This window comes from Xenopus laevis, chromosome 2S (assembly GCF_017654675.1).
Source record: "Xenopus laevis strain J_2021 chromosome 2S, Xenopus_laevis_v10.1, whole genome shotgun sequence".
NCBI lineage: Eukaryota > Metazoa > Chordata > Amphibia > Anura > Pipidae > Xenopus > Xenopus laevis.
In genome coordinates this window covers 98,018,260-98,306,617 of record NC_054374.1, presented here as the reverse complement: position 1 = coordinate 98,306,617, position 288,358 = coordinate 98,018,260, and the positions used below count along the sequence as shown (strand labels likewise).

General features: G+C 37.6%; 2 protein-coding genes across 6 annotated transcripts; one reads left to right on the top strand and one right to left on the bottom strand.

Annotated features, from left to right (window-relative positions):
- Nucleotides 1–118,784: 118,784 nt before the first annotated feature.
- LOC108708949 (rho GTPase-activating protein 6) lies at nt 118,785–264,296 on the bottom strand. 2 transcript variants are annotated; one of them, XM_041584184.1, is made up of 13 exons: nt 264,014–264,296; nt 170,870–171,029; nt 156,198–156,269; nt 152,933–153,189; nt 147,669–147,864; nt 146,029–146,084; nt 145,019–145,169; nt 137,986–138,134; nt 136,996–137,175; nt 132,709–132,806; nt 127,872–128,131; nt 126,802–126,882; nt 118,785–121,747 (listed from the first exon to the last, which is right to left on the bottom strand). In XM_041584184.1, the coding sequence occupies exons 1-13, from the start codon at nt 264,053–264,055 to the stop codon at nt 121,056–121,058; spliced, it is 2,394 nt and encodes a 797-aa protein (XP_041440118.1). In that variant the 5' UTR covers nt 264,056–264,296; the 3' UTR covers nt 118,785–121,055. The 2 variants fall into 2 exon arrangements, with proteins under 2 accessions (XP_041440118.1, XP_041440119.1); XM_041584185.1 differs by lacking the exon at nt 264,014–264,296 and adding an exon at nt 235,664–237,204.
- amelx.S (amelogenin X-linked S homeolog) lies at nt 198,009–211,937 on the top strand. Of its 4 annotated transcripts, none has more exons than XM_041582960.1 (6): nt 198,009–198,058; nt 204,593–204,663; nt 205,775–205,822; nt 207,424–207,468; nt 208,925–209,326; nt 211,784–211,937. In XM_041582960.1, the coding sequence occupies exons 2-6, from the start codon at nt 204,610–204,612 to the stop codon at nt 211,787–211,789; spliced, it is 555 nt and encodes a 184-aa protein (XP_041438894.1). In that variant the 5' UTR covers nt 198,009–198,058; nt 204,593–204,609; the 3' UTR covers nt 211,790–211,937.
- Nucleotides 264,297–288,358: the final 24,062 nt, after the last annotated feature.

The window sequence follows — 288,358 nt, the reverse complement described above, 5'->3', positions numbered from 1 at the left end:
GAAATTGAACCTTGATAAATGTGCCTCCAAGTATTTCCAGTTATTGAATTAATTTATAAGCCTGGAATACAGTGAATAAAGTACCCCCTACTGTAAAAAAAAAAAGGATATTATAAGTCACAGAGGAGTTCCATGACCATATAAAAGCAAGAGGCCGAAGGCTGAGTGCTTTTATACAGGTCATGGAACTCCTAGGTTACTTCTTATATCCTCAAATTTTTCAACAAGGAGTACTTTATTTATTATAATACTCAAGTTTTAGTGAGTCATGTAACAAAAATGACAGCAGTACTCACCACTTATAACTGAAGACATCACTAGTCACCATTTATAAGGATATCATTAACAAGATATTCATGCCTTTTGTGTATTATAAATGTATTATTGGTGAATTAATTAAGAATAATTAATATATAATAATGAATATAATGTGAAAATAATTTATTCTTGATATCACTTAATTGGCCATACGTATATTTAATAATACATTCATTATTTGCTAATAAATAATATTTTATATAAACTATTCATTGGTGGAGCCACTGGCTGTGGCGCCAAAAACATTCCACAAGATTTATAGTAAAATATGCAGTTAATCTAAATGAGTGCCAAAATACTTGCAACTTGACTCTGAAATGAACTGATATGCTTGCATAATAAACACCACTTATCGCAAGACAAATTTGTCTCATCGCACTTTAGAGGTATTAATTTTATGGCGAGAATATTTAAAGCAGTAAAGGGGAGATGCTTTAAAGATAAATTTTTAAGAACTTTAGTAAAGGACTCAATGGTCCATTGATTTAAGCAGGTAGTAGTAGAAAAATAAAGCTCCCATAAAAAATGTGCATAAATTATGTTGAAGAAAGCGTCACACAAACAAAATGTCAATAATTATAATTTTATTGCTTCCCATTAAAGTTAATGAAAATTGTGATTCATACTGCAGACATTTGGAACTATTAGGTATGCTGTGCACTAAGCCTAGCAAATCCCATTACCTACTGAGATATTTTCTGAGCTTTGTCACTGATTTTTAGTAAGAAACAAACTAAGAGCCAAGATGCATATGTGCGAATGCCCTTAGACACGACAACAGCTTCACCCAACCTTCATCTCGCTACTGTATGTCAAAAGCTGCCAAAGATTTATCTCCATGTTCTATCCAGTGGCTTATTATAGTTAAAAAGAAAAACAAAACAATGGAAAGGCAAATTTAAAATTAATATTCATTAATTCTAATAAAAAGAGGTTCCAAATTAAGTTCTGCATTTTTATTGAAAAGCTGCTGATATAGACTTTTTCATAAAAGCGTTCATTTTTCTTTTTTGGATACATGCTGAGCTGATAAAAGTATGTTCATGTAAAAGCTAAAATTTCGGTTAAATTGTTTTGCATATATGATATTAAAAGGCTGCTTTCTCCATCTCAAAGCACTCACACATTCCTCAACTATTATAGATCACGATGCACAAATTCACAACAGCATGTGTTTAACAGTCCAATGTTATTAATAATGTACTACTACAACAATCTCCAAATTGTAATGTAGTGAGTCAGCTGTTCTAAAGCACTCCTGAATATAAATGAAATATGATGGCAGCTAGAAATGCAAATGTTCCTGGTGTAAGTGAAGAACATCATGCCGCAGATGGCATTAAAGAAAATAATGACTTGCTTAAAGATGTCAGCATTCTCAGCTGTTATAGGCACAGTGTCAAAAGGTAGCAGCACCTCTGTGCCATGATCACTGCTTGTCTGGTACCACTCTCTGCCATCAAGCTTCCTATTGATGTGCTGGGTATCTGGACCTCAATTTTGTACCTTGTGTCACTTAACCTCCCTTAGAAGAGCATTTGTTTCTCTATACTAATATAAGGGATTCACACAAGAAATCAACCAGATATTAGTTTAGACACCATTTGCTAGAACTCCAAAAAAAAGAAATCATATATTATTCCGATAAAATGTTAAAGGGGTTTTTCACCTTCCAAACACTTTTCAGTTCAGTTGTTTTTAGATTGTTCACCATAAACAAAGACTCTTTTCAATTGCTTTCTATCTTTTATTTTTTACTATTTTCCCAATATTTAAGCAGGGACAAAGATACCTGGGGGGTTATTTATCAAAATCCGAATTTATCTCAATATTTTCTGCTACAAACTCCAATCAAATCCGCTCAGTTTTTTTATGCTTATTTATTAATACTTTTTCCCAAAAATTTGCTTTGTGGGAAAAAAATCAGATTTTCATGATTTTTTCAGATTTTTCCTTTGATTTTCACGATTTTGGGATTTTTCACCCGAAAACTTTGGTTTATTGCACGAAACCCAGCGCACATCAAAAAATCATTGGGACTTCTCCCATTGACTTACAGTATATGCAACCTCGATAGGTCTGAGATGCCGGATTTTCTGATTCAGACTTTTATATACTCTGGGTTTAAAAAAATCCTGAAAAATTCATTATTTTTTAAAAGTCCAATTTTATAAAAAAAAAAAAAAAGCACAACATTTTCGTTATTTTTGCTTTCGGAGTTTAGTAAATAATCCCCCAAATATATCAAGTAAATGTATCAATTTAAAACAGTTAAAGAGTAGGTAACCCCTTTATCAGAGTTGCTTTAGAAGGTTAAAATGTAAACATTATACTTCAATTTTTAGAACAACGGTCACAAATAGAGAATAGAAAGTAATCTAAAAAAGTCTTTATTTTTGGTAAACAATTGAACTGAAAAAGATGCTTGAAGGTGAACAAACCCTTTAAGCAATGGACCTCCCTGTCAATGGAGATTGGGAGTTTAACTCCCCTTAACTACCTTAATACAATTCTAATTGTCCTTAATGTAATCAACTGTATATGATGCATAAGGAATGAGCAAATTGTGTCTTCCTATTTTTTTTCTTCATTCAAACTGGAAAAGGGAAAACACAAAACACTCCTCTATTAATATGGTTACTTAACAATCCTTTGTTTTTCACTGCCTTGTGAGCATCATTTAAGGGGAACGTTATAAAAATGAACATTTAGGGGCCGATTCATTAACTTCGAGTGAAGGATTCGAAGTAAAAAAACTTCGAATTTCGAAGTGTTTTTTGGGCTACTTCGACCATCGAATGGGCTAGTTCGACCTTCGACTACGACTACGACTTCGAATCGAAGGATTCGAACTAAAAATCGTTCGACTATTCGACCATTCGATAGTCGAAGTACTGTCTCTTTAAAAAAAACTTCGACCCCCTAGTTCGGCAGATAAAGCTACCGAAGTCAATGTTAGCCTATGGGGAAGGTCCCCATAGGCTTGCCTAAGTTTTTTTGATCGAAGGATATTCCTTCGATCGTTGGATTTAAATCCTTAGAATCGTTCGATTCGAAGGATTTAATCATTCGATCGAAGGAATAATCCTTCGATCGTTCGATCGTAGCATTTGCGCTAAATCCTTCGACTTCGATATTCGAAGTCGAAGGATTTTAGTTCCTAGTCGAATATTGAGGGTTAATTAACCCTCGATATTCGACTCTTGATGAATCGGCCCCTAAATATACTGTAAGCTTCATCATACTGAAATAAGACATCAATTAAAAATCAATAAAGAATCAATTAAAAATGATGGACTTTCTGAAATAATCAAGTTATTCTTCACTATACTCCTCTTTCATCAGATAATGTCAAATTATGACTGACCGTTATGTCTAATACTGTCCCATGAAGACTCCTTTTGCCTAGAAGATATATTCAAGCTCAAGCTTTCTGAAATAACTGACAGAAATCTTGTCTCTCTACATGCAGTATTTGTGCCAAAGTCAGTTGTTTTGTGAGATGTTATTTGTGCTGATATCAGTTACTGTAAACGAGTTAGCTCTAATACTTTTGGAAAGGGAGCCACTCCATAAAAGATATCAAAATCTGTTTCCAAATCCTTTATGAAGAGAGACAGATACGCAGAGGAGGGATATAAGAGAAGCTTAATTATTTCAGAAACAGTACATAATTTCTAATTGATTATATTTAGTACTGTAAGTTTTATTTCAGTCAGATGGCGCTTATATTTAAAATTCAATTGTGGAACAGTTAACCTTTAAACAAAAAAATGATAAGCAATAAGGGTTCTAACAGCAAAGTACCCATTAAGGTCCTGGTAACTGAAAAACTATCGTTATAGCCTTCCTAGTCTTCTTGACACTACAGTCATGTCTCTATAGGGACAGTCTTAATCACCTTAGTACTTACGTAGTCAGCCTAATACATACGATAAAATCGTTTGAATCTTACGATTCAAAGTATGATCGTAGTGCGAACGTACTACGATCGGAATATGATCGTACCATGAATAAAATCCTCCGACTTTGAATTCGAATGACGGAGGATTCTATTCGATGGTCGAATTTTGAAGTATTTTCCACTTCGAAATTCGACCCTTGATAAATCTGCCCCTATCTGTGTGCTACTGGCCTCAAAATAATTAAGTTAAATTGTTCTAATTTAATTCATTACAGCAAACCTGTGATCATGTCTTTAAACTCTTAATTATGAAACACTTGTATCATGGAAGTAATCCAAGTTTAGTGGGGCTTGTCCATCTGTTTCACTATAGAAACAATACCAGCCTGGTAAAATTCCAAGCTTATTTTGATTACCGTACATTTTATGATTTGTTCCTCCACAGTTGAGCTGATGCTGGAGAAATACCTGTTCCAGTCTGCTAAAGGTTCACATTTCAAAGGGCAATGATTTCAAGCCCAAAGCTAACAATGGAGTGGTTCAGAAAAAATAAATGACTGTCCTTGAATGACCGGAACTGAATCCAATAGAGAATCTTTGGCAAGATTCAAAGACTGCAGACCACAAATATTTTTACAGCCAACTTGAATAAGCTAAAGCTATATTGCTTATCTTAAACAAATGGGAATTATCGTACTATGTATGCTGTGTCAGGTTATAGGCACATCATACACTTGCTATAATTATAATATAATATTCTACAAACATTCATTCCTCATAATATATGCCAATTTGTTTGTTCTTAAATATTTTTACTATTTCTATGTTTTTTATATACATTGTACTGGTCATGGAAACAAATATGTATTTGAAATCATCAAAAAGCAAAATGTGGGAAAACACATAAAACAGGTTGCTACATAAGATGTGATATACATGTATAAATATCATATACATTTATGATCAAAACATATCCCTTTTTGTTAAAAATACATTTTATTTCATTTTTCTATTTGCAGAATCTTGCAATTTTGTGCTAAATACTTACACCGAACCGATTCATAGAATTATGTTCTCAGTTATATTGAACACAAAATCACGTCAGAAAAAACTATGGGGCAAATTTACTAAAGGGAAAAGTAACGTCATAGACTCTAGCGCTACTTCACACTCTAACGCCAGGTGAATTTTCACTCGGCAAATGGACATAACTATGCAAATTCACTAAGATGTGGATTTTAATGAACTTTACCTCTTGCGCCAGACTTGCCTTCACCACCTCAGATCAGGTGAAGTGCAATCGAATAGATAGGAGTTCCTCAAAAAATTTGAACATTTTTATACGTCCCAAAAAACGCTGGTGACTTTTCAGTTTTTCAGGGTGATAGGCTGCAAAAAAAAGATTTGAATTTTTGGCACTTTATTTAGCAGCATAGTGCACACTAATAATAATAAAACAGTACCTTGTACATGATCCAACTAAGATATAATTAATCCTTACTGGAAGCAAAATTAGCCTTTTGGGTTTATTTACTGTTTACATGATTTAAAAGTAGTGAGGCTCATGATTTAAAAGTCAGTGAGGCTCATTTATAAACAGTGGGCAAATTTGCACCTGGGCAGTAACCCATGGCAACCAATCAAATGATTGCTTTCAGTGCTTAACCTGTAACTGTTTTAAAAAAGTTAATCACGGATTGGTTGCTATGGGTTACTGCCCAGGTGCAAATTTGCCCACTGTTTATAAATGAGCCCCAGTAACTGAGAAATAATGCGGAAAGTTATGTGTGAACAAATTAGCCTTGTGCAAATTTAATATAACTGTTTACTGACCACTTCCGACAGTGTAAGAAGGTTTGCGGATTTTGTAGTAAGCGCCAGTGTGCAGCAAATGTAATAAAACTGAAAAAGTTATTTTTGCTCAAAAAGATTACGACACATTCAAGCATTTCTTAAAAGTGTGCAATGCGCAATTAAAATTCGCATTGTAATAACAGTTTAAGGAAGAGTATTACATTGCGAAATTAGACTTTTTATTCTTATTTGTGCTAATTATTTTGTTCTTTGCGACTTTTATTACATTCCGCCATTAAAGTATAAAGATTCAAAGATACAGGTCCCGAGCATTCTGGATAACAGGTCCTATATCTGTATAGATGGTATTTGTATGTAAATACAGGATGTTTGTTCAATATAAGCACCCATTTATTTACAGGGCTGCATACATATAATTAATAACGCAAGCTATGAGTCATTAAAGAGATGACTGGAATGGTGGAATAAATCATTTGGTGGATTAACTCAGCATTGTCATAAATCAACATTCTTCTTTACTGATGTAGGAAAAAACAATATTTAGGAATGAGATTTATAAAATACCAAATTTGGATTTCAAAATATAAGGATTTATAAAATGTAAAGTACAGTTTAGCATTCCACAGTAATGATAATTCCCTTTTAACAATAGGCTATAGATGAACCTACCAAAGTTGTTCAGTTTTCTAGCAGCATAGGAAACTGTGCAGTTATATTGCATCTGGGCTTTACTGGGCTTTACTAATAAGGTAGCTATTTCTGTGTCTGGTGTACTACTCAAAATCTATTAAAATGCATTTGGGTGTGTGTTAGTTAGCCTCATTTACAGTTTACGCAGTATCTCAATGCTGCAGAGGAGCAGTGAATAAGTTAATGAAGAACTGCTATTTTAAACAATACATGGTAGGGAACGGCACTGCCAGTTTTTCGAGCATTTTGAATAACAGGTTTCCAAAAATAAACCCAATACCTCTATGTGCATTCCTATCTCCAAAAAATCCATTCATGATTTATTTTCTATTCCCTTTTTATTTGAGTGGAAAATATGACCTTAGCACAATTATAAACTAAGAACAGAAACAAAACAATATGATTTAATATGTGACAAAAACATGTGATAAATGTAAATAATTGAACTGCACTTCCTCTGTTACATGCAAGCTAATCCAGTTTGTATTTTTATTTTAATCTGTAAGAGAAAGTGAAAGATTAAAATTCAGATATATTATTAGGAATGCTCTGGAATACCATTGCCATAAACCTGTTTTTGAAATGTGTTAGCAATAACAACATCTAATGTATATGCAGGTAAATAACCTACTGATCTATGTCTTTTTGCTGGCAAGATTATTGCTGCAATACATTGCATAAACATTTAATGCTGCTATCTCAGGCTTAATTTTATAGCACAAACAGTACCTATATTTCAGAGAACCAGTAAATAATGATTAGAGAACTTTAGTATGAATATGTTTGAGTGCACAAAATTAGAATATCAGATTATTAGGCTGTAAACAGGAAATTTACATGGTTATGTCATGGTTAGTGAGCATACACAGACAAACCAATCTTGTTTAATGGACAATTTCAAATGGTTTATTTTGTACTATAGTTTCATATGCTACCATTGTAGATACAAATATAAAACAAGCAGCTACAAATGCCACTGTTTAGCTGATTAAAATTCAAGCCTTAGAGTACCAATACCTGCAAGAAATATACACGGGTGGAAATCAGGACCATCATTATGATGAATTAATTTAGAGAAAAGAGATATTTGCTTTAAAAATAGGGACAGTTGATTATAGAAATAGGGACAGTTGATTATAAAATACAACAGCTTCTACAACAGGTAAGACAAACACAATTGTATGTTCTCTATAGATACAGTTCATAAGTGAACCCATGCAGTTGTAATAGCATGCTTTTTATTCCTGGTCCACTCCTTGTCTAGGGAAGAGTAACTTAGTGTAATAAAATTACCTGCACGGCGGGGCCGCCCGCCGCTCCACCGGCGGGGACGCCCGCCGCGTGTCTCCTAGGCACCATCTTTGTTATTAGGGCGCGCGCCTGCGCACCTCTTAAAGGCGCAGGCGCGCTGGTGTGTTTGCGCCAGCTCGTTTTTTGAATACTATTTAAGGCCCATTCAGTGTACTGTTCCTTGCCCGTGATAGAACTTTGTTTCTAAGTGGTTTTTGAGCCTAGTGCATCTGTTCCTGTTATTCTGTATCCTGATTATCCATGTTTGACCCTGCCTGTATCCTGACTACTCTGAACTCTGTATCCTGACCCTTGCCTGCCTACGACAACTCTTCCTGCTTAACCCCTTGATTGACAACCCGGTTTGACCCTTACCTGTCTGACGATTCTGATATCTGCCTGCCTCGACCCTGCCTGTTTGACCATCCTTCTGCCTAATCCTTTGTACCGTGACCTTCGGCCCAAAAAGACTTTGCTAACAGCCGTGCCCCTTCGCCAGCTAGAACATCTCGCCTTGCACCCCTCGTTAAGTCCAGGTGGCACCCAAGTAAGCTGAGGGCTCCTCCCGAAGCCCAACGGTGGTCACACTACTGGTGAAGCCGAGCCGAGACCAGGGTGCTTGGCATTTGTTCTGGTATCGGGGTGCCGGCCGTGACATTATCACGGGCCATGGAGGACGAAAGTCACGATGATGCTGGGAGCAGAACAATCTCCTACAGGGTTTTCACAACCTAACCCGTCAGTTGGAGAATCCGCAAGTTCCGCAGCAGCTGCCTGTTCCTGTTTCTCCTGTGGGTTCTTCTGCTATGTGGGGTAATACTATCAAGCCCCATGAACCCAAAATTGTGTTCCCCGAAAAGTTTAGTGGGGATCGCACCAAATTTTTTGTGTTTAAGGAGGCATGTGAACTGTACCTTGGTTTCTTCCCTCACTCATTTTCTTCTGGTGAGGAGAAAGTAAGGTTTGTTATGACCCTGCTTTTGGGCGACCCCCAAATTTGGACCCTAAGGCTGCCTATTTCTGACCCTGCACACTATTCCCTGGAGTCATTTTTTAACAGCATGGCTATTCTTTACGATGACCCAGATTGCGCATCTTCTGCCGATTCCGCGATTCGTAAGTTGTGCCAGGGGAGAAGGGAAGCGGAGGTGTATTGCACCGAGTTCTGCCGGTGGGCAGTAGAAACTGGGTGGAACGATATGGCTCTACGGAGTCAGTTCCGTTTGGGGTTAGCTGATCCTGTTAAGGACAGCCTTGTTAATTACCCCCTATCTTCAAACCTGGATGACCTTATGTCTCTCGCCATCCAGGTAGATAGGAGACAAAGGGAGAGAAGGGGTGAGAGGGGTGTTTCTACTTATTCTGGGGTTACTAATTTAAAATCTAATATGGTGACCAATGTTAAGTTTTCCTATCCCTCTGTGCCTCTGCCTCAGGAGGAGCCTATGCAGTTAGGCATATCCCATCTAACTCCTGAGGAGAAGGTACGCAGGCATCTCCAGGGCTTATGTATATACTGTGGGGAAAAGGGTAATTTCTTAAATCTTTGCCCTAGGAGGAAAGGGAGGCTCCCTAACCGAAATGGAGAAGGGGAACTCCATTTGGGTGCAGGAGCCTCCTCTCCCCAATCTGCCTCCAAGGTTTTTATTCCGGTTAAACTAACCTGGCCTACGGGCTCTGTCAAGGTGTCCGCATTTGTGGATTCTGGGGCGGAGGGAAACTTTCTGGATGCTGCTTTTGCCGCCAAATACAAGATTCCTTTGGTTTCCCTAACTACCCCCATGAGAATATGGGCAGTGGATAAGAGACCCTTAGGGTCAGATGTGGTTTCCAACCAAACTGCTTCTCTTTCTATGTGTATGAACAATGTGCATTGGAAGACAGCGTTTAACACCAGGGATGGCCACTAAGAGTATCTTGTAATGCCTTTTGGTCTCTGTAATGCCCCCGCAGTGTTCCAGGAGTTTTTCAATGACATCTTCCGGGATCTGCTGGGGATCTTCGTAGTGGTCTACCTAGACGACATTCTTATTTTTTCCTCCAACATGAAAGAACATTTTAATCATGTTGTGGCTAAGGGGAAATAATCTTTATGCGAAACTAGAGAAATTGGGGTTTCTTCTGTTCATTTTTTGGGGTTTAACATTTCCAGCAAGGGTCTAGAAATGGATCCAGGCAAGGTGAGAGCAGTCCTGGATTGGACCCGACCCCTTTCGTTACGTGCAACCCAAAGGTTTCTTGGTTTTGCTAATTATTATCGTCAGTTTATTAAGAATTTTTCCCTCATTGTGGCCCCCATCACTAATTTAACTAAGAAGGGCGCTGACCCCAGCATGTGGCCTCCTGAGGCTGTTCAAGCATTCGAATTCCTTAAAAAGGAGTTCAGTTCTGCCCCAATCCTTCATCACCCCGACACTGCGCTTCCTTTTATTGTGGAGGTTGACGCCTCTGAGGTAGGAGCTGAGGTAGTCCTTTCTCAAAGGCACCCGACTACCTACAAGTTGCATCCCTGTGCTTTCTTCTCCAGGAAGTTTTCATCCGCAGAGGTGAATTATGATATTGGTAATCACCAGGTGCAAAACATCTGGTGACGGTCTATACTGACCATAAGAATTTACTATACATAGAGTCTGCTAAGCGCCTAAATCCTAGGCAGGCTAGGTGGGCTCTATTTTTTACAAGGTTTAATTTCTCTCTGACTTTCAGGCCTGGGACTAAAAACACCAAGGCACTCTCTAGGAGTTTCGAATCCGTTTCTTCTGACTCTAGTGAGTGTACTCCCATTATTCCCAGGGAAATTATCATAGCAACCTTTGAATCTGACCTTTCTTCTCTATTGCTCCCTCTTCAAACATCTGCTCCTTCGGATACCCCTTCGGGGAGATGGTTTGTACCACAGGAATTTAGGGAGCAAGTATTGAGAGAGGTTCATGATTCTAAGATTGCAGGGCACCCAGGCATTTCGAAGACGGTGTCCCTGTTATCCCGTCATGTTTGGTGGCCATCATTCAAACAGGATGCTAAGGCCTTCGTTAATTCCTGCCCAGTCTGCCAAAGATCCAAGGCTTCTCGAAATTCTTCCCAGGGTCTGTTAATTCCCTTACCCATTCCAGAAAAACCTTGGTCCCATCTTTCGATGGACTTTATTGTTGATTTGCCCCCTTCTCAGGGGAAAACTGTGATCTGGGTGGTGGTGGATAGGTTTAGCAAGATGAGCCATTTTGTTCCACTTCCACACCTCCCTTCTGCTAAGACCTTGGCTGATTTGTTTGTTAATCACATTTTTAAGTTACATGGTTTTCCTGAAAATATTGTTTCTGACAGGGGGGTTCAGTTTGTATCTAAGTTTTGGCGTGCCTTCTGTTCTCTGGTTGGGGTTGAATTATCGTTTTCTTCTGCTTATCACCCCCAAACCAACGGCCAAACAGAAAGAGTAAACCAGTCCCTTGAACAATACCTCAGGTGTTATGTTTCGGATAACCAGTCCCTGGGCAGAATTTGCGTACAATAATGCGACCCATTCTTCCTCAGGGTAGTCCCCTTTTTTTGTGGTTAATGGGTTGCACCCCAAAGCATTTTCATTTTCTGGTTCTGGTTCCCCTGTTCCCTCTGCTAATTCTTGTATTGACCGTTTTTCTAAGGTTTGGTCGCAGGTTCATGACTCTCTGTTAGCAGCTTCCTCAGCTCAGAAAAAGGCTGCTGTAGAGAAACACCCCAATATAAAGTGGGAGACTCAGTGTGGCTCTCTACCAGGAATATTAAACTAAAGGTTCCCTGTCTCAAACTGGGGCCTAGATTCATTGGTCCATACCCCATTTCTGAAATTATTAACCCTTCTTGTGTTCGTCTTAAGTTACCTGCCAATTTCAAGATTTCAGACTCATTTCATGTTTCTTTGTTAAAACCTGCTAACCCCTTTTTTTTGTTTCTGTTCCTCCCCCTGTGCTAGTTGAAGGTCAGCCTGAATTTGAGATCCAGGAGTAGCCAGGAGTTCCTTGTGCGTGGTAAATTACAGTATCTTACCAGATGGAAAGGCTTTGGCCCTGAAGAGAACTCGTGGGTCTCAGTTGATGACGTCAGGGCTGACCGTCTCAGGAAGCAATTCCACCAAAAGTTTCCCGAGAAGCCTGGGGGTCCGGTGGCTCCCCTTGGAAGGGGGGGTAATGTAATAAAATTACCTGCACGGCGAGGTCGGCCGCCTCTCCACCGGCGGGGACGCCCGCCGCGTGTCTCCTAGGCGCCATCTTTGTTATTAGGGGGCGCGCCTCCCTACAACAACTCTTCCTGCTTAACCCCTTGATTGACAACCCGGTTTGACCCTTGCCTGTCTGACGATTCTGATATCTGCCTGCCTCGACCCTGCCTGTTTGACCATCCTTCTGCCTAATCCTTTGTACCGTGACCTTCGGCCCAAAAAGACTGTGCTAACAGCCGTGCCCCTTCGCCAGCTAGAACATCTCGCCTTGCACCCCTTGTTAAGTCCAGGTGGCGCCCAAGTAAGCTGAGGGCTCCTCCCGAGGCCCAACGGTGGTCACACTACTGGTGACGCTGAGCCGAGACCAGGGTGCTTGGCATTTGTTCTGGTATCGGGTGCCGGCCATGACACTTAGTAAGTGCCCATGTACATCACTCACAGGCACAATATTTGCCCTATGAGGGCATTAAGCACAATGCTCTTACGTTCATTTCATCTTGTCAGGCTCCTTCCTTTGCACATCCTGAAGTATATGAACCCTTGCACCACTCCTACTTTATGCAGTGTTGCCTTGAGTTAGTATTGCTGAATAGTGATGGGCGAATTTGCGCCTTTTCGCTTCACACATAATGACACTAACTGCTATGGGAACCTTCGAAGTTTGTGGTAGTTCTTAAGCTCCCCATGTTAATAAGTTAACTTATGCATGTCTCACAATAAGAGACGGGATGGATGAGGTGGCTCCGAGTACAACTAGGTGAAAGTACAGGGAACAACTTTGAAAGCAAGGACTGTTATTGAATGCTGTCAGTTTGTGTAATGACTGCTCACATTGTAAAAAAACACAGGAAATAGCACACTAGATGCAGCACAGTTTTTATTATATTTATTTTTATATGATAGTACTAATTACTGTGTATACAGTATTGGTGGCTTCTGCTAATACAACATTATCTCACAAATCAGATCCAGGCCTCTGTAAGTTGGACCTCAGTAATGTAACATACCTCCCAACATTTTGGAAGTAAAATGAGGGACAAAAATATTTATTTATATATATATAGCGCAGCAATTTTTTTGACCACACCCTTTCTGTGGCCACACCCCCTAATTACCATGTTTGTTTTACAAAATTTGGCAGGTTATGAAAGTTTGAAAATATTTCTCCTTATCTAAACTGTGTTTTTGTGTCTCAAAATTGTTACAAAGTATCTTAGCTGTTCTGGGCTCTCTGCTAAAAGCCAATTAAGTGAGAAACTTTGTTTTTTTTTTCTGGCTGTTCAGTGCAAAGAAAAGAGGGACTTTCCAGTACAAATGAGGGACTGCGGGTTGAGCTGTCAAAAGAGGGACTGTCCCTCCGAAAAAGGGACAGTTGGGAGGTATGATGTACTGTAATACCTGGGTTACACTTTCTCCTTTTCCATATTCTAAATGACACTGATTTTCAATTATTATTGCTTAAAGGATCCCTGCCCTTTTCCTATAAAATGTCATAGTATTTTATTTGTGCAGTGTCCTCTAAACTCTAATGTCAACCAGCAGATGCGCAAATAATTTAATCTTCCTGAGTATTTCTCTGTGGCATATTTTTTAGGTAGGCATATTTTCCACCATTTTTCACCACCTACATAATAATACAGATTTGAAATTATGCTCCTAGGCTACGTTTTATCACAGTCATTTTAAAAATTTTTTAAGGTAATCAGTTAAGAGATAAATACATTTTACAAATGGCATATACTGTAATACAGCTGTTGAAAAACAGTTGTCAGGCTCTTCTAACAAGATTCAATTTTCACCAAAGAAGCTTGTTTTGGAAAAAGATGAACTTCTCTGACCCATGCAATTGTTCTGGCACCTCTCTGAGTAAGAAATAATAGTGTTAGCAGCTTCCTTTCCTATCTGTCACCTACTAGAACTCAATTTTTTAGTGTGATACGGAACCTATTGTTATTTTACTCCCTTTGATCATGTCTTGATAATATAAATAATGTGCAGTCTCATGGGTAAATTTATCAAAGAGTGAAGTTCCGCCACTAGAGTGAAATTCCGCAGCTCTCCATTCATTTCTATGGGATTCTGAAAGAAGTATTTATTAATGGGTGAAAGTGAAATTTCACCCTTTGATAAATATGCCTTTAAAAACCCCATAGAAATGAATGGGAAGTGGCGGAATTTCACTCTAGTGGCGGAACTTCACTATTAACTTCACTCTTTGATAAATATACCCCATAAAGTACTGAAAAACTTTGTCAATGTACAATATTAGTTATTAGTGATGGGCGAATCTGTTTCGCTTCACTGAGAAATTTGCAAAACTCTGGAAAAATTTGCAAACCCATTGAAGTCACAAATTGTTTTGACATGCATTAAAGTCAATGGGCATCTGAATCATTTTGACGTGCGTCAATTTTCGAGCGAAAATGTTTTTGTCGCAAGAAAATTTCCCACTGTGAATTTTCGCACCAGTTTGTGAAAACATTCACAGTCGCCATAATCTGGAAATTCGCCACAAATCCATGCCTTGCGAATAAATTTGCCCATCACTATTAGTTATGGATAGTACACACTTTTTCTTTAAATATCAGCTATGCAGAGTATATTATTTTGGAGTGTGTCTACAGTGTCTACACTTTTGTCTAATATCATATTTATTACTACTTTATTAATGTTAATAGTATTAATGGTCTGCTTCTCTTAACAATCAGACTAATTTCAGTTTGCAGTAATAAAACAAAACATATAACAAGCATTCGAATACACATACTATATTTTAAATCTATATCTAGATTAAGGGGCCGAATATCGAGGGTTAATTAACCCTCGATATTCGACTAGGAATTAAAATCCTTCAACTCCGAATATCGAAGTCGAAGGATTTAGCGCAGATAGTTCGATCGAACGATCAAAGGATAATTCCTTCGATCGAACGATAAAATCCTTTGAATCGAACGATTCGAAGGATTTTAATCCAATGATCGAAGGAATATCCTTCAATCAAAAAAAGTTAGCCAAGCCTATGGGGACCTTCCCTATAGGCTAATATTGACTTCGGTAGCTTTTAGATGGCGAACTAGGGGGTCGAAGTTTTTTTTAAAGAGACAGTACTTCGACTATCGAATGGTCGAATAGTCGAACGATTTTTACTTCGAATCCTTCAAATCGAAGTCATAGTCGTAGTCGAAGGTCGAAGTAGCCCATTTTATGGTCCAAGTAGCCCAAAATAACCTTCGAAATTCGAAGTTTTTTATCTTCAAATCCTTCACTCGAAGTTAGTGAATCGGCCCCTAAATATAAAGTCATCATGAATACTATAAATAATCTCAACTGAATCCCAACTAATTGAATATAAATATTGATAAAAAATGTTTTAATTCTACAGTCGCATCATTAAATTTATCAAGTTAATTCAACCTACTCTGCTTTTGCCGTAATTACTGTGCATCGCCCATATGATATAGTGGATAGTGAAGTGAAAAGAGTGTGCAAGCTATTGAGAAAATGGAAAACAAGGTCTGTTAAAGCATTTCTGTTCAACTGGGTGTTCATGGGTTGCATCCACCTCCTTCTCTAAGCACGGTATATTAATTCCATATTTATATTTGGCAGTATGTTATCCACATGTAAATCTTAAGCACTTGCATAGACAGACAGGAAGAATCATAGGAATTCAAAAAGTATCCAGAGGAATATAGAATTTCCATTAAAAGTAGATTTATATAAAATATAGGAAACCATTACACATTGTTCTGGTATGTGGTATATGGATGCACCTAGTAATATAGTTTCACAAGAGTTGAGAACAGACAGGACGCTGAGGCAGAGTTACTGCTGGTGTGCAAATTTATTTTTCACACAACATGTTTCGGGCAACATATGCCCTTTTTGAAAAAGGGCATATGTTGCCCGAAACATGCTGTGTGAAAAATAAATTTGCACACCAGCAGTAACTCTGCCTCAGCGTCCTGTCTGTTCTCAACTCTTGTGAAACTATATTACTGAATTTTGGTGCCGGGACGGAGCACCAATGAGACAGCTATAGGACCAGCTATACTCTCCACCGTGTATATATCTACTACTATTGTGACAGGATGCACCTAGTAAGCCAACTAAAATAACACAAAAAAAAACATGCACTTTTAGGATGCAAGTTTTGGGCATTAAAGGAATTCATTGTAGGATATCTACTAGACTTCCTACTGAGATAAGGGTAAATGAGGTACTAAAGTTTACCAGCATAATAACTCACTTTACTAGCATAATGACTCAATGTAATTTTCCTTCATAGCCTGCACTATATATTGTACTGCTATTGGACTAGATTGCATTGCAGAATGGAATTGCTTCATTACAGGAAATGTCGACACCAAACAGTCAACTTTTAATATAAAAATTGAATCTCAGAGCTAACCACAGGCAAATCACTAAAGAGAATCTGTGCAGCAGGTTAACAGCTAATTAAAGGAAGGGAAAATAGGGACAAAGTAATTAGGAAAATGAAATCTAATCTTTTGAGCAGCTTGGAGCAGTCATTTAACTTAGATAACATTGCCCCCCAGAACTTTCAAATCTAAATGCATGTAGAATATATTTATGCCAGGCATACATTTTTAAAAACAAACAAACTGAAGAGGAATGTAGCTAGAACAATGACATGGTTAGTTACATATTCCTGATGGTTCTCATCTAGAAAATAAACATCACCATAAAAGACAAAGCACTGTAAATTGTGTTCGACAGACTGCATATTATCATCTTCTCAATGCAGAACAGAGCTTATATGAAGTAGCTCACTTAAGAGGCTGGCATGTTCAAGTGAGTGATCTGCCTTTGTAAATACATGTTTCAGCCTAAAACTGTGTCTCCAATTCCACAATAAGCATTTTTTCCCTAAGCATAATCAAGCACAACTCTGGAAGCATATTTCATTACTCGTGATAAATGTGAGCTTATAGAAAAGAAAAACGACATAACATTCCAACTCTAATACATAAGGGCATATGTATCAAAGTTCGAGTGATAGAGTTTTTTTTACCTTGAATGTGTCAGGGGGCCTATCTGCTCCAAGCAGGAGTGGTCAGGACCAAGGAGGAAGCTTTAGGGGTTAAAGTCCAAAATCGCAGTATGAAAGGGTTCAGGCAAAATCGTGCAAAGTCCAGGCAAGAGTTCAAAGGCAGGCAGAATAATATCTAGGTCAAGGTCCAGGCAGGGTCAGAAGTCCAGGAAACAGTTTAGCAAGAATTATCAAACACCCAGGAATGTGGAATGTTCAAGACAAACGCTATAATCGTGCATTGAACCCGTGACCTGGAAGGGTTTTTATTTTGAATTTCGCGGCAAGCGTGTGACGTCGTCATGCCGGTGTTCTTACGCTGGCATCCTTGCACCGGCGCCACTGCTACCCTTGTGGTAGCACTGGGCACCGCCATTTTGGCTTTGGCGCGCAGGGAATGTACGCACCTGCCGGCGATCCGTTTCAGGATCGTGACAGAATGAACTTGATTGACTTTGAAACTTAAATAGTATTTACTAAAGAAAAACTCAAACGTCTAAAACTCGAATGAATATTACTGACTCAAAAACTTGAATCGAATTTAAATCAAATTTGAAGGAACTCGAATGTCAGGAAGGCTATTAACATCTTCAAATGGGTCACTGGACCTCTGCTATTGACTTCTACATAAACTCGGCAGGGTTTTAGGTGGTGTATTATCGAATTCAAGTTGTTCCCAGGGTCGAGGTTTGATAAATCTCAAATTCAAATTCAAGTTTGCATTATTCCCAACTAGAATTTGCGAGTTTTGCCGAAAAATCCAATTCAAATTTACCATTCAAACCTTAATACATTTGCCCCATAGTGTTAGCAGATGTGCAGGGTAGATACCAGTGTTAACTAGATGCAACATTTTATTTTCATTAAGCCATTGTATTCATGTATTAAAAACATTAGTATGATAACTATTACATTTAAATAGGTATATTTATGAAAATATTTATGAAAAATGCATACTAAAGAGCTCCAGTGACATGCCTGCAGTATTTATTTTTATAAGCAACCCTTGTTGAAGGATTTACTAAATTAACTATGTCAGCGTGAATTGGAGGAGGGGAAAGGCCTGAAATACGAAAAATATGACAAATGTAGTAGTACTGCCTTTAATCTGACGTTGTTCAGAGCGGAGGCAAATGTATAAATGACAGTTCTCTCAGCATTCCCAACACCTGGCACAAGCTGTACATCAGGGCATAGTGCCAAATTTCTATATATGTTTTACTTCATTATAAGATGTTTAACAAAGAAACATCTGCTGCTCCTGGTGTCATCAATAATCACTTTATATGTTCTCCAATAAAGCACTTTCAGTCACTGCTTTGTGCTCAAATTTTTAAACTTTGAGAAACATTTTAAGGGACAATGCTTCTTGATCAAGTGCCCCAAGCTGTAATATTCTGCATTAGTGCAAAAACTGATGACATAACATCGATGAAATAAGACAAACATTTCTCAAGTCAACTTTTTTGGCTATTTCTAAATTTGAATGTAATGAGATTTAAAGAGGGTCATTAAAAATGATAATACTGCCGCTAAATTTATACCCTAGAAGGTCATTTCATGGGCTCCATAGATATAGAAATCTTTACTATTTTTAATAACACTGTATAAAGATTAATAGCAAAGCTCTTTTTGTCAGTCTATGTAAAACATGGATACCTACAGTTCACTTTTTCCTTGATGCCATCAGGAAAAGTACCAGTAACCACTAACTAACTTTGTTTAGGCAATTGCCATCTAAGGCAGCTGTGGATGCTGAATGCACATATTACTTGCATCTGAGAAAAGCAATTAACTTAAGGACAGATAAGTGAAATAAAAAGATGTGTGGAGTATCAGAAATGTCTCTAGTTGACTTGAATGGGAGATAATTCATGGCATAAAATGTAGCTATTGTAGCCAGAAAGTACAGATAAATTGTTAATGGAATGTCAAGTGATTCCATCTGGGTCTTGGTTTTAAAGCTCTTACAAAATAAAATCTTTTGGAAAACAGTTACTATAAATTTTTAACAGAAGGATATATAAACTATAAACCTGAATATCCTGTACAAAAGTACAATGAAAAAAAAAATGTTTGGAATATAATTTATTTAAAATGCTACAAACATTTTAGTGATTATTTACTGTATGGAAGGTAAGGTGCAAAGTTTACACCCTGCCTTCCAAACTGAAATAATTGCTGCCAGTCTTTGTTATCATTTCAATTCATTTCAAAGCCCAGATGCCTCTGCATGATCACACTTTTGCACTTCTGCCGGGATCATAGTAAATGACCCCTTTTGCCAATAACATACCATTTCCCTGAATGTTGCTTACGTAAAGTATGACAAGATTATAGGAACTGATGCCACTTCAAAGATGCTGCATTTCAAGGAGAAATATCATCAATATGGCAACACAATAATAAAGTTTGAGAAAATAAAGTATAGGATATTTACTTTAAGCATAAATGGAATATGACCTCTGCAACTGATTTAAATAGTTCAGGATTGTCAGTACACCATGCAATGCTTGAGGTTATATACTTCACACGGTTAGCTTTCTTTATTTCTGTTTCAATATGTTTATTGACAGAAATAAAAAGAAATTTGCATAACATACAATGTAAAAGAATTTACATCACCTCTGTGGAAATACAATCAAATACTGGAATCATAATACAACGAGACGATGGTGTAAATAAAAACAAAAGATCAACATAAGTCAAATGACTGTCCATCAGTGAGCGTTAAAACAGAGCAAACTTGCATTACATATATTTATGAACGTGGTACAGAGAAATCAAAGACACTTGTCAACAAAAAAAAAAAAATAAGAAAGAAAAGAAAAAAAAATAAATAAATAAATAAATAAATAAATAAAAAAAAAGGGGGAGGGGAGAAAGGAAAATAAAAGGGTAGACCACCAGGTAATCACACAAATCAAACAATCAAGTGTATCAAATGTAAGTTACAGCATATATATGGGGAGTATAAGCAGAATCAAACATCAGCACAGCAGTTCCAAGCAATTGCCATACAAAGGAGCCATGTCAATTCAGTCAGAATATGGTACAAAATACTATGATGGGTCCCATGTTAAAGGGGTTGCCTGCCCAGACCTTATAAGGAAAGAGTAGAAACCGGTAGGGTTCCGTGGAATCTGTAATCTATCCAGGGTTGCCAGACGTCAACAAAGGCCTGATATTTATCTAGGTGGATACTAGTCAACTTTTCATTAATGAGAATCCAATCCAATTTCACTCTAACATTATTGTACTGCAGGGACGAAGATTTCCACGCCTTAGCAATAACCTGTCTGGCGGCCAAGAAAATATGATTAAGTAAGCGGACCTGTTTCCTGGGGACATCACGAGGGACAGCTCCCAATAAGGCAACATATGGGTCCCGTTTTAAGTTAAGATGTAACACAGAAAAAATAAGGGTATAAATCCGTATCCAGAATCTCACAGCTATGGGACATGTCCACCAGATATGGAACAGGGACCCTGATGCAGAACAACCCCTGTAACATGTATCGTTGCAATCGGGATAAAATTTAGCTAATCGTACTGGGGTCAAATACCAGCGAAATAATACCTTATAACCAGCCTCCAGCATAACTGTGTTGATAGAACTTTTGCGCGTATTGTCCCAAAGTCGGAACCAGTCCTGTTCAGGCAATGACTTTCCGATATCCTTTTCCCATTTAGTGATATAAGGTAGATCGAGCAAGCTGGCTGGCGTATTGAATTGCAAGTATAGAATTGAAATGGCTCCTTTAGGGGCTGTACCCTTTGTACACCAACGTTCATAAAACGAGCTAGATAAATCATGAGTTTTGGTAGAATTCCAACATTTCTGTACAAAATGTAAAACCTGATAAGCTCTGAATCTCTCCGAATCTGGAAGTTGATAGTGATCTAAAAGATATTGGATAGCGTAGGGACCTCTGGAGTGTATTAGGGATTTAACAAACACTAGCCCATTTAATATCCACCAATGAAAAAGGTGTTTTTGCAAACCAGCTAAGAAAGCAGGGTTCCCAAATATTGGTGCTGCAGGAGTATGAGGTGTAATAAATGGGTGCTTACGAGATACTATATCCCATACGTGTAAGGAACAAGCCAAGCAAGGGCTCATAGTTTTAGGACGGGATTTCCTGGGCAGCCAAAGCAATGAGGAGGCAGTACAGGGGGTAACAAAGGCATTCTCGATAGCAACCCACTGAGGAGGGTCAGAGGTGCTATGCAAATTCGGGAGTTGACACAATTGTGCTGACCAGTGATAGTATCTAAGATTAGGCAGACCTAAGCCGCCAGTAGATAACGATCTATAAAGGATATTTCTATTCACCCTGGGAAATTTATTGTTCCACACAAACTTGAGAATCTTAGATTCAAAATTCTTTAAATCCTGAAGGTTGAGCGATAAGGGGAGCACTCTAAAGAAATACAATAATTTAGGGAATAGTGTCATCTTAATAGCCCAAATGCGACCTATCCATGAAATATGATATTTGCCCCAATCTTCCAGGCACTTGCCCAGTTTGCGATAAATATGGGAATAATTAACTTTGTATAAGGTATCATAGGAATTTGTCAAATGGACGCCTAAAAAGGAGACTGATGTCTTCTGCCATTGAAAGGAGAAATTAAGGGTAAGCAATTTGGTTACATCATGAGGAAGTCCTATATTGAGAGCCTCAGTTTTTCCCGGATTAATGGTTAACCCTGAAAGGTTACCAAATTTGGTCAAAATGTTGTATAGATTAGGCAGGGACGTCATGGGCTGAGTCAAAAAGAGGGTCACATCATCAGCAAAAAGGCTAATTTTGTGTTGTCTATCATTGATCTTGAGGCCTCGAACATCTGGATTAGTCCTGATCGTCTCCGCTAGGGATTCAATGGCTATATTAAATAATAAAGGGGATAAGGGGCAACCCTGTCTGGTGCCTCTTAAGATTGGGAAGGATTCGGACACGTTGCAACCAATACGAACTCTGGCCGTAGGGGACTTGTACAGGGCCGCCAGCCATGTAAGGAAATTGAGGCCAAAACCTCTGTCCGACAAAGAGGACCAGAGAAAGGTCCAAGAGATGGAATCAAATGCTTTCCTAAAGTCTAGTTTGAGAATCATAGCTGGTTGCAAAGTTGACTTAGCACGAGCTGTCAGCAATATGAGCCGTCGTACTGCGTCGGAGGCCTGACGGCCCCGCACAAATCCCACCTGATCATTGTGAATTAAGTGGGGCATGATAGGGCCTAATCTAGTAGCCAAAATTTTTGCCAAAAGTTTAACGTCAATATTTAACACTGATATGGGTCTAAAGTTCCGGCAGTCAGTAGGCTCAGGTGAGTGTTTAGGTATAGGGGAAATGTTAGCTAGTAACGATACTGGAGTAAAATGTTCTCCTGAGAGCAAACCGTTAAACATATTAGTCATGTGAGGGGCCAATATATGGATGAACTTTTTATAATAAATGGCAGAAAAGCCATCAGGGCCTGGTGATTTAGATAAATGTAGGGAAGAAGTAGCCGAAATCACTTCCTCTATGGTAACCTTAGCTTCAAGTCGATCTTTTTGTTCAGGGGAGAGGCGGCAAAGGTTACACTGTTGTAAGAACTGGAGTATAGCAGTTTTAGGAGGTTTAAAGCTGTTGGAGTAAAGTTTACGGTAATACCGTGAGAATTCCTTCACAATGGCTCGAACAGATCTAATTAGTCTGCCGGAAGTCCCTGTAAGCATGGTGATTGGAGTAAAATCAAGTCTATTATTGAGGCGACGTGCCAATAACCGGGTGGGTTTGTTGGTTTGGGTATAGAGTTTCTGCTGAGACCAGCGTAGGGCCTTTTCTGCACGCAAGGTGAGGACTAAATCTAACTGAGTTTTGAGGGACTCTATGTGGGACTCCAGGGAAGGTGTAGGCTTGGTGCTAAAGTCAAGAGAAGCTTGGGTAAGTTCTTTCGTGAGTGAGACAATTTCCTGTTCCCTGGAGCGTTTCCTCTGGGAACCTATCTGGATCAAAGTGCCTCTTAAAACTACCTTATGGGCTTCCCATAAAAGAGTAGATGAGGGAACAGAGCTTTTGTTATCCTGAAAGTAATTTCGAAGCGTCTGTTCCACTTGTTGTACTACCTCCGGGATTTTCAAAAGTGACTCAATAAGGCGCCAGCTAAATTCCCCTGTCGTACTATAAATCTGAGAAATGGTCAAAGCAATAGGGTCATGGTCTGACCAAGGTGTCACCAAGATCTTAGACACATGAGGGAGGTCAAAAACCTGTTGGGAAACCCAAATATGATCTATCCTAGAATGGAGCTTGTGGGGATGGGAGTAATGAGTGTATTGTCTGGTCATAGGATGGTCCTCTCGCCAAACATCCACCAACCCTAAATGCAACATGCCCCGTTTAACCTTCTGAACATCAGGGTGACGTTTTACTACGGTCTGGGGAGGGCGGTGAAAGGGCTGTTGCCTATCCCAGAAGGAGTCCAAGATCAAGTTTGTATCACCACATAGTATAATTTTCCCTGTCTCAGCATGAGAAACATAAGTGAGTAGGCTATCAAAAAACTGGGCTTGGGAAACATTGGGAGCATAATAAGAAATAATCGAGAAAAGCTTGCCCTCTAGTTCGAACGTAAGAACCAAAAATCTCCCTTCAGGGTCAGAGTAGGTGTCTCGAATAAGCAATGGCAAACCCACATGGATACAGATAGCTACACCCCTGTTCTTATTATCACTATTCGCTAGATATACTACAGGGTATTGTTTATGAAAATATTTGGGGTAGGATTGCTTGGAGAAATGTGTTTCTTGCAGACATAAGATATCAGCTCTAAGAGAATTATAGTACATAAATGCTTTTTTCCGTTTCACTGGGGAGTTAAATCCCTGTACATTATGAGATAATATGGTGAGCCCCATGAATATCAAACGGAGAAACCAGATTAAGCTGAAAAGGGAGTAACATTTGAGAGCCGGGACCTATGGGAAGGAGAATAGCAGAGCACAAAAACCAAAATGACAATAGCACCAACTGCAAAAATGCCGCATAGTCCCATACGTAAGAATGTTCAAACAATAGTGGTCTAACAAAAAAACAAGAATAATAAAAGAAAAAATGAAAAAGGAGAAAAAACCATAACAACAATGTACAACAGGCGCTAGCACTAAAGGTGGTAGACTCGCTAGCCACCATGGTTAGCGCCAAACTGGGGGTATCAAAAAACTCCACGGGTCCTTCCCGTTGTTCCTGAAGGTAAAGGCACTTGGTACCCCCCACTAAAAGGAGGGAAAGGCTGGAAATTGCGTGACACATCTCGGTGGGAAGGTAGTAAAGGGTAGAACCAGAACACGGTGCAGCTTGAGAGGCAGCGAAAATACACATTATGGATCAGAAAAAAAAATAAAAAGTTCAGCCTCAAGGAAACTCCAAAAAAAAAATAAAGTGGAACATATTGCGTCATATGTAGTAGGGTAATAAAAACAATAAGTATGATGTCCAATACTGTAGAAAGGGCTTACATCGGGAAACCGAGAATGTCAGTGTCACTGTATTTCAAGTCTCAATCAAAGGGACTTACCCTCCAAACGAAAATATCAAGAAAGAGCTGCCATACCTCCGACAACGGACTTGTAAGGGCCAAACGGGGAGAACATCCCCACAAGGGGACAAACCGGTAGACATCCATGCCACAGGGTAAGCATCAGGGATCGGACTTCTGAGATAAGGCCAATGCTGTCGTTCTTCTGGTAACCGGTTTGCCTACCGTGCGCCAAATCGGAGAAACCGCCCTCATGGTCTGCGGGGAGGATGATGGCGAAGATGGAGGGAGTGACGTAGTTAGCTTCAAGCGCTGAAGAAGTTCCATGGCCGACTCCAGATCTGAGAAGGAGTGTTGCTTATTGTTAAATGTAAACGCCAGGCGAAATGGAAAGAGCCACCGGTATCTAATGCCATGGTGCTGGAGGACATGGACAACGCCGGCAAAGGTTTTGCGTCTCTGTAAAGTAACAGGTGCAACATCAGCGTATATCTGGAATTTAACACCGTTATACTCCAAGGTCTGAGAAGCCCGTGCTGCTTGGAGGGCCTTCACTTGGGTTTGATGAAAGTGCAGCCTGAGGACAATGTCTCTAGGCGGGCCATCCTGGGATATAGGCCGAAGAGCGCGATGCACTCGATCGCATTCAAACCTTTCGGATGGTAGGTCAGGTAGGAGCATAGAGAGAATAGCGTGAGTTACCGTTGGCAGGTCCGTCTCAGATTCCGGAATCCCCCGGATGCGCAAGTTGTTGCGACGAGACCTGTTATCGGAGTCCTCCAGCTTATCCATGGCTTCCTTAAGCTGCGTTTGAAGTAGGACGATGTCCTGTTCATGGGCATCCAGCACCGTTACCACGTCATCAATCTTAGTTTCCACTACGTCAATCCGCTGGCCCAACTCATGCATCTGGCCTGCAACCCCTTTAGTGATATCGGCAGCTGTTCTGGCCAGTTCTTGTTGCAGCAAGGCCTTAAACTGCCCCATCAAGTCCGAGGTCTGGACGCCACCCGAAGGAGGCGGGAGTGAATCGGATTGCGAATCAAGGCCCTGCCAGGAATCTTCCTGCTGCGTCGCCATCGACTTAGGAGAGGGAGGCGGAGGCTTCCGCAGGAATGACGCAATGGTATTCGCTGTGCCTTTAGACGATTGAACGGAGCCTTTCTTCTCCCGTTGCCGTCTCCTATTAGCCATCCGATGGGTCAGTAGAGGTTTAGAGGTATATTACCGTAAAATGGAACGGTCAGCTCAAGTGCAAGGGGCAAAAATGAGGGATAAGGCTTCCGTGGACGAGGAGCGATCTCACACCACCGCCATCTTGGATCGCGCCTCACGTGACACCCAGCTTTCTTTATTTCATTGTTTATATTCTAGTGCTGTAAGTACTCTAACTTGCCATTGCATTACAGACAAAATGGCAAAACCTGACAATGCACATCTTCTGAGCTAAACAGGACAAACAGGGAAATTAAAGTAACTCCATGTTTGGTCCTTGGAAGATAGATAGATAATTATATTACCAGTGCAGTATCAAGAAGTTTTGGAAACAGTTTTCATTCGTGGTGAATGGACGTAACTACGCAAATTCACTAAGATGCAGATTTTACTGAATGTTACATCTTGTGCCAGACTTGCCTTCTCCACCTCAGACAAGGCGAATTGCAATAGAGTAGATAGGAGTCTCAAAAAACGCTAGCGTCTTTTCCTTTTTTCTGGGTGATAGGCTACAAAAGAGCATAAATTTTTTTGTGGGTAACCGGCTTTCCCTCTACATTTCGTAACATATGCCACATAAACTATACAGTGGGCTTATGTGTAGGGCAATATAACAAATCTATTTTCTTTTATTAAGGTTTCCCGGGCTTGTGTAGTGTAATGTATTTGCTGCAACATATATGTCCATTGTACTTTAACTTCCCGGCGTATGCAAATTAGCCAATGCTAGTGCAACTTCGCTTTGCTTGGCATAGTAACACTAGCGCAATTTCGCCAGCATTCGGCGCCCTGGACGCACTTTCGGATTTTAGTAAATTAGCATTGTCCTGGCGAATCTACACCTGGCAAAGTGTTGCGCTGTGAGTGAAGCCGCCGCTGGCGAATTTTTGGAGGTTAGTAAATTTGCCCCATATGTCTTTCTCATACAAATGTTATTGTTTTCCAGTTTCCTGATTATTTGAAAGTTCATAAAGATGCAAAATTACATACTTAAGGGGGTAATTGCAAGAGTTACATAAAATTGTGTTTTTGCAAATGTTTTGCACTGCTCGCAGTAAAAAAAATTGGCTGGCGAATATTACATGTGCATTATTGCAAAGCAAAGGTTAGAATAAATATTTTGTCACAAAAAAAACACTTTTATTATCGAAATATCGAAGGATTTTAGTGCAAATAGTTCTATCATACGATCGAAGGAATATTCATTTGATCCGATGATTAAATCCTTCGAATCGAACGATTCGAAGGATTTAAATCCAACGATCGAAGGAATATCTTTCGATCAAAAAAATTTAGGAAAGCCTATGGGGACCTTCCCCATAGGCTAACATTGAGTTCGGTAGCTTTTAGATGGCGAACTAGGGGGTCGAAGTTTTTTTTAAAGAGACAGTACTTCGACTATCGAACGGTCGAATAGTCAAACGATTTTTAGTTTGAATCCTTCGATTCGAAGTCGTAGTCGAAGGTCGAAGTAGTCCATTCGATGGTCAAAGTAGCCCAAAAAACACTTTGAAAATTCAAAGTTTTTTTACTTCGAATCCTTCACTCGAAGTTAGTGAATCGGCCCCTAAATGTTTGCAAGTGCCATTTGGTCGCAAACTTAGCAAGGGTGCGTGTTGAGTGTGTAATGCTAATGTTTGCAAAGGTTTCTGCAAACTTTTTTTGCACATACTACATTTCCCAATTTTTGTCCTATGGGGAACACAATTGAAGACACTAATTTAATGGCGTCAAACATGGTAAATGTACAGATAACTGTTACACTTACCATTTGTTTTGCTGCTTTGGCAGTGTCTGTTTCCAGTCTCTGCAGAAATTTTTATCATCTGTATACTCTGGTGAAATACCATGTTGAAAGTTATTTTCTTCTCCACTATCCGCAACAAATTAAATTACTCCTAAGAAATGAAGGTACCAGGTGCTTCATTAATGGTTACATTCGTTTTAGAAAGGAACATCCAGACTGATGAATTAATGGTACTGTACATTAACTGTGAACTAACACACAGGAAAATTTCACATGATAAGCAGGTGTCAGTGTTCTAATTTAATGGTACAGTAAAGAGATGCCAGAAATCACAAGCTGTTCTATAAGAATTAAAATGTTAAACTTATCTTAGTGCCTTAGCACTAGAAGGCAAGAAAAATTGTCACTTGAAAAATACATTATTTCCAAAGCAGATACATGGTAATTAAGGAAATTGCTTTAGTAACACAGTAATTCACTTTTGCAAGCTTATAAACTAAGGAGGTATAATGGCATACCATATTGCTATATCAAAGAATTATGTAGCAAAGGCTACAACAAAAATAAGGAAAACTCCATTATAGTTTGAATGCTTCTGTGCACTGAACCATATAATACAGTAGCTACATACAGTAAGAAACCATATTTCTGAAGAAAACAATAACACAAACTTATGAAAAATAACAAACTAATTCAAGATTACTTGAATTACTCAAGATTTCATTGATGTTAACTTAAAAACAAAACCCCTTAGTATCAGTTCCCCATACAATTCAATGTTTTTGGTAAAAGTACCCTGCTGTAATGTAATAAATGTCAGAACACACCACACTGCAAAATGCTGCCATGGAACTACAGTTATAGATGCCAGAGCTCTAGTGTAGTATTATAGTGTAGTATTTAGTTTAGGATTCATTTTAGTCTCTGGGGAATTTAGCTTTTTGCTTACAACATTTTGTGCATGTATGACTTGGGGATATGGACTATACTTCAGAAATATTATTATTAATATGAACTATACTTCAGAAATATATTATTATTACATACCATGTTTAACCTTTTAAGTGCCAGCATAATTTTAAATGTTGAATACGCGAGATGCCAGACGTTTTGAAACATTTTGTGCACTCTCACTTTAAGGCCACTTTCTGAGGGGAAAACCTATAGTTTACCTAGGAAAACTATACATTGGGTTTTTTTTGGGGAGAAATGGAGCTTTCTAAATCTGCCAGAGTTTTCATGTATTTCCACCTCTGAAAAAATATTTATTGCACTAAATACCAAAAAAAAAAAAAAATTCCTATTTATTTATATGAATTTTGTACCAGAAAAATATGAAAATCTAACTGATTTGGAAAGCCTCATGTCTCTCAAACGTGCCAATACTGGATATGTATGGTTTTAGGCAGATTTAGGACGTCTGTACACAAAAACTCCCGGGAGTATATTACCAAATTTTGAAAGCAGTCTAAGGCAGAAAACGTCATACTTTTGATTCCAAGGCCAAAAAATCCTGAAATAGTAGGTTTACTCCAGAAAACCATATATTTTTGAAAAGTACACATTCTGTTGATTCCAAAATGGGTAACTATGTCTCTCTACTCCTAACTACCCAACATCAAAGCTTGTCTGAACATATCGGTTTTAATAAAAATGTATCAAACTTCTTTCATTTCATTATGCTGACCCCCCTGAACAGTATGGAGACCCTAGAAAACCATATATTTTCCGAAAGTACACATTCTGATGAATCTAAAGCAGGTAATTACATCTTTCGACTGAAAACTACCAAACTGCAAAGCTATGCTAAACATAATGCTTTTTTTTTTCATTTAGTGTAATAAGCACTCAGAATAACAGTTTGAATATTTTAGCATGATATATTTTTACGCACAGAAATAAGCGAACAACACCTTTGCAAAGCTGAAAATGTAATAAAATGGCTAAACATGCAATAAAATGGCTGAAAATGCACCAAAATCACAGAAATTGCAGTATAATTACTATAATAACATACACAAGGGATTGTGCAGTGCATTTAGCGAATACTATTTGCAATGGCAATACAACAGTTTTTTCAGGCAAAAAAACTGACAATGCTTAAAGGGTTAAGCCTGGAGACAAGTGACTTACCACTATAAACTGGCATATACTGTATATGCAAAGTTCTTGTCTTCAAGTGTGAACAAAATTATTTTCCTAATTTTTTCACATCTGGAAAAATCTACCAAACGCACGCCTCTGTGTGTCCACACATGTTGCTTCTAAAGTTTTATATATGTTTATATGGTTCCAAATACTTTATGCATGTTGTTGGTGTATACAAGTAGGAGTTATGTGTTTAGAAAATGATCTGTGCAATGGTGTCAAAACTAGTTTGTGTGTACTGCTTAGATGTACATTAAAGTACACAAAAACCATTAAGCCACTTATCATATAACAAATATGTTGTAATGTATTGAGAACATTGGTATATGCATTTAAAATGTGCCCTATATGAAGCGGTACTAAAATATACTATACACACTTGTTCAAAAGGGGCTTGTGCTAAACATACCTTTTGTCTGTTGTTCTGTGATTTTTGTTATTTCTTGACCTTAACAGGGCAAACAGGGAAACTGAAGTTACTTTATTTTTGTTTCTTGTGAGATTAAAGGGATACTGTCATGGGAAAAAAAATTTTTTTCAAAATGAATCAGTTAATAGTGCTGCTCCAACAGAATTATGCACTGAAATGCATTTCTCAAAAGAGCAAACAGATTTTTTATATTCAATTTTAAAATCTGTCATGGGGCTAGACATATTGTCAATTTCCCAGCTGCCTCCAGTCATGTGACTTGTGGTCTGATAAACTTCAATCACTCTTTACTGCTGTACTGCAAGTTAGAGTGATATCACCCCCTCCCTTCTCCCTCCCCCCCGTAGCCAAACAAAAGAACAATGGGAAGGTAACCAGATAGCAGCTCCCTAACACAAGATAACAGCTGCCTGGTAGATCTAAGAACAACACTCAATAGTAAAAACCCATGTCCCAGTGAGACACATTCAGTTACATGGAGAAGGAAAAACAGCAGCCTGCCAGAAAGCATTTCTCTCCTAAAGTGCAGGCACAAGTCACATGGCGGCTGGGAAATTGACAAAATGTCCAGCCCCATGTCAGATTTCAAAATTGAATATAAAAAAATCTGTTTGCTCTTTTGAGAACTGGATTTCAGTGCAGAATTCTGCTGGAGTAGCACTTTTAACTGATGTGTTTTGAAAAAAGCATGTTTTCCGATGACAGGATCCCTTTAACAATTAGATTATTAGTGCACATGTAAGCAGAAGTCCATTTATGAAGGCGGTTATTAGTGCATTGGCAATCTGTCAACCTTGCAAGAACTGAGCATGGAGTAGAATGGAGTTGGTACATATCCAGCCAACAGAAAAGGGTAATATGAAACTACCAGCTAATACACAAAAGAGCTAATAACCTTTATCCTATAACTCTGTGCAAAATAATAAGGCTGGAAAAAGTCTGAGCAATGAAATTGATAAGCCTGCCATACTATCCTGCAGTACATAATGTATATGTACAACAATTACTATTCACCTGTTTTTCAGGGCTACATTCCTAGCGCAGATAAGATGCCTTCACCTATTCTTTTCCAAAAATCAAATGATACCTAAATAGAAGATACTAAACATTGTCCAATAAATCTAGGACTCAGTTGGAATATTTGTTTGTTATATTACCTTGTGTGAAAATGTTCTTACAGCCACTCAGAATACTGTGTAATTAAGATGGCCTGAATCACTAATCAGTTTCTTTCAAAAAGCCACAGCCGTATTTTTGGATCTTCCATAATTTGATCTCTAGAAAGGGTAACTAAATAAGATCTAAAGCTGAATTGACAATTTATTCAGCTTTATGTAAAAAAAATAATCTCACAGCACATCATCTTGACTGCAACAACTGCATTGTCGCAAATGCTTAGTGAGTTTGGAATACAGCCAGTAATTAATGAGTCTGGCATGCTGTTACACTTCATTACACTTTATTCCATACTTTTACAATGTTAACGTACATAGACATGGCAATGCATATTTAATGTCGCAGATAAAAACATATGTGGAATAAGCTATAATAAAGGTCCATTGCTTTTGCAATTTACAGCTTGAAAAGTGTCCTACTGTATTACAGCTTTAAGTAGTCACAGGATATAAAAAAGCTCTAATGCATTTCAATACACTGGCTGTTGCTTTGCTTAATATCTTGGAATGAACCACGTTTCCATGGAGATACATTCAATGTATAGTGAGCTGATGTGCCAGGTTTCACAGTTATGGTTTGGGCTCCACCAATAATAGAAATATCTGGTGCCACCTGCAAAATATAAAAGTTTTAAACTGCTATCTTAAAGGAATAAAAGTGAGTCAAAAAGTTATTGCTGCATTTTGGAAATATCTGAATGTAATAAATTGTATAAAATAAACATTGTGCAAATGTTTATTTTGCAGTTGCAAACATTCATTAAGTGAAAATAAAGCAAGATATTTTTTGTCAACTTTCTTTTTATTGAAATCAAATTTCACTTTTCCCGAAGGACTGTGTACAAAACAGCATAATGCACAACACATGGATGCATAGTACAAAATATTGCTTGACAGGGGAAAAGGTATAGAAAAACAAAATAAAGAGAAAAAAAAAAGAAAAAACATGAAAAGGAAATGAGCCATAAGTAAAATGATCCACTGGTTATTTGAAAAATACCACTAAACATGTTACATTTGGTATCTCTAGAGCAAGTTGTTGCCATAAGCCTCAAACATCAGTTAAGCACATACTCAAGCAGAGTGAAATGAACTCTGCCCATTGCCCCATTTTAACTCAAAGGGATATGAACGACTCCTTATGAAGAATCCAAGTGTCCCAGATCTCGGTGTATTTCTCCGTTTGGCCATCAATTTGGTATCTCAAACGTTCATTGGAATGGATGAACTCTATCTTGTCCAAGACTTTAGATACGGAAAGGCAGGGTGATTTCCACTGTGCTGCAATATGAATCCTAGCCGCCATACAGATATGTTGAGTCAGGTGCTGTGCCGAATGGTTCATACCTTCCAGTTTATGTCCAAGAAGCATAACCTCTGGGCAGGGATCAATGGGAGTATAAATGAGTGTAGTCAATATCCGAGATATCTGCTGCCATAGGGCTTGTGTCACAGGACAGCTCCACCAGGTATGCCATATCGTCCCTCTAGCGGGACAGTTCCTGAAGCATTGAGGTGAAACAGTGGGGTATATACGATGAAGTCGTTCCGGAACATAGTACGCTGTATCAAAGAGTTTAAGTGAGGTTTCCACTATGGTGACATTGTAGCTCCCTTTGAAAATTCTTAAGTAGCTTTTGAGCCATACTTCCGGGGAAAACGTTGTCCCCAAGTCGGTTTCCCAGTCCAGCATGTGCTGAAGTTTGTTCCGGTGCAACAGCATGATTCAACTGGTTGTAAATGGTTGATAAGACTCGTTTACACATTGGGGAAGTCATGCAAATGACCTCTAGAAATGTTCTAGAGACCATATTCTTGAGCCAGAAGTGTGTAGCAAAATGTGACAGTTGCATTGCCCGGTATGTCTCAGTTGGCGGCGCCTGATATTTCTGAATAAGTGTCTCCATAGGCAGCGGTTTAGATCCATCAGTGAGCTGGTAGGCGGTAAGGACCCCCCTGTCTTTCCACCAAGTAAAGGCCGACTCGGATCGGCTCAGGGGAAAAAGGGTGTTTCCATGCAATGGCACCATTGCCGAAGGGTTTGATGCTAGACAATATTTGAATTTAAGTATGTTCCATAACTGCAGCATAGCATAAGTCAATGGGGAAACAGTTCTACATACTTTAACATCCGAGCTTGGATTCCAGAGTAAGCTCTGCAATGAATAAGGGTGTATCATATCAGATTCCATGAACACCCACAAAGGAGCTTGAGGCCCTCCATGTATGGGGGGGATCTGGGCACAGCGTGCTGCCCTATAGTAATGAAGCAAGTTTGGGACCCCCAAACCACCCCTAGTTTTGTGGAGGTACATAATATGTCTATTAATCCTTGGTCTCTTATTCCCCCAGATGAAGGCCATAATTTTCTGTTGGAAACTGAGCAGATCCCTTCTCACAATGGCAATGGGCAGAGTTCTAAAGTAGTATAACAACCTAGGCAAAGTCATCATTTTAATACAATTGATTCTCCCTATCCAAGAAATCTGTTTTGACCTCCACTCCTGTAACTCGTGCAACAATTTCCTATACAGTTGAGGGTAATTATGTTTATACATTGTTTCCAGGTTGGCAGTGAGGCGTATGCCTAGATAAGATAAGTATTGTTCTCTCAGTTGAAACCCAAAACTAAGTTCAACAAGTTTGCTGGTATTCTTGGGAACGCCGCAGGGCATAAATTCGCTCTTATCCTGATTCAGTCGTAACCCAGAGGCCTTAGAAAATTCCTAAATAATGTGAAGAAGGTTGGGCAACGTAGTTAAAGGTTGTGTGACAGTCAACAATAAGTCGTCTGCAAAAAGGGATACTTTATGTTCAGTGTTAGCTATAGTGTAGCCCTTAACATTCTGATTTCTCCTAATTGCCTCTGCCAGTGGTTCCATTGCAAGAGCAAAAAGGGCTGGGGACAATGGACAACCCTGCCTTGTTCCCCTCCGTATCTCAATAGTTTGGAAGGAGGAAGTAGGCAATTTCAGTGTAGCAGACGGGGTAGAGTAATATGTAGAAAGAATAGTAGTAAAAGGTTCACCAATCCCAAGAGAGCTAAGTATTGTTCTGAGATATTGCCAGTCAAGGGAATCAAACGCCTTCTCTATATCCAAGGCTAATAGACCCATGGGCGTTTTGGTAGACTTAGCATGTTGTATGATATTAAGTACCTTTCTCACATTGTCCCCTGCCTGTCTGAATGGGATGAATCCAACCTCTACCTATGTATCACTTCTGGCAAAATAGAGGACAACCTATTTCAAATGTTCAATGTTCAATAGAGAAATGGGACGGTAATGTTTCGGTTGGAGAGGGTCCTTATTCGGTTTAGGAATCAGTGTAATATGCGCTGACAGCAGTTCTTGGAGAATGGGTTTACCATCTCGGATATGATCAAAGAGCAAATTAAGGCGTGGAATTACTATGTCAGCAAAGACCTTATAATATTTAGCGGAGAAGCCATCAGGGCCAGGTGCCTTCCCTACCTTGAGATGTTTGATTGTATAGGCAATGTCCTCGACCGTTATGGCCGCATTCAGCATATCTAAACTTGAATCAGAGAATGTAGGTAAAGGATACTGAGAAAGAAAGGTCTGTGTAGCTCGAGAATCTGGTTTATGTGTGGGTGTATAAAGTTTTCTATAGAAGTCTAAAAATGTGTCCCTTATTTTTTCCGGGTTAGAGGTAATGGTGCCCAGTGAAGAGATTTGGTACGCAGTAGGTTTGCTAAGTAAGTGTCTGGCTTATTACAATTCTTATAGTACCTAAACCTAGTCCATCGGATAGCTTTATCTACTTGTTCCATTTGTAAAGTATTCAGTTCTTGTTTAAGTGCTTTAATACGTTTGGTCAATTGCGATGACGGCGAAGTTTGATTGAGCCTTTCCAGGGTGGTTAATGAGGATTCAAGTTGGCTATACCTTTCCCTTAGTTGTTTTTTCCTCCTAGCTGCCTGTTGTATGAGATATCCCCGTATAGTAGCCTTATGGGCTGCCCATACAATATCTGGTGTGACATCGGTCGTGGTATTTTCCTTGAAGTAATTAGTTAGGGTAGTCTTTAACTCTTGTGTAACTTGGGGATCGCTAAGCAGGCGTTCATTAAGGCGCCATCTAGATGACCTAGGGTGAATACCCTGTATCAACACCTTAGTAACCATGAGATCATGATCTGACACGGGCAAACTTTTATAAAGGCATCCTTTAGGCTAGGGATCATTGCTGCATTAAGTAAAATGGCATCAATTCTAGAATATTGCTTATGGGGAGCTGAATAAAAGGTATATCGATGTGCTCGAGGGTGGAGTTCTCTCCAGGTATCAACAAATTGAGATGAATTAAGAACCCGTTGAGTCATTTTAGTGGCCTTAGGTTCCCTGAAATGGGGTAGCACGGCCGATTTATCCAAGGCCGGATTAAAGGGAAAGTTAAAGTCTCCGCACCACAAATTAAGATCAAGGGGATGTGTACTTAGGTTAGTAGCGAATTTGTTAAAAAACTCCCGGGGGGCAGCATTCGGGGAATAGGTGGATGTAATCCTAATAGACTTCTCAAATAGGCTACCAACTATAGATAAGTACCGCCCTTCTTTATCTACTTGCACATCCGTCACAACAATCGGAAAGTTGTCATGGACCAGAATAGCAACACCTCTATGTTTTTTATTGGGAGTAGACGCCAGAAAGTATCGGGAATATTGGCGATGAAAATATTTCGGGTAGGACTGTCTAGTGAAGTGAGTCTCCTGCAGGCAAATCACATCTGGATGCATACGTTCATACCATTGAAAGGCCTGTCTACGCTTCCGCGGAGAATTCAACCCCTTAACATTATCGGAGATTATTGTAAAAGCCATATTGAAATGTTACAATAAGAAATCCATTAAAGCAAAAAAGCATGCTCAAGGGGGAGCTACAAGTGGAATGACCTGAACCTAAGGATAGGAGAGAACAGGAGTGGAGGCCATACTTCACTAACATTATATCATACAGGTATACTAAACATTCAAGGACCATAGGAAGAGGCATAAAGGTAAGTACATTTCGTAATGGGAGAGTACAAAAAGGATACCAAAAACAGTTATAGACACAGTGGATCGACCCAAAAAAAGCGAACAAAACAGTTCAAAAAATAAAATGTAACCTGAAAAAGAACCCCAAAAGTGGGGAAAATGTCCCGGTTGTTCAGCGACTGTCTTTGTGGGGTCGCCACTAGACTGGGGAATGTGGGCAGCATCTATTCCCAAGCCCATTTAGAAGGATGCAACGTATCCTGCACAGGAAAATAGAAACATGGGGTACAAGTCATACTTATCCGGGCAGTTCTCTGGTATCCGGAATTGTCTGGGAACGAAGCCGTTGTGGTTTGGGGATGCCAGAGTTGCGGCCTAGGCGAGAAGGCGAGCGGGGACCAGCCACCACTTGCCATTCTTTGTGAGGTCTCGGACTGCTGCCCGCCGATGGCGTTGGGGAAGGAACAAGAAGGCCTTCCTTCTGTAAGACATGTAAGGCCGCCTCTGTGGTCTTGAATGAATACAGACGGTTATTAATGGTGAAATGGAGTGCAAAGGGGAAGCCCCATCTGTACTTAATCCGTGCCTTCTGAAGCTGTAAGGTAACATCTTTCATCAGCCTCCTCTTCTGCAAGGTAGTAGGTGCCAGGTCTGCATAAATATCAGCCGATATTTTGTTGTCTGGATCTCTAGTGAATTGGCGCGCTGCTTGTAGTATTTGGTCTCTGACCGCCTCGTGTTGCAATTTCAGGACTATGTCCCTAGGCGTATCTTTCGTGCGAGGCCTAGCTAGCGCCCGATGTATTCTCACCATTTGCAGTTTCTCAAGCGGTGCTTCTGGCAATAGGGTAGTAAAAAGGTTCATCGCAAATAATTCGAGGTCCATCTCGGTCTCTTGGACTCCACGAAGGCGAATATTGGCCCTACGAGACCTGTTCTCAAGATCCCCGATCTTTTCCTCCATTGCCGCAATTTGTTCCTTCTGGAACTCAATGGCGTCACTATCAGCATGTATCGCTGCCACAAGCTCCTCCGTGCGGTCCTCTAAGGCACTCGTCCGAGTGCCCAGTTCATGGATTTGTTTTGTAAAGTCCGCAACTGCAGCTGCTAGTTCCGTCCGGAACATGGTTTGTATGGTAGTTAAAATTTCCGATACCTCGGAGGATGGCCCCAGTGGGTCCGGATGGGAGTGCGACAGTTCTGCCTCGTGTGAGGCCTGTGAAGATGGCGGGGTGCCTGGGCTCCTTTGCTGGAAAAACTTGTGCGTGCTCGGCGCCGCCCCTTTTTTCTTAGCCGCCTGTTGTGGCATAGTGATACCTGTTACCCTCAAGATAGGTTAGACTCGGTACCGGAACGTTTTATAGCTGTGGTTGCTGAATTAAGCGGGCTGGGATACGGAGCTCACATCAGGTACGTCTGCTCCCGATGGCGCCGCGCATGCGCCCCCAAATCCTTGAGCAAGATATTTTTTATAGTTTTCCTAGATACTGCTGTTGCTGGCTGTTTTCCCTTTATTTTTCCTATTATGTACCTTTTATACTAACATGAGTGCTAGTCCTACAGTATTCAAATATCAGTGCACCATACATAATTTTTAAGCTCTACAAGCCAAGAACAGCTCTCCTTAATATGTATACCAATTCACACTTTAATTTATTCTCGTTTGGCTTCCCTTTATATACAACTATGCTATGCATCTATAGTTCTTTTTGCTGTCCACTGATAATTATACATTACTAATTGCTATCATTCAGACAGTATAGACCCTACTCATAAACTTTTTTATACTGTTAGTAGACTTTCACAGATAAGACAGACAGGAAAATAATTCTATTACTTTAGAAGAGAGTATTTATAAGTATTGCTCTGTATATATTTATATATATCTGATGTACAAATTCAAAGGTGCTCCCAGAATAAGCAATATTAGGGCCAGGTGTACAGATCCAGTTTAGAGGGACGCCACAGACATTGCTCTCTGACAGGCTCTAGAGCTGGGTGGGCAAATGGTGACTGTCTCTCCCCTGCTCACTGCTACTGTTAGGCCCAGTATGTTTCTACAGGGAAAAATAATTAGGAAATTCTTAGACTGAGCAAAATTCTTAGACTCTACTCAGGGCTGTTTGCTCAGTCCTTTGCTGTTTACTGTGTTAACTCATGACTATGTGGCTCAAATCATTTCATAAAATTTTCAGATGATACTACAGTATTGGGCCTTATTAGTAACACTGATTATTCCTTGTACAGTATATGAAGGAGGTTGAGGAACTGGTCAAGTGGTGTCAGGATAACAATTTTATTTTAAATGTTGAAAAGACTAAAGAGATGGTAATTCATTTTAGAAAGAAGGCTAGTGTTTTTTCTCTCCACTGCAAATAGATGTTGAGATAGTTAAGTTTCCTGGAGTGAATCATTATCTGACACACAATCCAATGTAGAATTTAAATAGTGCTTCTAATTCTAGGAAAGCGAATCAACTGCTATATTTCTTACGTAAATTGAAGAAAACCAGATTTCCTCCTCAAATTTTAATATCTTTTATTTGGGGTACAGTTGAGAGCCTCTTATTTAGTAATTTCACAGTTTGGTTTGCAAATAGTTCAGAATGTGAGCAAAAATCCCTGCAGAGAATAATTAGGACAGCAGAGAGAATTGTAGGAAGTCCACTTTTGCCTATTTCTCAACTCCTGTATATAAGAAGCTGGTCATCAACATAGTAACATAGTAAGCTAGGTTGAAAAGAGACACACTTCCATCAATTTCAACCTTTTAACCAATCAAATAGCATAGTGGTGGACATCTTTCATCTCATATATTATTTTACCTATTACCATCAGGCAGAAGGTTTTGTAGTATTAGGTCCGTAACATCCAGATATTACAAAAGTTTTTTTTCCGCAAGCAATTAGGATTTTGAACTCATTATTGTGAGTAGAATTTTTTTGTGATGAGGGGAATTGGGTTTAAATAAAAAAAGTAAATGTTTTTAAAGAAAATGCACTTGCCACTATAGATTGATGTAATGTGTGCACTTTTCTGGATTAAAACAGACTATGGGGTTACTTGTAGGAGAAAATGGTCACTAGTATTTTTATGGTATTTATTTTTATGGTACACTTATGGTAGAATGTATGTTTTTTTAGAGATGAGGAGGGGATCAGTTGTAAATGGAAATTAAATGCACTTTTCACTTTATAAATTGATGTTATTGTGCACTTTAGACTGGGGGGCACATTTACTTAGCTCGAGTGAAGGATTAGAATAAAAAATACTTTTTTTGGCTACTTCGACCATCGCATTGGCTACTTCGATTACGACTTCGAATCGAACGATTCGAACTAAAAATCATTTGACTATTCGACCATTCGATAGTCGAAGTACTATCTCTTTAAAAAAAACTTCGACCACCTACTTCGCCACCTAAAACCTACCGAGCACCAATGTAAGCCTATGGGGAAGGTCCCCATAGTTTCTTTTAGTATAGCCATACACAAAAGAAACAATTTACATGGCTTATACTCACTTTGAATGTCAATATGTTGTTTGTGTAATTAGGTACCAGAAGAACCTTCTGTGCTATTTGCATTAATTGGCAATTTATTATGATATGGTCTAATGCAAGAGATTCTCGTCCGGTGCCTCGAAAGCCAAATATATGTTCAGTTTCATCTGTTTCAACCTGAAGCAGTAGTGTACCCTGTTAAAAATTGGAAATAGTTATTCTATAAGGTTTTCAACATTTCTACTGGGATATTTAAACAGCATCCCTAGCCAGAGAAAACCATATGTTTAAACAAATTTGCTATAACATTTAAAATGGCTGCACTGTTTTTTTTTTTCATAAAAACAATGTTGGCAAATGTTTTTTGTTTTTTTTATGAAATCCAGTATTTTCTACAGTAAGAAAGATTATTTATACATTCTATACACTTACCAAAAGAGAAAAGGAAAAACTTTAGCAGACTATCTGCAATCCATTTATTCCAGGTAGTACACCACTACTGGAGGAGTTCTTTGTTTTCTTTTTTGTTTTGCTGATTTAGCGGAGTTGCAGGACAGAGCATTTACAAGGAAGTAAGACACACACTTTTGTACAGGCCACCAACACAATTGTTTTTTTTTAATTCTATACATTTATACATTAAAGGTGCTAAAAAAAACGACATGTACCAATGTTATATTTAGGAAGATACATAACATCAGCATAATAAATGTGAAAGTTCATTACACTACTGTCAAAAAAAACTAAACAACATAACTTTCATGGAAATTTAACAGGGTAAGATTGTTCTTTGTTTCAAAAACAAACAATATACATATAAGGGGTATATTTATCAAAGAGTGAAGGGGTGAAGTTGGAGATTACCACAGTCCTCTAGTGTGAAATTCCACCACTCTCCATTTATTTCTATGGGTTTTTTAAAAGATTATTTATCAATGGTGAAAGTGAAAGCTCATCCTTTGATAAATACACCTTCCAAAATCAAATAGAAATGAATGGAGAGTGGTGAAAAAATGTAAAGTAAGTTTCATTTTGATTATGCAGTGAAGTTGCTGTCTCCAGTGTTGAAAAGAGATATTAGTGAAACTCAAGAAGAGTGAGTACACTGGTAAAGTGTATGGAGGATCTCATTTATCAAACAAGGCCAATGTGAGATTGCTTACACTGGATAAAATGGTGCTTAAGGGCGGATATGAATAAATATACAGTATAAGGGCACCATACAATAAACACTCTGCTTTCAGGGGATCTATTCAGTTTCAAAGAAATAAGGTTCCACTTTAAGATGCAATATTTTTTCTTTACGGCTAGAGATGTGAAATAATGAAATCATAGCATTTTCCTAACATTTTCCCAGAGGCACAACTTAGAAAAAACAATTACCAAGTTTTTCCTGACACTGGAATTTTTTTTAAAGACGCCCATGTCTCCCATTTTTCTTTGAAATTCAATTCCATGACCTGCCTGAAGGCATCGTAAAACCTAATTTCTTAATGCATAAATAAACATATGATGCAGACAACACAAATTATAAACAATAAAACCATAAATACTGAATAGATGATGATACTTTCTTTCTGGCTCTACAACCTAGGTTTATCAAACAAAAGCAATTCAAATATGTTATATATTTCTGTAAGGCATAAACTTTTATACAGGTTTAATTTGCTTATGTGCACTCCTTTCTGAATATAGTATAGGGTTTGGTCCACTGATTTAGTATCATATAAATCAGATTTGTTTATAGCATACTTACCAAAATTAAACACTGTGAAATTGGCATAAACATCAGAGAGTACTGACCTGTTTCCCCTGTAGGTATAAATAAGAATGGTGGCCCATAAAACTAGTCCCCTTCCAATACAGCTTGCAAATTCCAGTCTTGCTTACTTAGAAACCAGAAGTAAATCATAAAACTACTGTATGAACATGCGTGCACATCAGACCAGAGCTCTAAAATTCCTAATGTAAACACTGCTTGAATTTAAGAGCAATATTTTGAAACAGGGAGTCTCAGAGGCTGGATCACATAAGAAATGTAAGCAAAGCCTGTTAGGGCAAGATTTAACTTGTCATAAAAGATAGCCCAAACCAGGCTGCAGTATTCTGGATTCTACTTGGAAGACAAATACACTCACAAAGCAATCCATACAATCTTTTTTAACTGTGAAGACATTTCTTCATTAAACATCTTTAACAATTGCATTAAGGGAGGCATTACCAACAACTGGTATATTAAGGACATCTTTTACATCCTTAATCATAGTCAAAAATACTGATACTCCCAAGTCATTAACTTAGGTGAAGTTGCTAATTAAGGAAATGGAATTTCATAATTAAAAAAGAATAAAGACAAATATACTGGATCCATGATACTTTTTCATATTACACTGCTAATTTCATATGTTACACCTTTGGTTTGAATACATTAAAATAATTATGTCTTAAAAATTAAGTATATTGTAAAGACATATAGAGCTCATAGACAAGCTAGAAGTCATAAAACTACTGTGAAAAGGGCACATTTAGAAACAAACCCTGGTTTGGACAGCTGTGCCCAGCACTTACTTTAGGAATATCTTGAATTACTGCTTCGCATGTAGGAGTAATAAATTCAAGTTCTCTTTCTGGCCTGGTTTGGTTGACTACACATTCAATCAGGTATACTCACATATCATGAAAAGATCTCAGAATTTGCTTTATTATTATTATGCAAATGGATATCATCACATCTATCTCAATATTTTGCATGGATACAACAAAACCTATTCACTTGCCAGCAACTTGTTCCCATATGGAACAGAAAGGCTTAGCACATTTGTGATGTTGAACACTGTCAAAGTTGATTATTGTCACTTGAGATTTGCTTCTTGTTACTTAGCAAACACAGCACATAATTATCATCTTCCTTCATCAAGTCAGCAACCTGATATGTCTAATTTGCTTCTGTACTTTAGACCTAACAAATTCACTAATTAAGCAAATGGCACATCAATAAAAAGTACATGCATTCATTTTTATGTAAGACATAGCAAAACACATGCAGTACTGCTATTCTCCTTACAGAGGTTTAGATTTCAGTTGCTACTGTATATTACTGAGCTATCTGACCTTGCTTGAACTTTTTTGTAAAAAACAGCTTTATTATACCTGCCAGCAATGCAAACTATGAAAGGGAGGGAAACGTTTATCATACAAAGCTTATAAAGGCCTTATTAGGCCAGTTAAATAATTCCTCCTCCCACTAAAAGCTATATTTAATTATTATAGGATGAATATTATAAATAATTTTTTGAATGGCGTCAAATTTTCGTTGGTGAATTTTTGTGGCAATTTCGCAAATTTATTCGCCGGCGGCGAAATGCGGAAATTTGCCGCAAATTCGCACCTGCCGAATAAATTCACCCATCACTACTAGTGAAAAAAAAATCCAGAAGTCCGAATGGATTAAAAGTGGTCCAATAAGATCAGCTCAGCTCCCACTGACTTCTATAGAACCTCCAAAAATTTTTACTTGGTGAAATTTTGCATTACAGGCTTTTGTGGTTTTACACTTAGGGGCAGATTTATCAAGGGTCGAATTTTTTAAGTAATGGGAGTTTTTTTGCACTCCCATAACTTCAAGATTCAAAGAAAAAAAGACCAACTGAAATGTATTAAAAAAATCTACGTTTTTATCTGCGGGTGAATAGGCCATATTTGAATCATTCGAATCAAAGTAAGATCTTATTCGATCGTATTCGATGTATTTAAAAAAAAAACTTTAAAGTCCACCAATTGAATATAAATAGGTTTTAGGAGGTTCCCCATGGGCTAAAACAGCAAGTTTTTAGATGGCGAAGTGGTCGAAGTCAAAGTTTTAAAGAGACAGTAAATGATAAATATCGATTTGAATAGTCACATTTTTTCAAATTCAATCAAATTTTGGCCGATACTCAAAGTACACAAAAAGTACACAAAAATACACAAATTTATACTTAGACCCTTTATATAGCTGCCCTATAAAGTGATAGGAACATGGAGATATCAATGAAAAGAAGCTGCACGTGAAATATAAGCAGCTAAAAGCTCCCCAAAGCCAACCCCAGCCTTGTGAACCTTAGTAACGGCAACCCACCGACACCATTAAATCTAAATCATCTTCCTAAGTTGTTTCAGTTAAGATGGCCTGGGGGTGGCGCAATCCCTCCATAGGCTAATTACAAACAAAAACAGGACTCCAGCCTATGGAGGGTTCATGCGCCCCCAGCCCAGACTGAAACAACTCAGGAAGATGATTTAATGGTGTCGGAGAGTCACTGTTACTAAGGTTTGAAATAGTGTATAGGAAAACCACTAATTTTTCGAGATTTGTGCGGAAAAAACTATTTGATTAGTAAACTGACCCTTCATTGTCATTAAACATCATATCCTGAATACTAAGAAAACATATAATACTTTTTGGAGTATTACTGATTGCCTTTTTGTACCTTATTCCTCTAGGCAGTTGTTTCCACATAAATTATTAAAGTTGATTCTCTGTGAAGTCAGATAATTAAATACATGGGGCAACATCTCATTTGTCACATGACTTGGGGCAGCTTAGGGCAGCTGGGAAATTGGGAATATGTCTATCCCCATGTCAGATTTCAAAATTGAATATAAAAAATTTTGAAAAATTTTTTTTTCCCATGACAGTATCCCTTTAAGCTCCATTTCAGGTCAAATTTATTTTGGTCACACATTCTCAGGGAGCTAATGGTTGTCAAATGTAAACTAACAATAAGTCATACACCAACAAAACAGTAATTCATAATTAGAAGCGAGTATATAGGCAGTATCACAAATGAGTTATGAGTATTGTGTGAGGTCAATTTAATGCACGGATACTTTTCCTTAATGCCTAAATAATACAATTGGGCCTGTTGGGGTCAATGAAAATAATTTGCAATTTAAATTGCAATTTAGAAAAGGAAAAACAGAGGTAAATAATTCAAAAACTGTAGATAATAAAAATTAAGACCCTGCCCTTTTAACTCTTTGTCTGACAACAACATACATTGTGGGAAAGAGAAAGCATATCAACAATGTAGTACATTAGGTTACACTACAGAAAAAAGTTATTGATGTGATTGCTATGGGCAAAGTTATTATTAGGATGTTGTTTTCATTGATTGTAAATAGTGGGCTGGACTGCCAAATTTTTAAACAGCAATAATTATGTGTAGATATTTTTACTGTTAGAGAATACATTGATGTTTTATTTCTTTCATTTTAATGATCCATTAAAGAAGATAGAGTAGTAATTAGTCTTCCGTATTGGTTCTGGAGGTTCACCCAACAAGAGTTAGAGGTGCACGCCATTCAGCTATATTCAACACAGCCAAACAAATGCAATCTTTTAAAACAATTTATTTTATTATTATTATTAACATGTATTTATATAGCGCCAACATATTGCGTAGCACTGTAAAGTAACGGGGATTATACAACTACATCACATGAATTACATACATAGAATATATGGAGTAACAAACATCACAATCAATACTGGTACAAAGAGGTGAGGAAGGCCCTATGCATAGGCATACAGTCTAAAGGGAAGGGAGTAATACACAAGGTGTGGGAGTGGGCAAGATCGAAGTAAGTGTGTGAGAAATGTGGTGTTGTATGTGGTGTTGCGTTTGGTAGTTAAGCAGAGTGAGGGTAGGCTTCTCGAAAGAAGTGTGTTTTCAGAGATTTTTTGAAAGCAGAAAGGTTGGGAGAAAGTCGGACAGATCGTGGGAGAGCGTTCCAGAGGAGGGATGCAGCCCTTCCAAAGTCTTGAATGCGAGCATGTGAGGAGGTAATGAGAGAAGAGTTGAGTAGCAGGTCAGTAGAGGAGCATAGTAAGCGAGTGGGTGAGTATATAGAGATGAGTTCAGAGATGTAGGGTGGAGCAGAGTTGTGAAGTGCTTTGAAAGTCAGTGTCATTAATTTGAATTTGATTCTGAAAGGTAACGGAAGCCAGTGCAGGGATTGACAGAATGGCGAGGCAGAGGATGAGCGGTTGCTGAGGTGTATGAGCCTCGCAGCAGTGTTCATTATGGACTGGAGAGGTGACAGTCTCTGGAGGGGGAGGCCAATTAAAAGAGAGTTACAGTAGTCTAGACGCGATATGATGAGAGAGTGAATAAGAATTTTGGCAGCATTTGGCAACATTTTACAATGTTTTTGCATAATTCAGCAAGAACAGTGCATGTTGCCATTTCTAAAGTAACATGAACTTGTCAGAAAAGAAACAGTATGGTTTCTTGTTTCTTTATGTAGTTTGTACAGTATTAAAGGAATTGTTTAGTGTAAAAATAAAAACAAAATAAATAGATAAGATGTGCAAAATAAAAAAATGTTTCTAATATAGTTAATTAGACAAAAATGTAATGTTCAGGATAAAGGCTGGAGTGACTGGATGTCTAACATAATAAACAGAACACTACTTCCTGCTTTTCAGCTCTCTTGGTTTCCTCTGATTGGTTAACAGGCAGTAACCAACCAGTGACTTAAGGGGGGGCACTTGGGTCATAATTGTTTGTTTTTGAATCTAAGCTAAGGATCAATTGCAAACTCACTGAACAAATATGTGCCATGTGGCCCCCCTTAAAATCGCTGACTAACTCAGAGTTAGAGAGCTGAAAAGCAGGAAGTAGTGTTCTGGCTATTATGTTAGACATCCAGTCACTCCAGCCTTTATACATTACATTTTTGGCTAACTAACTATATTAGAAACATTTTTATTTTGCACTATTTTGTCTATCTATTTACCAGTTTTTATTTTTACACTGAACTGTTCCTGTAATGTAATCTATTATCTGGATTATACTGTACATAAAGTATGACATTATGAAACAAAACTCTAGTGTCACATACAATTTATACAGACAATGTGTCATTGAAAAATGATATACAAATTATATTAATCTATAGAGTATTCACCTAGGATATCAAAGGCTGGATCAAATACTCCCATTGGAGAGCCCTTTTTGTCACTGATAGAGAAATGTTCTTTAGAACTGTAAATCACTCTGGCATGCTTATTTATACATCATAGTCAGTTGACGTAAGCTTTTTGGATAAACGTGAAGAGCTGAATAATAATTTGAACAGAAAAGAGTAGAAAGAAAATATAACATTGCTTTCTAAACAGTAATCTAGTAAAATCACAACAACTCTTTACTGATTTACATTCACTGAAAACACTTGCATTCATTTTATTAGGAGAAAAATCTTAATGTAGAGTGAAATACCATGCTGTATTTTCATACTTATTGGAGGCTCATAAATGAGCAACAATTGCTCATAAATGAGCAAAATCTTAATTTTGCTGAGGGACTCTGAAAATGGCAAGGGCAAAAAAATCAAGGTTGTTTGTCTAAAACAAAAGTGTTCATCACCAGAACGTGCAAATGCACTATAACACTGGCCACTAAATGGTGAGATCATCATGTCCCTTGATAAAAACAACTAACAGAATTCCAGTGTCATTGTGATAATACAGGTAATCTAACAAACACTAGAATAGGAAAGAAGATTTTTCTAGATGGCACTAAAAGCTTGTATAAATTTCACATAAAATGTCTTGCTTTGACAGCAGATGCCTGCACTACATAAAAACTAAGGCACTGCAGTGAAAGAGATCACAATAATGTGTAATTATAGCTTCTAACATCTAGCTAAAGTTTCAAATACAGAGGCATACTATTATAATAAAATAGAGTTCTATTTGCATACTAGTTATGACTCAAGGGGAATTTGTCTGTTAACCTAGACTATCTCTGCTGTAGAGAATGTTCACTGTTTTAAAGTTCTTTTATTTTGAGTGGACACAAGATGGGAATTGTTAAATAGTTGCTAAATAAAAAAATATCACAAAGTATGTACCTAGTGAAAGACTAAAGAGGGTGTTCACAGTATTGTTCGAAAAGAAATAGCATGTCACAGTTACTTTATCAATAGCTTTTGAATTTCATGGTTGATTTTTATTTGTCTAGTTAATTTAAGGGATTCTATTAGAATCCATAATGCATCATTTTATTAAGAAAGACGCCTGCGCCTGATGTCCCTGCGGGCGGTAATGCTAGCGAATTGACGCTAGCGTTAGCCACTTTGCCCTCGAGTAAATATGCCCCATGATACCTCAGAGTGACGTTACTCTTAAGCACCAAGCATACGCACTTCTGATTGTTCTCTGCTGCACACAAAGGATTGTGCAGCCATAGACAAAATATTTCTTGAGCAAATAATTAGGGTTGTCAGATCTGTATATCCATGAGAAGAAAATAATGCATGTATATTGGAAACATTATTATTTTAGGGATTCTAATAGAAGTACATAGGATGACTATATGTGCCCTTTAAGTATCTTTGATATGATCTAATAAAGCAAGATAATATATTTTTTAAAAAGCCTGTGATTAATCATTAGGGAAAGTGAAATCAAAGGAGAACTGTAGGAAAAAAAGCATATTGTAATTCTCAAATGCTCTGTGCCTGCAGGGTTTCAATGGGTTACCACAATATATATTTTTTACTTCTAACCTGTTTGATTGACCTGCATTGTTTAGAAAATGGTATTGTATATTTATAATAGCCAGTCTCAACACAACTTAAAGATATTGGATTTTCTTAATGTAATATTCTATTGATACGGCAATTTAAATTATTAATAACAATAAATAAACATTGGGATATACACTATTTACATATGTCAATCCTTCAATGAAAGTGTAACAGAATAGTATTTACCTGAAGCCTATACATGCCTTGCCTGACCATTGCTACTCTCACACTGCTGCTCTGTGTTCCTGTGATCGTTCTACATTTATACTCCAGATCAGTCATCTGCATCTGTGCTGCCAGACCCAGAGCCCTTTCTCTTGCATCGTTAATCAATGGAATGATTAGGTTTTCTTGAAGAATTTCATCTGGGTGGCATTTAAACAAAATGCTCTTCTGTGCATTCTTGTGACCTAAAATAACCAAATAAGGGGAACAGTTGGTTTTCATATTTTAGGAATTGCTCTGCAAAACATATCTTTTATGTATAATCTATAAATGTATAATATTATTATTATGAAGTGCAGGCACAAGTCAGATGACCAGGGGCAGCTGGGAAATTGACAAAATGTCTAGCCCCATGTCAGATTTCTAAATTGAATATAAAAAAATCTGTTTGCTCTTTTGAGAAATGGATTTCAGTGCAGAATTCTGCTGGAGCAGCACTATTAACTGATTCATTTTGAAAAAATTTTTTTTCCTATGACAGTATCCCTTTAAATTAGTCAAATAAGATGGGTTTGCTTTCAATAGGGATTAATTATATCTTATTTTGGATCAAGTACAATGTACTGTTTTATTTTTACAGAGAAAAAGGAAATCATTTTTACAATTTTTGATTATTTGAATAAAATGGAGTTTATAGGAGACGGGTTTTCTGTAATTTGGAGCTTTCTGGATAACGGGTTTCCAGATAACAGATCCCATATCTGTACTATAACACTTAGGGGGGTGTTTACTAAAACCCAACTTATTCTCGCTATAATAGAAAATAAATTTCGACCAAGCTCCCAAACCCGAATCCCTCCAATTTACCAATAAAACTTCTCAAAATAATCGGTGCAGGAAAAAGTTGCAACATAATCGTGCATCAATTTGAGTTGTGAGATTTCTAATGACCACCATGAAAACTTGACTTTAACTAAGGGGCCGATTCACAAAGGGTCGAATATCGAGGGTTAATTAACCCTCGATATTCGACTAGGAATTAAAATCCTTCGACTTCGAATATCGAAGTCGAAGGATTTAGCACAGATAGTTCGATCGAACGATCGAAGGAATATCCTTCGATCAAAAAAAGTTAGCCAAGCCTATGGGGACCTTCCCCATAGGCTAGCATTGACTTCGCTAGCTTTCAGATGGCGAACTAGGGGGTCGAAGTTTTTTTTAAAGAGACAGTACTTCGACTATCGAATGGTCGAATACTCATAGTCGTAGTCGAAGGTCGAAGTAGCCCAAAAAAAACTTCGAAATTCAAAGTTTTTTTTACCTTCGAATCCTTCACTCGAAGTTAGTGAAAGTGTAGCCTCGACAACTTGAATATATCTGATTATCAAATGAAAATCAGTGAAAACCACTATTGAGACTCCTAAAGGTATAAAACATGTTCCAATTGTTAAAGGGACCATTTGCCATTGACTTCTTCATGATTTCAACAGGTTTTAACTAGAGTATTCTCTGATTTGGATTTTTTTCCCCAATAAAAACTTGACCTGGAAAATTTTAAGTTTTTTTTAATAAATAGGCTCCTTAAAGTAAACCCAATCAATAATTGGCCTTTAAGTCCTTACTTCCTTTTGTCAGCTTCACAGATTCCTTCAATGAACAGATTACAAATGCATTACAGTACTCATTACCTCCTCAGTTTTTAATTCCTATAGTATTTGTTTGTAAACATTGATATGCTTCCTTTTATATATTAACTAGATGACATAAACAAAGCTTGTTTAACTACGGGGGCAGCCATTCAAGATGGAAGAAAAGGAGAAAAGACACAGGTTATGTAGCAGACAACAGATAAAACACCATTTTATTCTGCTGGGCTTATCTGTTATCTGCTATGTAAATTGTGCCATTTTTCCAGCTTGAATGGCTGAATGCTCCTGTAGTTATACAGAAGCTTTGTTTATATGAACTATAGTCTTTCAGAAGAAAACACATTACTTTTACCAAAATGCACAGTTTTTGGATTTAAATAAGCACACAGTCCTTCATAAAAGATGTGGCCAAATGCAGATCTGAATTGGCATATTTAAATTACAGCTGTTTAATCTACAGGAAAAAAATGTCAACATCAGTTCCCTCGCTTTTTCTTCAAGCTTCTTCTTTTTTTTTTTTTTTGCACATCTACCTCTCCATCTTTATTTTTCCTACTGCACCCAGGTCCTCAACAGTAGTTCTTACTGTTCATTGTTCCCCATGTCTAGATAAAACCTATTCCCAAAAAAGCCTGTAGCTGTAGATTTAAAAAGATTTTTTTCAACATAAATCAATATGTGTCAGATTAACTGAAATACTAAACCTCATTAACTTGTGATCTGCTTTGACTAATGTGTCGATTTGTTAAATACTTTACTGCCAGAAACAAAATATATAAAAATCAGAAAAGTGTTAATAGCTGTGGAAAAAATGTAACTATTAAAAGCTTAGCAAATATACTTATATTTTGTTGTACATAGCAGGATAAAGTTATGTAAAGTGTGCTGTGTGAAGATGTAGACTTTAGCTTTTAAGCATCACTGCGGCAGGGACTGGTGATAAAAAAATATTTTGTACATATGTTAGTGCTGTATAAAGGATAAAAGTAATCTCTAAAAGGTATTTTGTAAAAAAAAAATAAACTATATATTGTATATCAGTAGGAGAATTCTCATTTCTTATCTTGAGACCAGATGTTCTGACCTTGAATGAGGCGCAAAGACCTTAAAGAAACACTTTTAAAACTGCTAAAAGTAACATTCTGTTAACAGCTAGGCTTAATGTTTAAATGCCAGCTAGATTTTTATGTTACTTAAAATGAATAAAATATTTTGCTTGCAGACCTACAGAAGCTTAACTAATGAGCTAGCATGGCCCAGCAACAACCCACATCTATTGCAAAGATTCTTAAGGCTTACTGCTTTGAAAACATTAGTGTCTTTGCTATAAATAAAAATTTGCTTTTGTTTTGTAGTAGTCGCATAATGCAAGAATTAAACTTTTGAGGTATTAAACTGAGAATTTTCTCAGGGCTTAAGAAAAATCCTCACTTTTTCTTTCATATACAGGAGACATAAAATAGAGACATACTGCACAGCGCTGTACAAAAGAAGAAATATACAGCAGCAACAAACTTGGGTCCATCTATTTGTGACTAGTGATGGGCGAATTTGGGGTGTTTAGCTTCGGCGAAAAATTTGGGAAACGGCGACGGCGTCTTGTTTTTGAAGCCGGCAAATTTTCGCTGGCGAATTTCCACTGCGGTTTCACGAATGTATTCGCCAGTGGCAAATTCGTGGGAATTCACCGCAAATTTACGCCTGCCAAATAAATTCGCCCATCCCTATTTGTGACCACTTTACTGGAGATGAGCAAGAGAAGGAATAGCAATTAATACATCATAACAATTTTATTGAGAAATAGAGCAAAATAGCGAAAGAATCGAATTCATGTGCAGTGTTAACTTCCTGGAAGGTCACATTTAGCTTTTTTCCTGCTCTTCTTCTAGTTAATGAAAAGTTACTCTGCACACCACATCATTGATACAGACACTAAGGGGCCGATTCACAAAGGGTCGAATATCGAGGGTTAATTAACCCTCGATATTCGACTGGGAATTAAAATCCTTCAACTTCGAATATCGAAGTCGAAGGATTTTAGCGCAAATAGTGCGATCGAACAATCGAAGGATTATTCCTTCGACCGAACGATAAAATCCTTCGAATCAAACATAGCCCAAAAAACACTTCAAAATTCGACATTTTTACTTCGAATCCTTCACTCGAAGTTAGTGAATCGGCCCCTAAAGGTATGCAAATAAGTGGTTTAATAAATCATGTTATTACAACAGTGTATAATTACACAAAAACATGAGAACTCAGGCTTGCAAGGCAGATAAGTTGGTGTATGGGAGAACACACCAATGTTTCGGGCACACAGGGGTTATTTATTTAAGTTCGATTGCTAAAAACTCGAAAAAATTCAAGTTCTTTTTTTTTATAAAATCTGAATTTTTTGTGAAAAAAAAACTCAATTTTTTCTTGATTTATTATACCCCGAGGATGCAAAAAGTCAGAATTCGAAAATCCGCCATCTCAGACCTGCTGAGTTTGTCAATCAAAGAGAGTGTACCCTATCCTATTTGAAGTTTTTGTGGTCTGCACTGGAATTAGCCTGAAAATCCGACTATTTCGGGCTTTTCAGGCAAAAATTCAAAAAATTTGACTTTACATGAGAAAGCCCAGAAAAATCAGAAAAAACTTAGAACAAGTGGTACAATTCGGGTTTTAACTGAGGTTTTACCCCAATCCGATTATAGAAAGCTTTTTTTTTTAATAATAATAATAAATAAGGTCAAATTGTGTATTCTAGTTTGGTCTGACTTTTTTAAAATAAAATATCAGAAAAATTTGGATTTTGATAAATAACCCCCTTATCAAGATAATCCCCTTGATAAAGGACTTGATAAAGTGTCTGTAATAATGATGTGGTGTGCAGAGTAACTTTTTTAGTTTGGAGTATTTTCTGGTTCTATTTTGTAACAGCCTTTACTTTTGCACCCTTTGTGAAATTTTATAAATGGAGTGCTCTCCATTATTCTGCAAATTTATAACATTAGTAGGAAACCACTTACATAAAAAAATTGGGTTACGGTTTCAAAACCTGATTGACTTTGTCCAATTGCTTGTAACAATCTGCCTAAAATGAAGTGTAATTGCCTGAGAAGTGAATTGCTGCTGGTAAATTGCACATATTGTGTTTACATTGTGAGAAAGAACACAGCATTTTGTTACCCATGATCTATTGTGGGCTGAAAAAGACTCAAAGCAAGCAAAGCATTATCTTATTTTATATTAAAATAATACAAATAATTATAGATAGGGTTTTACCTTGAGTGGATGTGGAAGTCTGCAAAATATTTAGTTATTCAAAGCAGTGATAGCTGATGGTAAATGAGTAATGCCTGTCCCTTCTATTTGATATATGAACTCTTCAATCTGAAAGCAAATCATACAATAATTAAATGTTTCCAGTGGTGTAATAATGTGCCACTGGGACCCCAGCTAAAAAAAAAGAAAAAAAGTGGGGCATGGTGTGCACAGCCAATCCCAACCTGCTCAACTTCTACACATCCACCTGCCAGATTTACTAGTTCCCTGTCAGTGAGGAGTCAGGAGAGTGGCTGGAAAGGGGAGATTTCCACTTAACTGTAGAGGAGGCAGAGCCCACAGTCTGTGATCCCCCTCGAAGGGGTCTGCTCCCTCTATAGTCATGCCACTGAATGGTTCATTCACTACAGAATTGTCCTTATGCTTCAATACTCAATGGATTTAAAAAAGTGAGGTTGTTCTGGGTCACTAACGTAAAGGACAATTTGCAAATAAGGAACCACACACAAAGAACGTTTGTCTTCGTTAACACTGGGCCCCATCCATGGCACTAAGAAATGAGTTAGAGCTTTAAATCCACTAAGGAATCCATTACTTCTTGTCACTGTCCCTGTTTTACTATCTGTCTTTATACTGAGTTATATTTATCCATTGTAAATGTAATCCCCAATCACTAACATATAACTAGTAATATATTATAAATATAATAGATTCAGATGCAATCAAAAATGTAATTGTATAATTCTGTGTATACAGTCTTATCCCAACATAGTGCATTTCAACATTTATTCTTTGGTGTTACTGTTTATGTACAATCACTAAAATAATTACATAATTGCATTAATGTAATTGATCTTCCTGGAAAGAAAGCCTGCTTTTAGCTGATATCCTGTACCATTCCTTTTTTCTGCTTGGCTAATGATGATGATAATTCATTTGTCAAAATAAAGTTGAATAAAAAAAAATGCATAATTTGACAAGTTCAACATTTTTTGTTTATTTGAAGAATGAAAATTAATATAATATTTAATTTAATGCTTCTCAGAAGTTATTTCACTGATTATGAATCAAATACACTGTGAGACTTTGCTCAGGTTAATTGCCGGAAAATGCCTGCTTTTAAATTTTCCAGAAATTAAGCTAATCATGGGAAGCAATATAATTATAAAATTAATATAATTTACTTGTTCCATTACAATGTTAAAGAAAAACAAGGCGTTTTTAGGGAAAATTGCCACTGTGGTAGCGAATTTTAATGCAGAAAATAAATCTCCCCATATGTTAATTCCCTAAACAGAATACATACATTTTAAATTCAGGGCTCCCCTGCACACCAGGTCCGGATTGAGAATTAAAATAGGCCCTGTCATTTCAGGTACACAGAGGCCCAATCAACCCACTCAGAGGCCCAAAGAGCCCCCACCAGCCCACTAAATACTGACTTTCTATGGCACCTTATAGCAGCCCATCTGGCATTTGCCAGAGCCCACAGATTACCAGTCCGGGCCTGCTGCACACCACTGAAAATAAAGCAAACTGGAGCAGGGTGCTGGGGGCATATAGATTTTGCTAAGTTAATGTATCCTGCCTATACACAATAATTCTTTTTTTTTTCAGGAAAAATAACACTTTTTTCCTAAACTAGTAACCATTTCATAGAACATGATCTATAAAAATGCAATCACGTATATCACAAAAGGAACAATAAAATGAAATAAATGTAGACTGAAGTGTAGACTGAAAAAACACAAATTCATATTTGCTGCTTTGTTTGCAACTTTTTGTCTGCAAAGTAGATTTTATTTTAATAGTAGTTAGGGATAAATACATATCATATTCTGTTTAACGTACCATTTTATTGCTGAAAATAATTGTGCAGAATTTCTTCCCAAGGTCAAATGGAATAAAGTTGATTTGCAATGATGCCACAATGCCTTCCTTTAGGAAAATGGAGTTCACTGGGCAGAAGAACTGGCATAGTGAACTGGGGTTGTACACTGTAGACACAAAACAAAAATGAATATTGTATAAACACAACATTTTGGAGTAAGAACTATTTACTATTTCAGGCCTCAGTGCAGAAGTTATACTTTGTTGTTGGTTTACAAAGCAGGATTCTTCTGGTAACACTGTGGATTGATTTTAGATATGTAAATCTCTCAAACCCAAAGTTGATCTCTCCACTCCCAAGTGACTCAAAGCAACCCTCTAAAAATTAATACACTCCTGACCCTGTACATCATAATGGTAAAGGATTGTATTGGCTCCCTGCATTAAGTTTATGTTCCCCTTATCCACATAGCAATTATGTTGCGGGAAGGCTAATGAGGGCAGTTAAAGTCACTGACCATTGCCACCTCTTTAATGGTGGTCTGAGAAATTGCTAGTATTTTAACTACCCTGTAAATGTACCAAAACTAAGAGCCTTGATCCTCATCCTATACAAGAAAAGGTTATCATGTGAGTAGGTGAAGCCTATTTGAATAAAATATGGACAAAAAACAGAATATGAGTGGGTACAATCTACTTAAAAATTAGAAACTTTGTATAAAATTTTGTTCAGTAAAATGTCTGTATTAATGGGAATTTGTCACATTTATTGAGTGTCTAATACATATAGAACTCTTCATAGTGTGTATCATTCATTAATAAAAGTAAAAACAAGCTTTTTTACAATATATCTATAATGGCTAATTACCACTGTGCTAATTTATGTAATATTTTTTACATTTCCAAACAAACTATAATAAAGCAGACATTCAAGTGTTAAAATAGGCAATATAGCTATTGCATCTTGTTCATTATATCTTATGGCTTATACATAATGTGAGGTTTTTGAAGGGAAATCATTTGAAAGACACTGAAGCTCATGTTTATGGCAGCCTACAAAATCTGAAAAGCAAGAAAACACCGGCACAGCATGGGTTGCTTCTAGCAGGGAGACCCCTTGCTCATTTATTGCGGATGCAACGTTTCGGGGCCTACAAAATCTGCCCATTAAATGCTAATAGTTCTAGCAGACCAACCATTTACAGATTTAGTATATCTTGTCTAGTTCCAGTCTTTTTCAATTTGCCCAGAACAATTTTTCTCACAACATATATAAAACACAAAAAACTCTATGCTAAGTATAATAAATGATATAGTGAATATCTGTAAATGTTACAATACCTTGGTTTATAGACTTTTCTTCATTATACATTTCATTAATCACTTTTGTAGATACATTTTCTAGTAAACTATTAGGAAACATGAGTCCATATTGGTGCATTGTCCACAATTATATTATAATATTGGTTTGCACCCTTAATTACACTTGGATTCTGTGAAAAAAAACACTAAAATGTGGCATTACATGTACTGTACTTAGTAGTGCATGTAAACTGCACAACGTAGTCCTTGTCATAAGGCTTTATAACTTTGAATGCTTGTCCGGGATACGAAAATGCTGACCTCAAGATTCTAAAAATATGCCATATGCATTCACTTTGAGTCAATTTCACTTGTCATCAACTGACAGTAGACATAAATTAAATAATGCAGTTACAGTATGATATGAAGTATTTTTTTACACGCAACTTTTAAGGAAACACTGCAGTTCTTTTCAAAATGTTCTAAATGTGAAAAGAGGAACTGCAATCCTTATCTCCAGAGAAAGAGGCAGAGAGAGAGCATACTGTAAGGCTAAACATTGTGATTTTTAAAAGATCATCTAAAATAACACTGACAAATGCAGAAACATATACTTTTGAAATGTGCTAAAAGAACAAATGCTGAATAGGATTCAAAAAAGCCAAGAGGCTTTTTCCTCAAATCTATTTTAAGCTCTAACTTGGGATGGATACAGAATGAGCCCAATTGCATTCTCAATATAAAACTTCAAGCAGTGTCTTCAATGAACAACAATGGTTTCCTTAGAATTATAATGGCAATAAAACCCTTGTTACTAGCTTTACATTTCACATGCAAAGCTCTGTGTTTGGCTTTCCAACACAACTGTATAAATATAAATGCAGTAGCTGCTAGCAAGATATTCACAACAGCAATCACTTCACTAATAAAAAATGTGACTAATCTATTAGTGGTGCAGAAAAATACAAAGCAGTTAAGCTTTGTTTTATTTTTATTACTTAGGAGGTGGCCTTCTGCTCCAGTAGAGTGAAGTAGTGCATGCCTACATGTGTACTCCAGCCTATCAGCTCATAGAACTGGTTGCTTGTTTGTTTGTAAATTTTTTATAAGGTTTCTTGCACTTGTTCTTGTAGATAAAGATCTTGATAAAGGTCTGATTTATATCCCAAAATGTAAATTTCAACAATTAAATAATGTTTTGTATTATTCATATTATTCCTCTGAGTGCGAGATCTTCTTCCATGGTGTGGTTGATTGATTCATTTTGTGCATGCTTGTGGCATCAAGCACATGTGCAAAACAAGCAATAGCTGTAACATTGGTGCACTTTTACCAAAGAGGGAATTTTCTTTTCACCCTACTTCACCAAAGTTCCCATCACTTCACCAGTTGTATTTTCACATTTTAACACATCTCATTATTTACTAAAAATTGTAACCTCACTTTTTAAAGAGAAATGTGGTGAAATCTGATAAATTTCTCTTCTTATCAAATACCTACCACTAGTGCAAACAGACAAACCACACAAACTTCCTATGTATATGTCAAACAAAAAAGTCCAGACAGGTGTTTGGGTAAAATAAAAGATTTTACCACATTTTCTTGCAACGTTTCGAGGCTCCCAACTCTTTTTCAAGCATAACAATGCCTAATCCATTAACATAAACACACCTCTCCCTTTGCAAGGGTCCTGTGTCCTATACACAGTTGAGTGCGTTGTTAATAAAAACTGTTTTTTTCTGCTAAGTCCTGTGAGTGCGACTTCCTACTTCAAACTATGTGGCAAATTTACTAAAGGGCGAAGTGACTAACGCTAGCGTAACTTCGCTAGCAAATGAGATAGACCCTAGTGGTATATTGCTCCCTAACGCCTGGCGAATCAGCACTCTGGCGAATGAACGTAATTACGCAAATTCACTAAGATGCAGATTTTATTGAACGTTATCGCTTGCGCCAGACTTGCCTTCACCACCTCAGACTAGATAGGACTTCCTCAAAATTTAGTTGAAAAATTTTCTAAGTCACAAAAAACGCTGGCGTCTTTAACTTTTTTCAGGGTGATAAGGTGCAAAAGAGCGTAAATTTTTTTGGGGGTAAACCGCTTCCCCCCTACATTTCCTAACATATGGCACATAAACTAAACACTGGGCTCATGTGTAGGGCAATATAACAACTCTATTTTCTTTTATTAAGGTTTCCCAGGCTTGTGTAATGTAATGTATTTGATGCAACATTTACGTCCATTGAACTTTAACTTTCTGACGTATGCAAATTAGGCAACGCTAGCGCAACTTCGCCAGCGTTCAGCACCCTGGACGCAACTTTGGATTTTAGTGAATTTGCATTGTCCTGGCGAATCTACGCCTGGCAAAGTGTGAATGAAACAGTTGCTGGCGAATTTGTGAGCAAAGCTGTCGCTGGCGAATTTTCGGAGGTTAGTGAATTTGCCTATATATATATAGTGCACTTGTACTGTAACTTACCCCTAACAAGCCGAGACCCAACCAATTTTTAAACCAAAACTTCAAGTAGTCCCTCAACTATTACTGGAAGAGGAGGAGACTGGTGTTGATTCTGTTTAACTGGTTTTAAAAGAGATTAGCAATTTTGAGATTATTAGGAAGTTTAAGATGAACAGTACAAGGTTTGATTATTGCAATAATAAGATATGGACCAATAAAAATAGGACCCAACTTAAGCGAAGGAACCTTGAGTTTCATATTTTTTGTTGAAAGCCAAACTAAATCCTCAACGTGATATTTGGGTGCTACTCCACCTTTTTTTGCGAGGAAGTGGCTTTAGTAAGAGAATCCTGTACCCTGCGCCAGATTTTAGAAAAATTGCTCAAAGAAGAATTCACCGTAGGAACAGGGGATAATCGACCACAATTAATGCAGTTAAAAAAAAGGTAGATGCAAAATTTGCTAAGTTTGTCTACAGTGTCAGAACACCTAGGGGCAAATTCACTTGTGAAGGCTTCGCCACACTACTTGCCACATCACCATGTGCAAATTTGCTACCACTGCACTTATTTACTAAAATGCAAAGTTGCGTCTCAGCAGCTGAGTTTTTTTTGCGTTAATTCGTCAGTACGAGCTACCGCTAGCATTCATTTCTAGCAAACTTTGCTAATACACTTAGGCTTAGGTCAATTTGAATAGGGCAGGTACATGTAGGTTGGGTATATATTTTTATTCGGGATGTTGGTGGAAATTCTTGAAGTGGCCAATTATTACAAATGTACAAGTAAGCAAAATAAAGACAAAAGAGGTCCTCTAATGCCCTAGACACAAGCCCACTCTAAAACAAATGTGGCATGCCCCTTAAATGGTAAAAAAAAAATTGTAACAGTTACAAATTTTAAAGACAATCCCGCTTTATAATATGAAAAAACACAGTTTTTTTTATCATTTTAATAACTTTGACATACAGACATAAAATTGAGGAGGATGTAGCTTCACCTTATCAGTTTGCTAAGTCTAAGATGGCAAAGTAAACTCTGGGCAAAGAGGTAACGTTCGGTATAATTCACACTTTAGCGAGTTTGCGGAGTAATGATCATTCGATAAGAATTTAATTCCTTATTATTTCACTTGTTCATAAATTTCTTTCAATCTTTAAGGCTCATCAACAGTTGCTGGAGAAGCCACCTCCACTTAGTATCATAGAGAGAGCAAAGTGGCAGTTGCTTCAATAAAGAAATTCAGACTGCATTGAAAGGCTCACCGGTCCTTATTTGTTAATGATTGTTCGACTTCACCTGGCAATAGGAAGCAAAACTGCTCTAGTGACGGTCTCTTTCACTAGCGAATTGTCCTCTACGCCTGTTAGTAAATTGGCTATGTCCCTGTGGATGGGATTTCTGGCGAATTTTCACTAGCGACTGCCACTTTGCCCTTTAGTAAATCTGCCCACTAGTTTCAGCACTGCTTCCTGACCCTGGGGAGTGAGAGGTTATTATGACTATACAACCGAGTCAATTTCCTCTGTGCTATGTTCTAATTTTTTTTTTGTTTCTCTGTTTATTTTTATAATAGTGTGTACAGCCTAGTTTTAAGATTGATTAGATCTTATTTATAAATTATTTTATTCACTCCAGGCCTGGGACACATTGGGAAATCAAAAATACTACAGCGAAATGTGAATAATATTTTCATCTAAAACTTAATGGGACACTGAAGCCAATTTCAAATGTTTTGCTTCTGTCCTGCTGGAAACTAACCAAATGGAAACTCTGAACATCAAAACGCAGTTAACAGTAATAAATAGAGATGTCGCGAACTGTTCGCCGGCGAACTTGTTCGCGCGAACATCGGGTGTTCGCGCTCGCCGGAAGTTCGCGAACGTCGCGCGACGTTCGCCATTTTGGGTTCGCCATTGTTGGCGCTTTTTTTTGCCCTCTCACCCCAGACCAGCAGGTACATGGCAGCCAATCAGGAAGCTCTCCCCTGGACCACTCCCCTTCCCTATAAAAACCGAAGCCCTGCAGCGTTTTTTCACTCTGCCTGTGTGTGCTGAAGAGATAGTGTAGGGAGAGAGCTGCTGCCTGTTAGTGATTTCAGGGACAGTTGAAAGTTTGCTGGCTAGTAATCGTTTTGATACTGCTCTGTTATTGGAGGGACAGAAGTCTGCAGGGGTTTGAGGGACATTTAAGCTTAGGTAGCTTTGCTGGCTAGTAATCTACCTTCTACTGCAGTGCTCTGTATGTAGCTGCAGTGGGCAGCTGTCCTGCTTCTGATCTCATCTGCTGACTGCTGCAATAACAGTAGTCCTTGTAAGGACTGCTTTTATTTATTTTTTTGTTGTTTTACTACTACTACTACTACTACTACTATAAGAGCCCAGTGCTATTAGTCTAGCAGTGTTGGGGAGTGGGACTGGTGTGCTAATCTGCTGCTCCTAGTAGTTCAGCAGCACCAACTTTAATTTTTTTTTTTAATATTCATTTTTTTTTTATTTTACTTTTTTTATTTTACTACCGCTGTAGTAGTGTATAAGTTGACCTTTTAGGCATTATTTGCCCTGTAGGCATTATTTGCACACTGTTTTCTTCAACCCGCCATCGAGCTGTGTGACCTTGTTCACATTCTGTCTAAATATCCATAATATTACCGTCTCCAGAAAAAAACACCGGAGTCACTTTTTTCAAGCAGCCATAATATATTTTACGTAATCCGTATCCACCGCTGTAGTAGTGTATACGTTGGCCTTGTAGGCATTATTTGCACACTGTTTTCTTCAACCCGCCATCGAGCTGTGTGACCTTGTTCCCATTCTGTCTAAATATCCATAATATTACCGTCTCCAGAAAAAACACCGGAGTCACTTTTTTCAAGCAGCATTCATATATTTTACGTAATCCGTATCCACCGCTGTAGTAGTGTATACGTTGGCCTTGTAGGCATTATTTGCACACTGTTTTCTTCAACCCGCCATCGAGCTGTGTGACCTTGTTCCCATTCTGTCTAAATATCCATAATATTACCGTCTCCAGAAAAAACACCGGAGTCACTTTTTTCAAGCAGCATTCATATATTTTACGTAATCCGTATCCACCGCTGTAGTAGTGTATACGTTGGCCTTGTAGGCATTATTTGCACACTGTTTTCTTCAACCCGCCATCGAGCTGTGTGACCTTGTTCCCATTCTGTCTAAATATCCATAATATTACCGTCTCCAGAAAAAACACCGGAGTCACTTTTTTCAAGCAGCATTCATATATTTTACGTAATCCGTATCCACCGCTGTAGTAGTGTATACGTTGACCTTGTAGGCATTATTTGCACAGTGTTTTCTTCAACCCGCCATCGAGCTGTGTGAGCTTGTTCACATTTTGTCTAAATATTGATAATATTATCGTCTCTAGAAAAACCACTTGAGTTACTTTTTTTCAAGCAGCATTCATATATTTTACGTAATCCGTATCCACCGCTGTAGTAGTGTATACGTTGACCTTGTAGGCATTATTTACACACTGTTTTCTTCAACCCGCCATCGAGCTGTGTGAGCTTGTTCACATTTTGTCTAAATATTGATAATATTATCGTCTCTAGAAAAACCACTTGAGTTACTTTTTTTCAAGCAGCATTCATATATTTTACGTAATCCGTATCCACCGCTGTAGTAGTGTATACGTTGACTTTGTAGGCATTATTTGCACAGTGTTTTCTTCAACCCGCCATCTAGCTGTGTGTATTATCGTTTCCAGAAAAACCAACTGAGTTTTTGTTGTTGTTGTTGTTTTTTTAAAAATAATGCCAGGCAAAGGCAGGCCGCCACGCAGAGGCCGTGCTAGGGGCCGTGCTGCTATGCAATCCTGTGGCCCTAGCAAATTTCCCAGTTTTAAAAAGCCAATGACCCTGAACTCCCAAAATGCTGAAGAGGTAGTTGACTGGCTTACACAGCACACCCCATCCTCTACCGTTTCTAACTTTACCACAACATCCTCCTCATCCTCCACTGCTATGGCCACCCCACGTAACACTTCCTCCACCACCGGTGCCCCTTCTTCACTGGGGTCAGAGGAGTTATTTTCCAATGAGTTTCTTGAACTGAGTAATGCGCAACCATTATTGCCAGAAGAAGATGAAGGAGATGAGGACCTTACACCAGATTTAATTCTGGCAGAGAACACGATAGAGATGGACATAATGAGTGATGAGGAGGAGGTCCCCGCTGCTGCTTCCTTCTGTGATGTGTCAGAAGAAATTGATGCATCTGAGGAGAATGATGATGAGGAGATTGATGTTTTGTGGGTGCCTAGTAGAAGAGAGCAAGAGGAGGGTAGTTCAGATGGAGAGACGGAGAGTCAGAGAGGCAGTAGGAGAATAAGACTTAGAAGAAGCAGGGAGGACAGCCCGCAGGGATCAGCAGGGCAACAACATGTATCGGCACCTGTGTTCAGCCGGCCAACGCACCCGCCATTGCCGCCAATACCGCCAACTCCGCCAACTTCTACTGTTACCGCCAGATCGCACACTTCCAAAAAGTCAGCAGTGTGGGATTTTTTTAATGTGTGTGCCTCTGACAAAAGCATTGTAATTTGCAATGAGTGCAGTCAGAAACTGAGCCTTGGTAAGCCCAACAGCCACATAGGTACAACTTCTATGCGAAGGCACATGAGCGGCAAGCACAAAGCACTTTGGGAGCAACACCTCAAAGGCAACAGGCAAACTAAAAGCCACACTCCTTCTGGTCCAGCATCTTACTGCTCTACCTCTGCTCTCCTTGACCCGTCTGAACCACCCTCCACTCCGCCTTCCACCTTGACCACCTGTTCCCATTCCCAGTCATCTGCCACCAGCCAAGTTTCTGTGAAGGCCATGTTTGAGCGTAAGAAGCCAATGTCTGACTGTCACCCCCTTGCCCGGCGTCTGACAGCTGGCTTGTCTGCACTCTTAGCCCGCCAGCTTTTACCATACCAGCTGGTGGACTCTGAGGCCTTCCGCAAATTTGTAGCAATTGGGACACCGCAGTGGAAGGTACCCAGCCGCAATTTTTTTTCTAAAAAGGGAATACCACACCTGTACCAACATGTGCAGAGCCAAGTTACCGCATCTCTGTCACTTAGTGTTGGGCCAAAGGTCCATATGACTACTGACGCATGGTCCTCCAAGCATGGTCAGGGCAGGTATGTCACCTACACTGCCCACTGGGTGAACTTGGTAATGGCTGGGAAGCAGGGAATGGGTAGCTCAACAACAACAGTGGAGTTGGTGTCACCGCCACGGATTGCACGCGGTTCTGCCACCACCTCTACTCCTCCATCGCTCTCTACCTCGTCTTCTTCTTCTTCTTACTCTGCTGCTGGGTCCTCCTTCTCCTCCTCCACACCTGTGCACCCCCAGCTCCCCCTAGGCTATTCGACGTGCCAGGTACGCCGTTGTCACGCTGTCTTGGGGATGACGTGCCTGGAAAGCAAAAACCATACCGGATCTGTACTCCTGTCATCTCTGCAGTCACAGGCCGATCGGTGGCTGACCCCACACCAACTGCAGATCGGAAAAGTGGTGTGTGACAATGGAAGCAATCTGTTGGCAGCGTTGAGACTAGGCAATTTAACACATGTGCCCTGCATGGCACATGTGTTAAATTTAATAGTCCAACGTTTTGTCTCCAAGTACCCAGGATTCCAGGACGTTCTCACCCAGTCCAGAAAGGTGTCGGCCCATTTCAGACGTTCCTACACAGCCATGGCACGCCTTGCTGACATTCAGCAGCGCTACAACATGCCAGTCAGGCGTTTGATTTCTGACAGCCAGACTCGCTGGAATTCAACGCTCCTTATGTTGGAACGTCTGCTGCAACAACAAAGGGCCGTCAACGAGTACCTTTTTGAACTGGGTGGTAGGACTGGATCTGCACAGCTGGGGATTTTTTTCCCCCGTTACTGGGTGCTTATGCGCGATGCCTGCAGGCTCATGCGACCTTTTGAAGAGGTGACAAATATGGTCAGTCGCACCGAAGGCACCATCAGCGACCTAATACCCTTCGCTTTCTTCCTGGAGCGTGCCGTGCGACGAGTGACAGATGAGGCTGTAGACCAGCGTGACGAGGAGCTGGAAGCGCACGATTTCTGGTCGGAATCACCAGAACGAACCCAGGCACCTGCTGCAACGCAGGGAGAGGTGCCAGAAGTGGAGTCAGAGGAGGAAGGTGGCTTTGTGGAGGAGGAGGAGGAGGACCAACAGGAGCAGGCTTCCCAGGGGGCTAGTGGTGACCTTTTGGGGACCCCTGGTCTTGTACGTGGCTGGGGGAGGAGACCGTGGATGATGCAGTCCTTGATAATGAGGAAGCGGAGATGGATAGCTCTGCATCCAACCTTGTGAGAATGGGGTCTTTCATGCTGTCATGCCTGTTGAAGGACCCCCGTATCAAGAGGCTTAAGGAGAAGGACCTGTACTGGGTCGCAACGCTACTAGACCCTCGGTACAAGCATAAAGTGTCAGAAATGTTACCAACATACCACAAGTCCGAAAAGATGCGGCATTTACAAACCAGCCTGCAAAACATGTTGTACAATGCTTTTAAGGGTGATGTCACTTCAGGAACTCATCAACATTCCAGGGGCAGAGGTGCCAGTAATCCTGCCACGAGCACACCTGCAAGGACAAAGCCCTTTGGCCAGTCTGTAACGTCAGACATGCAAATGTTTTTCTGTCCAAGGCAGCGCCACAACCCTTCTGGATCCACCCTCAAAGAACGCCTCGACCGGCAGGTAGCGGACTACCTGGCATTAACTGCAGATATCGACACTCTGAGGAGCGATGAACCCCTGGACTACTGGGTGCGCAGGCTTGATCTGTGGCCAGAGCTGTCACAATTTGCCATGAACCTCTTGTCTTGCCCAGCCTCAAGTGTGCTCTCAGAAAGGACCTTCAGTGCAGCAGGAGGGATTGTAACTGAGAAGAGAACTCGCCTAGGTCACAAAAGTGTCGATTACCTGACCTTTATTAAAATGAATGAGGGGTGGATCTCGGAGGGTTACTGCACGCCGGAAGACTTGTTCTGACTTCTATGCAGCTGTCCTTCTCTTCAAGCCTCATGACTCCACACACAGCTGTCCTTTAGCGTCCTCCTCCTCCCTCCGCCACCGTTACAAACTAGGGTGCAAACCCTACTGGTTTAATTTTTTCTGGCCTCTGTGCTTCAGTGGCTGCAACCAAAAAAACTGGGCAAACAATGTCTACAAGGTCAACGTATGGCAAAAAATGACTATTTTCAGCATTTATATGGCATATTTTTTCTGGCAACTGTGCTTCAGTGGCTGCGTCCAAAAAAATGCATATTTTCTGCATTTATATGGCATAATTTTTCTGGCAACTGTGCTTCAGTGGCTGCGACCAAAAAAATGCATATTTTCTGCATTTATATGGCATAATTTTTCTGGCCTCTGTGCTTCAGTGGCTGCAACCAAAAAAATTTATATTTTCAGCATTTATATGGCATAATTTTTCTGGCCTCTGTGCTTCAGTGGCTGCAACCAAAAAAATTTATATTTTCAGCATTTATATGGCATAATTTTTCTGGCAACTGTGCTTCAGTGGCTGCGACCAAAAAAATTACTATTTTCAGCATTTATATGGCATATTTTTTCTGGCCTCTGTGCTTCAGTGGCTGCGGCCAAAAAAACTGGGCAAACAATGCCTACAAGGTCAACGACGTTGACCTTGTAGGCATTGTTTGCCCAGTTTTTTTGGCCGCAGCCACTGAAGCACAGAGGCCAGAAAAAATATGCCATATAAATGCTGAAAATAGTAATTTTTTGCCATACGTTGACTCAACGTATATGGCAAAAAATGACTATTTTCAGCATTTATATGGCATATTTTTTCTGGCAACTGTGCTTCAGTGGCTGCGACCAAAAAAATGCATATTTTCTGCATTTATATGGCATAATTTTTCTGGCCTCTGTGCTTCAGTGGCTGCAACCAAAAAAATTTATATTTTCAGCATTTATATGGCATAATTTTTCTGGCAACTGTGCTTCAGTGGCTGCGACCAAAAAAATGCATATTTTCTGCATTTATATGGCATAATTTTTCTGGCCTCTGTGCTTCAGTGGCTGCAACCAAAAAAATTTATATTTTCAGCATTTATATGGCATAATTTTTCTGGCAACTGTGCTTCAGTGGCTGCGTCCAAAAAAACTGGGCAAACAATGCCTACAAGGTCAACGTATGGCAGTTGTTTAAAGAGAACAGTAGATTACTAGCCAGCAAAGCTACCTAAGCTAAAATGTCCCTCAAATCCCTGCAGACTTCTGTCCCTCCAATACAGAGCAGTATCAAGCAGATTACTAGCCAGCAAGCTTACTATCATCTGTCCCTGAAATCACTAACAGCTCTCCCCCTACACTATCTCTTCCAAGCACACACAGGCAGATTTTTCAGATACATTTTTGCCCTTGATCCCCCTCTGGCATGCCACTGTCCAGGTCGTTGCACCCTTTAAACAACTTTAAAATCATTTTTCTGGCCAGAAATGTCTTTTCTAGATGTTAAAGTTCGCCTTCCCATTGAAGTCTATGGGGTTCGCGAACCGTTCGCGAACCGCTCGCATTTTTGCGCAAGTTCGCGAATATGTTCGCGAACTTTTTTTCCGACGTTCGCTACATCCCTAGTAATAAAGGGCTTGCAATGCAACAATTCAGCATGCACCAGAAAAACTACACTTCATTTTAATGACAGTCATATTTATAATAGGTTTTCTTGCACAAGAAAATTATACTTGGCAAGGTATCAAAGTCAAAAAATAAACAGAACAAACCTATTGGGGATGGTGGCAACTGTTATTTTAAATAATAGTATTTCAGACATTGAGATCATAATTAAAATACATTGGGAAATAAATATGTAAAACATATAACGTAAGCCTGATGTATTCAATTTTTAACTTTATTCTATCCCCAGACATTTGAGGGCTATGGAACATTCATTTTACATTGGGCCCATGTGTAGGGCATTATAGGATCTCTTTTTTCTTTATTAAGATTCCTTGGACCTTTGTAATAAAAAGTGGCCACTTTAAGCATTTGCACCAACATCTCTAATAAAGACGTCTATACTACTTTAATGTACCCTCCCTATTCAAATTGAACTAAGCGTTTTATTTTATGATGTAGGAAAATAAGCCAAACAATAATTATTCTAAAAAGTTAAAACTTCCATAGCTATAATTGCAAAAAGGGCATGTTAAGTTCAAACTTTGTCTACCTATCCTACCTAATGTCTAATCCAGAGAAAGTTGGAAAAAAAAATCTTAAACTGGCTGCAATTTGCCTCTACAAAGACTCTACACTCTACAAAAGGTACAGCCTTATATATTCTTGAATTGCAAAGTGAGTGATGCAGTCCATTCCCCAATTGCAATTTTTTTCCATGAATCATGAAAAACTTTCCTATTTTCTAAAATGCTCTAAAAATTCAAGATTTATCAAGTGAAAAAAACACAAAAGCCTTTAACAGTGCTGGGCCAACCCGGTCAGGCACCCTAGGCAGCCTGGCCGAGCATAATGCCCACAGGCACGCATGCGTGAAAAAATCAAATGTGTGCATGCGCGAAAGTACCAAATGCGCGCATGCACGAAAAAGACAAAAGTGCGCATGAGCAGAAAAGATGCAGGAATAGCGGGCACACACACACCGGTAAATCTGCGAGCAGGGACCGGACAAGGGGGTAGAAGAAGCAGAGAAGGCAGGTGCCCCCCAAGCTTTGCGCCCTAGGCACGTGCCTACTCTGCCTACCCCTAGTTCCGGCCCTGGCCTTTAATGCCAAACTTCACCAAATGAAAGTTGTTGAGGTTCTGTAGAAGTCAATGGGAGGAGTGCTGATCCTATTGAACCATTTTTCAGAATGGTTTCAAAAATTGTCTGAAAAATTAGAATTTTTAATAAATTCAGTGGCAGACGTTTTAGAGTTCAGTCATGGTTTCAACGTCATATACCTTTATCTACCTAGGCTTCCTCTGCCACCTTAACATGGTGTATGCAATAGGTAATATTTCTGAGAAAAGTTCCCAGAAAGTACTTCAGCTATTCAAGTAATTTTCTGAATTCATCCTTGAGAATCTCCCTCCACCTTCCTAGCTTTGACATTAGGAGCAACATGTACCAACCAAGATCCTCGTTTAACTCTGGGAAGACAAACATCACAATAATTAACAGCATTCCATAGGAGCTGCATTGTTGTACATTGGTGTAGAACTGTATTTACATTGCATTTATTTATTTATTGGCACCTTACAAAATATAACATACAGTTAGGTGAAAAAACTGAATTTTGTTAATAAATTGTTTTGTTTCATTTACAAACATAATTTCAAATTATGTTGACATTTTAGCATATTTTTCACATATAAGTGTGCCTTTACTAACAAGTTTAATTACTCAATCCTACACAACTATATAGCTCTCAACAATTTAAAAAACAAATGAAGTATTGCCCTTCTCTACACTAAACCTGAGATAAACAGGGATGGCTCCAAAACGACTTTCCCCCATTATTACTTTGTTTATATAAACTGCTTGAAGAGTAACATGCCTAATGGTCATAAAACAGAAATGTCCTCCTTTCCTTGTCTGAGGCTTTCTGTCATACATGTGTTGGACAACTACAGGAACATTGGAAGATTAAAAACCAAAACATTTATTCTAAATTCTTGCTCAAAGTGTTCTTAAAGTGTCTATAAATGAGTAACTGCTCTAGAAAGTCCCTAACATATATAATCATATTAATAAGGGGCCTAAAATGAGCAAAAAATATATTAGCTAGCCTTTGAATGTAAAATGCATCTACAGTTTTTCAGCATATGCACATAATTCTTTATAAAAACCTTTTGAAATTAAGGTTTTTCAATGTGCAAGAAGCTATAGCAGAGTTTCCAGCATGGTAGCAACTCTTCTTCTGTTATAATTTTTTTAACTCTAATAAATTTGAATGTACTCACAACTCGAATGGGAGGTTATTTATGAAAAAATGTGAACGTCTAATATTCAATCATATATGAAAGACCCAAAAATCGAATTGAATTCGAATCACGTTTTCCTCCAAAAAAATTGAATGTCAGGAAGAAAATTAACATCTTCATGTGGTTCAATGGACCTCTGCCATTGACTTGTACATGATCTTGGCAGGTTTTAGGTGGCAAATATTCGAATTAGAATTTTTCAAGGGTCAAGGTGGGATAAATCTCACATTCAAATTCATATTCGGGTTGGTGATTTAAAATTTGAATTTGTGAGTTTTAACAAAAAAAAAATTATAATTTGAATTTACCATTCGAACCATAATAAATCTGCCCATTAATGTTTAAAAGATTTTCTAGTAGACTTAAGGAATGAATATCCAAATTAGGGAAAGATTTGTTATTCGGAAAATCCAGGCCCTGAGCATTCTGGATAAAAGGTCCCTTACCTCAGGGGTGCCCAAAAGTTTCAGGGTTTGTGTACATGAATGGAAAATGAGTAGAAACTCTGAAATCATTGTATTTTATATACATAACCTGTGTGTGGAAAACTATATACCCAATATACCCAATATTGAAGAGTGTACAGAGGAAAAGTAAAGATAAAATAGTTGTAACCTAAAATGGAAAAAGGCTCTCATACATCTTTGCAACCACAGGACATCTGACTTTGAAGGAAACTGTACAAGGGACTTGCATTATGCTTTTATATTTTGAAAATTGTGCAAATAGTTGGTAGACTTTTTTTCTTGTTCCTGTAATTTTACTTAAAGCATGCAACAATGTTTTTTTTCTTTAAACAACAATAGAAGGTACAACTGCCGTCTCCTTTACCCACAAAATTAACATTTGGGTATACAGATTTTGAAAAGACAAATGAGTTCTTATCCAGGCAGCTATGAGAAAAGCATAAAATTGCATTTTTGTAGTAGACATAGTACTCTAAAAAATGGACAATGGGATGCCATCTGGGCAGATAATACAAGACCATCTATTAGGTCCCTATCAAAGTTTTTATCCATCTTGTTGGAGCAACTTCACCTGAAAAAGAATAGATTATCACATGAAATCATTTGAAAGAGGTTGTTTTCTACATAGATTTCCCACTCCACCAGATACAGGGAGAATCATGGGCATGGTGCATTGAAGTCATATGCAAAATTCTGTACCTGTATCTATATGTTAACTATAGGCACACCATTTAGGATCTATAGAGTTTAGAAGCTAGGAGAACATGTAGGACTGAAGACAAGTTGAAAGCTGTAACACACTATTACTATTATTCAGGAGTCACCCACATGCAATTTATAGGAAGTAAAAATGGGAAATAGACTACATGGTTGTAATGGACGTGCTTCAGAATAGTCGTTTGCATCAAAACTGTCATGCATCAACATTATTCGGATGCCCATTGACTTTAATGTGGGTGTCAAAATTCACATGTGTGTCAAAATTCACGTGTCACAGATTTTTTGCCGTTTCTCAAATGTCGCTGAAACTCTCCGAACTTTTCAGCGAATCTAAACAGGACAAATTCATCCATCACTGCTTCACGGCCATAAAATGTGAATGAAACTACTTCAGACATACAGTGGTGTGAAAAACTATTTGCCCCCTTCCTGATTTCTTATTCTTTTGCATATTTGTCACACAAAATGTTTCTGATCATCAAACACATTTAACTATTAGTCAAAGATAACACAAGTAAACCCAAAATGCAGTTTTTAAATGAGGGTTTTTATTATTTAGGGAGAAAAGAAATCCAAACCTGTGTGAAAAAGTAATTGCCCCCTGAACCTAATAACTGGTTGGGCCACCCTTAGCAGCAATAACTGCAATCAAGCTTTTGCGATAACTTGCAACGAGTCTTTTACAGCGCTCTGGAGGAATTTTGGCCCACTCATCTTTGCAGAATTGGGTTTTCTAGCATGAACCGCCTTTTTAAGGTCATGCCACAACATCTCAATAGGATTCAGGTCAGGACTTTGACTAGGCCACTCCAAAGTCTTCATTTTGTTTTTCTTCAGCCATTCAGAGGTGGATTTGCTGGTGTGTTTTGGGTCTTTGTCCTGCTGCAGCACCCAAGATCGCTTCAGCTTGAGTTGACGAACAGATGGCCGGACATTCTCCTTCAGGATTTTTTGGTAGACAGTAGAATTCATGGTTCCATCTATCACAGCAAGTCTTCCAGGTCCTGAAGCAGCAAAACAACCCCAGACCATCACACTACCACCACCATATTTTTCTGAAATGCTGTGTTACTTTTACGCCAGATGTAACGGGACGCGCACCTTCCAAAAAGTTCAACTTTTGTCTCGTCGGTCCACAAAGTATTTTCCCAAAAGTCTTGGCAATCATTGAGATGTTTTTTAGCAAAATTGAGACAAGCCTTAATGTTCTTTTTGCTTAAAAGTAGTTTGCGCCTTGGAAATCTGCCATGCAGGCCATTTTTGCCCAGTCTCTTTCTTATGGTGGAGTCGTGAACACTGACCTTAATTGAGGCAAGTGAGGCCTGCAGTTCTTTAGATGTTGTCCTGGGGTCTTTTGTGGCCTCTCGGATGAGTTGTCTCTGCGCTCTTGGGGTCATTTTGGTCGGCAGGCCACTCCTGGGAAGGTTCACCACTGTTCCATGTTTTTGCCATTTGTGGATAATGGCTCTCACTGTGGTTCGCTGGAGTCCCAAAGCTTTAGAAATGGCTTTATAACCTTTGAAATTGAACTCAGGTGTGATAAACCACAGTTAAGTTATTTTTTAACAAGGGGGGCAATCACTTTTTCACACAGGCCCATGTAGATTTGTAGTTTTTTTCTCCCTTAATAACGTAAACCTTCATTTAAAAACTGCATTTTGTGTTCAATTATGTTATCTTTGACTAATAGTTAACGGTTTTTGATGAGCAGAAACATTTAAGTGTGACAAACATGCAAAAGAATAAGAAATCAGGAAGGGGGCAAATAGTTTTTCACACCACTGTAAGTATCTTTTTAATATGTTGTTCCAAGGGAAGGGCGCTATCTTCATAGTCTCTCATAGTGGCGCCAAATCAGATTATGTACTCGTTTTAAGTACCATCCAAGAATTTATCTGTGTTTACAGGAAACTAGATTACAATGCAAATCACATTAATGAAGCTATTAAAATTGTTTTTTCCTTATTTTCCAATCATCTTTGATAAGAAATGAGGTACTCTAGTACCGTATATGGCTTATACTGAATATAAAGCCTTATAACCCCTGGCCTTCAGCCTACTGCACAGGAAAAGCAAATTTTAATAATATGTAACTCACATTAGTTAAACAGAAACTATGTGGAATTATTTCCTAATTCCTCCAAAATAAGTATTTTAATAAATCATATTTGACCTTTACAACATTGGCATTCCAGGAAATAAATAAACACTTAAAAAATACAAAACATAACTATGGTTAAGAAATGCAACTGAATCCTGAATCTAGTTCAGAGGGGAGAAATTAATCCTATCTGTCATTCTGCTAAATAATATTGCTTGTATAACATTCAAAATTATGTTCTTTTGCATTTAGTGTAAATTATAAGGAAAATACAGAATTGCCTGAAAGGGCAACTATTGCTTTTATAGAAAAAATAATCCACTAAACTGTTGTGGTTGTTTGTTGATTTTTCTTAAATTAATATCTGAATAATGATAAGACATGGGCAACCAATCAGCAGGTAGAATTTACTGAGCACCTGTTTCAAAGCAAACATTGTATTGGTTGCTATGGGTTCATGTTCCTGGGCAAACTTAGGACCAATGATTACATATGGAGGAAAAGATTAAAAGGATGCCAACAGTTATCCTATTTCATCCCCCGAGCCTGATATCTTGGAGGTGGCTACAGACAACCAGAAGGGTGGTTGCTGGGTACTTTTTTCTGCCGGAGATTATAACAACCTTACTTGCGCTTGTGTAAGTCATGGGCTAAGTGATTTTTGGGCTGCTGTATAGGGATGGGTGAATTTTTTCGGCTTGTTTTGCCACAAAAATGACAGCCATAGACTTGTATGGCGTTGTGCATCAAAAAAAAAAAAAAGATGCGTGTCAAAAAATTTTTTTGACGCTCATAGACTTTAACAAAACTGTCAAATTTGCCCATCCCTACTGCTGTAGTCACAAACTCTGAGTGTTGGAAAATAAAACAGCCATTCCCAGGATTTTAGTTAATGGAACGTAATTTTCTTTCAGATTGTGCCGTAAAACAGATATGGATGACTATATAAAGTAGATTAAACACAAAAGCTAAAGAGTTATGCTGAGCAACAGGTACAAGATAATGCTTTGTGCTCTTAAAATGATAGAAAAAAGTTTATATTAGAAAACGTATACTTTGATTTTTAGTGATCCTATCTTTGCTCATTGATGATTTGTAGAACTGAAACCTGCTAATTTCACAAAGAGTCATTGTAGAGGGGCATAATGATATACAGTAGTTAAGAGGGGTCTGTCCCTCATGTTAACAATATCAACAATAGTTATAATGTGCTCTTATCTTCAGTAGAGCTCAGCAGTAGTAAAGAGAAAAGAAAGCAGCATCAATTATTCCTTCTGATATCTATCCTTCATCAGCTTCTTCAATCCAAATTAACGAAACTCCACTGAGCATTATGAGTATGGTCATTATTGGGGCTTTGATGCTGCACACTAAACTATACTGAATTATCTACTGTTTTTGGCTATAAGGTAGTGTCAGTTATGGAAATGTGTTCAAGGTGATCTTTTAGGGAAGGGCCAACTATAGGATTTGAATAGGACAGTACTGTAACTTCTGCTACTGTATGATGATTTAGAAGACTAAACCCCCATTATTAAAAAGTCACAGTGTGAGTTCATATTCTGTCTGTTTGCAAATGATTTTTAGCATTTTCATGTTCATGGTAAGCCTTGTGTTGCTATGTGAGTAAGCACAGTGGGTGTATCAACTAAAATACCACCACATCTCTGTATGTATTGTGGGGGTTCACTCGCTGGTAGGCTGCAAACCAGGATCGGTTTAAGGGCTTCCTGCCCGCGTTTATTTTCCAGCGGCTACAGAAATTTCCCCTCGCAGGGGGAAGGTAACCAAAACACAGCAGTTCAACAGAAAATCCAACCTTCTGGTTAACACAAAACAAATGCTTTTCTTTCTCTTCTGAAGCTGAGCAATACCAGCAGTTTGTCTCACACACATTCAGCACTGCTGCTCTGCATCAGGTGTACTAAATAGGCCTAGGGCCTCTTGAAAACCTGGCCTACGGATTTGGGAATCCGCCCCACCCTACTCTTGCGGATTCCCAGTAAGACCAGTCCCGGATCAGCAATTACAAAAACCTTGCAGAGAGACATAGTGTTTCTCTGCTAAGAGCACTACTGGTCTCACCTCAGTAACAATATCTGAGAATCCATGGCCCAACATACATTCCATCAATCACTTTTCCCCAGGAAACTGGGGACCTTTTTGTCACCATACCACAGTATGTATAACTTTATTTATAAAAAGCTACTAGGATAAGCAGTAATGTACAATTATCCAATATATAAAGCACACACAGGGAGGACAACATTATTATACATAACAGTGAGTTTACAATTTAAAATGTGTGTATATCATATGTACTGTATGTGAACAAAGACCTTGCTAGGTAACTAAAAGACTCAGGGCATAACACCACAATGAAATTATATCTATTCAAAACAATTCAAAATTGTCCTAAATTTGGAAACCCAATGAGTATTGCTGCATACTTTGACTATGCAACATTTCCCAGGGAATTTAAGTATGATATCTTCCTGGTGCACTAAGCATTCAAGAATCTTTCACTTGAGTAGGTCCTGTCAGATGTGAGGTTATATGAGAATTCAATCAAGTAACTAAACAACACTACTTTTATCTGTACTGTATTTGGAATATAGTCCTGCAGCGGGTCGGCTACCCGCGGGTACTCGCGGGTTACCCGCAAAAACCTGCTGTACCCTGCGGGTTGCGGGTAGAAGGTGCGGGTATAGACACCGGTCGGCAGTTCTGCCGGTTTGTGGGTCGCAGGCCTTCTCAATAGAGATTTTCACTCCTTTTTTCTGATCACGCCTATTTCCGATTATGTCACTTCCGGTTTACAATGACAGCACTTCCTGTTTTACTCCTTTTTTTCTGATCATGCCTACCGATGATGTCACTTCCAGTTTACAATGACAGCACGTCCTGATTCTTGATGGTCAGCGGGTAGCGTGTTGCATGTCCGGGTTGCGAATAACAGGTTGTGGGTATGGGTCAGGTACGGGGTCCGCTCAGGACTCAGGAATTTGGAATAGAGCACAGCCTACAGCCAGTGCTGGGTTTCAGCATTTTATATTGCTATGCATTCTTTCAAAACAAAGAGTGAATATGATGAATTCTGCACTTTATTAGCAGACAGATGTTAAATGCAAGTTTCTCTGAATTAAACCAAACTTATAGAAATCAGCATTGTGTTTAGCGATTCCATTACAAAGACTGGGCTTTCACTACTCAACTTGTATATTTCAAGCAGTATGTCTATTGAAGCACGCTTGCTTTAAGGATAAAAAGTAGAACTATTTATTACAAGCAAATTGTTTTATCTGTTTGTGCACATTCTTCTTGTTTAGGGTCAGGGCACACGCTCAGATTCAGGGAGATTAGTAACCCGGAGACAAATCCCTCCTCTTTGGACCGGCTAATCTCCCCAAACTGCCTCCTGCTGGCTAGAATGTAAATCTCCAGCGGGATGGCACTCGGAGTGCTTAATTTTCTGAAGTCGTCTGAAGTTGCCTCACGAGGAAGCATCAGGCAACTTAGGAAAACAAAGCGCTCCGAGTGCCATCCCACCGGTGATTTACATTTTAGCTGGCAGGAGGCACTTCGGGGAGATTAGTCACCCCGAAGAAGAGGTGATTTGTTGCTGGCCGACTAATCTTCCTGAATCTGAGTGTGTGCCCTGACCCTAAATTTCTGCAATTCTTCAATCTGAACCTGAAAATTAATAATAATGATATCAATTATAAGAAGAATATCACTGCACTTCTGTTTGGTGAAAACTGCACCAGTCCAGCGTTCTTCTAAAGGAGCACTGTGTTGCAATATTTTTCCACTTCTTTCTTCTTGATGTTGGCCCCAGGCTAGTTTGCATGTGGAGTAGAGTTAAAAACAATCTTTGCTTTTAAGTTTAGCATTTCACTCTACTATGCATGCACACCTGGTCCACAACATAGAAGAAGGTACAAAATAATAAAATGCTGGTGTGGCGCTCAAGCAGCAGTACCCAATGCAGTTTTCAGCTAAGTACTGGGCCAGAGTTTTAGTTAAGCAATTATAATGACTACGGGGTTACCTAACATTTTATTACCCTCCCCCATTGATTATGCCTTTCCTTTCTAATGAGCTAGAAACAGTGCAACGACATACTATGAAGCAGCTAAATTTGTTCTTCACGGTGAGGGCAGTAACGTTGTGCCCTGCGCAAGTTGATGTTGTGATGGAAGATTCTATTAATGTGGCTTGAATTACTTCTAAAACAAGCATATCTATGGCTATTATTATCTTAAGATGTACAGCTAATTTAACACAGACATCACAATATATATACATAGCTTAAGGAGATTTCTTTATTGTAAAATGTTTGCCAAGTATAAATGTCATATGCTTAACAGTAAAATACTGATATGAGTTTATGCTGGGCTTTAGCTGCTCTTTAATTCATCACCATATTAAAAAAACACAAATAAAGTTGTTACCTGTCCGATACCCTTGGGGGCATATTTATCAAAGGTCGAAGGTCAAAGTTAAAAAAAACTTCGAATTCAAAAAGACCAATCGAATGGAGTTCAAAGTTTTTTTGGGGTGGGACGAATTCGGCCTACATCGAATCGTACGATCGTACTTTGATTCAAAGTTTTTTTAACTTCGACCTTCGATCTCCCAAACTCCCCCAATTTCCGCCATACATGGTTGTAGGAGGTCCACCATAGGCTTAAAGAACACTTCGGCAGTTTTTAAGGCTCGAATAGTCGAAGTCGAAATTTTAAAGAGATAGTACTTCAAAAAAATTCGACCTCCGAATTTCGAAGTTTTTTCAATGTCGAACTGAAGTATGACTATTCCCTAGTCGAAGTACACAAAAAATATATCGAAATTCTATGTTTTTCACTTCGAAAAATCTGCCCCTTAAAGTTGCAAGATGTTATGGAAGGTCATACTGACTTGGTTCATTCTTTTGTTAAAAGTTACTGGTACACTGCAGATAACAAAGCCTGTGTAAAGAGCTGCAACTATTACTATTATTATCATCATGGCTATTTTACTTTATTTGAGGATTATGAGCCTCTTGAAAATGACTGTTTTCTGATACTGTGAAAATGGATAGAATAGCCACAGCTCCAAAATAGTATGGTACTTTTGGGGAAAAAAACGGAATTCCCCTGGACAGGAATAGGCTGCACTGCTACATAGCAACAATCTGTTTTGAAAAGATCTAACGATTTCTTCAAATGCAATTATTTTAATGCTTGTCATTAGAAATGAACAAAGTTGCTGGAATACTATTCGTACACAGTTTTAAAAGACATTATTAAGCAAGCGATTATTGAATTTTATTTCAATCCTGCCTTAGTATCTTTTCTGTCAAATATAATAGCTCATCTCTTTACTACCTTTATAAAGATCAGATATATTTGAAGGGGCAGTAATGTACAATTTAGAGATTATAAAATGAATACAATCAGAACAATAAAATATCTCATTATGTATTTGTTACACTGTAATATAAAGCTCAGTTTAACTCTACTGATATAGAGTATAGATATAGAGCAATAACAATTGTCACTGCTGATAAAGAGTATAAGAGTATAGATACAGTATACAGTAATAACAATAGTCACTGTTGGGTAAACCTTACCAGAGGCTTTAGATTTAACAATTTATGTTCTTTTGCACTGGAAAGATTTGCACTACCAATCACTACCATTCCAATAGATCCGAATAGTGTTCAATTGCACTAAGCAGTCAAACACAATCTGACCATTGGACACAGGTATCTTTTATGATAAATGTGACAATTTCCGAAGTTCCTGACACTAAGAAATTATTTGTTTACTGGGGAAAATATTGATTCCATAGTTGAAAAAAAAGCACCACCTATGAATACACTAATAAAGGAACTACTTGGTGCATTTATGAAAAATGTGCTTGTTGCTCTGTTTTTTAAATTAACCAACTATGCATTGTATAAGATAAGCTTTGCTTCAACTTAAATGAAAGGTAAGGTGACATATCAATATCCAGAGTATCCCACTACACACTGCAAGACTGATGTTGGACAAACTTTAGTAACATAGTAAGTTAGGTTGAAAAAAGACACACGTCCATCAGGTTCAACCTTTTAACTTTTTTTAACCTGCCTAACTGCCAGTTGATCCAGAGGAATGCAAAAGAGGGGGAACAAATTCCTTCCTGTCTCCAAAATGGGACTAGTCCCTGGATCAACTTGAACTATGCGCTATCTTCCATAACCCTGTATTCCTTCACTTGCTAAAAAGCCATTCAACCCCTTCTTAGAGCTGTAATGTATCAGTCTGTACAACTGATTCAGGGAGAGAATTCCACAGCTATACAGCTCTCACTGTAAAAAAAAACCCCTTCAAATATTTAGCTCTTTTCTCCTAATTGGAATGGGTGACCTTGTGTCAGCTGGAAAGACCTACTGGTAAATAAAGCATAAGAGAGATTATTATTTGATTCCTTTATATATTTATACATAGTTATCATTTCACCCCTTAACCGCCTCTTCTCCAGTGTGAACATCCCCAATTTGGCAAGTCTTTCCTCATAGCTAAGATTTTCCATACCTTTTACCAGCTTAGTTGCCCTTCTCTGTACCCTCTCTAATACAATAATGTCCTGTTTGAGTGATGGAGAACAAACTCTATGGCATATTCTAGATGGGGCCTTACCAGCGCTCTATAAAGTGGAAGAATGACCATTTTCTGCCGTGAATCTATGCCCCTTTTAATACAGCTCAAGCCCTTATTTGCCCTCCAAGTTTATCATCTACAACGACTCCAAGGTCCTTTTCCATAATGGCTTTGCCTAGTGTAGTCCCATTAAGGATATAAGTGGCTTGGATATTTTTACATATCAGGTGCATGACTTTACATGTATCAACATTGAATCTAATTTGCCACTTAGCTGCCCAGATTGGCAGTTTGTCAAGATCCTGTTGCAAAGATGCCACATCCTGGATGGACTTGATTGGGCTGGATAGTTTTGTGTTATCTGCAAACACTGATACATTACTTATAATACCCTCCCATTATAAGAACAAGTTAAATAAAAGTGGACCCAATATCGAGCCCTGAGGGCCCCCACTAAGATCCATACTCCAAGTAGAGAATGTACCATTAACAACCACCCTCTGTACCCGATCCTGTAGCCAGTTTCCTATCCATGTGCAAACAACTTCATAAAGTCCAACAGACCTTAGTTTAGAAAGCAGTCTTGAGGAGCATGGTATCAAACGCTTTGGCAAAATCCAAATAGATCACATCTACTGCCCCCCCCCCACACCGTCCAGCATCTTACTTACCTCATCATAAAAAGTAATCAAATTTGTCGGACATGACCTATCCTTCATACAACCATGCTTATTGCTGCTCATAGTCATTCACTAGGACAAAATTTTGAATGCGATACCTTAACAAGCATTCAAATAATTTGCCCACCACAGATGTCAAACTTACTGGCCTATAGCTGCCAGGCTGAGATCATAATCCCTTTTTAAATATTGGAATGACGTCATATTTTCTCCAATCCATGGGTACCATACCAGATTAAAGTGAATCTGAGAAAATCAGAAATAGGGGCTGGTCTAAAACTGAACTAAGCTCTTTTAGAACCCGGGGGTGTATGCCATCAGGCCTGGGAGCCTTGTTTACATTAATTTTTATTAAAGCTTTATGAATCATATCCTGAGTCAGCCACTGACTAGATTGAGCTGAGCCATCAGTGCAGCTATGAAGTGAGCCTGTGAACTCAGAGTCCTCTATTGTATACACTGAAGAAAATAACTAATTTAGCACATTTGCCTTTTCTGTATCTGTTACAACCATACTGGTACCATTATTTAATAGAGCAACACTCTCAACCTGCATCTTTTTACAATCTACTGTCCCTCCGAAACAAAGTATAGCCGCTGATATTAACTGCCCAGTCATGCAACTCATTCAGCCATGTTTTGGCCACACCAATCACATCATATATACCCACCAGCACCTCCAGCTCTCCCATTTTACCAGTCAGACTCCTTGCATTTACAAACTCACATTTAATACTGGTACCATATTGAACAAATTACATGTGATCCTCCCTAGCCTTAACAGTACCCCCAACCAAATCTCCCCCCCATTTTCCCTTCCTTTGCCCGCTATCTCATCTAACCTGTCTTCCACTGAATCTTTTACTGAACCCTCCCCCACCACACCTAGTTTAAAATCTCCTCCAACCCTTTAGCCAACTTCTCTCTCAAAACAGCTGCACCATCATTATTGAGGTGCAGCCCATCCCTAGCAAAGAGCCTGGAGCTGAGAAATCAGCCCAGTTCTCCAAAAACCCAAAACCATCCTCCTTACACTAATCTATCAGCCACGCATCAATCTCCCTAAGCTCCTGTTGTCTTCTTAGCGTTGCTCGTGGCACAGGTAATATCTCTGAGAAAATGACCTTGGAAGTCCTTGCCATCAACTTTACACCTAGTTTTTTAAAATTGTTCTTGAGGACTTTACCACCTCCTCTAACTTTGTCATTGGTACCTATGTATACCAAGACTGCCGGGTCTTCCCCAGCCCCTCCCAATAATCTTTCCACTCGTTCCACCACATGCCGAACCCTAGCACCACTTTGCTCTTTAGTAAATTTACCCCATCATTCTCCCTATGTCTGGACTGCTCATGCTTCCAACTAACAAAGTAATGGTTACTGTATATTACCAATGTTGCAATCAGTTTTAGCAGAAGGGGCCCCAAAATCCATTACTTTTATAATTGGTAGTTCAGATGTTTTTGTGTTTATGCACCTTTTTGGACAAACTGAATCAACCCAAAAAGGAGGGATTTTTTTTACCCTTAACAACACACTTTTGAATAACATTATGGTCGAGTTGTATGCTGTAGTAAAAGAAAAATGTTTGTTTAAAGAAGCATAGGGGTAAATTTATCAAAGAGTGAAGTTCCACCACTAGAGTGAAATTCTGCAGCTCTCAATTCATTTCTATGGGATTTTGAATGGCGTATTTATCAATGGGTGAAAGTGAAAGTTCACCCTTTGATAAATACGCCTATAAAAATCCCATAGAAATGAGTGGAGAGTGGCGGAATTTCACTCTAGTGGCGGAACTTCACTATTAACTTCACTCTTTGATAAATATTCCCCATAGCCATTAACCTTTTTTTAATTTAGATGCCCTTTTAAGATTGGCCTTTTCTTTTTCTAGTAATCGTCTTGATAACGTATCATGCATTTAAGGTTCATTAAATGTTTAATGCCAGTTACTTCTAGTTAATTAATGACAATTAGTCATTATAATTGATGTAGAAAGGGTTTCTGTTGCATAACATGGTACTTGTCCGATTTAATTAATTTTTCATAATCTTAATGATTACTGTCAACACAAACATATCCCTCTAACTACTGCAATTAAATGTAGAACACTTTCATCCTGCTTTTGGTTTGTTAAATTAGCTTGTGAAGAAGTCAGAGAGAGAATAGAGCTTGGTTTTAACTTGCACTAAAATAAATATCCAATGGGAAGGTGTTCAATTCGCAGTCTACCCAATCTGGTTTCTGCATAAAATAAAGACTGAAAGGAAACTGTTTGTTTCCTTGCATGTACATGTCATGTACAGGATGTATGCCGCTCATACCTATGTCTGTCCAGTATATTACTTGACTGCATGTGCTCCAGCAATCAAATAGCTGAAGTGCCATATAGACAACCATTTCCCTCAAACTAAAGCAGTGAACCAAACTAAGACAAAGATGGCAATAAACAGGCAGAGGCAGAGATACTATCAGTATCAGTTTGTCTTCATGAGGCCTGGTACAAGTAGAGAATTTGGGCCCATTTTGACATACACAGCTGTACCACTCAGTTGGGTCACTTACTTACTGCAAAATTGAAAGTACTTGCTCCCAACAATACTCCTTGCACTTCTATATACCTGTAGTTGCACTTGGTGTTGCTGCCCTTGTCCTTATGAATTTTATGTATGTGCATTAATTGATTCAGGGAAACCTGCTCATAGTGCCCTGCATCATTTTTTTATTTACATGAAAGCACACAAATTAAAATTAACATCACAAGCACCTCCCTCTTGTGGAAATGATGGCACTGGAATTATGGGTGTAAAGGTTGCATTATGGGTATAAAAATGATGATTATTTCTGTAATTGTACTTTGCAAACTGGAGATCATTAAGTAAATGACCTCTAATTTCTATGTGTCTATCCTAGAAGAGGGCAAAGTCTTTTACCAATATTTTACAATTAGCATAGATTAAAGTATGGCAGGATATAAACACTTGTATGTAAGAGCCCTTAAAAAGAAGTGGAAATACCTGAGATTGATTCTTTATATGTTGAACTGGTAGCTACTCCAAGGGAGCAGGCCCAGATTTGTGGCGAGGCCACAAAGGCCTGGGCCCAATGCGGCAAGATATTAGGGGCAGCATGCCGCCCAGCCGCATAAGGAATGCAGCGTTCCTGCACTGCATTTGTGCACAGGGAGTGTGCATGAACCGCGGAAGCTAGCACCACGAGGCCTCGGACAGCGGGCACTAGGACTGCAAAGCCTTGGACTGCAAGGTACGAGGGCACTAGCACTGCAAGGTAGTTAGATGAAGTGCTCTGAAATAGTATTTCAAGGATGTAGCAAGGGCATAAAATTGCCTCTCCAATGCCACAACCCTTTTCTCCATTAACATTGTGTGCTAAAATATGTAAAAGTGTAGTCTTTAATGTATTAATTTTGCAAAAATAGTCTCAAGAATATTTTAACTCATGTTTTTATCAAATCAACATCTTCAAATTGGTCACTAGACATCTCCCATTGACTTTTACATGAATTTGGCAGGTTTTAGGTGGCAAATTTTCGAATTCAAATTCTTAAAGGGCAAGAGTTTGATAAATCTCTAAAATCTAATTTGATTAGAGTTTGCATAATTTACATTTGACAGTTTAGACCATAAAAAAATTCAAATTGGAATTTTCAATTCGACCCTTTATAAATCTGCCCTTAGTGTATTGTGCTTATGCAAGCCTAACTCAGAAAGCAATGCCTGGATTAAACAGGTAAAGTTGGAGATATGGTGCTTTTTAGAAAGTTCCCTGGCAGGTGCAGTTACTTCCAAAGAGGAGCGTCAGTTCTGGTAAAATCTTAGTGATCTAATTCAATGGGGGGGGGGGGCTCCTCCACTGAATTATTTTCCTCTTTTCTTAAAAAGGATAATATACTTCATATCTTCATCTTGTGAAAATATGGAAATCCATTTGTTTTACGTTATCCATTAGGCATTCTGCTGCTTGCATAATTTCCCTAATGTGCACTTGCAAAGAAGTTACAGAAATAGGCAATAGTCATTAAATATATTATGTGAATCCACATTTGCAACCTGCTGGTAGCCCAAAAAAGCTTAAGATCCAACTGTGAAAACAAAAAAAAAAAAAGGATGGAAAAAACTCATAAGAGAAGGAAGCTCGTTTCCATTAAACATTTTCTGAGAAGTTGAAAGTCTGTTTTGAACACAAAGTTTCTGTCTCAGTCTTGGCTATTACAACCTATGTTTCTTATTCTACATATAATGGTGTTTTGCAATGAAGTGTGGGATGATGATATCTGAATATTCTGTTAAAATATATGCTAAAAAATTGATTATAGTATTTCCTGCTATTTTCCACTATACCTCCTGACATGGAATTCTGCCAAATGATAATATTTAACAGAATACAATGTAAAATAAATAAATTAAAATATAGTTGTGAAATCCAGAACTCTATTGTAATATTTTAATCTCTAGTAATGCAGAATAGCTGTTGTATTAACAAAACAAAGTGATCTACAAAACAATGGAGCAGTAACATTAAGGGGCCGATTCACTAACTTCGAGTGAAGGATTCGAAGTAAAAAAACTTAGAATTTTTGTGCTCCTCGACTATCGAATTGGCGTAAATTCGCCTGAGTAGAATGATTCGAATAGATCGAGCGCAAAAACGCTGTGACTATTCGCCATTCGATAGTCGAAGTACTGGATCAAGCGCAAAAACGCTGCGACTATTCGCCCATTCGATAGTCGAAGTACTGTCTCTTTTAAAAATACTTCGACTGCCTACTTCGCCACCTAAAACCTACCGAATTGCTTTAAAAGCCTATGGGAAAGTCCCATAGGCTTGTTTTGCAAGTTTTTGATCGAATAAAAAGGCATTCGATCGAATGAAAATCCTTCGAGCGAATATTCGATCGAGCGCCTATTCGCCTGGCGAATATTCGCCAATTCGACTATTCGCCAGCGCGTAAATTCGCCCGAATTGTCTATTCGATTCTATTCCCCAGTCCAATTTCGAGGGATTTAACCCCTCGAAATTCGACCCTTGATGAATTTGCCCCTTAAAGTAGAATGTAGTTCGAAGGAACTAAGGCACATAAAAAAGTACAGTAAGGGGCAGATTCACTAAGCTCGAGTGAAGGATTCGAATGAAAAATACTTCGAATTTCGAAGTATTTTTTTGGTACTTCGACCATCGAATTGGCTAAATTCGTTCGAATTCGAACGAAATCGAACGAATCGAACGAAAATTCGTTCGACTATTCGACCATTCGATAGTCGAAGTACTTGCCCTTTAAAAAAAACTTCGACCCCCTACTTCGGCAGGTAAAACCTACCGAAGTCAATGTTAGCCTATGGGGAAGGTCCCCATAGGTTTGCTAACCTTTTTTTGATCGAAGGATTTTCCTTCGATCGTTGGATTAAAATCCTTCGAATCGTTCGATTCGAAGGATTTAATCGTTCGATCGAACGAAAAATCCTTTGATCGTTCGATCGAACGTTTAGCGCTAAATCCTTCGACTTCGATATTCGAAGTCGAAGGATTTCAATTCGAGGGTCGAATTTCGAAGTATTTTTAACTTCGAAATTCGACCCTTAATGAATCTGCCCCTTAAAGTAGAATGTAGTTCGAAGGAACTAAGGCACATAAAAAAGTACAGTAAGTGCCCAGATTCATTATGAAATGGAAACTACTTTACTGCTTTAGTAAAAGCAAATATGACCCAGACATTTCTTTAAGCTGGCCCAAGAAGTGAAAGGTGAGATAGGCTTATAATATAAAAATGCAATATTAAACGATACAAAATACCTTGAGGGTTGTATGATCGTACAAGGCGTATGTGATACAATCCATTAGAAAAGAATAAGCAGGCTACCTGATGTCCCGATCAAAGCATTGTGTAAAATAAATGCCATGTGCACAAAATATTTATACTGTGCATAGCGATAAAAATCCTGAAATCCTCCTTTAAAAAGAACTAATCCCTACTAAAGAAAAGGCTGATCTATATTTATATGACAAATTAAAAGCACAATCTCTGGGGAAATATAAACAATTTTGTAACACATGGAGCCCCTGGCAAGTCTACTCTGAACTAGAGGAGTCTTAAATCAGAGAGCCAATAGATTGCTAGATATAATTTATAAATGATTTGCGTAATTTGCCTATAGTATGAGAAGATTTTTCTTTTTATTTCTTCTCCTTTTATCCCCTTTTGGTTTTTCTTTTTTTTTTTTTGCAGTTCTTTCTTTTACATATTTTACTCCTTTTATTTCTTAGTTGTATTATACCTATTTTCCAGATTTGTATAAATTTAAGTATAATTCTAACATACATTTTTTTCTATTGACTTAAATAGTATGAGTCCTCTTTGCTTGCTTGTAACCAAGGTATTTCAATTTCTTTATGAACCCACCATCCCATATTTTTACAGTTGTTATACTTGCTGCTTTATACTTCTTACATAAAGGAATACATTAATTATCAACTAATCAATGATATTTAACCTGTATTTTTAGCTGATAAAGTATAATTCCAATCTATGCATTGATGTAATAACCTTAAAGTGGTATAAATAAACATATTTTATTTGAAGGAGAGATTGCAATCAACTCCCCAGCAAACACACCCATGCCTTCTGTCATTTCTATGATATTCACGTGTGTTTTATTCAATCCAATCATTTGCCACAAGCAATGACAGGCAGTTTTGTTCATATCAATGATGGCAGGCACAGGGATGCGAGGTATGGAGTATACTAATTCCACAGTATGTCAACACAATGCTAATGTAAAAATGTCTGAAAAGCTGGTTATACCTAATATAATATCTGAACGGTAAAGCAATTAAGCCAGTAGCTTTGTGTAGTTTTTACAAAACTCCATTGATCAAAAACTTGCCTAAGGGGATACTGTATAATTGTGTATTATAATAGCATAGGGAAGACCCCGTTTTACTTTACTGCTAGAAAGTATTTGCTAGCATGTCATAATCCCGTCACTGTTAATTGACGCAAATCTGTTTCCTCTTTTGGCAAACACATTCTATCTTGCTTTAGGGCAGGAATTCCAACCACTATCACACAAGAAAAAAACAGGACCAATTACCCTTTATCTGAATGGTTACTTAACATTTACTCCACTGCTGCTTTAAATGTTTGTAGCAGATTTACAAATAGATAAATAGACTATGCAAAAGAAATGGATGTTATATGTGATGGCAGTATCCTTAAACATATATGTCATGCTATATGTCATGCTACTGATAACAGAATAATGCATACTATAATAGAAACAAAAACTTACTGGTTATTGTACTCATCCGTAAATAATAGATTGACCAAGCAAGAGACTGGACTGGAAGATTCAAAACTGATTTGGCAAATAAGCTTTGTGTTTCTGTCCCCAGCACTTGAAACATTCTGTCCATTTGGGTATTCTATAGAAAATGTTTTTGTCTGGTCACCACTATCCAGTTTCACTTCTGGGCTTTCAACTTTTAACAGTGTTTTCTTTTGCAAAAACACACAAATTAAAAATATAGGTTATATGAGAAACAAAATGAATATGTACAGGCTAAAAACAGAAAACAGAGCTTAAATTAAAATCTGCATATTAGCAAATTTAATCAACTAACTAGATGAACAATGAAGGTAGAAGCTTAAAGGAATCCATTGGTGATACACCATATGACAAAAGTATCCAGACCCCTGCCTGTCCACGCCATTTCCAAAACAAAATGAAGAATATGAAGTTTGTCCTCCCATTGCTGCTCTTTTCTGGGAATGCTTTCCATTCAGCCATAAGAGCATTAGAGAAGTTGAACACTGGTATTGAGGATCAGGCCGGACTTGAAGTTGGCATTCCAATCATCCAAATATATAAATAAGCTGCTGTGTAACAATGGGGGCAGCCATTTAAAAGAGAAAAGGCTCAAGTTACACAACAGATAGCAGATAACAAACAAGAAAAAACCACGGCTCTATCCAAGTGTGAAATGCTCAACAACTCATAGTAAAAAACCAAAGCTCACCCGATATAAAAATTGACCTGGGTGCAAAGCCCCAGTTCCGTCTTTAAGGGGTTCAGCCTTCACGGCAAATTGAATCAGACAGTATAAGCATTATTCACACTCACCGATGAGGATAGGTGGCCCGGGTGCAGCGCAGCGAGCCCTTAGCTTGGGGTGAGATGCAAGAAGATCCAGAATTGAGCATGCACTCCTGCAACACACCAATTTGGTTAAAACTTTGATCTTTATTCCATAGGTTAAAAACAGATGTCCTAACTCGTTTGTATCTAGAGATACATAATCATAGGCACAAATTCAAAGCAAACACATACTTAAACCTTAAAAGAGGATATGACATGAGGATGCACCTCACTAAGATTTTTTAACACTATAGGTGCTGTTTAACACATAAAACATATATACATATATGTCATCAAATTAGATCTTCATCAAATTAAATTAACATATAAACCATAGTAATGAATTTTAAACATATCTATTTTTTAAACGAAAATCTATCCAGAAAGAGGAGTCTCATATATAGCTACATGATATGGTTAAGGGGATTATACATTATGTATGAATTTGTGCCTATGATTACGTATCTCTAGGTGTGAAACGCATTAGGACATCTGTTTTTAACCTATGAAATAAATATCAAAATTTTATCCAAATTGGTGTGTCGCAGGAGTGCATGCTCATTTCTGGATCTTCTCAGATAGTGGATAAGCTCTGTAGAACATAATGATGTTACTGTATCTGTTATACCCTATTTTACCTGTGCGATATAGCCTTTTTTCCAATTTCCGCCATTGCTTAGGGATGTAGCGAACTGCCGATTTGGTGTTCGCGAACGCCGTTCGCGAACACCGGCAAAAAATGCGAACGTTCGCGGACAGTTCGCGAACTTCGAACACCCGCTAAAATCATTCGATTCGAACGATCGAAGGATTTTAATCATTCGATCGAAGGATTTTCATTCGAATCGAACGATCGAAGCCATTCGATCGAATGCTTTTCATTCGATCGAATGCTTACAATCGTTCGAACGAATGGAAATCGTTCGATTTTTAGCGGTCGAAGGAATTCAAATGGTCGAATGGTCGAACGACTTGTATTCGAATCGAACGCGAACTCAAAATGCAAACGTTCCCAAACGTTCGCGAACATTCGGAGGACGCGAACGGTCGAAGTTCGCGCAAACTAGTTCGCAGCAGAACAGTTCGCTACATCCCTACCATTGCTACACAGTAGCTTGTTTATATGAACTACAGTAGTGACCTTCTTTGATCTTGCTGGAGTTGATCATTCACTTTCTGACTATTTGATTCTATTCTTCTATCCAATCAAATGCTAGTTTTTCATTTTCTTACACGTTTTTCTGGTTTTGGTTGCCATTTTATTTTAAAGCTTTCAAGATAATATTAGCTAAGTAGCCTATAATTTTCTGCACTTCTCTATATGATTTCCCCTCTCCAAACAACTTTTCTTCTAAACAATGTCTTGAACGAGCCATTTTACTCAGATTTTAAGCAGAGAAATGCACTATAACCAGCATACACCACATTTGCTGCCTTCCTTCCTAAAATAAGAGCCCTAATTAACACCTATTTTTTTCACAGAATGAATGACCTCACTAATTGAACTCACACTGCTATTATTTTGAACAAGCCTCGATTAATGATTCAATTGCACAGAATGTTATGACCGTTGGGTCTGTTGGTTTTCTACTACACCTACTAGTAAATTTCTTGCCATGTAGAAATATAATTTCTACCAAAAACAGTGATTGATCAGGTTAGTCGTGTTGTGCTGCTATTATTCTGAAAATAATGGTTATTTTTATCTAAAATATATACATTTTAAAAATATTTAATTTTATACATTAGATTTTGCCGTACCAAGTTATGCACAAATTAATCCATCTTGAATAAACCATTTGGCAGACTCCAAGGGGCAGATTTATCAAGGGTCAAATTTTGAGTTTATGGGAATTTCTATAAAATTTTAAAAAACCCTACCAATTGAAAATTATTAAAAAATATGAATCTTTTAAATTTGGGTGAATAAGATCAACCTGCAAATCTAATTCAAATCAAATTCGACCGAATTCAAATCAAGTTCTTTCACAAAGTTTTTTCAAGAGTCCACCAAACGAATCCAAATTAATTGTAGGAGGTGACAGGTCCCCCATAGGCTAAAACACCAATTTGGCAGGTATTAGATGGTGAATAGTTGAATTTGAATTCTTAAAGGAACAGTACATGATAAATTTTGAAATTCAAATGTAAAATTCGAATTTGCACTATTCCCTAATTGAATGACACTAAAATAAACTCAAAATTCAAATTTGAAAATTTGAATTTTCAATTCTATCCTTGATAAATCTGCCCCTAACACTCTCTTTCCCCACTTGAATGGATGGTGTGATATGCACATTTACAATATGCGCCAATAGTGTATACAACAATTAGACCGTGTTTTTACCTTAAAAAATGAACTGCTCTTTTATTAAAGGACCATTAACATCAAATGTTTTTTTTACAAAAATTCATTAGTAAACATCAAAAAATAAACACCAACACAAATTAAACTTTTAAATTGTAAAGCCTTTATTAAAAAATAACTTACTGAAACTCCACTTCCGTTCTTCTTGAGAAAAGGCGAAAGGGCGACCATCCATTCTGCAGCAGTTGATTTCTCCTCCCTGGCTATCTCTCCCGGCCTCTCTGCTCTGCAGGCAAGATGGGGCAGCACTTCTAAGCGATACACAGACATGTATCCTCCAGCCAACGTCGCCATTGCCTGCCAGTTGCTCCACACCACTTCACAGTATTGCTCCTCCGTCTTGCTCCTCGCCCTTTCGCCTTTTCTCAAGAAGAACGGAAGTGGAGTTTCAGTAAGTTATTTTTTTAATAAAGGCTATACAATTTAAAAGTTTAATTTGTGCTGGTGTTTATTTTTTGATGTTTACTAATGAATTTTTGTAAAAAAAAATTTGATGTTACTGGTCCTTTAATAATTGCTTGAGTAAATTGCTTTAGTTGTCCAGGTTCATTGGGATTTCAGCACAATAATCTCCTTGAAAAGCTGTTGGGGTATTGAAAAATATAAAATGAATCAGTGTATTTACTAAATGCCATTACCATGTGGAACACCCATTACCACAATTTCATTTTCACAAAACTCACCTTTTTATGGAGATTTAAATACAAACATTGAAGTTTCGTAAAGTCCCCAGAGTGCTTCATTGAACACTTTTGCAATTAACACAAATTTTCTATTCTTAGAAGTTTATTAGATACTTACATTTTTAAGCTACTAATACCACAATCATACAATACAGACAACTAATAAACAATACAGGAAGTGTATAGAAAGTGCATGGGCAATAAGTGTTTCTAACACTCTGGGACTTCAAGGACTGTAAGGACTTCAAGGACTGTTGAAAGCTGAAAGCCTGCAATTAACAACTAAAATTGATTTCATATAGTAAATAGTAGTCAGTCTCACACATGAAACATTTATTTGGTGTACAAAAATATTTTATCCAAAAGGACCCAGGTATCCCAGTGCTCTTTGGTCCCTGAGCACCTTCTTTTGTTATGGTTAATAAATAAATGTTGAATAAATCTGATTGTTTTGTATACTGTACCAAATAAACTTTTTATGTAAGAGACTACCACCTACTTGTATTACTGTATTGTTTATTCAGGGTCTAGGGCAGTATGCATTAGTTCACATGTATATTAAGTTGCTTACTCCTAAGTACTTGCTAGAACTGATTGTTGTGCTATCTCAGTTACCATAAAAAAATAGAAAGTGAATGTTAATTGCAAAAGTGTCCAGAGAACCATTCTGGGTATGTTTACACCAAATATTTTTTGTGCTTAGAGCCCTTTAATTAGCTGAGGTCGGCTTTCATCCATATTACACAGCTTAAACAGTCAGTAAAGAAATGTAAAATGCAAAACAAAGCTTTTAAAAATAAAGAATGAACATAAATATGGCTACAACAAATGATGTATTTTATATAGCAAACTTAATGTCCCAGCAACAAGGTTCAACAGCCCTATAAGCATGTTAATTTTTCTGTTAAGCTTAGGGGTTGTAAGAAACCATGATGCAGATAATAAGGTTTGTCTGTCATTGGAGCTAAAGTTACAGGACTGATTACTGAATTCTGTAGTTGTGAGTGGTCCTTAAGTTTGACTATCTGACAGCAGTCCAGAAAATGTGTTATGAATTTAGAAGAAAGAAGTTGGCAAACATATAGCAACATATTAATAGGCATATACTGTACATATTCACTGCCTAGTAACAGATACAAAACAGAATGGGGCAAATTCACTAACCTGGCGAAATTACGCTCAGCAGTTCGAAGTTACGCTAGAGTTGGGATAATTAGCATATGGCGTGCAGTTAAAGTACTGTGGCCGTATATGCTGCAGCAAATACATTACACTACACAAGGACAGGGAACCTTAATAAAATTATATAAAGTTGTTATAATGCCCTACACATGTGCCCACAGTATAGTTTAGGTGCCATATGTTAGCAAATGTAAGGGGGAAGGAGGGTACCCCCCAAAAAAAAGTACAATCTTTTTCAGTCTATCACCCTTTAAATAGGAAAAAAAGCCAGCATTTTTTGGGACTTAGAAAAATTTTCAACTTTTTTTTGAGGAACTCCTATCTACTCTATTGCACTTCGCCTGGTCTGAGGTGGCAAAGGCAAGTCTGGCGATAGAGGTAACGTTCAGTAAAATAAAAAACTTAGTGAATTTGCATAGTGAAGCTCTTTCGCCAGACCGAAAATTCGCCTGGCGTTAGAGTGCGAAGTTGCGCCAGAGTCTATCTCCTTGGCAAAATTACGCCAGCAAATTTACGCCAGCTACCGTTAGTAAATCGGTGAATTGCCGAAATAACGTCACGCTGGCTAATTTTCGCCAGCGTTAGCCACTTCGCCCTTTAGTAAATTTCCCTCTATATGCAGCATTTTTATTTTTTGTTAAGCTTAAGATCCTTTAATTCTTCAGCATTAAAAAAAGGTATATAAATGGATTTAAAGAATATTTTACAGGTTTCTTACAAGGGCAGAAGTTGACAGTGAAAATACTTTTCTGGCCTGGTTCAAGTGTGCCTGAATGTTTGCTGACCTGATGAAAATCCCATCATCTATCTTTTTTCAGACTGATCAAGATTAAACTTCCATGTGACGTTTTTATTTGAGATATTGGTTAGTTTAATCTCCTGTGCACAAAAAAGAGTAAACACAAGGTTACATGAATCTTAAGAACAGACATTATTGTATTTTTAAAAGTAAAGTATATACATATACTATTGAGAAAATGAATAAAGTATCACTGCACAGTGTTCCCTGAGAACAAGGCCCATTCTTTCTTTCTAACTTTACATCTAAAAGACATAAGGAGATAGTTCAAGGATTTATATAAGCTTTTAGAAGCAGCATTTATATATCCTGGCTTACTCTATGATTAATCACAATCAAATCTTGGAGTTCTACAGAATGTTTTCTTTTGTATTATTTATTTTCACTACACTAGAAAGTGAATATGCATTGCCTTTGGAACATGAAAAATATTACTGATTTGAAGTGTGTGTCTATTATATATTATTACTCCTATGAGGAAGAAAAGTTGTGGAAGGGAGGTATATGGATCTCTTATCAGTAAACCCAGAAAGCTCCAAATTATTCTTCTATAAAGTCCATTTTAAGCAAATATAGTTTTATAAATTATTTTTAATAGACTTATGGGCTAATTTATCAAAAATCGATTTAGTGAGGTTTTAGAGTTTTTTTCTACTTCAAATATATTCACAATTTTAAAAAACTTGAATGTCTGTTTATTTATTAAAAAATCCGAACATAAAAACCTCACCTGAAAGCAATCATGAAGAAACTTGAAAAATTTTAATTTTAGTGAGTTTAAATGCACAAAAAAGTTTGAAAAATTGATGCACACATTTTGTGATTAACAATCTTTAAAGGAACAGTAACACCAAAAAATGAAAGTACTTTAAAGTAATGAAAATATCATGTAATGTTGCCCTGCACTGGTAAAACTGATGTGTTTGCTTCAGAAACACTATTATAGTTCATATAAACAAGCTGCTGTGGAGCAATGGCGGAAATTAAAAAACGGCTATATGGCACAGGTTAACTAATGGATAACAGATAACACCATTAGACAGACAGAGCTTATTTGCTATCTGCTGTGTAACCTGAGCCTTTTCTCCTTTGAATGGCTGCCCCCATTGCTACACAGCAGCTTATTTATATAAACAATAGTAGTGTTTCTTAAGAAAACACAGCAGTTTTACCAGTGCAGGGCAACACTGCATTATATTTTCATTACTTTAAAACAATTTTATTTTTTGACATTACTGTTCCTTTAAAAACTGTGAAAAACGAAAGAATCTCAAATAAAAAAATAGCTTGAATTTTGCCTAAGACAGCTCCCAATGACTTCAACGTGAACTCGCAAGCATTTAGATGCCGAAGTTTTGTATTAACGTTTTTGTGCTCAATAAATACCAAACATTTGAGTTTTTGAAAATGTAATTCGCATTTGTGAAAGAAATTAAAATTTGAAAAATGATAAATCACCCCCTTATTGTATGGTGATCCAAATTACAGAAATAAGTAATAAGTAAGCTGAAAAGGAGGAAAAATTTCAGCTCCCTCTCCCAGGAAAGTGAAAGAACAGACTTTGTGGGGGGTTATTTACTCAGTTTTTTTTCTCATATTTTACAAAACAACCTCAACCTAACTCCCACCCAAGAATTTGGCTTATTTGCTAATATTTAATGTCGAAAAAATTGGATAAAAATTGGATAAAAGAAAAAACTCCAATTTTGTTAGTTACAAACAAAAAACTCGAAATATTTCAGTTTCAATTCAAATCATACACATTTTTTTTCAATTGGTTAAAGGGACAGCTGCCATTGACTTTTATATGAATGGCAGGTTTTGTATGGAGTATTTTTTTAGATTAAGACTTTAAGCAACTTTGGGGCATACTAATAAAAATCAAGGTTTTTTCCTTCTAAAAATGTGAGTTTTTTCACACAAAAAAAACTTGATGGGAGAGGGGAAACATATAAAGTAGTGTAGATAGTGATAGGCTGCTCAGCTAAAATTATCTCAACTGTTTTAAAATGGCAATCAAATCAAATTAATCAAAAAATGTGGCAGAAAATGGAAAAAGTCTATTAAAATGGATAGAATAATAGCAAAAATGGCAAAGAAAAATTAACGTTACCTATGAGTACTGTTACAATTAGAAGACGCTTTGTGAATCCAAGCTGTTGGCAAGAAGCCCCAGCAAAGTTTCATTGTTAAAAAAACACATGCTGAAGAGGTTAATATTTTCCAAAGAACACACTGACTGGCTTAAAGATAAATGGCGCAACATTTTTTGGCCTGAGGAAAGTAAGATTGTTCTTTTTGGGTCTAGAGGCCACAGACAGTTTGTCAAACACTGAATTCAAGCCACAGTACATTGTGAAGACAGTGAAACATGGTGGTACAAGCATCATGATATTGGGATGTTTCTCATACTATGGTGTAGGGCCTGTTTATCGCATACCAGGGAACATGAATCAGTTTCAATATATCAAAATACTTAAAGATTGTCTTATGTCAAAGAGGAAATGCCCTTGAAATGGGTGTTTCAACAAGACAACGGCACCAAACACACCAGTAAACAAACAACATCTTCCAGACCAACAAGATTGACGTTCTAGAGTGGCGTCCAATCCCTGGACCTTAGTTCAATAAAAAAAACTTGTGGGGTGACATAAAAAATGCTGTTTCTGAGGCAAAACCAAGAAATGCAGAAGAATTGTGGAATGTAACAGGTGGCAGAAGTTGGTGGACTCCATGCAACACAGATGTGCAGCAGTTCACAGAAACACTGATTATACAACTAAATATTAGTTCAGTGATTCAAAGGAAAGCAAAATCTTGAAACATTTTTCAGTTGATACAGTGAATTATTGAGTTTGCAAAGAAGAATGCAGACACTGCTATTTTTTTGGAAGGCCTAACATTCTCCTTTCTTCACAATCTGTAAAGGAATAACACAAATTTGAAAAAAAATTCTTCATGTTTTGATTTGGAATATAATGTGCAGTATTCCCAATGCTTTTGTGTGTATGGAAATAAAAGCTATTATAAGGAGTTTGAGCTTTATTCACTTTTTTTTTAAACACACTGCTGTTATTCTGAACACAACTGTACATTCCACTCATGTAACTGAGCCTCTTGTTCTGAGAGTGTTGTAAAATAGACAGGGGGAATAAGGGCCAAGTCTTATTTCTGCACTTGTACAATCACTGAGCTAACAGATTGCAGAGAAACAGATGTGAGTCAAGTAGTTTCCAGTGGCTAACAAAACAAAGCACTGAGGGAGCTTACAAACTGCTTTGCACGTATTCATATTTTAACTAAAGAAAATAGCATAAAAGAGAGTAAACACTTTAAAATGCAAACTGTGAAAACAATATAGCAGGTTTAGGCTATTGCTATTACAGTTACTCTATTAAGGTCTTAATGTAATTTTGTATTGTGTATATAAAGAAGTGCAGCCCAATTTATATACGAAAGCCTGTACCTTAACCCTTAAAATTATATAGATTCAATAAGTTGACACAGAAGTACCAGCACACTAAACCTTGAGATTCTATGTTTATGTGTAGTTTTATTGCCTTGTGGGAAAAAATCATTCAAAACAAAATGTGGTGCCAGTTGCAGTAGCTGCAGCCAGTTCTGAAAGGGTGCCATGTGCCAGCTTGTAGAAATCCACACATGGATGATGAATTCATGACACAGAGGGAATGCTACTGAAAGTTCAAATAAAAGCAGATTGAAGAGTTTATTTAACTTTTGCTAAGGTGTAAGAAACTACTGTAAGCCCTTACATGCTCAGTGTATCACTGTGTAAGCAACATTGAAGTTGGCATGGCCAAAACCAACAAGTAACTCAAATTAACATTTGTTCCTCAGTCCCCATGTGGTTTAACTTTTATGCATTCCAACTGTGTTTGGCACTTGAATGTGCCTCAATGAGTACAGCTGTAATGCAGAGTATCCCAAACCCAGAACAAACCTCAAGGTTCCAATAACGGCCTGTCTGTAGCATCTGCCTTTGGCTACGGGTGGAGCCCTCTGCTACTCAGATGCCACCAGCTCTTATAGAGTTTTTACATAAGGAAAGTCCAGCTTCTGAACTGGCAGCAGTTCTTCCAGAGAAAATAAAAAGCAGCGAATTGGATGCAGTTTTTCCCTGTGAGTTTCTATTGTTGCAACTGTCAGGTGATCTTAAAAGACAGAACCTGCACAGGTCAGGATGAACTTATGTTTTAAATGGAGTGAAAGTTGCTAGATGAACTTAAGAAAAGGCTGTAACAGATGCAAGATTCATATCAGGATTTGGACAAATTATAACACATTAATTCAGGATTAATATAAGGATGACTCTTTATCTATCATTTAAAGTAGAATGCACCAGATCCGAACACTGAAAGACAATAAAGGACCTTAATAATACAGTAATTAGACGCTAAGAAATTAGCTTAAAGGGGAAGAAAATTTACAGTGTACAGTGTAAATCTATTATTATTATTAGAGAAAACAGTGACGGACTGAAGAGACAGGACCTGAAATAGGCAAAACATGGATGTATGAAAGATGAACTAAGGGTGGGAGAAAGAGACACAAGGTTTATGAGTATATGATGACTATGAATGTGTAAATAATGGGGCACAAGTATTATGAGCCGGTTTACTTTTAGTGAGCAGTAATTATAGTTATAACTTGGTATAAAATATAAGGCAATTCAGATTTATCAATTTACAGTTTGATATTTCATCATTCGGCCACAAAATCTTAGATTTGCCAAACAAGAGTGGTGGAAAAAAATAAAAATAAACTAGAGCCAGTAACTGAAGCATAATTAATTGAGCATAATGATGGGAGAATTAGTGGGAGATGTAGAGCTGGAATAGAATAGATGAACTGCAGATGAGAGATGGGCATGCACAGGCAGCAAGACAGATGATAAATTGAAAGAATTCCAATCAGCAGCTTTCAGAGAAGCAAATGAGTTACAAGTAAATATATATCTTTATTTGAAGATCAATGGCAGGTTTACTTGAAGCATATTTGTGCAATGCAGAATCTCAGAATGTTCATTGTTCTAACCTGTCTAACAGAGCATACGTGAAATGGCTGAACCCTTTTTACATTGTGGCAACATCATAATAATGACACATTTTTCTAATTCATAATAATATTTTGCTGATCATGAGGTATTAAACCTCTCAAAATACCCTGTTATGAGTGGAAAATAAAAAATAATACAAAAGGAATAAAGGCATAGAAAATAATGTAAATTTAGTTTCATATTTATTTATTCATACTTATTAAGTAAATAAAAAAATCTGCCAAGCTTACATATACTGACATAGCACAGATATATTGTAGAGCAGAAAGTATACCCTCTTAGGAAAAGTGCCAGATTTGTGCAACATAAGTACCATGAAAAAAAAACGACACAGAAAACAGGCCTATCTTAGGTCATAAATCCAAAGCTACCATTAGTTATAAAAGTGCCAGTTCCATTTTAAGAAAAGATTTATATTTATTTTAACTTTTTTGCTCATAAACACCTCTAATCACAAATGGGTTTTAGTTTAATGAGTAAGTTATTTTTGCTCATACTGCAGGAGACACTTGTTCTCTACATTAGCATTCAATCTTTGCTAACTGTGCCAGCAACATTTTACAGCATGATCATAATAACAACAAAAAAAATACTGCAGGTAAAAACGCTGCTAAACAGTACTGATGAGAAAGTAATGTATAATAGTTTATCTATTTTAGTTTCTATGGCTCCTATGGTTCATTATAGCTAAATTAGACATTCTGCTGTGGTGAACTAGACAATGAAGCACATGATGATAAAAATTTGAAAAGCCTAGTAATGTGTTACTTTAAAGAGGAACTATTGCAAAAATGAAAATCTAATATAAGCTTCATCATGCTGAAATAAGAAACTTTCTAAATACAATCAATTAAATATTCTGCATCATTTCTGGAAAAAATAAATCACATTTATCTTCACTATCCCTCTCTCGGCATCTGTTTCTCTTCATTCTGTCTTCTTGCAGGAGTTGGGTGACAGATATTCATTGACAGTTAGATCCACTATATCTTATAGGGGGACTTCTCTTCCTAGCAGATGTATTAGAGCTCACTCAAATAACTAATTCCAGTACAAGTAAAAGCTAACAAAATAACTGCCTTTTGCACATATCCTGCATGTAGAGAGACATGATGTCTGGTGATTTTAATAGAGTGAGCTCTAATACACTTTCTAAATATTTAGAAAGTTTCTTATTTCAGTATGCTGAAGCTTATATTAAATTATAAATATATAAAATATCATTTTTGTGATAGTTAACTTTTAATATTTAAACTGTTTATAAGAAGAATCAGTGTTTCTCTGAAGCAAAATTTGATTTGTCTTTGAAGAACGTTTCTTTTCCTGCTGATCCTTTTTCCTTTTTGTGTTACAGCATAAAGGGAACAGTGCTTTAGTTACCCTGGGCAGGATTCTAGACAACACACAGTGACAGCTTAACAAACAGCATGGAAGGACCACAGGACATATTGCTAAAGACTCTTCAGAGTGTATCATAGCAATAAAAACAGTTCATAGTAAGTCGTATAACAATAATTCATACGTTATTACAATAACTAGCAACATTCCATGTTCTCTAACATTTGTTTGCAATGCTGCATGCATTTTCTTTACTTGATTTACAGGTGACCCACACGTGGGATGTAAATATCTCTGTCTCCCATTGAAACTATAGGTATTAAATAAAATAAAAATACAGAACAGAGACATTTATCATCATGGTACATTTAGCCCATTTTTAATTAAGTCTATCCCTATGTTCTTCAAGTAATAATAAATTCCCTATGAAGAGTTCTTATAAAGCTATTAAAATTGCATATATCATAAATCATGTATTTCTTGAACTTGAAATTTAAATCAAACAGTTTCTGATGAAATACCTGTATCCTTAAAGAAAATATTCAGCAATGTGGTATAATAGAAAAGGACCCAGAGATGTTTGTACAGTGACAACAGTGCCAAATGCTGAATTGCAATACATTTGCACACAAAACTTTGTCTAGTATAAGACACCATAAACATTTGGATCATATGACTCCTGAAAGGATGCAGAATAAATCTTTAGTTTCTAGGGTGAATAGGAGTCTCTACATGGGAACAATACAACAGTCCCTTAATAAGGCAGCTGTTTGCAGTGCAACAATATATAATAATATATTCAGCAGCTCAGTATGAAAAAGTTATTATGTAAAACTACAAAAACAAAAGCAGCAGTTATTTATTTAACTATCCACGAGAATAAGTAGACAATGAAGCTGGAGCATGCATTATATACAAGTAAGTAAGATGTGTTTACTTATATATCCCGCTTGTTCAACGTGAAATCAATGCATATTACTTGTGGTGAATATATTTGTTTGTCTTATTTGCAAAAAAATAAAGAAAATCTATGAATTGTGTTATTTCTTGAGTTAAACAGCAAAATAATATATTTAATATGTATCAAAAATAACTATAAAATATTTTCTTTAATTACAAGGATTATCAGAAGTATGGTTTATCTAGAAAGAAGCAGGAAGAGGATCACTCCATTGTGCCCACTGAGAAGAACCTGGGCCAGGGCAGTTTTCTGCTGATAGAAGCACCAGCTATGGGTATCAGGTAAGTGAATACATTTACTGGAGGGTGCCTAACTTTTGCTCAGTGATTGCTATAATATTATCTTTCACTGTGCACTTTTTTTTATTTTATGGGCTGACTAAATATAATAATAATAATAATCATAATAAAAAAAATTCATGTGGCATTCAAATTCATATACATCCTGATTTAGGTACTAACTTAGACTTGTGAGGCCTGATCTATTTTGACTGGATATCTAATGGCTATACGAATATACACAGAGATAAAGCTTTGACATTCTCTATGAATAATCTGGATTTAGAAGAATTGGTATTTTTCAAGCTTTTACTGATTGAATTATGAGTGCAACTTTGTTTTTAATTAAAGGTACTCATTTTTACTCTGTGGATTTACTTTTTTAAGTTCTAAGGGGGTTATTTATCAAGGTCGACATTATCTCAATATTGACTGCTACAAACCTGCAATCTAAGCCCGAAACCTCAGATTTTTGCCCGAAAAAAGACAAAAAAAGAAATTCCATATATTATATGCAAATAGATATACAATCACCCCATAGACCTGGTGGATTAGATTCTCCAATCACACAGCTGTATGAGGAAAGTGTTCCATATTTTACCTATGTCAAAGGCTGTGTCACAGCCGAAACGTTAGTGTTTTTGGAATAAATTCTTTATACCTTTGTAAGCCCTGAGAGTGCGGTCTCTGCTTTGGAAGAGAGTATATATATATATATATATATATACTGTATATATATATATATATATATATATATATATATATATATATATATATATATATATATATATATATATATATATATATATATATATATATACTGTATATATATATATATATATATATATATATATATATATATATATATATATACTGTATATATATATATATATATATATATATATATATATATATATACTGTATATATATATATATATATATATATATATATATATATATATATATATATATATATATATATATATATAAACAGGAAATGGGCTGCAATTGAGACTGATAATGTAACATCAATATAATAGGTTTAATTGCATATGTTAAAAATGTATACACTTTACAGAAAGTTAATAAAGATACATGAAAAGAAATGCACACTGGTCAATTTATTGATTTATGAGGCTATATTAGCAGGTATCCAAGCAAACTGTCCATGTTCAGATATATACTTAAATATGCTATTTTAGTAACCTTTTAGAACAGCATTTTTCTGTCCCTATGCTAGTGTTATAGAACCAAGCCATTTCTGAAATAAAAGATCAAACAAAAAGACTTTGCTCTGTTTACCTGAAAGTATGCATGATTTAGCCCTGTGTTCTGAAGAATCGCTGTCTACAAAATAAGTCCAAGTACCCTTTGTTCTGTCAATTGGATACTAGTTGATCCAAGCTGCAAATGGTGGAAGTGGTTTTAGAAAGCCTTATAAAAAAAGGTTTCCAGTGCAAAGAAAGATCTTGTTGTTATTTACTCATTCCAAATACACTTTACATCATCCATTTTTTTATTATTGCAAACATTTAATTTTTTAGGAAAAAAAATGTCCTAAATAAAAAAAATGGAATTGCTAGTACCTGTAACTCAAGCTTCATGGGTTTTTAACACATTAGGGAGCCGAGAAGACAGGACATATAGAAAAAGCAATTCCCTTTTAGTAACTTTTGACTTCCAGTTAAATTCAGCTTGAGGATTCCTGCAATTGTATAATCTTACTGAAGATCTAAATCCTTTTTCAGCTAAAAAGTTGGGTGTCAGAACTATTTCATTTGAAGACAATTCAAAGGCAACAGGAACTGCGTGTGCAGTTATCCATTCCATTCACGGTATAGGTAACTGACCTGCAATAACGTTTTTTCATTAATTCTGATTTTAAGAACTACCAAACTAGGAAAGACGAAAAGTTTAACTCCAGTAGCACAAAATATTTCATGTAGGTCATGTACATGATGAAACATTGCAGCTAAGAAACAATTTTACTAAAATTGAAGCACTAAGATCCTAAGAAGTCTGCAATACTAAATAATATGCTGAATAAAGCTAAAAGTTATTGTCTAATGTAAAATGCTCATTACAAGTCTCTGAAAGAAGCAGTTTTAACAACTTTTAATGGTTTTCACATCCTATTAAAGAACTGCTGAACATGACTGTCACCTAATACATCTTTAATAATACTATCCACTTACTTTTTAGTACACACAAAGCTATTCGTTTCAGATTTGCTGAGCATCATTAAGCTGATGACTAATTCTAACCTAAGAGCACGCCATATTAATGGTTAGGAACTTGACTTATGAACCTAATCGTACTAAACAAAGATATTACTTTAACAGGTACACTGTATACAAATGAGTTTGAATACACATTTACCATAATCAAAAAAATCAGTTAATGTCAAGATTGGAGAATCTATGCTATTAAAGTTTTGAATTTTAAAGGAATTATAAAGGAACTACTGTATCTACAAATGTCAACACATACCTCTGTAAATTGGATCATGGCTGCAGCTAACTTTGATATGAAGAAATGCAAAGAATGCACTATTTATTTATACATGTCTGTATGGCTGGATTCTACACTCTTGACAATCAGCTGTTTATGCCTCTCTCATTGAACAAACAAAGACAGGCTTCAGTTCCCAAATAGTTCAGGCTAGTGTCACGACCAGCACCTTAAATCCAGAACCAGTGCTAGGCTCCCTGGTCTTGGCTCTTGCTTCTGCCTTTAACAGCTGCCTTTCACTTTGGGAGGAGCCCTCAGCTAATTGGATGCCGCTAGGTTTTAATAAGAGAGGAGCCAAGCAAAGGTTCTGGACGAGCAAAGGGGCACGGTCGTTAGCAAGAAGGTCCAAAACCTATTTCAAAATTTCTGAAATAAACTCCGACCAAATCCGCACGGGTTTTATGGGCTTATTTATTAATACAGTTTTCTGAAAAAATCTGAAAAAAACGAAAAATGTGATTTTGATGTTTTTTTCTGAATTTTCATCCAATTTTCACGATTTCATTGGGACTTCTCCCATTGACTTATATGCAACCTTGACAGGTCTGAGATGCCAGATTCAGACTTTTCCATCCTCGGGGTTTAATAAATTCCAAGAAATTCGTGATTTTTTTAAAAGTCCGATTTTATTAAAAAAAATCACGAATTTTTCATGATTTTTCCATTCATAGTTTAGTAAATACCCCCTAAGTATTATTTTTCTTCCTCTCCTCACTCAACCTCTATTCTCCTAGTCTCTTTTCTATACATACTATACTCTATTTTCCAACTATTTAGCCTCTTTGTTCTCATAACAATAGGGAAATAGGACAAATGTCTAGCAGCATGAGGGCCCACTGACACCTGGACCCACCAGGACTTTTCCTGGCATCCCGGTGGGCCAGTCCGACACTGGCTGTGAGGTGCAAAGAGCTGTATCAGCAGGTACAGGCCAGTCTTGTCCTCACCATTTGCTGTAGCAAAAGCAGAAAGTATTGGGCCCAATTGCAGCCTACTTCTGTCAACGCTCCCTAACTATGCATCTGAATTATGTGCAAATTAGAGTGGGGGAATGTCTAGGTGCCCCTCATGAATACAACACTGGTTAACACAAGCAGGCTCATTTCTAAATACATAAACAAAGAAGGCAATGTGAAAAGAGCAAAAATATGGCCAATGATTGTGCCTGACCCTTATTCAGGTACAAGTTACAAAACACAAATTAGTCCTCTGTAACTTACATTACAGGAAGGACTGTAAAAGTGTAAAAAAAAATGTACATTCAATTATAAAACTTACCTCATGTAGAAAACACAGTACAGGTATAGGACCTGTTATCCAGAGTGCTCCGGACCTGAGGTTTTTTGGATAATGGATATTTTTGTAATTTGGATCTTCATACCTTAAGTCTACTAGAAAAACATGTAAACCTTAAATAAACCCAAAAAGGCTGTTTTTGCTTCCAATAAGGATTAATTATATATATCAACTGGGATCAAGTACAAGGTATTGTTTTATTATTACAGAGGAAAAGGAAATCATTTTTAAAAATCTGAATTATTTGATTATAATGAGAGTCTATGGGAAACAGCCTTTTCGTAATTCTGCACTTTCTGGATAATGGGTTTCCGGAAAATGGATCCCATATCTGTACAGTAAACATACTTTACCTAGGTTTATGTTCATTACAGTTTTCTTAGTTTTCTTAGTTACCGGATTGCAGACTGCAGTAAACATAAGCGTTTTTTGATGAAAGACTTTCATTTTTCGAAGTGGTAAATTATCTTCTGTATTGGGACCCAACATATCTACTACTTGCTTCACTTTAAAGGTTCCCACTAGATGTGGAGAAAATGTAACAGACAAAAAAAATGTTTGCTGCCTAAAATGCAGAAAAAATAAAACTGTAATTTTTTTGCATTACCCTGAAGTTGAAAAACATAATTTACAGTGTAATACTCTTAAAGATTGTGGTTGTAAATCTTGCTGCTTCTTTATCCCAGCAGCTATGGAAACTTCAGAATAATACAATATCCACCCGCAGAGACTTGGTTTCATTTTAATATTAATTTAAGTTGATTGTGTTCACTAAAAGGCGCTGAAGCTAGAGATTTTGCTTTACACTACACTAAACTTAAAAATAATGAATGATGATGTGTCTCCTTAGATAGGAATTGATATGATTTTACATAATTCATTTGTGGTGGATTTTTAAGCTCTCTTTCTCATGGTCAAAATAATGGCAAATATCCAAATAATATTTTCATTGATATGAAGTGGTACAAAATACAAATGATATTAACTTTATTTCTTTAGATTGTAAATGTCTCCTTTCCATTTGTATATTATGGCAACAAGTATATGCATACAGATGTACACCTTACATTTAAAAGAGAAGCTTGCAAGGAACTATTTGCTAGTGAAATATCTAAATGCAGCTACATGTGATTCTGCCCATCTCTAACCTAGACCAGTGTTACCAGTGTAAATTTTTCACAATCTTTTTCGGATTTTTCATACGATTTTCAAGATTTTTTCAGATTTTTCTCCCAAAAACTCAGAATTTTGCACGAAGTACTCTGGTAAGGTCCTACGCTACTATGACAAATACTCTGAAAAACGTTGAAATTCGAATTCAAAAAGACCAACCGAAATTAATTTGAAAGGTTTTTTTTTTGGTCGAATAGGTCAGTTTTCGATCAAATAGATCCGTATTCGGGCGAATTAGAATCGTACAAATCACAGGAATAGCGCATTTGATCGAATTCAATTCCATTTTTCAAAGTTCACCAATTGACTCTAAATAGGTTCTAGGAGGTCCCCCATAGGCTAAAACAGCAATTCGGCAGGTTGTAGATGGCAAATAGTGGAAGTCGAATTTTTAAAGAGACAGTACATGATAAATTTCGATATTCTAATTTTCGTTTTTTTGTTCAAATTCGAATCGAATTTGGACTATTCCCTAGTCAATGTACACAAAAAATAGCTTGAAATTCAGGGGCGATCCTGGCCCCTCCGCCGCCTGAGGCAGCAGCAGTTGCTGCTGCTCCCCCCCTCCCCAGAAATTCGCTCTTAAAGTACCGGGGTGATTGGAAAAGAAAAAAAGAAAGAGAAGGATGGATTTAGATGGATTACATTTGGGGGGTTATTTATCTCAGTATTTCTAATATCAAACTTTGAGCAACTCCGAATTCCCGAATGGACCTTATTTATGAAGAAAAAAGAATAGGGTCGGGCAAACTTTGGAGCTTTCGCTGAAACCTCTGAATTGTTCGGAATTTTCAGAGTTTTCAGAGTTTTTTTCAACCGAAACCCTGAAATCATCCGAAATCGGTATGGACATCAGCGCAAACACTGGAACCTTTCCCATTGACTTATACAGGACCTTGAGAGCTTTACATGCCGGTTTTCGGATTCAGAGTTTTTAGACCATTGGAATTTAATTGGTTTGTTTTTTTTGCTCTAAAAACTGGAGGATTGGATATTCGGAGCTTGATAAAAAAAAACCTTAGCCTGAGCAAGGCTCAGGACTGACTACAGAAATATTGGAGAAGAAATCAGCTACAATCAAGCCTCTTGTCTTACCTGCAACTGATTTCTGTAATCAGGCAAGAGTAAAGAGAATAGTAAAGTACAGACCAATATTGATTTATTACATTAAAAATGTATACTCGAAAGTTGATAGTTGATAGTTGGTCAAAACTTTTGTGTCAGAATATGTATTCTGACAAATTCGGAATACAGATATCCATAGTAGTTGGAAGACCTGTATTTATCTGATAATCTTCTTATCTCTGAGTTGTCACAAAGTAATAGGGATGTAGCGAACTGTTCGCCGGCGAACTAGTTCGCGCGAACTTCGACTGTTCGCGTCCGCCGAATGTTCGCGAACGTCGCGCGACGTTCGCCAATAGGCGTTCGCGTCAAAAATCGTTCGACCATTCGACCATTCGATTCCTTCGATCGCTAAAATCGAAGGATTTTCGTTCGAATCGAACGATCGAAGCCATTGGATTGAATGAAATCATTCGATCGAACGATTAAAATCCTTCGATCGTTCGAATCGAACGCTTTTCGGATGTTCGAAGTTCGCGAACAGTTCGCGAACTGTTCGCATTTTTTGCCGGTGTTCGCGAACGGCGTTCGCGAACACATAAACGGCAGTTCGCTACATCCCTACAAAGTAATTGTGTGCACTTGCCATATTTACACACCATCATTTTTACAGATTTTTCTGTAAATTGTAGATTTGTCTGCACCTTACTATTATTTCTAAAGCTATCACTGCAGTATTCTTTTTTATTTAGTTGTGTTGTGTGCTTTTGGCCACTTTATACCCTTTAGTAAAAAGCTCTATCTCGGCATAAATATTATTCAATCCATGCAGGTTGCTATTCTGTGCTCTTAAAACATTTTTTTAAACCACTACCCTAAAGCTGTGTATGTATTGTGCAGGATACATTTTACCAGTTATGCCACTTCTCATAAAAATATATATCAAGATGTGGCAGTTATGACTTGACATAATAGCCTAAAACTTGAGATGTAATAAAAATAGTAATTCTTACCACCATAACAGTTTCTTTGTTATATCACATTTTATAAAGTGCAATTCTAAATTCCCTTCTGTTGTATTGTCTGACACTGGGAACAGGACCCGAGGTAAGTGTCTGCCTAAGGGGATCTTACGCTTACAATAGATAGGTAAATAAGTAGATAGATAAATAGATATAGATTTGATGTCTGCGCTCTATCACTGCTTTTTGTTTGAGGTTCAAAAGCACTGTTTCATAAATATATTCAATTTTGCAGTTATGAACAAAGGTTCTTGTGCAGAACCGAAATGTCGAAAAACGTTTAACTTAATTGTATTGCCATATCTGTTACATACATATATATATCTGTTACATACATATATATATATATATATATATATATATATATATATATATATATATATATATAGATATAGATATAGATATAGATATATAGAGATATAGAGATATAGATATATAGATATAGATATATATATATATAGATATATAGATATATATAGATATATAGATATATATATATAGATATAGATATATATATAGATATATATAGATATAGATAGATATATATAGATATAGATAGATATAGATATAGATATATATGTAGAGATAATCGGCACTCACCATTCACTTAGTCATTTGCTGGGTGCTAACCAATCAATACTTATTATTCACAGTCCATGAAAGCACTCACAGCGAACGCCAGGATAATTCCTGACGACGAGCCGAAACGCGATGATACACCATGCACCAATAAATAATGTTTTGGTACACGCTGGATGGCGTTCGCTGTGAGTGCTTTCATGGACTGTATATATATATATATATATATATATATATATATATATATATATATATATATATATATATATATATATATATATATATATATATATACATTTGAACTTGGAGAAAAAAGCTCACTACTTTCATTTTAATCAAACTGATTATCTGGACCCAGAATTATCACCATGAACTGTTCTTTAGTTAGCTCTAAAGTGCATAGCTCAAGCATGATTAGTTTCTTTAATAAGAGAAATTTAAGTCAAATTTCATCCCAGCTATAACACTGCCACCTATTGGATATTTGTAGGAACACAGCAATAGATGAATAATTAAATGTTATCCTGCAGTAGATCTTTTATCTTTGTGTGTTCTTTTTACTTAATTAACATTTTTCATCCTGAATATTAAATAAAAAAGAGCCCCACATAGCAAATGTATTGATTGTGCTCATATTCAGTTGATTTGCCTACATCTATTGAGTTGTAGGTTACTGTCTGCTTTACCAGTAAATAATTTTTCTGGTGCTCAGTATGTCCTGAGAATAAAGCGTAATAAAGTGTTGTTATAATGTCCACATTCTTAAGGTGGCCAAACACAGGGAGATCTGTTTGTTTAGGTGATATCAGGCTGATCCGATCATGGGCCCTAGGGCCCAACAATCGGATCAGAATGAAGGTGATACAGGTAGTCGGATTGCGGGACAGCCTCAATGAACAGATGCGGCTGCGATCCAACCAGTGGCATAACTAGATGTTGCTGGGCCCCACAGCAAATTAATTTTAGGGCACCCAACATATCCAGTGTTTGTCCTGTTTTACCAATATATGTTCAAATTGCTCATCAATGAGAGCCTCATGGGCCCCCCTGTACCTCCTGGGCCCCCCCTGTAGCCGCAGGGTCTGCTTCCTCTGTAGTTACGCCCCTGGATCCAACAGTATTTTTACCCTGCCCGATCGGCATCTGGCCCACTTTCGGCCAGTTATTGATCTGGGACGCCTGTCAGATGGCCCTATACATGGGGCAATAAGCTGCCGACTCGGTCTGTCGGCAGATTTTAACGGCTCGTGTATGGGGGGCCTTTAGAAGTATCTACCTCTTTTACAACATGTCTCCTACATTTGTAACAATGATATTATTAACACCTACAAGTCTATACACTGTCCTGTTCTAAATATTCCTTAATCCATAAAAATTAACAAAATGGGATCTTTTGCCATGAAAAATATATTTTGGCAACTTCAAACCACTATGTGCTACAGTGTTGTTGTTGAAAAAAATGCAGAGATTAGGGATGGGCGAATTTTTTCACCTCGTTTCGGCGAAAAAATGACGCCCATAGACTTGTATGGCAGCGTGCGTCAAAAAAAAAAGACGCGCGTCAAAACAATTTTTTGATTTTTTGATGCCCATAGACAGTCGCATGCATAAAAATTGTCGGCGTCAAAATTTTTTCAGACGCCCATTGACTTTAATGCATTTGGACAAAATTGGCATGCGTATAAAAAAAATTGTGGACATCCAAATCGACACAATTTCGACACAATTTTGATGCACATGGACATTTTTCACTTTTAGCAAATTTCGCATTAAATTTGTGAATTTCGCTAGACAAATTAGCCCTTCACTATTGGGCATGTATCGTACACAGAAATAGTGATTAGCAAGGAATATTCCAGCCTATACACACTCCAATTGTGTGTGTTTTATAACTCCCTATTACATTACTGCATTTATTATCATAATTAAATAATACAAATCTGAACTGATGTTTAAAGACTCATATAAAATGTAAGTTTGCTATAGTTAAGTTATATTTATTATAAAATCAATTAGCATTGCTATAATACTTTAAAAAAATATAATAAAGCTCAATTTCACACCCAATGGTTTATTATGTGTCTCCAAAGCACCAACCGCTATATGATGTATTGTTTCTGCATTTACTAATCAATACCTATAGGAAGAACCATGATTCGTAATGGTAATCTCTTATAGATCATTTTACTGTTCGCAACTATGTTTCCAAAATTCACTTCAGAATCAACTTCTAAATAGCAGGATGGTGTAAATCTGAAAAGCATATTATTTTACTATTAAAAACTGTTATAATTATGTTAAAGAAGAACAATCTTGTATTTAAATATACAAATATTTATTATATTTATTTGGCTGTTATAAACTAAGAAAAATGCAGATTTCTATGTAGTCACAAAAGGGCCTTGCTTAGTTCTACAATTGCGTTTCCTTCAAATTACTTTGATTTATGATGCTGTCTTGTGCCACATAAAAGAAGGTCAGTGTCGGCAATGCTTCACAGTGAAAGAAAACGGTGTGGCCAGAATAAAGCTATGAATTGTACTATAAAGCAATGAAATATACGTGCTTCTAAGTGTTTTGTCACTCAGGCAATTAACACTCAAAAGGTAGAGAAAATATTAGGTACATTTTGCATATTTGCTTGTAATTTCAGACTAGTAGGGTCAGTTAAAAAAATAGAACTTTTTACTGCAATTGTAGCACACACTCTTGTCTTAAAGGAAAAATGTAAAAATAAAAATTTGATAAATAGACTGTGCAAAATAAAAAAAATGTTTCTAGTATAGTTAGTTAGCCAAACATGTAATATATAAAGGCTGGAGTGACATGTAACATAACAGAACACAACTTCCTTCTTTTCAGCTCTCTAACTCAGAGTTAGTTAGTGATTTCATGGGGGGTCACATGGGACATAACTGTTCAGTGAGTTTGCAATTGATCCTCAGCATTCAGCTCAGATTCTAAATCAAAATAGTTATGACCCATGTGCCCCCCCCTCAATCACTGTTTGGTTACTGCCTGGTAACCAATCAGTGGAAACCAAGAGAGCTGCAAAGCAGGAAGTAGTGTTCTGGCTATTATGTTAAATATCCAGCCACTGCTTCTGATTGGTCTTTTTTCATTTAAATATGACTGCTTGTACATATATGTTGATTAGCCTATGACTAAGCACCCACCAGGCACTAAACGCATAAGGTGTATTTTTTAAAAATACTTTTTTAACTGCATCTATTAATTGAGTGTAGTCCGGTTTGTGCAAGCCTATCCTAAATATTTGCATCCAGTCACTCCAGCCTTTATACATTACATTTTTGGCTAACTATATTAGAAACTTTTTTTATTTTGCACAGCCTATCTATTTACCCAGTTTTTGTTTTTATACTGAACAATTCCTTTAAAAAGACTCAAAATGCAGGAGTAAAACTGAGAATAGAATAGAATAACTGATCTCTTGTTTAACAGTGAGTCTGTACCCCCTAGGAATGGAAATCATGCTAAATGAAATTAAAATTCAGCAAGGCACTTTTTTTAATGAACTGAGCACTTAGGGAATCATAAGATTAAATGACCCAAGTGTTGCAGTGAAGTTAACTTGCTCCTGGCATGAAGTGTTTTTAAACAAATACCATACTTGTTATATGCTTTTTCAAATAAGGCATAAGCTGGCAATCCTGGTAAAGATATACACAATTCAAAGAATTATAGCAGAAGGCATGTTTGATAACAATTATATTTATGGATTCAGTGGATGTGAGAAAGTTATATGATATACGGTAGTTTTCCCCAACCACAGAACATTTATGACAACTTGGTCAACAAAAACCAATAGTCTATCACCAATGTCTTCTTTTTTTGGATGTTCAGTACAGGTATGGTATCCGTTATTTAGAAATCCAGAAAGTTATGGAAACGGAATGAACATATCCCATAGACTCCATTATAATCAAATAATCCAAATTTTAAAAGAGGATTCGCTTTTTCCCTTGTAATAATAAAACTGTAGCTTGTACATTATCCAAACTAAGATATAATTAATCCTTATTAGAAGCACAACAAGCCTTTTGGGTTTATTTAATGTTTACATGATTTTTAGTAGCATTAAGGTATGAAGAAAAAGAAAAGGCCTGATTGGTTGCTTGTGGGCCCAAAGGTCACCCACACAAACAGGCAGATTTTGTAGTTGTGGGCTCCAATGTTCCCATGCTTCTCCCTAATATCACAAACCCTTATCACCCTGCTTACCTGAATTAGGAGTGCATGGGAGATATAAACATCTGTGACAAAATCCTGCCTAGCCAGTCACCAGATGCAGCATGGTGTCCTAGGCCCTGGGCTTTCCACAATAAATTTGCCCCAAAAAGTGGGACACTCATTGCCTTTATAAAATATACTAAGAAGTATCTCACATTTAGCCTCCACTTGAACTATATGGAGAGCTGGATATATACATATATATATCACATTTTTCAGCCAGGTGTCTGAAAACATAATCACTTCATAGAGGGAAAGCTCTTTGTAATTATTTTGTGGAACAAACTGAGTAGATGTACTGGAAAAAAAAGGCTGTCTTAAAGGGGTGGAGCACCTTTCAGTTAATTTTAGTATTATAGAATGGGCAATTTTAAGCAACTTTTTTTTTTGATGATTTGACTATTTCTTCTGACTCTTTCCAACTTTCAAACAGGGGTCACTGACCCCATTGAAGAAACAAATACTCTGTAAGGCTACAAATGTATTGCTATTGCTAATTTTTATTACCCAGCTTTCAATTCAGGTCTCCCCTATTCATATTCCAGTCTCTTATTCAAATCAATGCATGATTGCTCGGTGAATTTGGACCCTAGCAACCAGATGACTGAAATTGCAAACTGGAGAGCTGCTGAACAAAAAGCTAAATAACTCAAAAACCACAATTAATAATAAGTGTAAATCAACTGCAACTGATCTCAGAATATCATTCGCTACATCAGTGATCCCCAACCAGTGGCTCATGAGCAACATATTGCTCTCCAATCCCTTGGAGGTTGCTCCCAGTGGAATTTCTTGCTTGTAGGCAAGTTTAGGTTGCATAGAAACCAGGTGTACTGCCAAACAGAGCCTCCTGTAGGCTGCCAGACTACATAGGTGCTGCCAAATGGCCAATTACAGAACTTATTTGGCACCCCCATGAACATTATTCATTCTTGTGTTGTTCCCAAACTCCTTGTACATCTGCATGTTGCTCACGGGTAAAAAAGATTGGGGACCCCTGCTCTACATCATACTAAACAACCGAACAACAATACCTTATGTTTAGTTGCAAATTAAGCTAGAAATTATAGCACTGACTAAGGGTGCTTCTTTACCTAATATGTATCTGGACCCAAAATAGAATGGAATGTTGAGAACCATGAAATACAGGACTGACCTGGAGTGGAAATATGATCAGTGTCCAGCCTTTGACTCCTTCCACACTGACTAGATCACCGGTTTGCCTTTCGCTTGTTTTTTAACAGTAGTCAAATTGAGGTTATCATAACAGAGTTCTTTTTTCAGTCTGAAAATGGGGCTGAGGAAAGATTACGACTTAAATAGGTCTATTTGACCCATGAATGGATCATGATGTATCATGTATACACCTATAGGTTTAAAAGGGACCTGTCAACTCAAGAAATAATTCCAAATCCTATTTTATGATGTAAATCAAGCAAAATAAATATCACGTGGTACACAATAAAAATATAGTTCCTTCAGTCTTGGTATTCACAATCACATCAATTAGGCAGCCACCGTTTTGTGGACACTATAAGGCAAGCATTGTATCAGGTCAAAATCTTGTTGATGCTCCAGAATGGAGTATCTGGTGCCTATGCCTCTGCACCGGCTACACATTTAGATAGAGGGAGGGGGGGATGTGGGGAGGGCAATTACAGTATACACAATCAGGCATGTGTCTCTCATGTAGTCAGTTACTTTTCACTGTGTGTTTTTGATTTGTCTATTTGGATTTTCCATGTTTGACAGAAGAACCAGAAGCATGTGCTCCTTGTGTGTTTACTTGGACATTATTACATTGTGTGACTTTTCATACATATGTAACAGGTGGATGGGTCAGGGTCTTCCTGAACCTTGGGTTACTATCCACTGGGGGTCCAACTCCCAGTAGGCACAATATAATTAGACTCTATGTTCAGGTGGGGCCCCCTCTTATGGTATGGAGGAAGGGATTACCACTTGGTATAAGCACACAGTATTCACTCAATCAAATAAACTTTGGGTGCAAGTGGTTCTTTAAAACAGCAGAAAATTTATTGTACACTTCGCAATAGTCCATCACATATTCAAGATTTATGCTCAGATGGTACACTTCATGAAGCAAGTAGTGGCAGCAGGTCATTTACACACAATTGTATCACTCATGGATACTGTCTGATCCTTTGTTAGTCAGCCTTGTGAATTGAGCCGCCTTTCCTGCCTTTGGTGCACAATCCCCATTGAAGTCGACCTCACAGCTGGTCTTACATGCCAAGGATCTCTCTATCCCTAAACTTAACCACTTGAGTGCCTAACCTGGCGAACTTGTCACCACAGGGTGCTAACCCTTCACTAATCTCCTCATTGGAGCCTTAGCTGCTCACTTACTTTCCTGAACCCATCCGTCACTCCTTTAGTGACCTATTACAGTTTCTGACCTGACTCTCACTTACTTCTATACTGAAGCCTACCTCCACCTCAGGCCTTAGCAGCAACACCCCATTTCCAATGGGTGCACTGGACAGAGGCAGAACACATAGAAACATCCCTTTTTATAAGCTCTGGGGAACAACTCCCCTATAGGAAAAATGACCCAGCCTAGCACATTCACTGAGGCATAGGAAACCCTTTACCCTTTTCTATAGTGACTGGCCAGTCACTGAACTGCAAGCAGAATATTTTCACATAGGACAAAGGAAGCATTTTCCCTTGTGTAACTGAGGATCCAATCTAGGTGTCTAAATTATGCCCAGGGGGAACAAACGACCTAGAGGTTAGCAAAACCTTTACCCTCCTACACATACTGTAAATAGCATCACTCACATGACACGTGTATCACAGCTGCTGAGGTGGCACTGCCAGTTTTATGGACAAGCAGAAAAATTTTATACACAATACTCCTCTTTATTAAGCCTGACAATTTTAACGGTATAGTGTATACAAAGATGTAACCACCATTTAATGCATCTATGTACAGCCACAGACTGAAAAATTTAGCTTTACATACTGGAGTATTTTTGTAGCACATATTCCCTGGCACTAACCAAAAGTATTTATTGATTCTGCCACTGAAAGGGCTTGAAGTAAAATTGTCCAGCAATATACCACAAGCTTGTACAGCAGCAAATGTTACAAATTCATACTTTTTTAGCAGTGAGAATATTTTTCATACGCCTGGATCAACCATGAAAACATAAGAATTCCAACACAAAAAATAAATCCTGAAGAAGAACAACAATTTACAAAACTAGCTTGACCCAGAAAAGATTGAGCATTGATATTGCAGTAAAGTCCATAGAGCATGCAACTTATAGCTACACTATATTGATGGTGAGTAGAAAAATATCGGCTTAAACACCAGCTGAATCTCAGTTACATTATAGACAACACATAATATACAGCATTATATTTCTCAATTCATAGTGCAGAACAAATGTTTGGCAGTATGTCTTGTTTAAGATAACATCACTGTTTATGTGTGAAACAGATACAATTGTTTGGCATTTAGAACATTTAAAAACAGTCATAAAAATAATATGGTTATGTAGTCTTTGTTACAGAACAATCTACATTTCAGATATCAAAAAACTAAGATACTTTGACTTGCTATTACTACAGCCAGTTCCAAATGATACAATTCTGATGGAATAATGATTGGCAACTCACAAATTTCAAGACAGAAACGGACTGTCTCACTGTCATTTATTACCATAAACTGTCTGAAATCTTTGGCACCATTTATTAATACTTATGTTTCATTTTCAGACTATCCTTAGCAATAAAACTGAAGATAAATATGTGAGCCATATGGAAAATGATGTGCATGCGTTTGTTTTTAACAGCAAGCTCTTTAAACGGAAAGATTTGAATAAAAATATGTTTCATTGATACAAAAGAGTAAAAATTAATAACAGACCTGAGTAAAACTCTCTTTACTGCCGTAATATTTTAGAAAAGCGTACAGTAAACGATTCCTTTATTAGCTAACTTAGATTATAAAATGCAAGCTTTCAGGACAGCTTAGGTACAGGCTCAGAGCAATGCCTAAAAAATATACCTAAACAGCTGTGAAAGAATGCATTTTGTAATCTGCTGAATTAGCCAATATACCTTTCATCTCTACACTTCTCTGTTTTGATCAATGGCTAATGGAACAATACTCAGCTACTATAACACTGTAGATCTACAACATTGTGATCCTTCATTTTCAATCTAAATTGTATTGTGAAGGGATATTCTTCACATTCACAAATATGTGAAAAATACAGTATATGCATTAAAATAGTTGCACCTGTGACACACAAGTTGTCAGTTAATTCATGTCTGATGGTTATTATTATTATTATTATTATATTATACTGTATCATTTGGAATACTTTATTTTATTGACTATATGCTGTGATGTTATTTAGATATTAACTTGCTTGCAAGAAGTGTCTAGAATGAAAATGAACATGTTGAAATATGATTATTATTAATTTAAGATTGTCATCCTACACCCTCTTCCCTTTTTTGCTTTTTGTATCCCCCATTTTTGAAAATGGAAAATAAAGGATGTTTAAAAAAAAAAATCATGCCTGATGAAAAATTTGTCTGGGCAGCTCTGATCAAGGTTTCAATCTGTTTGCGACTATCAAAATGGCGGTACCATGTTTTGTAAAAAGTATTTGAAATATGAGGATTGAAGGCCTAAGTGCTAAAGCAGCGGGTGTATATATATATATATAGGTCCTCTGCACTCAACCCATTATCAATATATTTAAGACAGAGACATTTTGTGCATACTGCTACTAAAAAATGCCTTACCCTTTAAACAACACAGGGATTGTTTGTCCATATATTGCAATATATTTAAGCTGGCCAACTACGTCAAAGTCATCCCATATCTGGCCAGTCCTACGCTTAATTTTCATCTGATTCATTAAGAATTCAATTGTTAATTATACATTTTACAAAGGGACTAAGATGTATAATTATATAATTATAATGTATAATTAAGCAATTGAATTCTTAATGAATCAGATGAAAATTAAGCGTAGGACTGGCCAGATATGGGATGACTTTGACGTAGTTGGCCAGCTTAAATATATTGCAATATATGGACAAACAAAGCCTGTTTTGTTTAAAGGGTAAGGCATTTTTCAGTAGTAGTATGCACAAAATGTCTATGTCTTATATTGATAATGGGTTGAGTGCAGAGGACTCTTGTATTTGTATAAGTATTTTGTGGTCACAGCCTCATTGCACCCCTGCCTAATGGTTTTAAAAATTAGTGTTGAGCACAACTTTCCCTTGTTTGACAAATAGGGATGAAAGCACTGGAACCTGCACATAGTAGGACCCCGAAAAGCAGTGAGATTCCATGAGCATGGTAAGATGCTCATCATACCACTTTATATACTGTTGCCCTAACTACAACCCTTCATTTGCTCTCCTAAAAGCCACCAACAGCTAAAGAGACATAGGTATGCATATGTTAAGGAATAGGACAGAAGGTCTATGAGCATCACTGGAGCATTTAAATGGTGAGTTGGATTACTTTTATAATTTGAAATACACAAAAATGCAAAGGGCCACAGATCTCTGATGTAACCCTGTATTAAACATCTACTTTTGGTAACTGGCAGATACAGGGCCTTGTGCACAAAACCAGGGAAACTTGTAAAGGAAAACTATACCCCTAAAATGAATACTTATGCAACATATAAAGACATGAACTATATATGATAGTATGACCTATGTATGGGTTGTTTGTGTGCACCTAGAATCATAGGATCACAGGGGCAGCCTTTTTTTCATAACATTAGAATTTTCTTTTTAGAATTACCCAATAGCACATACTATTAAAAGTATATTTTTATGTGAATGGCTTATTTACATGAAGCAGGGTTTTACATATAAGCTGTTTTATGCACTATATTTTTAAAGTCCTACATTTTCCAGGGTATAGTTTTCCTTTAATAACCTTGATACAGAAAAATATATGCCTAATATTCCCAACATTAGCTGCTCTGGCCAAATAAATTAGCCCCCCCCCCCCGGATTATGGAAGGTATTATACGCATATTTACTAGTTGGATTATTCATCAAAACAACATACAAGTTATGAATTACCAATCCTGTATTACCAGGTTATAGTAATATGCCTTGATGCCACAAATAAACACCTTATTTAACCCTCTAATTTTATATATATATATATATATATATATATATATATATATATATATATATATATATATATATATATATATACAACATGTACAGTATATAAGCACTAGGTTACAAGGAAGACGTCACTCGATTGTAATGCATTTATGTAGACTGTTCTTAAGACCCCATTATCTAATAGCTTTTCTTATGATCTGCTGTGGTAGTTACTTTCCAACCTACTGTACTTGCTTAAAATCGAAATATATACAGTCTTTCTTGGATGCTAACTTGTATAAATTAAATCATGGAATAAATTACAGTCCTACTCTGATAGTGCCCCTGCAATATAGCATTTTAATTTACGTCTTTCCCCAACAACCTGAGTATAAAAATTACATTTTCCCCTTCAATAAAAAATGAAAAGCACAGAAACCAGCATGTGCATAATTTATAAAGAAGTTCTTAATTATCATGGTAAGACAAGTGCAGTGAAAAATAAATCTATATAGTATAGTATTAATTAGTTTGTTGTTACACCTTTCTGTGGGGTTTGGAGTTATTTATTAAGCAGAGTGTCTATTTCCCTTCACCTGCGGGGTTCACTTGCCCTTCAACCAATTTTTTAAAAAAGTGGTGCCGTCTGTGTAATCAAATTATGAAGTCACAAACGTTTAGAAATATTGTTTGCATTGAGAATGGTTATTCCACCTTTGTAGGCGTTGTAGGCATCCACTGGTTCTGTCTTTCCACAGGCCTGGAAGTGGAAGGGTGGAGGAGAGTCGTTGAGCAATAACACCTCACTTGAGCTCTGCGATCACTCTGTGTACATATGTTTTGGGTGCCTCTGAATTCACAGGCACCCAGGCACTTGCTTAATAAATAACTCCAACCCCCACAGAAGGGTGTAACAACAAACTAAGAAATACTATTACTTTCTTTCTGTCTATCCCACGCTTATAGCGCTGGTTCATCTACGCAAACATAACTACTGTTTACTGCTTGTTCCCACGGCATATAGGATAAGCCCACTGAAGAATATACATAGGGAATGTCTAGGCATTAAGACAACCAATCTACTCATCTGCTTTCTTAGCATACACCATGATAAAAAATGTTGAACTCATGTCCTTTAATGTAAGCAGCAACTGATAAAGAAAAGACAACATGGCAGTGATGCATACGTATAAATGCAAATAATAGTTCCAAAGGAATTAAAGTTAAAAAATAAGTGTAAAAAAATAAAAAGGTACATTATTTTCACTGTCCTTCTTGTATCTTTAGTCTCAAGTAAGACTATGGCTTTTGTGTCCACTTTTGTCCATCATACTAGTGTTTCTGGGAGAGTATCGGGGTTATCTGCAGCTAAGAGTTCCCAGATTTGCCACCTCTCTCTCTGCCAGTCCTGCCAGTTTTGTTCTGTCAGATTTCTACTGTTCTGGTTATTGTCTGGGTTTTTCTGAGAAGTCTGCCTGTTACAAGCAGCTTGTTCTGTGACTTGAGTCCTACTCAATGATGTCCCAGCAAGTGTCTCTGACTTTGGCAATCTCCACAAACTCTGCTCATTTGAAAAAAATGAGGAACGATAAGTCTGTGCTGCACTTTGTTTTACTGGGCCTGGGTATGGAGGGGGGAGACGGGCCTCATTTTTACTGACATCAGCATGCTGCAGATATAAAGGCCTTGGTTTATTCTCGATACAAGGCAATGATGGATCTTTGCCAGAAATGTCCTCAGCATTGCTGGTAATTAAGTGCTGATCACATCTTGAAGAATATTCCACGTTTCTTCTGCTTAACTCAGTCTGTAGATTGCTGCATACTCGGGTCACTGGAATGTGTGATCGGAGCTCAGGAATGGCAGATGATGTCTGACTCCTCCGTATATTTGCCTTTCCATTGTCTAATTCTTTTACAGGGTTTTTACACTGCTGCCAATTTTGACCAATGTTTCCTTGGGAATGAGAACACTGTCCTTGTTGCAATGAGTTGTTTTCGTAGATATTCCCATATGAATCTGTAATTAAAAGAAACAGACTGAAAATAATGTATATATACACATATATCAGACTAAAACCGGTTTCTTTGTAGTTATATGTTGAATAAGGTGGCTTTACAAAGTATAGGGACTACGGAAACTAAATACTTATGCAAATACAGCTATGGGAACTAATATCCATAATGCTGGGGATTTCTAGATCCTTTTGCAGTTTGGATAACCATACCTTATGTCTGCTAAAAATCTTTGAAACAAACCGAATATTATTATTTTGCCACCAATATGGATTACTGCAGCTTAGTTACCATTTAGTACACAGAACTGTTTTATTATTTCATAGTAAAAGGAAAACATATGATTTTATATATTTTGTTTGCTGAAATAGAGAAATAGGTTAGGGAATTGCATTGGTTTAATTTGGAGCATTTTCCATAATGGGGTTGCTGCTAATATATCCCATATGTATCATATTTCAGATATTTTTCTAATATAAAACATTTTAAAAAATGACCTGTACATCAGTAGGGGAAACAGACTTTAGGTGGCTTGTGATTCATGTGTGATTTCACATGGGCTGGGGGGGATAGTAATACGTTTTTCGAGTCCCTGAAGTTATGCCCATGCAAATGTATGATTTGTTATTCAAAAAAGTTAGAGAATTGGCAAAGGGTCTGAATGCATTTTTTTCTTGATTTTGCATAGGCTTAAATTATTTCATGTCTAAGCCGAAAAGCTTTCAGCTTCAGTCATTCCAGTCACTCTGTCGTGTTTATACTCAGTTGCATAAATATTCAATTTATTTTATTGAAAACCATGGCACAATATGTTCCGCCTGCTTCACAGGAATACAATTTAATGTGTTCATGTTGAAGAAAAATTTTTTAAAAAATAAGTTAGGTGAAATAAACATTATAATCTTGGGCTTTCTGTTCTGAACTATTTAGGTTTTAATAACTTTTGCAGTATTGTCTGGGCAGTGCTCTCACTACAACGGACTTGATTCAAGGACACAATCTGGATACGTTAAAAGTCTTCACATCCTTTATTTAATCATATATAAAAAGTTGTCAGCATTGGCACAGTGCATATAACACACTACTGACGCGTTTCGTGCCCTTACTAGCAGGCACTTCTTCAGAGTATATAATTGCAATCACAACACATAACTTTATAGACACCCCTACACCTTGACAAAAAATCTTAAAGGGATATTTAAAGGGGAATATTAAAAGAAGAAGAAAATATGTTCAACAGTATATATCTTCTATATCCCAACATGTCGCCCTTTGCTTTATTTCTACCTTATTTTATTTTCATATTTAAAAGCAATTAGTTAAAAAAGCAGTAGTTATAATACGTACGTTCACATTTTTCATCTCAAGAGATAGTTCTTTTATACACTCATCATATTATAATACAATGCATATCTATTAGTGTATATATTTTTTAAATGTAAATATTTTTTAAAAAATCTCCTTAAATTATTTCATATCTCCTTATTTTTATTTTTACTTATTTAATTCCATTGTATACATCTATCTCTATACCTCTACTTGTCCAGATAATACTTTATCTCCCAATCTTTATTCAGACCTATCGGTCTCTCCGTTTCTAGGGTGAACATCCACCACACCTCTCTTTTATTTATAATTTTTTCAATATCTACTTTCCTTTTTCCTAGACTGACTTGTTCTATACCCTGAAATGATATATATTTCTCATTGGCATTATGTACATTTATTAAATGGTCTGCTATTGCCGATGAAATATCTTTCCTTCCTACACACGCATCGTTCTCCCCACATATTGACATCCACATTTGCAGGTAGCTAGATAGATTACATTGTTAGTTCGACAGTTTACACAGGATCTACATTCATATTCTTTGCCTATTGCTGTACTTTTGAATTTTTTTGAGACATTAATATAGTCAAAGGCTTTGCATACCCGTGCTCCACATTTGTACGTACCATATCGCTTGAGCCAACCAGATGTATTCTGTTGTTTTTTTATCTGGAAGCATACTTGGAGATATGTATCCTGCTATTGATCGATTTTTCCTATATGTAAACTGAGGTTTCCCTATTTGTATTAAAGGATCCGATCTTATCAAATCCCAATGTTTCATAATTATTTTCTTGATGTCCCTTGCTTCACAACTATAGTCTGTCACAAAATAAACATTATTGTTTTTTTCATCATTTTTCTTTCGCCCTTTGAACCTCTTATTTTCTGTTACCTGTCTCAAAAGTTCCCCTCCATCTCTTCCCACAGCAGATTCATAGGCCTTCTTCAATGTCTTAGAGCTATAGCCTCTCGCTGCTAGTCTATCCCATAAATCCATTGCCCCCCTTTGGAAGGCATCCCAAGTGGAACAAATTCTCCTCAATCTAAGGAATTGTCCAATCGGGATACCCTCCAGAAGCGGCTCCGGGTGACAACTAGTTCTCATTAGTAGAGAATTTCTACTTATAGGTTTCCGATATACATCCGTCAGAATCTCACCATTATCTTGCGTAAACAGTATATCCAAAAATTCCACACTATCTTTACTGATCTTAAGCAACAGGCAAAGAATATGGATGTAGATCCTATGTAAACTGTCAAACTAACAATGTAATCTATCTAGCTACCTGCAAATGTGGATGTCAATATGTGGGGAGAACGATGCGTAGAATGAAAGATAGGATTTTAGAACATCTGGCGTGTGTAGGAAGGAAAGATATTTCATCGGCAATAGCAGACCATTTAATAAATGTACATAATGCCAATGAGAAATATATATCATTTCAGGGTATAGAACAAGTCAGTCTAGGAAAAAGGAAAGGAGATATGGAAAAATTGATAAATAAAAGAGAGGTGTGGTGGATGTTCACCCTAGAAACGGAGAGACCGATAGGTCTGAATAAAGATTGGGAGATAAAGTATTATCTGGACAAGTAGAGGTATAGAGATAGATGTATACAATGGAATTAAATAAGTAAAAATAAAAATAAGGAGATATGAAATAATTTAAGGAGATTTTTTAAAAAATATATACATTTAAAAAATATATACACTAAAAGATATGCATTGTATTATAATATGATGAGTGTATAAAAACTATCTCTTGAGATGAAAAATGTGTACGTACTTATTATAACTACTGCTTTTTTAACTAATTGCTTTTAAATATGAAAATAAAATAAGGTAGAAATAAAGCAAAGGGCGACATGTTGGGATATAGAAGATATATACTGTTGAACATATTTTCTTCTTCTTTTAATATTCCCCTTTAAATATCCCTTTAAGATTTTTTGTCAAGGTGTAGGGGTGTCTATAAAGTTACGTGTTGTGATTGCAATTATATACTCTGAAGAAGTGCCTGCTAGTAAGGGCACAAAACGCGTCAGTGGTGTGTTATATGCACTGTGCCAATGCTGACAACTTTTTATATATGATTAAATAAAGGATGTGAAGACTTTTAACGTATCCAGATTGTGTCCTTGAATCAAGTCCGTTGTAGTGAGAGAGTTGAAAGAATCCAATGCCAGGATGTGGGACTGGAGGTCACGTGAGTAGTCTGGACGAATGGCGAGCTCCACACTCACAGCGAGGATGTCTGGACAGTGGGATGTTTTTTATAGTCAAATCACATTAGTTCGGGGCAGATTTATCAAGGATTGAATTTCGAGTTCATGGGAGTTTGTAAAAAAAAACGACCAATCAAAAGTCTAATTTTAACTAATTTTTACTGTTCCCTTGTCGAATTACATTAAAATAAACTCGAAATTTTATATTTTTAAATTCAAAATTAGAATTCGAAATTAGAATTTTCACTTCGACCCATGCTAAATCTGCTCCTTGGTGTTTCATAGGTTGATGCACCATTTCTGCCATTGTTCCACCCTTAGGGCATCAGTGAGATATAAATATATATTACTTGATTGTATACATTTTTATTCAGTTATTGCACGTGCATTCTTGGAATAAAAGTTTACACGTTCAAGAAATTTGGTGTGCTGATCCATTCTGTAAATTTGCAGAATTATTTTACAAAGCACCTACAAGTGTGTTAGAGCAATGAGTTTAGGCACTTTCTGGACTATTATAAGGAACCCCAAGAACAAGAAAGGAAAGAAAAAGAAAGAAGAAAAGAAAATGAAACCTAACTAATTAGAAACCAATGCAATATTGTTATTAGAAGAGCCATTTCTTTAGTATTAGCCCTGTGACACTTGTGATCATTATATAGATTCTAGACCAAAGTCTAGTTGCTTTAGGGCAATGCCACCATATATGCATAAAGGAGTCTATCTGACCAAAGCCCCTGAAACCTGTTGGGGGAGTGGATGGGTACCATTTTGATAACCTCTCAGGTATTAAGTACCATCTAGTCATGATGCTGTGAATTTGTTATATATTCCCCATTTCCCGCACAAGTAAATCAGCCCTTTACTCCTAATAAAACTACACTGCACTCAAAATGATTACTAATGAAAAATATGTCTAGGTAAAATAAAATGGAAATTAACAGAAACACTGACTGACATCCCTGAAGATGCTAACAGTATCTTATGATGCCAGTGAAACTTTGGAGCATTTGTCATGAAGAGAATTTATGGGTGAATTTCTCCTGTTTTCGCAAAAAAAAATTGCGGAAAATTGGAAAGAAAAAAAAAATTGTGAAATTTGAACGTTTTCACGAATTTTTTTTGAAATTCTAACATTTTCACAAAAAAATCATGAAAATCTGACATTTTTACGAAATTCACAGTGAATTTGTGCCAGGTGAATTTATTCGCCCATCACTAATGAAGAGATAATACAATCTTGTTGTTAGGGGAAATAGGATCATGTCCAGTGTACAGGGCACAATATCCAATCGTTTCTACAGGTCTATGAAACAATCACACAGATGAAGAACAAGTAGGAAAGCTACTAAGCTTAGTAACTTTATGCCTTTAATGCAGCATGTATGTAGTAATGGCTTTGATCCCTTCATCGTGTATATTAATTGTGTAAGATTTATAAGTCTATGATGCCATTAAAATGCATTAGATGTCCAGAAAAAAACACGGTCTAAGCTATACCTGTCACTCCTTGATCTTTGGATATAGATTTTAAAGTTGAATGCCAGGTGCCCCATATATCAAAATTGTCCTCTGGAACTTCTGGAAAAAGAAAGGAACCAAACATGAAACATTACGTTAGATATAAAAGCAAATGGTCACATGCCTTTGTCAATTTCCAGTTTACATAAACTGTCTATTTTCCATTAAAATAAAAAAAGTTTTACTATATGGATCTTAGAGCAATATATGGCCTGATTCTTTGCCTTGTATTTGTTGATTAGTTTATCCAGGCAAAACTCCAGAACACGTGCTAATAATGTGTAAAATAAACTTACACTAAAGGGCAGGGCCCACACTCATATACTGTAGGTCACACTGGGTTTGAAATGTAAATTTAACTTATACATACTTTAAAAAGAATCATTTAAAAAAACAATACTAATTAAGTCCAATCTAGTCAATATGGAAGGAGTTAGTAATTGTGTGGTTAACAGTCGAAAAAAGGCACATCCCTTTCTGTCTCTGGACGTCGGCGTCTGTTTTTTTGGACGCCGGCGCATTTTCGCCAATGAATTTGCGCTGGCTTCAAAAAAACAGACGCCGGCGTCAAAAATGGACGCCGCGCCGTTGCGCAAATTTTTTGGCGAAACGTCCCAAATTCGCCTGTCACTAACAGAGACATTTTGTGTATACTGCTACTGACAAAATATACAGTACAGGTATGGGACCTGTTATCCATAATGCTCGGGACCTGGGGTTTTCCGGATAACGGATCTTTCCGTAATTTCTTCATGCCTTAAGTCTACTATAAATTTATTTAAACATTAAATAAACCCAATAGGCTGGTTTTGCTTCCAATAAGGATTAATTATATCTTAGTTTGGATCAAGTGCAAGGTACTGTTTTATTATTACAGAGAAAAAGGAAATCATTTTTAAAACTTTGGATTATTTGGATAAAATGGAGTCTATGGGGGACAGCCATTCTGTAATTCGGAGCTTTCTGGATATCGGGTTTCCGAATAAGGGATCCTATACCTGTATATATTTAAACAAATTGCAATATAACTATTGACATATCAGTCTTACCCTTATTACACCACTGTGTAGTGGAATAATCCCTGGTTTTTGTCAATAGGTGCCCAGCCAGTGTGTGTGGTTCAGGAGTCTTGTGGAGCCTCTCTGAATTGACGTTGTCTTCTTGCCTTGCAATAGCAGAACGTTCAGACAGGACTGGAGAGTTATTGTCATACGGAGAAACATCCCCGCTAGAAGCTTTATTTGAGTCTGTGGATGAATGTCTTCCTTCAACTGAGAAAGATGACTCTGATCTTAGCAACTCAGGGCTCCTAGAAACAAATGAAGAACAAGATAAGATCCCCCCTATATTGCACTTTTTTCTCTGTATTAGTGATGTCTGGTAAGGTCAGCAGTTGTCTGGAAGAGAGAGGTGGATTTTCAAATGCCAATGAGACACATGCAATGTTCCTGATTTAACGTCTGGAAACATGTCAAAGTGACATTACCCTTACAGTAGTATTTTACAAAGAGTTTCATACCAATAAGCGGTATAATATTTAAAGATGTATTACCAATTATATGCAGTGCAGAATCTAAAAAAAAATCTTTCACATTCAACAAATTCTTGCTCTCATATTGTAATATCACTATGAAGGTAAAAAGTTTTTCCTTAAATTTATAATGTTTTAAAATGCCCACTAGAGGTCACTTTAGGACTACAAGAATGATATATTGCAAGTATACAATGCAATAAACTTCCACTGAGCTTACATGGACTCTATTTACGCCTTTTTTTACCCCAATAACTGTAAAATAAAAAAATAAATTAAATGTATAATGCAATCTATTGAGCAGAACCCTATTTACCTCTTGTATAAGTCAGTATTTGTTTGTCATTTGTATGTTTTTTGTATAAACCATTCTATTAAGCACTGCTGCAGAATATGTTGGCTACAGATGTCTAAATCATTTCAAAAAAATGCCTGTGAATGTTCATATTCATTGGCAAATTTTAGAAAAATGCTGTCTGCAGTATGACTGCTATATTTAGGGGTTTTTGTTAGAGGTTAATGAAAGTATATGTTGGCGGGGGTGGCTGCATTCCTTCCAGGTTACGGTAGGTAACACCGGCATTATTGTTACCGTACCTACCAAAGCACCATTATTATCAATAAGATTACAGAGGAAGCACTTGTGTGCCTTATAATGAAGACACACTTTCTGTTTAATAACATTCACAGCACAATGACAGTCATTGAGAACTTGCTGGATGCATATTCTGTGGCTCTATACATTCTATATATGGATGGTTGTTTTCTGAGAAACATAAAAGTCAGTAGCAAGAGCACTGATAATTGTCCTGATTCTTCCATATTCTATAAATATCTGAATATACAGTATATATATATCATATATTTGGAACATGTTAAGGTCACATAAAGTACCTGTGTATAGACTGATATGACTAATATGTATGGATAGATTACTGCATTTCAGAAGTGTAAACTGGGGGAAATAAGATTTACATATTCGTGAACCATCTCCCCTCAATGTAACTGAAATGATGTTTATGCACAATAAGAATTTATGCATTCAGTTCCCTTGAAAAATTATGCAGAACCCAATTCCATGTACAGAACAATCTGCCTCCATGGTGTTTTGTATAAAGTTGTGATACATTTTGTATAACTTTGTTGTTGGCTATGAATCATTTATGATTCCCTGAACGCTTTCTTTGGTCTTTTTGACATTCATCAAATTGTGGGCGTTGTGACTCATTCCACGAAATTTTATTTAAGAAATCTGTTGCTACGTTACAGGATTTGACTTGATGTGTATCTCAGAACATCTATACTGTGTGTAGGGATTATACTCAAATCCACTGTATTTATTGTACCGCCCAGCGAGCAATCAGGAAAGCTCTGTATTATAAGTTGTTGTTTTATGTGATAAATTTGCCTATATATTTATTCGCCTGATCTTCCTGCACCTGTCAGTTGAAGTCCTGTGTAAAAAGTACAACCGTTTTGCAAGAAGTGAATAACAGGAGAGCATTTCTCAGATTATCTATGCAATGGTAGCCTAAACAGAACCTACAAAAAAGGGTTTACCCCTCAGTGTTACACTACACAAGAAAGTAGTGACACATGAATATGAGTATCTGGCAGATAGATGACAGAAAGGAAGGAGGGAGGGAAAGAGGGAAGGAAGGAAGGAAAGAAAAAAGGGAAATTACTGTAATAATGATGGACTCGAACTCCGTGCTATGTAATTTTTCATTTGAGTGATATAGCCTTAGCAGGTAGGTCGTTATTATTCTGTATAAAAGCAGCACAGAGATCACTCAACTCTTACATATATACTGTATATGGTGTTCCGCTTATGCCAAACCTCCATGCAGGATACAGGGAAGCTCTGCAGTTGTATGTGCTACAGTTTGTTCTAGGGATGTGCACCCCAAAACTTTTTTTTTATGAATGCTGAAAAAATATATAATGCAAAGCAACTTTTTAATATGTGTAAATGTAATTGTAACTAAAAGTAGTATTGGTTTATGCCTTTCTGTTCCCTGACTCTGGCTCTTGAAACAATGTAGAAAATCAATTCTCCTTTCAAGGGGCAAATTCACTAAAGGGCGAATTTTCGCTTCGGAAGGCTTCACCACACTTAGCGCCACTTTGTCAGTCGTTAATTGGCAGCACATAAGCCAATTCATCATGTGTGAAGTTGCACTTCAGCAGCCGAACACTAGCGAAGTTTTGCTAGTATGCTAATGTAACACCTATTTGGGCCACTCGGGGTTAATTCACCAGCTAGAACACTAGAGCATGGGTAACACGCGACTTACACCCAGGGCAGGGCCTTCGCTAAGTGGAAGTGTTCCCTCTAAGGTGTTGTGCAACTACATCCCCCCCAGGCTACTGTGCACACAAAAACAACTTGGGCGCCAGGAGGTTCTTAACAATCAGGAACGGTTTATTATGCCAAAAAGGGCAAATGATGACAGGTTTCAGTACTCACGCAGGAGTTGAGGAAAACAGCATATTGAGAGTTCACACTGAACAAAGGCAGGCTCACACAGAGAGTACACAGGCAATTGCAGTACAACCTTTCCCTCCTGGAAGTTGTCAGGAAAGTAGCTTCTACCCTACAGTCCCTCTTCACTGAGGTCCCTGACTGGAGGCAACACACAGAGCCTCTGGGAAGCTACTCCCTTACTGCAAATCCTTGTTGGAGCTTCAGCTGCTTTTTCTCTCTATCCTATCTGCCTTTCTCTCCTAGAGAGACTATGACAAGTCTGCCCTAGTATATCTGTTCCTCATTCACAGGGTTACCTGGTCCCCGACTTGGACACATGCCTTCTTCTGGGCCTATTGCACTCAGTCCCCCTGAGCACATCCAGCTGGAATCACATCTAGTGATGGGCGAATTAATTCGCCAGGCGAGAATTCGCGGCGAATTTACGTGAAAATTGGCGGCAAAAATTTGCTGGCATCAAAAAAAAAAAATTTTGCCGATGTCGGAAAAAACGGACGCCGGAGTCAAAAACGGGCGCAGGCGTCAAAAAAAAGGGCACCGGCGTCAAAAAAGGCAGTTTTGCAAATTTTTCGCCATTTCGCAAATTTCGCGCGAAATTCGCGAATATTTCGGTGAAGGGAAACAGCGCAAATTCGCCCATCACTAATCCCATCCAGAGGCAAAAGAGGGAGAGGCCACTCCCTGCACACACTATATAGGAGTGTGTCAGAGCAGTGTCATCAAATCTCTCAACCTATCACTGTAAAGGTTATTTTGTAACAGGGATTCTACCCAATAACCCAAGGAAATGGTGAAAAGATTAACTCTATAGGGCCTGTATCCCTACACTAACTTTCGCTAATGTTCATTTCTGTGTATCGAAACGTCGTTGGTACGATTCTGCTTAGGTCAATTTGAATAGGGCTGGTACATATAGGTCATATATAAGTCTTTATTAGAGATGGCAAAGGAAACTCTGGCAAAAGGGGTAATGTAATGGAAAATTCAGACTTTAGTGAATTTGTGGAGTAACTATAGTTTTTGCCTGGCGAAAGGGCACAAAACTTCATTATCGATACTCCCTTTCAGGAGCGAATTGTCCTCTACGCCTGTTGGTGATTAGCAATGTCCCTTCACATGGTATTTCAGGCAAATTTTCCCTAGCAGTAGCCACTTCGCCCTTTGCCCCCAAGTCTGTTCATCAGCCAGCCACTGCTACATAGTTTTAAGGGCCAAACAAACAGTGCAGAGAACAGAAATGGACAGATACAGTTGTCACTGTTTTCAGCAGCAATCAGATATACAGGTAATATAAATGGTAAAACCATTAAAACATTTTAATTAATGTACACTATAATGTATAATTTTAAGTGTACGTCATCTTATAGGACAGGTACTCAGGAAAACTATATGACATATTCAAGCTAGGTATTACTGGGCACAACAATTGTATAACAACCTTGTATCAAAGGTTGTGTTTTTCATTATCAGAAATGAGTAAATAAACAGATTGCAATGCATATGCAATTTTGCATACAAAACAATTAACCTGGCATGACCAACCCGCAATATTTCAACTGTGATTGGATTAGAAGACTAGGCCCCTCTAGCAATCACTTTGAACCCACATGAGAAGCAGACCCATAGTTTGGGGTTGCCTGCTCCAGTTCTTTACCTGCCCATTCTTCAGTGTCTGTCTACTGCCCTCTAGCTATATGTTGAAATATATGTTATATGTTGAAATGAATAAAATCTTGTTATTTTAGAAATAAACATTATTTTAACAATCAGATTAACACAACTTCTAATTTATTGCCATTTGGTATTATTTCATGACTTTAATGCTCATAAAAGCGAAATAATCATTGAGAAAAAACATTGTACTTACGATGATTGGGAAGCCTTCCTTCTTAGCAAATAGTCCACAACATCTGGGTCGGTCTCTAGCAGACTAATGAGAACTTCATTCTGTAAATCAGGAGGAACCTTTAAATCAAAAACAGGAGAAGAATGAAGATAGTGACCTGGCACGAATTGAACGTTGGACCCCAGCACTGAAAGGCAGCAATGCTAACATATAAATATTCTGAATGTGCACGCACACATGGGTACACAGGTAAACAATTAAGTCAAAGTTTTTTTGGTTGAATAGGTCCATTTTTGATTGAATAGATCCGTATTCGGCCGAATTTGAATCGTACAAATCAAAGGAATAGCGCTTTCGATCTAATTCGATTCTAAGTTTTACCCCAAAAAAATGTAGATTTTTCCACCAATTGACTCCAAATAGGTTCTAGGAGGTCCCCCATAGTCTAAAACAGCAATTGGGCAGGTTTAATATGGCGAATGGCTGAATTCGAATTTTTAAAGAGACAGTATATGATAAATTTTGAAATTCAAATTTTTTAATTTTTTTGCAAATTCTAACAAATTTGGACTATTCCCTAATCGAGGTACACAAAAATAACTTGAAATACGAATTTTCTCATTTGATAATTCACCTCAACCTCTGATAAATGTGCCCCCAAGAGATTACAGAGCAAGACCAATACAATTGTGTGTTCTTTTGCCAAAAACAATAGAAACCGAGAGAAGCCCTTCCTGGATAAAAGAGCTAGGACATCCAAGCCAAGAGTTTTTTCTAATCTCAAATCACTGGGAAAAAATGGTTATTACATGTCTAAAGCTCTGCACATTAGGGCACATGCACATCCAGTGCATTGAGAAAAAAGTAATTTTCAGCACGTTCAGTGGTTTTCACAGAATTTCGGCGAAATTCATGATGGTCATAAAAGGGCGATGCTCTTGGCAAAATTGCACTGTATCTACCACAATTGCATCTGATTTGCCAACATTAACTCATCTGTGCATGCACTTCATCTCAAGTCAAATGCAATTGCTAAAAATTGTAATTGTAATCTCATTTCTAGTGTCTGGCCTTATTTCCAGTGTTTGTCATATGATTTTCTTGTGCACCCTATTCTTTCAGTGCAACTAAAATGTGCCAATTGAGGCACAGCATTAAGGGAAACCTGGAACTTCTGACAGTCCTCCCTTTGCACTAGCGGAGCCAAATTTCCGGTTTAAAACTCAGAAGTTCGGCTCTTAAAGTTACAAGAGGTGGCTTTTTGCCGCCCCTTGTAACTGGCCACTCGCTGCCGTCTGAGGCAAGGGTTTCACCTTGCCTCATGGCAGAAGCGGCCCTGCAATCAACCGATACTTCCACACCATGTAGCCAGTCCCAGGGTTCCCTCTGCTCCCAGCACCTCCCCACAGTCCCAGGTACCTTCCTTTCATTACTCACTTTGGTGCCTTGCATTAGGGTAGGATCTTAACCTTTTAACCCACCTCACCCAAATGTCTTTTTTTCCATTAGAAAATGAACAGACGTGTAAAAAGATTCAAGTTTATTTGGTACATATGGACGCAGCCTTACATGTTTCATGTCTCAGACATTTAATCATAGGCTCTATGATTAAGGGGGATATTTATCAAAGTCCAATTTTTTCTGTTTGGAATTTTAAAGGGGAAAACCAAAATATTTTTCGTAGAAAACAAAAACTTTTTCGTAATTTTTGTGATTTACTAAACCCGATGGTGTTAAAAGTTCAAATAAAAAAGTACTCCAACTCAGACCTGCCAAGTTCATGAAGAAGTCAATGGCAGATGTCTCATTGATATTTTGATCCTGAGGGAAAATAGATAGGCTGTGCAAAATAAAAAATGTTTCTAATATAGTTAGACAGTGACGCCTCCGTTGCAGATGCGCTGAACGACTTCTATGCACAGTTTGAAGCACAGAACAATACAGGAATGAGGAAGACCATCACTCTGTCTAGTGACGAGGCACTGCGTCTGACGGTGGCTGACGTGAGGATGACTCTAGAAAGAGTAAACCCACGGAAGGCTGCAGGACCAGATAATATTCCTGGCAGAGTGCTAAGAGAATGTGCAGATCAGCTGGCAGATGTTTTCACTGACATCTTTAACATCTCCCTGATCACCTCCACTGTCCCAAAGTGCTTCAAAACCACCACCATTGTCCCCGTGCCGAAGAAGTCATCAGTGTCCTGCCTCAACGACTACCATCCTGTGGCACTCACCCCCATCATCATGAAGTGTTTTGAGAAGCTTGTCAAGAAACACATCAAAACCCTGCTGCCACCAGCACTGGACCACCTACAGTTCGCATACTGTCAAAATCGCTCAACAGATGCAATAGCCACCACCCTCCATCTGGCCCCCTCTCACCTGGACAAAAAAGACACCTACGTTCGAATGCTGTTCATAGACTTCAGTTCAGCATTCAACACTATCATTCCTCAGCATCTGATAGAAAAGCTGAGCTTGGACTGAACACCTCCCTCTGCAGTTGGGTTCTGGACTTCCTGACCCACAGACCTCAGTCAGTCAGGATTGGAATCATCATCTCCAGAACCACCACACTGAGCACCGGAGCCCCTCAAGGCTGTGTGCTTAGTCCTCTACTGTTCACTCTACTGACGCATGACTGTGCAGCCACGCACACCGCAAATCACATCATAAAGTTCGCTGATGACACAAACGTGATGGGTCTCATCAGCTATAATGATGAGTCACCATACAGAGAGGAGGTGCAACGGTTAACAGACTGGTGCAGAGCCAACAACCTGTCTCTCAATGAAGACAAAACAAAAGAGATGGTTGTTGACTTTAGGAAGACTAGGAGTGACCACCTGCCACTGTACATCGAACCTCCCAAAACACCAACTACTTAGCCAAGAAAGCCCAACAGCACCTCTACTTCCTGCACAAGCTGAGGAAATCCCATCTCCCACCATCCATATTCAAAACCTTCTACAGAGGGACTATCGAGAGCATCCTGAGCAGGTGTATCACTGTCTAGGCTGGGAACTGCACTTTCATGGAGCGCAAGACCCTACAGAGGATAGTGAAGACAGCAGAGGAGATCATAGGTGTCTCTCTTCCTTCCATCATGGACATTTACACTCGCTGCATCCGTAAAGCCACCAGCATTGTGGCTGATTCAACACACCCCTCACACTGCTGCCATCTGGAAAAAGGTACCGAAGCATTAGGGCCCTCACTACCAAACTGTGTAACAGTTTCTTCCCCCAAGCCATAAGGCTCCTGAATACTCAGGGACCGGACAGATCTCTCACACACACACTCCATCTGACCTTACTATATACCACAACGTTACACAGCCACTGTATGCCATTGTATAAATAAATAGCCATTGGATACAATTGTTCTCTATGAGCACTTCTGCACTTTATCATGTTCTTTATCATGTTCTTACTACTATCATATCATAATGATACTGCCATCATGTCTGATGTTTAGCATTATTTACTAAACATATTACATCTGCTGAGTGTGCACGGTATTGTCCTGTCCCTGCACTATGCTGTCCTGTCTTGCAGGAGTTGCATATTTTTGCACTAGCACTTTTTGTCTTTTGTTCGGTACATCTATGTTGTGTGTAGCACCATGGTCCTAGAGGAACATTGTTTTGTTTCACTGTGTACTGTACAAACGTATATGGATGAAATGACACTAAACTCACTCTTGACTTGACTCTTGATATCTAACGGAACACTACTTCCTGCTTTTCAGCTCTCTTGGTTTCCACTGATTAGTTACCAGGCAGTAACCAATCAGTGACTTGGGGGGGACACATGTCATAACTGTAACTTTTGAATCTGAGTTTAATGCTGAGCAGTTATGTCCCATGTGGCCCACCTTGAAGTCGCTAACTAACGCAGAGTTGGGTTCTGTTCTGTTAAATTAGACATCCAGTCAATCCAGCCTTTATACATTACATTTTTGGCTAACTAACTATATTAGAAACATTTTTTATTTTGCACAGCCTATCTATTTGCCCAGTTTTTATTTTTACACTGAACTGTTCCTTTAAGGTAATAACTGGCACTATGTCTCTCTAGCTTTAATAACATATAGCAACCAAATATGCCTTCCCCAGACCACTAATTATGGCATACAGATTTGATCTTATAATGGTATTATGAAAATAAGTTTATTGCTGTACATCTTATAACACTCTAAAACAGTTACATTTTTGCATTCTTATCTATACTCCAAGAAGTTACAGCAAGGCTGCCATTAACATATGAACAAAGATTCAATATTCAACCTATATAAACACACTTACCATAAAAAGGTTTTCAAAGTTCTCAATCATCTTTTGTACAACTGCAATAATTATTGTACTTTCCTCTGCGCGGGCAGTACTCTGAACTGTAAACTCTTTGTCGGACGATTTCTGCTTGTGCAACAGATTAGGCCCAAATATTGTGGCAAGGTTTAATGATGTCATTTTGTTCCCAGTAATCTGGTAAAAATCACATAAGAAAGACATAGTAAAACATGAAAAGAATGCTGATGAAAACATTTTTATTGGCTATACCAGCTTTGTTCAGCAGTCATTTTAATCATATTGTTTTGTGTAGCAAACTCTATTATTTGTATGTAGATATGCATCTTACATAGTCATAAAAGCCTAAGACCTTATGCCTGGAAAAGTAAAGTCAAAAGAAGTTGATGGCACCCAAGTCAAGGTTGCTGACATTGTATTTATTTCTATATCTAATGATATGTGAAATGTTCCCTACACAAACAATGTTCAATAGTTGCCTAAACTATACATTTTAAAAAACATAATTTTTGATTTGACCCGTAATCAGATCAAATAAAAAATTAAGTTGGCTGATAATTTCAACTGGCGTGTGTTTAGGGTTAATGCTTGTCTTGGAAACATTAGTAGAAGTCATATAAGATAGAACTTTTATTAAACAATAATTGCAAATTATTGCACTTTTTTTGGTAAACTGTGTCACTTATCATGGTCCCCACCATGCTGGCCTTAAACCACTGTTTATGCCTACCCTGTGGTTTGGAAGTCAATAAACAAATGTATGTTCACCTTTATATGAAAAGCTTTCAAGTTCTATTAGAACTTGTTCTCTACACAAAAAAAAACAATTTCCACCCTTCATAATAAAAGATGCACAACTTTTAACTCCACTATATACAACTTTTATTGAATCAATACAGCTTGCTTCATCACTAACACATACAGTAGGTTCATTTTGCATTGGAAACTAAACTATGTTGTATTTTGATCAGTTTTGGCACAGCTTACCTCTTGTCCACCTTTGTCCATTGTGTCATCTGCATGGTTGGCAACGGTAGACAGGAACTGCAACAGCCTGTGTAGTGTATCACAATTGCAGGGAGGTAGCAGGTAAATGAGTAGTTGTAACGTAAAAAGTTGGTCATCTGTATCTAATACTACAAAGATCACACAAGAAAAATATAATTAGTATTTCTCATGTTCATACCAGCATGTTTTAGGTGCTGATTACCAGAAATAGTAAGCCCTTTAGTTAAAGTATATCATGGGTTACAGCTGACAAAAGTGGCAGGTAATGGATACTCTCATCAAAATGATCAGTGTTTACATTTAACTGAAATCAATAAATAACACATAGGGGCACATTTACTAAGGGTCGATTTCGAATTTAAAAAGCTTCGAAATTCGACCATCGAATTTGATACTTCGATAATCGAAGTATTTTTTCGATCGAAAATGGTCGTTTTTTCTATCAAAGTAAAAATCATTTGATCGATCGATTAAATCGTTCGAATCGAACGATTTTACAAAAAAATACTTTGAATACTCAAAAGTTAGCCAGGTTATAGGAGGTCCCCCATAGGCTAAACAGCAATTCTGGAAAGGTTTAAGGTGGCGAAGTGACGAAGTGACGAAGTCGAAGTTTTTTAGAGAGACAGTACTTCGATTTTCGAAGTCTACGTTTTTTCAATTCAAATAGAATTTTGGCCTATTTGATGGTCGAAGTACCCAAAAATTACTTAGAAATTCGAAGTTTTTGAATTCGAAAATTCACTTTGACCCTTAGTTAATGGGCCCCATACACTTCGGAGAAGTTAACAGATTATGTCTCAGTGCACTTGACACAATATTTCTCTTCCCTTTCCTAGCAGATAACAGCAGTCTTCCTTTATGCCAATGGCTCTATGTATATTCTGAGAAGCAGCGCTTTAGAGAGATTTAAAAAAACGCTATTGCTTTATTTTTCCTATATGTTTGACTAAAAGAAGGATTGAGAGGTGAGTATATTTCAGTTTAGTTCAGTTCAGTTCACTTAGTCATCATTTTTTTTTTTTTTTTTTTTTATTAACATTTTTTGGTATTTATAACAACATTTCTGTATAGAGGAAGAAAGGAAAAAAGAAGATGAGAGTAGGGGAGAGAGGGAGGGGGGAGGGATGGAGTACTGGCTTACGCGGCTATTCTGCATGAATAGGTGAGCAAGTGTTCACTGTGTCGTGAAAGCAAGCTGTTGCCCGCCTAATCAGGCGGTCCACATGACAGTTCTTTCGTATAGCTGTATGCGTTCCACTTCTTGTTTTATTTCTTTAGCTGTAGGGAGTGTGGGCTTCTTCCAGTGTCTTGCTAATAAACTTCTGCTAGCTAGTAGTAGTTGAATGGTTGCCCTTTTTTCGTTTTTGTCCATTCTCTGCGTAAAGTGACCCAATAAGGCCATTTCTGGTGATAGTATATGGGCTATTCCCGTGATTTCTGTAATAAGTCGGTTAACTGTGGTCCAGTATGTTTGAGCCATAGGGCAATCCCACCACACGTGTAGCAGGGTTCCTACTCCCGTTAGGCATCTCCAGCAGGTATTCGGTACCCAGGGGAAGGCCTTATGTATTTTTTCCGGGGTCATGTACCAACGGTACATTATTTTAGCGGTCAGTTCATGGTGGTTGAGCGCCCTAGAGAATTTGGATGTCTGCTTGAACAGATATTCCCACCTCTCCGTATCTATTGATATGTTCAAGTCCCTTTCCCATGCTGCTTTAGCCGACAATGGTTGGCCTGTGAGGGATTGCACCAGTATGTTATAAATGGTAGAGGTACCTTTCTTGGTCCTCCTGGTGTTCCAACACTTAAGTTCGAAACTGGTTGGTTGATGTGCACTCAGCCATTTGTTTGCTCTTAAGTAGTGCTGTAGCCGAAGGAATGTATACAGTTGGGCGTTCGGTAGTCCATATATTGTGTTGTCAAGTTGGAAAAGAGTTTTAAACCGTTGTGGTCATAGAGGTCCCCAATCTTTGTGATGCCATGGTGAAGCCACGGCTGTAAGTACAGATCTGGTATCACCTCGCTGAGAATGGATATGGGCGCCAGCATCGAAAGCGGATTGCTCAGGTGCCGGTTGGTCTTAACCGTATACCAAGTTGTCAATGTGGCTTTAAGTGGTAGAGGCGAGTGTTCCAAACTTGAGTAATGGTGCTTTCCAAAGGTCCAAATGTGGGACAGGCCAGTATGACCAAAGAGAGATTTATAGAGCCAATGTTCCATGTCCACCCACTTTTTTGACCCTTGAGGTAAGTGCCAGTCAGCCAATTGGTCTAAGATAGTGGCCCTATAATAGGCCTGCAGATTCGGGCAAGCTAATCCAGCTTTTCTTTTGCTGGTAAACATTACTGAACGTGGGATCCTCGGCTTCCGATGATTCCAAACAAAGGACATTAACAGTCTCTGTAACTGTTGAAAAAATGCATTGTACAATGGGATGGGCAAAACCCTAAATTTGTACAGAATCTTGGGTACTATAAGCATTTTAATTGCATTCAACCGTCCCAACCAAGAGACATAAGTCGTCTTCCATGTATTGAGGGTCATCAGAGTGTCTTTCAGCATGGGAGCGAAATTATGCTTATAAAGCTGCGCTGGGTCAGCCGATATTTCCACACCCAAGTAGTGAATCGCATTGGAACACCAATCCAAGTCGTAGCGATGCTTCAGTTTGTCAATGTCCAGCCCAGGCATAAGTATGGGCAATGCTTGGGTCTTAACAACATTGAGTTTATAATAAGTCAACTTGCCAAAATGACCAATCAAGTCAAACAATTCCTGCAACGCAATATCAGGGTTAGTTAACAATAATGCAATATCATCCGCAAACAATAGGACCTTATGGTCTTGAGGGCCTATCTTTACCCCCTGAATGTTTTGAGAATTCCTTATGGCTTGGGCCAGTGGTTCAATACTTAAAATATAGATGAGAGGCGACAGCGGGCAACCCTGTCTAGTACCGTTTGTCAAGGGGAAGGCTCGAGATAAGAAACCATTGACATTCACCTGAGCTGTTGGGCCAGAGTAAAGGGCCATGATAGCCTTGGAGAATAAACTAGGAACACCAAAACCTTCCAAGACTAGCTTCAAGTAGGTCCAATTCACGCGGTCGAACGCCTTTTCAGCGTCTAATGCCAATAATATGGAGGGAATCTTTTGCTCATGTATGCGGTGGATCATATTAATAAGCCGTCTAGTGTTGTCATACAACTGACGACCCTTAACGAAGCCCGTCTGATCTGTATTTATCAAATGAGGCAAAGCCGTCTGCAGGCGTTTTGCTAGTATGGATGCGTAAATCTTAAGGTCACTATTCAGTAGTGATATAGGGCGATAGTTCGCACATTTGGTGTTGTCTTTGCCTGGTTTAGGTATAGTGGAAATATACGACTGTAGCATTTCTTGGGGAAACTGTCCTGCAGTGGCTGCAGCATTCAGGGCCCTAGTAAGGTATGGGGCGAGAGTTGCAGCAAAGGACCTATAATACCTGTTAGTAAAGCCATCTGGGCCCGGAGCTTTATTTTGTGGTAAATTTTTTATCTCTTGTAGGACTTCCTCCATTCTAAGGGGCCCCGATAAAGTGGAAATATCAGAGGCTTGAAGGCAAGGTAGATGTAATGATAGTAGGAAAGATTTAATATCAGCCTCAAGGGGTTCTGCTATAGAGAGGTCGTCTTTCAGATTATACAAATCACTATAGAATCGAGCAAACGCATCTGCTATATCAGTAGGATTTATTTTGGTTTCCTGAGTGGGCGTCTGTATCTTTGCTATTCTGTATCGTGTCTGTTGGGTGATAAGTTTCCTTTTAAGAATGGCAGTCGCCCTATTACCCATAGCATAGTGGGTACTTTTAAGTTTTATTAATTGGTTTTGGCATTTACTAAGGATGAGTAAGTTCACCTCCTCTTTGAGTTTATTTAAGAGGTCTATAGTCTCAGGGGAGGGGGACAATCTTTTTTCCTGCTCTAAGTCATGTATTCGTTTAAGTAGCTGGGCCTGCTTAGCATTCGCAACTTTTGATTTGTGGGTGGCTAAACTGATTAGATGGCCTCGTAGCACTGCCTTATGGGCGCACCAAAGTGTTAGGTCTGCTGTGTCCGTGCTATCGTTGTGGGAGAAATATTCAGTTAAATTGTTTTCTATGTGATTGTGGATATTTTTGTCGTTCAGCAAAGAGTTATTAAGCCGCCACGGGGGCCGAGTAGTAAACTGATATCGTTCTTGTAGAGTGAATGTAACTAGTGAATGATCCGTCCACGTTGTATTCCTAATTAAACAGTTCGAGATGACATTCAGCGTTTGGGGGTGGGTCAAAAAAAGGTCAATCCTAGTATACGTTTTATGGTGAGGGGAGTAGTATGAGAAATCTAACATGGTGGGGTTATGCACTCTCCACACATCATACAGGTTGTATTGTGCTAATAATTTGGAAAATGTTTGCGATTTCTTGAGGACCGCCTTGCGGTACTGAGTGGGGAGCGCATTTATTCGTGGTAATCTATCCTTATCCGGGTCTAGCACACTATTGAAGTCCCCACCAATGATGACAATGCCCTGTTTACAGTTTTGCAGTTGGTCAAAAGCCTGCCTCAGAAACAGGTTTTGATTGGTATTAGGGGAGTAAAGGTTCATCAACGTATAATGCTGTTGGTTGATAATGCATACAACTATCAAACATCTGCCATTGGGATCAGCTAAATGTTGTACACTTGAAATGTCCAGGGACCTTCTAGCTAGGATTGCCACACCTCTCTTTTTTGTCAAGGAGGGCGCTGCTGCTATCATTTGGTAATGTTTATTTGCAATAGACATTTGGTCTTTCAGCCGAAAATGCGTCTCCTGGATCCAGATGATATCTGCCTGCATCCGTTTGCATTCCGCTAGGGCTAGTAGACGCTTACGTGGGGTGTTTAATCCCCTCGCATTAATACTCATACATTTAAGTACCATTATGGCTAATACTAATGCTAGTTTGTGTACGATTCAGCTGGTCCCAGGATAGCAGAACAAAATACCACAGTACATTACATGCCAGTCTCCCCGGGAGGGGTAGGGAAGGGTAAGAAAAGGCAAAAAAGAGCATGGAAAGGTAAACAGAGAACATACAACTTATATACAGTATAGCCAGCAGCAGTGGCCAATCTCTCAATGCATACATGCCCAAAGATGGGCAGACAGTCTTGCAGTGGTAGAGTAGGATGGTAGGGGGGTGTTTAATACGGTAGTTGTGGAAACTCAATCTTGGTTTCCAGTTCCGGTGCCGGGATCCTAGAAACAAAGGGAACAATTAGGCGACCCAGGGATTTGGGTTCAAACTGGAGTCGAGTAGGTTGTAGTCAGTCAGGTAATAGCCACATCAGCCGCCTTGGCCGTCTCAGCATCCACATGGATCCGTCCAAGTTGTTGTCGCTGTGGCTGCAGTGGTACTGTAAGAGGCACGTTCCACTTCGCCAAAGCTTGCTTCCCCTCTGCCACGTTTAGGATAATTTTTGTGGAGTTTTGCCAGTGAACCAAGAGCTTAGTTGGGTATCCCCATTTATATGGTATGTCGTGTTGGCGCAAAGCTTGGGTTATTCCGGCTAGTTCTCTGCGCTTCGCCATAGTAGCTGCAGAAAAGTCAGCAAAAACTTGTATTTTCTCATACGGTTGTGGAAGCACTTTATGCCGTCTTGCGTAGCGCATCAGATCTTCCTTAATGTGGAAGAAATGAATCCGGAGTATGGTGTCTCTGGGTGCCCCGCTTGGCGCGTTTCTGGGCTTGGGGATCCTGTGTATTCTATCAATTAGGAGGTGGTCTACAGGGGTTTCTGGAAGTAGTGTAAGGATAAGATCCTGCGCATACTGGCAGAGTTGTGGCTGCAGAATATCTTCAGATACACCCCTCAACCTAACGTTGTTCCGTCTTGAACGGTCCTCCATATCAGCCAATTTATTTTGTAACATAGTGATTACTGACTCTTGGGTTTCAACTGTGTCAGCCATGTTATTGTGCGCCCCCACCAACTCCTCCATTTTAGTCTCAATTAGATCAGTACGGGCAGCTATAGTTTGGAGCTCAGTTTTAATGTCCTGCACTGCCTGCTTTGTGTCTGTACAAATGTCCTCTCTTAACTGCGCAAGCATCACCTTTAAATGCGCCTCTGTAACACCGTGTGCAGAGTCAGAGTACTTAGCTTGTTGCCGTTCCATTTCAGGTGCAGTACGCCCCGGAGAGGATCTGCAGGAGGAGGACTGAGCTCCATCTTGGCTGTCGTCCTGGGTCGGCGTCTTAGGCTGAGAGCCGTAAAAAGCGGTGAGGCGCAGGGGTTGCTGCTTGTCTTTTTTTTTCGGCATGACTGCAGGGATCTTAGCGGGTGGGTTGCGCTCGTTTGGGTTCCGTAGGGTCGCAAAAAAGCTTCAGTTTATCGGCACCGGGACTGGAGCTGAGCTAAGGTACGTGCGATCACATGCGGCCGCAAGCCACGCCCCCACTTAGTCATCATTTGATGAACGTTTTAAAGGGAAAATATTAATAGGAGCTAATTCAGCTGAGCATACACAGATACCTGATGAGCTCATGAAGAGCTCAAAAGAGGGGTATAGGTTCTCTTACCTTGGCTAAACAGCCACTGTTTCTGCTAAGTACCTTAACTCCTCTAAATGGACACCAACTGCATTTATAATGTCATATCAAGAAGCCATACATAGCCTTGCACTCTTGATGATGTGCAATATAGCATTCATTAACAGACCTCTATACTGATTATATGTATATTTTTCAAATCTATTTATACTACAAAAGCAAGCAATGTAACACGCCATGCTCATTTGTACTCACACACATGTGATCACCCTGATTGGCTGTCTGACTTGTGACCTCACTGATGACACTATGCTGTCAATGTTCCTTTTTTGCCTGACTCCTGCGTGCATAATGACACCCAAAACAGCTGGCGGGTGGCAGATGGCATTCATTCCCCATAGTTTATTGTGCTAAAGAAATCAAGTATAAAGTTGTTCAACATACATAAAGTGTTAATACAAGCTGTATAGAGTTCTCTGGTAAGAAGGGGATCCGGCATATCTCTCAGAAATTCTTTTAGCAAGGCAGCAATATCATGAACACTGTGTTCTTCATCTAATGCAACATCTATGCCACGGTCAAAATCTTCACGTAACTGGAAATAAAGGAACACATTTCTAGGCATTAACTTCAGTGTTAAGATTCTAATACAAAGCTTACACGTATTTAGGATTCATACATACATCACCCTATGGCTAACTATAAGGTAAAAAATAACATTTGCAGAACACATATAGTATTATCACTCAAAATAATGAATTCTAGCACGAAAAATGCAGAATGTATGAAATTAATGACTTGTGTCCTTATTGGCTACTTGGATCATAAACTGCCCCCTCTGTTATTGCTATTGCATAAACTAGACAAACAGAATGAATACACATAAAGGGCCCCTAAACTATACCATATCTTCAGATAGCATTGCTAAATTGTGCCTAATATAGGAAACTAATGATTTTACAGTAACTCCCTGCACAGGCCAACCGCATTTAGCCAGCTCACACTCCATTCTCTTTAGATCCCACAGCTTTGTTTTCAAGCTGTGCCCCCTTCTGGTTACTTCCAGTGGCACTATAAAAAATCAGAGGGCTATGGGAAGTAATATGGAAGGTAGTAGAAGGCAGCAAAAGACAATAGAAATGTAAGCAAGGCAAAACTATAAGCTACAACATTTTTAGAGAAACTTGGCAGGATGAAGTAATGGAAATAGTCACCTATTACTAACATATTGACACCCCTCTGTGGATCCAACTTTACTTGCCCTTTAATGTGCAGAATTTATGCCTATATTCTTAACATAACGAGGCAGCATATGCAATGCAATTGCCTGTTTTATATGCACAACAGCAAATGTTACATAGAAAGCAAGGATCGATAATACTACCATGTATAAAATACAGCTACAAACCATAACAGTAAATTGTTACAATATAAGTTGAAACAAGAACAAATACCTGTCGTACTCTCTTTTTGGAACTTCCAACCCTAAAGATCCCCACTGTCTGCAGCCCTGTAAAGAAGAACTGATTGATTTAGGGGAAAAAAACAACTATTGCTTGGTTATGCAGATTTCAATAAATTGAAATTACCAAGATCAACATGTGATCTAGGGTAAAGGAAAGCCCTGTAGCTATAAGTGCAGGGGCTGCATGATACGGGATCTGAATGACCAGCAGCCAAATTATACTGGTCTAGGTTAGAGATCGGAAGAACCACATGAAGCTGTGTTTAGGTAAGAAGGAATGAGTTAAAAAAGGAGATGGCCGGTAGGTATGTTTATTTTGCTTATTTTGTGAAATGTCAGGAGTTTTCTTCTTTATGTTCTCATATTATCTATTGATAACTGAATATGGATGTTTTCCTGCATGCACTGTATCTTTACACAAATGTAATTGTGAGAGTCTGTATTGTATTAATTTATGTTAATTGATTGTGAAATACTTGATCCAGGGAATGTTTCCGATCGCCATTGGGGTCAGGAAGGAATTTTGTCCCTCTTGCAGCATAATTGGCAATGGCTTTGGGCTGGGTTTTTTGTCTTCCTCTGGATCAAAGCAATGTACATATGATATTATATTTTAAGTTTTATTTGTCACAGGTAAGTTTAGAAGAGGGAGAGAGGAGGTTCTCTCCTGTGACTGCAAAGTGTATTGATTGATACAGACTGCTTGGATTTCCTATCATCGCAACACTGCAGATGTAGATCTGGCAGTAGGGCTGCTGAACTTCTCTCATGTTGGAGGCACACCATCGTAGCGATCTCTTAAATTCTGGCTTTAGAATATAGCCTTGGGTTAAGCTGGCAAGCTTATTTTTTTTGATAAAATGTTAATAAATGCTGTGGCCATTTTACACAAATCTCTGTATCCTGGTTTCATTAATGTATATAATAATGGGGTTCAGTGGGATGGCTCAAGGTGAAGGGTCAAATTGAGGTGTCCCCTTGTCAAGTGAGACCATTTCAAGCAATTAATTATTGTGACAGATAGGACCTGTATATATAGAGGTGATACAAAACTAACTACATCGAAAGCCAGAACTACATGTTACAACATGTGCAGTCGTGCGACATTACTTCTGTAATTTGGGGATCGCAGTTACTTCCCTTAGTCCTACGTACAGCACTGTTGACAGATTTCTTTTGTACAGAAAAACATTAAGGTAAAATGCCACTTGAGTCATATGACTCTTCAAAATGTATAAATTATAAAAAAAAAGGTGCTTATAAATGGTGCTTAGTGACATAATATCTGTCACATGGCTCCCTGAAACTATCATAATAAATAATGTACTGTAGTCACTGTTTTAAAATATGAAGTTATCACTTTAAAATTCTGTGACCTGTAAGTGGTCATGGAACTCCTTGGTGACTTTTAATATGCTGTTTTACAAGAGGGGGTTCATTATTACCTATTTAATACACAAGCTTCAATGAGTCATGACTTTGAAATAACATGAATGAGCACAGATTATAAGGATATATCTTACAGGTTATTTATGGCTCTGGTATAATTTTATTATGCTGATATAAAGAGTCAGTGCATAGTTGACACATTCAATTTTTGATGTTTCTTTGTCATAAAAATATGCTTACCATACTTTTCTAAATGTAAACAGCAGCTGTCCATAAGCCTGGGAACTTGCCGGTAGATAGGGTTCAGACTTAACTTTTTATCCCTTTCTTTTTCTTTCTTACTTTGAGCCTCTGCTGGCAGTGACAACTGCAAAGCTTCTAGGAGTCTAGACTGATTGTCATCAAGATCAGTAATTGAGTCCACTGACATTGCACCCTGCAATACAAACATTTATTTAGCAACAAGCATCAGCTGGAAAAATCACTAAAACTGTGGGACTGTGGTTGAGTAACTTCAAGAAAGCCAGTGTATGAGGGTTTTACCCTATCAGGGTGTACACAATGCACATTGGTTGAATGAGGAACAAGATTATAAATGTGGCCACAAAGTTCACTTTCCACCTTAGTTTTGTCTGTTTTCAGTGTTCAACATGGTTCCATGGCTATGCCATCTCTTATCTCATTCATCACATCAGTGATATCTATAGTCTACATTATTTTCTTACTAGGCAACAGTTGGTTTGTCCCATTTCTTATGGTTTTATTTTGGTTGGCAGTTTTACATTATTAAATATATATGCTCCAACACATAGGTTGATAACATGTAAGGAGATATAATCATTTCTGCAGGAAGACTTCTGGTTCTTTACATTGTCCTAGAGGGAATGAATGGCATTTTGCCGCAAATTCACTAAAATCCGAAGTTGCGCTCAGGGGTAGCGTAAGGTTGCGAAGTTGCGCTAGCGTTGATTCGCTATGTAAAGCGAAGTTACGCTAGCGAAGGCTAATTTGCATACGGCGCGAAATTCAAATTTCAATGGAGGAATATGTATCAGCACTACAAATGCCAAGAAAACCTTCAAATCATCAAATAAAAATTTTATTTTGCCCTACACATGTGCCCACTATCTAGTTAAGTTGCCATGAGTCAGGAAATGTAGGGGGGAAGGAGGGGAGCCCCAAAAAATTTTTCGATCTTTTTCAGCCTATCACCCATAATGTAGAAAACACGCCAGCGTTTTTTGGGACTAAGAAAAAATGTTGACTTTTTTTGAAACAATCCCTATCTACTCTATTGCGCTTCGCCAGGTCTGAGGTGGCGAAGGAAGTCAAGCGTAAAAGGTAGCGTTCAGTACACTGCGCAAGTTAGTGAATTTGCGTAGTTACGTCGCTAGCGAAAATTCGCCTGGCGTAAGGGTGCGAAGTAACACTAGCGAAACTACGCCAGCGCTCGTTAGTGAATTTGCGCAGTAACGAAAATGCCAAACGCTAGCGAATTAACGCTAGCGTTCGGCGCTTCGGCGCTTAGTGAATTTGCCCCTAAGGTTCCATTGCCCTTCAAATAAAATCCAATACAAACTGCCATCAAATTATAAAAGACCATAACATTTTACAACACTTTTTAGTGTAAAGGTGGCCATACAGTTGTTTGACGATGTCACCAAATGAGCTGATCTCTCCCCTATATGCCCACCTTAAGGCATATCTGGCCATCTGAATCAGAAAGCATCAAACAAACAACATGGCATAAGACCGATCCAGAATATATTTATCAAGCAGATTTTCCTTTGATCCAGCAATGTGCTCTAGGCTCCACTGGCAAGGAATGAAAAAATAGAGAATTTGAATGTGCTTGTTTAGAAGGAGGTTAATTTCTAAGCTCTCACAAATGCAGTTGTGTGGAGGGCGTAGGACTTGACAGGAGTCATCTGCTGAGATGAAGCTAGATAATTCCTGCAATCAATGTTTTAATTTCCGAAATATATACTGGTTCCCACAGTAAGACTGTCTAATCACAAGAACTTTTTTTATCTTGGCCAAGTCATGTATTTATTTGATCTTGAACTCGGAATAGCTCTGCGGTTTGTTTGTGAGGAAATTAAAAAGCCAAGGAAGCAGATGATATCCAATAAACAGCAAACAATATGCTACACAGTTAGCATTCTTGTGAGCAATGACATACTCCACATAGACATGCAGTCATTGCATGAACTTTAATATTAAAAGGCAGAAGCCTACCAACTGCAGTGTTGTATGAATCTCCCAGCATGCTCAGTCAGACAACAACTGGTGATTTGATGAGAGACTGTTCTGTTCTATAGTACTACTGATAATGAATTACAAATGTTTTATCTAAAATATCTGTAAGAAAAGCTAAATATTTTAACTGTATAAGCTGATTTAAAGGTATGCTCTTATCATTCAAATGTAATGTACCTTAAGGTGGCCATAGACATAACAATTACAATCTTTCTTGGAAAAAATCTTTCCAAGAAAGATTGTTTGTTTCAGTACACATGTGTAGAGCTAAATCGTCACGTATACAGGTAGAAATAATAGAAATCTACCTGTATCTGACGATTCAGCACTAACAAGGGCTGATGTTTGAAGGCACCCAATCAAAATTTTCTGTCCAGCTCGACTGATGAGCCGACCGATATCCAAGTCTTCTGCCGATATCTGTCGGCTCTTTTGCCTCCATGCATGTGCTGAATATTGTACCTTTAGGCTATACTTTCGAGCGAGCGGTAGAAATGCAGACATGAGTTATAGCAACCTCTGGTCTCTTTGTTAAATAGTCAGTGAAAGCATCATATTGCAGTCTGCTATTAAAAGAAACACTTTATCATCAACAAAACATCTTAGATGACATTCTGGTTTCCATCAAGCACTGAGGTAATTAAAAGCTGACAGCTACACTACATCATTGGTATTTAATAGTTTATCATTTCAATATGTTTAGGAGTTGAGATGTAATTGAAAATTACTCTATATCAAGTAATGCTTCTTTGAAACAAATTCAGCCCAAATACGCAGCTGCTTTGGCCACTAATGTTTCACAACTAAAGTAAAAGAGCCAAAATAGCACATATGTTATTTAATAAAAAGTGTGAGTCAGTGTGAGAATAATAAAGTACAACAAAAATGCATGAATTTTTTTATTTTCACAAAATTGTACATCAGTTTGAAATCTTTAAAAAGTACAAGTTTTGGATTCCTTAACCAGAAATTGAATATATAGAAAGCTCCAAATTACAGGAAGGCCATCTCCTATAGACTTCATTTTAAGATTTTTTTCTTCTACTTTTTAAAATTATTTCCTTTTTCTCTTTACTAATAAAACACTACATATTACTTTAAACTACATGAATCTATATTGGTGGCAAAACAATTGGTATTGGGTTCAATTATTAATGTTTAAAGCTTTTATTAAAGGAATTAAGGTATGGTAATACAAATAAAGGAACAAATCATTATTCAAAACTCAAAATGAAAATCATATTTCCTTTCACCAGGTCTTATTAGAATTACAGGTACACTCAGAGCCAGTCCAACTCACTTCCACCTGCCCCATTCACTCACACTCACTCTCTCCTAATTGCTCCCCCTCCCTATTTGTGTCCCAGGCTGCTGCTGCCTCTGCTGCCTACCCTAGTTCCAGCCCTCAATCCCTGTATTACTTTTCACTTTGTCTTCCTCTCTTCAAATCTTTGCCTTTTCACTACTCACTCAGCACCACACTCCACCTCCAACTGGCCTCTCTCACTACTAGAATTCCTTACTCTTGACTATCTCCTCTATGTTTAAGTATATATAGCATATAGGAAGAAAACAAGATCACATAGTTATAATAGTTAAGTTGGATTGAAAAAGATCAAATACCATCAAGTTCAATCCCACCAACTGTACCTTAGTTGACACATATACAGACACACATTTATACAGGCCTATCTATACACTCTATACACTGTCTATACACATACTGTATATAAGTACATATACCAACACCTATACTAACTGACTGTAGATCTTAAGAGTATAACAGGTTTCCAGATAACGGATCCTATACCAGTATATAGAATACTTCTAAGCAATGGAGCCGAGTGCACTATTCAGTTTCATTAATGGCATTGACATAAATACAGTATGCATGCTACAAGCTGTAATACAGCATCTGTATCAGTCTGGAAGCACTGATAACACGCTTCAATTTTTTATAAATGGTGTCAGTTTACTAAGGTATGATAAGCAGCGATAATAGCCTGCCACAGGAAATACACAAAAGCAAGTTTACTAAACTGTGAACACTTCTGTCGTTGCGATTTTTCTGGCGAACATATGTATTAACACCTATTATCACATTCATACTACGTAAGTTGTCTTTAAGTTTATTAAACATTATTGCAAGAATTGTAGCCAAATATAGAAAAAATTTGGACCAATTTTGTCACCACCCACAGAGTGATGTTATGTGAAAAAAAAAGACAGAAATTGTATAGTAAAAGAGGAATATAGTTAGTTTTTAAACATAAGCAGTGAAAATGAGTGATTGCACTGGGGAAGAATGATACTTATAAATGTATTATATATAATTCACATATAGTGAATTTATTAATACAAAGTATATTTATTAATACATTATAAACAAATAAATTATATATATATATATATCTATATATATCTATATCTATCCCTTGTTTGTTATATATATATATATATATATATCTATATATATATATATCTATATACATATATATCTATATACATATATATCTATATACATATATATCTATATACATATATATATATATATATATATATATATATATATATATATATATATATATATATATATATATATATATATATATATATATATATATATATATATATATATATATATATATATATATATATACACAGAGCAAAATGTATGCACTCTGAACCAGTTGCTTATGGGTGCAGGGTCAACGCATTATGTATAGTTTAAAAGGACCCACACTCCAAAATCAGTGAAATATCAGTGTTTATTCTTCAAACTTATGCATCCAAGGTCCTTGAAAAAGGCCCTAATGTGGGTCAAAACGTTGGATGCACAAGTTTGAAGAATAAACACTGATATTTCACTGATTTTGGAGTGCGGATCCTTTTAAACTATATATATATATATATATATATATATATATATATATATATATATATATATATATATATATATATATATTCATTCATTATTGTGGCCATTGACAGTGGTGGCAAGACTTAAAGCAAATTATGCAGTTAATATAAATAAAACTTGCATGCCTCCTAATGCTCATAGAGATAGCCTTTCTTGCACTCAATGAAAATCCAGCAGCAGGTGCAAAGTGCAGCGACAGGGTAAGAGACCATCCATCCCTGTTCTTACTGCCTGTCATAGAGACCTCCAGCAATTCTGTAACATTCAAAGACTATATGTCTTTCTGTATTAAAATACATAACTGTGCCATTGAAGAGAAACTCACCCTTCTCCTTGCCCGAGGTGCTGCTTCTGGTGTATTGGGGGAGGTTGATTCATTTGGTGTTTCTGAAGTGGAGCTCAGAGATGAATTACTGCTTGAGAGTTCTTTATTCTGTCTCTTTGATCCAAAGGGTAGAATTGATGCTACAAAATCTACCACATCTTTCTGCTCTTCCTTTTGAGAATCCTGCCGAAGTTTGTGTGCTCTGTCATTGGCAATAACTTGCGATAGTGGCATTCCAAATGCCTGTGGTAAGAATTCTAAACAAGTGACATGAAAGAAAAAAATCATCAAAGACAAACACACAGTACATTCATTTGTACACACTGGACAGGAATAACCATGCCTTAAAGGCAATGCTTTAGTAAGATGATGTTGTATTGTACAATTTGTCAATCTCGAAAAATAGAATTGGATGTTGATTAAAACAATGGGGACATTTTATGGACATGGCCACTGGGCCAGCACATTTAGATATGTAGAAAGGAACCAGCAGCACACTGTGTTCAAGTTGCAAAAGTGCACCAAAATTTATTAAGCCCACATCATACAATTAGGCAAGCTTGATAAAGGGCCAGGTGGGCCCGAAACGTTGCCTAATTGTATGATGTGGGCTTAATAAATTTTGGTGCACTTTTGCAACTTGAACACAGTGTGCTGCTGGTTCCTTTCTACATGTTATTATGACCCAGTGACAGGAGTGGGTCCTCCAGTTACAGCACCTGACACTACAAGAAGTGTGTATCAGTAAGGTGAGCGCTCCACGTTTACAGGTGTAGCACATTTAGATATGGCATAGTCATAAATAAATCGAGTTTTGTTTTATTTACTTGCTCATAAAGTGTAGAGGGGAAGACAACTGGCTATCACGGTAGCTAAATAAAAGTGGTGCTGTGTGGAAATTATACTTGATATAGGTTTGCATAAGGTTAGATTTAAGATTTACAGTAACATTTTGCTTCAAAGAAAGATTTGTACCCTACAGTTTTTGTGCTGTATTCTCCAACACATTGGATTAGGGTGTAGGGCAACAAAGTGGCAATTACCTCTGAGCCCTGAGCATTGACAGACTCAGGAAGAGCAGCCATGTGTGGAAAGAAAATGTAGAATTTGTTGGCCTACAGAACCAGACACAATATTAAAACTCAAGGGGCTAAGTGGACTTCCTATATGTGACCCAAAGCAACCTATAATAGGCCACAACCATTTAACTTAAACAGTGATTCTCTTCTTTCCTTCCCAATATAGTCAAAAGGAAAATGGAAGCCACTGATTGTACTCTTTTCTCTCCTTTCTCCAGTATGTGGCTCGATTTCACAATTTTAATCCTTTCTTTCTATCCAAAACATACAGCCAGACTGCTAGGCTCACTGCAATTATAATCCATACCCTTGAGAATTCTCACAACTTATTGGGCTGTCCACATTTTTGTTTCCATGTATTCGTTTCCATTTGTTCAAGTCCCTAATGCCAAAATACATATTTTCACTAGTTTGCTAATGAGCGAAGAAGGGGTGGCGCTCGCTCTGCACAAAACCTCATGAAACTTGCACTACACCTGCTGGTAACCACCGATTCATTAAGAAATGAATGAAACTAGTGATTTTTGTTAACAAGACCCTATTGTCTAAATACTTATTATAGCAATAGGGAGTTGTTGAAAACATATAAAAAATGTGAGCATCAGCTTGATAATCAAAAGTTAAATATCTCTTGATGCATATTTGTTGCATAGTAAAATGTATAAAGTCTGAGGTCTGAGTCCCCAGCAGTAGCTCTAGCTGCCCACTACATCCTTTTCCATTCTTAATGCAAATTGCAAGCAGCAATAAGGGATTCAAACAAATCTCTTCCACGGTGGATAAAAAAATACCACCAGGTAATCAATCTGTCCAACAGTTTTAATTGTATAATTAAAAGACATATAAGATAACCCCTGCCCTTACATTTTTGACTTTTGAATACGAAAACATCATGTAAATTGTCATTTTGCGGATTTTTGGAGTTCCTATGGGGAAACTATGTTGCGTACATTGAAAAGTACACGGCATAAATCATATTTTTCATCTCAGGCGTAGGTGGAATTCAATTACCAGTTATTGCCACTAACTTCAGTTTAGTGCATCATAGTATTTACTGCTAATCCGATGCATAATCATTTCAGAATTATTGTCGGCAACAGCTTTCTGAATAATACATTCATACATTATACTTTGAAGAGTACATTTTGATGCTTTGCATTTGCTATTTTTTTTGCATTTGTTTTCTTAGTTCTTTGCCCCCACAAAATTTCTACTATAAAAAGAACAAATATTCAATGTTTCCAAAGTAAAACACATGTAATCCGCCCATGCAATATATTTTATTTATTTTCCTTATAAGAAAACAATTATGTAAACATGAACCCCAATGGAGACGAAATCTTGGAGGCAGTATAAACAATAAAGCAAATATTTTCCCAAGTTTTACCATACTGAGGTGAGTATGCCAAACCACAATGTTTCCTCATGTGGCCTTTAACTCCATACGGTGACAGACCAATATGTAGGCTATGATCAAGAACTGGCACTTATATAACAGTGTAACTAACTGTAACCCACAGCACCTTAATACCCCTCTGAATTGTGTCTGTATGTTACCCTCCCATTTAGACTGTAAGCCCTATGGGGTAGGGTCCTCTAGCCTTTTGTTTCCTTGACACTGAGCACTTAATCTGTATTGTAATTATATTTTTTATATTTATGTGAATTGTATTTCTAATGCCACCTTGTTTGTTACTACTAATTTATTGTTTTGTTGTACAGTGCTTTGCCCTCAAGGAGCGCTTAACAAATAAAAATATACATACAGTTATTGACAGCTTTTGCATCAACAGGACACTTGTGCTAGGACCCTCTCTATAGTACACTGACTTGCAACATTACTTTGAGAATTCTAGTATGCATTTGCTAAATATTGCTATATATTTCTCTACTGAAGTCTTATAAAACACACAAGAACACAAAATAAACATGGCTATTTGTCCCAGGATGTTGTCCCAATGTTGCTTGTACATTTGGTATAGTTGTGATCCTGTTACCTATTTTAAATACACCGGTAACCTGTGCTGTACTTATAATAGTGACCTTGAGGTGAATCAAAGTCACTTTTATAAGTCCAGTCCCCACATTCATCCGCAGTTTGCTGTCCATATAAACTCAATCTACTGCACTGCTATCACAAGGCTAAACAGCAGAAAGTATTTTTAGCACATCTTTTTTGATCTTACCTTTGTCTTTGTTTTTCTCCTTTCCTAATGAATCCAGTTTCTTCCGCAAAGACTTCTTCCTCTTCTGCCCATCTGCAAGCAAATTGTATTTTATTTAGAATTGTTGCAACATTTAGGGGCATATTTATCAAAGGTCGAAGTAAAAAAAATTTCGAACTTCAAATTCAAAAAGACCAATCGAATGGTGATTGAAGTTTTTTGGGGTCGAAGTGGGCCTACTTCGAATCATACGATTCAAAGTAGCGCTACTTTGATCTACTTTGATTCAAAGTTTTTTTTAACTTCGACCTTCGATCTCCCAAACTCCCCCAATTGCCTCCATACTGGTTCTAGGAGGTCCCCCATAGGCTAAAACAGCACTTTGGCAGCTTTTAGGTGGTGAATGTTCTAAGTCAAAGTTTTAAAGAGACAGTATATGATAAATTTCGATATTCGAATTTCTAAGTTTTTTTCAACTTCAAATCGAAGTTGGACTATTCGATGGTCGAAGTACCCAAAGATTACTTTGAAATTTGCACCTTCACTTCGACCTTTGATATATCTGCTCCTTAAACATGTGATATTGTGTACTTATTTTAACATAATTAACATGCCTTTTTTTCAGATTCTGCAATGATAAAAATACTGATAGTTACATACATACACACACATATGGTCCTATCAATACACTGGATATTGTACGTGTCCAAGAAATCATCCAAGCCTCTGGTATCGGAATTAATGGAGTCTGCATCTGCAACATCAAACGGTAAAGCATTCTAGAACCTCACTGCCCTCACCATGAAGAACCATTTGGTGGCCTAATATCCATCACATTCCTTAATGTCCTTTAATGTACTTCTAAAGACTAATCATGTCACTCACAAGAAAGAACCCCAACCTTGACAGAATTTCCTCATTGTTTAATTCTTCTTCCTTTTACTAATTTATTTGCACATCTCTGCACTCTCTCTCTGCAACAATTCCTGCATAAGGGGATAATCCTAATAACTAGGCATTCCTTAAAGGTGTTGTTTACCTTTAAATTACCTTTCATTATTTAGTATGATATGATATTCTGAGACAATTTGCGGTTGGTTTTCATTTTTTATTATTTGTGTTTTTCTAGTTATTTAGCTTTTTATATAGTAGCTCTCCAGTTTTTAATTTCAGCAATATAGTTGCTATGGTCCAAATTAACCTAGAAACCATGCACTGATTTGAATAAGAGACTGGAATATGAATAGGAGAGGGCCTAAATAGAAATATGAGTAATAAAAAGTAGTAATAGCAATTCATTTGTAGACTTACAGAGCGTTTGTTTTTTAGACTGGATCAGTGACCCTCACATGACTGGAGGCAGCTGGGAAATTGACAAAAATGCCTAGCCCCATGTCAGATTTCAAAATTGAATATAAAAAAATCTGTTTGCTCTTTGTAAAAATGGATTTCAGTGCAGAATTCTGCTGGAGCAGAAAAACACGTTTTCCCATGACAGCATCCATTTAAGGCATCCTAAGGCATATAGTTGATTATCGTTCATAGTAACAGGACACATCAAAAGTCATAATTTAGACCCTGGGATTGTCTTTTAAGAAATCCATTTCACTTCCCTTCAATTAAGAAATGTGGATGTTTCCTCTACTGGACCCCACACTGACCCTTTCTATGCCTGAGAGAAAGCTAATATTTGCCTCAAATCATGTTGAAAAATGCTCAGATACATTAGTACCTCTGTTCCACTAGAGTACAAACAGTCATCTCTTTGTTGTTTGCCTAAATAAAATCTGCAGTACCTTAACAAGTGCCTGTCCTGTGGGATATGTGAGTGCCTGTCATCTTTTCTCTGGTATGAAACCTAGTAAGCAAGGTCAAAAATCCAAATGACCAAGACTGGTCAATGCTTTTCCAAGTGCATAAGCAGAACTATGGGTAGTTTACAAGTACCTGCCTTGGTGGCAACTATTTCTCTCAAATATGTTTATTGTTGTATAGCAAGTAGCATGCTAAGAACGCCAATTGGCTCATCATTAGATCGGTCTCTTTTCTCAGTCTTTTTATGTCTCATGGTTTGTGCCAACCACAAACTTTAGACAGGGGTAATTGTGTGATGATACTTTGGAAGCCACCCTTGCCTGGAATGTCAAAGCTTCTTAGCTCGGCTCTGGTAAACAGACCTTAGCAAAGTTATGTAAGCCTGGAAATCAGTAGGTGGCTTGAACAGAACGGAATTTATTATATTGTGTACAGTATTTCCACATCTATTTTAATGATAGTTATACTGAAATGAAAAATATAATAAAAAAGAACAAATTGAACTCTAGCATACAAAAGAAAAATAGATCTTGATGGGTATTTATGTATGGTGCATAAATCTCCTGTTTAATTTTATAACCAAAATACATATTCTATTTCAATCATCTAATGGAATTCAAAATGTTTACTGCAACGATTACGTGTCTGAAATCAACAAAATGATAGCATTCATAAAATAGCTTTTGATAATTTGTCATAAATTTTTATTCTGTTTGTGTTACTGCTTACATTTCAAATGGATATTTATTTTCTCTCCATTTGTCAGTCATATGTATCCTGCCAGACATGCAGACATATCTAATTAATTTGTTTTGGGTTTTTGGTAGTCCCTAGTTCAATCACAGTTCAGTGGGCATACTTATGGCGTAAATGTCAGATTTGTGTTGAGTACTTTTTGTACATTTCTGTAGAACTTTCTTTGTATCTGTAGCATGACAACAAGAGAATGAGACAGAAATACTGCAATTGCTTCAACCAACTGATTTACTATTTTGAAGCATAACAAGTGTTTTTTACTAGCAATATGGTTAGATGTTTTCAATTAGCAGGCGATAGCACAAATGAGACATTTAGCTACACACATATTAAAAGCTTTCCTCTTTTATTTGCCCATCAAGTACATGCTCTAACTTTATAGGATATATACCATACTCATCTTTAAAGAGCACCCCTTAGCATCAATCAGAAGTAGTTTCCACACTCAAGGGGGCAAATTCACTAAGCGCCGAAGCGCCGAACGCTAGCGTTAATTCGCTAGCGTTTGGCATTTTCGTTACTGCGCAAATTCACTAACGAACGCTGGCGTAGTTTCGCTAGTGTTACTTCGCACCCTTATGCTAGGCGAATTTTCGCTAGCGACGTAACTATGCAAATTCACTAACTTGCGCAGTGTACTGAACGCTACCTTTTACGCTAGACTTCCTTCGCCACCTCAGACCTGGCGAAGCGCAATAGAGTAGATAGGGATTGTTTCAAAAAAAGTCAAAATTTTTTCTAAGTCCCAAAAAACGCTGGCGTGTTTTCTACATTCTGGGTGATAGGCTGAAAAAGATCGAAATTTTTTTTGGGGCTCCCCTCCTTCCCCCCTACATTTCCTGACTCATGGCAACTTACCTAGACAGTGGGCACATGTGTAGGGCAAAATAAAATTTATATTTGATGATTTGAAGGTTTTCTAGGCATTTGTAGTGCTGATACGTATTCCTCCATTGAAATTTGAATTTCGCGCCGTATGCAAATTAGCCTTCGCTAGCGTAACTTCGCTTTACATAGCGAATCAACGCTAGCGCAACTTCGCAACCTTACACTACCCCTGTGCGCAACTTTGGATTTTAGTGAATTTGCGGAGCGCTGGCGAAACTACGCCTGGCGAAGTGCGGCGAAGTTGCGCCTGGCACAACTTCGCATCTTAGTGAATTTGCCCCATGGAGTGGACTAAGAGACACTGCACTCTGCAGATCTGGTGTAGTAGATCATTATGCACATGAGTGTGGGCAATTTTAAGTGAAAAAAAAATGTTTTCCCCTTTGAGCCCAGAACTAAAACACACGCGCCAGTGAGCCTTGTAGATCACTGCACTGAATACCTAATTTTAAATATAAAGAGAAAAACAATTTATTCACACACATAAAATCACACAAACTGATTAAATTAAACATTTAAAAGTAATTAATAAAAGAAAAGCCCAAAAGTTTTTCAAGTCATTTTCAGTTTATAGTCCTCATGCCTCATTTCCTTGCCTCCTTTTAATTCTCTTTTCTGCTTACTACTCAATAGACTTCAACTTCTTTTCCTGCTTCATATTTTTCTGGCTTCTCTCCAGCCACATGTCTCTATTCCATTTATAATCTATCCCTCTTTTGCTTGCCCTCTTCCTCTATTTAAAGACCAAAATTGATATTTGACATTCCACATATTTAAAATTTCCTGCAACTGGCACCTTTATGTTTAAGTTCAATACGGTAAAATGTGATCCCCCCCCCCTTGCTTTTCCTTCTATTTACAGCCTCTTTAACAGATCTAAAACAAAGGTTCTACTGTATTTACATCTATCCACTTTCCTTGGCTCTTCTCCCTTCCTTCCCTCTCTCCACCCTGCATTTTATAACGTTGTGCTTTTCCAATGGCTCTTATATCCTTCCATACATCTTTTCACCACCTATTAGTGTCTTCTTAGTTTTGTCCACTCACTTTTTCTACTTTTCTCTCTTTGTCTAATCTCTCTTTCTCCATATGCTCCCTCTTTTCCAATCTTCTTACTTTCTCTAATCTCCCTTTATCATTTTTTCTATCACTAACATTTTATTTTCAATTTGCACCACATTTCTGTTTTTTAACCCTTCTCATACTATGCATTGAACATCATTCCTAGACAAAATCCAGATGCCCATTAGGCAAAGCTCATATTTAATTTAGGAAGAAGTGATTTGATGGGGAATGATCCACCACCAGGTGGAGTGGGTTATTAAATGCCATACCTATATTCTCATTTAAAGTAATTTATTATATAGTTATTTACTTTAAAAGGAGCAGTGTACCCCCTTTTTCAACAATTACAATCAGGGCATGCAAGCCAGGAGGCCCAGTGGGATGATGGCTATTATGCAAATGCCAGTATCAAGAAAGCTTGAAAATAGGAGAACACCTCAGGGCTCAATAATTGTTGATAATATATTCCATACCCATATATTTTGACCTTTAGATTGAGTACCTCTCCTCTTTTGCACTAATCAAGATTGAACTTTAGTTTGCATAGAAATATGTAAAATATGACAAAAGTAACGAAATATTACGTTGTGGATCAGTTTGTTCCCAATCATTTATACATTTTAGTCTTTGTAAATAAAAAGATATCAAGCTGTGTTCTCCAGGCTCAAACTCTCCATGTTAAATCAAAATTATTAAAGGTGTAAACGCACCACAGGAACAGAACTACCATATAAATTAAGGTTTGCAGTTCCTGGTGACTGTAATCCTGGACACTCGTGAGGACTATCTGTTTTGTGACAGTTCTTGACTTTTTTTCTCATGTGTGGTACTACTTCTGATATGTTCTGTTATGTACATGAGGATCACTGTTCAGCCACATTAGAATTACAATCACAGCACCACTGCTAACACTGTCAGGGAGCCGGGAGCTCCCTCCAGGGAGGTAGTCAGGATCAAGGAGGAAGCCCTCTTGAGGGTACAAGGTCGCGGTATCCAAAGGGTTAAGCAAGATACAAGGTCAAAGTCCAGGCAAGAGTTCAAGGGCAGGCAGAATAATCAGCAAAGTCCAAAGTCCAGGCAAGAGGTCAGGCAACAAACAGGAACAAGATTAGTCTCAAAATAGCAGACAGGAAACCCAGGAAACACACAGTAACAAATCCTATACTTAGGCGCCATTCTGGCGTCTTAGAAGGGTTTTTATATTTGAATTTGGCGCATAGTGACGTCATCGGCGTCCTTGCGCCGACGTCGACGCGCTGACGTCATTGCGCCAGCGCCGCTACCCACGTGTCGGCCATGGGCGCCACCATTTTGGGAGCGACACCGGCAGGGGAAGACACGCCGCCTGGAGCTCCTGGAACTGCTCCGGGCGGCGATCGTGACAAACACCCAGGCGGCATACAGTAATTAGCTACAATAAGGCTAGATTGTATGTCATTAGTCTTTTTGTGTGGAAAGTTGGATTGTAGATCCATTAGCTGGTTGTATATTGCCAGTGTAATAACACTAACACTTGTTACTTTCTGACATCTTTCATGGGGATCCTTAATTCATCATATCTGTTATTTTCTTCCCCTTTTTATAAGAAAAAGCCTATGCCAGTATAAATGTTGTGACTTGGGCTGTTTGAATAGAAAATGAAAAATTAATCATTTATGTGAGCTGTGTATTTTGTGTATTTTTCCTCAATTGTGGTAGGTCAGTAGAAGTGGAAGGCATTCAAAGGTAAATATTATTACTGTGAGGGTTGTATATACCATATACCACCCGTTAAGAATTAGTTGAAGAAGGTAATGTAAAGCAGTGTTTAAAAGCCTCAGAGCTATATATATATATATATATATATATATATATATATATATATATATATATATATATATATATATATATATATATATACAAAGTTCAGACAGGACAGCACCACCTCCCAGCACCACCTCCCAAGCTGCCCTTGTGCACGTTAAATAAAGCATATGCATCTGGAAACAAAGAAAACACCACCAAGGGTCAACACCATGTTGGGCATACCATGCCATAATACAATATATTTTTTTCAGCAAAGACCCTTGGTGCTGTTTTCTTTGTTTCCAGATGTGTGTGTGTGTGTGTGTATATATATATATATATATATATATATATATATATATATATATATATATATATATATATATATATATATATATATATATATATATATATATATATATATATATTCTCACAAAAAAAAGCCTGGAAAAACTGGCCAGGCTCGTGTATGGAACCCTTATGAATTGATTCTAAGAAATAGGCCATTATAAAAAAAACACTACCATCAAAGACCAGCAGTTTTATGGCACTATTATCAGTAAATACAATCAACGGAATTAGTAAATCACATAACTATGTTTGTTTAAAACTTGGTGTCACAATGTTTGAAAAACTTGTATAAAACCCATTGTGTACATCTTTATATAAGCAGTTATTTACAATTTAAAAGGTTAAAACCATCAGGCATCACTTAGATGAACATACTCTGTAATAGTATAAACACCTAAATGCCAAGTTTATTTTAATTCATCGGAGAAGTCCATGTCAGCATAAAAATATCAGAGGGGTGGTGCTAAATCAGGCCAGAGAGTCACACTTTCCTTCTGATGTGGCTTTCCAGATGTAGGACCATTTTCTTCCCAGACAAACTGCTATTTGGGCAATATTATTTTAAAACATTTAAGTTAAATAAACTTAAAGGATAAGGAAAGGTTAAAATTTAGTAAGCTTTATAAGAAAGGTCTATATAAATACACCAGTAAACACTCAAAGTAACACTGATCTTAGTCCTCTATCAAAAGAAACACTGCATTTCTATTGTGTACACATGGGCTTCTGTATCAGACTTCCTGTTTTCAGCATTAAACTCTAGGGCTAGGGCTTGAGCATGCTCAGTTTGCTCCACTCTACCTCCCTCCTCCCCTCCTTGCTGTAATCTGAGCCCAGAGCTATGAGTGAGCAGGGAGAGACTCAGACAGGAAGTGATGTCACGGCGAGCTAATATGGCAGCTGTTACCCTATACAAACAGAGAGAGCTTCTAGAGCTGTTTACTCAGGTATTGTAAAGCATTCTACAGAATAAATATAGTGTTATAGCTTGCACCATTGTGGCTACTCTATTGACAATAAACTGTCTCTGTAGCTTTCCTTCTTCTTTAAAAGGTGATATTGGCTTAATTTATGAAAGATGGTGCAATGTACCAAAATGGTCTCAGAGCCACAAAGTGCTGCTTCTTACTGCCTTAATGGCAACAGCAGAAAGACAGTAGAATGGCTTTACATGGGTTCCTTTGGAATGCTCCCTAACCTGATCGCCATTTAGATGCTCAAGTTAGGTTGGGGGGATCCAAGATGTTAGGGAACCCTGCACTTACCTTACTACATGCCTATGACAGGGCTCCCTTGCAGCCAGCAGAGCTGTGCAAACCTTATGCCTTATAGTACCGAACATGCACATATTCGAAGAATGTTAATGATATTACCAATGTCTAGTATAATGAATAAGTCTTTAAGGACATCAAAAAAAACAATAATTTACATGACTATTGTTGTGTTCATCCTGTTATTTGTAAAAGTTTTGTAACATTTAAATACAAGTATTACCAGTTACTGTCCACTTTGTGGAATCAAGCACAATCCTTACAAGCCATTATTTTATACTGATTAACATCCTTGCCATGTAGAGTCTCCCAGCTATAGGTAGATTATTCTAGATGGCATACAAAGACATCATATGAAATTGAGGGTGTCAGTGGAAGAAATGTTGTTCCTGGAAGGAAGCATTATATTAAGCGATATATTATTTTATGAATGATTGACACTATGTACATTTAACGCATTATACAGTGTTAGTAAGATTAATACATAACCATTGACAATGGCAGTGGCATTTCTTCATTTGTTAGCAAACATTAAGTTATTCCTTCTTAACAGAATCAGTATTTTCTGAAAATATTTTATGACACTAACTTTTATGTAGTTTAACTTAAAAAAAAACATGTATAAAAAAAACTTTTAAAGGAAGAAAATTCTGTCTGTACCCAATTCCCACTGGAGAGCCAGAGAATCAGCTCAAGGGTTATACACAAATGCAAAATAATAGCATGGAGCATACGCCTCATATTCAGTGATCTGAGACGAGTTTAAAAAGTTATGATAATATTCAGTTGGGAAATCTTAGGATAAGCTTTGGCTTACCAAGAAGACACATTTGAATTACTGTTTATGGAGCTGAAATGTATCCTAGCAAGATAATTACTCCAAAAATTCACCCTCAGAATGATGTATGTTTTTTTTTGCATAAAACGTAACTTTTTTTTTTTTTAAACTGTATTTTTATTTTTATGTACAAAACAAGGTAAGTGGTACATTTCCATTCCAACACATTTCATATTGCATTACATGGGTTGTGAGATATACAAATAAAATCAATGTTTCAATCTGACAACAACAGTCACTTCAAATTTTATCCTATAGATCATATACAAGTTTCTATATGGCAGGAGGAGCGGACCCGAGGGGCCCTTATCTCAGTTGTAAGGTAAGTATGTTCCTTATCAGGACTTTTCCCTTTTTCGTTATATTATTTGAGGATCCTGTATCTGAATATGCAGTTTAAAATTTTTTGTACTCTTTTTCCCACACCTTGAACAGGGTGTCCTAATAAATAAGTTAGTGGAGTGCTTGGGAGTTCCAGGCATGTAGCCTTCCTCACAAGTGTCCTCATTGTGGTCCATACGGGACATATGATGGGGCATAACCAGAATATGTGAAACAGATCTGCCGGGGCCTTTCCACATCGCCAACAATTTGATGACGTCCCTGGAAAAATCTTCTGAAGGAGAGCTGGGGTGTGATACCAGCCATATAACACCTTATAAATATTTTCTTTTATGGGGATGCATATAGAAGATTTTGAAGCGTTTATCCATATACGTTCCCATTGTTCTATTGAGATACTTATGTTCAAATCTTTTTCCCATCTTGTCATATAAGAATGCGGTTTTTCCTCTATAGGATGGGAATTAAGGATTCTATACAGACCTGCCCTTTCTCCGATTTTAATACATAATTTTTCAAATACAGTTAGATCTGGCATTTTCATCGTAGTACAGACTGACTTTACATTTTTTCAAAATGAATCAGTTAATAGTGCTGCTCTAGCAGAATTCTGCACTGAAATCCATTTCTCAAAAGAGCAAACAGATTTTTTTATATTCAATTTTAAAATCTGCCATGGGGCTAAACATTTTGTCAATTTCCCAGCTGCTCCCAGTCATGTGACTTGTGTCTGAACTTTAGGAGAGAAATGCTTTCTGGCAGGCTGCTGTTTTTCCTTCTCAATGTAACTGAATGTGTCTCAGTGAGACATGGGTTTTTACTATTGAGTGCTGTTCTTAGATCTACCAGGCAGCTGTTATCTTGTGTTAGGGAGCTTCTATCTGGTTACCTTCCCATTGTTCTTTTGTTTCGCTGCAGGGGGGAAAAAGGGAGGGGGTGATATCACTCTAACTTGCAGTACAGCAGTAAAGAGTGATTGAAGTTTACCAGAGCACAAGTCACATGACTTGGGGCAGCTGGGAAATTGACAATATGTCTAGCCCCATGTCAGATTTCAGAGAATGCCCCATTATACAGGAAAGGCGTGAGGGGGTGGGTCTATCAGTGGGACATAATCTACCTTTGCATTTGGCCCAAATACTTAGAGTAAATTGAATTGTACCTGGGGCTATATGTACCATTGTCTCATGTTTATGAGTCCATAAAAGAGTACTTGGATGTATAGGGGCCAAAGCCAGCTTTTCTATTTCCATCCACATAGTATATGCTAATTTAGAGGACCATTGTATCGTATGTCGGACCTGGGCTGGCCAATAGTATGTATCGAAATCCGGAATATCCAGCCCTCCTTGAATCCTCTGACGCTGTAAAACTCTGTGTACTCGCTGCCTTCCCCCCCCCCCCATATGTATCTATAGCAAAGATTTTGGAAGCTCTGTATTGCTGGTCTAGGAACCGCTACTGGAAGAGTAATAAAGCAGCCTAGAAAGAGTGGTCATTTTAAGTGTAGCAATTTTTCCAAACCAGGATAAATTTAACTTTCCCAAATAAACTCAAAAATTAGAATTAGAATTAGAAAATTTTCACTTCGACTTGATAAATCTGCCCCTTACTTTACGTAGATGTAGCGGTAACTAATGTGAACACCGCCACCCCATTTTAAAAGATCCCAGTGTGCAATCTCTTGCATTTGTTCATGTAATATATATACTGTATGTTGAAAAATGATCACTTAAGTCTTTTATATAAATCAATGTTTTAATGGTTGTGTACTTATATATAACTTCTAAAAACATGACTGTACCATTGCATAAGTGAAATTAATTGTTTATTTGTGTTGGACTTCCAATAAAAACATTTTTTAAAAAAAGCACGATTTAATCGGATTGGGTAAAAACTCTGTAAAGCCAAGCGAAAATCCGAATTGTGCGATTTTTTCAGACTTTTTCCCGAAAAGTTCGAATTTTTCAGATTTTTGCATGAAACGTCCGAATAGGATAGGGACCTCACGAAAAAAAAAATTCCACTAAAAATTCAGATTTTGCAGTTAATTTTGTAGTTGAGTTTTAATAAATAACCCCCTTTTTGTACATGAAATGGCATGGCATATAAAACAAAAGCATATTTATATATCAATTTAAATGGTAACATTTTGGTAATGGCTGCTACTGGCCATTCTTATAGAGTGCATTTTAGTTAGCGGTTGTGCTGTGTTTATATAGTTTTGAATGGATAGCTCTCTTGGGCTCTCTGCAGGCATGTTAGTCCCAAGTGTTGGTCTTGAGTGATTTCCTATGTTTTCCATGTAGCTAGACATGGGTCCAAAATAAAAATATGTTAGCTAAACAAATCCAGTTCCCAAATATTCAGATAATAGATCTCATACCTGTATATAGTCGTGTTCCACTAACAATTAAAAAAATTATGACCTGTTTTATGAAATCAAGCAAAGTTTTTTCCAAGATTATTCATCCAGTGCATATTTATATTTTACATGCACAACTTACTGTTTTTATACAAAGCCTAAGGGTTTTTATTTTCAGAGGTCATGGCATTTCATGTGACTCTCTGCCTGAAATGCTAGAAAACAAGGAGGAAACTATTCTGCCTTCCCTAATACACTTCCCTGTTAGTTATAGCCAGTTCTTGGATTTATGTACTGTAGGTGAATTTTTCAATAAAGCCTCTTTCAAAGGTATTTTAGCAGATATTACTGAAATATGAATGTAAAAATAGAACAGTACCTTGTACTTGATCAAAAGTCAGGTATAATTAATCCTTAATCAAAGCTAAACCAGCCTATTTGGTTTATTTAAAGGGGTAGGTTACTGTTAAATTAACTTTTAGGCCACTTCTAAGCAACTTTTGGACCCTAGTAACCAGACTGCTGAAAGTGCAAACTGAAAAGCAAATGAATAAAAAGTGAAACAACTCAAAAACCAAAAATAATAAAAAATGAAAATCAATTGCAAATTGTCTCAGAGTATCACTCAAGTCATCATACTTAGGGGCACATTTACTAAGGGTCGAAGGGTTAATTAACCCTCGAATTCGACCCTCGAGGTAAAGTCCTTCGACTTCGAATATCGAAGTCAAAGGATTTACCGCAAATCCTACAATCGATCGATCGATCGAAGGAAAAATCGTTCAATCGAACGATTCAAAGGAATTTAATCCATCGATCGAAGGATTTTCCTTCGATCAGAAAAAGCTTAGAAAACTTATGGGGAAGGTCCCCATAGGCTAACATTGTAGCTCGGTAGGTTTAAAGTGGCGAAGTATGTAGTCGAAGTTTTTTTTAAAGAGACAGTACTTCGACTATCGAATGGTCGAATAGTCAAACGATTTTTAGTTCGAATCGTTTGAGTCGAAGTTGAAGGTCGAAGTAGCCTATTCGACGGTCAAAGTACCCAAAAAAAACTTCGAAATTCAACGTTTTTTTTTACTTCGAATCCTTCACTCTAGCTTAGTAAATGTGCCCCTTAAAGTTAAGTTAAAGGTGAACAACCCTTTAATGTTCAAATGTTTTTCTAGTAGATTTAAGGTATCTATTATCAGGAAAACCCCATGTTCTGAGCATTCAGGATCATAGGTCCCATAACTGTATTTCATGGACAACAAAACCTTAAAAACAACTATGCCTTAATCTGAATGCATCCTTAGTTTGTAAATCCTGTGTACGTTCTGTAATTATGTAGCAAGTGCACTGCCACCCAAAGCCTGGGGCTGGCTGACATAAACAAAAATGTCTGTCTGCTAATGCCCCTACCTTGGGGCAGTCTTCCTGCACATTCAGCAAGTTTTCTGCAGTGTGCATGACTCAAATAGTCCGATGATGCACTTCTGTGCGTTATCATTTACATAGCGGCTACTAAAGTAAGATTCTGGCATCGTACAGAGAGAAGGGAAGAGAGAAAGGGACAGAAAATACTACTCCAAGCATAGATATGAGGAGGTGAAATCATGGTGATTTCATAGACCTACAGTATATGAGAACTACTCTAGGGATAATAGGTGTATAGTTAGCGATCATTCTCCTTTAAGTCCCATATATATATTCTCATTTGAAGAAAAAAATGCATGCTGTATACCTGCATTTAACTGCTTATTCACCATATAAATTAGTACAGTAGTTCTTGTACTTTATAGAAGCTATACAGAAGCACAGGCTGCTAACACATGGTAGAGATGAAACCATGCTGACACTCAGTTTAAGCAATAATCACAGGCCGCAGGCTATTCATGGCGCTTTCTACTGTTGTTTTAGACAGTAATCCGTGGAGATTCTTAGGGCATTGATTTATGTTAATAAATAGAACTGTTCACTGGTGCGGTGCAAGGAGCAGAGAGCAGAAATGTTGTATCTTATCCCTAATGTGTTTATAAGAAATACAATCTAAGATTTCTTATAAGACTTCTTTTACAGAAATGGATAAGTAAATATACAAATGCTTTCAAAATATAAAACTAACAACTGAAATGTATTAAACTTTACCCCATTTTCCTAGAGACTGTAACCATGGTGACACAGCCAATCTAGGTATAAGTATATACTGTGTATTTTGGCACATTTGCTGCTCTAAATGTAGGTAATTACTGCTGATACCAGGAAGCTTTCCACAGTTCCCAGAACGTGTACAAGAACATGGATAGGAGATTGCTTTGACATATTTAAATGTTCCAAATGGGAGTAAACGGATACTTCTGTGGTGATATTTCTTATAAAGTGCTATAAAAGCAGAAAGAGAGAGAAAGAAAAGAATGGCTATAAACCACACAAACGGAGGCATCAGTGCCAACAGAACATGGTAAATAGCATGCTATAGGAAATATGCTTCCATGCTAATAAAAGCTGTGCAATTGTGCACGAGAGTGTTAAAAATGCAACATGTGTTGAAGGTGTTTCCTTTAGTGACTAACTAAGATATATTTTGCAATCATTCAGGATGTTATGAATCCTTTGTCAGGCTCATGGTTACAAATGAAGTATGTTATATATGTACAGGAAGCAGTCCTGAAAAGTGTTTATTGCAAAAGTTTTATGCAAAAAAAAAAATGGGGTAATTAGGGAAAACCAGATGATGGAGGTGGTACAGTGGCATCAGCCTTTAGTTTCTTCTGTTAAAGAGCGATGCAGAATACAAGAGTGTGATTTCACAGAAAACAACACAATAAGAGCTCAGCGTGTCACCTAAATAAAATATTTCCTCATGCACATACAGTAGTGCAATAGTAAGGCTCTTTAGCAAGGAATCAGTGTTATCAACAGTGTTGCTGTAAAGTACAATGAGACAACCTATGCATGTCTGGCTATGCCTCCCTCTAAACCAACCTTACCGCCACCCTGACAAAACGCCACACCTGATTTACCAAGTCCTGGCCATTTTGCAGAATTCCAACCACCATATCACCGAGACCCTGGCAGGACTCCTGCCTGCCCCTTGATGGCATCCCTATTAATCTGTAAATTGGACACACACACACTCTTATTCTAGAAGTAGCAATATGTTATACAGCAGGTACAATCATCATAACAGCAATCCATCCATGCAGAAATTGCAGTAATTATATACAAAAGTTACCTTTGGGAATGGTGATCTGACAGTTCAAATCATAATCTTGCTGTAGACGGTAAAAAGCTACCTCCTGTAGTCGTGCTCGCTCCAGTTCGGAGAGGCTTTGGATAGGAACAGATTTCAGACGGACGCTGCGCCCAGACATGCTTTTCCATGTAAAGTCACCCTGAAAAAGGAACACAAAAGGAACGTTAACGATCGAATTTTTCCAAAATCAAAAAAATTTGATTGCAATTATATCTAATATAAGTAATTATAAAACAACTGGACTTGGTGAGAAATTATTGAAGACGTTTCACTACTCATCTGAGCAGCTTCTTCAGTTCAACTGACTGGAGTTCAACTTCAAGTTCATGGCATCGTCGCTAGTGCAGTTTCACGTCCTTTCACCAGGCATTTTTGCTTAGGCAAACGATTGTTACTCCGCAAATTCACTAAAGTGCGAATTTTACAGAACGTTACCTCTTTCGCCTGAGTTTTCTTTGCCAGCTTAAACCTGGAGAATTTATAGGATGAAGCTACATCTTCCTCAATCTTATGTCAGCGACATCATATCCTGTATACCGAAATGTCATAAAAATTATAAAAAAAAAAACAGTGGTGTTTTTTCATAATTCAAAGCGTGATTGTCTTTAAAAGTTTTAACTATTAAAAATGTTTGTTTTAACCTTTTTTACCATCTGAGGGGCTTACCACATTTCTTTTAGTTTGGGCTCGTGTCTAGGGCATTAGAGGATCTCGTTTGTCTTTATTTTGCTTCCCTGGACATTTTTATAATAAGTGGCTACTTCAAGAATTTGCACCAACAACGCCAGTGTTTTTTTACAACTTTTATGACTTTCCGGCATACAGGATATGATGTCACTGACATAGGATTGAGGAGGATGTAGATACATCTTGTGAGTCCGCCTGGTCGAAGGTGGAAGTGGGCGAGGAAACTCTGGCAAAAGAGCTAACGTTCTGTAAAATTCGCACTTTAGTGAATTTTTGGAGTAACGTCTGTTCGCCTGAGTGAAAATTCGCCATGGCTATAGGGCGCAAAACTGCACTAGCGACAATATCTTTCGCTAAAGAATTGTCCTCTATGCACTTTGCCCTTTAGTAAATCTGCCCCTACAGCTCTTCTACAGAAAAATCGCAAAGTAAATACTGTACTTTCTTAAGATATTTGTAAAATATTTGCAAAGTGTAAATTGACCTAAGACACATTTGCTTTCCTTAACTTAAAATACATAGACACTGTTTGTTTTAAAAATATACTTGAAACTCTAATGTAAGCAGTGAAAATGGACATTTGTTTAAGTGTTTAGATATATTGTAGCGTCTTGCCAAAAACTGGATTAAGAAGAGACCCACAATATATGAAATAATAACAGACATCAGCAAAATGCATTCTACAAAATCAGGATGGTGGTGGCAGCTTAAGAGATGAACACATAAACACAGAGTCTACACTGAAAGATGAAATTTCCTACAGTTCAAGTAAAAATAACATTTTTAAGCTCCGGACATATTTTCATATCATATGCCATATGAAAAAAGTTCTAGGCTTCAAATATCATGCTAAATGAAACATGAGGTTTAATTCTCTTCTTCAGTGTATGGTGGCAAATGGTAAACAGAGTTCATCTCTGCCCAGCACTTGCATATTGAACTTACATGAACAAAAACACATGGCTAATACATACTGTATTATTGTAGCATATTAGTAAACAACCGATAGAATATGTTCAGATATCTCCCTAAATTCCCACAGTTATTTACAAATCCATTAACTGAATTCAGCAGTTGGTGGAAGGGTCATGTAGAAAGAAGTTATTATACTCTGTGGAGAACTAAAGCATATAATTATGGTGTATTATGCTCATTTAGGAATTACGGTACAGACATCCATAAAAAAAAAGCCAGCATTGTGTGTGTGTGTTAGAAAGCAGCTATGATTATGATTGTGTTTCTAATGCAAGGGAACTATATATTTCCTATTTGGTGTCCTCAGGTACTTAGTTTTATTTGATCAATTCAACTCCTTTCTCCTGCCAAACTGCTATGCTAGCTACTGTAGTATGGTATAAAATCTGTGTCTTATGACTTATGTTTTATTTGCTTGAACTGGTTTTGTGAATATATCAAAAGTTAGCTCTACATGGGAAAAGACCTCAGGAAAAAGACAATATTTTGATTCTCTGGTTATGCAAATTAATAACATTATAGAAAAGGGAAAAGTTAAAATTAAGTAAGCGTTATCAGAAAGGAATATATAAATACACCAGTAAACCCTTCAAGTAATGATGCTCTGAGTCCTCTGTAAAAAGAAACACAGCATTTCTTTCCTTCTATTGTGTATACACATGGGCTTCTGTATCAGACTTCCTTCTTTCAGCTTATACCGCCAAGGCACCGGCTTGAGCATGCTCAGTTTGTTCCTCTCAGCCTCTCCCTTTTCTCCCCTCCCTCCTCCCCCCCCGCTGTAATCTGAGCCCAGAGCTATGAGTGAGCAGAGAGAGACTCAGGTAGGAAGTAGCCACACCAAGCTAATATGGCAGCTGCTATCCAAAACAAACAGATAGAGCTTCTTTAGAACTGTTTACTCAAGTATGGTAAAGCATTCTGCAAAATAAATATAATATAGCTTGCACTATTGTGGCTAATCTATTGGCAATAGACTGCTTCAGTAGCTTTCCTTCTCCTTTAAGAATCACATTTTGTATGCATATTAAACTGAAAAAAAAAATATGCTAAGGAAATTCCAGTGAAAGATTCCCATGGAGATTAACATGAATCCTGGCAAATCAAAATCAAACATGTAACATTTTAAACATTGGTGCAAAGAATGAATACACAGTTAAGGACTTGTTCTGTAAAAAATGCTGGTGTTTATAATTAAATGTACTAATAATAATATTTAAATGTTAATCATTGGCTCCTGTGCAAAGACTTTATATTTATACACAAATGTCACACTATAATATCTGCAAAAAAATATAAAGCAAAAAATGTTTTACCCAATTATTGAAGTGTTATTTATTAAATAATTACTTTCATAAGGAAACATAGAAAGTAAGGTTACATTTATTTATTTTATTTTTTTTAAGAATGTTCAAGGTTATTTCCCCTTATTTATTAATCCATTTTCCTGAAAAGTTCCAGTTCAGAACTTGAATAAATTGTACGAATATTCGAATTGTGCAAATTTTTAGGATTTTACTTTCCGATAAATCAGATTTTTTCAGATTTTTGCCCAAAAATCACAAAATCTTTGGATTATTGCACGAAACCACGTGCAGATCAGGATATCTTCGGGACTTTTCCCATTGACTTATATACAACCTTGGCAGGTTTGAGATGCCGGATTCTGACTTTTTCCATCCTTGGGGGTAAAATAAATCCTGAAAAAGTTTAGGTTTTTTTCACTTAAAATTTCGTATTTTATAGTAAAATAAACGGACTTTAATAAATAACCCCCAACGTGTGTAAATGTCTTAATTAAACCTGTTCTGCTCCTAGCCCAGTTAAAATTAAAACAATGGAAAATGTATAAACAAACACAAGAATATTTGTGTGCAACACCCTTATTTGTTTATAAAAAGAACTAAAAACAAATACGGGTATATCTAATAAAGAGCAACTGGACTTTCTGAGTTTTCTTGAAGACATTTCACCACTAATCCGAGCGGCTTCTTCAGTTCAGGTGTTTGGAAATTCCCTGGCATTTAAACCCTTAATGGTAGTAAAGCCACAGACATCCAATCACAATGGTTCCATTGAATGTATTCAGTTGTAAATCTGTTGCAGCTCACAGATTTGTGAAAGTGTTATCCAGCACAATGATACCATAATCGTCATAGAGTCAGGTGTTAATTTTTCAATGTACATGTCTGGAAGTGTGAATTGTTGTGAAACCACTGGTGTAAGTACAGTAACGTAACTAGTAAAGTAAAGTAAAGTAAAGTACAGTTTACTACCCTTGAGGATTTAAATGCCGGAGAATCCCTACCACTCAGTTAAACTGAAGAAGCTGCTCAGATGAGTGGTTAGACGTTTTCAGGAAAAATCAGAAAGTCCAGCTGCTTTATTCTTAACTCTATTCTATTAGATACTTTATATCATGACCTGGATGAATGAGAATTTCCATAAGCAAATACTGTATGGGAATACTAAACTTATTGCAGCCACCTAGAAGCCTAAAATTTTAGCATCCAATCTTGGATTTTGCTAGGAGAACAGTGTGCTCTAGGCCACTGTTTTGAAGTTAAGCTTAAGGGTCATTGCAAATTATCAATTAGAAATAAGATTCTGAAATTAAATTTGGATGATGGTTTTCTGAGCTGCAATGTAATTAGAATATGAATTAATTTTATATACACAGCATATCATTAGTTGGAAACTGAGCAGCACAGAGCATGTGCAGTGAATCAGCAGAAAAGAAAACAGGGAGTTATTAGGGACATTTTTGGAGACACAGACCTTCACTGCTAACATGGATGGATGGGGTGGCCTTAGGTTGATACAGAACCCCAAAAATAATGTTAATTTTTACCCTGCTTCTATGTTAATCATTAGTTATACTTTAATGCCTCTAGTAAAAAACAAGTGATACTATAAGCCTTGTCACTGCAATTTAGCTCAATTTCTATTTCAGGTGGCCAGTACTCAGTGTGGTTACTCACCCTGTCCCTTAAACTCTACACGTTATACAGTATCATCTCATTTTGAGCTCAAACATTCCAATCCTCAAGTATTCAGAACAGCAAACCAGCATGTAACACATGATTTTCTCCCCTATTTAGTCCAAGAGTAGCTCAGTAGATCAATTACAAACATTAGATGGTGTGACAGAGTTCTCAGGTGGGGCCCATGTATTAGGAGCAGTGCAGTAGGGATTGTTGCTTTAAGTGCTGCATGCATTCTAAGAAAATGTGAAATGTATTCACGTTTTCATTTGCATTACCAGTTCAATGTGTGTAGAATACCAGAACCATTACATCACATAGAGCTGAGATTGAATGCAGGTCCTTGGCTGGCTATCAACTGTTTATTCTAAAGTAAAGGCGAGAAGGAGACAATGCCTTCCAATAAATGTCTCTGTTCTCTTTCTCAGCTATTTTATAAACACACACAGATATACACACATATTAACTTACACTTACAACATTACAAATGTCCACACTCTCAACAGGCTGGAGGAGTTCATGGTTAATTCATTGAAGAAAAAGATATACTCTGTTATAATTATAACAATCCTTCCTGAAAGACTAACAAATAGTTGCAAGGACATAATACAGGTTATGGGTCTATATGCAATCAACATTAAATGTTATTGTACAAAAAATTCAGCACTCAGAGCATTGACTAGGTGGTGTGTACGAATGGTGTACGAATGGTGTGTAGACATGAGCATATAAATGATCAGTACATTCCAAAAATAGACATTTAAGTTGTGCACTAAAGAGGAACTGACTAGCTGCTGCTGTTTGATGTGAATTATTTTGTGTCCTGTGCAGTATAACTCCCCCAACCCCTCCAGCTCCCAGACGTGCACTGATAACTTTCCTATCATGAAAGATTCTTTTAGAACCAAAAAGTAGCAAATGAAACCTCAAAAATGATCTGCTAGAGACACATTGCACAGGGAAACCCACAATAAATACTGTATCTAATAGAAGGCTGTTAACATATTTTTGTGTTACTTGCATTGTTATTCCAACAATTATTCTTCAATACAGTTCTGCCACTTCCATGACAAATAATTATACTTATAAGACGCTACTCAATTATTTATGTATTTGACTCCCGCATTTCAACTGCCAGAAACGACCTCTTCTTTACTTCATTGAATAACACGTGACAGCACAGGTACTTGCAATTTTTACCTATAGCAATTTTGAGCTGAAATGAGTCAGTATCAGAACTGCTGTGCATTTCCCAATCAAGTCATTAGGAGGCACCAGAGGCAGTCTCAGGCAAGTCTCTGTCAGTCGAAATATGCCAGCAGAGAGTATGTCCTGTGTGCAATGAGCATAACAGAACTGCATGTGTTTTTAATGCAACTTTCTAAGAATGGTAATTTCTACCCAAGGCACACATTTTTAACTGCAGCTATATCATCACCAAAAAATAAAATCCACAGCTTTGAAAATATACAGTGCAAATCGTTACACAGCAAACTGCAAAATAAAATGCAGCATAGTAAACTGTAATTCTGCACTGAGTTCTAGTCCTCGTTCTAAGTAAGATTAAAAGTATATTTTAAAGAGATGAAATGTTTCAGAAGTTTGGAATTCGATGGCAGGATATTTTTAGAATCAGTGGCATAGCTAGATGTTGCTGGGCCCCACAGCAAATTATTTTTCAGGCCTCCAAAATGTCTAGAGGTTGAACTGTTTTATAGTGATGGGCGAATTTATTTGCCAGGCACGAATTCGCGCGTTTCGCCGCAAGCGAATAAATTCGCGAAACGCCCGCGAAAATTCGCGGCAAAAATTCGCCGGCGTCAAATTTTTTTTCCGAAAAAATTCGCCCATCAATACTGTTTTAGCAATATTTATTGAAACTGTATATTAATTAGGGCCTCATGGGCCCTTATACATCCCCCTGCACCCACAGGTCTGCTTCCTCTGTAGTTACGCCTCTGTTTAGAATGATTCCCAAGCCACTGTAAAGGCAAGAAAATGTACTAATGTGTAAATGTATTTATTGATACAACACTGAGCACTTTACAATGGAATTATTTTACGTACCCTTCATCCCCTAATACTCACAAAATATATAAATTCTAACACAAACCCAAATAATCCTACATTAAAGGAATTGTTCAGTGTAAAAATAAAAACTGGCTAAATAGATAGCCTGTGCAAAATAAAAAATGTTTCTAATATAGTTAGTTAGCCAAAAATGTAATGTATAAAGGCTGGAGTGATTTGATGTATAACAAGTCAGTCAGAACCTGCTTTTCAGCTCTCTTGGTTTACACTGACTGGTTACCCTGGTTACCAGGCAGTAACCAATCAGAGACTTGAGGGGGGGCCACATGGGTCATATCTGTTGCTTTTGAATCTGAGCTGAATGCTGAGGATCAATTGCAAACTCACTGAACAGAAATGTCCCATGTGGCCCCCCTTCAAGTCGCTGACTAACTCAGAGTTATAGAGCTGAAAAGCAGGAAGTTGGATTCTGGCTGTTTTATTAGACATCTGTACACTCCAGCCTTTATATATTACATTTTTGGCTAACTAACTATATTAGAAACATTTTTTATTTTGCACAGCCTATCTATTTACCCAGTTTTTATTTTCACACTGAACTATTCCTTTAAGATTACTGTCTAGTAATCCTTTGTTTAGGCTCAACAACAGCTTTAGCCTGTCCAATATTGTTATTGTTATTATGTTTCTTATTCATAACTGCACTGTACAGAAATACATCAAAGCTGCACCTGTGATTCTCATTTAAGACATTTATGTATTGTTGAGCTTGATTTTTCAAACATGGCAATCTCATTTTATTCCCCAGTACCCACTCCCCTTGGAATCCCATTCTGTTAATTTGTTCCATTATTAACTGTACTTTATAAATTCTGATGTCTGCCTAAAACAAAACATCTCAAAATGTGTGTAGTTTGTTCAGGAATAAAGTTAAATTCAAACTGTTCTTTAATAAAAGATCACTAATTATCAAATAAAAGTCTACAGTTAAATCCTTTAACTTCGAATATCGAAGTCGAAGGATTTAGCGATATTCGTTCAATCGAACGATTAAATCCTTCGAATCGAACGATTCAAAGGATTTTAATCCATCGATGGAACAATTTAGAAATTGGCTAGTCTTCCCCATAGGCTAACATTGATGCTCGGTAGGTTTTAGGTGGTGAAGTAGGGGGTCGAAGTTTTTTTTAAACAGACAGTACTTCAACTATCGAATGGTCGAATAGTCGACCGATTTTTACTTTGATTCGAAGTCGTAGTCGAAGGTCGAAGAAGCCAATTCGATGATCGAAGTAGCCAAAAAAGAACTTTGAAATTCAAAGTATTTTTTATTCTATTCCTTCACTCGAGCTAAATAAATGTAGGGCCCTATAGGGATACAGGCCCTATAGTGTTAATCTTTTCACCATGTCCTTGGGTTATTGGGTAGAATCCCTGTTACAAAATAACCTTTACAGTGATAGGCTGAGAGTTTTGATGACACTGCTCTGACTCACTCCTATATAGTGTGTGCAGGGAGTGGCCTCTTCCTCTTTTGCCTCTGGATGTGATTCCAGCTGGATGTGCTCAGGGGGACTGAGTGCAATAGGCCCAGAAGAAGGCATGTGTCCAAGTCGGGGACCAGGAAACCCTGTGAATGAGGAACAGATATACTAGGGCAGACTTGTCATAGTCTCTCTAGGAGAGAAAGGCAGATAGGATAGAGAGAAAGAGCAGCTGAAGCTCCAACAAGGATTTGCAGAAAGGGAGTAGCTTCCCAGAGGCTCTGTGTGTTGCCTCCAGTCAGGGACCTCAGTGAAGAGGGACTGTAGGGTAGAAGCTGCTTTCCTGACAACTTCCAGGAGGGAAAGGTTGTACTGCAATTGCCTGTGTACTCTCTGTGTGAGCCTGCCTTTGATCTGTGTGAACTCTCAATATGCTGTTTTCCTCAACTCCTGCGTGAGTATTAAACCTGTGGTCATTTGCCCTTTTTGGCATAATAAACCGTTCCTGATTGTTAAGAACCTCCTGGCGCCCAAGTTGTTTTTGTGTGCACAGTAGCCTGGGGGGGATGTAGTTGCACTACACCATAGAGGGAACACTTCCACTTAGCGAAGGCCCTGCCCTGGGTGTAAGTCGCGTGTAACCCATGCTCTAGTGTTCTAGCTGGTGAATTAACCCCGAGTGGCCCAAATAGGTCTTACATAAATGTGCCCCGTAGAGTTGCAGACATTGATTTAACCCACTTGTAATTGGCAGTGCTGTGTTTATAGAAGTGGGTACGTTCCCTAGTATGAAATTCATTCAGATGCACAAGCTAGATAGCGCCATTGGTACAAAGGGCAGAAGTGCCCTGTACTTACTGTATCACTATAATACCTATTATCTACAGAGCAACCTTGAGTCTGAAAACTCTGCAGTTTGCACAAACCATTATCAGGCCAGGTGCATGGTGTCTGAGCACTGACACTCTAAAAAATCAGGGGATATTTCAGTAGGTCTAAGAATGGAGAGGATTGAGCCCTGGGAGACCAGTCCCTTGGTCAGGAGACATCAAGAAATGCAACCACGCAGGGAGGTGCCAGCCTACTAAATATTACCAGAGGTATACAGTTACGTATGACCACCATATGGTGTTTACCTTGATACGGTACAGTGTCAAATTTTATGATCAGAATTTTGTAACTAAAACCCTGTGTTTTTGAAAGTATAAACACTTGCATAGATACTAAATAACAAGTAAAACAGCACTAGGGAATTTGCATTGATCAAATCCCTCTTTTTTGTATGTATGAGCCTAAGAATCGGCCAATTGACCTTTCTTCCTCTTTAGTATAATAGCTGCTGTTCCTTTTGATAGAAAATGTGAAGTGCAAACAGGAGTTTCAAAGCTTTCTCAATTTATCTCTATTTTCTAATTATTATTTTCTATTATCCAGACATTGACTGGGTAATAGGGTTGCCAAGCCAGAAAAAGCTAGTAGGTTTGTAAATATGCTGAATGACAACTTTTTATATCAGCTCCTTCAAGAACCAACAAGGAATCAGTCTCTTTTGGACCTTGTATTTAGGGATGTAGCGAACTGCCGATTTGGTGTTCGCGAACGCCGTTCGCGAACACCGGCAAAAAATTCGAACGTTCGCGAACAGTTTGCGAACTTCGAACACCCGCTAAAATCGTTCGATTCGAACGTTCGAAGGATTTTTCATTCGAATCGAACGTTCGAAGGATTTTAATCGTTCGATCAAAGGATTTTCATTCGAATCGAACGTTCGAAGGATTTTAATCGTTCGAACGAATGGAAATCGTTCGAACGAATGGAAATCGTTCGAACGAATGGAAATCGTTCGAACGAATGGAAATCGTTCGAACGAATGGAAATCGTTCGAACGAATGGAAATCGTTCGATTTTAGCGGTCGAATGGTCGAATGGTCGAACGATTTGTATTCGAATCGAACGCGAACTCAAAATGCGAACGTTCCCAAACGTTCGCGAACATTAGGCGGACGCGAACGGTCGAAGTTCGCGCGAACAAGTTCGCCGGCGAACAGTTCGCTACATCCCTACTTGTATTAATTGAACCAATGTTGTTAGTGGAGTACCGCAGGGCTCTGTACTTGGTCCTTTGCTTTTCAACTTGTTTATTAATGACCTGGAGGTGGGCATTGAAAGTACTGTTTCTATTTTTGCAGATGATACTAAATTGTGCAGAACTATAGGTTCCATGCAGGATGCTGCCACTTTGCAGAGTGAGTTGTCTAAGTTGGAAAACTGGGCAGCAAACTGGAAAATCAGGTCCAATGTAGATAAATGCAAGGTTATGCACTTGGGCAAAAATAATATAAATGCAAGTTATACACTATGTATACACTAATGGCAGTGTGTTGGGAGTTTCCTTAACTGAGAAGGATCTAGGGGTTTTCTGTAGATAACAAGTTGTAATTCTGGGCAGTGTCATTCTGTGGCCAGTAAAACCAATACAGTTATTTCTTGTATAAAAAAAACAGTCCTTAAGAGGGATGTCAATGAGCTGGAGAGAATGCAACTAAACTGGTTAGAGGTGTGGAAGACTTAAATTATGAGGGTAGACTGTCAAGGTTGGGGTTGTTTTCCTTGGAAAAAAGGCACTTGCTTGGGGACATGATTACACTTTACAAGTATATTAGAGGACATTATAGACAAATAGCAGGGGACCTTTTTACCCATAAAGTGGATCACCGTACCAGAGGCCACCCCTTTAGACTAGAAGAAAAGAACTTTCATTTGAAACAACAAAGGTGGTTATTTACAGTGAGGTTGTGGAATGCACTGCCGGGTGATGTTGTGATGGCTGATTCAGTTAATGCTTTTAAGAGTGGCTTGGATGATTACTTGGACAAGCATAATATCCAAGGCTATTGTGATACTAAAATCTATAGTTGGGGGCAGATTTGAACTAAAAAAATTTGAGCTATTTTTTTGAAAAACTTTGAATCGAATTCGATCGAATGCACTATTACTTTGATTCGTATGATTAGAATTCGAGCGAAACCGGCTCATTCACCCTAAAAAAAACTTTGATTTTTTTTTTTAATACGTTTCGGTTGGTCTTTTTTTATTCATATGTCAAAGTTATGGGAGTTCCCATTACTTCAAAATTTGACCCTTGATAAATCTGCCCCTTACTGTATGAGTATATGTGAGTGAATGGATCATGGGTCAGTGTGTGTGTAATATATATATGGATGCTGGGTTTTATTTGGAGGGGTTGAACTTGATGGACTTTGGTCTTTTTTCAAACCGATCTAACTTTGTAACTATGTAAGTTATTAAAGGGTTGCTTGTGAAACAACTACGGTTGGCAATCTTCCAATATATTTGTAAAACTGACGATTTTTGGAGAAGTTAGATATATTTTATCAATAACTGTACACTATACTACAAAGTGCAGTTTAGTGGCAATGAGCACAATTTAGAACATTTATTTCCAGCATTCCCATTCCCATTAGGGTTAACAATAAAATGCTTAATTTCACCATAGTCACTCCTTATGGTGATACATTCCAAGCATTGAGCAATATTTTCAATGCATAATCAAAATCCTAAAACTGATTCAAATTATAAAGTGCTAGGGAACACTGTGTCCTTGAAAGTCACACAAGAACAAAATCCCAACACTCTGGATTTATATTGCCAATAAGAGAGCTTGACTCTGCTACTTTGCAAGGCATACAATAACATATCAATTAGCATAATTCTGTCTAATATTGTGGCACACAGATTTTTTGCTGCATCTTGTTCGCCAATAAACATTTTGAGACGATTCACTCTAATTTCTTTCCAGTGAGATGTCCCTAACAATTGCCAGACAGAAATTGGACAGTGCATTTTTCCATCTACTGTAGCAACAGGATAAATGAGATGTTCCAGGCATTTCCAGGCAGGTCTTATCTGCATAAAAACTACAACTAAGAAAGCTATTTGTTAAGAACTTCGGTGTGTGAGTGAGAGGTCCCATTTTTATATTGCACCCTTATTTCAGAATAAACACCAGATAGTAATTTGTGCTGTTATGTCATGTTTATTGGATTAATAGAGCCAGCACTTGAACAACATGGTACCTGGACACTTGCTTCTCCAACATCTTATTTCAAAACCAAGGGTATTAATATGAAGTAGAACACAAAACAGGCTCAACACGATGATGCCCTGTATTCAGTATGGTGGATCGCTTACTTCCAAACACAGAGCTGATACTCCCAAACTTGTGAATGTTGCATCACTTCCTATCACTGAAACTGAAGCCAAAGTGCATGGGGCAGACGGGCAGATTCAGGGAGATTTAGTCGCCTGGTGACTAATCGCCTTTTCTGCGGGGCGACAATCTCCCCGAACTGCCTTCCGTCTGCCTTCCGCCTGCTTGAATAAAGAATCACCTGCGCTAATGCACTCGCGGCGCTTCGATTTCCGAAGTCGCCCGAAGTTTCCTTGTGAGGCAACTTCGGAAATCAAAGCGCAGCACACTAGCACAACAAACAATATTCTACTATTTTAGTAATTTAATGTAAAATGATCTATTGCCTAAAACATAAAAAAATAAAACTTTTTGCTGCCAGTGATTTAAATTTCACATGATTTTATTACTATTTTATACGGTTAAAAATATGGTTAAGAATGTTATTATTTTCCAACCTCTGTTCCCTCTGGTGTAATTAAAATAACAATTACAAAACACATTTAATCCCATTATTGTATTTATTTACATCTCACTATTGAGATTGTATTATTCAAATGAACACAGTTTCTGGAATGCACTGTAGATCCCTTAAAATAGCACTGTTTTAGAAGCTTTTTTGTTATGCCACATTTTCACACGGTACAACAAATACAAGTCGCAGTAAAATCATTTTTGCTATGTCCGCTCTATATAAATAAAACATAGTAATAATTTCTTACCCATCAAAACTAAAATGATTACTTCTTTCTTTCAACCTTGAACTGACAATGCACTACAAACACAAATTCCAAAAAATAATATAAAATTCTCATCCCAAACAAAGCTGGAGTGTCTAGGATACGTTCTTGTTGCTCAGAAGGAATTCACTACTCCCAGGAACCTTTTGAAAACTGTTTCTGACATCAGTATGGGAAAATAAAGGCTTGGGATGTTCAGCGTGGCTCTCACAATGTTGATGCAGCAGTAATGCAAATCCTCTTCTCTAGTGTCAAAAGCACTAATTTGTCATAGCCAATAGTATTTAGAATCCATGTTTCTCATATACAAAGAAATCATAGAGAATAATAAAAATCATACACGGTACTGTGTGCCTCTTAGCCAGACGGGATCTGTGCAAGCTTTCCTTATTAGGAATAGGCTTAAGAATGCTGGAAGGGTCGGGTAACATGCTTTATAGTTTTGTAAAGCACATTAATGAATTTTTCCCCTTTTCAGAAGATATGCTCTATTACAGTCAAACAAGATGCTTTGTTACAAATGCACATTAAAAAGTACATTAACAAAATATTGGCCATTACACTTATGTACAGTTTCTTTTTAAACTCTAAAACAAAGCCTTTGCCTTTAAAAGTGCTTCCATGTTGTACTAGTAAATAGCTTGTAGGGCATATTGGCTTTATGGGGATTTTCCCATTGATACAGACAATCTGGCATTCTTACAAATACAGGTATGGGACCTATTATTCAGAATACCCGGGACCTGGAGTTTTTCAGACAACAATTCTTCCTGTATTTTCGATCTTCATACCTACTAGAAGTCTAGTAGAAAATTATTCAAACATTAAAAAAAAAATGTACCATACAGTACACAACAATCTGTAAATAAGCATTTAAATGTCTCTTTTTCTGTTATTCAGGATCAGCTTAACTGTGTTAAGTAGTGCAACAAGAGAAGAGGCTATTATTACTGAAAGGGGAGGCCATAGTAAATCTAGGTTTATACTGTATTAACTGTTGCTATACATTTGCTTATATAAAGTAGAATCTATAAGCTATAGCTCAATGGTTAATAAAATAGTAAAACATGGAAAGCTTTACTTATTTAAATGCCCTACAGTTAAGTATGACAGAAACAGCTGTAATGAATGCACTTAATATTGTAATACTAAGACTGCTGCTTTTTAAAAAAAAAAAAAAAAGCTTCCGCTACTCACACTCACACATTGGATTGCCACCTTTGGTAAAATGCAAATCCAAGTGGGAGGATGTCTAATGTTAGTCCATGGTCCGTGATGTCAGGGTGGGGAACTATGACATTTATGGGCCGACATGTTGCTATGATTCAGCAGTCAGCAATTGGCTTAGTGCAAGTCGCCATAGAATATGGGGTCCTATCAGTCTGCATGCCATGTCTCTGCTCCATCTCTTATCTGTGAGTCCACATGCAAGAAAAGGTCCCCATACATTACAAGTTTATTAAAACAATCATAAGTTGAAGACCATTTCTATTTTTAATTAATGTTTCAAATAAAAAGAACATGAAGAATAGCACACTAAGTAATCAGCATCATTGCATTTTATGTTTATGTAAACTAGATAAATGTTTTTGTATGGTTTTCGGCAGCACTTATTTAGAGAGGAATGTGCCTTTGTTTCTAAAAGGCCAGTTACATATTCTCCTATAAGCCATATGTATGATGATGGCTTAAATGTAATTAATGCTCAAAGGCATGTATTAAAACACAAGTTGGGGTGCTCCTTAGTGCTCACATCTGGGGTCTGACTGTGCTCTGAACCTTCAGCTGCAGTGTTGATGGGTGCCTTTCTGTGTAGCTCACTTACTTGCACATCTAAATAACTCCCAAATTAGGAGATTGGCAAGGGGAGCAGGGGGAACACTTACTTCCCATCACCCACCCCTCATGAATACAGCACAGGTCTGTGTATGACTGAACTTCACACTTGCTGATAGAATAATTTTTGCAGGAGCCTGTAGACGTGAGCGGTACTATCAACTTCTTTAAAAATTCTGCTATTTTCCCTGGCAAGTGGAGAAAGTAGTCAATTATTTGCCTGTTGCTGGTTTACCCTCAGCAGGCAATTTTTTAACTCAGAGGAGAACACTGCATAGTACAATAAAATGATGGATTGTGCCCACGTTTTGCACTTCCCTTCGTAAATAATGCCTACTACCTCTACATAAGTTAAAAGCTACAGAATGCCGACAACTGTAGTTTGCAACAATAATCACAGGTCTAACCTGATACAGCATGTCTTCAGAGCAACCAGATACCTACTTTCATTATTATAGCAGCTATTCCAGTGGTTCCCAAACTGTGGGGCTGGTGCATGGGGAGCTCAGCATGAAGGTCATTTAAGGTGATATTTTGGGTGCTTATTTGCTCTTTTAGATATTCCAGAAAGAAAAACGTGAAATCAAATTGAATTTAGATTGAGGGTGAACACTTGTTTGCATCTTAGTGGAGCAACTGCTGACTGGCTGATACAATGTCTGTAACCATTTATTAATTAAGGGGGTCCTGATTGATTGTTTGACCTGAAATGGGGGTTTGATCCAAAATAGTCAGAAAACACAAAGCTAACTAACTCCTGGTTACTATGGTTTACTAGTGCATAGATATACATATTGTCACACTCTAAACCATGCAAATATTATATGGGTATGCAGCAATGCATCTAACAGTTCTATGTATAGAAACCATTCAACCAATTAGCTGTGTTTGGTCAATCAAACCCAGCACTGTAACCTATTAGCTTTGTCAAGAACAATGACTTGCATTTATGACGATCAGGTGAGGGGAGGCATGCAGGCATCCCAAACAACACTTGTACCCATGAGGTGCTGGCAGATGGATGCATGTAGATGTCCCACCTCCCATACCTTGCACATCCAAGCACAAGTTAGGGTTCACCAGTGGGCACAGGCTGCAATGCGGCCCTTTGCTTACAGCAGGACCTATGGCCTTATATCTACAAATGCTGTGCTTTGCACCTTGCATGAAAAAGAAGTGCTCTTTGAATAAACACTAAGGAAAATGCTTTTGGACCGGCCCCTTAGTGCTCTTGAACATCTGTCCAGGGTGAAGTAACAAGTGAAGTAAATAACCCCTCCGATTCTTTACAGAAGACCTACCATAATACACGTCAGACCTTGCATACCAAAGTCTCTCAGCATCAATATTTTATTGTTAATGCAACATCGGCAGGAACATTACTAAAGAAAAAAGAGAGCACAATGAGTATGATACACGTATACGCACACAATCTCTGGATTGTGATTAAAAGAAAGACATTATAATTTAGCTGCTCCTATAAACTGAGGACAATACAACTGTGGTGATGATAATTATAACAATATTAATACTATAATACTAGTATCTGTTCCTGTGGAGCTTCCTGTGTACTTCCTTTAGCTGCGGTTTCCTATCAATAGAGAGTAAATTCATGCACTGTATAAAGGAGAAAGTTGTCATTCTTTGGGGACGTCCTCTACCGATACAAAGAAGCTTTTTCTTTAGCCCCACTTGTGCATACACGGATTGCTACATCTTCACTAACAGGTCTAATGAAGACTAGGAATCACTAAATGTGAAAAGCAGGTTATACATAGACTCTGTCAACAGCCGAATGAAACAAATTAAAAAAGGTTAATTTCTTAATTGTAACAAAAGCTTTTGTTCATGGAAGCCAACCAAATCCCAGTTATTATTTTCATTCTAATTAAAAGTGGATCCCTGACTATAGTGTCTATTTTGAGAGATAAGCTTTTTATTTCTTTTTTCTTTTTAAAAGCATTTCGTCTTTGTACTTTTCCCCATTAATTATCTAATTATAAGAGAGAATGAACTGCTAATGCAGCTTCACAAAAGCTTTTCAGCTGTGAAACAAACAGGGCGTATTATAGATAAAGATGAAAAGAAAGCAACACATAAACAATGCAAACTGTTATATAAATTGCATGGATCTAAGCTGAAATCTAGTTTTATGAAAGATCCCACTGCACCAAGTGCAAATATATATATATTGCATCATTAACTGCAAATTGCACTAAAGAGAGCTCATTTCAAGTGCTTTTTATGAAACATGTATTAACTTCATCCAATTATTAACATTTTTAATTAACGACAGATTCAGTGTCGCATAAAAGATTGTTTCAATGCATTGTCAGACTTAGCCTTTGGGGTCTACCAGATAATTTGACATTCAGGGCCAACATCAATAAGTTATACAAGCCTTTCAGATTGCAACTTACAAATTACTATAGGCTTTGAGTAAAAATAAAAAAATTGATTGCAACTCTTTGATTTGGGGCCCACAAGGATCTGGGAGATACTTTGGTGTCCTGAAAGAACAGTCCAAACCCGTTTTGGCATTTCATATATTATATATTTGCATGTAACAAATTATGACACTGTGTATTATGAGTATGTGGGACATCTTCATCGCTAAGCACTGCTATCAGCTAACTGGTGTAAAATTATAGCCAGGAGGGAGGACTTAAAATTGCAGTCTAACAACCATCTACAAAGCTTATTACAGTCGCTACTACAGTGGGGGAAATTATGTAAAAATGTGCAACTTTAAATTACAGTGTGCATTTGTTAATCTGCCAGTATCCTTGTCACCTTTGCTTCCTCAAAGGTTTAAACAGGGTGGTAGGACAGTAGGAGGCGGAGCTAGTCAGGGGCATGACCATGCCATTAGGAACAGGCAGTAACATCAGGTGGCAGGGTTTTAAAGAGGATGGTTACCTTTAAATTAACCTTTAGTAGGGTTGCCACCTTTCCCCTCTGACGGCCTCTGGGGGAGGCGGGGCCGTGACCCAATAGGGGTGGGACCGTGATGCAGCGGGGGTGGGACTGTGACAGCAGTGGAGGGACTATGATGTGCGATCCACGCATCAATCCAAGAAAACCGGGCAGCCAGTTTTGACCCGAACAGCCCTTCAAAAAAACCAGGCTGTCTGGGTCAAAACTGGACAGATGGCAACCCTAACCTTTAGTAGGATGTAGAGTGTGATATTCTGAGACGATTCGCAATTGATTTTAATTTTTTTTATTATTTGTGGTTTTGAGTTACTTAGCTTTTTGCTCAGAAGCACTTCAGTTTGTAATTTCAGCAATCTAGTTGCTAGGGCCCAAATTACCCTAGCAACCATGCAATGATTTGAATAAGAGACAGGAACATAACTAGGAGAAGGCCTGAATAGAAAGATGACTAACACAAATTTGCAATAACAATACATTTGTTGCCTTACAGAGCATTTGTTTTTTAGATGGGGTCAGTGACCCCAATTTTAAAGCTGGAAAGAGTCTGAAGAAGGAGGCAAATCATTAAAAAACAAGAAAAAATAAACAATGAAGACCAATTGTAAAGTTGATTAGATTGGACCATTTAATAACATAATAAAAGTTAACTTGAAGGGGAACTGTCCCTATAACATGGCAGAATTCCATGTAAATCAAAGTTCTATCTGGATGTCATACCTCTGAAGCCTGTAGGAATGCCTGTGTAAAAACCGAACTGTAAGGTGACAGGTTGCAACCCTAATGTATATACGAATACATGTATCATTTTATAACTTCTACAAAACATTTTACTTTAGAAAATATCCCACTGTCATTTATAAAATCAAATGAAATCTTTTTTGACTGCTTTCAGCTCATATTTGCATATCACAAAGGGTCCCTTTTTACCTCTGCTTACCTAAGGTCTATGGTGCATGTATACATCCCAAAATTTTGGAAATAAAAAAAGGGACAAAAAAAAATTGTCGCGCAGTTCGGAGTAAGTTTTTTGATCGCGTTTTGTGGCCACACCCCCTAATTACCATGTTCATTTTACAAAATTTGTCAGGTTATGAAAGTTTGAACATATGTCTGTGTTTTTTCTCAGTTATTACAGTTTTGCTAATGAAGGTAAATTGCCCTTTAAGCTGTGAATCTAACTTTTCCCGAGGGACCTCCTTATCTAAATTGTTATAGTTACTTATTTGCTTATCTCAAAATTGTTACAAAGTATCTTAGTTGCACCTGGTACCTGTTCTGGGCTCTCTGCCAAAACCCAATTAAGTTAAAAACTTTCTTTTTCCAGCTGTTCAGTGCAGAGAAAGTCGGGACTTTTCAGTACAAACGCGGGACTGCGGGTTGAGCTGTCAAAAGCAGGACTGTCCTGCTGAAAACGGGACAGTTGGGAGGTAAGTGCATGGGATGATTTGACAACTGCTTCACTAAGGTGGAACACAGTGATTCCACTTCCTATAGAAGAGATAGGACAATATGACTATGTTTCTGCTACCAGAAAAAACACTCCTAAGAAGCATGGAGTAAATAGTGTAAATTTGTCCTCTGGCAAATAATTCAGGCTAGAATGCTCATAGTATGTAACAATTAGAAGAAAAAAATAAACTTACACTGCATTTGTTTTCTAAGTAGGCTTTGCATCAATTAATTTTTGCAGGTTCAACAAAACACAAAGATTGGGCACTGGAAACCTTAATTATTTGCATATTTATATTTAATCAAGTTGGAGGAGCCATAATCCCGGATGGTGTAACATCATCATTAAAAAAACTATTTGTCAAATGTTCCTAATATTCTTCCTTTGTTTAACAATATAGAACACCCAAGCATACCTGTTGTTACTTGTCTAGAAGTAGCACAAATAATAAAAGGCACAAAGCTTGACCAACCACCTCAACCAAATTTGCTTTTAAAGAGTTCATTAGTGAATGCTGCTTGTTGATAAGTCAATACATAAAACTGTTGCTTTTTTTCCTGACAAACAAAAGTGCAAACAAGGTTATGCATCAAAGTGACCAGCAAGTTCAGCGACCCTAAATTCCTAAGCCATTCGGCCCAGTACCATCTTTTGTGGGATACAGAGCATTACAGGTTTAACATCCCAGTTTTCTAATTTTCATTTTCTCTCACCCTGTACTTTCCTCATTATGTTACGACTTAAAGGAATTGTTCAGTGTAAAAATAAAAACTGGGTAAATAGATGGGCTGTGCAAAATGAAAAATGTTTCTAATATAGTTAGTTAGCCAAAAATGTAATGTATAAAGGCTGAAGTGATTTGACGTATAACATGTCAGTCAGAGCACTACTTCCTGCTTTTCAGCTCTCTTGGTTCACACTGACTGGTTACCCTGGTTACCAGGCAGTGACCAATCAGAGACTTGAGGGGGGGCCACATGGGTCATATCTGTTGCTTTTGAATCTGAACTGAATGCTGAGGATCAATTACAAACTCACTGAACAGAAATGTACCATGTGGCCCCCCTTCAAGTCGCTGACTTACTCAGAGTTATAGAGCTGAAAAGCAGGAAGTTGGATTCTGGCTGTTTTATTAAACATCTGTTCACTGCAGCCTTTATATATTACATTTTTGGCTAACTAACTATATTAGAAACATTTTTTATTTTGCACAGCCTATCTATTTATCCAGGTTTTATTTTTACACTGAACTGTTCCTTTAAGGCTATAAACATTAAAGAGCCTGTTTATAATGCTCCGCCGACCTCCAGGGTGGCATAGGCTGCATTGTTAATGCTGAGAGAAAACAACCTCCTATCATTATTATTATTTACAGCTGCAGTCTAGACAAGGACTCTCTAAAAGACAGATGGAAAGATAGAAAAGGATGTAGTTTTCAGGACTTGTGCTACTTCCAGCCAAGTAACCACAGGTATGCATTGGAGCTCAGTTTAACATCGTGCAAAGCAAAGTAAAATAAGAGGCGATGTGTGAGGACATGAGCTTTATATTGGTTGTTAGCGGTTTATAGCTGGCAACATCAGCAAGCCATATTCATGCTATGACATGCTCAGTTGTGGAGGATTTACCTTTCTATTGCAGGTGTAAAACTCTTCAAATGCACAAAAAAGCCACCTACAATATGCAATAACAATCATGTCAAGTACATCACAGAACCTGTACATATATTTTGGCAATAACAAACATTACAGAATGCTCTATAGCCCATCCTACTACAGTATTTATTTTCCACACTCCTTATTCTTCTAGGTTTTTTTGTATTTGCAAAATGTATTACAGATACCCTTATTATATAATGTATTTCATGTTTGGGAGGAAAGTTGTTAAATCTAGCTATAAGTTTGCAACAAAATGATCTTATTGTTATTGCTGTGGGTGATTTCCAGACAGGGCTCATATGTGCAAACATGATTATATTATAGTGAGCTACCAAGACTGAAAATGCTGTTTTTTGGTCTGATCTTAAAGGAGAACTAAAAAAAATGAATGTGGCTAGAAATTCTATATTATATACTGAGCTTACTGAACCAGCCTAAAGGAGCAGCATCTCTACAGTAGTAATGATTCAGGCCTTCAAAATTTCACAGGAGTTTCCCATCTTGGAATTTGTTAGGAGTGTCTGCGAAACGCACATGCTCAGTGTACTTTGAGCAGCTGCTGAGAAGCTAAGGGGTTGTCGCAAATTGTCAAGCAGGAAACTAGATTTGCCTGTCAAGCTGATACATCGGTCCCTAAGCTCAGTGAAGCTCATTTATATACACAGAGCAAATTTGCACCTGGGCAGTAACCCATAGCAATCAATCAGTGAATAGTTGTTGTCAGCCATCTGCAGGTTGAGCAATGAAAGCATCTGGTTGCCATGGGTTACTGCCCAGGTTCAAATTTGCCCAGTGTTCAGTAAGTGACAGCAGCACAGAGCATGTGCAGTGAATCAGCAGAAAAGAAGATGGGGAGCCACTGGGGCATCTTTGGAAACACAGATCTTTACTGCTAATGGGGTGTGGTTGCCTTGCCCTGGTACAGAAGCCCAAAACATAATGTTCAACATTTCTGCCTTACTTCTTTAGTTAAGCTTTAGTTCTCCTTTAGTCACCAAAGAAGGCCAGATCTAAACTCTTTGATAATATTACATGCATACATTTCTGCAAGTAGCTTGAAGAATCATCCTATGGTTGCACTGGTTTGCACCAGGTACTCCTGTGTATTCACGGGCTGCAGAACATGTTTTCACTATATAAAAATGTGTATCTCTTAAAGTATTGTTTTCACAAAGCTCTTTCAATTTAGTTTGGATCTGTTGAGTTTGCTACTGGATTTCATTCTACATGGGGGGGTTATTTATCAAAATCAAAATTTTTCTGATTATTTTATTTAAAAAGTCAGACTAAACTAGAATCCAGGATTTGATCTTTTTTTTTATTAAAAAAGCTTAATTTAATCGAATTGGGGAAAATCTCAATAACATTGACCAAAAACCTGAAGCTTACGTTTTTTCTCCCCAAATCACTTTTTTTCGGGCTTTTACCAAAAAGGCAGACTTTTTTGGATTTTTGCCCCAAAAGCCAGAAAAGCAGGAAATAGTTGGATTTTGGGGCTAATTCTAGCACAGACCACAGAAATTTCCAAATAGGAACCTCTCCCATTGACTTATATACAACCTTGGCAGGTCTGAGATGGCGGATTTCGCCAGTCTGGCACACATTCAGACTTTAATAAGTAAACCCCTGAGAATCAGAAACAAGCACCAAATGAAACAGTCATAATTCAGCTGTTTTTATGACAGACGAGACCAATACTTTTTTGTCAGGGTAAATGATGTTTTAAAGGCATTGCCATTCGTTTGCACATTGACATTAATGCGTTAAGTTTACAGATGTTAGTTCTGAACAATGCCCACCATTTTCCCATTTCATATTGTTTGCAAAATGGTCAAAAAAATACTTGGAGGGGCTACATAAATGCCACTGGATGTGGAATAATTCTGGTGTAAAGTGATTGATCCAGGTGCACAAAAGAGAAAATCAGTTGAAATCCACGTATAGGGTTTATTTTGAATTTATGGAGACATCACTCAGCGCTTCATTCGCTCCACCTCCACATTTTTTTAAAACAGATCACCCACAATACTATCCATCATGCATAAAAGTATTTTCAGAGTTATGTAAGGAGACATGTGTTGTGAACTCCTAAAAGCAGAATTCATAGGTTTATCTACTAATTGTAGCTAATCAATTTTATATAAACTTCTGGCTTAGTACTATGTGTGACTAAGCTAAAAACTGTTGTTACCCCTATGTTAAAACTGCTCATCATTTTGGACCATATACAGTTCTGAGTATTTGTTCTGTTGTTATTTCTTTGGGAATTGCAGGTAGGCTGAATCTGAATAGATGGTGTCTGTCTGACTATCTTATTTTAAAAAAAAAAAAACAATTTGCCCATAACATGACACACAATGCACTGCAAATGTCTGCCATTTCCCAGCAGAGGATTTAGGTTAATTTACACAACCAAGTAAATATATATCCGCCCCCTGAATAGAACTTTAGATTTGGTAATATTATCCATGTGTCTCATGTAATCTAAGGGAGATTGGCCGGAGCAACAAAAACAGTTGGATTCTATTTCCTTTTTATATTACTTTAGAAAAATGAAGAGAACTAAACCTTAAAAATGAATAAGACTAGGAATGCCATATTTCATATACTGAGCCAGCCTAAAGGTTTAGCATATCTACAGTAGTAGTGATCTAGGCCATCAAAGTTGTTACAGGAGTTCCTCATATTGGATTTTGTTAGGAGTGTCAGTGACACCTACATGCTCAGTGGGCTTTGAGCAGCTGTTGAGAAGCTCAGCTTAGGGGTCTTCACAAATCATCACTCAGAAAATTAGGTTTGCCTGTCACAGAAGCTGATGCTACAGGACTGATTATGAAATTTTGATGCTAATTGTGGTGGTTTCTGAGCTGCCATGTACCAATAATCAGAATTATTTACTAATCCAAAATTATGTGACATTTATTTGATTAATATTCAGTATATTGTGAGTCCGTCCCCAAGCTCAGTAACTAAGAGCAGAACAGAGCATGTGCAGTGAATGAGCAGAAGAGAAGGTGGGGAGCTAATTGGGGCAGGTACAGATCTGCTAATGGGCTGATGTTCCATTGGCCTGGTATAGAAGCCCAAAACATAATGTACAAATTTCAGCCCTACTTCTTTATTTAAGCTATAGTTTTCCTTTAAGGAGAGGAGAGTTGTTTTTTGATACATGAGATATAAATCTGTTGCACTGAAGTGTGTTATGAAATCCAATTATCACTGGAAATTGAGCAGTTTTAGAGCAAAGCGATTGCTCCACATGTGCACGGTAATCATAGCTCGGATATCAATGGCACTTGTAATATGTTCAATGCTGAACCACTTGAACACAACCAAGTGAAGGGTGTGCCACCCCTTCATTCCCAGGTGCAGGCTGGGAATGAAGTTGCAGATTTTATTCAATTTATTAACAGGTCTATACATGGCATTTGGCTAAAATATTTATTAAAATATTATTACTTTAACAATATTACTTTACCCATGAAGTATCTAATAACATGTTATTTTATCCCAATACTGTAAATACTCATTTACAATTGTGGTGAAAAATGCAATTTTTTTTATTTTTTTGCATCTTTGCACTTTTGCCCTTTACTATTTTCATGATAAGCTTATAGGTGCAACCTTTCTACTTGAAAAACAGAGTACAAAAAGTGTATATATTTTAACACTGGCAATGCTCCCTGGTGTTGAATAATATGTGGGCAGGACATGGGTATCCCCTGTTATGCTGCTACCTTGTGTGTCATTCAGGACATGCAGTCGGGGCAATATCAGGGGGCAGTCATTGGAAAAGAGCCCTATACATACTGTCACTAGAGATGTCGCGAACTGTTCGCCGGCGAACTTGTTCGCGCGAACATCGGGTGTTCGCGCTCGCCGGAAGTTCGCGAACGTCGCGCAACGTTCGCCATTTTGGGTTCGCCATTGTTGGCGCTTTTTTTTGCCCTCTCACCCCAGACCAGCAGGTACATGGCAGCCAATCAGGAAGCTCTCCCCTGGACCACTCCCCTTCCCTATAAAAACCGAAGCCCTGCAGCGTTTTTTCACTCTGCCTGTGTGTGCTGAAGAGATAGTGTAGGGAGAGAGCTGCTGCCTGTTAGTGATTTCAGGGACAGTTGAAAGTTTGCTGGCTAGTAATCGTTTTGATACTGCTCTGTTATTGGAGGGACAGAAGTCTGCAGGGGTTTGAGGGACATTTAAGCTTAGGTAGCTTTGCTGGCTAGTAATCTACCTTCTACTGCAGTGCTCTGTATGTAGCTGCAGTGGGCAGCTGTCCTGCTTCTGATCTCATCTGCTGACTGCTGCAATAACAGTAGTCCTTGTAAGGACTGCTTTTATTTATTTTTTGTTGTTTTACTACTACTACTACTACTACTACTACTATAAGAGCCCAGTGCTATTAGTCTAGCAGTGTTGGGGAGTGGGACTGGTGTGCTAATCTGCTGCTCCTAGTAGTTCAGCAGCACCAACTTTAATTTTTTTTTTTTAATATTCATTTTTTTTTTATTTTACTTTTTTTTATTTTACTACCGCTGTAGTAGTGTATAAGTTGACCTTTTAGGCATTATTTGCCCTGTAGGCATTATTTGCACACTGTTTTCTTCAACCCGCCATCGAGCTGTGTGACCTTGTTCACATTCTGTCTAAATATCCATAATATTACCGTCTCCAGAAAAAACACCGGAGTCACTTTTTTCAAGCAGCCATAATATATTTTACGTAATCCGTATCCACCGCTGTAGTAGTGTATACGTTGGCCTTGTAGGCATTATTTGCACACTGTTTTCTTCAACCCGCCATCGAGCTGTGTGACCTTGTTCCCATTCTGTCTAAATATCCATAATATTACCGTCTCCAGAAAAACACCGGAGTCACTTTTTTCAAGCAGCATTCATATATTTTACGTAATCCGTATCCACCGCTGTAGTAGTGTATACGTTGGCCTTGTAGGCATTATTTGCACACTGTTTTCTTCAACCCGCCATCGAGCTGTGTGACCTTGTTCCCATTCTGTCTAAATATCCATAATATTACCGTCTCCAGAAAAAACACCGGAGTCACTTTTTTTGGCAAAAAATGACTATTTTCAGCATTTATGTGGCATATTTTTTCTGGCAACTGTGCTTCAGTGGCTGCAACCAAAAAAACTGGGCAAACAATGTCTACAAGGTCAACGTATGGCGAAAAATTACTATTTTCAGCATTTATATGGCATATTTTTTCTGGCAACTGTGCTTCAGTGGCTGCGTCCAAAAAAACTGGGCAAACAATGTCTACAAGGTCAACGTATGGCGAAAAATGACTATTTTCAGCATTTATATGGCATATTTTTTCTGGCAACTGTGCTTCAGTGGCTGCGTCCAAAAAAACTGGGCAAACAATGCCTACAAGGTCAACGTATGGCAGTTGTTTAAAGAGAACAGTAGATTACTAGCCAGCAAAGCTACCTAAGCTAAAATGTCCCTCAAATCCCTGCAGACTTCTGTCCCTCCAATACAGAGCAGTATCAAGCAGATTACTAGCCAGCAAACTTACTATCATCTGTCCCTGAAATCACTAACAGCTCTCCCCCTACACTATCTCTTCCAAGCACACACAGGCAGATTTTTCAGATACATTTTTGCCCTTGATCCCCCTCTGGCATGCCACTGTCCAGGTCGTTGCACCCTTTAAACAACTTTAAAATCATTTTTCTGGCCAGAAATGTCTTTTCTAGATGTTAAAGTTCGCCTTCCCATTGAAGTCTATGGGGTTCGCGAACCGTTCGCGAACCGCTCGCGTTTTTGCGCAAGTTCGCGAATATGTTCGCGAACTTTTTTTCCGACGTTCGCTACATCCCTAACTGTCACCCAAATGCAGGCATAAAGAACATGGCTCACTATGAAAACTGTCTAAAAGGCAGAGAGCAGCTTGCAGTCCGATGTGTTCCCTGTATGTGGGAGGCACTTATGTCTGTTCCGTTGGTAAACCCTATAAAGTTTCTCTTCCACAAAATGCCCCTTCGTATGGGAGCGGAATGACTTTTAACTATAGTTTCCCTTTAAAATAGCTTAGCTCTGAATTCAAATGTTGCAATATTTGCTATTTTGCTTATAGCTTCCTGTTTTCTCCATATAAATGAAAACATATTATTTGGCAAGTGAAACTGCGCTGTGTTAGCAAATCCACATTGGGAGGTGAGTAAATCACTGGGTACAGGTTGGCTGAAATGCAGTTTTTGTTTTTCCTTTTACAGTAATGGCACATGCTATTTAAGAGAGGTATAATATTTTAAGTAAACATAGCATTTTCATTTAATTGGATAGTAAATATGCTGACATCTTATGCCCCTGCATTTTCCCTTCTGAATGGTGATTGGCTGCATGAGAGATACAGAATGATTTAAATGTTATGCTTCCAGGGACTTGCATAGCATACCTTCCACATGCTCTGCAGTAACCAGTTCAGCCAAAGGTAAGAACATTATTTACAATACTCAGCAACAACGGGGATTCAGTCCAATAAGAAAACTGAATGCCAGTGTTTTCTTCTTACTAATCTAATACTTAAGCCCTCTCCTATTTGGTTTGCTTTGCTATTAAAGGAACTTAATTCCAAAAGTAACCCAAAGGAAATGAATGTCCTGCAAGGGAAGTAAAAGAAACATGTGATAATGGCAATATATTTCCAACACTACAATTGAAATGACTTGAATTAAAAATTTAAAATTCAACGAACCCATTGCATTGGCAAGCTGACTGACTTCACAGATATTTCGACAACGTGACCACACACAGGGAAGACAAAATGTCCTTAATAAGATGAAATTGTAATGAAGAGCGGGAGTTGTAAGTTCAGGTTGGTAGACGACTACATGCATGTGCTGGAGCAGACCAATGGTTGGCCAATCTTTCAACTGGTGCACCACAGTTTTGTTGACAAAATATTCAGTAGATAAGATAAGCTTATAGAATTTGATTTGATTGAGATTAAGCCAGCTGTATAATAAATCCGTGTGCAACCAGGTTGAAAAAAGTATGTCCTTTGATGTCAAAGTCCCAATATATTTTGGCCTATAATCTCCCTAATGGAACATACTGATTATCTGTTCCATAAACACATGCCAAGATATTTAAATAACATAGGAAAGAAAAGTGCCTAAAAGGCATTTTACCAAGAGAGGCAAACAACTACCCCTGGTAAATTTCAAATTTCCTGCTATTAAAACAGAAATCAGGCTATAATTTTATTGGACAGTGTACATCTGTGTCCTCTGTACTAGCCATGCAACCCCACCTCGCCCTGCTTGTAGTGCAAAAGATACGGGTGGGTGGTGGCTGGATTGGGTGTGATGACTTAAGAGGAAGTAAATCTAGAATCGTTCCTAGCTAAATTTGATTTCTTAAGGAGAAGCCAATTATGGAGCTAGTATTTCAATTATGAAAGCTAAACAAGGAATTCAGAGAAATGTAACCTACTCCATATTGGGTAGATAAGTATATTTCCAGTGAACAGATAATGCCCCTGCATAATGATCTCCTGCGTATTTGTAAGCACTCTATCAAGAAGTACCGTGGGCCTCTGTGTTTTTGAGTGAAGAGAAGTGGGTCCTAGGGTCTAGGATAGAGATTAAACTCACTGGGGAGGGAACCTAACAAATTGGCATCCCCTGTGATTAACCATTTCCTTTTGCATTAACTTGGATTTATATAAAATTATAAAATCTGAATTTTTAGTGGAAAAAAACCCTCAAATTTTTCAAGATTTATTATACCCCAAGGATGCAAAAACCCGCCATCTTAGATTTGCTGAGGTTGTATATAAGTCAATGGGAGAGGCCTCTATCCTATTTGATAGTTTCTGTGGTCTACGCTGGAATTAGCCCAAAAATCCAACTTTTTATGGCTTTTCTAGCAAAAATCCAAACTTTTCGGGAAAAAGCCTGAAAAAATTGTATGATTTGGGTTTATCCCCGATGTGATTAAAACAAGCTTTTTTTTAATAATAGAGATAAGATCAAATTGTGGATTTTAGTATGGTCTGACTTTTTTTAAATAAAATATCAGACAAATGTGGATTTTGATAAATAAGGGCCATAATATGACCTGAAAGCAGGACACAACATTTACTACACTGTAGGATCTTTATATTTTTACTAGAGACTATTCAATACATTTTTCAGAGTTGCATCATTTGTACAGAAGAAGAAAACAGTTTTGCACATTCCCAAGAGAGCTGGCCTTATTCACACTTCACCTCAGTCACTTGTTTCTCTTGCATTCTTCACCACCTACTCAATTCCACATGCCTGCATCTGGTGAAATAATAGTCTTAAGGCAGCTTTCATTTAAAAAAAAAAAAGCTTCTCTACACTCTGAGCTCTAAGGTAAATTAAGACCTAAATATGTAAACAAATGTAACTAAAAGGCGTTTTTATTAATGCAAAAAGTGATGTTGCTAAAAGAAATCGGCGATTCATTTTGAATTGTCTACTAGAATTTAAAAATGAAGGCAAGTGCCTGCTTTGTTAATACAGTACTGGCAACTGCATTTGTACATCTCAAACCTATTTTAGTAAATGAGCTCTTAGGATTGGGAGATTATTGTGCCAATAAAACTATATATATTATATTACATATATTAAATCTATGATGCAATGCTTTGCATAGGGTAAGGGCAAATTAAGAGGGACTACATTGAGGACATATTAAAGCATTAATAATATCTTCCAACATTTGGAAAATAGAAATAGGGACAAACATATCTCTGCACAGCAAACTGTTTATGGCCACACACCCTAATTACCATGTCCATTTTGCAAACTTTGGCAGGTTATGAAGTTTGAGGGCCATATTTTATGTGTTATAACAGTTTTTCGAATGAACGTGAAATTGGTCTTTTAACTGCTAGTTTCAATTCTCCCAAGAGATTGGCTTATCTTAAATAGTTACAATTGTATCTTTGCTTATCTTAAATTGTTACAAGTGCAGATACTAAGTATTCTGGGCTCTCTGACAAAAAGCCTCTTATTTAATTAACTTTCAGTAACTTTGTATCTTTTTCTTGCATCATCAAAGAGATCAAAGAGAAAATATGGACTTTTTTATAAAAATCCAGGACTGCGGGCTGAGCTGTCAGAATCGGAACTGTCCTGTAGAAAACTTGACAGTTGGGAGGCATGACATCAAGTAGCACTTTAACCCGCTGGGCTTGTAAAATACTACCCAAGTGGTAACCTCTGCTGTGGAGCTGATTTCCATCAACAGAGACTGGGGGCACATTTACTAAAGGGAAAAATTTACCAAAATGTCAATTCTCAACAACGTTGACTATTTACTAAATGGCGAAAAAGACAATTCACTAGCAAAAAGAACTAGAGAACTTTTGCACCATTTCGCCAGGTGAATTTTCGATCAGGTGAACGATCGTTAATCCACAAATTTATGAAAGTGTGAACTTTCCAATGTGTTACCCTTTTTTGCCAAAGTCTACTTCATCTGGTTCTACCTGATTATTAAGATGAAGCTACATCCTCAAATGTAACTAAATATATGTTATTTATGCTTTTGGTGGGCTGATTTTTAGGACAATAGAGGTTCTCGTTTATCTTTATTTTGCTTCCTTGGACATTTTTAACCAACATCACTAATAAAGACATACATACATTCATATGAAATATGCATAATAATTTACTCCACTGTCATTTCCCAGGAACATCTGAGTACTGGGATGTTTTCTGAACAAAGATTTTTAGTGAAGCAGTATTCAGTTGTATGAAATTAAATCATATGTGAAAAACTGGCTGTGCAAAAATTTTGGTACCCTTGTAATTTAGCTAATTTGAATGAATGTAACTGCTCAATACTGATAACTGGCAACACCAAATTGGTTTGATTAGTTTATTAAGCCTTGAACTTCATAGGCAGGTTTGTCCAATCATGAGAAAAGATATTTAAGGTGGCCATTTGCAAATTCTGCTTCTGTTTGACTCTCAAAATATCTGAAAACAAAGATAGTTCAGTGTCATGGTTTATGCAGGGGTCCCCAACTCTTTTTTACCCATAAGCCACACACAAGTATAAAATAAGCAACACAAGCATGCAAAAAGTTCCTGAGGTTTCAAAATAAGGGCTGTGATTGGGTATTGGTAGCCCCTATTTCGACTTGCAGCCCACAGCAGACTCTTTTTTTTTTTTTTTTTTTACATTTTCCTTAAGAATCTGTATATTGAATAATACACACTGAAACATTTGAAATATTCATTCTGAGTGTCCATGCTGTCCATATACATTTTGGAAGTAGGAACTTTTACAAAATTGCTCTGTATCTTCATATGTAACAAACTGTTACTGTTGAATTCTGATGAAGAGTAAGGGCAGAATGATCTTCAACTGCTACTGCTCATTCTCTGACTTTTTCCCTCACATATAAGCACAGCATTCATAATGTTTGCCGACAATTCATACTATGGCAAAAGTATGGAAGAGGGGCATGCAAAGAACACCAGAATCCAGTAAGCACTTAAATAAAAAGCTTATTTAAAGTGATACTGACACTAAATAACGCCTCTTAAAAATATTAATATACAGTAAAATGTACATATAGGTCATGTTGATCTCTGATAAGACTACTTTTGTAAGTGTTACTTGAAGTTCTTAAACCTGTCTGTTTTGCCAACTTAACCTGTCAGTTATATTCTCCAATTGCAATTGACTGCTGCTGCACAAATATCGTTACATACAGTAGTTAAATTGGGTTAAAAAAAAAGACCAATGTCCATCAAGTTCAACCCCTCCAAATGAAACCCAGCATCCATACACACACTCACACTGACCCCTCTATACACTCATATGAACTGCACACGCCAATATCTATATTAATTGTAGATTTTAGGATCACAATAGCCTTGGTTATTATACTTGTTCAACAAATCATCCAAGCCACTCTTAAAGGTATTAACAGAATCAGCCATCACAGCATTATCTGGTAGTGCATTCCACAACCTCGTTATCTTCACTGAGAAGTACCACCTATGTTGCTTCAAATTAAAGTTTTATTTCTCTAGTCTAAATCTGTGGCCTCTGGTGTGGTGATCCTCTTTATGGGTAAAAAGGTCCCCTACTAATTGTCTATAATGTCCTCTAATGTACTTGTAAAGTGTAATCATGTCCCCTCGCAAGCATCTTTTTTCCAGAGAAAACAAACCCAACATTGACAGTCTACCCTCATAATTTAAGTCTTCCATCCCTCTAACCAATTTAGTTGCACGTCTCTGCACTCTCTCCAGCTCATTTATATTCCTCTTAAGGACTGGAGTCCAAAACTGCACTGCATACTCCAGATGAGGCCTTACCAGGGACCTATAAAGAGGCATAATTATGTTTTCATCCCTTGAGTTAATGCCCTTTTTTATGCAAGACATTTTATTTACTTTAGTAGCCACAGAATGACACTGCCTGGAATTAGATAAGTTGTTAGTTACAAAACCAAAACTGCAATACCCTTTTTCATCTCGATTCTCGCCTTAAAATCACGTATTTTCTTACCCACCTCAACACGAACACGCCTGTTGAACCTCAAAGGTTTTGTTTTGTGGCAACGCTCCTTATTTACAGTACATACATATTTATTAAACAGCATTTTAAAGACAAAACAAATATGGCAGGTGCCTCATAAGGGAACATGGGGACCAGATAGTTAATGTAAAAACATCAGGCAAATACAGTACTTTATGACAAAATTATAAATGGCATGCAAATACAATGTTATTATGATAGATGTAAAAAAAGGCTTAATTTCTGGTGTAAGTGCAGTTAGGCATCTGTTATCTGGAAACCCATTATCCACAAGGCCATCTTCCATAGACTCCATTTTGTCCAAATCCATTTTTTTAAAAATGATTTGCTTTTTCTCTGTAATAATAAAACAGTACCTTGCACTTGATACAAACTAAGTTTGAATGAATCATTATTGGAAGCTGAATCAGCCTATTGGGTTTATTTATTTATTGTTTAAATTATTTTCTAGTAGATTTCAGGTATGTAGCTCTTAAAGAAATAGGGACAGCATACACAGAAGTTATCTAAACTTGAAGATACCCTTTAAAAGTCACATAAATCAACATTTATGCGTAGTACTTGTTAATAAATAAAATAGGAGAATAGTTTGCGTAGCGCGACACATTTTTTTTGACCATGCCCATTTTTGTAAACACACCCCCTACTTACCATGTTAATTGTACAAAATTTGGCAGGTTATGAAAGTTTGAACACATTTCTATGTTTTTTTTTCCAGTTATTACAGTTTTGCTAATGAAGGTGACTTGCCCTTTAAGCTGTGAGTCTAACTTTTCCCAAGGGACCTGTTATCTTATATTGTTACAATTACTTATTTGCTTATCTGAAATTGTTACAAAAGTTTCCAAGTGCACCTGGTGGCTGTTTTGGGCTCTCTGCCAAAAGCCAATTAAGTTAGAAACATTGTTTCTTTTTCTGGCTGTTCAGTGCAGAGAAAAACGTGACTTTCCAGTGCAAATGAGGGACTGCAGGTTGAGCTGTCAAAAGAGGGACTGTCCCTCTAAAAACAGGACAGTTGGAAGGTATGGAATAGGTAAAGGGTCTGAAGGCTCTGTATCGATGTTTTGTCTTATGAATGTTGAGAAGCAGCATCATACTATCATCTAATGATATATTAAGTCTTGCACCGACTACTGTATTTATTTCTAAGAACAGACCAGCTGACCAAGACAATGAGGCCATTGGTAATGCTAACAGCTCTCATTGGAGCAGCCTTTTCTCTTCCTGTAAGTATTCACAATTCTGTTAATTTGACATTACATTTGGGAATGTATAAAATGCAATATATGTTATTGTGAAAGATGTATATTGATATATTTGTTAAAAACATAATGATCTCCATTCAGCTACTGTATATTTTTAGTTTCTAGCAATACAACTGGACGATCTATAATCTATGCCTAATGCTTTTAGTAGATTTTCATTCCAACATGTTAAAAAAGGTTTTCTTCAGAGGAAAAAAAAAGAAAGCGGCATAATCTGTTATAATAATCTTTACTGATGTTTCGCTATTTGTATGATGACAGCTGGTCAACCTGTTTAATGAGGTGGAACAGCAGCTGCCAAATTCTAGCCTCTGGGCTGCAAAAAAATTATGTTCCCATTCTAGATGTTATTTGATGATAAATACATAAAGGATTGCAAAGATGGTAGAAATGAAGAGGAAAATGAAAGCATCACACAATAACTTGCCATCAAATTCTACTGCAAATTTATATCCATAATAAAAAAAACATGTATAGACACTGGGAAATATTAAAAATAGAAGGTAAAAAGACAAAATGTGAATAATATAGTGAATAAAGTACCCCCTCTTGTAAAATATAAGGATATTATAAGTTACCGAGGAGTTTCATGACCATATAAAAGCACGAGGCTGAAGGCCGAGTGTTTTTATACAGGTCATGGAACTCCGAGGTAACTTATAATATCCTCATATTTTGCAACTGGGGGTACTTTATTAATTATAATACACAAATTTCAATGAGTCATGTGACAGAAATGACATCAGAACTCACCGTTTATAACTGATGACATCAGAACTCACCGTTTATAAGGATATAATTTACAGGATATTCATAGCTTTTGTGTATTATAAAGAAATACATTTGGGGCATAAAGCCATATGAACTGTATATAGGAGGAGGTTAACATATATTTATGGCTTTGGGAGCATTTACTTTAGCCATAATGAAAGTGAGAAACAAAAATGGCATACATTGTACAAAAAATATTTATTGAACAAATCGACTTTTATTTATGATGTATTTTGGAAGGAAATGTACATTTTTGGTCCTTATCAAATGTTTTAATTTATTAATACATATGAATTTGCAGCTTCCGCCACAACCACAGCATCCTGGGTATGTAAACTTCAGTTATGAGGTCAGTCGCACATGTTTACATCTTTCCATCTATATTTCTAGCCTTTTCAAGTATTTATGTGTCACATCCTTTTCCATTCATTGCCAGAAAGGTGGCTTAATGTCCTTGTTCAGAATTGTGCATTGTGCTTCTCTCGTATAACACCCACAGGATTGCCTTGGCAACTTATTGCATATTTGCGCTTTGCTATTGTTTGTTTACTGGACTGCCTGGTATACAGTCATGTCCCTTTATGAAATCTGGGAATGGGTGCCACATATATCTATCTATCTATCTATCTATCTATCTATCTATCTATCTAGTTAATGTTTTTAGATTTGTAGTAGATTCTGTTTCATGAATTAAATTACCAGAAATTTCAGTATATATACAGTATCAATTTTAAATGACAAACCAACAAATATAGCCTTCTGTTTGCAAGTTACACACAGTCAATGTTACCCATATATTAATAGCTTACACATTCTGTGCATTGTCATTGACTTAATAAAATTGGAAATGGATGAATTCCTGCACCCAGTTGCCACCTTATACATGGCTGTGAATGATTTATTTTCTTGCAGTTTGCAACCTGCCCCCTTTTGTAAATAAGCCCAAAGGTGCATATTATGTAAAGGGGGATCTAAATTCAAAAATGAATTCATGTAACCTTACTCATGGTTCTAAAACTTGTTTCAATTTACATTCATTTTCTATTTTTAGTGGTTTCTGAGATACAGTATTTGCATTTTTAGACTACTAAAGCCTAACTTCTGGCTCAACTGAGACTAAGGGGCAGATTTATCAAGGGTCAAATTTCGAATAAAAAAGTTTTTTTTTCAGGGGGGAATAGGCGGTTTTTGTTCTAATTCGAATCATATTCGATTCAAAGTTTTTTCTAAAAAAAAAATTATATTTTTCGAAGTTCAACAATTTACTCCAAATAGGTTCTAGGAGGTCCCCCAAAGGCTAAAACAGCAATTTGGCAGGTTTTAGATGGCAAATGTTTGAAGTTTTAAACAGACAAATTTTTTAATAACTCAAATCAAATTTGGACTATTCCCTAGTCGAAGTACACAAAAAATATCTTGAAATTCAAATTGTTTTAATTCGAATTTTCACACTAGATAAATCTGCCCCTAAGAGTTAACTGAATACAGAAAATACAGTTGGGCTTCAGGGCTTTTAAAGAGGAACTATACCCCAGAACATTGCAGGTCTCTACAAAAATATAGCACATAAAAAGCTCATTTGTAAAACAAAGATTCATCTCAATTAACCATTTTCATAAACATGAGCTTTTATTGTAATAAGTGCCAATAATTCTAAATAGTACTAAGCACCGTCCCCTGATTCATACGATTCTTTGTGCTCACACACAAACCAGGCTACTTCAGCCAATGAGTTGAAAGTTTTTTTTTCCACACTTCTTGTTACATTTAGAGCTGCATTTCCTCTGAGGTCATTGTTAAAGGGCAATATTTGCTGACCACTCAGTTTACACCAATTTATTTTGAGGGTTTAGATGCCCTTTAAATAACTAGTCACTCTGTGGCTAATCAACAAATGTATACTGTATGTACTGTATAACAATCATGAATCATTTGTTTTTTTTATCTAAGATATTATCACCTATAAAATGGTACCAATCTATGATGAAAAATCAGGTAAGAATTAGGCAGGGGCATGCGTATAATATCTGTAATTCTAAAGGGTAAACTTCAGGTCTGCATTCTGCTTTTCTTAGTATAAGGGTCTACAGACTTGACTACATTCTAGGGTTTCATTGGGATGAAACTGTGCCGCTTTGCTTCTATCTCATTATTATTGCACAAGGGCAACTTTCAGTATTTCCAGGCAGAGGGCACTGATTTTTGAGCACCTCCAACTGGCTAGAGCTGAACTGAGCCCACATGCAGTTCATTGGGTATGTGCCGCTAATTCCCATAAAAATAAATAGGTCTGTTCATGTTAACTGTTTAGCACAAAAAAATAAAATTACTTTGGTTTCATATTAAAAATACAGGTGCAGTGAACCGTTATACAGAAACCTATTATCCATAAATATCCAAACTAAGGGAAGGCCATCTACCTAGAGTCTATTTTATCCATTTTTATTCGTACCTTGCACTTGATCCTAACTAACCTGCATGAAACTATATTGGTGGCAAGCAATCCATTTGGGTTTATTACATTTTTAACTAAAGCCTAAATAAAACTAAATAAAGAAGTAGGCTAGAAATGTTGTACATTATGTTTTGGGTTTCAGCCCAAGGCAACCACAGCCCATTAGCAGGGAAGATCTGTGTCTCCAAAGATGCCCCAGTAGTTCCTCATCTTTTTTTCTGCTGATTCACTGCACATGCTCTGTGCTGATGTCAGTTACTGAGCTTAGGGACCGGCTAAAAATATACAGTACACATAGAATATAAATGTCACAATATAAGGCTGATTAGTAATTAATACAGATAATTACTACATGGCAGCACAGAAACCAGTGCAACTAGCATCGGAATTTAATAATCAGCCCTGTAGCATCAGCTTATATTACAGACAAACCTCATTTTCTACTTGTAAATTTGCGACAACCCCTAAGCTTAGCTTCTCAACAGCTGCTCAGAGCCCACTGAGCAAGTGAGTGTCGCAGACACTTTCCAAGATGGTGGCCCCCTGTGACAAGATTGAACTCCTGGATCATTATTGCTATTGAGAAGCTGAAACTTTAGGCTGGTGCAATAAGTTAAGTATATAAAATATGGCATTTTTATCCATATTCATTTTTAGGGTTTAGTTCTCCTTTAAGGTTTGGAGATCCAAATTACAGAAATTCTGGAAATACCCAGGTCTCACACTTTCTAGATAATATCTCCCATACCTGAATATATGCAAGGTTTAAAGTCAAGTATGCATAGTATCTGTACATGGACTGCTATTTGATTATTAGCTTGCAGTCCAGGGACGTTCTTCCTACAGCACTTTCATCCCTGATCTGCAGTAAAGTCTTTTAAATAACCTTGCAAACATGTTTTTATTTACAAATATTATAAGATTGGCATAGGTCATTCGTGTGAAATGTTTAAAAAAACAAAAGACAACCTTAATTCTTTTTATATTTTTTCCCAGTATCCAAATTATGGCTATGAACCTGTGTCTGGTTGGCTTCAGAGCCCTATGATACCAGTGCCGCCTATGATGCAACAGCAACAGCTCCCAAGTCAGAATGCAGTTCCAAAACTGCCATCTCATCACCCATTGCTGATACCTCAACAGCCACTTGTACCTGTACCCGTTCATCATCCTCTAATTCCTCTGACACCCCAACATACACATCAGCTCAAGCCCATATATCTGTTCAATTCTGATGGTCAGTATCCAACAAATACTCAGCTGTTAGAGCCCTCCAAACCTGACCATGAGAGCCAGAATGGGCAGCCTACGTTCCCATTACATCCACTGCCACCACTTGTTGAAGAAAGGCCCCAGGAACCATGGCAAGAAGCAGGAAATGATAAGCAAGAGGAACTGGTAAATATATTTTGATTAAAACAAGTAAAGCCTTAGAGCTGTGTAAATTAAAGGAGCACAGCAAAGCAGCCCCCTGTCATATGTACCAACAATTGGAAAGATCATATAACATAACCAGAACTTCATGCAAACATTTCAAGAAATATATATTACAGCAGTGACACAGAAAACGTGCTAGGTCAGAATGTCAAGCTTCTAGCCTTCCACAAGTTATGAACTATAACATTGACAGCATGTTACATATTTCTTAAAGGGGCAGTATGTTCGACACAAGTTCATGATTTCAATGAATATTTATCAAAAGTCGAATTTAAGAGTCGTGAAATTTTTAAACTCTAATAAATTTGATTTTATTCTCAGTTTGAATGGTATGTTATTTGTGAAAAAATTCAAAGTCTAAAATTCGATCGAATAGTCCCGACCCGAAAACTCGAAACTAATCTAATTCTAATTGAGTTTTTCTCTGAAAAAAACCCTCGACTTTTGTGCATCAAATTTGAGACGCATCATTTTTTTCCCCTCCCATTGGAACAATTTGGCTTATAACTACTATTTACATCTTCAAATAGTTCAAGGGACCTCTGCCATTGACTTCTACATGAACTCAGCAGGTTTTGGGTGGAGAATAGTTCAATTAGAACTGTTTCCAGGGTCAAGATGTGATAAATCTCACATTCAAATTCAAGTTGGCGGTTTTACATTTTAATTTGTTTGAGTTCTGACCCAAAGCTTTTGGAAATTTTGAATTGAATTTACCATTCAAACCTTAGTAAATCTGTCCCTTATTGTCATTATGAAAAGTCTATGGTGTATGTATATTCCTTGAGTTAAACAGAGCAAACAGGCAATTTGAAGCTACTGCATATTTGCTTCTGTAACAGAAAGAGCCAACTTTTAGCTTGCAAATACACATTTAAAATGCCTCTGCCACAGCAACACAGCACAGAACGAAGCTTCTATTACATATTTCATTTTCAGCTGCAGATGAACACCTCATGGTTGAACCATAAAAACCTCAGAAACATATGTTTCTATTTTTTCATCCAGAAATAGAATGCCTTTAAAAAAAAAACTTTTGTAAGGACTAAGAAATAACAGCAAATCCACCCGCACTGCAGAACTTTTCAGATCACATGTGTATTCCTCATGACACTGAGAAAATGTTAACATATAATCAGTAACTTATTATGCTCCTTGATTGGAATGACTAAATAAAAGTTTTCTCTTGTTAAAGGGGAAACACAAATCAGCATTTAACTTCATGCTAGAGATGGTCATAATTGCAACCCACAATGCATTTCTATAATTGCAATTTTTAACATTAGAACATTTTTGTGGGTTCGATGTCCTGTCAAGGTTAGGTAACATAATCATTTCATTGAGTTGGAGCATATCTACTCCAGAGAATTATAGAAGCAGTGAAAAAAAAAATGAAAATCGATGGAAAAGACGGGACAAGGCAAAAAAAGGTTAAACACCCATACATAGGCAGTTTTCAAGTTATACAATCAAATGGACAGTTAGACAACAAATTGCAAATCCAGATGTGAAGGCATTGGCCAATAGATATGATTATCAAAAAGTAATTATGACATACAGTCTTGGGTTCCACATTACTTGTTATCAGATGCTATGAAGATGATTCCAAGCCCTTGTGAACAACGCAGTTAGATCATTCTTTGTACTCCTGATTAGTGATGGGCGAATTTCTCCCGTTTCGTGAATTTCCAGCAAAATTCCCGAAACGCCAAGAAATCGTGAAATCAGAAAGTTCCCGAAATTGTGAAATTTGCACGTTTTCACGAAAAAAAACGTGCAAATCACGTGCAAAAATGGTGAAATAAGAAGGATTCCACACAAAAATCTTGAAATTTGAAGGATTTCACTCAAAAATTTTGAAATTGGAAAGTTTTTACTAAAAAAATCGTGAAAATCGGACTTTCACTCAGAAATCGTGAAATTTGAAGGATTTCACTCAAAAATCATGAAATTTGAAGGTTTTCACTCAAAATTCGTGAAATTTGAAGGTTTTCACTACAAAATCATGAAAATCTGACATTTTCACAAAAAAATCGTGGAAATTGACGCCAGAGAGTTTTTACCAGCGAATTTTCACGGGAGATTCGCAAATTTAATCGCTGCGGTGAAACGTGCAAATTTGCCGCGAATTCATGCCAGCCGAATTTATTCGCCCATCACTACTCCTGATGAAAGTTTGTTTTCATTACAGTCTATACAAATTTCAGGTATAACAGCCAACCGTTCTGTTTAACATAACTTTTTTCTTTTAACCACAGCATTGAAACGTAATCCTTTTTATGAGTTTTCTTCCCTTTGATTTTAAACATGGTTAAGGGGCACTACTTTCATTCTCTTCTATTGCCTAAAGAGTTTCAGAGACTTGTTTACTCGAAAAAATATTCTCGACTTAAACATTTATTCTGCTCTTTTTTATAGGATTAGACCTCTTTGGATATCAGAAGGGAAGATTATTCTGTCTCCTGCACAACGGCAGAGTATTGTTTTTATTTTTCATGTTTAGCCTACTTTAACTGCATTGTAATAAAATCTAAAGAAAAACAAGAGGTAATAAACATAATTTGTTCTGAAAGTTTTCTTGTCTTTCTCACAAATCAGCTAATGATTTCAAACTTGCAAAACTGAGACCCTCCAAAGATCCAAAGACTATACTTTTTTGCTTTGTATGGTTTATGCAAAAGAAACATCAATCTTCCTTCTCTGTATAAACAAAGGTTTGCCCCATAAAATGTCTGAACTGCTGGCAGTGTAGAAATCTTTTCTTTTAGCGATCAAGTCTGTCCCTCTTGTGAAATTCTCACAATTCAGTGAGCACCTGCGAAGAAGCCGAGGAGGTGTTGTCACTAGTGATGAGCGACATTTTTCGCCAAGTTTCACAGTAAAAATGATGCCCATAGACTCTAATGGGTGAAAAAAATTGTCACTCTTCACAAAAAAACATTTTGTTTTCCATAGACTCCAATGCATTTTGGGGAATATTAGCTGTTTTGTGAATTTTCAGTGAAGCATTCAGATTCGTCCATCTCTAGTTGTCGCAATACTGGAATTTTTAAGTTTCTTTTGGTACACGCTGTATTTCTTCTCCATATGCTATACACAAAAAGAGAATTACAAGTACATTTTTCTATTAAAAAATAAAATAAAAATATCTATGATCGTTTTTCATATATCTGCAAAATTTCAATTAGGGGCAGATTCACATATGGTTGAATATCGAGGGTTAATTAACCCTCGATATTCGACTGCTGAATGTAAATCCTTCGACTTCGAATATCGAAGCTGAAGGATTTACCGCAATTACGATTAAATCCTTTGAATCGAACGATTCAAAGGATTTTAGTCTATCGATCGAACAATTTTTCTACGACCAAAAAAACATAGGAAAGCCTATGGGGACCTTCCCCATAGGCTAACATTGCACCTGGGTAGGTTTTAGGTGGCGAAGTAGGGGGTCGAAGTTTTTTTTTAAAGAGACAGTACTTCGACTATCAAATGGTCGAATAGTCGAACGATTTTTAGTTTGAATCGTTCGATTAGAAGTCGAAGTCGTGGTCGATGGTCGAAGTAGCCAATTTGATGGTCGAAGTAGCCAAAAAAAACATTCGAAATTCAAAGTTTTTTTTATTCTATTCCTTCACTCGAGCTAAGTAAATGGGCCCCCTAATGTCCCTTCTCCTTTTGATATCAACAAAAGGTGAATCAGTGCTCCTTCATCATATCCACAAAATGGGAATCATAGCTCTTGCTCCATATAACTACAAAAGGTGAAAAGGTGCTCCTTCTCCTTTTGATATCCACGATATATGAATAAATTCTCTAGATGACTTTTCCAAAAATTGATTTTCCTTCTTTTGAGTTGATGCAGGAAAAGAAAATGATCTACCTATAAAGAGTATCAATCCTGCTCTTGTATGTCTTATGCATAAAAACAAAAAATGCAAGCTTCTACTCTTGAGGACACGGACATGTGACATGGTCTCTTTTATGCAACATTAATTATAGATAAAACTTGTATATTACTAATATGCAGTGACCCGCAAACTGTGACTCGTACTGGCAGCTGTAGTGCAGAATGAGTGTGGACTAATTCATTAATAAATTGCTGAATTTAAAAGTAAGTGTTTCAAGTGTGGCTGCTGCATTTCCACAGCTCCCCATTTGTGTTGCCTGAATTGGGTCAGCACTACAGATGGAATATATAAGCATTAGACATCAATGCAATCAGTTGTGGAGCAACCTACAACAATGAGATTGTCTGTAGGGCTTCTTTGCCACACCTGGGGGCAAAAAAACGCTCCTGGTGTCTTTACTAGTGAGAGAGAGCGCAATTACGCTCTCAGCACTAGCGTTGCTGCCTGCCCCCTGGAAAGGTAAGCGGGCAGGGGGGGGGCGGCAGTACTGGAGCCGCCTCAGGTGGCTCTTTAGTAAGAAACGGCGCAGGTCACACCCAAAACACAGGACAGAATTTGATATGACTTGATTAGGAAGTCTGATTTCCATTATTGCACTGGCCTTACAACTCTACTATCTTTAGAAAATGTGTCGTTATACACTTATGATTCTATGCACTATTTTTTCATCTTCTAATTCTACTTGACATGTTTAAGTTGTTTAGATATAAGTTGTAAGTCTGAATACTCATCATTGGTCTATAGGTTTTTATAATTTTCAGCACTCCATAAAACCTAGACTTCTGGGATACAGTGCAATAAAACAAATAACAATCTCATGTCACTTTCCAAACAGTAAAAACTATTGCTTGTATATGAAATTTAGTCTTATCTTCCAGTAGAAAAATGTATTTGCCAAAAACTGACAGCTAAAAAATTGACAGATTGCTTTCCACAACCAAGGTCTCATCTGTGGTCAGAACACTGACAGGCATGAATCATGGTATTTTATTTAGTGCTTTTGCAATTTGTTCTCACAATTATTTTGCCAATGGCGTAAATCAATTCAGCTAGCTGATTAGAGAAGTGATTGAGTCACCACAGGAGGTAGGACCCATTTGTCTCCAGACAGTACTCACAGGCACTAGTTGGTTTCTTCCGTCAACCCAATTTTCCACCGCGATTAATTCAAATGATATTGCATCATTGTATGCCTCAAAAATGATGAGTCTAGGGCCACACAAGAATAATAACAAATTGTCTGACCTGGTCTTTCCATGTGTGGCGGGCAGCAGGTGTGCATACAGCATAATCTGAGTAAGATGTTAACCTAAGCCATATGTTTATGCTATTCTACAAAATCAGTAATGGAACACAAGATCTGCCTGAAGAAATGCTCAGCCATGATATAACAATTATCTTCAAAAGAGCAGAAGTATGCGCTTCAGTTGCTACTAATTGCAATAAACAATCCAATATAGCCTCCAGTTAAAGCATCATGGAAAGTTAACAAGCAATATAAACTATAGCTTTACTGGACGAGTATTGTTTTCCTATAGCAAAGTTATACCGTTATAACCTAGTTCATTAGATTTTTTTTTTTACTGCATTTTTCATTTCTCTAATGCTAAATATACAATCCATTAACTGCATTAGACGTGCTGACATGCATATCATACTATTTATCATCTGAAATAAAATTATAAGGACATGTAACAGCCCATATATATCATGTAAAATAATAGGCAAAAGAACTGAACATTCCTTTTAACAAAGATCTCAAATGGCAACAAGAAAGTTTGCATAAAAAACATAAATAATGTCACCAAGTTGAAAACATGATACAGACCTTCATTAGTCTGGGTGGTGTAAATATTTCACTGAGGCACCCAAAGTGTCACATTTAGGGTGGCAATAATGTATAAGAGAAGATTTAGCAAACCTGCATCACTTTCATTCATGTCCACATCTGGCACATAGTTACTTTGCTACAATTTGGCTTTAGAATAAATGATCACCAGAATGGCTCACAGTAGCAACTCAAACATTTACTAATCCAAGAATACAACAAATGTTCCAGTACACAGGCACCATATTGGCTATCTCAAAATGAGGAGGTTTAGAGGCAGTATATTGGGAACAGCTGTGTATGGATTTCATGTCTCTTGACAGAGATGATTCCATCTGGCTGTGGAATGCAGCTCCGTTGAAGTGCATTGCATGTTTACTGAAATATGAACACTGTGATCGCTAAATGGCTACTGAACTAAAATAAGTGCCACTGAGCCACTGTCACGATCAGCACCCAAAATCCAGAACCAATGCTAGGCTCCCTGGTCTCGGCTCTTGCTTCCGCCTTTAACAGCCGCCTTTCACCTCGGGAGGAGCCCTCGGCTAATTGGATGCTGCCAGGTCTTATAAAGAGAGGCGCCAAGCTAAGGGTTCTGGACGAGCAGAGGGGCACGATCATTAGCAAAGTCTTTTCGGCAGAAGGTCACAGTTCAAGGAGCAGACAGAAAAGTAGTCAAAACAGACCGGGTCGGTGTGGGCAGAGTACAAGCGGAGTCAAACAGGCAGAGGTCAAAGCCGGGTGATCAATCAAGAATAGTCAAATAGGCATGGGTCGGAATACAGATATCAGAATAGACGGTTTACCAGGCAGGGGATGGGATCACAGAAGTCAGCTTAGTCAGGCAGGCAGGGGTCAAAAACAGGTATCAGATATCAGGAACAAACGAAATAGCACCCAGGAACTCTAAGAGATAAACCTTATAAAGGGCAATGAGAAAATACAAAATGACCCTTTAAATATCTTTGAATTTCGCACCATTGCGCAAATGTGCCTATAAACCAAGGGGATGCACACCGCACACACCCTAAGAAACCGGCACACTGGAAGAAGAGGAGAGGTGAGGCGGGCATCCCCACCGATGGTGCAGCGGGCGTCCCCGCCAAACCACTAGACCACCAGGGTGAGTTGTTACAGCCACTTTCACAAGCAACGCCATTATTGTCCAGAGATAGAGTCACAGAACAAACCACATCTTTCCCAATTTTTAGATGTTAGGAACAAAATCATAGAAAAAGAACTGAAGAGTGCCAGAAGTACTGCAAAATGTCAAATATGTTTATGTCTAATTAAAAACTACATTTATTATGATTATAAACTATAGATACTACTGCAATTGCTGTGTAGGAAACATATCAGCATGACACAAATGTTCAAAGAGCCCAAATGCAGAAGTAAAGTCCAAAAGTTCTTACTATAAGCTTGACATTGGCTAAATCTTTCTTTCTTCCTATCCATATCTACATCTTAGATCTATATCTTATCTACATCTTCCCAAACATTTATCCCTCCAAAACAATATTGACTTTAAACATGAGATTCTTGTTAAAGCCGCGTGGGTCAATGCACAGGTCTGGTTCATATGATTATCTAAGCCCTAGTTTTCAATGATTGACATTAAACATGTAAGTCTCTGTAAAAAAAAAACCTAACAGAACCTAAAGGTATCATAATAATCTATAAATTGCTTACAGACTCTGAGATACTGACTATGATTAAACAGGAAAAAATCTAAATAGGCAATTTTCTATTTATCTTTGGAAATAGCAAGCACTGCATTATCCACATGCTTCAACCATATGGAACCTGCAAGGAAACTATTATATCAATGGTATCTAACCCTCCAATGTCCAGCAAAACGTTTCCCAGGCACATTTTGTAAAGAGAAATTAATGATACAGTATATAGTGGTACTGCCCAATGAAAACACTATGGGGCAGATTTACAAAAGGGACGAAGTGGTCGTCGCTAGCGAAAATTCGCCAGAAATCACATCCACAGGGACATCGTCAAATCGCCAAACAGTCGTAGACAACAATTCACTAGCAAAAGTGCAGTTTTGCGCCCTATCACCAGGCAAATTTTCACTCCAGCTACCGATCGTTACTCTGCAAATTCAATTGCGAATTTTACAGGATGTTACCTCTTTCACCAGAGTTTCCTTCACCACAGACGAACTGATAAGATGAAGCTACATCCTCCTCAATTTTATGTTAGTGAGATCATATCCTGTATGCTGGAAAGTCATAAAAGTTGTAAAAAAACGCTGGTGTTTTATCATATTTTAAAGCGGGATTGCCTTCAAAACATCCTAACTATTAAAAATGTTGGTGTTAACATTTCTTTCCAAACCATTTGAGGGACATGCCACATTTTTTTAGGGTGGACTAATGTCTAGGGTATTAGAGGATCTCTTTTGTATATAATATGCTTCTTTGGACATTTGTAATAATAAGTGGCCACTTCAAGCATTTGCACCGACATCTCTAATAAAAACATCTATACGACCTATATGTACCCAACCTATTCAAATTGACCTAATTGTAAGAGTACTAATGAAGTTTCGCTAAGCAGAAATGAGGGCTACCAAAAAATCGACATGAAATGCTTGTGCTGATGAATTAACTCTAATGAAACTTCGCCAGCATTTGGCTGCCCAGATGCATCTTTGCATTTTAGTGAATTAGCACAGTGGCAACGAATTTACACCTGGCGAAGTGGCGCAGTGTGGTGGATCGTTCTCTGGCGAAATTTGCCCTTTAGTGAATTTGCCCCTATACTGGAACTAATTTTCCTACAAATAACTGATGTAACCAAGACCCGTATGGATTCAACTGCAGAATTAGTGATCTTAAATGTCACCAACATTCCCTTGCAAAATGGATACTTGCCACATCTTACATTGCATACAATATATACAGCAAAAATTGATATTTTATTTTAACATTGTCCATTATATTCTCAGATGTCCCTAGCTCTTCTGTAATTTATTGTCCAGCCCCCTAAACTCTTTATCTTTCAAGCAATTGTGAGCAGGGCTCCTCTGATCCCATTTTTATTCTGTAACCTTTGTTATAACTCAAAATACAAAATGAAATTAGTTCTGCATGTAAAGCCCAGCAGATCCAGTCCAAGTAAACCCCAAGTGGCACAGCAACCTAAATTGTTTCATTGCAACATTAACCACTGTGGAAACATATAAAATATAACAGATCCTTTGCCAAATTCCTGTTTAGCACATGCTCAACAACAGGGCAAAGATAAATGTCCTGCTGCTGATATAGCAGCAGGACATAATGTATTTAAAATATTTCCTTTGAGACAAAACAAAACTAAATCTAAATATTTGTCACTGCACTTGCCTATAACTAAGTGTCCCAGTGTCACAAAACGCGTTAGGCATGAATAAAACTTTCATACTTTAATCTACTATCTACTATAAGCCTGACCTATGCATGACCTATCTGAGTGCCTTGCTCCAACATTTTGGGGTAATTTACTAACCTCCGAAAATTCGCCAGCCACGGCTTCGCTCACAACGCAACACTTTGCCAGGTGTAGATTCGCCAGGACAATGCTAATTCACTAAAATCCGAAGTTGCGTCCAATGGCGCCAAACACTGGCGAAGTTGCACTAGCATTACTGCGCCAAACAAAGCGAAGTTCCGCACGTTGCATACAGCGGGAAGTTAAAGTTGAATGGACGTATATGTTGCAGCAAATACATTACACTACACAAGCCTGGGAAACCTTAATAAAAGAAAATAGAGTTGTTATATTGCCCTACATATGAGCCCAGTGTATAATTTATGTGCCATATGTTAGGAAATGTAGGGGGGGGGAATTTTTTGCTCTTTTGCAGCCTATCACCCTGAAAAAAGGAAAATACGCCAGCGTTTTTTGGGACTTAGAAATATTTTCAACAATTTTTTTAGGAACTCCTATCTATTCTATTGCACTTCGCCTGGTCTGAGGTGGCGAAGGCAAGTCTGGCGCAAGAGGTAACGTTCAGTAAAATCCAAATCTTAGTGAATTTGCGTAGTTACGTCCATTCACCAGAGCACAAATTCGCCAGGCGTTAGGGAGCGAAGTAACGCTAGAGTCTATCTCCTCTCCTGCTAGTAAAATTACGCCAGCAAACATTAGTAAATCAGCGAAGTACCGAAATGACATCATGCTGGCAAATTTTCACCTGCGTCACTTGCCCCTTTGTGTTTCCACATACCTCCCAAATGTCCCATTTTCTGCAGGACAGTCCCAATTTTGATAGCTTAGCCGGCAGTCCAGGGTTTGAGCCCACCCTAAAACAAATGTGGCATGAGCTTCAAATGGTTAAAAAAGTGTAAATAATATATACTGTATTTAACAGTTACAGTTGAGGATGTAGCTTCATCTTAACAACCAGGTAGAATCAGATGAAGTAGACTTCGTTGGCCTGAGTGAAAATCCGCCAAGTGAAACGGTGCAAAAGTTCTCTAGTTATTTTTACTAGCGAATTGTCTTCTTTGCCTTTTAGTACTGTACATAGGCAATGTTGTTAAGAATTTTAATTTTGGTGAATTTTTCGCCAAAAAAACACAATATGTTCTTTAGTTAGTCTCTGCTGATGGAAATCAGCTCCACAGCAGAGGTTACTACTTTGATAATATTTTACAGTGGCAGCGGGTTAAAGTGATACTTGATGCCATGCATGCCAACTGTCTTGTTCTCTGCAGAACAGTCCCGATTTTTGCAGCTCAGCCCACAGTCCTGGATTTTTATTAAAACATTCAGCGTTTCTCTTTGAACTCCTGCAGTGAACAGCCAGAAAAAGATACAAAGTTTCTGAAACTCTGGCAGAGAGACCAGAACACTTAATGCCTGCTCTTAGATACTATTGTAACAGTTTAAGATAAGCAAAGATACAATTGTGACTTTATAAGGTAAGCAAGTCTCTTGGGAGAACTGAGACTCGCTGCTTAAAGGGCAATTCCCTTTCATAAGCAAAACTGTTATAATACATAAAACATTGCACTAAAATTCCCAGAAATATGAGCACTTGCATAACCTGCTAAATGTTTAAATATGGATATAGTAATTAGGGGGCATGGCCACAAATTGGGTGTGGTCAATAAATTTGCCGCAGTGCATGTGCCACTACTTCCCGTACCTCTTCACATTTTTTAAAAGTTGGGAGGTATGGGCTGACTGTGCTATGTACTTCTCACTAGATAGAAAACATGGGACAAGATGTAAACCTCAGCATAGACAGCCCTGTCCTTACCTTAAGTACATATGTGGCCTGCATCTGCCTCCTGTCTTGTCTTCTACATACATTATTAAAATGTAAGGTTGGGTTACTCAGCTGCTCTCTATTCTGGTGATCTTGCCATTCTCCTTCAACACATTGGTAAAATAAGCATAATTCTTAGTTGCTGGGTGATCAATTTTGTTGGCTATATGCACCCCGAGCACGGGATCCACCACATAATAAGACCTGTTTGGAAGAGTTATGGTAGAGGTGGGTGTAAACTTATAAACACAAGAAGGGAGCCTCTGCACATCCCACCCACGAAAATGCAACCAAACTACTTGTTCTATGTCTGAAAAAAAACCTAAACACAAGGCATACTTTAATATAAAATCCTTATAAGGAAAAATATTTTTTAATTTTATGTGCGGATTCTGTAAATTTGGTCCCTTCTGCACTTGTGTCTGCACACATTTTTTCTACTTCTGCCTATTGTTAATTCCAGATGGCAACACTAGAATTTTTAAAATAGCAACAAAAAGCTTTTCTGAAACAATGCAAATTCAGAGTAACCACCTACGTCAAAAGCAATTTAAAGATTCAAATGTGAGGAAATTCAAAATTCCAAATAGTTTCATCCAGTAGGTTGCTTAACCAGTAACACACTAGATATTGCTATTCTGCATAAATGGCATTAAGGTCCCTGAGACCCAGAGGTACAGTTTGAAGGATAACGGTGAAAGCATTGAGATTGTATGAACCACAATGGAAACAATTTCATGTAATAGAAAAGCCCCTTGGGTAGTGATGGGCAAATTTGTCCCGTTTCGCCACGATTTTCCCAAATTTCCTGTGAAATTCGCAAAACTGGCAAAAAAAATTGCAAAACAGCGATTTTGATGCAGGCGACATTTTATTATAAAATCCAAATTTTTAGTGGACAAAAAAAAACCTCACATTTTTCCAGATTTATTATACCATTTTTACTACAACTGCCTGGAGGATTGCTGTTTGAGTGCCTACCCTACAAATGACATGGAGATGTCTGCTCCCTTATGCTGAAGGCTTGAGGCAGAGCACCTGAGCCTCCTTATTCACGTGATGAGTCTTCACTGGAATTAGCCAGAAAATCCAACTATTTCAGACTTTTGGGCAACAAGCCAAAAAACTTTGGCTTTTTGGGATAAACTCCAGAAAAAAATTCAGATTCAGATTTTTACTCGATTTTTCTTATTTGTCCCCGACCTGATTAAATTACGATTTAAATAAATAAGGTACAATCATGTTCTAGTTTGATCTGACTTTTTTAATTAAAATAATGAGAAAAATTTGGAGTTTGATAAATAAGGCCCTTAGCTGCACTCCAGTTTGGTCACAAAAGGGTATTTATTCTTATTCTTTATGTTGTGCCTTAACTTTTTTTCTAGTGGATTTGTGGGCATGAGGTCATGCTACTACAGGGTTTCTTAACCTTTTTTGGGGGGTCCCAAATTACATTTAGCGACCAGACAGAATTTGATTAGAATTGTGCACCTTAATTTAGCAGAATATTTAATTTTACTAAAGAGGGAGACCCACCATAAACTGTACTGAGACCCGATATCAGGTATTGAACCATATGTTCAACTGGGTTACTGCCTCTACATTGAACTGTACATAGAATGGTAATTTTCCACACAATTAATAAAAACACTTGACCAGTGTAAAAGGCAGTTAATACAAAAATCATTATGGTTTGTCACTGAGCAATTCTACATGAATCTAAAATGAAGTTACAAAAACAAATATCATATAATTCACTTGACATGTAGCAAAGAATCTCTGAAATAGAGATTTTTATCATTTACCTAGACCCAACCACATTATGCTGTGGGTGTTATGGCAAGCTTTATATCAGGGATAGCCATGTCTTAGCTGTAATTAGTGTATTTTCTTTAGTGTAAGGAGATTAGAGTGAGAGTTAAGGGCTAAACCAAAATCTGCAACCTGTAGCTCTCCACCTGTTGCCAGTACTGTTGTGTGTGGGAAGGATTCTTGGAGCTGAGATTCAGCAACAACCAAAGGCTTCCGATCCTTGCTTTATAATCATTATTCCTTTTTACTAGTGCCTGTTGTAGTAAAACATAAATACAGCATAATCGTTGTAAAACAGGAGATTTTTTGCTGACCAAACAAGTAAAGTAGTGTCCTGGTACAGAAGTGGGGCAATTATAGATAAGATACTGTAGCACTCAATCATGATGTGCGTGTGTGTTGGTCTATTTGGTTATGCAAAGTATTCTTTTTACCACCTAGTTGTCAGGCCTGCGGCCTACAGTAAATCACAGCTGCAGCTGAAGTAGTTCAACTGCAATTCCCCAAATCAAAAAATTATCAAAAGATTGTTGGTATTAGTGGATAAAGCAATAAAGAACTCTGGGCTCCCTCTACTCCTTAAGCGATCAGAGAACACTGTAATCATGTAACAACACCACAAACTACAACACCCATTAAATATAAGAACTGCAGTTCAATTAGGGAATACTAGTCCCAACCCCAATGCTAAAACAACACTGACGATGAACTACAACAACCCCTCTTGAAAATCTTAGCAGAGTTATTGATAATAAGCACCAGAACTATAAGATGTTATACCGATTTTATTTATACAACACTCATGTTAAAATACCTTATGCATACCTCCCAACATTTAGGAAACAGAAATAGGGACAAAAAGATGCGGCGCGCGTTGTCACGCCCATTTTTGTGGCCACATCCCCTAATTATTATATTCATTTTATATAATTTGGCAGGTTATGAAAGTCTGAACACATTTCTGTGGTTTTTATATGTTATTACAGTTTTGTAAATGAAGGTGATTTGCCCTTTAAGCTGTGAGTCTAAGTTCTTATCTTATCAAACTGTTACAGAAGAATGTTAAATATGTATTCTGGTCTGTCTGCCAAGACACAATTAAGTTAGATACTTTGTATCTGTTTCTGGTTGTTCAGTGCAGCAGATCAAAGAGAAACCCGGGACTTATCAGTACAAATCCGTGACAGCGGGTTGAGCTGTCAAAAGTGGGACTATCCCACTCAAAACGGGACAGTTGGGAGGTATGCCTTATACCAATGTGTACCAACTACCTTACTGCATATTTTCATTGTTTTCTAAAACTGCCCCTGAACTATCAATATTAATGCTATAAAAACATTGCAATGAAACTGTCCTACATAGTCAGGGAAAAAACATTTTTAAGACTACATCTATGTGGTTATGTTGAATATCTGTGTATGTGTTGATATCTTGATTTCTGCCATTTGTAAAAAATAAATAAAATACAAGAATTAAAAAAAAAAATACCTTATGCCATAAAAACATGCACAATACATGCACAAGTGTATAAATGAAATGTGTATTAAATCTTATGATTCTAGAGCTTATTATTAATGACTATGCTAAGGGGCCATTTACTTAGTTTGAGTGAAGGAATAGAATAAAAAAACTTCGAATTTCGAATGTTTTTTTGGCTACTTCGACCATCGAATTGGCTACTTCGACCTCCGACTACGACTTCGAATAGAACGATTCAAACTAAAAATCGTTTGACTATTCGACCATTCGATAGTCGTACTGTCTCTTTAAAAAAAAACTTGGACCCCCTACTTCGACACTTAAAACCTACCGAAGTGCAATGTTAGCCTATGGGGAAGGTCCCCATAGGCTTTCTAACAATTTTTAGGTTGAAGAAAAATCGTTAGAGCGATGGATTAAAATCCTTCGAATCGAACGTTTCGAAGGATTTAATCGTTCGATATTCGAAGTCGAAGGATTTTACATTCAGCAGTCGAATATCGAGGGTTAATTAACCCTTGATATTCGACCCTATGTAAGTCTGCCCCTAAGTTTTTCAAGAGGGGATTTGTAATTCATCTTCAGTGTTGTTTTAGAACACAGTAATCATACCTAACGTTGGCCCCATACAATTCAAAAGCCTCTGTTTCACTGGATTGGGCTCATAGTGGATCAATCTACGGATGACTGTGAAGGAGCTAGTGATTGTAAATCAGTAACACTGGGATGGCTGCAGCTTGCTTGTCCCTGCAACAGTGGGCGCCTAATGTTAGTCTGCAGCACTTTCCTGATATTTTCCTAGTTCACAAAAAACCTCTTGCTGTATCAGTGAAATTACAGAGCATTTTTTTACTGCATAATATGCTTCGCCTTGGAAAAAATATTTCTACCAAAAAAGAAATAATCAATTCGAAAGAATTCTAAATAATTATGACATTCAAATGTCCTGCTAAACACGCCTCAGAAAACTTGGAAGAACCCAGAGTGAAATGTTTGCCTTGAAATGAAGAGAAATGACCAGGGATTGTTATGTGAGTCATGGATTTCTGAGCAAAAAATGACATTCTGGTAAATGCGTTTAGAGCAAGGATGCGCTCGTCGGCACAGTGATGCTTTTATTTCACTTCCTGTGTGGAAATAAACTGTAGAGCTAAACTTTATAATGTTGTTACATTCCACATAACAAAAGATGTTTAAAATAGCCGTACAACTTGGGAAACAGCCAAAATATCGAAAATATGGACATAAATAGGGTATATGTTTACCATTACCAGGGGTGCAAATGCTAACATGCTGAGTGGCATTAAAGGAGAATTAAAGCTTAACTAATATTTTGTCTAGAAATATTGTACATTATGTACCGAGGTTCTGTACCAGCCTATGACAACCACAGTGAAGATCTATGTGCCCTCAAGCTGTCTTTAGTAGCCCCATCTTCATTTCTGCTGATTCACAGCCCATGCTCAGTGCTGCTGTCAGTTACCTGAGCTTAGGGAAGACACTTGTGCCCATGGTAATGGTTGATGCAGGATGGACTCTGCCTCTTGCACGTGATCAAAAACCCAAAGTGCAGAAAGTAGCACTGCTGATACAAGGGAGAACTGCTTGATGGTAAAACTGCCACCTTTTCTAAAACAAATGGAACCTTCCCCATCTGTTTTCCGAGCCAGGTAACCAAATAAAATACCTGTGTATCCTAAAACCAGTTGTAAATTTCATGGTATAATATTGCTGTTTAACATTTAACTATACAGGTATGGGAACTGTTATTCAGAATCCTCGGGACCTGGGGTTTTCCGCATAATGGGTCTTTCCATAATTTGAATCTTTATACCTTAAGTATACTAGAAAATAATTTAAACATTAAATAAACACAACAGGCTGGTTTTTTCCTCCAATAAGTATTGCTTCTTAGTTTGGATCAAGTACAAGGTACTATTTAATTATTACAGAGAAAAAAGGAATAGTTTAGTTGTTACAGAATTTTGTTTCTGTGGCAGCTCATTGATTAAAGGCATTCATTTATACCAGTGGTATCGAACCAGTGGCTCACGAGTCACATGTTGCTCCTCAACCCCTTGAATGTTGCTCCCAGTGGTCTTAAAGTAGGTGTTTATTTTTGAATTCCAGGCTTGGAGGCAAGTTTTGATTGCATAAAAACCAAATGTACTGCCAAATAGAGCCTTCTGTAGGCTGCCAGTCCACATAGGGGCTACCAAACAAAGCCCATATCTGACATCCCTGGGGACTTTTTTCATGCTTGTGTTGCTCCCCAGCTCTTTTTACATTTGAATGTGGCTCATGGATAAATGTAATATCACGCACATAAACTGTTCGCAAAGCGAATTGCGAGTAGTTTGCGCACGAGAGTGGGTATGTAATAATTCGCTTTGCGACTGTTCTGCTACATGTTTCCGCCGTTTCCCTCCACTTTGCGAACATTTGTTATTGCGCTCTATTGCGCTGTTGCGCTATCAATGTAATAAAACTTCTTATCGCAAATTGCTTATATTGCGCTTGGTTTTTTAACGAGTCGTGTCTGTAGTCGCTGTTCAGTGCAAATGTTATTCGCAATCTAATCGCAATGTAATTGTGTTCACGTGACTTTGCTATCAGTGTTGTGAGAAGAAGGTGTATGTACAACTTTTGCAGAAAGATATTCGTGGAGCAATTCCACCGTTCGCATTGCGTACGTTTTTTCGCTATTCTTCATGTAATTTAAAAATGTGGTCAAGTTATATGTGGTAAAGATACATGTCAGCATTTTTTTTTATATGTGGTAAAGGTATATGGTTATTAGTTTTTTTCCAGTGAAAACATCTTTCATTGCGACTCATCTTATTTTTGCGTTTGCTACTGTTTTGTGCTTATGTAATATATCTGTGCGAAAAATATTGCATTCCGCTTAGCGCAAATATACTCGCAAAAGTGCGAATGCGTGCTGCGATAACGCCAAATATTACATTTGGGGGTAGGTCTTCTATAAAATCATGTAATAGGTTTCCAGATAACAAATCCTGTACCTGTATATACTTTTCCCTTAACAACTCCATAAACTTCCATGTATCCACACATATACAATATTATAAACATCTTACAGTAGCTAAATAAATATATAATATGTTATGAAATGTTTTGTAAATGCCATATTAAATTAAATACACAGCTTCAAGTATCTCTTACATATCAGACAGCCTTTTGAATAAACAGTCCAAAACCCTAATAGAACATAACTATTTCAGGAATATAACAAGAAAATGTTAGTTGCTGCCAGAAGATAAAAATCTGCGAGGTATGACATGTCTAAAACCAGAATCCTACAAGGCAGAGCCGTTAATCCAATTAGCAAGATTCCTCTGCTTTGCACCATGGCAAACAATTTCAAATATCTTATCTGATTCAGTTTCAATCAATCTGATGGGATTGATCATAAAGGAACAGCCCATTGACCTACTGATGTGCAAGAGAAGTGAAGACTTGGGAATATTTGGTCACAAAGATTTGGTCCAGTTTTGCATAGAACACCTATTTCAGAATGCAGAGTACAATTTGTGAGTAGGAAAATGTAATGTCCATGTGAAAGGGTTATCGAGCATTTGCACATACAAAGCCAAGGAAATGCCTTTGAAATGAAGCACGACATATGCAAAATGGATCCTTCTCAGAGTGGTTAAGGAAGGAAAGTGCTCATTTGTCATTCAGATGCATATAAGTATATGTCATGCACTCACAGATAACACCCAGCGGAAATGTGGCTGTGCTCATTTACTGCACCGTCTTCTTTGTCTACTTTGCATTCCAGCAGCACAAAATTAAATGTAGGCAATTGAAATCAATAATAATCCAGTAAAATTCACTGGGCGGTGTGTCACGTTTTAAGCACTGGCCCAGGTTATTTTCTTTGTGAACACCAAGACATTATCTTCACTGCTTTTCCAGGGATCTCTTATGGTTGTCCCAGACAGGCACATGCATACTCCATGTGACATCAACCTTAAGGTGGCCATAGACTCCAAGATCCGCTCGTTTGGCGACATCGCCAAACGAGCGGATCTTTCCCCGATATGCCACTAAACTGCATGGCTATATCGGGGGTAATTCGAACGTTCGGCCGTATGGCCGAACGATCGAATTACGATGCGCCAAGCGGCTCCGACGGGTCGGTCGGGTAAAAATCCAACCTTCCCGATCGATATTGTGGCCAGATATCGATCGGGAAGACCCGTCGGAAGCCCCCATACACGGGCAGATAAGCTGTCAAATCGGTCCAAACGACCGATATCGGCAGCTTTATCTGCCCGTGTATGGCCACCTTTAGGCTTTGCTTCTTTATTAATTCTCCTCCACTCCTCCTCATTCTTACTTCTTACACATGTTCCTCCACTCCCCTAAGCCCCACCTGCAGTTAATTCTTCCCTGTGTAGGACCAAATTCCCCTCTAATCACAAGAGTAGTAGCCCATATCTGGCACCCACCCTTCTTCAGGATCTCATAGTTATAATATTAATGCATCAGGATATACTACTGAATTCCTAAAACACACTTTATAATCTCAAAAATAAGGAAGCTGTATATTATGAAGAACTCAGTGTGTTACAGTGCCATAGTACAGATATCTATACATTAGTACACTGAATACATTTTTTATAGTACTACATAATTATTATTAAAGTTTATTGTTTGTTGGCACTTTGTAAGGCCAACAAAATTCAACTCTTCAGAGACATGAACACTAATCATGAATGAAGTGTTTGCAAATGTATAAGTTTCATGACATTGGCTCTAATGAAAATACCTAGGACAAGCCAAAGCAAATATGTTAGCTTTCAGGGAGGTTAATGAAGAAAGACTGTATGAATATGGTGTGAGCCAAAGTTCAGTGAAGATGCCCAAAGACATCAAGGGGGTTATTTATCAAGGTCCGAATTTATCTGAGTATTTCTAAGTTAGAAATCCAAGCAACTCCGATTGCCCGAATGGACCTTATTTATGAAGAAAAAAGCCGATAAAATAGGGTCGGGCAAACAATCGTAGCTTTCGGAGATTTTTGCTCAGAAACCACAAACTCATAGGATATCAGTACGGACATCAGCGCAGACACTGGGACATTCCCCATTGACTTATACAGGACCTCGAGAGCTTTTAGATGCGGATTTCGGATTTGGAGTTTTTAGACCATTGTACTTTAATAAATCTCGAAAAATGTGTCGTTTTATTTTTCCTCCAAAAACCACTAATTATTCGAGGTTCGGATATTCGGACCTTAATAAATAACCCCCTTAGTGAGGGAGTGTCATGTGTATGACAGTTGCCATTTGTTATTATTACTGCTTTAACTATTTCTAACTGCACTGTATGCTGTTAATATTCTTCTAATGAAACAGAAGAACTCAGTAGACTTTTCAGCGAATTCATACAGTGGGAAGACTGCTCATTTTAAGGTAATTTTGCATTCAAACAAGCACTTGATGGAGCATTTTACTAACTGATTCTGAGATCAAAAAACAATAAATATTATGCAAGGCTTTTCTTTCCAAAAAAAACCAATGACTGCACCAATGATATGGTGATAGCAAACTTCAAGGCCCCATTAAGACTAATCACGTCGTACCAATTAGGATATCTGACATGTAGGACAGATCAGTTAATTCTGGGTATTGTGCCACCTTACAGCCAACCTGTTCTCACCCCCTTTATTAAAAACCTGCAAAGGGAAAAAAAGTGACCTCTTTTACTAAAAGATGTAAGTGAATTTGCCCTTTAAGACACCATGGCATCAGTTTACTAAAGTGACCCTGAAAATGCTGTTATGTGAAAAAAAGACTGTATAGTAAAAGAGGAGTATAGTCAGTTTTTTAAACAGCAGCGAAAATTAGTGATTTCACTGGGGAAGAATGATACTTATAAATGTATTTTTTTGTGAATAATTTATTCCTGATAGTACTTAATTGGCCATAAATATATTTAACAATACATTATACTGGTAATAAATACTATTTTATATAAACTCATTCATATATATATATATATATCCATTAATGTGGCTTTTGGCAGTGATGCAAGATTTAAAGCAAATTCTGCAGTTAACCTAAATGGTTGCCAAGAAACTTGCAATTCGCTAGAAATAAAGCTGAAATGAACTGCTATGCTTGCCTAACTTATGGTAAGACACATTTGTCTCATTGCTTTTAAGTAAACATGCAAGCGGCTTAAATTTTGTTGCAAGAATATTCCTAAGTGATAATTTACAGACATTTTTTTATGAACTTCAGTAAATGGAACCCAATATATACGTACCATATATATTACTGTTTTCAGGTGATGGGAGGCCCAAGGGAAGAGTTTATTACTGATGCTGACATGTGTATAGTACAGGCATAATGTCTGCATGTGCCAGATTTAAGGTCTCCAAAAACTGTAAGTAATTAATTCAAACATAAATAGAAGTTCAGAAGTCATACAGAAGTTCTACATGCCTTTTAACTATTCTGTGAAAGGAAATAGAACAAACCAGGACTATTACACTAACACATATTATATAGGCTTGTAAACCTCACTGCTAACTATTTAGAATGAAATGATGTAGCTTACCCTAGTAATTATGGCAGCTCAGGGAGGACATGTATCTGTGTAACTCATGGTAAAAGCTGCAGTCTAATTAAAAATGTCACATTTACAGAAGACTAAAGCTGGCCATAGACGCAAAGATCTGATCGTACGAATCGAGGATTCGTATGATTTTCGAACCGTGTGTGGAGAGTCCCGACATTTTTCGTATGGCGGAGATCGGTCGTTTGATCGATCGGACAGGTTAGAAAATTTCTGTCAGCTGCCGATAATATCTCTGCGTGTATTGCCGATCGTACGATTTTCAGTGGGAGACTGTCACTAGCTTTGGTTGGACATAGATATCATACGATTGCTGTCAGGGGCAGAACATTGCTGATCTGTTCTTTAACTAATCTGACTGGTAAGACTTTGATCTGAATGGTTAGTGGCGGGTCGGGAGATGGGAAAGTCCGATCGGATGATGATTCGTACGATCGGATCTTTGCATCTATGGCCAGCTTAAGTAGCATCTAAATTGAAAACCATGACATGAAGGACTACTACAAAGTTATGACAACTGACGATATTAAATGCATTAGTGAGTAATATTAAAAATATAGGACAGCTGTGCATGATTATTAAAACTAAATTTAATCTTCCTCTCTACAATATTAATAACAAAAACACTTGGCAGCACTTAAATAAAAAAAAATAAAGAATCCAAATTATAAATAAGACATAATGCAGCAGAAGTACAGACAATGGCATAGCTTCACTAATGGAGTAAAAGGCAGGCTGGGCTGGTACAAATGTAGGCCATTACAGCATGGGAAGCACAAATACCAAAATAAGGGACCAATATAGAGCAATGTTTGAAGACAAAGTATTTATGATGTTGCTAAGCACTGTACAGATGTTTTCAAAAGTACAGAGGAAATAACTGCTCACAACTCGTGCATCAGTGCAAGACATCCAGTATGTATTAATACAGTTAGCTTAACATTCCTCTAGATAACATTTCAACAGATCACTGGTTCTACAATAAAACCTTCTGTGTGCAAAAAGGTAATATTACCCATAAAGACAAGGCTCCTTTTCCTATACAAATCTTTTTCTGTGTGCTTTGAACTCATCTGTGTTCAGCAAATGGCACAAATTCCAGGAAAAGAATTGTGTATACAGTATCTCTGCGGCTTCATCCTATATCTTTTCAGCTGTTACTAAAAAACAACACTCGTTAGTACTCCAAGCTGCTGGTCATTCCTCATCACCCTCTGATCAAGTCTCTGTCGCTTTCTGTCTCCTTTTTTCTGGGGGATATTTGTGTACACATATTGATGTAAACAGGTTGATGGTTCTCAGCTGAGATGTCTTGAGGCAGTTTATAGATGGCTTCTTGACAAACTGGCAATATGGGCAGCTAAGTGGTAGATGAGATTTAATGTTGATGAATGTAAAATCATACACCTGGGATGTAAAAATATCCAAGCCACTTATACCCTTAATGGGACTGCACTAGGCAAATCCATTATGGAAAAGGACCTTGGAGTCCTTGTAGATGATAAACTTGGCTGTAGCAAGCAATGCCAGTTAGAAGCATCAAAGGCAAATAAGGTCTTGAGCTGTATTAAAAGGGGCATAGATTCACGGCAGGAAGCGGTAATTCTGCTTATAGAGCACTGGTAAGGCCCCATCTAGAATATGCCGTACAGTTTTGGTCTCCATCTCTCAAACAGGACGTTATTGTATTAGAGAGGGTGCAGAGAGGATAACTAAGCTGGTAAAAGGTATGGAAAATCTTAGCTATGAAGAAAGACTGGCCAAATTGGGGATGTTCACGCTGGAGAAGAGGCGCTTAAGGGGTGATGCTGGCCACAGTCACCTACTGTATGTCCTATAGAGCAATATGCATACTCCCAGTGACAAGCGAGTATCAGTGTCAAACAGGCATTGTGTTGTTTCATTCACTGGAAGCAAAATAACAGTGCCTTAGGTTCTGATTCAGATACCAATTGTTTGAAATGTAAAGAGTTATGCCCCAGTATAGAGAGTTTATCTGATCTCATTCTAATCTGAAACATATTATCAGTAATGGGTACACTGCAGCCCCCAAATTCTCAACTACAGCTGCCAGCCAGTGTCAGCCAGAGTTTTATTAGGAGATGTGGAAAGTGCTCTGATATTAAGTTTTCAAAAGCTAGAATACTGCAGGCTGGTCAATCCTGTTCTATAATGCAATATTCATGAAAACATGGATACCAAAAATAGCACTGATATTACACAGACTGAAACAGCTATTATTATTATTATAATTATTATAATAATAATAGCACTAGCAGCCACAAGGGGCAACAAAAGTCTGCATTTGCCATATGATTTGGCATATGTTATTCTCCCTGTCAGCCTCTATTGCTGATACCATGTGAGCAGCAGAACCCCACAGAGGATTCCAGGGCAGCACACAGATAACTGAAGTTTTTTAAGAAGTAGAAGCTGAATCAGAGACAGACAGGAAAGGGAGGGCAACCTCAGATGCAGGCACAAATTTTACAGGGTTGGTCTGGGACGGAAACCTTCATTGTTCTCAGTGAGATTGTGAAACTAACCTTACAGGCATATTTACCATATAAAAAGGTTCACTTTAAAGGAGTTTCTTTGCAGCTACCCCACTGTGATAACTCTTACTTTATACAAGCATAACATCTTGAATTTAAATGACATTTTCATTAACTACGCTTGTTAATTTAGGGGTGTCGCTGTTACACATTTTACTAAAACCCTTGTAGTTTAGGTGTGAAGGGAGCAGCTTTTTCCTTAACATTGAGGCTTGTGCGCATTTAACTATGGAAGTTAATAAGAGCTCCTGTCATCAAGTTATCATCAAAAGGAACAGCCATGAAAGAAACATTTTCACTAACTTTTAGTATGACGTACAATGTAGAGTAGAGCAATATTTTCATTACCTTTTAGTCTGACGTGCTCTGTAGAGTTGAGCAACATATTCATTAAGTATGATGTACATGATGGTGTACGTCTTCCAACGAAGACACAATTGTTCTTTCTTTTTAGACTTTTTTTTTACTTATTCAAATTTTTTGTCCTTTGATCAGGACAGAAAGAGATACATTTATAATACAATGTATGTCCCACTTTTCACATAGCACATGGAAACACAAACAATGTTTTATTGCTGATTCGATGCTGAATGTAAAGACTGAAACTGACAGGTGTAGTATACTTGCATAGGAATGGGACAGATATCTGTCTTATACAAGTTTTTAACTACACCTTCGCAAGTTTACTGAACTAAGATATTAACAGACTTCATTGAGTTGGATGATTTTAAAGAATGTAAGTGTCCTTTGTTGGGGGACAGTGTCTTGGATTATGTATATACACACCAAGGATGAGATTCAGCTCTACATTAAGAACAGTATGTTGGCAAAACAGCATTCTTTATGTTTTGCAGTCATTTCCAATAACATTTTTGTTTATGTAACACATTTAAATTCTGTGCTGTTATGAATAGCATACTCAGAGCACAGCACAGCTTTATACATGTATTACATTTTACACATTTTTGCTGGAGCTTAAAAGAGCAATATGTGGACAAGATGTAGATTTTAAAACAAATGTTTTAATTGCTATTTTCTCATCAGTGGAACCAGTGGGACTTCCATATCTAATTTTTCAAAGTCATTGTGGGAAGATGTGAGACACAAGGTAGTCATGGTACTTGGGATTCAGCTTGCAAGCAGCCAATCATTCCATCAGTAGTGTCCAGAAGACTAATTTCCGACCATACTACAACCCAAGCATTTATGCTGCATTTGGGATAATGCTAAAGGTTATTAGGGAGCACTGATTTGTTAGGAACATTTTTGCCTGTTATTCAGGGATTTGAGCTATTAATGATAAATGATTTGTGTCTAAGTCAGACCAAACAATCTCCCATATGTTCATCGGTGCACAGATTACACAGTACAGGGGGAATGTAATAAAAGTCGGTAATGGAAAAACTATTTGCAATGTGAAAAGTTATGCCTTTGTGCGAACAAATTAGCTTTACGCAAATTTAACAAAGCTTTTGCGAACACAGAAACTATTTAGCAACCACTTCCGACAATGGAAGACCGTTTGCGAATTTTATAGTTTGCGCCAATGCGCAGTCAATGTAATAAAACTTCTTACTGAAAAAGTCGTTATGTTTGCTCCAAAACATTACGACACCTTCAAGCAATTCTTAAAAGTGCGCAATTACAATTCGCAATGCGCAATTACAATTCACAATGCAATAACAGTTTAAGGAACGAAATTACATTGCGAGATGTGAATTTTTATTCTTATTGGTGAGAATTGTTTTGCTCTTTGCGACTTTAATTACATTCCCAGTTTATCTCTTAATTTTTGTTTAATATACGTTTTTATTGATAACTGGAAATCAGCAATCTACCAGATTATGGTGAATTTCCAAACTACAATGCAATAAGGCAACCACAGTCTTAGTTACTAACTAGTCATACTGTCGCTATATTTACACATACACTTTTCCTCATATTTACAATTAAATTCTCCATTCCTATGTCCCAGCCTACAACTCAGCTCAAGTCTTTGGTTACATGCCTGGGAGCATTCTGAATGCCGTGGACATAACAGAAACGTATGATTTCTTATCTCCGAACTCATCCACACGCTGTTCACAGAATACAATGTTTAATTTAACTCCAGCTTTACTATTAAATAACATTCTTTAAAATGAACTAAGTAGAATACTCTGTTCCTGTGCACTTTCATACATGCCTCTCTTTGTTGCCAACATCCTTCTGCACTTGTATCAAATATTTGTGCACTAAAGTGACACATGCAGTAACGTTACAGTGTATCTCTCTAAAAAGGTCAATGTAACAAGCATATGTAATAAGAGCATCAAGAACCACTGATAAACAGACTGCCAAGTCTCTCTCAGGAGTGATACACATGACTAGGCATTGCACGGAGGGCTTTAGGACGGTTTAGCTCACATGGACTAATGTTGCCATTTAATGCCGGCTTCAGTAATATAAAACTCTGAACCCTATTACTATTATGGATGCAGACTCATACATCCATTTTACTCAAATGGATTATATAGCAAGTATCAACATTTCTTGCCTTGCAGACGGAGGTGATTCTGCATGAGATCTAATAGCTACATATCTGTAGTTTTAGGGGCTATATTAATGCACTCAGTCTATAGCTGGAAGCTGCTGAGGCATGAAGCACCTCAAAAACATCCAGTATTCTTTAACAAAAAAGATGAATAGACTGCATTAACCACATCTGCAATGGACATTAGCACAATTACCATAGAGTTTGGATATGGCTATATGTTTCCAACTGCTGTTTCATTGCATTTATTAGGTACATCTATAAATGTACCTAATGATTCTACACATGATTCTACCTACCTGAAAGTAGGGATGCTCTTTCTGCTTTCATTGTCTGAATGGAAGGCTCCTATCAACCCGTGCAGAGTTCACGTAAGAGGCAGCTAGGCACTGTATAACCCACACACACTCTGTGAGCTCTCAGGTATGGTAATTGCTTTCTAGGACAGTTTATTTTGAAAACAACTGGAAAGCCATAAGGATGCACCCTCTCCACACAAACAAAAAAGAACAAAGAAAGAAAAGCTGATGCCTGTGTGAATCAAAAGGAGTCAACCCACTGGTTTCTGGCAAATGAAGTGCTTTAAGTCAACAATAAAAATGAACTTGCCTCAGGGGAAGAGTCGGGTGCTTAGACTTTCCTGCAGAGATTAAATATAAATGTGGGTGTGAGGCTTAGATTATGTCACAAAGGGCTGCTTGCTGCAAATTCTTATAAAACCCAAAATGCTTATTAACATCAGCAGTAGGAATGCCAGTGATACTGAAGAGGGACTCTAATCTGAACAGTGCCACAAATGTTATCCGAGAACATAAAAATTCCTCTCTCTGGATATATGTGCAGCATCTTGAAATCCTTAAAACATATTATAAAACCAGAAGGAGCAAACCCTAAGGACAATGGGGCGCAGGTTAATTTCATGTTTTTTCCCTCACTGTGTTTTTATGAATCAGCTAAAAGGGTTTAGCGCAAAGTCACATGTTGTTTATGGTCCACTTCTCTCCTCCTGCCTACAAAACAAAGGAGAAGAAAATCAGACCATACGACTTGTGACTTTGACCTTAAACACAGACTTAAGCAAGCAATCAAGAGTTGACCTTCAGCGATAGCATCAAGCCTGAGTACAGCTACATGGAGTTTCACTGCATACCCACTGCCAACGTAATCACACAGTGTGTTTAATAAAGCCACATTTGAAAAAGCAAAGCAGCTACTCCGTTTGATAGATAGATCAGCGCCGGACTGCGGGTAATTCTGATGCATGGTAATTTCCAGACCGATGTAGCCAGATTCCTGTGAGAGCAACGACCAACAGGGAGACGCTACGCTACAAGAGGGTGAGCTCTGCTTTTCCTACACATCCTTAATCTGTGCACGTCTCTCCTCTTGCCTACAAAACAAAGGTGAAGAAAAGCAGACCGTACAACCTTAAACACAGACTTAAGCAAGTAATCAAGAGTTAACCTTCATCGATAGCATCAGCCTGAGTGGAGATCAGGCTGAAAAACACCTTATCGAGAGATTTATGTTATTATGAAAATTATTATTATTATACATTATCTGTTTTGGAACTCTGGTTTTGAAAACATTCACTTTGTACTTGTGTTTCTGCAGAATTGTTCTTAGCACAGTAGGCTAGCCTTGTTGCTCTAGTTCTCACATCTTCATGTTTCCATTGGACAAATGAAAATCACAAATAAAATGATAGGAACAGTCCTATCAAACATAAACTTTGACGTATTAGACAAACACTATGCCATTGACAATTCCACTCTCATATTTTCAGATTTTGTTTCATTTCATTGAAGTTTATTAGTATTATTAGTATTATTATCACGTGTTTAGAAAGCTATACAATATTCTGCAGAGCTGTACAATAAATGGGTATATACACTTAAATAGGGATGTAGCGAACCGCCGATAATGTGTTCGCGAACGCCGTTCGCGAACACCGGCAAAAAATGCGAACAGTTCGCGAACAGTTTGCGAACTTCGAACATCTGAAAATCGTTCGATTCGAACGATCGAAGGATTTTAATCGTTCGACCGAACGATTTTCGTTCGAATCGAACGATCGAAGCCATTCGATCGAATGATTTCATTCAATCCAATGGCTTCGATCGTTCGATTCGAACGAAAATCCTTCGATTTTAGCGATCGAATGGTCGAATGGTCGAACGATTTTGACGCGAACGCCTATTGGCGAACGTCGCGCGACGTTCGCGAACTTGCGGCGGACGCGAACAGCCGATGTTCGCGAAGTGGAATATTAGCAACTATTGTATCAATTTAGTAGGGAGGGGTGTGTGTATGGATGCTGGGTTTTCATTTGGAGGGGTTGAACTTGATGGACTTTGTCTTTTTTCAACCCAATTTAACTATGTAACTATGTAATTCTAACAGCTGTCTTTAATGAAACTGCTCAGCAGAACAGTTAAGGAGTCAGCACGCCCACCCCCCCAGAGCTGCTTTAGAAGGTGAAAAATGAAACTTTACACTTCAATATTAGAAAAATAGTCACAAAAAAACAGAAAGTAATTGGAAAAAGTCTTTATTTCTGGTGATTTATCTGAAACCAACTGAGCTGGAAAAAGTGTTTGAATGTGAACAGCCCCTTTTAACATACATACAAAATACAACCAACAACCAATACAAGGCTAAGGGGGCCCTGTCCACTAAAAATCTTACAATCTCAAAGCCAGTTCATTTTAGTATTAGGATAAAACACAAGTGTTTCTAAATCTTCCTAAAGGTGGCCATACACGGGCTGATAAAATCGTCTGACAGACCGAGTTGGCAGCTTATCGGCCGTGCGTGCGGCCCTGCAACGGATTTCTCTGAACGATATCTGGCCAAAAGTAGGCCACATGTCGATCTGGCAGGGTTAAAAATCCTGTTGGATCGTGGACGCATCTGTTTGTTGATGCAGCCCTGCGATCTGACCGCCCATATTGCCTACATTATGATCTGATCGTTGGGCCCTAGGGCCCACGATTGGATCAGTGCAATATCACATGCCTCAATGTGGGAATATCAGGGAAAGATCCACTCATTTGGTGAAATCTCTACGATCTCTACGTGTATGGCCACCACAATGGAGAGAGACCTAGACTCTTGCAGTAGCTATATGGGAATGAGATAACGATCCATTCCTGGTTAAACAAGTTTATTTGTTACCTGCTACCAGCTAGTATAGAGTGAATAGCCCATTTCATACCCTATTCCACCCCACCATGTCCACTTCCTTTTAATATCAACTTTATCACAATATACAACTCAGGGGTGTCCACCATCTAGCCAGTGGCACAAGACCCAGATCTTCATCTCATTTTTGTATAATGCCATAGTAAAAAAAAAAATCAGGAATGAACATAAAAGGGCATAATGATGACAAACACAGTGGGGCAGATTTACTAAGCTTGAGTGAATAGTTTGAATCCAAAAATATTCGAATTTTGAAGTAATTTTTTGGGTACTTCGACCATCGAATTGGTCAAATTCGATCGAATCAGATGATTCGAACGATTCGAAGTAAAAATCGTTTGACCATTCGATAATCGAAGTACTGTCTCTTTAAAAAATGCTTCGACTCAATACTTTGCCAAATAAAAGCTACCGAATTGAATGTTAGCCTATGGGGACATTGTAGATATATATATTATGATCAAATAAAAATCATTTGATCGATCGCTTAAAATCGTTCAAACCTTTTGTGCTAAAATCCTTCAAATTCGATATTCGAATTCGAAGGATTTTACTTTGAGGGTCGAATTTGAGGGGTTTTTAACCCTCGAAATTCGACCCTTGATAAATCTGCCCCAGTGTGTTACACTAAAACTGAAACTTTCCTGTTGTACTAAATGAAATTAATAGTAGCTCCCGATGTTCCTGGTGAGAGGCCAAGGAACACATTAGATGTTTTAGGCCTTTTCATAATGTTGATCAATGTCTGGCAGAAACAAAGCTTATAACAAACCAAACCTGTTTAGTAACAATGCATATTAAATTGATTTTATACTGATCTTTCTCTATAATAGTTCATTGTAATGTACCCAGCAATACAATTTACTTTACAACTTTATTAGGGGAAAAGAGGTTAAAAAAAGTCCACAAACTAATATTTTATATTTTCACTCATGGTACCAGTTAACACCCATCACAGAACTTTCTCTTCCAAGATCAACTACAGCAAATGGATGAACAATACAATCAAAATGCAAAGTGCCTGGACTTTGTATGTAAAACGTATTATAGCATAAGAAAGGGCAGTGCTCTTTTTTTTGGCTATTTTGTTTCATTCAGTTTCCCTGCAATCACAAGACACAAGACTTATGATTATATACGTTTTTATTTTCTTGTTAGACGTGGTGAAAAGAAATCCATTATGTAATGGGGTTTAAAGGAACTTGCAAGTGACTGATCAGCCACCTGGATATCACTGCTTACATCAATGCTCATTCATGCAGTCTATCTCTCATAGCTCATGGTCAGTAATGCAGATTAAGGACCCAGTGTTCCACCAGTGGCAAGTGCTACAGCAATATTCAGGCTTGACTGTCTCAATGGAATCTGATTTGAGTGCCAACAGATTCCACTGGTCTTATTTTCATTGACTTCTATTACAGACTACATCAGAAGAAAGCAACCAACCTAGTTTAGACTTTACCACGGTTGTCAAGGTATGATCAACAACTCATAAAAGACCTAACATTGTATACACCCACTTGCAACAGACAGAATTTATCAACCGCATGGTTATATTAGAATGTACTGTAAAACAATTTTTAACATGCTGATGCTGTACAAATAGATGACGATGATGTTAGTAGTTCTGAGTAGATTTCCTGCACCATGGCCATTTGTTCTAGTGCAGTGCTGTTCAACTTCTGTTATAACGAGGGCCAGGATATGTCTGGCCTACATGATGGAGGGCCAATAATGAAAGCCAGTGTTGACCACTCCCTGTTTTTTAAGACACACCCATTTTAAGCCACACCCATGTTACCAAAATACCATTAATGCTGGTAGCACACCAAAAAACCAAATGGTTGATGCTCGCTGCAGGGATATCACTCATCACTCATATGTGGCAGCGTATGGCACATAAAGGGAGCATATGGCAAGCAGAGTATGGCACACACAAGTAGCATAGGGCAGGCAGAGTATGGTACACACAGGGAGCATAGGACAGGCAGAATATGGCACATACAGGGAGCATAGGGCAGGCAGAGTATGGCACACACAGGGAGCATAGGGCAGGCAGAGTATGGCACACACAGGGAGCATAGGGGAGGCAGAGTATGGCACACACAGGGAGCATAGGGAAGGCAGAATACAGCAGGAGACAGGGAAACCTATCAGGACCACTCAAAGCTGAACAGTTCATACTGAGGTCTGAACAGGTGAACAATGTGGGCACTTTCAGTCTTGTTCTGCAGTGTGAACAGTACAGGGCTTTACAGGTGTGAACGAAAGAGGTGTTAAAGGTGTGAACAATGTAGGAGCCTACTGTCTGTATGTGAGGTGTAAACAATGCAGGGGCCAGTTAATCTCAGTACTGATACATTTTAAAGTTTACAAAAGGTAAATAGACACAGCAGTCAGGCCAGATGCAGCCCACGGGCCACCAGTTGGCCATCAATGTGCTAGAGGAAGGGCAAGGTCAGCTGCGTTCCATATGGGCACTAACCTACTATAGTGCATTATAAGTTTCTTTAGCATTTCAGACCCATAGCACAGGGAAGCTTTCTAGGGCACAGCTCTAGTATATCATGCTAAATGCAGCCTGTCACTGGCACACTTAGAGATATGCAAATGTTCTGTAAGGGGACTTCTAAAAAAAACACCTTCTGACTGCACCAGTATGCCTGAAAAGCACAAAACAAAAGCATATAATCCACCTTTAAAGCTTAAATAGCATTACAAAAAATATATGAGTTTCCTTTAATATTTGCAAAACCTATTTAGGATATGTTTGTATAGACTACTGATCGATCAGATTTAAGTTTCTCATGTTAGGGTGGTGGTTATATCTTCATACCTCCCAACTGTCCCTTTTTCGGAGGGACAGTCCCTCTTTTGAAAGCTCAACCCGCAGTCCTTCATTTGTACTGGAAAATCCCTATTTTCTCTGCACTGAACAGCCGGAAAAAGAAACAAAGTTTCTCACTTAATTGGCTTTTAGCAGAGAGCCCAGAACAGGTAACAGGAGCAATTAAGATACTTTGTAACAATTTTGAGACACAAAAACACAGTTTAGATAAGGAGAAATATTTTCAAGCTTTCATAACCTGCCAAATTTTGTAAAACAAACATGGTAATTAGGGGGTGTGGCCACAGAAAGGGGTGTGGTCAAAAAATTGCTGCGCTACGTGCGGGAAAAATTTTTTTGTCCCTCTTTTTACTTCCAAAATGTTGGGAGGTATGTATCTGGAATGCAATCAACAGAAACAAAAATTCTTCCACCTCATATTTTGGCTGGACCCAGCATATGAAAGAAACACTAAGCCATTTTTAGCCATGCACATGAAAGAACATACAAACTATGCAGATAGCTACACCCACAGGGTGTTTCCCAAAGCAGGGAACATACCCTTTTCTAATTGTCCTGTAAGAAAAGACAGAACAAACTAACACTGTACTGCCAAGAAGTGTAATTTTACCCAGAAGAAATGTTATTTAAATTTTAACCCTGGAATCACTAGACAAAATGAGCACACCTTTTCTCATTTATAATATCATATTTCAGAAGTTCTGCATTGTACCATAAAGTAACTATGATACTATGAGCCTCATTTACTAAGCAGGTACTATAACCTCTAATACGAAGTCTATGCTCAGTGCAAAGGGGAACCCTATATTTTATACCTCCCTTTTCACATTTCAACATCTCTTAATTTCAATTCTTACTGTATGACAATAACTAACTATTTGCCTCATCTTTACGGAGACCAATCTCCCCGAAGAGATTTTTCACTGAAAAGACAAGGCGATTAGTCGCCAGGCGACTAAATCTCCCTGAAACGCCCATTGTGACCTTACCCTAACAGGGATCCCCAACCTTTTGAACCCGTGAGCAACGTTCAGAAGTAAAAGGAGTTGGAGAGCAACGCTAGCATAAAAAATGTTCTTGGGGTGTCAAAAAAGTGCTGTGATTGGCCATTTGGTAGCCCCTATGTGGATTGTCAACCTACATTGAGGGTCTGTTTGGCAGTGCACCTGGTTTTTATACAACCAAAACTTGCCTCAAGCCTGGAATTCAAAAATAATCACCTGCTTTGAGGCCACTGGGAGCAACATCCAAGGGATTGGAGAGCAACATGTTGCTCATGAGCTACTGGTTGGGGACCACTGCAACAAAAAGAGCTGAATTACTTATAAGCAAATTAAAATGACTCTATAAAAGTAGTGATTGGTGTGGTCTTAACATTCCCAACTAAATCAACCTATGGACAGAGCTGATAAGGTCAAATTGTTAAGGGATGGTGCGAGTGTGTCATTGATGAAGAGAAGATTTATATATGGCCGACACCTTCAGCTAAGTTTCTTGCCACTAACCACCCTGCAGGTCCCACAGCTTCTAGCCAAATCCCCCCCCCCCAACAAAGGTTATATTACAAGGGATAAGTTCAGTTGCCTCTGCCCATGAGAGTCAAATGTAGCCGAACACAGGCCAATTGTATCTTCAGATACCCAGTGCTCCTCCCAGCTATGTAGGAATGCATCTGCCTGCTGATGCTGTTACCTCCCAAAGGGCCTACATATGACCCTATTTCATAGCCAGCTTAAGACAAAAGTGTAAATTGCCAGCTTTGTACACAATTCAATCCACACAGAAGTCAGTGAGAGTGAAATTTTCTAATTGGAATTTTTGTCCAGACCTTATATATGTCTGTATACAGTAATCATATTTTCTTTTTGGACTCAATGTCCTTAAGTAAACAAATCCACTGTATCTGGTCTGTTTTCATTCCATTCGCTGTAAAAAAAAAAAAAAGTACTGTATACAAAATAAAAGTTCAAAGGTTTAACCACTTGTCTGCCATAGATTTTACAACCCTGGGTTTCTGTTTGTCCTATGCTGTGACAAGTATTTACTAGCAGCGGTAGGGAAGGGGTTAAGAAAATCCAACCTTTGTAATACACAGTAGGAAAATATTTTAGACAACCTTAGTTGACCCTGTTGTTGAAAATAAAGAGTCTTTGAATTATGATCTGTTGTGAATTCCTGTGTTCATCTACAAATCTGATAGATCAGAGACCATCTCAAATTATGCTGGATAGCCTCATGGTTGTAAAGGTGCCTCAATCAGTAAGTGGATTGATATATTCCCCCTGTGTAGTTCTGAGAGGTGGTCAGGTTTGTAGAACAATTCAATAGGCCTCCTATGGCACCTTAAAAACAAATACATTTAAAGGCCTTCATTATTTAAAAATAACGAACCACATGCAAAGCACCATGTACAAAATTTACATGCAGTCTGCAATGTTTTTTTACCCACAATACAATTCCAAATTGATGCAACATGCATTGATGTGACATGCATATAAAACACTGGAGAACATTTCTGCAGCTGTACATAAACAAGCTCCTTAGTTGCAGTGGAGGCTGCCACACGTGGTCCTCTAATTATTGATTACTTATATTTCTGTGAAATAGCACCCTAACAAAGCAAATTTTCTATTACTGAACCTCTTGGGATCTGATGGAAACTAACCTCAATGGAGAATTAATTCTCATGAATATGCAGACTCCAGTCCTTTTTCTGGTCTTAAGAATGGATATTTTTACATGGCTTACATCTAAATCAAGTGTAATGGTGGACTAATGCAAATAGGTACTCATTCAACTAAGCAGCCTGAAAGTGTGTATACAGCTCTATGCACAGAAATGTGAAAGTACCGTCTTGAGGAGCCATGGCCGCCATCAGGGGGGGACAAGTGTCCCGGGCATGAAGGGGGACCCGGCAGTGCTGCAGTTTAGAAAGAGCGGGCCCCCCTTGCCAGTGCCGAAGATCTGCAGCCAGCTGAACAGCCAAAAATGCGGAAGTGCCGAACAGCCGAACTCCCGAAGCAGCAAAAAGACCTGAAGCCACGAAAATATCCGAAGTCCAGAAGCGGCGAAAAGACCCGAAGTCACGAAAACAGCCGTAATTGAAGTCCTGAAGCGTCAAAAATACCCAAAGTCATGAAAGGAGGCGAAGTCCTGAAGCCACGGGTTCAATACTACTGAACACCAATTTGTTTTTTTTTGTTTCTTTTTTTTTTTTTTTATCCCCTGGCAACCAATGTATTATTTTAATATTCTATAGGCCCCTGCCACCAATGTTTTTTAAAAAAAATATTTTTTGAGGCCACATTTTTTTTTTAACTTGTAAAGGGGGCCCTGGCGCCAATGTTTTTTTTAAAAAATTTTGGGGCCCAAATTATTTTTAAACTTATAAGGGGTCCCTGACCATCAATAGCTTTTTATAACTTGTGTGTGTGGGGGGTTACTTTTTTAGCGCTGATGTCTGTGTGGTCTTTTAACTGTTGGCGGGGTCTGGGTCGGGGCTTGGGCACCAGGGTGGGTGGAAATGTTGCTGTACAAGGCCCCGTGATTTCTAATGGCGGCCCTGTGAGGAGCAACGAAGGAGCTATTATAAGTATGGGGAAAGCTGTTCAGCATGGCCTATTCCTATTCTAAAATCATTCAGTTATATCACTTTGGAATGAAAATAGATGCCAATATATACACAATTTCATTCTCTAAGAAGGGCAGGACATTTAAATTAGAAAACTCAAAACATTTTGAGAACTATCTTTCTTGAAAGGCAACTTCTGGTTACTATAGGAAACATAGTCAATGCACGTGTACTTCCACGTCTGCCAGTGTCCTGTAAAGTGAATCAGGACAGTTTGTTTTATCTTTGTTTTATTGCAAATATATACGGTATATACACTAGTGATTGGTGAGAAAAAATATCGCTTATAAAAACTAATAGTAAATGCCAAATAATAAAATTCCCCTATAGGAAATTATCATGATGAATATTTTATGAATATTCAAACATTGATGATGATACAAATAGCATGAATGTACATTGCCCAATGAATATTGAGTGCTTTATATAACACAATATCTGAGTACGTGCATCTAGCACTCATTTTAAGGTAGACTCTCTATTCCAGCCAATGCGCTTCTACCATGTGAAAAACAAGCAAAATATAAGTGAGCAGTGCGTTTGTTACTAGTCAAAGGAATAACACAACCAACAAAACACAAAGAACCCTCACTTGCAGGGCAGCTGAAGAGACATAGCCAGCAGCAGCCTCCCTCTACCAAGACAACCGGTTTATAGCCTGATTCCAGCAGTAACCAGTGTATCATTTTCTTATGTACATTTTATATTTAACAATATTGCTGAACTTGTAATTAAAAAAATCAAAATGCAGACCAGAAAGAGCAAAGAGACTCAGGCATATAAATCACAGCCATATAAACACTGTAAAATGTCACTCAATTGTTTGGTGGAACTTGTGTTTTCAGTGTCTACTTCTTGTACTAAAAGAGCTAAGAAAACAATGCAAACTACTGGGCAATATAATGTCCCTTAATTACATGCCTACTTAAATTAACAAAAGAATATCACTGAGGGGGTTTCAGGCAGTGGGTCAATGTTTCTTTTCTTTCATGAAGAATCCTTGGGAAAGAGCAAACCCTTATGTTCACTTTTCACTTACATATATCAATGCTTTATCTGCACTGCAACTTGTTACATACAAGCAAAAGTTACATTGAAAATTACCCAGATCCTTAAGCATCTGTGCGAGATCAACATGGATGTATCTGCGGTAATTGTGCAAATATAGTTTCAAAAGCTCAGAGTCATATTTCTGCAAAGTACTAAGATGCATTATAGTGATTTATTACTGGTGAAAGTACATTTAGTGGGAAAAAGCTAAACATTCTTTTTGGGAACAAAAGTATATACATTAACTGCATATATGTATCCATACTAGCTTTTAGCATACAGTATGTGCACCCAAATCACTCCCTAAATCATCTATCATCTTCCATCTATAATGGTAAGGGTGCAGATATGAACAAATCCCTTGATAAGGGGCATACTAAATATACTTTTAAAAGGAAAACATAGGGCACATTTATTTTTAGTAGGTAGAGGGCTAGGCCCAATAATTCTACACCCATCATTGTACAATATGAGCAATAATTGCAACAAAGTAAGGTACCCTTGTGCAAAGAAGCATGCTGTGTCAATTTAGTGGTTACCTCTATATTGGAGAAAAAGGAATGCCTATGCATAGGGAATTTCCTGAAGCTGTTCAGGGCTCCCTTAAAATCCTGAACACACATGTTCTTGATATTTCAAATAGTAATTGCCAGTCAAGTTAAGGGCTTGCAAGTGGAATGCAACTTTTGAAAAGCATGGCGCATGGTGCATTGTGTGTAATACATGGCAGTTGGTACCATACTATTAAATGAAGTCTATAAACTGAGCAAGATAAGTCCCTAAGTGATAAGTTACACAGGGTTACTTGCTTACAAAGTCTGTCTTTTGGTAAAAAGAGTTTTAAAAGCAATTATACCCACCAGAACTGCTATAGCAGACATATATGATTGAAAGGCAAGTATAAAGTGTCCTTAAGCACCCCAGGATGAAATCTTTATACTATAATAATGCTTCATTAAAAAAGTGGTAAAACATACCCAAAGCAGCAACTGCACATTTGCAAGCATGCTAGAAACACCCCAAAACAAACACATATACTCAAACAATTACATATTCTGTAGTTTAAAAAGGAGTTAATGAAATCTTTCTGGCCCTTCTCACAGACAGCAAGCTGAAGGCTTCAGATAAAGTAGCAAATCAAAGTTGGGAACAAGGTTTCATTTATCTTTCATGTGTCAATTTGGCTCCCAGAGCCTTTCATCTTTATTTTGTTTTTGTTGAATTTGGCACAAGAAAAATTGAAAGCACTCAGAGCCACAGCTTTTAGAGGAAACAAGAAATTGTCCTAAGAGCAACATGCTTCTAGATTAAATTGGACTGAAACAACCAATTAACAAAATATCAGAAGGCTGAATGTATGGGAAGATATTTGCAACAGAATGACTCTTATTAGTAGTTTTGTAAATTCTTAAATAGTTTGCTGATCTCAGAGCAACATTTGTGTTTAATAGTGTTTAATAGGTACAAATAAATTATTATTCAAGTGTTCCCAAGACTGCAGACTAAAGTATCAAATATTTTTATCATAGTCAGATAAGGTGGTCTGGTCAAAACAATGGGCTTAAATTTTGGATGATTGATAATATTATTTTTTGAAATTACCACAGAAATGTATGAAGTTGATAAAATGATTTTCTTATTTATGTCTGCCCTGGTGATTTACTCAAACACAAAAGCATTCTCCGTTAGTACAAAAATCAAATGTTTCCTCCTCCAGTTGCCTTTTGAGAGCAAAGCTAGAGGCTTGTAAGGATGTATATTTAACAGAAACTACCCCCTGTGGAGGACTATGCAAGCTACACACTTTCAAGTAAGCCTTAGGCATGTATTCTAGTGTTTGATCTGCTGGGAACACCCATCAACACTAAAAAAATGAATGGTATGTGGTGCCTTTGCTTGGTATATTCTGTGTTGTTTGCACTAGTACCATAAATAGCTATTTTAATAATTTCATATCCATTGAGAATTTGGTATGAACGTGAGCTTCATTGTTTGATTGCTTGCTTGTGTCTAGAAGATTAATAGCCCTACTATGTCTATGAGGGTTATCTTAATTATTACCAGCAGTAATTACAGGCCCATTTTGGGATTTAATAGCAGAGGGAAATTGTAACTGTTAACCCATGAACACATCCAGCCCGGGAGAGCTTGCAACCTGCTTGCCATGGGCCAGACAAGTTTAAAAACTAATAACATAGTGAGAACCTGAGACAAACTGGCTCTGCCAGAGGGATTAATGACTCCCATTGGCCAGTCACTCACTCCTCCTCTGGGTGACAACCTAGAGGACAGTAATAACTATATATAATCATTTTAACAGCAACCACTTCATATCAGAAGTCATGCTTATATCTGTTAATATTCATTATATATTAACAATCCTTTATAAATATACTGTATATACAGTACACACACAAACATGAGAAGAGGATACAGTATGTCTCTTGGCAGAGAAAGCCTGTTGCCACTACTCAATAAGAAAAACATGAGGTGGTGATAAGACCTCCACTTAAAAGGCTCAAAAGCATTTTTTGAGCACATGCCCACCTCTTACTGTTCTCTGTGCTTCACACAAGGTGTAATGTAATTCATTACACCCAAAATTTTGGAAATAAAAAGAGGGACAAAAAGTTGATGTGCGTAGCACACCAAATTTTTGCCTACACCCATTTGTGTGGCCACACCCTCTTATTACCATGTTCATTTTACAAAATTTGGCAGGTTATGAAAGTTTGAACATATTTCTGTGTTTTTTTCCCCAGTTATTACAGTTTTGCTAATGAAGGTGAATTGCCCTTTAAGCTGTGAGTCTCACTTTTTCCAAGGGACCTGTTATCTTATTGTTACAATTACTTATTTGCTTATCTTGAAATTTTTACAAAAGTATCTTATCTGCTGCTGTGGCTGTTCTGGGCTCTCTGTCAAAAGCCAATTAAGTTAGAAACTTTGTTTTTTTTCTGGCTGTTTAGTGCAGAGAAAAACGTGACTTTCCAGTACAAACGAGGGACTGCAGGTTGAGCTGTCAAAAGAGGGACTGTCCCTCTAAAATCGGGACAGTTGGGAGGTATGGCAACAGTGCAGGGAATCTTGGAATGTAAAAATTGAATCACTAAGTCCCATTAAGGTTACATTTTTACAGGTTATTCATGACTTTTATGTATGATATTTACATGCATGAACATGAGATGAAAGTACAATGTGTGCCATCATAATTGCCATGTGTTTTTTGTTAAATAATGAAATTTAAGGACATTTCATCCTTTGTAATTTAGCTAGACATATTTTTCTGCATCAATTGCTGCAAATTAACATAGAGGATTACACACTCTTAGTTCAAGTCTGTTTTTTCTGCGAGTGGTAAAAACTGGGTGGGGACACTCAACTTTTAGGCTTTCGCAGTCACATGGAAATGTTTTTCAAGAAAGCAACAAAGACCACCTTGAAGCTCAGTAAATGCCTTCACTGTTAAATTCTGGGAATATTATGAAAGAAAAATATTGACTAGTAAAGCTTTTTAATACACTACCTCTAAAAACAAATGATAAAAATCTAAGAATATGCATATAAAAGTGTATATGTTGCTCTGAAAACCAATTTAATGCGAATGGTTTTGAAATAACATTGTAACATATTGCTAGAACGCAATCCCTCAAATTTCTCTGACATTTTATAAACTGTTATTGTAACAATGAGCAAGCATGTTGCAAATGACAATAAACACAGAGGATGGGTTTGACGTGTATTTATGTTGTCTTTTCATACATACAAACCTGGGTAATAGTGGGTATAAAGGATATACAGGTATGGGACCTGTTATCCAGAATGCTCAGGACCTGGGGTTTTCCGTAATTTGGATCTTCATACATTAAGTCTACTAGAAAATGTGGCTGGTTCTAAGGGTTGCCATCTGTTTGGATTTCACACAGACAGCCAGGTTTTTGGAATGAGTGTCCGGACAGGACATTGAATTTAATGACAAGGTGATCAGCCAATCAATGATCGGCATGTCATCAGCCATTCCCCAGATGTCACTGGCCTGCCCCCAATGCCATCGACCCGACATCCTGCACGTTTTCCCATGAAAAGGAAAAGGTGGCAAACCTACTGGTTCTGTTTCCAATAAGGAATATTTATATATTAGTTTGTTCAAGGTATTGTTTTATTATTATAGAGAAAAAGAAATTTGGATAAAACGGTGTCTATGGGAGATGGCCTTTCTGTAATTCAGCTTTCTGGATAACAGGTTTCCATATAATGGATCACATACCTGTAGTATATAAGGGTATAAGTACAGTGACCCTATGAGTAATATTAACAACCTATGTCCTACACCAAAGGATGGAAATATTAAATATCTGTCAGTCAATACTAAGTAGTTCTATTTATTACAGTTAAATATAAAACTGATTGGTACAACATAAAAGGCAGCTTAGCAGAGCTACATAGCTAGCAGTATGCCTAATCAGTAACATGTCTATACTTGGGCAAAAAAAGAGAAGAAATGTAAATATTCTTGTTTTTAATTTTGAGGAACATTTTTATTATGCATTACTAAGACAAACCCAAACTCCACAAATACTTTTCAGTATAACAGATTCCCTGCAAAAATGCACCATCCTCTTTCACAGCTGAGAACTGGGGTATCCTCTCATAATACCTTATTTATGGAATGCAATCGTATTTAACACACAGAATGAAGGAGAAGAGAATGCAGGAAGGGAGTGCCCCTAGGAGAACATTCCAAAATTCTGTCAGGATTGTGGGCAGCACAACAACAACATACAGTAATTAGGTAGTCTCTTTATAGGAGCACATATATATATATATATATATATATATATATATATATATATATATATATATATATATATATATATATATATATATATATATATATATATATATATATATATATATATATATGAGAGATAATCAGGAAGCCGGCACAGCACGTCAAAAAGTCATCGCTGCCTGGGTGCAATATGCCCAAAAATTAAGTAGAGAAGTGAAGAAGCTCGCACTCACAGGACTTATCAAAATCAAAAATGGTGTTTATTTCAATATAAGTAACTAACGTTTCGGCTTGCACTCAAGCCTTTGGCTTGAGTGCAAGCCGAAACGTTAGTTACTTATATTGAAATAAACACCATTTTTGATTTTGATAAGTCCTGTGAGTGCAAGCTTCTTCACTTCTATATATATATATATATATATATATATATATATATATATATATATATATATATATATATATATATATATATATATATATATATATATATATATATATATATACATACATATATATACATATATTTAGCCAGGAGCTGTGGCATAGCTTCAGTGGTTGTAGCACCCCATACCCCCCCTTTAAACTAGTGGTGATCCTATGCTTTTAAAATTGGTCGTTTGTTTTGGGAATATCTCTCCTTTAAAAGCCTGATTGCTGGCTGGGGAGGATTTAGCCCTCAGTGAAAAAACAGCGTTCAACGGACATTGATTACAGGTAATGCTAAAATGCACATAAAATATAAAACAAGTTAGGGACCGCCATTCGGGGTTTACCTTGACGTGGTATGGTGGCTTATCAATTTTATGATCATAACTTTGTAACAAAATAACCCCTGTTTTGGGTACATATGCAATAGCATTTATTATACTTATATATATATATATATATATATATATATATATATATAATATATATATATATATACACTTTAAAGCCTTTAGAGTGCTCCCACAACCCCCCTGTTTTGATATTGTATATATATATATATATATATATATATATATATAGATAGATATATATGCACACTAGCCCTAATTTGTTTTTCACAGCAGCCAGGACCAGCAAGATATTTTCCTGTATTACAGCAACACACCTAAGGGGTTATGTAATTAAAGGTGCAGTGTTTGCTATGGATCTAATCAGATATAGGAACCAATTAGCAGGTAGCATTTAACATTGTATTTGTTACTATGTGTACCTGCTCAAAATGCATGCCATTTATTACGTATGGGTGCTAGTATTTACTAATTGGTCTTAGAGAAAAAGATCAGAAGAACCAGTTTCCCTAGTAAGAAGCCTTTATATCTCTTACATTAGAGTCCTCTCACATCAAATTTTTTGGGTTCATCAGCTGTACACCTCCACCTTCCAAAGTTAATACGTAGTGCAGTTACAGTTAATTAAATGCATGTCTATTACTCCCCTGCAGCCCAGGCAATGGTGCATACATGTGCTAGTTCCCTAAATAAAAAGCCCATACTGTAATATAAAGTAAAACAGGCAATTGTATTTTGAGTTTTGTTTGTATTTTAGATAGAGTTAGTTTTAAGCAAGCAATGTGATGGCTGATCATTATATAACAATTAGAAGGCATTTCGACTTCAAGACATTTTCTTCATGAGTTTTAAGTAATGCAAACCTCCTTCACCAAAACATATGAGAAAATCTTAGGTGAGAAAGCCATGAAATACACAGTGGAAGTGCCAATAGGTCTTTGATCATAAAATGTAATTATGGCCAAATTGCTTATAATGTCTGCAGAGCAAATTCCTTCAGGAAAACATTGCCCCCAAGAATTAAAACAGCCCAGCATATAAATGTAAGGGAAAAAGCACAAGTAAATAGGATGGTGTTTATGAAGGCAAATATTGTCCATCAAGTAGAAGAAATACCACAAATTTGGTTAATAACTATTTACAATAAATTTTTAGCGAACTGTTGACCTGGTATGTGAACTATCTGCCGTTTCCTCTATTCTTATCAGCAATATGTAGATGTGGATAACTTTCCCACTATCTAATCTGTTATCTTTCCAAGCAGGCATGTTGCTAAATGAACAGAGCATTGGAAAGAACATTTGGATATGCTTACCCGCCTTTCCTGATGGTCATATAGAAGAATTCACAAAAATGTTTCACTGCTTCATCAACACGATCTACACCTCACAGTAGATATAGACAGGTTAGGCACAGTACAGTGATCTACAATAATTTCCCACACACTGATAACAAAAATCAGTCTACAAAATTTCCTATTGTGTCTTTTCAGATTATTTCCCCCCATAGGCCTTCCAGCTCTATCTTGCATGCTTTTTTTATGGTGGCAAACGGACACTCTGGTTACTCATAAATGTGTATATGATTAAAGGGATACTGTCATGGGAAAAAACATTTTTTTCAAAATGAATCCGTTAATAGTGCTGCTCCAGATGAATTCTGCACTGAAATCCATTTCTCAAAAGAGCAAACAGATTTTTTTATATTCAATTTTGAAATCTCACATGGGGCTAGACATTTTGTCAATTTCCCAGCTGCCCCTGGTCATGTGACTTGTGCCTGCACTTGAATAGAGAAATGCTTTTTGGCAGGCTGCTGTTTTTCCTTCTCAATGTAACTGAATGTGTCTCAGTGGGACATGGGTTTTTACTATTGAGTGCTGATCTTAGATCTACCAGGCAGCTGTTATCTTGTGTTAGGGAGCTGTTATCTGGTTACCTTCCCATTGTTCTTTTGTTTGGCTGCTGAGGGGGAAAAGGGACGGGGGTGATATCACTCCAACTTGCAGTACAGCAGTAAAGAGTGATTGAAGTTTATCAGAGCACAAGTCACATGACTGGGGGCAGCTGGGAAATTGACAATATGTCTAGCCCCATGTCAGATTTCAAAATTGAATATAAAAAAATCAGTTTGCTCTTTTGAGAAATGGATTTCAGTGCAGAATTCTGCTGGAACAGCACTATTAACTGATTCATTTTGAAATTATTTTTTTTTCCCAAGACAGTGGGGCTCATTTATCAACACTGGGCAAATTTGCCCATGGGCAGTAACCCATGGCAACCAATCAGATTGCTGCACTCATTGTTCTACTTGCAGCTGGCTTCAAAAAGCTAATCACTGATTGGTTGCTATAGGTAACTGCCCATGGGCAAATTTGCCCAGTGTTGATAAATGAGCCCCAGTATCCCTTTAAGTAATTTACTATACAAGTAAGTAATCATAACATACAAAAATTACAAAAATTACAATAATCTATCAAGTTTAATGCTTCCAAATAACCCCCAACACATATATGTATACATACATACATATTTACCAACAAAAACATTGTATCTTTTTCTGGCTGTTCAGTGCAGGAGATCAAAGAGAAAGTCGGGACATTTCAGTAACAAGCCAGGACTGCGGGTTGAGCTGTCAAAATTATGACTCAAAATTGGACAGTTGGAAGGTATACTTAAGATATACTTAGACAGGAAGTCACCCAAGTCCCTCTCCAATACCCTAGGGCAGGGGTCCCCAACCTTTACACATGCGAGCCACGTTCAAATGAAAAAAGGTTTTGGAGAGCAACACATTTAAGAAACAAGTTCCAGGGGTGCCAGATAAAAGCTTTGATTGGCTATTTAGTTGCCCCTATGTGGACTGACAGGAGGCTCTGTTTGGCATTACATCACAGGACGCACTGAAACATGTTTATTATTGTGCATAATGTAACTCTTGCTGTAAAATATGAGGATATTAGAAGTCATCTTGGTGTTCCTTGATATGTACTGTATATTTCACTTGGCTTCAATGGCTTAGAGTTTATATACTTATAATACACAAAAGCTATGAATATCTTGTAAATTATATCCTTATAAATGGTGAGTTCTGATGTTATAAACGGTGAGTTCTGATGTCATTTCTGTCACATGACTCACTGAAACTTGTGTATTATAAGAAATAATGTACCCCAGTTGCAAAATATGAGGATATTAGAAGTTACCTCGGAGTTTCATGACCTGTATAAAAACAGATTTTACAAATTTTACAAGAGGGGGTACTTTATTCTCTATATATTTTACAATGAGGGTACATTATTCACTACATCCTATGCAAACCTACAAAATGAATCATAACATCCTTATTTGATTGTAATGATTTTATTTATTATACTAGATGCTTCCCCAAATTCAATTTGATGTCAGTTCCTGCACAGTGGATTTTATAACCACATGCATACACTATAGTCAACTTCATTGGGAGACAATTAACCTGCTTGCATGTTTTTGGAGTCTACGGTAAGTCAAGGGGAGAGACTCTGTGCCGTGTAACAAGGTTCAGTTAGAAGAAAAACCAGCAATGATAACATCTGTGCCACTCTGTTGCCTATGAACCTTGCACCAATGTGGGAAAGAAGATAGTAGGAGCATGAACACAACCAATCTATTTCTGCTCACATTCTAACTCATTATAGAGACTTCCTGACATTGGGAAATATAAATGGGACCAACTGAACTCCTTCAGGTGAGGGAAAGTGCCTGCCATGCTCAGGGCTGGATTTACATAGCAGGCACCCCTAGACCCGCTGTCATTCATCGCCCCCCATCCCCTCCCTTTTATTCACTCAAATTTTCATCAACGGGACCGGAGCAATGGGGATTGGCGCACAGGAAATGTAAAAAACTTTTGTATCTCCTGCACCTCCCCAGTGTTTCTGAACACTTGGGGGCTGATTCCCCAAGGGTCGAATATCGAGGGTTAATTAACCCTCGATATTCGACTGGGAATTAAAATCCTTCGACTTCAAATATCGAAGTCGAAGGATTTAGCACAGATAGTACGATCGAAAAATCGAAGGATTATTCCTTCGATCGAACGATTAAATCCTTCAAATCGTTCGATTCGAAGGATTTTAATCCAACGATCGAAGGAATATCCTTCGATCAAAAAAACTTAGGGAAGCCTATGGGGACCTTCCCCATAGGCTAACATTGAGTTCGGTAGGTTTTAGATGGCGAACTAGGGGGTCGAAGTTTTTTTTAAAGAGACAGTACTTCGATTATCGAATGGTCGAATAGTCAAACGATTTTTAGTCGAAGTCGTAGTCAAAGGTCGAAGTAGCCCATTCGATGGTTGAAGTAGCCCATTTGATGGTCGAAGTAGCCCAAAAAACACTTCGAAATTCGAAGTTTTTTGACTTCGAATCCTTCACTCGAAGTTAGTGAATCGGCCCCTTGGTGTGGTTGGGCAGCATGCCGCCCCTAAAATCCTGCTGGGCCTTGGTGGCCTCTACACAAATCCGGGCCTGCCCATGCTAGGAAAATATACACTGTGAATACAATACCCTCAGCAAGGCCTGAAGTACTTTTCTATTCTGAAACTGGAAAGTTTGAAAGAGGTTCCTATTAAAAACTGCCATCAAGTGGTAAATTACATAAGGAAATTTCATATAAGGCCTTGAACTATTAAAACTGATCATCGCACCAACTCGGTCATGCACTCAACACATTCCATGACTACAATCATGAATTAGTCTTCAATGTGCACTGGCTATAGTCCTGCCCATCAAATGAATGCAGTGTTGCCTTTATCAGGATCTCATTCATGACAACAATTTCATTCCTGGCACAGCAGTACAAACACTAACAAGCCGATTTATGTGTGTATGTGAAAGGAATAGGTAATAAAGAATAACAGGATTGTCTTTGATAACAAGAGGTCTCTCCCAGAATGGGACAGCACAATGCCTTGCCACATTGTTTTGCCACTGATCAGCCTGTGAAGCAAATCAATGTGTCTGTTTTTGTACGGAGAGTGATGTATCTGTCACCAAAACCCCTCCACAATGGAGCGACCTGTAAGAGTTCCTATCTTCACTTCTTATTCTGCTGTTTAATCCAGTGGTTTTAAGACAAGCAGCCAATAATGACACATCTGGGGAGTAACAACATTCCTTTGGAATCTGCACAATGGCTTAGGCTAAGGAGTAATCACAATATACTCATGAGTTTTAATCACCCATAAACAGCATGCAACTGCACTCAACAGAATTTTCACCAAAAGATGAACCACATTGGGTTACTTAAATGTGTGAAATCAAATTCTACCCTGAGGATATATTAGACAGATTTGGGCAAAGAGCAAAGCCAAAAACAAGCAGTAAGGGTACAGCAGGGCACTGTGGGAGGCAAGCCAAATTGCTGTGCAACTTTGAACTAATTTGAAACACAAGTTAATGATACTGGAAGTTTTACTGCAATTGTGAAACAACTAAACAAGCCTAAATAATGCCAAACAAGCCTAAATTCTATGGCTAGAAATGCTGTATTTTAAATACTGAAGTTACTGTACCAGCCTAGAAGTTCAGGAGCAGGCTCTTACCATCTTTTGTCTCAGAGACACTGCACATGCTCAGTCTGGGTTGTTGAGTAGCTTTCATCCTTATCCGAAATCAACACACTAGCAGAAAGTGAGGTTACAGTTGTCATAGAAGTTGATGCTACATGACTAGTGATGGACGAATTTGTCCCGTTTTGCTTTGCTGAAAAATTCCCGAATTTCCAGCGAAATTCACAAAAGAGTTAAAAGTTAACGAAACACGAATTCTGACACCCACATCAATTTTGACATCAACATGAAAGGGAATTGCCGTCTGAATAATGTTGACGTGCGTTGGTTTGGCTGCAAATTTTTTGACGATTTATTCACCCATCACTATACATGACTGCTGATTAATCAATCTCATGTGTGTATATATACACACACACGCGCACACGCACACACGGACCTACGCAGCCCGATTCAACTGAGCCGTTCGTCGGAACTTACAGGCATGCGTGCGTGGCAGGGGGGTAGTGCAGGCGCTAGGATCGTGCGCCTGCCTAGGCGCATCCCCTGTTCAACTGCGCAGTTCGCGCGCACTTTCACGTATGTACTGGGGCGGGGGGGGTTGCCATAAGGGGGGGTGATCAGACCACACAGCCTAGGGGTGCCCGCCCGAAGAATCCAACCCTGAGTAGCTGGGAAAGTATATCATAACAAACTGTTGCAAGTCAGATGTGTCAGTATTTCAGCACAGACCTGTATGGATTCTGATAAACAGAAGAGCACCACTGGATATCATGCATATAGTATCCAACTGTTTAGCTCCTGGAATCCCCATGAAGAGAGCTGGGGGTTAACTTAAGGTAGCTGTAGTACCAACTTATCTGTACCAGACAGAGAAGGATTCAGCTTGAGCTGCTTTTCCTTTTTGGCTACAGATACAATGTCAATGTGATATTACAGTTAATATTTTATGTCATAAAATAGCAAATACTATATTCTTACTCAGATTACTATTCCCTCTAGATCCTCCAAATGACTTGATAGTCTGACTCTTCAACAGGTTGGTGGAGTAGCCATCTCCACTGCAGTAACATAAAGTATAACAGAAACCGGAGAGTCTTCAAGTGTTAAAGTGGACCCGTCACCCAAACAAAATTATTCCAAATCCTATTTTATCATGTTAGTCAAGCAAAATGAACTTTAATTACACTGTATAAATTATTTGAATATTGTTTCCATCAGTCTGGGAACTCATAATTATAGCAACCAGGAAGGAGCCATTTTGTGGACACTGTTATTAAGACAAGCCTTGTATCATCTCAGAATCTTGTTTGTGCACCAGGGGACAGGGAAACAATGTCCATCCCCATGCAGTGGTTACACAATTAAATCGTTAAGAGAGCTGGGGGAATGCAGGGAGAGCAGTGACATGTAGGAAGTGCTGAATGGAAAGTGATAGTAATTGTTTGCCCCGCCTCTATGCCTAGACATAGAGGTGGGGTAGGCAATATTTGATTGACAGCTGATATTTTTTAAATGAGTTTACAACAGCTATGAATGCTTTAATAAAAAAAAAAAATTGGATTTCATATTTAATTTAAAAAGGACTTTTATTATACAGATTTTTATGTCTGGGTGACGGGTCCACTTTAATGGATTTTATTATAGCACTACATGTTTCGAACCTCTAGGGTCCTTCCTCTGGTGCAAGTTACTTGAAGACTCTCCGGTTTCTGTTATACTTTATATTCTTAATCAACACACATTTCAGTGATGTATTTAAGTTATTGCCATTGCAAACAGTAGATCCATTTATTTTGCTTAAAATTCATATATAAAGCGTTTCTGCATTCAGCATACTCAAAATACTGTCAGAAGTTATGTAATAGTCATCAGCATGATAAAGTTGAATCAAGACAGCCCATCTGATGAAGTCATGTGTACTTGTACTGCCAAAGGCTCAATATAAAGAGTTCCAGTAGGAAAGACTATCATTCTTTCAGCACATGTAATGTGAGTCATGCAGTCGTAAAAAGGAGCACATTGCAAAAAATATTTTGTTGTGAGGCTTATGCTGCAAAGCACATGTCCAGGTAGAGCCTTGTCTCCCATTCCCAGACCAGGGCAAAGCATCATAAACTGTCTAGTACCCAGAGAAGTATACACTAAAATACACCAAATGACAATGACACATTTTAAACTTGAACTGGGAAATAAATGTTCATGATACTATGGAAATTATGTAAATCTTTCACAACTCAAAACAACAGGCACTAGTTATTGAAAAAATGTTTTATGACCCATAAATAGTCTAAGGTTGCATCAAACATTGTTAAATCTGAGCATGCTGAGAGTTGCAGTTCACAAAAGTTAGCCAAAACTGTGTTCTATAAAGTAATGTGAAAAACAGTTTGAGATAAAATCACTGAAAAACAGTTCATGCAAATATCTTAAATGATGTCACCGTACAAAAAGTTTCACAAACACTTTATCTGTCATTTACATCAAAAGCTGTGACGTGTGTTTTCCAGACGCTGAAAAGCAAATTCTTACTTAAGGTAAGCTGAAAGACAAAGTTCTTTATTTTAGCAAATATAGCCAGAACATGAAAATTTCCTCTAAAATATTATGCAAGGAACATTCTCCACTTATATAGTTAATAACACAGGGTCAGACTGGCCTGCCCAGATACTGTAGGATATCTCAGTTGTCCCCAGTCTCAGTGGGACCCCATGTTTTAAAAACACTGCTGCCACCTGTAATGCACAGCATCAATTCATCTACCAATCAAAAGAGCCAGCAGTCATAATTACAAACAATAAGGCTAATTTACAAAATTGCAGACAGAGTGCTAAACACAGGCACAAACCGGGTTCTTAGAACAAAAGTCCAAAGAGCTGCACTTTGCTCTGAATTCTGCTCTGCCTGTGTTTGGCGGCAATGTATTCAGAGTAGGTGGGTGGTGGTCAGCATGTTAGTGCCCCCTGGGAAACCCTAAATCTGGGAAAGAAAAAAACATACTTGCACGATGTGGGACAAGGGAGAAATGGAATCAGTTCTGGGAAAGCAGAACTGAGAGCATAAAATTGTGGTTCTACTGTACATCTTTTATTCTTTACATCTTGTTTTCTTCATTGGCCTAGCTGGAAAAATATCCCTTGCATATTACTGTATTATTCTATATAGCAGAGCTTGCAATGAAAATCTTATGATATGTGATTATTCAGAGTACCCTTAGCATCTGGTCCTTTGATGTTCCATTCTGACACATAGGGGCCAATTTAAGATTGTTCATACCTTTACCAAAAACTTCCGAAGTTTTTCTTCATTTCAGAAGCCCCTTTGGGTAAAACAAAATAACAAAAAAAAAAACTTTTAAGAAAACTTTTCTTTGATAACTTGGTTGACAAAGGCTAAGTTGAATGATAAGGAAAACTAACATTTGCTGTCTGCTAGTATCTGCAAGCCATTGGTAAGATCTTCTTGTAAATAAACAATCAAGACACACTGTGCCTGGGGCCAGAGTTTTAACTCGACTGCTGGGGAATTTGTCTTTCTAGGTATGTGCAAATGTCCACAGCAATTACAGCTCTGTAATGCCTTCCTCCGTAATTGTAGTTACAGTAGCTAACCAAAACACATCCTTGGAGATGATTAACCAACTTTAAAGAACACGGGTTTTTTTTACTCCTCCAACAGTGCACACAAGACATTGTTTTCACCTGATTTTCAAGTGTTTTACATATTTGTTTTTCCTTCTGTTTGTCTTTAGAGAGAGGCCAAAGTGTTTGCACCGTGAGAAAGTTACTAACATAACCCAAAGCAGCACAGCATAAACACAGTCAGTTTAAACACTCCTCACATATCCACGACATATAGCAAAGTGAAACGTTATAAGCATTCTCTATGCAGCCTACAAGGAAAAACTGTAAGAAACTGCAGCTGATGAAATATATATGCTGCTACCCTCCGCTGGCAAACATCTGGCACACACAGAGTGGTGAGAGATGAAGCATTTTGTTGCTGAGGGTCTGTCTGTTACCTGTACATTTGTGTAAGACAGGACACTTTACATTCAGTAGTATTAACAGCAGTGCTGGTTTTTTCATCAGGGGCATATTGCCCGCTGATTTTTTCTGCCAGTTGGTAGTAGCGGACAAAATGCCCTTTTTGCCGCTGACTTAAGATATAAGTAAAGGTATAGGACCTGTAATCCAGAATGCTTGGGACCTTGTGTTTTCTGGATAGTGGATCTTTCTGTCATTTGGATCTTCATACCTTAAGCCTACTAGAAAATCAGTTAAAATTTGATAAAACCTGGTTTTGCTTCCAGTAAGAGTTAATTCTATTTTAGTTTGCATCAAGTACAAGGTACTGTTTTATTGCTACAGAGCTACAAAGAAAAAGGAAATCAGTTTAAAAAATTATTTGGATAAAATGGAGTCTATGGGAAATATCATTTCTTTAATTTGGAACTTTCTGGATAATGTGTTTCTGTATAACCTGCAGTTGCCTCTGAAACCCCTAACAAAGACTCTAAAGGGGGCTTTAAAAAGTTATTCCCTGGTAAATGAGCTTTTATTTTGCTTTCATGAAGTTTTGCCATTGCAAAGCTTTTTCCATATCCACCCAGCACCAGTATAACTATAATGCAGAATACCTGCATTGCCAGATGTATTGTCTTACTAATTGAAAAACAGCAAATATAATGGATCATGCAGCATAGCAGTAGTACTTTTTTGTGACAATCACATGACAACTGGTTGCCTGCTACAACAAACAACTGTCATCTCTTTCTGAGTACAGAGGAGGAAGTGGTTTGTAGCCTGACAGCACATTTTCTGCTTCTTAAGAAAGCTACAAAAATACTGTGTAAATGCAACTGCTGCCTCAAAGAATTGAAAAAACACTGCCCAAACCCATAACACAATACATTGCAGTGTTCATAACAATACTGGAAAGGGACCGTTCTGTCAGTCATTGCAGACAAATTAGCTAGTGTAGAAAGGTGGATAGTGGCTAACATGCTGTTGCATGCTGGTGTCAAGGGGAGGGGTGAGTTGCTAATATTTGGGATGTAGAGTTCAGGCAAGACCACTCAGGTTAAACCAAGCACTACATTCTAAAACACCTTTGGCCCCAAAGAAGGCGAGGCAGGTTAGGCATTAAAATATACATACATATATCAATGTTAATATAAAGAATTCAAAACTCCAATCCAAATCATATCAAAGACAGGGGGAAATTACATTTTAAAGCGCTAGGACTTCTATTGTTGCTCAGCAGCTGGAAAGTTGCTGTACTTAAACTCCCAGGTTTTACAGTTGATACGAACTCTTTGTATTAATTTGAATTGTTTTTTTTGTTTTTTTTGCTACCACCCACCATTCCTGTTTGTATGAAAAGGTGAGTGCTGCAATAATGTTAATCTGCCCATCTCTGTTCCAATAATCCTGCTGGCATTAGACTAAAGGTGGCCATACACGGGCCGATAAAAGCTGCCGACAGACCGAGTCGGCAGCTTATTGGCCCGTGTATGAGGGCCCCCGACGGGCTTCCCCGATCGAGATCTGGCCGAAAGTCGGCCAGATCTCGATCGGATGGGGTTAAAAATCCCGTCGGATCGCGGCCGCATCTGTTCGTTGATGCGGTCCCGCGATCCGACCGCCCGTTTGGCAAACGCTAGGATCCGATCGTTGGGCCCTAGGGCCCACGATCGGATCAGCCCGATATTGCCCACCTCAAGGTGGGCATATCGGAGGGAGATCCGCTCGTTTGGCGACATCGCCAAACGAGCGGATCTATCCGTGTATGGCCACCTTAATTGTTCCTAAGGAAAATAATTGTTCTACAGACCCAAAACCTGTGGGAAATGAACTAAGATATCCATATAATCTCTTTTGAAGTGCCGTGACGGTGACTAAAATGTTGCACAATGCGGATTTGCCCTCAGACTGCTTTTATCCCCAAAAGAGCCAACTGAAGTGGTTTCACTTCCCTTTCAGCTGATAGACACTGTATCCCCCTTGCTCTGCAGTCTATCTTAATTTAGAGTGAGAGAGGCAACAGGGGAATCAAAGGGCAAATGTACAAGCATAGTCATCAACTCCCTGCACATTCTACAGCAGCCACACCGCCTATTAATCACAAGAGACCTATATGAATACAGGGTCAGGGAGTAGCCCTTAGGGCCAGATGTTGCCTGTCACTGTCTGCATACTTCCTGCCAGGGCTTCATGAGCACAAGGGGTGGTGCACCTCTCCCTCCAGCTGCAAACTACAGCTCCCAGCAACCTATGCAAGTGATAGAGGCAGCCCTTCAGAAAACAGGGAGTAACAGGTTTGCGTTCACAGTTAAAGTAGTGCAGCCTTCCATTTGGGGCATCCCACTGGGTAAACTGCTCCTCAGCTGCTCTGTCCAACATCTTCTACCAAAAAAGGGCATTTTTATGCCTTAATATGACAAGAAGAAAGCATTATTGACAGTGCATGCAGACTGTATCACTACAAGTACTGGAATAAGCACCTCGGGCTCTCCAGCTGTTTCTCAGCTACAGCTCCTATAGACCAACATGCTGGGAGTTGCAGTATACAGGCAGGCACTGAGCCTCTATCAGCAGCAGCAAACAAACCTTTAGCTAAACACTGTGGAACTCTGGCAGCCACCATGCATTTCAGCATGCCCTAGTGACAAATACACTGTCCAACTTTCCCATGCACCTTTAGTGCTCCTCCAGCATCCATGAAGCACCCAAAGCTGTGCACAGGGACTGCCAGTAATTCAGCATAAGCTGGAGGGCAACACGTTTGGGCACTTACCGTGTAGCACAGTCTCCTGTCACAGAACACAGTGTCCCCCATTGCGTTCAGTAGAGAGAAAGAAAATCCTCAGCACTTGTGTAAATATTTTATCCCCGGAACAGCAAAAAAAAAAACACCCAGTTATATCCACGTTGCACCCTGGATACACATCCTTGTGATTCCAACAGTTGCACTGAGAGTGTCCCCTTGTCCCACTTGCTTAAGCTAAGTCATCATCAGCGACTACTAAGCAAGAGTGCCGGCAGCAACAGCACTGACACCGCTCCCCTCACCATGAGCCTGTGTATGGAGCAGCTCTAGGAGGGAGAGAGGGAGGAGGGAGGGAAAGGATGCAGGGGGGGGGGGGGGCTGGCCTGGGAGGCAGTGGGGCTGGAGGAGAAGGGACATTTATTTCTCTCTGGCCATTCGAGCTTAATATTCACTTGGTTTTCATATATTAAATCTGGGCACATCTGTCTGATGATATTGGATTTAACACGAGGGAGTCGCAATAGTCTGCGCAGCTGAAAATAAATAGCCCATAGATTTATATAAAATAGCGCCACTCACAGCCAACATGGGAGATGACAGTATGCTTGAACTGAAGATTGAACTAAGATGCTAAGCCAAGAAAGTGAGATAATAAAAAAACACACACACAAACTTATAACTGTATAGTCAGCTTCAGAACTGACGTGTATAGAGAAGGCTGTAATTATTTAAATTAAGGCACCTGAGACCTATTGTCAGTGGCGTAACTACTCGTCGGCAGACCCTAGTACAGGATGGGCACCAGGACCCACTAAGAATTGCGCGCCGGAGTGCTGCTGGCATGCAAGCTGTAAAATATACCCCTGCCCAGCTTCCAGTGATAACCATTATAGCGGCCTTGGTGCGAACGCACCCCTGGTAGTTACACCACTGCGTATTGTTTTTGGAGCTTATGTTGCAGATGGCCAGGGGGTGGGGGTATTGAGTGAGTGTCCAGTCTGCAAGGTCCCCTCCAACTGGTAGGTTTGAGAAGGGGATGGCTAACACAGGATATAAGGGGTGGGTTGGAAGGAAGGCACCAGATAATTTTTGCTTTTGTGTTTTGCAGGTTTAAGCTGTGTCTGAATTACTGAAATGGAGAGAAGGTAGCCCAGGTGTGCAGCGGGTCATTCTGGAAGGTACAGGGAGTATTCACCACCTCAAGGCCAGGTTAAGTCGTAAGTAGCCCACGCAGGTCAGGAGCTTATCCCCACGAACCAGTCTTCCCCAACAACCCATAGTACCCTGCCTGTCAGCAAAACCACCAGTGTCAGCCAGCCTAATAACAGCAGCCCCCGAGCCAACCTGATACCCGAGACCCACTCCAGTGATTCTCCCTCGCCAAGGGGGAGTAGGGCTATGTCACCTTCAATGTCTAGGGCAGCTCAGAGAGTGGTTCCGCATGCTGATCACTGAAGCAGACACAATCTTGAATTATGCAAACTATCTCAAGCTACAAGATGGTAACAGGGATCACAAACTGGGAACTGAGTTGCGGAAGCAAAGTGATCACTCACCCAGCTCCCTAAAATAGGCTGTCCCCCACGTGGTCACCAGATAAGTCGACCCATCCAGGCCATTCCAGCCAAGCTAGGGACATGCAGTGCAGCCATTTCAGGAGCCCAAGCAGGGCATACAGAGAGAGTCCCACACATACCCCTACCATCTCCCTGTGTGCCACCACCCTAAGAAGTGAGACAAGACAAGGTCTAGGATCCACAGAAAAAAAACATAGGGACGGTTGAGTATAGAAAAAGTGATGTTTCTGATTGTGATATGAGTCTGATTCAGATAATTAGTTGTGATACATCATATAAAACTCTTAAAAAATTCATAAAGATCATAAAAATAAGGAAATTAAGAAAAAAGGTAAAGAGTGTAACATTAAAGGGGCTGCTGAGAAGGAGGGAAATATTAAACTAACAGCAATGGGGGGTATGTATGCTTGTGGGATTTCTGATATTTGCAAGCATTTAGCAAAAAAGGCAATTAAAAAAATTCAGACAGGAAAGTTTGTAGATATATGCGAGATAACGAAGGAGGAGGAAACAAAAGAAGGAGGAGGATAAAGGGAAATATGAATCGATATCAGACTGGCTAAATGGGTTCATTATGTACATGTAGGTTAGTCTCACATTTTGTTCTCTCCTATGGGGGTTCAGTAAACAATCACTCTGAAATCGATTTTGATTGTGCAGGTTTATACAGGCCAGATGGAGTGCACTTGTCTGACATTGGTTTAGATATATTTAATGCCAACCAGCAAGGTAGCATTGAGCAGGTGTTGGGCCAAAGGCACAACCAACACTTTGAGGCTATTTGGAAATGTATAGGTGATGGGGGAAAAAAGAGTGTTAGGAGGATTTTTAGTGGACAAAGTAGGTTTTTTGAGGATAGTCTCCTCTTTTTTGTTGGGGGAATGCGGCAGGAAGGAAGGAGAAATCACCAGAGGGTGGGGCTATGCCCAAGCTAGCAGGCTGTGATCGTACAGGCAGAAACCGGTGCCATGACCACCATTGGGTGCAATGAGGAGAGAAAAACCAGAGGCCACCCCTTCATTTGAAGCAACGTAGGTGGTTCTTCACAATGAGGTTGTGAAATGCACTGCCGGGTGATGTTGTGATGGCTGATTCTGTTAATGCCTTAAAAAGTGGATTTCTTGGACAGACATAATATTAAAGGCTATTGTGATAAACTCTAAAGTTAGTATAGGTATGGGTACATATAATTTATGTGAAAGTAGGGAGGGGTGTGTGTATTTATGCTGCGTTTTCATTTGGAGGGGTTGAACTTGATGCACTTTGTCTTTTTTGAATCCGGTTTAACTATGTAACTATGTATTCGCTTACTAAGCAGCTAATCAATAAGGATTTCAGCTCTTGAGTCTGCATAGTCAATCATAATTCAGAATAGTATGGTATTACCCCATATCCAGATGACACTGTTAAGTATGCATTGGTTTAATGTTAATTTGAAATCAGCAGTAAACTGTACAGCTGTGCATTTACAGTATACACTCATATAATTTATATGCAACTTTTATAACTTAAGTAACTTTGCCACCATCATGTGCTGTACTGTATTTCCAACCACTAATTACTAAAACATGAAACTTAATGCCATGGTAGCCATAGTGAGCATAATGGGGATTCTATAAATGTATTATAATTACTTTCACCTTATGATACTAAACATGAATTCATGATTCAGTGGAAAAGCATTAGTGTAATAAGTTTCAAACAGATACTGTGTATTTCCACGTCATAGAGGTATTGATCTATTCATAGGGAGTGGATATCTGGCATGATGGATTTTGTAGTCAAAATAATAAGACATTATAAATGACAGTATGGATTAATATCTGGCATTAAAAATAGTTTTTACTGACAATGGCAATGTTAAACAATCTTCTAAACCTATTCAAATGTCAGTGATTTTCTAGTACTTGTTCACAAAAGCATATTCGCCCATCTGTTTAAAGAGGCCTATTCGATGTGCCTTAATTAATCTGTATCAAAAATGACAAAGTGTTTATACAATCCTAATGTCTCAATTGTACCCTAACCTTTTAGTTTGTAAACCCTATTGTACTCTGTAATCCTTGTCTGTTATCCACCATTTATTCCCCGTTTGCTATAAATGCAGTAAAGCACTGCGTATCTTGACAGCGCTATATAAATAAATGATGATGATCATGATGATGATGATGATATTTCTGAGAAGTGATACCACAGTTTGTTCCAGTAAAAAATATCTGCGTTTTTTATTCACTGAGAATTTAGATGATCAGATGAAAAGCCATATAAAAAGTTAAAGAAATCGGAAGGATCATCTCACAGAAAAGGACTTCTGTTTTGTGCAACACTATAATATATAAAAAAAACTTTTATGCAATTAGGTTTAGGAATGAAATAATCAAGGCAATGAAACAAAGAAACCAAAGCATCAAGCATCATGCTACTTAGTTCATTGTGAACCTAGAATGCTGTAATATCCAATGACACTCAAACAGAAAGTCACAGGGAGTTTACCTGTATCACCATAGTGTAAAATATGCAATTACAAAGTACCTGTCTCAGAAAAGTGCTCCTTCATAGCAATTTTCATGAAAGAGGAGAGACTTTTATGGAGCTTTGCCTGCCTCATATAAAAATATCAGTCAACTACTGCCATGCAAGTGCATCTACATGATATATATGATCTCCTGTAATGAACTAAGTTCATCTCATCAGCCAGACACGTATCTGTATTATTTTAGCCAGGGGCATTTATAGGCAGAATGGACACAGCTCCAGAACTAAAGTAACTATGGTTTGCCTGTTTGAATAATAGAAACAGCTAGTGCAAGTTCACAAGCTTTGCTAATTTTTACATTTTCTATATTTTCTAAAATACAGCAGTGTGCATTTTAGTTTAATTTCCCTTGATACATATTCCTTCTAATTAATAGGGTATGATTTTTCCATTACAGGTGAATGCTTCAAACAGATTGCATTTGTAAACTAATGATTAGTCAGTCTTTCCAGAGCCTGATTTGGCTACTTTGCATTTCCCAAAGTCCCTAAATTAACTGAGTTTGCAGTGCCTTGGGTGGTCTAAGCGGTGAAGTCATGTAAGGAAGTTTAGCACTTCAGCGGGTAATTCAATAATATTTATATTCGTTCTGAAAAGGTTGTAATTTTAACTTAAAACAGTAGTGCACAAGATACATTTCCTAATCGTAACAAAATGACAATAATGGCATTACTTGGTTGGTTACTAGACATATACTGTAAGGAACTTGAAAGGTAGCATAACCCGAGTTTCATTTAGAGGGGTTGAATTAGAAAATTTTTCATTCCAACTTAACTATGCAACTATGTAAAACCAAATAGGCTCTTATGGAAAGCTGGACGCAGGGCCCCATCTTTATTTTCCAAAACATCTATGTCTTCAGCCACCACAAGGTTTATTGCCACATTCTCATACACCACTACTGCATGGTGTATTGGGAACTGGCACTTTAAAATATAGTTTATTTTGGAGCTTAAAATACACTTTATTGAGCCTCTTTTTGCCATGGCAATAGTGTAGTTTTAATCACTGTGGCTGCTTTTTTTATTACCCACAGAGTATTATTGTGTTTACTGCAATGATGTAGGCTACAGTATAAAATATGAGAATATCTCATACAGATTTTTTGTGATTTCCTTGTGACTTGAATAAGTGCAATTTACTATCTTCGTGTGTGGTCAAATTACAAATATTTCTAACCCAATGGTGAGCCATTGGATCAGATATCCCAACCATCAGCCCATGGTATTAGACTGCCAAAAACATATGGACTACACAATGTTTTTATCTATAAATTATTCACATATTGCAAATATTTCCTACTGGGAAATATTCTAAAGAAAATAAGTGTAGCAGGAAAACCAACAGGTTGATGCAAGTAAAGATGTATATGGAATGGTATTTCTGGCTGTATTTTTGTGAGTGATTATTTACACTTGTTCCTTAACAGCTGGAAGGTATCAAGTTGCCTTAGAAACAACCATCAATTTTTCTTTCATAAGAATGTGCACTGTTTAGTCGTGGAAGAAGCATTTATTAAGCGTAAGATCTATAATGTTTGTGATAAAATAATATTCATAGTTCTAGTATAAAGCAGTAAATCCTTTTTTTTCTCTGTTGTTCTAATAACAAACACATCGAACAGATATATGTCTATTTTTTCCACATATTCAATTGTTCTGAATGAATAAATAAACCTATCATTATCTCTAGTCATGAAATTCAGGAAATTCGCTAATTTTTCGGCGAAGCGAAATGGGAGAAATTCGAATCGAGTTTTCCCCCCGAAAAAAACCTCAAATGTCAGGAAGGCAATTAACATCATCGGATGGTTTAACGGACCTCTGCCACTGACTTCTACATGAACTCGGCAGGTGGCAAATAGTGGAATTAGAATGGTTTCCAAGGTTAAGGTGTGATAAATCTCACATTCAAATTAAAGTTGGTGGTTTTAAATTTGAATTTGTGCGTTTTGACCAAAATTTTTTTTTCAAATTTGAATTTACCATTGGAAACTTAGTAAATCTGCCCCTTCCTGCTCCTTAGTATGACTGTAAAAACAATTATGTGTTACAACGATTTTCACCTCACTTCCAGTGTATGTAAGCCACCCTTAGGGTAAGGCCACACTAAGCGATAGCGCGGCGATTTGACTCGCCGCGACTATTCGCCGCGACTTTTAATCCTCAATCGCTGGCGAACCTGTGGCGCTGGCCTAGCGAGGCGATTTCGAGCGACAATAGAAAAAAGATCGCCGCGTGTGTTTTTACGCAGCGATTCCCCATAGACGCCAGCGCCACAGGTTCGCCAGCGATTGAAGATTAAAAGTCGCGGCGAATAGTCGCGGCGAGTCAAATCGCCGCGCTATCGCTTAGTGTGGCCTTACCCTTAGTGTGTGCGGTCTCTGCATGCTGTCTCTCCTCATATGGAATTCTTCCAGAGTCAAGTCTGTGTATTTTCATTTAACTTGGTATGAATATTTCCCTTTGTTTACTTACCTTTTCGATGAATAGTCTTTTGAAAACCTCACACATCTTTGTGTTCTTAATCTAATCATAAAATAATGTCAAGGAACATTTTATTAGGAAAAGGGAAATCTATCTATCAGCTTTTTAAATTAGTAGTTTTACTGAATAATGAAAGAAAACAGAATTCTAAGCAACTTTTCAATATACATTAATAAAGCATTTTCAATGGTTTTAACATTATTTGCATATGTAATCAAACTTGAAAGTAATATTTGTTTACTGTATACCTTTCTGTTCTCTCATTCTGAATATTGAAACAATAGAGAAAATAGTTCTCAGTGGCAACGGTCCTATTAGACTGGTTTAGGTTTCAGAACCAGTAATGCAAACCATATAAGTAGTCAGCCAGATCCTGCTTTCAGTAGTTTTACTTTACAAATAACTTTAAAAATCAATTATTGTATATAAGCAAATTGTATTTTCTTTCATTATGCAGACAACAGGTTTTACTAAACATTGTTGTATTAAACTTTTTAATACAATTAATTCATTCATAGGCATATACAGTTGTGTTCAGAATAATAGCAGTACAACATCACTAACCTAATCAATCGCTGTTTTTGGTAGAAATTATATTTCTACATGGCAAATAATTTACTTGTAGGAGTAGCAGACTAATAGATAACCAACAGACCCAACAGTCATGACTGCTGCTGCTGACTTTGTGTAATTGAATCATTAATTGAGGCGTCATCCAAATAATAATAGCTTGTTCCAAATAATAGCAGTGGAGTTCAATTAGTGAGGTCATTCACTCTGTGAAAAAATGCTGGTTATAGTGCATTTCTCTCTAAAAATCAGTAAAATGGCTTGTTCCAGACATTGCTCAGAAGAACAGCGCACTCTGAATAAAAAGTTGATTGGAGAGCAAAAAGCTGATGGAAAACATATAAAGAAGTACAGAAAATAATAGGTTGCTCAGATAAAATGATCTCAAATGGCAAACCAAAACCTAAAGTAACCTGAAGAAGTGTAAGAAAAATTAAAACTATTATTTGAATGGATAGAACAAGCCCTATTCACTGAACACGTGTTGAACAATCTGGTATACTGCCCCTATACACATTGAATTCATACATAAGTGAACTATCAGAACATAAAAACAGATAAAAATAATAAGTTAATGACCCAACTATTATAAATATTAATAGTACCCAAAAATATATATGTAATTTGAACCTTAAAGGTTAACCACTTTGCATGCATATTCTGTAATTAATTCTTATTCTGTATTAAGTGTACACACACAGTTGAACTGGTTGAGATGGAATTGTGTAGGCTTTTGTAGTATAGGATTTAGGATGTAAAATTGTATCTATGATTATTTATAGTGAAACTGACAATTAGTTAAAGCAATATTGAAAATTTGAATAGATGCAGAAATGCCATCCCCTATTCCCAATGTCCTGGTGATGCCATTTAGTTTCAGAAAAATGCTTTATTGTTTGGAGCTAGAGCAGCCCCAATAAACAGCCGACTTTTCACAGAACAATAGAAGTCGGGTTGCACCCAGTGGTCAATGAAGGGTTTGGGTCATATTTTCAGTCTGCTCCAATCTAAACAATACAGTTCTACCATCTAAGTGGTAACACTCTTTGGGCTTGTAGTTTATGTAAAATGAGTTTTACAATGATTTTAATCTGTAGCAAAGAAAACGGTTTAGAGACTTGTTATCAATTAGCAATATATGCAATTAATATATCTCCTCACTGCCAGACAGATGGTCTGGTTATCAATAAAGATAGTTTATAACTGTGGATTGCTTGCACTGTGCTATCAACAAACAGAGACAGAATTATCACAGGAAGACTATTTGGAATTTGAAAGTAATTCATATCCAGGTATCAATGGAGAAAACAAATCACAAAGAAATTCTAATAATACAGAAAATTTGGGGAGATCTCATCATTTTCAATATAGCACTATAGGTGTCAGATATTCATTTCGTTCTGAAGCTAAATGTGCTTTGTACATTGATAAGTCTACAACAGCAAAAGGCTCTTTTGTACTGTCCACAATATATTAGAGCTCATAAAGGACCTGTACTTTCTGATGACTTTCTTTCTGGCCTAACATGCATATATGCTAGCTTACTTACCTTCAAGTAAAAAGTACAGTTTTAAATCACAAACTGACCCAAGTTGCCCTACCCTTACCTAAATTTAAGGTAATAATTTCCATACAAATAAACTAGTCTTAAGCTCATACTTTCTTGCCCTTTTTATTTTTTTCAATATCAGAATGCTTAGGTTTGTGCCTGATGTGACTGATACTCCTTTGCCTACTATTGTCTGAGGTAGGGCACTTATTGATTTTTTTTCCAAGCACCAAACACTTTCTGATTACATCATTCTGGTAATGTAAAGCAGTAAAATAACTTATAAAGAATCAGGTTTGTCGGGTATATGCGTGTGCTTTCAACTCCAGAATATTAGTGATTCAATTTTGAAATCTGACATGGGGCTAGACATATTGTCAGTTTCCCAGCTGCCCCAGTCATGTAACTTGTGCTCTGATAAACTTCAGTCACTCTTTACTGCTGTACTGCAAGTTGGAGTGATATCACCCCCTCCCTTCCCCCCACCCCAGCAGCCTAACAAAAGAACGATGGAAGGGGAACCAGATAGCAGCACAAGAGTAACACAAGATAAAAGCTCCCTGGTAGATCTAAGAACAACACTCAATAATAAAAGCCAAGTCCCACTGAGACTGATAGTAGGAGAAATAACAGCCTGCTAGAAAGTAGTTTCATCCTAAAGTGCAGGCACAAGTCACATGACTGGGGGCAGCTGGTAAACTGACAATATGTCTAGCCCCCTGTCAGATTTCAAAATTGAATATAAAAAAAATCTGTTTGCTCTTTTGAGAATTGGATTTCAGTGCAGAAGTCTGCTGGAGTAGCACTATTACCTGATGCATTTTGAAAAAAACATGTTTTCCCATGACAGGATCCCTTTAAGTATATTGTTTTTGTGTGTCTGCACACGGAGGTCAAATGTCCCCCCTCTCTTTTAGTAGTTAAGTTGGGGTTTACACTTAAATATACTTTATTGTGTCATGGGAGAACATGTTGTTTTTATTTTCTTTACAAAATTAATTAGTCAAAAAAGCAAGCAGTTTTTTTTATTTCATGTTGAAACTTAATATGGGACCAGACATGTTCTTAGTTTCCCATGTGCCATCACCCATGTGACTGCTCTGGTAAATTTCAGTCACTTCAGTAAAGCAAGTTTAAGTGTTAAGTGTGCAAGTGATATATTACCAACCATATTTCCCTCCCCCCAGCAACCTATCAACAGCACAATGGGAAAGCAAAAACAAAACACCTGATAAATATGAGAATAGAACTCAGAGGTAAAACACCCAAGTCTGGCCAGACCCCTTCAGTTACATTAAGTAGGAGAAACAATATCTTATCTGAAAGCAGTTCAACTGTGAAGTGCTGGCTCTTTCTGAAAGCACAGGATCAGGCACAATGACTAGAGACTATACACAATGACTATACACACCTATATTACAACTATAAAAATACATTTATTGATTTAAGAATAGAATTTTAAATGGTAGAATGAATTATTTGAAATGCACACAATGTAATTTAGTAATAAAAATGACACAATAAAAATCATGACGGAATCCCTTTAAAAATAAAAGCTTTATTCTGAATAAGGACAAAGAAAGTAACCTTGGATGACCCTGAAGTTCATCTGGGAAGATTCATGCAAATACACAGCATTACATCATGCTCCTTCCTATAACTCTTCAACCAGAGGTGTCATAGGACAATGGCATATTTCTTCCCTGCAGCACCCTGACAGTCTTTTTATAAACTATTTACAGAAATGTAATCATATATATGATATATGTGACCGATCCATCACAGCAGTGCTCTGCAAGGACAAAGTACTTTTCTCCTTTTTATGCTCTGTAATTAACTGCAGCCCCTCGATATCTAATGCCGTAATAGTTTCACCAGCGATACAAACAAGATTACAAGTTAATTCCTTTGACGGGAACTTGGCAAACATACTGCTAAAGGTTTCTGGTGTCACATGAGCCCTCTGTAATATGTGTGTGATAGGAAATTAAATGAATCACTGGATGGATTTAAAGGGCAAGGTTATTGTTCTCCTGGGCTAAACATTCCAATGGAGACATTCATTTAGTCTCTCATCTTTGTTTACATAATGATCATAACATGCCCATGCGGTGTGAAAATGTATCATACCAGGTTCATACCAGGTTTATATGTCCTTCATAACCAAATGCTTGGAAAAGCCAAAGATAATTAACAAGAGGAAGACAGTCTCATGTCAGAACAAAATGTAGTTATTCATGAAAATATATAAAGATTAATATTAATACACATTATATATGTTAACATATAGTTGTTGATGGTGTCCTCCAACAACTGATTTTTTGGCTAAATCTGAATCATTTGAAAGCAGTGCTTCTTTATCACATTCTGTTCTTTTAAAACAGTGTAACAGGAGCCTTTTAGGGCAGTGGCAGGCGAGGAGATTTGTCGCCCGTGGTTACTTATGGTGACAAATCTTCCAAAAATTCTTCTCCATAGGAAATAATTTAAATCACAGCCGGTATGACCAACATATCGATAAGTCGTCCGAAGTTGCCTCTGGAGGAAACTTCAGACGACAACAATATGTTGGTCATACTGAAAGTGATTTCATTTATTTCCTATGGAGAGGAATTTTTGGAAGATTTGACAAATCTCTTCATGTGCTACTGCCCTTAATCAGCTTTTACTTCAGCTGTTGCTGAGAGCTGTATTCTTACATCTTACAGCTGGAATGGTGCAGGATTGTATGTATTTACAAGTAATGATGAGCAAAAATGTTCACCAGGTGTGGTTTCACTGCAGAAAAGTTCCCTACAAAAAAACCCATAACATCCAATGTACTTTGTGCAGAAAAATTTACCATGAGAAAATGGCCATAGGTGTGAATGTATTTTGCACCAAAAAAACACCCATTGACTTTAACGCGTTTCGCAAATAGGGATGCACCGAATCCAGGATTCGGTTCAGGATTTGTCCAGGATTCGGATTCGGTCGAATCCTTCTGCCTGGCTGAACCGAATCCGAATCCTAATTTGCATATGCAAAATGTGAGGGAAATCGCGTGACTTTTGTCACAAAACAAGGAAGTAAAAAGTGTTTTCCCCTTCCCACCCCATATGCAAATTAGGATTCGGTTCAGTATTTGGCCGAATCCTTCGTGAAGGATTCGGGGTTCGACCGAATCCAAAATAGTGGATTCGGTGCATCCCTATTCGCAAACTTTTGACGTTTCGTGAATTTTCCACACATTTTTCAATGGCAGATGTGTTTATCATTATTAATAACCTTCAGAAACATAAGACTATTATAGCTGATAACTGGAGAGAAGAATGCTGAAGCAATTCCCACTATGGCATGGGGAAAAATTTGTTAGGCTGAGAAAAATGGAAGATTCATTAAAACTAAATGTATGAATACATTTAATATTAAATGAAATAGAAAATGAGCTGAGTGAAAGTAACGGAGCTAGCCAATATACTACATAGGAAAAAGTGTCAGGGTTTGACACTTGGCATTGATTTGTCTAAAGAAACAAAGTTAAGGCACATCTCAATTAGGACCCCTGAATTAAAGGACTGGAAGAAATTTGTCACTGCACACACACATACACAGACACACACACGTGAATTTGGCCAGAAAAAGGGGTGCATTTTCTGGCTAAAACACAACCCTGTGCAGGCTGATATCATCCCTGTCAGTACATACACACATATAGGGTGCTGGAGGCTGAATCAGCTTTTTTCAACACCAGAATTTTTGTGTGACATTAGCCATAGTGTCAAAGGTTATTTCTAAGCAGTATGCTGAAACAACACGGCAAATTAGCATGTTATTAGTGGTAACAGAAAAGGGGGAAAGGTCAGTTTTAGTTAGAAAGAACAGTTCAGTTTGAATTATGTTCCGTCTGAGATGATGCTAATTAATTTAACAACAGTTAGCTAGGTGACAATGAGGGATCTAGGTCTAAATTTGAGGGGTTAGTAAAGAACTGGATAAATACAGGAGACATCTGAAAAAGGAAAAATGTGACAAAAACACATTGCCCATTTTTCAAGCCTATATGTAGAATTATTAAAGTTTAGGGTTCTGTGCCACAACCAATGCAGGCAGGGAGTATCAATTTTACATAACTAAGCACAGATGCTTAAGTCCGACAGCCAGCAAAGAAACTTCAAGGTCACAAATGCATACAAGGTTTCCTAGAATTATTTCTGATTGCAAAGTTTTGCAAGGAGCTATAAAATAATTCCAGAACTATCTGATTTTGCCAAAGCAAAGCAAAAGCCTTAAGGTGGTACATTTTTACTTGAAATATAGCTTTTTTGAGTAGCTGCAATGACAACATTGGTAATCTGCCCCCTCATTGGGGGAGGGGGCAGTTAGCAAAGTCAGGACAAATGTACCCCTATCACATAAGGAAATTATCTAGACCAGGGGTCCCCACCCTTTTTAACCCGTGAGCCACATTCAAATGTAAAAAGAGTTGAGGAGCAACACAAGCATGAAAAAAGTTCCTGGAGGTGCCAAATAAGGCCTGTGCTTGGCCATTTGATAGTCCCTATGTGGACTGGCAGCCCAGGAGGCTCTGTTTGGCAGTACACCTGGTTTTTATGTAACCAAACCTTGGCTCCAAGCCTGGACTTCAAAAATAAGCACCTGCTTTGAGGCCACTGGGAGCAACATCCAAGGGGTTGGGGAGCAACATGTTGCTCACGAGCTACTGGTTGGGGATCACTGTTCTAGAGCTTTTACTTCTTACAAAGGCGTTGACACATGCTATTTTCTCATTGGCAGGCTTTATCCAAAGGCTGGCAATACAATTAAGGGAGGTGAGAGGAGGAGAGGGACTTGCTGATAAATATGTAATACCTGCCCCTGGCCTAGTTGGTGATTTAGGATGGTGCAATATAATCCTACAGAATCCTACTGATGATTGACCAGCTTGTTGTTAATAACTGAAATGGCCAACAATTCCTAGCACAGTGCTGAAAATGTCATAATAACTGCATAACTTTGAGACAAATGCCTGGTTGCTAGGGGAAATTAAACTGGGAACCACATAGTAGCTTAAACTTACTGACACAAAAAAATTGTTATTCAAAATATTAATGTTACCTATAGCTCATGTTGATTGGTTTTCACTCATAGGGCTATTTTTGTAAGTAACTGTTAGTTGCTAAGTTCCTAAACCTGACTGTATTGCCAACCTGACTGTCCCTTCTCAACATGTCAGTTAGAGTTTCTAATGCTAACAGACTACTGAAGCTCAAATATGGCAATATGGTAGCCTCCTCATAGAGAAACACGGGGGATCAGATGGGTAATTTAAAAGCAGCTGTAAATACGTTTATAGCAAAATTATAGATAGCATGCAAACACAATGTTATGATAGATGTAAAAAAGGTTTAATTTCTGGGGTCAGTATCTCTTTAAAGAGATTGGCAACATCATTAAGTACATTTTCAAGATAAACATTGCCTTTGAGAGCACTGTGAAAAGGTACAGTAAATACAAAATACTACCTGTTTATGTTTTAAACCTCAATAGATAAAAGTATAGCCTGTAGCCAGTTTAGTGCAGATAATGCAGAAATATTACAGATATTTGGAAGAGACATTCCATTGCAGTGAAGGAGGAATGTAAGCAGCCCACATATTAATTCCCTCCATAAGCAGGACCTCACACATGAAACATATTCCTTACAGTTTGGTGTTTTCATTTAGAAGCATGGATCTATTTAGCTTGACCTTTGAGATTTTGCCATCTTTGCTATTTGAACAGTTAAAACAGATAAAAGTCTTAGCGTTGCTTTTATGTCTGATCTTGACTTTCTGCATGACCAAAGTGAACACTGACAATATATAAGATGTAAAAGGGGTTCACTAGTAAAGAATAGCTGTGCTTATAAATTAACTTCATGTTAAGAATGCGTTATAATACTTATAATACACACAATTCTTAAAGGACCTGTAAAATACAGTCCATAATGGCGGCATAATGATATTATAAATAGTGCTTATGTTTTAGTGTTTTGACTGTCACTGCTTCCCTTATTTATCTCTGGTAAATGCTGTAAAAATGTGTGCTTAAAAGGCACACATAGAGGCCTTTTTACTAAAGCTTGACTTTTTCTCAGTATTTAAAAAAAAAAAAAAAATTTGCCCAAACTCAAATCCTCTTAATTTACTAATAAAAAAAAAGTGCAACAAAACAAAAAATAATCGGATGAAAACCAGCACAAACAGCTGGAAAATTTTGATAATCCTGAAGGTAAAACACATGTTCCAATTGTTAAAGGGACCATCTGCCATTGACTTCTACATGATTCTGAAAGGCTTTAGCAGGAGTATTTTCAGATTCGAATATTTTAGCATGAAAAATCACTGCAAGGTTTCTTTTTCCTCTAAAAATTCAAGTTTTTGCCCTTTAAAAACACAATCAGAAATATTCAAGGTTTAATAAATAGGCTTCTAAGCGTGCTGCTAAATTCTGCCCTTGGTTTTTCAACCTTGTAGAATATAACAGCATTATAGTTGGGAGATAAGAAACAACCTGAAATGTTAATGTGTACCTTATAGTGAAGATGAGTGGTTTAGGATAGTCTAAAAGTCATAGCAGAAACTGATATCGATTCGTATTAATTCAGACTGTCTTGTATATATGATAAATCATGATGAATTGTGGTGCAGCTTGATAAGACCCATTAGAAATACTTCTGGATCAATTTTCATGCTGCACAAAGTGGCAAAATGGAACTAAATCCAAAGTGATGGTCACTCATTCCCAGGACAAAAAAAGGGCAAAGCAAAGTTAAAGTTAAATTAATTCCTGTCTTTAATTGGTCAGTTTCAGAATGGTGCATAATCAGCAATGCAATGGCGGATGCCCGCAATGTTAATTTGTGATGATGTTTTAAATGCAGCAGAACCTATGGTTCTCCTTTATAATGCAATGTTTAGCACAAGTATCATAGGGCTGCTTCACAGGTGATTTTTAAGTTCCATCATTGTTATGTAAACCCATGTAATTGATTTTGATACTGTCTGTTGGGTGCTAAACAATACGTTAGTGCATATTTAAGCCATCTGTTTTTAAAATATTCAAAATTACTATACAATACCTCCTATTCGTAGACTAATTCCTTTCCCAGAGGTTAGAGCAAAGCTCTTGTTGGCACGCACAGTGATGTGGAATGCATCTCTTGCTGCTGCACTGCATTGTGGAAAATGCCTTAAGGGGGACCCATCACCCCAAAAAAATATTCAAAATCCTATTTTATCACATTAGTCAAGCAAAATTAACTTTAATTACACTATATAGATTATTTGAATCTTGTTTCCTTCAGTTTGGGAATTCAAAATTATAGCAAGCAGGCAGGAGCCATTTTGTGGACACATGTTATTAAGGCCTGGATTTGTGGTGAGGCCACAGAGGCAAAATCTGAGGGGCGGCATGCCGCCCAGCCACTTTCTGGGGAGCACTGGGGACGCGCACCTCTATGTTTCTCTCAATTCAATTATTACAATTTGCTACTGTACTGTACACACTGTTCATGTAATTAAGAATAGTATATTTTATTAGACAATTACTGATCTTAATGGAATCCTGGAGACAATGTACTGTGTGCAATTCCTTTTGGTGTTGTAACTTTATGCTCTCAAAAAGGACTTATTGGGATATGTCAGATATCTATAGTTTACCAATACATGATATATTTTTCAGTTAAATGTACAAACAAATAAAATAACTGAAACTATGTTGTCTAATTTTTATAAATAAAGTAAACCAGTTTTTATTCCTGAACTCACAATATCATATTCCATACAGTAAATGGCATCAATAATGTATCCGTTATCTCAACAGTTATCATCAATATAATAAATTATCCATAGTTTTTTAAATCATTGTTAAAATTGACAGGGTTTCTTTTTTATTATTCTTATTTATTGAGACTTTAAGTTTAATTCTGTTTCACTTTCTTAACTGGACCTCTCTTTCTAAATAATGCGTATCATTAAACTCTCTGAGACCTGAGATATGATCTGTTCCCATCTCTTTGTAAAATCTTTTTATTTCTTCTGTTATTTAAGCTAGATCCAGGGCTTATCTTGATTTCCAGACCTCAAAACATCATAACATATAAAATATGTTTTTTAAACATATTATCTCCCATTTTAGACAAGAACATTAATCTTTGGACATCTTGGGGCATAAACATCTCTTCAAGCAAAGTATGATTCTCTGTTTTAACCTACTCTCATTCCAGCTGGGATGTGTCACTCCTTAAACATAAACTCGATTTAGAACACCCTTTTCCAATTTATGGGTTTTATACAGAAGCTAAAGCCTACTGTTAGATAAAATAAGTGTACTGATTTATAAGTTAATTCACTATTGCAATTCTATTGCTGTATTGGGCAGAAAGTGGACCCAGTGTTCACTAAGCAGCATTGTCAATTAACATGTTTCAGAGCAAGATATCTTCACAGTCATTTATAGTTACAGACCTCCCCAATATAAAAAAACAAACAAAAAAAAAAACAGTTGAGGCAACATACAGTACTATTATTATACTTTATTTATACTGGTATGGGACATGTTATCCAGAATGCTCAGGACCTAATGATTTTTGGCTAATTTAGATCTCCCTCCCTTAAAGGAGAACTAAACCCCCCCATACCAAAAGCCCCCCTAAACTGCCTGCCATTGCCCCCCTCCCTGCACTGTGCATCAGTAAAAAAATAACCCCTTAAAAAATCTGAACCTAAAATGCAGAGCAGCACAGTGGAGCTCCCGGTACCATCTTCCACTGCGTCGCATCCTGTTCTGGGCTTAGAGTCGATTTGAGCATACGCAGTTGAAGCGATTACTCACTTGGCCCAGCTGTGCATGCTCCGCAGGCTTTATTAAGCCCCGAAAGAATACGAAGTGGCGGAAGATGGTGCCTGGGAGCTCCACTGAGCTGCTCTGCATTTTAAGGTCAGTTGTTTTTTGACTGATGCACAGTGCAAGGAGGGAGAGGGAGGGGGGTTGGGCAATGGCAGAAAGTTAAGGGGGCTTTTTTGGTATGGGTGTTTAGTTAGAAAAAATCATTTGAACAATAAATAAACCCAGTACGATTGTCTTCCCACCAACATGAATTTATTAATTATTTCTTGGGATCAAGTACAAGGTACTGTTTTGATATTACAGAGAAAGCAAAAACAATTACTACTTTTTCTTAGTAGAAGTCATGGTTTCCATGGGTAGGTGTATGTATTCATTAATGCAGAAATTTAAGGTTTAAGTAGTTTTTAAAATGATGAAAAAAATGTAATTTAGTTGCTAGGCATTATTGCATTGACCATAGTATGATACCTGATGCATTTTACTGACTGGGGAGAGGGTGAGTGCTGTCTCATTGCTACTTTAATTGCAGTTACAGAGCTGTAATTCACTTAACAATTAACAATCAAAGAAATTACAATTACAATTTCACTTAACAACCACAGAAATGAATGTTACAGAAATATGACATATACCTCAAGATTAAAGAGAATACAGCCAATGCTTCCTGGTAATACTGTGTTTATATAAATCCATAATTAATTTAGTTTCTTATAACTTGAGCTCTATTCTAGAGCAACATTTCTTTCCTAGTGAAAGGCTGAGGCAGTCATTTTAAGGATATGATAAAAAACAGAATTTAAATCTTACTATTGCTGGAAAATTAATAGCTGCTCAATTGTGAAAAAAACTCTTATAATGAACTCATGACCGAGGAATGTACTAAAGGAATGAAAAAAATATGGCACGCCAGGTATTGTGCCAAAGGGTCAGAATAGATATTTCTGCTGCCATGTGGAATTCACAGTTCACAGACAATTTGAAGGGCAAACTTTTCATAAATGGGTATATGCAGTTCTTATCTGGACTTCTTCATAAACTCTATTGGCTAAAGATGAAGTAATAAGACTTAAATTATTAAATAAATTATTTGTTAAAGGGGGTGCTATGGTAACTATATTTTCCTTGCAACTTTAGGCAGCATGGAGCTATTAAAATGGTAAAACAGTATCTATCTGGGTATCTACATGATACCCAGACATGTAGTTAATTAGAAATGCTTTTAAAATTGTTTGATCAAAATTGTTCTTCATAAAATTACAGATACAGATGTACAGATATTTTTGATTACTAGTCAATAAATATTTCAACTAGTGCTAATGTGCCATACTATGGTATCAACTAGGTATCTTTAAGTGTCGTAAGTATGAAATATGAAATATATGGACCAATGTTCCCTTGAATTCCTTCTCAGCTATGAGAGCAAAAAAAAAATATTTTGTGTGTACATTTTAAACTTGTGTGCATATTTTTAAAAACAGTGTGCTCAGGTCAAAATAAATGCAAAATTTTGTGCTTTCACACAATTTTCATTGTGCACACCACAATTTGTTGTGTGCGCTGTTCTCAAAATTTGTGCATTCTTGCAAAAGTGCACAGCTTAGAAATTATGGGTCATCATACATTTATATCTTAATATTTAAATGTGGTTGTTCGAATTTCGAGCTATTTTTTGTGTACTTCGACTAGGGAGTAGTCCAAATTCGATTTGAATTTGAAAAAAATTCAAAAATCTAAATTTATCACGTACTGTCTCTTATAAAATTTGACGCGACCATTTGCCATCTAAAACCTGTCGAATTGCTGTTTTAGCCTATGGGGGACCTCCTAGAACCCATTTGGAGTCAATTGGTGGACTGAAAAATCAAATTTTTTTGGGGGAAAACTTCGAAGCGATTTCAATCGATTGCGCTATTAATTCGATTTGGACAATTCGAATCCGCTGAATACAGACCTATTTGATCGAAAACAGACCTATTCGACCCAAAAAAACTTCAACTTCAATTACACTTTAAACTTCAATATTAGAAAACATAAAAAATAGAAAGCAATTGGAAAAAGTCGTATTTTCTATCGGAAAACTAGTTGTTTGAAGGTGAACAACCCCTTTAAAGTAGAAGGATATCTACATAATTATTTTTTTTAAGAATATGAGTACAACATTTGTAACTAAGGAAAGGGGATGGCCTGTGAATGGAAGATGCCTTTTTGAACCCATCAAAGTTTTTTGTGTGTGTGTGTGTTTTTTACTTCCAGCACAACTAAATACTTTTCCAGAGAGTATGCCAATCAAAAATGTCCCTACAGATTCAAGCAGATCTGTTCCTGTGCTTTATTCACAACACAGTTTTTCATAGACTAGGATACTTTATAATTCCATATAGCTAAATCCGAATAAAAATGTATATTAATTTGTCTGAAACAAACAAAATATATTCTGAAATTATGTAGGTGTTTATTTCTCTTCACTTCCTCTATCCTTGTTGGATACAGAGTTCACTCACAGCCTTCTCATCAATCCCAATACCTGCACTGGCTTTTTCAGTGAACACTATTCTCCACTGTCTGTCAAAGGCCATTCTAGGAGAGTTACCTTCTTCCTCGTTGCAGCTACTGTGCCACAATGTATACAGCATATATAAATGCCTATTGTATTTTAATATTTTCCTTTGGTTTCCCTTTCAAGAGGTGGTTCGCCTTCAAGTTCACCTTCTTGGATAGACATAATATCAAAGGCTACTGTGATACTAACCTCTATTGTTAGTATTGGTATAGGTATATAGAATTTATGTGAAAGTAGGGAGGGGTATGTGAATGGATGCTGTGTTTTCATTTGGAGGGGTTGAACTTGATGGACTTTTTTCAACCCAATTTAACTATGTAACTATGTAAGTGAACTTTTAGAATGTTATAAAATCAGTAATTCTAAGCAATGTTTTAATTGGTCTTCATTATTTTTTTTTATATATATTTTTTAATTATTTTCCTTCTTCTTCTGATTCTTTCCAGCTTTCAAATGAGGGTCACTGACCCCATCCAAAAACAAATGCTTTCTAAGGCTACAAATGTATTGTTATTGCTGCTTTTTATTACTTATCTTTCTATCCAGGCCTCCTATTTATAGTCCAGTCTCTTATTCAAATCAGTGCATGGTTGCTAGGGTAATTTGGACCCTAGCAACCAGGTGGCTGAAATCACAAACTGGAGAGCTGCTGAATAAAAAGCTAAATAACTCAAACACCACAAATAATAAAAAAATGAAAACCAATTGCAAATTGTCTCAGAATATCACCCTCTACATCAACCTCAACAACCTCTTTAACTGCCTCTTTAAATGAAATACCCAAATGCTTTTACACAAAAGGGCAGATATATATTTGTACATTTAGGGGCAAATTCACCAAGGGTCGAATATCGAGGGTTAATTAACCCTCGATATTCGACTGGGAATGAAAATATTGTGCAAATACTTTGATCGAGCGATCAAAGGAATAATCGAACGATTAAATCCTTCGAATCGAACGATTTGAAGGATTTTAATCCAACGATCAAAGGATTATCCTTCGACCAAAAAAACTTAGCCAAGCCTATGGGGACCTTCCCCAAAGGCTAACATTGGGTTCGGTAGCTTTTTGGTGGCGAACTAGGGGGTCGAAGTTTTTTCTTAAAGAGACAGTACTTCGACTATCGAATGGTCGAATAGTCGAACGATTTTTAGTTTGAATCCTTCGATTCAAAGTCGAAGTCGTAGTCGAAGGTCGAAGTAGCCCATTCGATGGTCAAAGTAGCCAAAAAAACACTTCGAAATTCGAAGTATTTTTTCTTCTATTCCTTCACTTGAAGTTAATGAATTGGCCCCTTACTATATGGTAAAAATTTGGAGCTCTGCATAAACTAGTATATAAGTATATAAAAAAAGTGATGTACATTCTTCTTAAGCTACATTGAAAGGAATGGGTTAAAGAGAGGATGTATGATACTTATTAAACCAATCAATAAAGTATTGTCTGCCCACTGAGGAATAGATAAGAAAACATACTGTAAAAAGCTTCAACATGTACCTGTACTTGACATGAATATCACATATTTGCATTTTGTTTACACTGAACATTTTTTTGCTCATGTCTACCAGCCCTTCTCTTGCCATGCTGAAGTTAATTGCTAGAAAAGTAAAGGTGGTTTGTGGCATAAATGTATTGACAACGCTGATGTCATTTACACTACACCCACAACTTTTAAAACTGTGGAAGGAAGCGACTGTAAAACGACTGTAAATTAGAGCACATCCTGCCATTTCACAAAGCATCAATCCTAATAAAGAAACACTCTGTAAGAGCTCATTTTGTTAACAAGCTGTTAAAAATATCACTAACTTTCCATGCATAAAATAATGGAATTATGAAAGTAATTAGTCCAAACAAATGCATATTAATTGTTATTGTTAACAAACAAAATATATTCTGAAATTATGTTGGTGTTTATTTCTCTTCACTTCCTCTATCCTTGTTGGACTCACAGCCTTCTCATCAATCCCAATCCCAATTGAACATTTTTTTGCTCATGTCTACCAGCCCTTCTCTTGCCATGCTGAAGTTAATTGCTAGAAAAGTAAAGGTGGTTTGTGGTATAAATGTAACAGCCAACATATTTACAGTATATTTAATTTGGATGGAATGCTTAAAGACAATTTACTCTGCTAATAACTGAAATGTTTAACATTAAGGGGCAGATTTATCAAGGGTTGAATTTTGAATAAAAAAACTTCGAAATTCGAATAAAAAAAAAGACCAACCGAAATTTATTAAAAAAAAGTTTTTCTTTTAAGGTGAATAGGCAGTTTTCATTCAAATTCAAATCCTATGAATCAAAGTTACATCGTATTCGACCTAATTAGATTCAAGTTTTTTCAAAAAAAAAAACTTTGATTTTTCAAAGTCCTTCAATTGAGGTCCCCCATAGGCTAAAACAGCAATTCGGCAGGTTTTAGATGGATAATGGTCGAAGTTGAATTTTTAAAGAGACAGATGATATATGATAAATTTCGATATTCGAATTTTCAATTTTTTTTAAATTCAAATCTAATTTAGACTATTCCCTAGTACACAAAAAATAGCTCGAAATTCATTTGGAATTTCATTTGAAAATTCACCTCGACCTTTGATAAATCTGTCATTTAGAATAATGTAGTGAGTGATATTCTGAGACAATTTGCATTTGGTTTTCATTTTTTATTATTTGTGTTTTTTTAATTATTTAGATTTTTTATTCAGCAGCTCTCCAGTCTGCAATTTCAGCGATCTGGTTGCTAGGGTCCAAATTACCCAAGCAACCATGCATTGATATATATAAAAGACTGGAATATGAATTGGAGAGGCCTGAATAGAAAGATGAGCAATAACAAGTAGCCATAACAATACATTTTAGCCTTACAGAACATCTGTTTTTCAGATGGGTCAGTGACCCCCATATGAAAGCTGGAAAGAGTCAGAAGAAGAAGTCAAATCATTTAAAAATGATAAAAAATAAAAAATGAAGACCAATTGAAAAATATTTATATATTTATATATATAATATTTAGAACTGACCATTCTATAACATACTAAACGTTAACTTAAAGGTGAACCTCCCCTTTAAGTACATTTTCATACAAATACAGCTAAATGAATTGCTGCATATGGTTTATACTCTGCACACAGCATACTATTCATTACAATGAAAAATACAGTGCCACTGCATGTGAAAATATGTTTAAAGCTTCAGTTAAGCCTAATCTGGCTGTATTTTACTGAACTTCTCCTCTGCTTTTCTTGGAAACAGCTAATAACTCCCACTGCTGTCTCACATGTCAAATCTCTCCTCTGTGTACATCTTAACTCGAGAACTATATTCCCTTGCGCCTGCAATAAGATATGTAACCATCTGTCTTTTTACCTCTCAGGACAGTTACATGAGAGCAGGACCCCCATTTTCTTGGAGACCTTCCAATATTGCAATTGCCCACGTGTATGAAAATTTGGTTTAAGCATCAATATATTTTTACTTTTCTGTCTTATTCCTCTTTAAGACTACAACCTATTCAGGACAGATAAGTCACAATATTGGAAAAAGTAAAAGACGATCATTTATCAACACTGGGCAAATTTGCCCATGGGCAGTAACCCATGGCAACCAATCAAATTGCTGCATTCATTGTTCTACGTGCAGCTGGCTTTAAAAAGCTAATCACTGATTGGTTGCTATAGGTAACTGCCCATGGGCAAATTTGCCCAGTGTTGATAAATGAGCCCCAGTTGCTGTGAGTCACTGCTCCTGTGCAATTAGCATTTATTGATCACTTGCTTAGCATTTATAAATTAGCATTTAAGGGACAGCAGACACTAAACCTCACAATAAATAAACATAGGTACTGCTGCATACTTGTTCCCCATGTATTAGTACGCATGACAGTGTTGTTTGGCTGCACAAGAAATGTGGCAGCTAAAAAAAAATTTAAAATGAAATGAAATGTATTGTGCAATGTACCCCCATGTCCCCTCTATACCCTAATGAAACACCAAGTACAAAAACAATTTGCTTGGCATATGCGTTACCCCTTGTGAGGCAATTTCTCTGACATGGAGCATAAAAATGTTAAATCACAGCATCAATATATTTTCTTCTCCAGATAAAAATGTTACTCGATATCTGCACAGGAGCAAGTATTCTGGGGATGCATTACGTCTTGTGAAATATCAGCTGTCGGTAAACTGTTTAGAATTTAAATTCTTTTTTAAAATGCTAATTCCT

Bases quoted from the DNA above. Each gene is read 5' to 3' on its own strand.
- amelx.S (XM_041582959.1), top strand. From the start codon at position 198,307: ATGCTCTGCAGTAACCAGTTCAGCCAAAG. The intron at 198,336-204,587 runs GTAAGAACATTA...TTTATTTCTAAG, and splicing joins AGTAACCAGTTCAGCCAAAG to AACAGACCAGCTGACCAAGA. The intron at 204,664-205,774 runs GTAAGTATTCAC...ATGAATTTGCAG, and splicing joins GAGCAGCCTTTTCTCTTCCT to CTTCCGCCACAACCACAGCA.
- LOC108708949 (XM_041584184.1), bottom strand. From the start codon at position 264,055: ATGGGGGACACTGTGTTCTGTGACAGGAGACTGTGCTACACG. The intron at 146,085-147,668 runs GTAAGCATATTT...TCTTCTTTACAG, and splicing joins TTTACATTTAGAAAAGTATG to GGCTGCAGACAGTGGGGATC. The intron at 121,748-126,801 runs GTATAGCTTAGA...TTTTAATTACAG, and splicing joins CAAAGATCAAGGAGTGACAG to ATTCATATGGGAATATCTAC.